The 288,358-nt window shown below is 43.1% G+C and overlaps 3 protein-coding genes across 6 annotated transcripts in view; all 3 read right to left on the minus strand.

Annotated features, from left to right (window-relative positions):
- The window catches only part of raver2 (ribonucleoprotein, PTB-binding 2), a 93,051-nt gene extending 30,131 nt beyond the window's left edge, over nucleotides 1-62,920 (minus strand). For 2 of the 4 annotated variants that reach the window (XM_067990393.1, XM_067990392.1), the window contains exons 1-10: nucleotides 62,660-62,917; nucleotides 55,610-55,676; nucleotides 42,050-42,519; nucleotides 38,262-38,450; nucleotides 25,126-25,252; nucleotides 16,302-16,387; nucleotides 14,836-14,934; nucleotides 4,034-4,142; nucleotides 1,576-1,859; nucleotides 331-445 (exon numbers count right to left, since the gene is read on the minus strand). In XM_067990393.1, coding sequence (XP_067846494.1) covers nucleotides 331-445; nucleotides 1,576-1,859; nucleotides 4,034-4,142; nucleotides 14,836-14,934; nucleotides 16,302-16,387; nucleotides 25,126-25,252; nucleotides 38,262-38,450; nucleotides 42,050-42,519; nucleotides 55,610-55,676; nucleotides 62,660-62,866 — 1,753 coding nt within the window. In that variant the 5' untranslated portion in view covers nucleotides 62,867-62,917. Of the gene's footprint in view, nucleotides 1-330; nucleotides 446-1,575; nucleotides 1,860-4,033; nucleotides 4,143-14,835; nucleotides 14,935-16,301; nucleotides 16,388-25,125; nucleotides 25,253-38,261; nucleotides 38,451-42,049; nucleotides 42,520-55,609; nucleotides 55,677-62,659 lie in introns of all 4 variants that reach the window. The other 2 variants (XM_067990394.1, XM_067990395.1) reach the window with 2 other exon arrangements.
- Nucleotides 62,921-73,831: 10,911 nt separating this feature from the next.
- On the minus strand, nucleotides 73,832-238,282 carry cachd1 (cache domain containing 1). Its single transcript, XM_067990396.1, has 27 exons — nucleotides 237,847-238,282; nucleotides 162,902-162,964; nucleotides 148,529-148,677; nucleotides 140,601-140,707; nucleotides 136,468-136,594; nucleotides 135,460-135,604; nucleotides 134,184-134,400; nucleotides 131,275-131,424; nucleotides 125,254-125,487; nucleotides 124,037-124,186; nucleotides 120,205-120,328; nucleotides 119,322-119,439; nucleotides 110,470-110,638; nucleotides 104,282-104,424; nucleotides 102,117-102,298; nucleotides 99,937-100,047; nucleotides 99,270-99,392; nucleotides 98,744-98,843; nucleotides 96,483-96,599; nucleotides 93,490-93,650; nucleotides 92,529-92,615; nucleotides 91,731-91,847; nucleotides 89,830-89,981; nucleotides 87,034-87,195; nucleotides 86,337-86,414; nucleotides 83,995-84,096; nucleotides 73,832-80,163 (listed from the first exon to the last, which is right to left on the minus strand). Exons 1-27 carry the CDS (start codon nucleotides 238,108-238,110, stop codon nucleotides 79,922-79,924), a joined length of 3,894 nt encoding a protein of 1,297 aa, XP_067846497.1. The 5' UTR covers nucleotides 238,111-238,282; the 3' UTR covers nucleotides 73,832-79,921.
- A 42,452-nt stretch (nucleotides 238,283-280,734) lies between these two features.
- The window catches only part of LOC137325020 (ubiquitin-conjugating enzyme E2 U-like), a 76,797-nt gene continuing 69,173 nt past the window's right edge, over nucleotides 280,735-288,358 (minus strand). Inside the window, exons 10-11 of the mRNA XM_067989721.1 lie at nucleotides 281,883-282,001; nucleotides 280,735-280,996 (exon numbers count right to left, since the gene is read on the minus strand). Of these exons, the coding sequence (XP_067845822.1) occupies nucleotides 280,845-280,996; nucleotides 281,883-282,001 (271 nt within the window). The 3' untranslated portion in view covers nucleotides 280,735-280,844. The remainder of the gene's footprint in view (nucleotides 280,997-281,882; nucleotides 282,002-288,358) is intronic.

Here is a 288,358-nt window from a genome sequence, read left to right on the forward strand (position 1 = left end):
GATCAGAGACCCCAACCAACCTGAACACTGATCAGGAAAGTGTGTTCCACACCTGAATTCTGGACATCTATCTATCTGATAATATTTTGATACAGATAAGAATATTTTCCAAAAGAGTGAGAGACTACTTTGAGTAGAAAATAGTCCCCTGGACTTTCCTTCCTTTAAGGCATCATTTTACTTTGGAGTAAAAGGCAGATTATTTGTAGTGTCCCCTCATTGTCTTTCCACAAATTCTAACCAGTTCTAGTCTCTATTTTGAAACATCACACACTACCACCCCCTAGTTAATGTCCTATTAAAACAGGGGACAACCTCAAGATTACTCACCATGCAGATTCAGACTTGGCAGTACATTGCAAAAGTTTAGATAAGGATTGTTCGGCATTTTTAGATCATTTGGTGGAACTCCCAGCAATGACGACTGGTTGTTCATCGTAGTGTTCTGTGGAGGAAGGAGACTTTAAACAACAGGATTTTTATTTTCCTCCACTAATCATCTATGGGAGAACATAGAATACACTAGTTTAATACATTCCTAGCTACTTCATTCAATATTTTCTAGTTTTTCTTATAATTTTGTTATTGCATAAATTTAATCATAATTCTATATGATATTCTTATAAGACTTAAATAAATCAGGTTTCTACCATCTTGTTTGCCACAATAACAGAATATAACCACTAGGTTCCACTGTGGTTTTGCTTTGTGATGTCCTGACAAGGCATTTGCACTGTGTACTTGCATTATATTTATTGAGATTTTTAAAATCAATATATTAGTAGTGAAATGATTTTATAATTTACTTTTACACGCATCCATGTTAGTTACTTTTTTTCCTTTTATTTGTATAAATTATTGCTATTAGTTTTTGAATTTCCTGTATTGTTAAGTTTTGGTTTGAATAAATTCTCTCCAGAAGGTTGGCTATGCCAAGTCCAGAAGACCAGCTACGGTATAGAGGCAATTATGTTACATTCTTTCAAATATTTATTGCTGCATTTATTTAAGACACTTAATACAGGGATATTTTAGTGTAGCTCGTATGAGGACACAAAATAAAGTTTTATTGCAAATAAAAGGGTAAAATAAATAATTTCTAACTGTTTTGTAAAATGGTTTAAGTATTGGGCAGGCTTTTGAGCAGATATCCCTTTTCTATCCAGCATGCATTTATTGCATTCAATAACTTATAAAATTGCAAAGATTTCATAACTTTAGCTGCTTTAAACCATGATTTCACAGTCCTGCCTGTGAACACCACAGGAGATGCTTCATTCTACACAATATAGCATTCCATTTTAAAACACATATCCTTCAACTCACAGCAAGCACCAATAGAACATTAATGATGCAAGCTTGTGATTCCCCAGACTGCAATATCACACTATTAATTCAACTATATGCACATCAGAATACAATCTTAAATAACTTCTGCCACACTGTTCCAAGGCAAACCATATACCACACATACACTCAAGCTGTGTTAGGTACAGGGGGAAGAAATAGTAAAGGGAGGGGAATGGTAAGAAGAGAAAAGAAATGGAGGGAGGGAAAGTCCACCAAATTGCTTACCCAAATAGCACCACTCATAGATGCTTTTGGCTGGGTTTGCTGCTTTTGGTGGCTGGCCATCAAGCTGCCCAGAACAGCATTAGGAATTCCTTGAAGATGTGCTTGGGTGGTAGAAGCAGAAACTGGAGGTGGCCCCATGACCACATTTGGCTTTTCCAACATGACTTTTTGCTCAGTTACATCCTGCCTCGAGAGTTTCTGATGGGAGCGAAATGGCAAGGTCCACATTGGTGGCTGAGCAGCTGCTTTAGCAAATTCAACAGTCAACGCAGGAACTGGAATACCTGTGTCAGGAAACAATAGATAAGAATTGTTGATGGCAGAATAATTTAGTTATATTTAAGTACATTTTAAAGCAATTTTAGATCGCTATCCTAAATGCATTCTTAACTTCTTTGGTGTTTTTTTGGGGGAGGGATTTCTGTTCAAGATGAGGTATACTTTTTAAAAATTCATTCATGGGATGTGGGCGTCGCTGGCAAGGCCAGGATTTAATGCCCATCTCTAATTGCCCTTGAGAAGGTGGTGGTGAGTTGGCTTCTCGAACCTCAGCAGTCCGTGTGGTGTACTCCCACAGTGCTGTTGGGTAGGGAGTTCCAGGATTTTGACCCAGCGACGATGAAGGAACGGCGATATATTTCCAAGTCAGGATAGTGTGCGGCTTGGAGGGGAACATGCAGGTGGTGGCGCTCCCATGCGCCTGCTGCCCTTGTCCTTCTATGTGGTAGAGGTCGCGGGTTTGGGAAGTGCTGTCGAAGAAGCCTTGGCGAGTTGCTGCAGTGCATCTTGTAGATGGTATACACTGCAGCCACGGTGCGCCGGTGGTGGAGGGAGTGAATGTTTAAGGTGGTGCATGGGGTGCCAATCAAGCTGGCTGCTTTATCCTGGATGGTGTCGAGCTTGTTGAGTGTTGTTGAAGCTGCACTCATCCAGGCAAGTGGAGAGTATTCCATCAAACTCCTGACTTGTGCCTTGTAGATGATGGAAAGGCTTTGAGGAGTCTGGAGGTGAATCACTCGCCACAGAATCTGACCTGCTCTTGTAGCCACAGTATTTATGTGGCTGGTCCAGTTAAATTTCTGCTCAATGGTGACCCCCAGGATGTTGATGATGGGGGATTCGGCGATGGTAATGCTGTTGAATGTCAAGGGCAGGTGTTAGACTCTCTCCTGATGGAGATGGTCATTGCATGGCACTTGCAGGGTGCGAATGTTACTTGCCACTTACCAGCACAAGCCTGGACGCTCTCCAGGTCTTGCTGCACGCGGGCACGGACTGCTTCATTATCTGAGGGGTTGCAAGTGAGTACTGTGCAATTGTCAGCAAACATCCCCACTTCTGACCTTATGATGGAGGGAAGGTCATTGATGAAGCAGCTGAAGATGCTGAAGATATTGCTGGGAAACAGAAGAGCTTCCCATTACAGGCACTACCATGTGAGATATGGAATAGTTACCCTTCCTCAATACTGTGCTTTAACTCAATCTCAAAAGAACACCTCTCCTGCATCAGTGTGACATTTCCCACAGCAAGCATTATTATGGCCTCTGATTGAGACTGTATGAACCCATGCCCAATAGGAACTAGTTAAAACTTGCAAACTTATTTTGTATTGGATCCTTACAGCCAGAGAGATGGCTTTTCACCCGACCTGATTAATCTCACAGCACCACCAGTCATAATTGGGAGGATTTACCACTCCCAGTTAGTAATATTGGAATTAAAATCTATATTTAATTTGGCACAAGATATTTATGTATGCTAATAATTTATGTTTCCATAATAACTTTAAATAAAATGGAGGACGATGGATTTTTTTCACACATTAAAAAAATCATCTTTTAATCAATTGTCCCGATTGCAGATGATTCAAGTAACAGAAATAATCACTCTGGGCATCTGACCATCCTACACCTGAGCCAAGTCCTTACTACGGACACTGAATACCCAAAAAGGTCAGCGTTTCAATCTACAACATTGACACTCTTGAGAAGTGCAAAAGTAAATTTTTATTTCTACACAGTTCAAAAATCCAACCCAAATAAGGCTAGCATATTTCACTAGCAGGCAATGTGCACCTTCTGGCTGGCCCACTATTAAATATGCAATCTTGGTCAGAAGCCACAGGAATGGTTGATGTGGGAAATGTCATGCTGGTGCAGGAGGGGTGCTCGGAGGTTGAGGTTATGGGACAGTACATTCTTGTGCAGTCAATATCCATCCAATGTGCTGTTCTTTGAGGTTCTTTCGTTTGCTGGTATAGTTAGATCTCCGATACTGGTACAGTCCCTGTATTTATCGGCCTTGACAATAGTCACGGGCATTGCAGCTCAACAATGCTTTGTTGTATGTCTGCTCTGAGTCTTCACGTTACTCATTTCGCTCATCACACAGACAAGCTTTTTGTATGGTTCAAGGTAGTTTACCAGCTGTTCTGCTTGGAAGTTTCTGAATTTACCCTTTGGTGATTCGGCCAAAATTCCTTTCCCAGGATTCATCATTGTAGTTGGTCCCAAGCCTAAAGCCGCCTGAAGTAACACAGATGGATCGCCAAGTAAACTGGGCTTCTGGAAATAAAATGTTAACAAATAAAACAATTTTGTCTTTAATTCATTTCTCCTTTCACCAATTTTTTCTCCTCTCCTGAAGGAACCAACTTGTGCACCGTGGGTGCCAACTGCCTCCTAGTATTTTGCTTAAGTGGCCATAATTCAAGTGTGAACCTATACAATGGGGAGGAGGGGGGGGGGGTTGTGGGAAGAGAGACAGAGCAAGGAGGTGCAGGGCTAGGTTGGAAGAGTGTGAAAAGGAACTGGGGCCACGGGATTGGGGATCGGGTGGAGAAAGAGAGCAGGAGACTGGGGAATGGGGATCACCATTTCCTGCAGAGCTGGGAGCAGCAGCAGCAACATGGTGTGGAAGTGGTGCAGTGAGAGGAGTAGCCAGTAAAGGGATGAGTGAAACCTGGGGATTTTACTCTAGGTAAATAATGAAAGATCATTTCCACTGTGGGTGAATGGGGAACAAGGGGACCAAGACCAAGAATTCCCACTGGAAGAACCAAGGGGAAAAGGAGAAGGAAGGTTTTTGCACTGAGGGCTAGAAGAGCATAGGATACTTCACCACAAGTGGCTATTGAGGCAGAGACTAGATAATCATTAAAAGGGGAATGGGATATGTATTTGAAAAGGAAGAATATAAAAGAATTTGGGGGGAATGGGGTTACAGGAGAGAGCGCCAGCATTGACACAGGCACCGGAGACCAAAAGGCCTTTTCCTGTGCTTTAATTTCAATCATTCTATGAAAACTCTCCTTTATTACGTCCAAGCCCAGAGAGTGGTTTAGAAATGTTGGTGTTGAGCTGAGTTTAGGGCTATGTGCCCTGTGAGAAGTGCCCCAAACACCGATCCCACTGCCCTTCGCGCGATCTCTCAGTTTGGTTCAAGTTGGTCTGTGCCGGCTGGCTTCAACATGTGAAGTCCACGTACAGATTGACTCTGACTGAGGCTCCCAGATAAGAGGTGTCACCTACACACAGAACCAGAGTCCAAAGAGAAAGGGAGAGATGCAGCCTGAAAAACTGGGGAGCCTGACCGCATCTTTTGCAGTGCAGGGGGATTCTGTCTGTTATTATAGGGTAAATATCAGCAGACTATAGGATTACTACTAGTTACAGGTAGGATATCAGGACATTGCACCTATTACTATCAGTTACATATAGATTATGAGTTATTGTATTACTGTTAGTTTTAAAGGGAATCTGAGTGTTACCAGTATTACGATTAGTTAACAGTTGGTGCAATTTCAGTGAGCTACTATTAATTACTGTTGGAATCAAAGTTCCTTCCACCTCTCGTTTTCCCTCTGCCAATCCCTCCCCCACATTTAGTTTCCCATCGTCCCCACCCTCTGTTTCCCTTCTTCGTCTGCTCGTGGTTAGTCTCCTGGTTTTCGCACAACAGCTGTTGGTGTAAAACCACAAGTGAAGATACTCAACTACAGGGGACTCAATCTTTAAGGTAAATGCAATAACATTTGCAGACGTCATGTGGTCAAAGCTCCAGGAATGCCTCCAACCAGAGTTGGCAACCTTACTTTCTCCATGAAAAATACTCTTCCACATTAACTATTTGAATTGATTTTTCATTTTGATTTTTGTTCAATAATTATATAATTTTGTGCTTTCACTGGCCTGCCATTAGTTTTGTACTGGGAACATATGCAAGTAAAATGAGGCCCTTGGTTGGCCCAATGAGTTTGACCTCTAAAGCCACAACCTATACTGTGCTGGCTGCTCTCAGCAAGGAGGTAGGTGCTTACCATTGTCCTCAGTACCCCTGGAATAGGGAGAAGAAAATCACCCAGATCGCACTGTCTGTTGGCACTCACTGCTAAGACTTGCAGGTGAATAATGGCTACTATAAAGGCAAGATACTGGAAGGAGAGACACCTGCTGAACTTCATTACCCGGTTCAAAGTATTTTTTTAAAGAAAGGGAAGAAAACTATTAAGCAGAATGTGGGGGGGCTGGGGGAGGAAGAGTTTAACTTTGTTTTATCAGTCCAACCAGGTCAAACGAGATCTTTTTTGATCAACTATCAGATGCCCAAGTAACCAATACCCACCTTTACAGCACCTTTAAATGACAGAAGGCATCCCAAATGTGCGTAGAGTGTGGAACCAATGTGACTGAAAGATCTGCCGCCAAAGTGCAGTGCTGCGTTAGCTGATCTGGTGGTAGATTTCTGGGGGGGGTTTCCCCACGCCCGTCTTTCCACTTCCCATTCTTCAGTACCATTGCTGCACCTTACACAGTACATAAACAAAAAGCCCCCAAACATTAAGAACCCCCCATTTGTAAAAAATAAGGGGAGACTATGCCTCACACTTCAGTGACGCACAATTATGGCTGTAAGATTTACCCCTGTACCATTTGTTAGCTAAAATGATGTGCCTCATTTACTAAACCAAACGTTTGTGCGCTGCACCCAAAACCTTAACTACAGAGTACAGACCATTCCCTAACTGGAGATCAATTTTACCCTGTTTAAGTTCAGCTAGCAAAAAAGCATTTTTTTTTGCAATGTACAATGTGCTGGAGCTACATGGGCCCCAGTTTTCAGTGAACTGCTGATTCCAGCAATGCCATTTAGAAAAACTGCTTTTAAATTGGAAAATTCTACCTTCTTTTAACTGGGCCTAACAGTAGTCGAGCTCAGCAGGTTCAATGGCTTTTTATGAATTAACTCTCCCAACAGCCTCAGACTCCAGCTTTACAAAATCACAGGCAAGGCAACCTCTGATCACTTCCTTGTATCCCACACCACTCACAACCCCCTCTCCCTTCTGACGCCACTTCCTTTTGCATCTGCTACTGGATAAAACTCTTCGCACAAGTCACTTACAACTGCACTTTCAAACTCCTAATTGTCTAAACTTTGGCCCTTGTTTGCCATGATACTTCTGCAGTGATTGTTCTGCTAAATTACATCCTCACCTGCAGCTTTGATGCCCCTGTCCCCAGTAAAACCCTTATCCTCTCCCAACCAGGTCGCTCCCTTCATACAGCTCCCATATTCGCTCCCTTAAGTCCAAGTGGCGCAGATTTGAACATATATAGTGCACATCTGGTTTAGCCAATCACCACCAGATCTGCCTGGACCACATCAAGCACCATCAGGTCCTACTCTCCTCTGCCAAAACTGCTCACTACTCAGGGTCATTCTGGAATGCAGAGTTAATACCCAGCTTCTTGTCTCGCTGACCAACGATGGCTCCCAGTCTACCAACACCTCTATTTTAAAATTCTCATCCTCGTGTTCAAAGCCTTCCATTGTTGCATCCCTCCCATTCTCTGTAACCTCCTTTAGCCCTACAACGCTCTGTGAACTCTCCAACTCCAGTTCTTGGAGTTCTTCCAACTCCAGCCTCCTTTGCATTCCCCACTCCCTTCGCCTTACTATTGGCAACCATGCCTTCAGTCGTCTAGGCCCTAAGCTCTGGAATTCCCTCCCTAAATCTCTCTTCTCCTTTAAGACCGTCCTTTAAACCTATCTCTCTGACCAAGCTTTTGGTCACCTGTCTTAATATCTCCTTCTTTAGCTCAGTGCCCACTTTTGTCTGATTATACTCCTGTGAAGCACCTTGGGATGTTTTCCTAGGTTAAAGTTGCTATAAGAACATAAGAAATAGTCGCAGGAGTAGGCCATATGGTCCCTCCAGCCTGCTCCGCCATTCAGTAGGATCATGGCTGATCTTCGACCTCAACTCCACTTTCCCCCGATCCCCATATCCATTGATTCCCCTAGAGTCCAAAAATCTATCGATCTCAGTCTTGAATATACTCAATGACTGAGCATTCACAACCCTCTGGGGTAGATAATTCCAAAGATTCACAACCCTGAGTGAAGAAATTCCTCATCTTGGTCTTAAATGGCCGACCCCTTATACCGAGGCTATGCCCCCTAGCTCTAGACTCCCCAGCTAGGGGAAACAGCCTCTCAGCATCAACCCTGTCAAGCCCTCTGAGTCTTATATGTTTCAATGAGATCACCTCTCATTCTTTTAAACTCCAGAGAGTATAGGCCCATTCTACTCAATCTCTCCTCATAAGATAACCCTCTTATCCCAGGAATCAATCAAGTGCACCTTTGTTGCACCGCCTCCAAGGCACGTATAACCTTCCTCAGATAATGAGACCAAAACTGTACACAGTACTCCAGGTGTGGTCACACCAAAGCCCTGTACAATTGTAGTAGGACTTTCTTACTCTTGTAATCCAACCCCTTTGCAATAAAGGCCAACATGCCATTTGCCTTCCTAATTGCTTGCTGTACCTGCATGCTAACTTTTTGTGTTTCTTGTACGAGGACACCCAAAGCTCTCTCAACACTGATATTTAATAGTTTCTCACCATTTAAAAAATATTCTGTTTTTCTATTCTTCCTACCAAAGTGAATAACTTCACATTTCCCCACATTATACTCCATCTGCCATCTTCTTGCCCACTCACTTAACCTGTCTATATCTCTTTGCAGACATTTTGTGTCGTCCTCACAGCTTACTTTCCCACCTAGCTTTGTATCGTTAGCAGACTTAAATACATTCCCCACGGTCCCTTCATCTCATTCATCAATATAGATTGTAAATAGCTGAGGTCCATGCACTGATCCTTGTGGCACCCCACTTGTTACAGCCTGTCAACCTGAAAATGGCCCGTTTATCCCTACTCTTTTCTATCTATCTGTTAACCAATCCTCTATTCATGCTAATATATTACCCCCAACCCCATGAGCCCTTATATTGTGTAACAACCTTTTATGTGGCACCTTATCGAATGCCTTTTGAAAATCTAAATATATTACATCTACTGGTTCCCCTTTAGCTACCCTGCTAGTTACATCCTCAAAAAACTCCAGTAGATTTGTCAAACACAATTTTCCTTTCATAAAACCATGTTAACTCTGCCTAATCATATTATGATTTTCCAAGTGCCCTGTTACCACTTCCTTAATAATGGATTCCAGCATTTTCCTGACAACTGATGTCAGGCTAATTGGTCTATAGTTCCTTGTTTTCTCTCTCCCTCCTTTCTTGAATAGCTGTGTTACATTTGCTACCTTCCAATCAGCTGGGACCGTTCTAGAATCTAGGGAATTTTAGAAGATCACAACCAATGCAAGCTGTTGTTTACAAAATTCTTTGAGAACAAACAAAAACTACAGCTAGACTTCTTGCTACTGAGCCACACAAAAGAACAAGTAAATTAAACAAAATACATTCCTTCCAGGGTCTGGGAAGCAGAAGTCAAGTACTGTGAACAGATCAATTATATTGAACTTTTCTCTCTTTTCTCCCCCCACCAATGTTCTTTCTTGAAAGCAGAAAAGTGGTGCCAGATCTGCCTCAACACAATGTTGCCAGTTTTGTTGGTTACAGACCTGAGAGAAATATAATTCAAACAAATACTGAGTCATTGGTTCAGTTTGTATTTGACTGACCAATCTTTTTGATATTGGAAGGTCAGAGAGCCAAAATCCAGTAAGTCTTTGTAACTCTTTCTGGGATATAAAAGGAGGCTGTTTAAATCAGGGAATGTTGGAATACCCCCATGAGAAGAGACAACTTGAAACCTCAATAGAAGCAACCAATTATCATCAAACTCCTTTAAAGGAGAAATATTTTGTGCATTTAAAAGTTAATTACAAAGGATTAGCTTCTTTAGAATTGTGATTTTAAAAAAAAAGTTTACTCAAGAAGTTAGGCTGTCTACCTTTAAGATATATGACACTTATTTCAGATGAACGTAAATTTGCTTGATACTTTAAACTTAAAATTAGGTCAGAAGTGGTGCTTTATCATCCCCCTCCTCAAAAAACCCACTCTTGACCCCTGTCCTTGCAAACTACCACCCCATCTGCAACCTCCCTTTCCTCGCCAAAGTCCTTGAACGTATTGTCGCCTCCCAAATCCGTGCCCATCTTTCCCGTAACTCCATGTTTGAATCCCTCCAATCAGGTTTCCGCCCCACCACAGTACAAGAACTGTCCTTATCAAAGTCACAAATGATATCCTATGCGACTGGCAACCAATCTCTCCTTATCCTTCTCGACCTATCTGCAGCTTTTGTAATGGTTGACCACACCATCTTCCTCCAATGCCTCTCCTCTGTTGTCCAGCTGGGTGGGACTGCGCTTGCCTAGTTCCATTCTTATCTATCCTGTCAGCCAGAGAATCACCTCAATTACTTTTCTTCCCGCTCCTGCACTGATACCTCTGGAGTCCCCATGAATCTATCATTGGTCCCTCCTATTTCTTATCTACATGCTGCCCCTTGGCGACATCTTCCGAAAACACGTCAGGTTCCACAGGTACGCTGATGACAGAGCTCCACCTCAACACTATGCCCTTCAACCCCTCCACTGTCTCTCATTTATCACATTGCTTGTCCGACATCCAGTACTGGGTGGGCAAAAATTTCTTCCAACTAAATATTGGGAAGACCAAAGACATTGTCTTTGGTCCCCGCCACAAACTCTGTTCCCTAGCCACCGACTCCATCCCTTTCCCTGGCTACCATACGAGGCTGAACCAGGCCGTTCGCAACCTTGGCGTTCTGTGAGACTCAGATGAGCTTCCAACCATATATCTACTCCATCACCAAGACCGCCTCCTTCCACCTCCATAACATCGGCCGTCTCCGCCTTTATCTCAGCTCATCTCCTGCTGAAACCCTCATCTATGCCTTTGTTACCTCTAGACTCGACTATTCCAATGCTCTCTTGGCCGGCCGCCCAGCTTCCACCCTCCATAAACTTGAGCTCATTTAAAACTCTGCTGCCTGTATCCTAAGTTGCACCAAGTCCCGTTCATCCATCATTCCAGTGTTCGCTGAATTACATTGGCTCAGGGTTCGGGAACGCCTTGATTTTAAAATTCTCATCCTTGTTTTCAAATCCATCCATGGCCTCGCCCCTCCCTATTGTTGTAACCTCCTCCAGCCCTACATCCCTCCGAAATCTCTGCTCTCCTCCAATTCATGCCTCTTATGCATCCCTGATTTTAATCACTCCACTATTGGCAGCCGTGCCTTCAGCTGCCTATGCCCTAAGCTCTGCCTCGCTATCCTCCTTTAAGACGCTCCATAAAACCTAACTCTTTGACCAAGTTTTTGGTCACCTGTCCTAATATCTCATGTGGCTTGGTGTCAAATTTTGTTTGATAACAGTCCTGCGAAGCACCTTGGGATGTTTTACTACGATAAAGGCACTATATAAATGCAAGTTGTCATTGTTAAGACAATAGGATCTTATAAAGGCAAGTCCATTGCTAAAGGTAGTTACTAGAAAGGATTTGCTGTTCATTTCCCAGTACATCAAAAGCTTACCTAGATCTCAAGGCAAGGATAGACAATCAAGGGTACGGAGAGTTGGCACTCACCAATTGCCATGATGCTAGACACGAGCGCCGAAATAATCATGGGTACAGTTTGGCCATATCCAAAAACAAACATTCTCTTGAATGTAAGTGAAACAGAAAATGCTGGAGAAGCTCAGCAAGTCAGGCAGCATCTATGGAGAAAGAAACAGAGTTAGCGTTTCAGGTCGAAGACCTTTCATCAGAACTGGAAGATGTAAAAGAGTTAACAGTTTTTAAGCAAATACAGAGCCAGGGAAAGGTGTTGGGGGGGTTGGGGAGGGGAGGGGAGGCAAGAACAAAAGCTAAGTTCTGTGATAGAGTAGAGGGCAAGTGATTAAATGACAAAAAGGATGATGGTGCAAAGCAAGGAGGGTGGTAATGGGACAAGTTAAGAAACAAAAGATGGGTCTAGAGGAGCTGTAAATGGTAACAGCAGAACCATTATCAACAGCTGCAGTGTCACAAAAGAATTATGGGAGCAGCGGTTATGGTCTGAAGTTATTGAAATCAATATTGAGTACAGAAGGTTGTAAAGTGCCTAAACGAAAGATGAGGTGCTGTTCCTCGAGCTTTCGTTGAGCTTCATTGGAACAGTGTAAAAGGTCGAGGACAGAGAGGTCAGAGTGGGAGTGGGACTGAGAATTAAAATGGCAAGCAACCTGCAGGTCAGGATCCCGCTTGCGGACTGAGCAGAGGTGTTCAGCAAAGCGATCACTCAATCTGCGTTGCAATCAGTGTAAAGGAGACCGCATTGTGAGCAGCGAATACAGTATACGAAATTGAAAGTAGTACAAGTAAACCACTGTTTCACCTGGAAGGAGTGTTTGGGGTCCTGGACAGTGGGAAGGGAGGAGGTGAAAGGGTAGGTGTTGCATTTCCTGCGCTCGCACAGGAAGGTGTCGTGGGGAAGAGAGCAAGTATTGGGGGTGATAACTTCAGACTATAACCACTGATCTGATTATTATTTTTTTGTGGCACTGCAGCTGCTGATAATGGTTCTGCTGTTGCCATTTACAGCTTCTCTAGACCCATCTTATATTTCTTAACTTGTCTCATTACCACCCTCCTTGCCTTGCACCATCATTTAATCACTCTTGCCTTCTACCCTATCTCAGACCTCACCTTATGTTCTTTCCTCCCTTCCTCTCCCTCCCCCTGGCTCTGTACTTGCTTAAAAACTGTTATCTCTTTAACATCTTTCAGTTCTGATGAAAGGTCTTTGACCTGAAACGTTAACTCTGTTTCTTTCTCCACAAATGCTGCCTCACTTGCTGAGCTTTTCCAGCACTTTTTTTTTAAAAATTTCTGGTTTCCAGCATCCGCAGTATTTTGCTTTTGATTCTCTTGATTGAAGTTTGCAAGTAGCACGAGGAAGAACTTAAACTAATTTAATATACAAGCAACAGCTGGCAAAATGGAGGGACTAAAAAAAAATCAAGACGACTTGTTTACTCAGTGTTTCAACAATGTATAAAAGGATTACAGGAATCGCAAGATAGTTACATCAGACAGAACATCTGTCACAGGGAAAATGCTAGAATCTATTATTAAGGAGGTTATAGGAGGGCACTTAGAAAATCTCAATCCAATCAGGCAAAGTCAACATGGCTTTGTGAAAGGGAAATCATGTTTGACTAATTTGTTAGAGTTCTTTGAGGAAGTAACAAGCAATGTGGATAAAGGGGATCCTGTAGATGTGGTCTACTTGGACTTCCAGAAGGCATTTGACAAGGTGCCACATCAAAGGCTACTACACAAAATAAGAGATCATGATGTAGGAGGTAACATATTAGCATGGATAAAGGATTGGTTAGCAAACAGGAAACAGAGTAGGCATAAAAGGGTCATTTTCAGGTTGGCAAGGTGTAACGAGTGGAGTGCCACAGGGATCAGTGCTGGGGCCTCAACTAATTACAATCTATTTCAATGACTTGGATGAAGGGACCGAATATATGGATGCTAAATTTGCTGATGACATAAAGATAGGTAGGAAAGTACATTGTGAAGAGGACATAAGGAGTCTGCAAAGGGATATAGATAGGTTAAGTGAGTGAGCAAAAATTTGATAGATGGAGTATAATGCGGGAAAATGTGAACTTGTCCACTTTGGCAGGAGGAATAGAAAAGCAGTACATTATTTAAATGGAGAGCGATTGCAGAACTCTGAGGTACAGAGGGATCTGGATGTCCTAGTACATGAATCACAAAAAGTTAGTATGCAGGTACAGCAAGCGATTAGGAAGGCAAATGGAATGTTGTAATTTATTGCAAGGGGAATGGAATATAAAAGTAGAGATGCTTTGCGACAGTTGTACAGGGCATTGGTGAGAACACATATAGAATACTGTGTGCAGTTTTGGTTTCCTTATTTAAGAAAGACATAATTGCTTTAGAGGCGGTTCAGAGAAGGTTCACTCGATTGATTCCTGGGATGAGGGGGTTATGAGGAAAGGTTGGACAAGTTGGGCCTGTGTACATTGGAGTTTAGAAGAATGAGAGGTGATCTTATCAAAACATATAAGATCCTGAGGGAACTTGAAGGGGTAGATGCTGAGAGGATGTTTCCCCTTGTGGGAGAGACTAGAACTAGAGGACACAGTTTAAAAATAAGGGAGATGGAGATGAGGAGAAATTCTTTCTCTCAGAGGGTCGTGAGTCTGTGGAACTCCCTTCCCTAGAGAGTGGTGGAGGCAGGGTCATTGAATATTTTTAAGGCTGAGCTGGATAGATTCCTGATTAACAAAGGAGTCAAGAATTATAGTAGGTAAACGGGAAAGCAGGGTTCAGGTCACAATCAAATCAACCACAATCTTATGAAATGGCAGAGCAGGCTCAAGGGGCCGAATGGCCTACTCCTGCTCTAAATTCGTATGTTCGCATGTAACATAGTATTTTCTATAGAAATAGTGCTCTCAATCTAGGAGATAGAAACAGGAGCAAGCAAAATTAGCTCAGCAGTAAAAGAGTCACAACAAAGTTTACAACAATCTGTGACTCATTTGCATCTATAAACCAAGAAAAGAGTCAAACTCCTGACCATTATCCAGCAACTCCCTGCTAACAAGCGGACACCGGGTGTGAACAGGGCCTGGTTGAACTGTTTCCCTCCTTCCTCTCCCAGCTGTCCAGCCTACTAATACTTGCCGTCAAGGTTTACACAAGAATGGCCACTGGATGAGTTCATGGACAGCTGCAGTGCCTATGTAACCATACCAATGCACAAGTTGATGCTTTCAGGAAATATCAGGTGACTGCCGGGTACAAAATAGAATTGAAAACAAACATTACAATATAAATCCAGTTTTGAGATTACATCAGCAAGAGTCTGAACTATAACTCACGTTGCTGATCGCTGGATTCTCCTTGTTCAGGAGCAGCTGTTGTTGCGCCACCTGCATTCGTAGTAGATTCTGAAACAGTCCATTTCCCAACACAGCATTCTAATAAAATAAATTAATCAGTTAAAATGGAAGTTGCACATTGAAGCTGATCAAGAGATACAGATCACCCATACAGAAAACTCAACTACCTGAGTTTTAGGGTATTACAGGATATAATTGGAACAAAAAATCTGTTAAACAATACTTCATTCTCAGCCAGGTGTTGTGGGATGTGGAAGGGAGGGGATAAAATTATCCTCAGCGTCACCAAGCTGGAGGGAATATCAGCCAGAGTTTCATTCCTGACTGTTTGCCAGTGACCCTGCTGAAAATTAGATGCATGGTCAGCTGGATAAGACTGAATCAGAGCAAGCTGTGATTCCATCCCCATCCCAGATCACGTAACACACTGACACGCTCTAAGCACACAAATGAGTAAAGGCCATTTGATGGAGACAAAGGGAACACAAAAACAGGCAGATGGAGGAAGAAGGAATTTTCCACTGCCCTGGTAAAATGTACTTTGACTAAGAAATTTAAAAAAAACTCAAACGGACACCACTACACACCCAACCAGATGCACATTTTCTGAGGTTTGGGTGGCTCCAGATCTACGCTCGTGCTAGTCGAAAGTCACAGCCCCCCTTGCAGTCAACTGATCTGCTCTTGGACACACGTCAGTGGTGTCACTGGAATGGCCTAGGAGTAGATCCAACATAACAAGTCTCCATTCAGGCAAGAAATTTGGTGTTTGAAAAAAAGGTTGTCACAAGTTTTTTTTTGGGAATAGGTAACGATGGAGTACTTTGAACAAAAAGTACCCTCCTTTAACTTTCATGTCCAACCTACATAAAAATAAGAGTATCTTCCTCTTCAGCCTAGCATAGAAACTGGTGGAAAAGTCCAGAATTGCCTAACCAACAACACTCAGGTCATTAACCAAAATTTTTGCAAGACAAAGTCATGTGCAAGAGATCATCTCATTTCACAGTTTATTTTGTTATTTGCATGATAGTAATGAGATAAATGATCAGTTAATCTGTTTATAGAATTTTACTCTGTGCAATTTGTTACATTTGTCTTCATAACAGTCACAGCATTTCGAAGTAATTCATTGCACGTGAAGAGCTTAGAGGATTCTTAGACTCTCCATAAGGATATATAGAAATGAGCTGCCATATGAATGCAAATCTTTCTTTACTTGTCCTCACTCTCTCCCTAAGTTATTGTTATACCATATGCACAGGAGTTTCCATTATCCACCCAGGACAGATGACGGGGGCAAACAGAGTTCCACTGTAGCCAATATGTGACAATTCAGCCAGAATCGGAGCTTGTATGCAACTGCGTGGTGCATGACTTGTTCGATAGTATGTTTTTGTTTTGTTAGAATCCATTTCTCAACTAGTAGTTTCAGTTGAAGTTACCTGTTGTGCTTGATTTATCTGAAGCAGGGCTGCAGTCAGTACGGGGTTCGGCAGAACAGGCAGGTTGCAAGCATTCCCCAACACACCTGAAAAGATCAAACCAGATTGGAACTTAATCTGAAGAAATACTTTGCACACATAATGCCTACTCTAACAGCCTAAAAAGCAAAGCATGCATTTAAAATTACAACCGTCTAGAATATTAAGTGATATCTTATCTCTGAAAAATGTACACCAGATACAGTTGCAGACATCAGCAGCCCCCCATGTACCCAGCCCAAGGAGCCATTTTTCATGTGAGAGCCTGGACAGTGAACGCTGCCAAGCTATTCTAGCATATGAGGCATCACAACCAAGTCTGATCCTTCATTCACCCGATGCCAGGAGGAAAGAGATCAGGAACAGAAACCTTTGCTTGCTCCCTCTCCTTCGTTCGGTTTGTTCTCCGCTCCTCATCCCCTCCCCCGTTTGCTTTTTACTGAAATGATTTCAGACTCCGACTGTGGCCTACATGTAAATAAAGATTTATTCATCATCCTTAATTTTTCATCCATGTTTCATTTCCCAAGGAGGCCAGGTCCAAATTTAACAACTCTACCACTGAAGTTTGATCCTACAATTGTGTTAAATTAAAGCACCTAACCAAGTGCCAGTTTAGCCCAGTTTGATAAAAATTGACACCGAGCCACATAAGGAGATATTAGGACAAATGACCAAAAGCTTGGTCAAAGAGGTGGGTTTTAAGGAGCGTCTTAAAGAAGGAGAGAGAGGTAAAGAAGGAGAGAGAGGTAGAGAGGCGGAGAGGTTTAGGGAGGGAATTCCAGAGCTTAGGGCTGAGGCAACTGAAGGCACGGCCGCCAATGGTGGAGATATTAAAATCAGGGATGCGCAAGAGGCAAGAATTGGAGGACAGGAGTGATCTCAGAAGGTTGTACGGCTGGAGGAGGTTACAGAAATAGAGAGGGGTGAGAACGGAGGGATTTGAAAACAAGGATGCGAATTTTAAATTCGAGGCGTTCCCAAACCGGAAGCCATTGTAGGTCAGCGGGCACAGGGGTGATGGGTGAATGGGACTTGGTGAGAGTTAGGATACAGGCAGCAGAGTTTTGTATATTCTCAAGTTTATGGAGGGTAGATGACGGGAGGACAGCCAGGAGAGCATTGGAATAGTCGAGTCTAGAGGTAACAAACGGATGAGGGTTTCAGCAGCAGATAAGCTGAGGCAGGGGCGTAGACGGGCAATATTATGGAGGTGGAAGTCGGCAGTTTTGATGGAGAGGATTCAGGATCGAAAGCTCAGCTCAGGGTCAAATAGGACGTCAAGGTTGTGAATGGTCTGGTTCAGCCTCAGACAGTAGTCAGGTAGAGGGATACAGTCGGTGGCTAGGGAACGGAGTTTGTGACGGGGACCAAAGACAATGGCTTCGGTCTTCCCAATATTTGGTTGGAAGAAATTTTTGCTCATCCAGTACTGGATGTCGGACAAACAATGTGACAAATCAGAGACAGTGGAGGGGTCGAGAGAGGTGGTGGTGAGGTAGAGCTGGGTGTCGTCAGCGTACATGTGCAACCTGACGTTGTGCTTTTGGATGTTGTTGTTGAGGGGCAGCACGTAGATGAGAAATAGCAGGGGGCCAAAGACAGATCCTTGGGGGACTCCAGAGGTAATGGTGCAGGAGTGGGAAGAGAAGCCGTTGCACATGATTCTCTGGCTACGACTGGACAGATAAGAATGGAACCAGGCGAGCAAAGTCCCACCCAGCTGGACAACAGAGGAGAGCCGTTGGAGGAGGATGGTGTGGTCAACCATGTCAAAGGCTGCAGACAGGTTGAGAAGGATGAGGAAGGATAGTTTACCCATGGTCACAGTCATATAGGATGTCATTTGTGACTTTGATAATGGCCGTTTCGGTACTGGGGCAGAAACCTAATTGGAGGGATTCAAACATGGAGTTGCGGGAAATCTGGGCACGGATTTGGGAGGCGACAGCACGTTCAAGGGCTTGGGAGAGGAAAGGGAGGTTGGAGATGGGGTGGTAGTTTGCAAGGACAGAGGGGTTATGGGTGAGTTTTTTTGAGGAGAGGGGTGATGATGCCAGATTTGAAGGGGTGGGGGGACAGTACCTAAGGAGAGGGAACCATTAATATCAGCCAACATGATGACCAGGTAGGAAAGTTGGATGGTCAGCAGTTTGGTGGAAATAGGATCAAGCGAGCAGGAGGTGGGTCGCATGGTTGAGAGCTCATAACCCATTACTGCTCGGAGCACATAATTCAGGTTGACACTTGAACGAAGTGCTTGAGGAGTGCTATGTTATCTGGGGTTTCAGCTTTCAGAAGAGACATTAAACCAAAGCTCCATCTGCCTACTGAAGTAGGCACAAAAGATTCTATTGCAACAATTAAAAATGGCCCAAGAGCCAATGTGGAGTCAAATGAGCTTGGGTGACACTAAACTCCTAGCTTGAAACCTGCAGCCCCAACTGAGCATGGTTGTTCAGAGTCTTGCTTCCCCTTCTCCAGATCGGCACTCATGGTGGTCACATCTGGGGTGGCCTAACTGGGAGGGAGACCTGATGATCTCCTGGGTGAGAAAATTGATTATTGTTTTACAAAAATCTCAATTGTCCTCAATCATGACACAAAAGTTCCTGCCACAAAACCTGGATATTCTCCAGGTCCTGCTGCAAGCTGGCATAGGTTGCTTTATCAGAGGAGTTGTGAATGGAACCGTACACTGTAGAATCATCAGCAAACAGCCCCACTCTTGATCTAATGATGGAGGAACAGTCATTGATGAAGCAGCTGAAGATGGTCGTGCCAAGGATACTACACTGAGGAATTTCTGCTTCCTATAGTCCAACAAGAAAAGCAGTATTGCTCGATTTAATTCTGGGAAATTAAGTGGGGCAAAAAACTGATGCGAGTAGGAGAAGAATTTGGAACGTGTGACCACAACCGTTAAGGTCATTGTAAGAATAGAAAAGGATAACGAAGAGTCAAAAATAAGAGGGATAACTGGAAAAAAAGGAAAAGTTCAGTGAGAGAGAAAGGAATCTGACCCAAATTAGCTGGGCAGAAAAGTTAGCAAACCAATGGGAAATCTTCAAACAATACAAAACAAATAAATGCCTCCAAGGTGGAAAGGTGATACAAAGAATAGAATTCCATGAATAAAGATATAGCCCTGAATTTCCACTTTGGGCGCAATAGGCAATTGGGCGTAAATTGCCAAGTTTTATAAGCCGAGCCGGCTTCAGCGAGATTTTTTTGAACCAGCGCAAAACATCGCAGAAACTCGAATTACGCACAGTGTAAATCGAAATTTCACAATGTTTTGTGCTGTTTCGGACAGATTGTGCTAAAAAAGCCACCGCAATCTATCGGAAATTCAGGGCCATTAAAACTAAACAAATTTGAAAGGGAGGCATGACAAAATTAGGGCTAACAATAGTAAAGAAAATCATGAGGAATATAGAAAGTATCATGGGGAGGTGAAAAGAGAGCATAAAAAAAGATCAGCAGATAATGTAAAAGGGAATAATAAAGGCTTTTATAAGCATATAAAAAAGTAAAATAGTTAAGAGTGTAGAACTGCTCAGGGATGAACGCAGCAGTTTACTTATGGAGAAAGAAGCTATGGCAAAGATTTTAGATATTCTGCATCAATTTATATAAACGATGGAAGTGAGAATATGGAACAAATGTTAGAGATATCTGCAGAAAAGGATGTAGTTCTTAAAATCAAAACTTAGCAGACCTCATGATGGATAAATCAGCAGGCCCAAATCATATGTACCTTGGACTACTGAAAGTCAGGAAGGAGATAGCAGAGGCTCTGGCCACAATTTTTCAATCCTCCTTAAATATACAAATTGTGTCATGGGACTGGACAGCAGCCAATAACATCAAGAAGGGAAAGAAGGATAAACTGGGTAACTGTAAGACCCATTAGTTTAACATTAGCTGTGGACAAATACATCGAATCCACATATTAAGATAAAATGAGTGAGCATTTAGAAATACATGGGCTAATCAAATACAGCCAGTATGGGTATGTTAAAGACAAGAACAATATAGACTAAATAAGGAGAAACTGTTTCCAGTAGCAGAAGGGTCGGTAACTAGACACAGATTTAAAGGTGATTGGCAAAAGAACCAGAAGCAACATGAGAAAACATTTTTTTAATGCAGCAAGTTGTTATGATCTGGAATACACTGCCTGAAAGGGTGTGGAAGCAGATTCAATAATAAGTTTCAAAAGAGAATTGGATAAACACTTGAAGGGGAAACATTTACAGGGTTATGGGGAAAGAGCAGGGGAGTGGGACTAATTGGATAGCTCTGCCAAAGAGCTGGCACAGGCACAATGGGTCGAATGGCCTCCTTCTGTGCTGTATCATATTATGAAGGTGTTTTTTTTTTGAAGAAGTGACCAATTGGATAGATAAAAGGAATGGAACAGATGAAGTGTATATGGATTTTCAGAAGGCATTCAATAAAGTCTCATGATGCTTGTTAGAAAAAGTCAAGTACATGGGACAAGAGGAAATGTAGCAGTATGGATAGAAAGGATGTTGATAGGCAAGAAATCAAGAATTAGAATAAATGGATATTGCTTGGATTGAAAATGGGTTGAAAGTAGCATACCACAGAGATTAAATGTTCTTGTTATGTATAAATGATTTGGACTTGGATATAGGGTGCACTATCTCAAAGTGTGTTGACAACACAAAAGTAGAAGGTTTGGCATACAGCAAGGAGAATTGTAAAAGACTTCAGGAAGACAGACAAGTTTGTGGAAAGGGGAGATAGGTGGCAGATGCAATTTAATGTGGAGAAATGTGCAAGGCAATACAATTTCAAAGAAAAAACAAGGAATGGGCACATACATTCAATAGAAAGACACTGAAGGATGTGGATGAAGAGACCCCCAGGTACTCAAAAATAAATTACTGAAACTTCAAGTACAGGTAGATAAAGACATTAAAAATAGGGGCACAGAATACAAGAGCAAAGTATTAATGATAAATTTGGACAAAATATTGATCAAGCCACAGTTACAGTACTATGTGCAATTTTGGGTGCCTCATTATAGAAAGGACATTCAAGTTATAGAAAGCATACCACATAGGTTCACCAGGATGATGCCAGAAATGAGAAACTATCGTTATGAGGAGAGATCAAAGTACAGGGAGCAGAGAAGGCCAAGAGGAAATTTAAAAGAAGCTTTTAAAATTATGAAGCGTTCTGTTAAACTGAATGAGAAACACTTATTTTCTCTGATTGGGCAGTCAATGACAAGAGGCACAATTTAAAATTGTCACAGAGTAAGGAGGGTGCTCATGAAAAATTTCTTGATGCAGTGGGTTATTGGAACATGGGATACTTGGTCACAGGGAATGATTGGTTGAGGCAGAGACAGTTGCATTTTTTAAGCATACCTTGTATAAATATTTAAAGCGGAGGAAAATACAATACTATAGAGAGAGAGGTTAGTTTTGGATTGCTCCAGCAAAGGATCAGCAGACAAACGGGCCAAACGTCATTTTTTTGTGCTATGAACTTCCATGGTTTAAGTTGGGAGAAATCAAATTCCATGTGAACAATCCAAAGAAAAAGTAGAGAATCGTAGAACCATAGATTGGTTCAAGCACAGGAAGTGGCCATTCAGCCCATTGAGCCCAAGCCGGCTTAGTAAGAGCAATCCAGTTAGTCCCATTCCCCCCGCTCTTTCCCCGTAGCCTTGCAAATTTTTTCCCCTTCAAGTATTTATCCAATTCCTTTTTGAAAGCCACGATTGAATCTGCTTCCACCACCTGTTCAGGCAGCGCATTCTAGATCATAACTACTCTCTGCGTAAAAGTTTTTCCTCACGTCACCTTTGGTTCTTTTGCCAAACACCTTAAATCTATGTCCTCTGGTGCTCAACACTTCCGCCAATGGGAACAGTTTCTCTTCATTTACTTTATCTAAACCCTTCATGATTTTGAACACTTCTATCAAATCTACTCTCATCCTTCTCTGCTCTAAGGAGAACAACCTCAGCTTCTCCAGTCTATCCATGTAACTGAAGTCCCTCATCCCTGAACCAGTCTAGTAAATCTTTTCTACACCCTCTCTAAGGCCTTCACATCCTTCCTAAAATGTGGTGCCCAGAATTGGACACAATACTCCAGTTGTGGCTGAACCAGTGTTTTATAAAGGTTCAACATAACTTCCTTGCTTTTGTACTCTTATGCCTCTATTTATAATGCCCAGGATCCCGTATATTTGTTTTAAACCGCTTTCTCAACCTCTCCTGCCACCTTCAAAGATTTGTGCACAAATACCCCCAAGGTCTCTCTGTTCCTGCATGCCTTTTAGAATTGTACCATTTTGTTTATATTGCCTCTCCTCATTCTTCCTGCCAAAATGTATCACTTCGCACTTCTCTGAGTTAAATTTCATCTGCCATGTGTCCGCCCATTCCAGCAGCCTGTCTATGTCCTCTTGAAGTCTATTACTATCCTCCTCACTGTTCACTACATGTCCAAGTTTTGTGTCATCTGCAAATTTTGAAATTGTGCCCTCTACACCCAAGTCCAAGTCATTAATATATATATAAAAAAAGCAGCAGTCCTAATACCAACCCCTGGGGTACCACCACTGTATACCTTCCTCCAGTCCAAAAAACAACTGTTCACCACTAGTCTCTGTTTCCTGTCACTTAGCCAATTTCGTATCCATGCTGCCACTGCCACTTTTATTCCAAGGGCTTCAATTTTGCTGACAAGCCTATGATGTGGCACTTTATCAAATGCCTTTTGAAAGTCCATATATACATCAACTGCATTGCCCTCATCAACCCTCTCTGTTACCTCATCAAAAAACTCAATCAAGTTAGTTAAACACGATTTGCCTTTAAAAAAATGTGCTGGCTTTTCTTTATTAATCCACACTTGTCCAAGTGACCATCAATTTTACCCAGATTATCGTTTCTAAAAGCTTCCCCACCACCAAGGTCAAACTAACTGGCCTGTATTTGCTGGGTTTATCCTTACACCCTTTTTTGAACAAGGGTCTAACATTTGCAGTTCTCCAGTTCTCTGGCACTACCCCCGTATCTAAGGAGGATTGCAAAATCATGGTCATCACCTCTGCAATTTCTACCTTTACTTCCCTCAGCATGACTGGATGACTTATCTATTTTAAGTACAGCCAGCCTTTCTTGTACCTCCTCGATCAATTTTTAGCCCATCCAGTATCTCAACTACCTCCTCTATTACTGTGACTTTGGTAGCATCTTCTTCCTTCATAAAGACAGATGCTAAATACTCATTTAGTACCTCAGCCATGCCGTCTGCCTCCATGCGTAGATCTCCTTTTTGGTCCCTAATCGGCCCCACCCCTCCTCTTACTACCAATTTACTATTTATATGCCTAAAGATGACTTTTTGGATTTCCTTTTGTTAATCGCCAATCTATTCTCATACTCTCTCTTTGCCCCTTATTTCCTTTTTCACTTCTGTACTTTCTATATTCAGCCTGGTTTGCACTTGTATTATCAACCTGATATCTGCCATGTGCCCCCTTTTTCTACTTCCTCTTACTCTCTATCTCTTTCATCATCCAGAGTGCTATGGTTTTGGTTGCCCTACCTTTTCCCCCTCTTGGGAATGTACCTAGACTGTACCCAAACCATCTCTTTAAAGGCTGCCCATTGTTCAATTACAGTTTTGCCTGCCAATCTTTGATCCCAATTTACCCAGGCCAGATCCATGCTCAACCCACTGAAATTGGACCTCTTCCAATTAAGTATTTTTACTCTAGATTGCTCCCTGTCTTTTTCCATAATTAATCTAAACCTTATGATACTATGATCACTGTTCTCTAAATGTTCCCCTACCGACACTTGCTCCACTTGACCCACTTCATTCCCCAGAACTAGATCCTTCCTCGTTAGGCCGGAAACATACTGACCAAGAAAATTCTCCTGTACACAGTTCAGAAATTCCTCCCCCTCTTTGCACCTTACACTATCAGTCTATATTAGGATATTTGAAGTCCCCCATTATCACTACTCTATAGTTCTTGCATCTCTCTGTAATTTCCCTGCAAATTTGCTCCTCTATGTCCTTCCTACTAGTTGATGGCCGACAGAATACACCCAGTAGTGTAATGGCGGCTCTAACCAAATAGATTCTATGTTTGACCCCTCAAGGACATCTCTCTCCAGCACTGCAATGTTCTCCTTAATCAATACCGCCACCCCCCCCTCCTTTTTTCCCTTTACTATCTTTCTTAAACACCTTGTATCCAGGGTTATTTAGTACCCAATCCTGCCCTTTTTTGAACCACGTCTCCATTATTGCCACTACATCATAATCCCATGTGGCTATTTGCGCCTGCTGCTCATCAACCTTATTTACCACGTTGCGTGCGTTTACAGACATGCACTCTAAACCTATCTCGTATTCTCTCTTCGTCTGATCCCACGTAATACTGTACCCTATTTCTTACTCTAGTGATATCTGTCTCTCCCAATCCTTCGTGCACCTTGTTTCTCCTTTCTAATGCTACATCCTGGTGGCCATCCCCCTGCCACATGCCATACTCATGGAAATAAAATTTTATTCACTTTCCCTAGAAGGAAATTGTTGACCTTCAAACCCTTTCTCCCATTAAAATACTAAGTTTAAAAAGGCTGCTTTGAAATGAAATGTCATGTGAGAAAAGTCAAATGATACTACAGATCATCTTAAATGGGATCCACTGCTTAAGTATATAAAACGTTGAAACAAGTCTCAAGGTCTACAAAATTAGCTTGCAAAAAAAAACTCACCTTTTTTGCCAGCGTGCCCATTGAAGTAAGGCCTCAGTAGCAATTGCAATGCAGCTGGATTACCCAGGCTGTTTATAATCTGCAACGGGTTGGGTTCAGGAAGAAGGCCTTGCCTGCTGTTCAGCAACTTAGGACAAGAGAGATTTTAAGTGAGTGTTATATACCAAAGTATTACCAAATCAAAATCCATACCACCAGTTTACACAGCAATAAATTAGTTGCCTTCATAGCATGTTTACAGTAACAAATTTGCAGCCAGTTCCCAAAGTAATGCATTTGCAATCTTATGTTATGAAGATTTTAATGGGAATGATAATGGGTGGATTTTAATAAAAGATGGATCATCCCATTTAAAATCATTTTTAAAGTCAGAAAGGCAACTATAATATCTAGTGGAACAAATACTGAAGTATAGTACACGGAATAGAGATCAGTGCCATGGGATCATTGTGAATGTCCAACAGCGAAGTTCAGGTTGCCAGCTCTGGTTCGAGGCATTCCTGGAGGTTTGATCACGTGGTGTCTGACCACGAGCCCCCATTTCCCAGTCTCCAGCTCCCAAACTCCCCCTTGCCCCGACCGCTCACTCCCAAGCTCTCCCCACCCCTGTCCCGACCGCTCACTCCCGAGCTCTCCCCCCCCCCCCCAGGCCCCGACCGCTCACTCCCGAGCTCCCTCCCGCCCCGACCCCGACTGCCCACTCCTGAACTCCCCCCCCCCCCCCCCCCCGACTGGAGGTGACGTCACCGGGTCGGAGGCAGGTAATTACACCACACAGTGGAGCCTCGTGCAACTGGCACCTGAATGAAAACTGATGGGGACATACAGCTATGTCCCAGAGTTCATTCACCCTGCACAGGGGCAGACTGCAACACCGACAAAGATGCGCGAACTGGCAATACAACAAACTTTTCTACCGAGTTGCCAGCAGGAGTGCGGGAGTGGAACCGCCAATTTTGGAAGACTCCAGCCAAAACCGGGAGGGGTGGCATCCCTAAATTAAGTAGATGATCCATAACCGGAGCACTATTCATTAGAACCAGCATTCAACATAGTAGTGGCGAATAGTGCATGTATTTTTAATTAGGGGTTTTCAGAAATAAGACAAACACTAAGAACCCATTCAGTCCGCTCTATATAGTAGAAACTCATAACTGGGCCCTACCTGGAATGGGAACCACACTGAGCCGCTAGGCTTCTTCTAAACAGAATTCCTCCAAGGCTGCAGTAATACTATGCCAGCAGTTAGAATGGTGGCTGCCGTAAGCAGTTAACAGCACCAGATTTTAAAACCTAGGCGATCAATCCACACTCCTGCTCCACGGAGAACTCTGCTCCGAGCTGGTAAATTAGGAGTGACAATTTTCTCAAAAACTTTAAAAACCTGCTTCAGTGTATAAAGTACCCAAGAGATCCAACAGATCCCCAGAGCACTTTTAAACCCACTTGACACTGCACTAGAGTTGTAGTATACAGTGTCAAGGCAAGGTGGCCTTTCTAAGGGCTCTGCACACTGTTGTGCTCCAGAGACAGATCAGGATTCTTTTTTTTTTTAAGGGTTGTGATAGTGACAATGGTCCCAATATTAACTTGGAGCGGGAAAGAGAGCTTTGGAGGGTGGGGGTTGCAGAGGGGAAACATGGAATGGATCCCCGCAGGCACTACCAAGTTTAACGGAATGACCGGTCTTATAATGTTTCAAGTTGCCTGACAGCCAACTTGATTGACAGGCTTGTTGCCTGTCGGGCAGAAAAACAGCCCAGGAGGAGGGGGGTGGGGGGGGGCGGCGGAAACCAGGGTGGTTCCGGAACAGGACTGCGACTAGGGGAGGAGGGTGTGAGGAGTCGGACATCGCTGGGTCTGCAAAGAGATTATGCTCGAGGGGCCAGGAGCGGTGATTTAAATGCACTTACCTCATGGATCCGGTCCTTCTCGCCTCCTTTTACCTGCCTGGAATCCTGCGGGCCGGGAAAACCGGCCTCCATGGGTTAAAAATAAACATTTTGGTAAAACGGAGGTACGCAGCCTTCTTAAAAGATTTTACTGACCGACCCTGTCTACCAACTGAGATTTGTTAGTTAACTTTCAACACTGTTCCCTCTTCTTTCCTTACTGAAGAGCAGCAGAAATTAAGGGAACACCCTTAGGGTACAAGACTACTGAGTATCCATACTACAAGTGAAAAGTCTCACACAACAACAGCCCAGTTATCATGAACTCTGGGGGACTGTGGCTGCAGGCACAAGTCCCATCATTCCCTGGCATGATAGGTTGGCCACTGCTTGGGATTCTGATGGCCAAAAAAAAAGGAATTCACAGAAGCTCACTGTCACAGAGTTAGATTAGCAGCAGTGTCCTTACAAAATAAGAAATAACTTTAAATAATAAATGACAGCATTTTTATTAATTGTTAGTATGCATTCATTACAACCTAATATACTGACAATACAAAAACATGGTCGTAGAAGTTTCTATTTTTGGTATTTCACATCAGGTGGTATCACTAAATGCATGCTAGAAAAGTACAGCTCTTTTTAATGCATTTTTGGGAAAAAATTAGATTATTTTTTTTTTAAATCCTGAAAAATAATTTTACTTCCAGTCACTGTTAAAACATTTATTATTCACACTTCCCCTGATGGCTTAATGGCAGGGATGTTCTATTGGAACAAGGACTTCAAATCAAATTGGTTACCTAGTATGTGTCACCTAGGAAGGTATCAAGCCACACAGACCAAGGAGTAGCTGATCTGAACCAGGACAGCAATATGGGCGCTATAATTGATCTCGGCAGTCCTGGGTTAGAAAAGGGTACTTTAAAAAATGTCACGGGTATATATTTTTTTAAAGTTCCTATTTCTGACAGTAATCCCATGTCTGCCTCCTCCTGGAAAGTGCACATATGTGGATGTTGAAATGAGTTCAGACTGAAGTGTGGCTGTGGTACTCCAGTGCTTTAATAGCCTGCCAACACTCACCATCAAGGCTCACACTTCAAGGAGGGCCACGAGAGTGAGGTATCACATGGCTGCCTGAACCTTACTGGAGCAGAACCCAACCCATGAATCATTTGGGGGGAGGAGGGGGGGGGGTCGGGGAGATGAAGAAGAAATGAGGGAAGGGGGGAAAAATTAACAGATTATTACATCGAGTCCACAGCACAGGAATTGGCCATTCGGTCCAACTGGTCTATGCCGGCATTTATGCTCCAAATGAGCCTCCTCCCACCCTACTTCATCTAGCCCTATCACTGTATCCTTCTATTCCTTTCTCTCGTGTGTGCTTATCGAGATTGCCCTTAAATGCATCTATGCTATTTGCCTCAGCTACTCCTTGTGGCAATGTGTTCCATGTTCTTACCACTCTTTGGGTAAAGAAGTTTCTCCTGAATTCCCTACTGGATTTATTAGTGACTATTTATGACCTCTAGTTTTGGACTCCCCCACAAGTGGAAATGTTTTCCCTACGTCTACCCTATCAAAACCTTTCATTATCTTGAAGACAGGTCACCCCTCAGCCTTCTCTTTTCCAGAGAAAAGAGCTCCAGCCTGTTTAGCCTTTCCTGATAAGTACACCAGTTCTTGTATCATCCTTGTGAATCTTTTTTGCACCTTCGCCAATGCCCCTATATCCTTTTTATAATATGGAAACCAGAACTGTGCACAGTACTCCAAGTGTGGTGTAATCAAGGTTCGACACAAGTTTAACATAACTTCTCGGCTTTTCAATTCTATCCCTCCAGAAACGAACCCCACTGCTTGGTTGCCTTTTTATATGGCCTTATTATGGCCTGCATCGTTACCTTTAGTGATTTGTGTATCTGTAACCAGAGATCCTTTTCCTCCTCTACCCCATTTAGATTCTTATAATCCAAGCAATGTGGCCTCCTTATTCTTCCTGCCAAGATGCACCACCTCATACTGATCTATCTTGAAATTCATTTGCCAATTACACGCCCATCCTGCAAGTTTATTAATGTTTCCTTGCATTTTGACAGATTCTTCCTTTGTATTAACTACATCCCCCAATCTGGAGCCCTCTGCAAATTTTGAAATTGCACTTCTGATTCCCGAGTCCAAATTGTTAATATAAACTATGAACAAGAGTGGTCCCAGCACTGATCACTGTGGAACACCAATTCCCATCTTTTGCCAGTCCGAGTAGCGACCCTTAACCTCTACTCTCTGTTTTCTGTTTTGTAGCCAGCTTCCTATCCATTCTGCTACCTGTCCCCTGACTCCACATGGTCTGATCTTAGTCATGAGTCTACAAAGCAGTACCCTATCGAAAGCCTTTTTAAAAAACAAATATATTACATCTACTGCGTTACACTTGTCGACTCGTTCTGTTTCTTCTTCAAAGAATTCAAGAAGGTTGGTCAAGCATGACTTTCCCTTCTAAAATCCATGTTGACTACTCTTTATTATATTTTCGTTTTCTAGATGTTTTTCTATTACATCTTTGAATAAAGATTCCATTATCTTTCCTATCACCAATGTTAAGCTAACTGGTCTATAGTTCCCTCAACTTGTTCAATCTCCCTTTTTAAATATAGGATCAACATTAGCTGTCCGCTGGTCCTCTGACACTATTCCCTTTTTTAATGAATTTTTATACACATGTAATAGCGCCTCTGCTATCTCTTCCCTAACTTCTTTTAATATGCGCAGATGCAATCCCCATCCAGGCCAGGGGTTTTATCCTCTCCAAGTTTGATTAGTTTATCAATTATCTTCCCCCCTTTCCATCTTAAATGTGTCTATATCTTTTTTGATCTCATCTCTGGACCCCATGAAATCTCATGGCATCAGGTCAAACATGGGCAAGGAAACCTCCTGCTGATTACCACCTACCGTCCTCCCTCAGTTGATGAATCAGTCCTCCTCCATGTTGAGCACCACTTGGAGGAAGCACTGAGGGTAGCAAGGGCACAAAATGCACTCTACTCTGGGTGAGGGACTTCAATGTCCATCACCAAGAGTGGCTCGGTAGCACCACTACTGACCGAGCTGGCCGAGTCCTGAAGGACATAGCTGCTAGACTGGGCCTGCGGCAGGTGGTGAGCGAACCAACACGAGGGAAAAACCTACTTGACCTCGTCCTCACCAATCTACCTGTCGCAAATGCATCTGTCCATGACAGTATTGGTAGGAGTGACCACCGCACAGTCCTCGTGGAGATGAAGTCCCGTCTTCGCACTGAGGACACCATCCAACGTGTTGTGTGGCACTACCACTGTGCTAAATGGGATAGATTCAGAACAGATCTAGCAGCTCAAAACTGGGCATCCATGAGGCGCTGTGGGCCATCAGCAGCAGCAGAATTGTATTCCACCACAATCTGTAACCTCATGGCCCGGCATATTCCTCACTCTACCATTACCAACAAACCAGGGGATCAACCCTGGTTCAATGAGGAGTGTAGAAGAGCATGCCAGGAGCAGCACCAGGCGTACCGAAAAATGAGGTGCCAACCTGGTGAAGCTACAGCTCAGGACTACATGCATGCTAAACAGCGGAAGCAACATGCTATAGACAGAGCTAAGCGATTCCACAACCAACGGATCAGATCAAAGCTCTGCAGTCCTGCCACATCCAGTCGTGAATGGTGGTGGACAATTAAACAACTAACAGGAGGAGGAGGCTCTGCAAACATCCCCATCCTCAATGATGGCGGAGTCCAGCACGTGAGTGCAAAAGACAAGGCTGAAGCGTTTGCAACCATCTTCAGCCAGAAGTGCCGAGTGGATGATCCATCTCGGCCTCCTCCCGATATCCCCACCATCACAGAAGCCAGTCTTCGGCCAATTCGATTCACTCCACGTGATATCAAGAAACGGCTGAGTGCACTGGATACAGCAAAGGCTATGGGGCCCGACAACATCCCAGCTGTAGTGCTGAAGACTTGTGCTCCAGAACTAGCTGCGCCTCTAGCCAAGCTGTTCCAGTACAGCTACAACACTGGCATCCACCCGACAATGTGGAAAATTGCCCAGGTATGTCCTGTCCACAAAAAGCAGGACAAATCCAATCCGGCCAATTACCGCCCCATCAGTCTACTCTCAATCATCAGCAAAGTGATGGAAGGTGTCATCGACAGTGCTATCAAGCGGCACTTACTCACCAATAACCTGCTCACCGATGCTCAGTTTGGGTTCCTCCAGGACCACTCGGCTCCAGACCTCATTACAGCGTTGGTCCAAACATGGACAAAAGAGCTGAATTCCAGAGGTGAGGTGAGAGTGACTGCCCTTGACATCAAGGCAGCATTTGACCGAGTGTGGCACCAAGGAGCCCTCGTAAAATTGAAGTCAATGGGAATCAGGGGGAAAACTCTCCAGTGGCTGGAGTCATACCTAGCACAAAGGAAGATGGTAGTGGTTGTTGGAGGCCAATTGTCTCAGCCCCAGGGCATTGCTGCAGGAGTTCCTCAGGGTAGTGTCCTCGGCCCAACCATCTTCAGCTGCTTCATCAATGACCTTCCCTCCATCATAAGGTCAGAAATGGGGATGTTCGCTGATGACTGCACAGTGTTCAGTTCCATTCACAACCCCTCAAATAACGAAGCAGTCCGAGCCCGCGTGCAGCAAGACTTGGACAACATCCAGGCTTGGGCTCATAAGTGGCAAGTAACATTCGCGCCAGACAAGTGCCAGGCAATGACCACCTCCCCCTGACATTCAACGGCATTACCATCACCGAATCCCCCACCATCAACATCCTGGGGGTCACCATTGACCAGAAACTTAACTGGACCAGCCATATAAATACTGTGGCTACAAGAGCAGGTCAAAGGCTGGGTATTCTGCGGCAAGTGACTCACCTCCTGACTCCCCAAAGCCTTTCCACCATCTACAAGGCACAAGTCAGGAGTGTGATGGAATACTCTCCACTTGCTTGGATGAGTGCAGCTCCAACACTCAAGAAGCTCGACACCATCCAAGATAAAGCAGCCCGCTTGATTGGCACACCATCCACCACACTAAACATTCACTCCCTTCACCACCGGCGCACTGTGGCTGCAGTGTGTACCATCCACAGGATGCACTGCAGCAACTCGCCAAGGCTTCTTCGACAGCACCTCCCAAATCCGCGACCTCTACCACCTAGAAGGACAAGAGCAGCAGGCACATGGGAACAACACCACCTGCACGTTCCCCTCCAAGTCACACACCATCCCGACTTGGAAATATATCGCCGTTCCTTCATTGTCGCTGGGTCAAAATCCTGGAACTCCCTTCCTAACAGCACTGTGGGAGAACCGTCACCACACGGACTGCAGCGGTTCAAGGCGGCGGCTCACCACCACCTTCTCGAGGGCAATTAGGGATGGGCAATAAATGCTGGCCTCGCCAGCGACGCCCACATCCCGTGAACGAATTTTAAAAAATTAAAAAAATGTCATGCCCACCTTGTTAGTCTGTCTGGTAAATACCGAGGCAAAGTAACTATTCAATATTTCTGTCATTTCACTGTCATCTTGTGCAGCCCTTCGTGGCCCAATCCCTACCCTGACTTTTCTTTTGTTATTTATGTGTCTGTAGAATACTTTATTATTCCTTTTTATGTTCCTTGATAATTTAATTTCGTAGTTCCTCTTTGCTTTCCTAATTGTTTTTTTTTTAAACTTCTTTCCTAACCTCTTAGTATTCCCTTTTGTCATCCTTTCCTTTATTATCTATGTATTTAGAGTATGCCATTTTCTTTAGTTTCAATTTTACCCTTATGATGTAATACCATGGATGAATATAAAGATATAACATAAGAAATAGGAGCAGGAGTAGGCCATTTAGCCCCTGAGCCTGCTCCGTCTTTCAATAAGATCATGGCTGATCATCCACCTCAACTTCACTTTCCTGCCCTATCCCCATATCCCTTGGCTCCCTTAGTGTCCAAATATCCATCGATCTCAGTCTTGAATATACTCAACGACTGAGCATCCACAGCCCACTGGAGTAGAGAATTCCAAAGATTCACAACCCTCTGAGCTAAGGAACTTTTCCTCATCTCGGTCCTAAATGGCCAACCCTTATCTTGAGACTATGACCCCTAGTTCTGGACTCTCCAGCGAAGGGAAACAGCCTCTCACCATCTACCCGGTCAAGCCCTCCAAGAATTTTATACGTTTCAATGAGATCACCTCTCATTCTTCTAAACTCGAGAATATAGGCCCATTCTACTCAATCTCTCCTCATCCCAGGAATCCATCTAGTGAACCTTTGTTACTCCCCTTCTAAGGCACTTATATCCTTTCTTAGGTAAGGAGACCAAAACCGTACACAGTACTCCAGGTGTGGTCTGAACAGAGCCCTATATAATTGCAGCAAGACCTCCTTGTTGTTATACTCCAAACCCCTTGCAATAAAGGCTAACATACCATTTACCTTCCTAATTGCTTGCTGTACCTGCATGTTAACTTCCTGCAATTCATGTACAAGGACGCCCAAATCCCTCTGAATACCAACATTTCTTGGTCTCTCACCTTTTAAAAAATATTCTGCTTTTCTGTTCTTCCTACCAAAATGGATAATTTCACATTTCCCCACATTATACGCCATTTGCCACCTTCTCGCCCACTTAACCTGTCTATATCCCATTGCAGACTCTTTGCATCCTCTTCACAGCTTACTTTCCCACCTAGCTTTGTATCATCAGCAAACATGGATACATTACACTCAGTCCCCTCAACTAAGTAATTGATATAGACTGTTAACAGCTGAGGCCCAAGCACTGATCCTTGCGGCACCCCACTACTCACAACCTGTCAAACCGAAAATGACCCGTTTATTCCTACTCTCTCATTTTCTGTTCCGTCAACCAATCCTCAATCCATGCTAATATATTACCTCCAATCCCATGACCCCTAATCTTGTGTAGCATCTTATCGAATGCCTTTTGAAAATCCAAATATACTACATCCCCTTATCTACCCAGCTAATTACGCCCTCAAAAAATTCTAATAGATTTGTCTAACACGATTTCCCTTTCATAAAACCGTGTTGACTCTGCCTAAATCATATTATGATTTTCTAAGTGCCCTGTTACTACGTCCTTAATAATAGATTCTAGCACTTTCCCTACTATTGATGTCAGGCTAACTGGCCTATAGTTCCCTGTTTTCTATCTCCCTCCTTTCTTGAATAGCGGGGTTACATTTAGTAAGTTCCAATCCACGGGGATCGTTCTAGAACCTAGAGAATTCTGGAAGATCAAAACCATTGCATCCACTATCTCTGCAGTCTTTTTAGGAACATTGTAAATCTCTTTTAATCTAATACAATCCTTAACTTCTCTAGTTAGCCACAGTTGGATCACTTTTCCTGTGGAGTTTGTATTCCTCAAGAGGATGCATATTCCTTGGAAATTATGAATTATTTCTTTAAATGTTCATCATTGCTTATCTACCATCATATCTTTTAATCTAATTTCCCAATCTACCTTAGCCAACTCGCCCCTCATACCATATAATTGGCCTTGTTTAGATTTAAGACCCTAATTTCAGACTTAACTACATCATTCTCAACTCAATATGAAATTCTATCATATTATGATCACTCTACCCCAGAGGATCCTTAACTATAAGATTTCTAATTAACTCTTTCTCATTACACAATACTAAATCTAAAATAGCCTGTTCCATAGTTGGTTCCTCGACATCTTGTTCTAGAAAACTGTCTTGAATGCATGCCATGAACTCGTCCTCCAAGCTACTTTTGCCAATTTGTTCTGCCCAATCTATATGAAGATTAAAGTCTGCCACGATTATTGCATTACCCTCCTTACATGCGCCTTTAATTTCCTGATTTATACATTGTCCAACATAATAACTACTGTTATGGGGACTATAAACTACTCCCACCAGTGTTTTCTGCCCCTTGTTATTTCTTAGCTCCACCCATATTGATTCTACATCCTGATTTTCTGGGCTAAAATCCTCTCTCGCTACTGCCTTCATCTCATCCTTTATCAGGGCTACCCACCCCCACCTCCTTTTCCATTTTGCCTATCTTTCTAAAAGTCAAGTACCCTAGAATATTTAGTTCCCAACCTTGGTCACCCTGCAACCATGTCTCAGTCATGGCTGCTAGATTAAACCCATTTATCTCTATTTGTGCCATTAATTCATCTATCTTGTTACGAATATTTCATGCATTCAGATATAGCACCTTTAATTTTAACGTTTTACTATTTTTCCCTGATGTGACCTTAGTCACGAATGCCCCATCACCTTTGTTAAATTCTCTACCCCTTCCTGACACACTCTGCTTGTTTTTACCCAAATCGCTACTCTGCTGTACAGCCTTGACTTTTCTCTTTTGACTTATAAATTTACCCTTACCTGAACCCTCCCCCCACTCGTTAGTTTATAGCCCTGTCCAACTAGCCATTGGCTAGTTTGTTCTTGTTTTTTTTAAAAAAAGGGAATACATTTCTCCTGAACTTTATTCATCACCATTTAAAATGTTTCCCACTGCTGTTCTATCTTTCTGTCTGTCAAAATGTTTTTCCAGTTTACCTTCCCTAGTTCCATTCTCAAACCCTCAAAAGTAGCTTTTTTTCCCCAAGCTATTACTTTGGTCTTTGTTTTACTTATGTCTTTCTCAATCACTATTTTAAATCTTATTATGTTATGATCGCTATTGCCTAGATGTTCCCCTATGCTTACTTCTCTTATCTACTCCGGTTCATTTCCCATTACTAGATCCAGCAGTGATTCCTCTCTTGTTGAGCTTCTCACATTTTGGGTAAGAAAGGAGTCCTGTACGCACTGTAAAAACTCCATTCCCCTTCCCTACCTCTTCTTGCCAGTTTATTTGGGGCTAGTTGAAATCGCCCATGATTATTCAATGTTTTTTACTCATTTCATAGATATGCCTACAAATTTCTTCCTCCACTTCCCCTCCACTACTAGGTGGTCTGCAGAATATACCTATTAACGTGGTTGATCCCTTCTTTTCTTTTGCCTCAATCCAGTTCGGCGTGGACTTGATGGGCTGAATAGCCTCCTTCCATACTGTAACCTATGATTCTATATGGATTCTGTTTCTATCATTACTTACGTCCCTTTTTTCTATTGCCATTCTGTTATATCTAATTAGTACAATTACCCCACCCACCCACCCCCCCCCTTCTTCCTTCCCTATCCTTTCTAAATACAAGATACCGGCAATATTTAACTGCCAATCCAGTTCTTTATGTAGCCATGTTTCAGTTATCCCTACGACATCTAGGTCTTCACTACAAATTATTGCCTCCAGTTCCCCCGTTTTGTTTCAGATGCTGTGCACATTGCTGTACAAACAATTTAATTTGTTTTTAATAATTGTTCCTCTCACTTTATTTTTAACAGTCATTTTGAACTTATGTTCTATAACTGTTCCCTGACCATTTATGCTACCCTTATGCCTTACCTTGGTCTGACCTTTACTCTCATCTCCTATTTCTTTTAGCTTCAGACTTACATTATTTTCGTCAGATCCCTCCCCCCGTCTTACTAGTTTAAAGTCCCATCCACAGCCCTATTTATCCTTTCCTCTGGGACATTGGTCCCATTCCAGTTCAGGTGGAGCCCGTCCCAGAGTGACAGCTCCTTCCTGACCCAGTACTGGTGGCGGTGACCCATTAAATGGAACCCCTCCTTCCCAAACCAATCTTTCAGCCACCCATTTACCTTCCTGATCTGTCTATCCTATGCCAATTAGCACGTGACTCGGGTAGTAATCCCAAGATTACCGCCTGTGAGATCTTGTTTTTAAAAAAAAATTTAGTTCCTAACTTCTGATATTCCCTTAGCAGGATCTCCTCCCTTTTCTTCTCTTTGTCATTGGTCCCAACATGGACCACGACAACTGAATCTTCCCCCTCCCTTTCACAGTTCTTCTCCAGTTGCACTGAGATATCCTTTACCTTTGCACCAAGTAGGCAATACACTCTTCTGGACTCTCGGTCGTGATTGCAGAGGATGCTCTATCCTCCTAATTATCGAATTCCCTATGACTACAACCTTCCTTGCTCCCTCTCCGCCTCCGCCCACCCCCCCCCACCCCACCCCCCACCCTTGGACTACCTCCTGATCCAGGGTGCCATGGTTAGCATTTTTGCTGTCCACCCCACAGCTTATATCCTTATCCTCACAGGTAGCAAGTACATTGTACCTGTTGGAAAGGACCAGTGTCTGCAGGACCTCCCCTTGGTTCCCCTTACCCTGCTGACCAACAGTCACACTCTTCCCCCTTCCTGTACCTGTGCTTTCCTCTCAGGTGTGACTGTTCTCTGGAGAATACTATTCTAAAATTCCTCCCCCTCCCTTATGTGTCTGAGTGTCTCTAACTTGCACTCCAGCTCAAGGACTCTGAGCTGGAGTGTCTCCAGGCAGACACATTTCCTGCAGATGTGGCAATCTGGGACAGTCTCAATGTCCACAAACTCCCACATATCACAGTTCCAACTCATTGCCTGTACTGCCATTTCTAGTCTTTATTTATTTATTGTAATTTAATGCTAGATAGAATATAATTATCTGATTTAGCTTGATTTTAGATTAATTTGTACCTAATTAGTCTTGCTTTTTGTTTATTAATTTCTTTATTTTAGTATCCCCATAACTCCAATTTATGATTTATGTACACCAACTTTTTATTTAATGCAATTCAGATCCCTTTAATGTTGGTATCCTCTATTTAGTTAATTTTAATGTTACCCCCTTAGATCTAATTAAATTACTCTGATTTATATATTTACTTATTCATTGTTGCCACTCGGTTTAAATTGTGCAGCAACTCACTCTGTGCAGCTTATTCAAACTCTCACCTAGCTCTGTGCTAATTATTCAAATGTTGATATACTTTAAGTACTTAGCACAAAAATATTTTTAAAAATACAGTATAAGCATATTAACATTATTGCAACCAAATACAAAACTGTAGTCATTTAAAAAAACACAGGCTTGCAACTTCAAATTTCCTGATTCATTTCTAGAAACTAATGCGACTTCTCCTCCTCTTCCTACAAATAAATGTTATCATTTGTAATATTGCTCATTACCGAAGAACAGAATGACAGTTAAAATTCTTCCAGTTCTATGGTTTAACAGTACAATTTATTGTTCCAAAAAAAGGATTTAAAAACTTGACTTACCAACCTCTGGGCAGCAATAAGTGCTGCCAGTGTACTGCGGCCCGGAGGCCCTGGTGCACAAAACAAAACACGGGCATGGCTTCCCCCAATCAACATTCCGTCAGTGGATTGCTGCACTAATTCAGTTTGATCTGCATTTTCATACTCCACCACTGCAAAAGCAGGATGGCTACCGGAGCCCTGGGCAAGCTGACAGATAAATGGAAGAAAAATAAGTGCATTAAACAAAATATTTAAAAAGCATTGCTTCCTTATTCAAGGCAATATTCCATGGATAGATGGAGAACTTTCTCCATGGGCTCAGTTCTTTTCCCCTCTTTCCAAACTAGATATAATCACCCATCCCAAAAGTTTGGTGGTCGTGGTTTGGTTGGGGCGGAGAAAGAAAAACAAAGAGGAAACGACAGGAAGCTTTAAGCTTTAGAATCATTCAATAGGGTGGTGCAATTTAATAAAATGGTTGAAAAACCAATGAAATGTGCACTGACAACTTTTCAGGACAATCTTGCCCAGTGTTGAGCTTATAACACCAAAAGCTGTTTAAAAAAAACACTCGAGTTTGGAAAAGGTCAAAAAAGATGTCCAAATATCTACAGTAATTTTTAAAAAAACAATGCCAGGAAGCCAGAAGTAAAACTGTTTAAGGAACCATTTAAAAAAAAATTACTAATTAAATAAGTCTTTATAAAATGCAACTCTTCTATAATTATAACCTCACATAACACACAAGCAGGACTTGGAACACAAGGAGAGTTCAGACAGCTGTACAAACAGTATGTTTAAAGGCAGTCCCAAAGGCTCAGTTGGTAAACATAGAAACCAATGTGGTATTGAGCTGTCCAGACTAGAAAGAACTCAGGTTCAATTCTCTGGCAGAGTCAGTACCTCAGGGTTAAGGAGGGGAAAAATAAAACCCAGCCAGTGTTCTGGATCGTTGTCTAGTGATCCATGCTGGAAAGTGCATGCATGTAGACACCAAGTAAAATCAGATCAAGTTGCACTGTGCTACCACTACAGTTAAATAGCTTGCTGATAAGAACATAATAAACAGGAGCAGGAGGAGGCCATCCGGCCCCTCGAGCCTGCTCCGCCATTCAACAAGATCATGGCTGATCATCTACCTCAATGCCATTTTCCTGCACCATCCCCATATCACTTGATGCCTTTAATACCTATAAATCTATCAATCGCTGCTTTGAATGTACTCAATGGTTGAGCCTCCACATCCCTCTTGGGTAGAGAATTCCAAAGATTCACCACCCTGTGAGTGAAGAAAATTCTCCTCATCTCAGTCCTAAATGGCCTACCCCTTATTCTGAGACTGTGACCCCTGGTTCTAGACTCACCAGCCAGGAGAAACATCCTCCCTGCATCTACCCTGTCGAGCCCTGCAAGAATTTTATGTTTCAATGAGATCACCTCTCATTCTTCTAAACTCTAGAGAATACAGGACTAGTCTACTCAGTCTCTCCTCATATGACAATCGCGTCATATGACAATCGCGTCATCCCAGGAATCAGTCTGGTGAACCTTCATTGCACTCCCTCTATGGCAAGTATATCCTTTCTTAGGTAAGGAGACCAAAATTGTACACAGTACTCCAGGTGCGGTCTCACCAAGGCCCTATACAATTGCAGTAAGTCATCTTTACTCCTGTACTCAAATCCTCTTGAAATAAAGACCAACATACCATTTGCCTTCCTAATTGCTTGCTGCACCTGCATGTTAGCTTTCAGTGACACATGTACAAGGACACCCAGGTCCCTTTGAACATCAACATTTCCCAATCTCACCATTTAAAAAATACTCTACATTTCTGTTTTTCCTACCAAAGTGGATAACTTCACATTTTTCCATATTATATTCCATCTGCTATGTTCTTGCCCACTCACCCAGCCTGTCTATATCCCCTTGAAGCCTCTTTGCATCTCCCTCACAATTCACATTCCCACCTAGTTTTGTGTCATCAGCAAACTTGGAAATATTACATTTGGTCCCCTCATCCAAATCATTGATATAGATTGTGAATAACTGGGGCCCACGCACCGATCCTTGCGGTACCCCACTAGTCACAGTCTGCCAACCTTAAAAATGACCCGATTATTCCTACTCTCTGTTTTCTGTATGTTAACCAATTCTCAATCCATGCCAGTATATTACCCCCAATTCCATGTGCTCTAACTTTGTTCACCAACCTCCTGTGTGGGACCTTATCAAAAGCCTCCTAAAAATCCAAATACACCACATCCACTGGTTCCCCCTTATCTATTCTACCAGTTACATCCTCAAAGAACTCCAATAGGTTTGTCAAACATGACTTCCCTTTCATATATCCATATTGACTCTGCCAAATCCTATTATTATTTTCTAAGTGTCCTGTTGTCACATCCTTTATAATAAATTCTAGCATTTTCCCGACTACTGATGTCAGGCTAACAGGACTGTAGTTCCATGTTTTCTCTCTCCCTCCTTTCTTAAATAGTGGGGTTACATTTGCTACCCTCCAATCCAGAATCATTCCACAGTCTATAGAATTTTGGAAGATACTCACTGCATAGGCACACATGAAGAATGGCCACTACAGCAAGATAATGGAAAGCTGCTAACTCCCAAAGAAACTTACTCCATAATGAATCAGTACTGTCAGAAGAGATGGGGCGAAAAAGAGTTCAACTACATCTAACTTTGCATACTATGCCATTCTAGATAACTGAGTGTTCATAAATTCTTTTCCTTTCCCCCGGTTCCAGCACAGTTACCTGGGAGGGCAGGAGTGGGAGGAAGACAGCCAAGAAAGCACAGAAAGGAGATATTTAAGTGAAAACCAATCGAAGATTTCTGCACATTTTTTAATTCAACAAAGTATATTACAGGGAGAATTTCAGTCAAGAATTTTGATGAAAGACTGCTGTCAAAAATTGAAGTACAGCACCTCAAAGATAACTAAGTTATTGGTATGATCCGATTTTGTCACTCCTAGTGAACTCAACCCAGAAATTCTTTTGAAGCAGTTTCTCTCCCAATTTTATGTATTATCTTTTATTTACTATGGGTACTCATTTTCAAGACAGAGGAGCAATAATCCAATACAACAGTGATGTTTAGTTAGTTTAATGAGAGAAAACAAAAGAACAGATACAGAAGGAGGAAGTGACAGATGAGGACAACAGGTCAGGATTAAGCTACGTAAATGTGAAAATGGGTGAATATTCTGGATTTTTGTTTGATTGCCTTTAGTGATTAAGGAATATTTATGCAGCAACTTTCCCTGAGGTAAACAGATGGGATAGAGTGCATGATCTACGTGAAAGAAGCGGGTTTCATGGGTTGAATGGCCTTTTCTTGTTCCGTGCTATTCCCATTAACGAAAACCCGACTGGCTGAGAATCAGATCAGCTCTGCATAAAAGTATTATACCAGTTATTATCAATGGAAGACAGACTATGCAGGGATACTTTATATTCTAGATCAAAACTCCCTTGACAATTTTTTTTTGAAAATTGAGAAACATAGATGAAAGGCCACAGTCCAGTGTGCAGAATACAAAGTTGAAAACACTAGAAAAGAAAATATGAGATAAATTAAGTAGTGGCTAGATGGCACCAAGCCTGTAGATTGTAAGAAAAAAAGTTCCATGGTTTTCAGGTGCTGAGAAATGTTATCCAATTCATATGATTTATAATGCTGCATATCTACTTCAAAAATATTACAACTGCTGAATCTGAAGTGAACAGTACACGCTTATGAACAAAAATAGCATGAACGTATTCCCTCATTGCTCCACATACCTGACAGAAAACTGGCTTAAACATCCGAGAGAAGAGTTGCGTCAGCTCCTTTGCATCCTTGTAATCATGGGGAACTTTATCTATGCAAAGGCACTTTGAGTGAAGGAAATCAGCTGATAGATGATCAACATCTGTCCACTGCACGTACAGTATGCAAGGCCCCAGCTGTTTGCCCATAAGTTCAGATTTAGCTCGAGCAGCAGAGTCCTTCTTCATGTACTCCACAAAACCATAACCCTTTGAATGGCCAGTAGTCTCACTATAAACAAGGAAACACCTCTCCAAGTTTCCATAAAGGCGGACCAGTTCCTCGAACTGTTGCTGAGTGTAGGAGAGCGGTAGCTGAGTAATGCAAAGCAAGGTATCGGTGGGTTGAAGCTGAACGGATATCTCTCTTCCCTGGAAACTGGACTTATGAAATTTGTGAATGGCATCCTGTGCTTGTTCTCCATTCAGCAAAGTAACAAAAGCTGAAAAATAAGTCCCATTTAATCAAGAATACAAGAAATTAAGATGCCATAACATCTAGACATTCTTATTATATATTCATCCATGATCAATTGCCTTCCTTGGCATCACATTTCCTTGGTCCCAGCAACTCAGGAACCACTGTGTTGCAGTGTATTTCATTCTCTTTCTATCATTCAATCTCCATTCTTAAGTGGATACTTATTCACTTACAGGTGCCATTTATTACTTTGGCTTGAACATAAGCCATTTGAGGTAGAACAACAAACAGCTCTACTTTAACAAAAATATTGACAAGTTGGACCAGCCCACAGGAACAACCAACATAGAGTGTGAAAGTTGCATTGGTCTGAAGACCATATAGATTCTTGGCTGATTTATTCACTGATTTCTGCTGTGAAAATTTTACCTATATTAGCTTATTAGTTAGTTTGTTTGTTGTTGGCTACCCAGGGTTAATACTGGTTTCCGTTAGCTATTTTTTCAAGGCACAGTTGTCACAAGACATTTCAGTCTGACAAGCTGAAGTTTATTGATACGTTTCAGTTTTGATTTCTGTCATACAAAGGGAAGTTTGCAGATTTGTTGATGTAATTCTTTCAAATAGTGTCTTCAGTCCAATACATTAGATACTAGCCACATGTGGCTAATTGGGAATCCAAATATGACTAATTGCATTTCTGGATAGTAAATAAAAAATGAGTATTAGACACTTGTTGAACGTATGATTTCAATACTCGTAGCTGGCTGGACAACATGTTAATTGCCAGTCATCACACGTAATTCAAAGTACATGCCCCAGATTAATGAATCAACTTACCCCATTCAATTTGAAACATTTCATGGAGATTTTCCTGCATATAAAACTTAAAAATATCAGCAATCATTACAAACTCATTCACTGGAAAAAATTAAGTTTTGTTCAAATTGCACAATGTCGCTTCTACTTCAACACTTGAAAATGTTTAGTGATTAATGTGTTAAAAAAAAGCTTCAATTTAAGAACAATGAATATTAAAAAACATTGAAAATTCAAACTATAGCATATTGCCATCAAGGTTACAGGAGCCCCAACATTCTAGATCGTTTATTGTTTGACTTCACCTTTTATGCTTTGCAATGCTACACCATTTGGGGCTTTTAGCTTACACAGCACTGCCTGGTGTAAACAGAAACCACAAAAGATAATCAGCACACACACTGATAAAGGTAGAATTCAGAAGTTTAAGGCAGTATTGTCCAACAGAAATTGCTGACCAGCCACAGTTCTGTCCACAGCAGCTCCATTTTAGTCACGTGCACTAATTTTAGTAGAAAATGTCTTGCATACAGGTAAATATACTTCATGTGTGTATTCATTTAACATGGTTACCATTCAGTAACCAAAGGAGCAAAGCACTCAATTATCAAAAAACAGTGCTCTTACAATTTTACCAACAAATACACAAAAAGGTTAAAGCACACGTGCATATGGTGTGCGAATACGAGTATTGAAATCATACGTTCAACAAGTGTCTAATACTCATTTTTTATTTACTATCCAGAAATGCAATTAGTCATTTTTGGATTCCCAATTAGGCACATGTGGCTAGTATCTAATGTATTGGACAACACTGGTTTAAGGGAACCCTTTCAATAAGAGGATAACTCTTTCAATAATAATGCACAAATAGTATTACAGGAGCTTTTAAAGTAGAAAAGAGAAATAAAGTCCTGGTGTGTGGTGGTAAATGAAGTACTGGTTTGCAATAGAAATCAAAAATTGTATTGTTGCTTTTTATGGTATTGGTCAGACCCTACTTTTAGTGTGATGTGCCATTTTAGGCATCCAATCATAGGACAGATATTATTGACCTCAAGACAGTGCAGAGGGAGCAACTAGATGATTAAAGACAATATCCCAGAATTTCCTGTAAAGTTTCAGCATAACTACAACATAAGAGCAACGTTACAGTTTTTTGCTGAGAAAATTCACGGATAACTCATTTATGCCAGTTTTACGCTAAACATTGCTACGCCCAAATTTCTTTGATCATTTGCGCCACTTCCAAGATATTTCTGCTGAAATCCTTGATTGCTCACTTACATAGCTCCATTTCCATGCAAAAGATCAGTTCACGCAATTTTCCTGCATTGTCGTGAATAATGCGCTGGCGTAGATTAATGCTCAAAAATTTAGGCGAAACACAGCCCGACATCACCTGATAGCGGCACAACTGAGATTTCTATAGTTTGATGGCAATTTCCACCACTTTTTAAAATAACCTACCCAACTGGCATGCCCCCGTTCTGCATAATAATGGAAGAGGAAGAAGAGCAGCAGAAACAAGAGGCTCAAAGTGAGGCACCGTGATAGAAGACAGCAGCCCACTCGCTATTACCCATATTGGTCGCACTGCATTTGCACTTGTTTTACACCGGTTTTTACATTCCAGCACAGGCAAATTAACTGCAGGAAATTTTGGCGTAATTTCTCGTTGGCAACAGAAACCAGCATAAATGTTGGTATAATTTCTGCATAAGTGCAAACCAGGAAATTTGGTGTCAATAGGAATTTAAGGAGGTATAGTTCACATACGCTTACATACAATCTCTCTTTGTCAGAACTGGAAGGGTCATCAACCTGAAACATTAACTGTTTCTTTCTCCGCAGATGCTGCCTGACTTGCTGAGTATTTCCAGCATTTTCTGTTTTTACTACTCTCATACATCTTGTCATCACCAATTCCAGGAGGCTAGGGTGGCGACTTGGTGACAAAGAAATGGGAGAATATATCCTTTAAATATAAAGAAACATTGCCTCACGAATAGAAAGATCTATATATACCAATAAAACCTGCCTTAATCACATCAGAAGCCTTCCTTACATTTATGTTGTCGTGCGCCCCCCAAAGAAAGTGTTCTCCAGTTATCACAGGTATAGACAAAGGTGAAACCGTTATTGTACAACAAAATTAGCTTGCAGTTAACCATTAAGTTGTATTTTGTATTACACAGGTCTCTTGGAACATCAGACTGGAGTTAAATTTAATGTAAAAAGCAAAATACTGCAGATGCTGGAAACACTCAGGTCAAGCAGCATCTGTGGAGAAAGAAACATAGGGTTAACATTTTAGGTCAATGACCTTTGGTCAGAATTGGAAGATGTGCAGATGAACAGCTTTTAAGTAGGTCCAGATCCAGGGAAAAGGTGGCAGAAAAAGAAGGTCTGGGTGGAGGCAGGAGATAATTAATTGACAGAGGTGGTGATGATGCAAGGCAAAAGAAGATGACCATGACAGAAATTAGAGGATGTGTGAATGGTTACAGCAGAATAGCAGAGGGAGGGAAGCACGGAAAATGTGGCAAAGCGTAGAAGGCTCTGTGGCCCACAAATGTGGCAGAAGAAAGGCAGGTAGACACCAGGGGTGCAAACCACCCCGCTGGCTATGTTCAGCTAGAGGATCCCATCCTAAGCACCAGCCCACACCTCCTCCAATCCCAGTTGTTCTGGTGCAGCCATCCTCCATTACCAGCACATGCTATGGGAATGAAAATGGGAACAGTGGTTAAGATCTGAAGTTGTTAAAGTCAATGTTATAGCCAGAAGGCTCTAAAGTGCCTAGAAGAAGAGCTACTGTTTACAGCTCCAAATGGCAAGTCATTTGATTCAAGAAACTCAAAAGACACTTAGCTAGGTGTTTAACTTTATAAGTTCCAAAATCCACCTGAACATAAAACATTCCATTCGTAGATAGATCTCAGTTCTATGGCACCTATTCTTTTACAAGTTACGAGCTTTTCTAGCCATTGCATGCTCACAACTTGGGACACCTTGTCTGGGTCAGAAGTCAGCTCCTGTTCTCTTGTAGTGCCAGTTAACTAATCGGTCCCCCTCTCCTTTATACAATCATTCTTGATTTTACCTTCTTCAGCCAGCTGTAGCAAACAGACTTCCTTTCACAACATGGGAGTAGACCTATAGCAACTACAAAGACTTCATTCTTATCTGAGCTTTCTCAAGCTTGTAATTCATTCCTTTCTTTGTCAGTATTTTCTATTACCCCTCTGCTTCTTCTTTATTAACCTTATCTTTCTGTTTTGACTGATTTATTCAAACATGTTTTTGTCTTCTAGCTGTTAAACTACGTGATTGCCTGCATGTCTTAACTCAAGTTAACTTCACTTACCAATGATACTTGCGTTAGTCGTATTGTCATTGTTTAATGATTATAAACACATTTATTTTCCAACAGATGCTATTCCTCGATCTTCATTGGAACAGTGTAGGCAGCCAAGGACAGAGTGTCGGGGTGGGAGTAGAACGAAGAATTAAAGTAGCAAGCAATCAGAAGCTCATGGTCACAGCTGCAGACAGAATGGAGGTGTTCAAAGTGATTAACCATAGCATACCTTGATTATATTTCTTCCCACTTCACTTCCTGCAAGGACTCTCCCAGCTTCTTCATCTCCATCACATCTACTCGGGCAATGCCACCTTCCACACCAGAGGTATTGAAAATGTTCTATTTCCTCAGCTGGGATTTCTTGCTTACTATGGTAGATAGGCCCGCTACCGTTTCCATCCCATTTCCCGCACTACCGCCTTCACCCTTCTCCTTCCTCCCAGTTCTTAGTGGTTTGAAGTGCTAAACTGTCTCCAAATCAACTATTCAAGAGGGTTCAAAACAATGGCTGGAGTAGGAAGTGAAGAAATTCATTCTGGTGCAGTAGGGGGTACACCATAGTACATTGTTGGCGTCCAATGGAGGAAGCTTTGTCTAACATTGAAGTGCATTATACCGAACCTGGTTGTTCTGAATGCTAATGAGAAATGGAAAAGTGACAGACATCCCTCACTTTGTGCACGCAGAAATTCACACAAAGATCAACCATCATGCAGCAGACTGAAATGTAAATCAGTAGCCTTCCATTCTGTGCTGCAATGCATTCCTGCTAAGTTCTGTAACATCCAAATAGATGGACCATTTCCCATATCTGTCTCATGAAGAATCTAGCGCTTTCTCTTGAATTCTCCAGTGGATTACATGCATCTCTGTATGTTTGAGATTTGGTTGGGAGGGGGGGAGGAGGGAGGAAAGAGATCACGAAGGCTGCACTTTTGAACAGTCTAGTAACAGTTACAAATGTCCTTTTTTTTTAAAATAAAGATTAATTTATTCCTTTCATTTAATCTTTCTTTTATCATAGCTGCTCATCTTCATGGGTACCATTTTCTCACACTGCAAAGGATGTAGTTGGTGTATGCATGGATGTATGCCTCGCTCTCTCTTTCCTCATAGCCTATACCATTCCACTGGCAACCAGTCAGACATGATGACAGGCCTCTGTTCTGCAATAGATCATTAGGACCATAAGAGAATGGACCATTTTGACATCCTCCAACCTCTACCTGACATACCCGTACAAACCACATTTCAATCACCAGAAGGAACAGGGGGCAGAAATGTTGAAAGTTTATCCTCCAATTTTCTCAAGGCACTGCCTTGAGCTAAGATATAGTTCCACAAATATAGGCACCCCCAATATTTTGCCCAAGTGGCTAATTTGCATACGTGAGTCAAGATTCCTGCCCCCTCCCCCTCCCAATTCTCAGGATGAGTGTTTCGCCAGCAAGGCTGGCATTTATTGCCCATCCCTGGCTGCCCTGAGGTGGTGGTACTGGCCGTTTTGAACCGCTGCGAGCGATTTGATACAACTGAGTGGCTTCCTAGGCCACTTCAGAGGGCAGTTAAGAGTCAACCACGTTGATGTGGGATTGGAGTCACATACGCCAGACCGGATAAGGACAGCAGGTTTCCTTCCCTAAAGGACTTTAGTGAACCAGTTGGGTTTTGACGACAATCAGACAGCTTTATGGTCATTTTACCGATACCAGCTTTTTATTTCCTGTTCTTTTAAAATATTAAACTAAATTCAAATTCTCTGGAACTCTGAATTCACACTCTCTGGAATATTAGTGCAGGCCTCAGAATTATTAGTCCAGTAACATAGCCACGACACTACCGTACCCCAGCATGGCAAGTGCTGGCAGTTATTCAATCATGGGAACAAAACAGGCAAGCCTGATATTTTCCTCACCCAATATCCCCACATATGGAATAATAACCAAGTGAGCAGGAACCAATAGATTTTTCTCTTCCCTAGTCCTGAGTGCTGTGGCCAATTGTAACACTTCTGCTGCTTTGAATAAAATTGGCTAACTCAGTACCGACAAGAAATTGAACCTGGAATTGTCCTGATTTGTATGATTCAGTTCTATATTACAATTTAAAAACTGAGTCATAGGGAAAGCCTATTTTCCCTTTCGAAAAGAATGTGCACAGGGATATTACTGTCTGTACATATTGCAAAATCATCACACCCAGCTAGTATATGACAGTGTTATTTAAAGCCTTTTTCCCAATCCCAGAGTAGCATCAATCGCATCTAAGAGAACACATGAAATGGCTCAAAAAAGTTTTAGACGATACAACCTCATCTATAGCATTTATTAGGGACAAAGTGACTGCGCACTTGTACAAATATGAACTGATCAGAGACAACCAGCATGGATTTGTAACGCTAAGTCATATCTAACAAACCTAGTTGAATTTTTTGAGGTGGTAACTAACATGGTAGATAAGGGAGTGTCTGTGGATGTTATTTATATGGACTTCCAGAAGGCATTCGATAAGGTTCCACATAAGACTGTTAACAAAAATGAGAGGGCATGGAATTGGAGGCAACTGGTTAGGGAGTAGGAGACAGAGTAGGGATAATGGATATGTACTCAAATTGGCAGAATGTGACTAGTGGTGTCCCCCAGGGATCTGTAACGGGGCCTTAAATTTTCACAATATTTATAAATGACAGATGAAGGAACAGAGAGCCAAGTTTGCTGACAGGACTAGGATAGGTGGCACAGTCAATAGTGTAGAAGGGAGCAGGAAGTTGCAATGGGACACTGATAGATTAAGTGAGTAGACAAAGCTGTGGCAGATGGAGTGCAATGTGGGGAAGTGTGAGGACATCCAGTTTGGAGCGATGAAAGATAGATCAGAGTATTCTCTAAATGGTGATAAGCTAGGAACTATGGAGGATCAGAGAGCTTTAAGGGTTGAAGTACAGAAATTACTAAAAGCTAATGGACAGGTACAAAAAATAATTTAAAAGGCTACTGGAATGCTGGCCTTTATCTCAAGGGGCTGAAATACAAAGGGGTACATGTTCTGTTAGTTATATAAAGCTGTGATAAGACCCTATTTAGAGTACTGCGTTCAGTGCTACGCACCGCAATCAGGAAGGATATATTGGCCTTGGAGGGGATGGAGTGCAGATTCACCAGAATGATACCAGTGTTAAATTATGAGGGCAGGTTGCATGGACTAGGCTCGTATTCCCTTGAGTATAGAAGATTAAGGGGTGATCTAATTGAGATGATTAAATCATTTGATAGAATAGATCAAGAGAAACAATTTCCTCTGGTGGGGAGTCCAGAACAATGGTGAAACCGTAAAATTGGAGGTAGGTCGTTCAGGTGCAATGTCAGGAAGCACATCTACACAAAAAAGGGTAGTGGAAATCTGAAACTTTCTCCCCCAAAAAGCTGTTGAACCAAGGTGGGTGGATGGAGTTAAGATGCAGATCAACCATGATCTAATTGAATGGCAGAACAGGCTCAGGGGACTGAATGGCCTACTCCTGTTCCTAGGGATCTTTCAAATGCCATTAAGAGAATAATGGAAGTACTTATGCATAATTTATATGTTTTCTCTGTACACCATGTTACATAACAAATTATTTTGAAAAATGCCATCTTAAAAATGGCTTGTGCACTACATGCTGGGAAATTAACTACGTTTCCCTGGCCCTGCTTCCAGGATATTAGAAAAGCTTTACTGACATTGGAAAACAATGACCCAAGTGCAAAAAACAATTAGCATGCATCACTGGACAACTAATCAGCATCACTAATCCTTTTGAGTAATCTTAGTTTAGCCAGCTTTGTCAAATCGCCAGGCCATGACTCAATGTAGCTGGTTGACCATTGTGCCAATAACTGCTGTAGTCTTGCAAATGTGCTTTCCAATAGTAAGTGATAGGCCAAAGAATATAAGTTGTATAAGTTTCAGACTTCCTTGAAATTTTAATTGATAATTTTGACTGATTCATAGCGAATACAGAGACAAGACACAAACTTTTTAGCTAAGAACCCCCTAAGTGATTCTGAATATGATTACAACCATTAAAGATTAGGGTGCTACTAAGCTGCTGAAGAATCATAGAATCATAGAATCATAGAAGTTACAACATGGAAACAGGCCCTTCGGCCCAACATGTCCATGTCGCCCAGTTTATACCACTAAGCTAGTCCCAATTGCCTGCACTTGGCCCATATCCCTCGATACCCATCTTACCCATGTAACTGTCCAAATGCTTTTTAAAAGACAAAATTGTACCCGCCTCTACTACTGCCTCTGGCAGCTCGTTCCAGACACTCACCACCCTTTGAGTGAAAAAATTGCCCCTCTGGATCCTTTTGTATCTCTCCCCTCTCTCCTTAAATCTGTGCCCCCTCGTTATAGACTCCCCTACCTTTGGGAAAAGATTTTGACTATCGACCTTATCTATGCCCCTCATTATTTTATAGACTTCTATAAGATCACCCCTTAACCTCCTACTCTCCAGGGAATAAAGTCCCAGTCTGTCTAACCTCTCCCTGTAAGTCAAACCATCAAGTCCCGGTAGCATCCTAGTAAATCTTTTCTGCACTCTTTCTAGTTTAATAATATCCTTTCTATAATAGGGTGACCAGAACTGTACACAGTACTCCAAGTGTGGCCTCACCAATGCCCTGTACAACTTCAACAAGACATCCCAACTCCTGCATTCAATGTTCTGACCAATGAAACCAAGCATGCTGAATGCCTTCTTCACCACCCTATCCACCTGTGACTCCACTTTCAAGGAGCTATGAATCTGTACTCCTAGATCTCTTTGTTCTATAACTCTCCCCAACGCCCTACCATTAACGGAGTAGGTCCTGGCCCGATTCGATCTACCAAAATGCATCACCTCACATTTATCTAAATTAAACTCCATCTGCCATTCATCGGCCCACTGGCCCAATTTATCAAGATCCCGTTGCAATCCTAGATAACCTTCTTCACTGTCCACAATGCCACCAATCTTGGTGTCATCTGCAAACTTACTAACCATGCTTCCTAAATTCTCATCCAAATCATTAATATAAATAACAAATAACAGCGGACCCAGCACCGATCCCTGAGGCACACCGCTGGACACAGGCATCCAGTTTGAAAAACAACCCTCGACAACCACCCTCTGTCTTCTGTCGTCAAGCCAATTTTGTATCCAATTGGCTACCTCACCTTGGATCCCATGAGATTTAACCTTATGTAACAACCTACCATGCGGTACCTTGTCAAATGCTTTGCTGAAGTCCATGTAGACCACGTCTACTGCACAGCCCTCATCTATCTTCTTGGTTACCCCTTCAAAAAACTCAATCAAATTCGTGAGACATGATTTTCCTCTCACAAAACCATGCTGACTGTTCCTAATTAGTCCCTGCCTCTCCAAATGCCTGTAGATTCTGTCCCTCAGAATACCCTCTAACAACTTACCCACTACAGATGTCAGGCTCACTGGTCTGTAGTTCCCAGGCTTTTCCCTGCCGCCCTTCTTAAACAAAGGCACAACATTTGCTACCCTCCAATCTTCAGGCACCTCACCTGTAGCGGTGGATGATTCAAATATCTCTGCTAGGGGACCCGCAATTTCCTCCCTAACCTCCCATAACGTCCTGGGATACATTTCATCAGGTCCCGGAGATTTATCTACCTTGATGCGCGTTAAGACTTCCAGCACCTCCCTCTCTGTAATATGTACACTCCTCAAGACATCACTATTTATTTCCCCAAGTTCCCTAACATCCATGCCTTTCTCAACCGTAAATACCGATGTGAAATATTCATTCAGGATCTCACCCATCTCTTGTGGTTCCGCACATAGATGACCTTGTTGATCCTTAAGAGGCCCTACTCTCTCCCTAGTTACCCTTTTGCCCTTTATGTATTTGTAGAAGCTCTTTGGATTCACCTTTGCCTGATCTGCCAAAGCAATCTCATATCCCCTTTTTGCCCTCCTGATTTCTCTCTTAACTCTACTCCGGCAATCTCTATACTCTTCAAGGGATCCACTTGATCCCAGCTGCCTATGCATGTCATATGCCTCCTTCTTATTTTTGACTAGTGCCTCAATCTCCCGAGTCATCCAAGGTTCCCTACTTCTACCAGCCTTGCCCTTCACTTTATAAGGAATGTGCTTACCCTGAACCCTGGTTAACACACTTTTGAAAGCCTCCCACTTACCAGACGTCCCTTTGCCTGCCAACAGACTCTCCCAATCAACTTCTGAAAGTTCCTGTCTAATACCATCAAAATTGGCCTTTCCCCAATTTAGAATTTTAACTTTTGGGCCAGACCTATCCTTCTCCATAGCTATCTTAAAACTAATGGAATTATGATCACTGGTCCCAAAGTGATCCCTCACTAACACTTCTGTCACCTGCCCTTCCTTATTTCCCAAGAGGAGGTCAAGTTTTGCCCCCTCTCTAGTCGGGCCATCCACATACTGAATGAGAAATTCCTCCTGAATACACTCAACAAATTTCTCTCCATCCAAGCCCCTAATGCTATGGCTGTCCCAGTCAATGTTGGGAAAGTTAAAGTCCCCTACTATTACCACCCTATTTTTCTTGCAGCTGTCTGTAATCTCCTTACATATTTGCTCCTCAATTTCCCGTTGACTATTTGGGGGTCTGTAGTACAATCCTATCAAAGTGATCTCTCCCTTCTTATTTTTCAGTTCTACCCATATGGACTCAGTGGGCGAACCCTCGGATATATCCCCTCTCACTACTGCCGTGATGTTCTCCCTAATCAAGAACGCAACTCCCCCTCCTCTCTTACCTCCTGCTCTATCTTTCCTATAGCATCTGTACCCTGGAACATTGAGCTGCCAGTCCTGCCCCTCCCTTAGCCATGTTTCAGTAATAGCTATAACATCCCAGTCCCATGTACCCATCCATGCCCTGAGTTCATCTGCCTTGCCCATCAGACTTCTTGCATTGAAATAAATGCAGTTTAATCTAGACTTCCCTTGGTCTTTGCCCTGCTTTCTCAGACCATCTGTCCGGTCATGTTCTGTACACTCTCCCTTACTGCCTTTTGTTTCTGTCACCACTTTATTTCCCACTGACTTCCTGCATCGGTTCCCATCCCCCTGCCACATTAGTTTAAACCCTGAAAGTCTGAAAAGAAAAGCAAAAAGGAACTATGGTCTACCTATGTAATTTTCATGAACTTGTTCAAAACTACAGTGTTATTTCAGCTGACAATGGGCAACTGGCTGTATTTTACTGCTATTGGAAGAGACCTGTGAATAAACCTGCATTAACTGCCCCACCCTGAGAAGCAATGTCGTGCATATTCTCAGGATATGGCACTGGCAAAACTGCCATTTATTGCCCATCCCTAGTTTCCCTTGAGAAGGTGGTGGTGAGCCTCCTTCTTGAACCGCAGCAGTCCATGTGGCGAAGGTCCTCCCACAGTGCTGTTGGGTAGTGAGTTCCAGGATTTTGACCCAGCAACAATGAAGGAACAGCGATATATGTCCAAGTGAGGATGGTTATGTGTCTTGGAGGTGGCGATGCTCCCATGCATCTGCTGCCCTTGTTCTTTTAGGCAGCTGAAGTCACGGGTAAGGGAGGTCCTATCGGCAACTTGCTGTAGTGTATGTTGCAAATAGTACACACTGCAGCCACGGTACGCTGGTAGCGGAGGGAGTGGATGTTTAAACTGGTGGATGGGATGCCGGTCAAACAGACTGCTTCGTCTGGATAGTGTCAAGCTTCTCGAGTGTTGTTGCAGCTGCACCCATCCAGGCAAGTGGAGAGTATTCCACTGCACTCCTGGCTTGTGCCGTGTAGGTGGAGGAGAGCCACTCGCCACAGAATTCCCAGCCTCTGACCTGCTCTAGTAGCCACAGTATTTATGTGGCTGGTCCAGTTGAGGTTCTAGTCAACGGTGGATCTTGGGATGTTGATGGTGGGGGTTTGGCGATGGTAATGCCATTGAATGTCAAAGGGAGGTAGCTAGGCCCTCTCGTACTGGAGGTGGTCATTGCCTGGCACTTGTGTGGTGCAAATATTACTTGTCACATATCAGCCCAAGCTTTGCCAGTCCAAGTCTTGCTGCATGCAGGCATGGGCTGCTCAATTATCTGAAGAACTTGAAGAAGTAACAAAAGAGTAGACAAGGGTAATGCAGTAGATGTAATATACTTGGATTTTCAAAAGGCCTTTGGTAAGGTACCACATAGTAGACTCATGACTAAGGTCAGAGCATGTGGAGTCGGGACAAGTAACAGAATGGATAGTAAGTTGACGACAAAACAGAAAACAGCAATGGGGTTAAAGGTAGTTATTCAGACTGGCGGAAGGTGGGAGGTGGTGTTCAACAGGGATTGGTGCTGGAACCATTGCTGTTCACCATTTACATAAATGATCTGGACTCAGGAATCAGAAGTACAACTTTGAAATTTGCGGATAACACCAAATTGGGGGGGTATAGTTAATACTGAGGAAGACAGTGACAAAATACAAGACGATGTTAATAAACTTGCAGAAAGGGCGTGTAAATGGCATATGAATTTCAATATAGATAAGTGAAACTGAACTCTGATGATATTAATAATGGATAAAATATTTTTAAAACTTATTTCAACAGCAGTGCAGTGACGCAATTCAATATCCTCTATATTGTCAAGATCCTTGTGCTGCTGAAATGGCACCTATTGAGCAGTCTGGAGCAAAGAATTATCTTAGGCCACTGATGTGGCCCCTCTTAGTATCCTGCTTATGACAAAGACCTGGAAGTAGGTTTTCCACCACCTAGGCTGCAAGTATCTAGTCCAGAGGACAAAATGGAGAGATCTATCCCTCTCCAAAAACAGTACAACTCTTGGTGAATGACAGCTCAGGGTTAAGTTCAGTTTCTCAAACATATAAAAATAGTCCCTGCTTACCAGTTCCTTTGTTCTTGTCCACATAGCAGTACTTCAATTCATAGTCTTTGAGCAGTTCATGTACTTCCTGAAATATGAAGTGGAGGAGAAATTAGCCATCTACATCAAGCACATTCAAATGCTTAATAAACAAAGTAATCATGACTAAAATCCACTGTGAAGAAGCAAATGTTACAAGGTCGGATATATAAGAACACCTAGTTGGAACTTGTTAGAAGATCAGATTTAGAATGAAAATGTAGTCATAAGAATAAATTAGAATTACATCTGTGACATATTTATGATGGCTAGGTGTCAGGCTGATGAAGCAACAAGCTGATATTCTCTGCACAGGAAGGAATGTTGGGGAGGTACATAAACATCATTCTGCTGTCTAGTTAACAGGCAAGGCTATATGTTTTAACTAACAAATTAAGAAGTTTATAGTTCCAAATAATTTCTGAGGCACAACACCTAATTGTGAGAAGAAAATATACTCAAGGAACTGTTAGTTACAAAAACAATCACAAGGCTACAACTGTGGAAGGAGTGTAGTTGGGTGATAAGGAAGTGATACTCCTTCAGTTAGATAGAACACATCTGTGAAAGGAATGCAGCTAGGTGATAAGGAAGTAACACTCCTTTCAGTTCGATAGAGAGCCTTTGTTATTTTATTAATTTCACCCTTTTAGGTCATTTGGTCTGTTACAGTCCTTCAGCATAATGATCTAATTGACAGAGGTAACAAGAATCACAGGGGCCGTACTTTTCAGGCCTTAAATAGAGGAGCAGTTAGTAGCCTAGTTGAGATTCTGCACCCCCAGGATAAGAAAGCTACAGATTTGGTAACTATCAATCTGTTCAGTTTGTGGAGACAGCTTGTTAGGTGAAGAACTTTACTCTACAACTATAATATTGTATGACTATTACAATATTATGTGATTCTAGAAAGGAATACTTAAATATTTTGTACTCATTTAGTATATGAGTTGTATTACTGTGGAATCTACATATTAAAAATAAAGCCTGACCTCAGGAGGACTAAGGTTTGTGGAGTGTTTCATTGAAGGTCTCGAACTAAACCAGAAATGAGCAAAAAGCTTAACAGGCCTCTCCAGTATGTCACTCAAGCCTGCCTGCACCATGTAATGGAGGAAAGCACAAACATCCAAGATGGCTGAGGAAGTTGCCTAGAGGGACCTCTTGATGATGTACGGGAAGATAAAGAGACCAACATACCTCTGTCATGTGTCAAGTACATTTTTTCCACTTTAATGATATTAACACATGAACAGATGATGGATGTTTATAGATTGGGATTGTTAATGTTACCAAACTAAAATGTCTAAACTTTACAAACAGCCAAGCAATAATAAATTGTTACTCATACCAATGGGTCAATACCGAGCAAGAATGGATTTAACATATTTATTTTAAAATGGCACAAGAATGGTTAAAATGGGTAGAAGTGTCATCCTACTCCAAAGTGACAAAACTGACCCACATTACTTGTAAGGAGGTTTCACCAACAGGAGAGATAAAAACACAGAATGAGCCATAAGCCTCAATCATGTCCATATGAGATAGATGTCCTATATTTTTTATATATAAATGCAACATCTTTCATCCTTTCTTTCTAAAGTCACATGAAGAATGGCCACCATGAGACAGCACGCAGAGAGGGAGAAGGGGGGAAATTACAGTTCTACAGTTTAAAAAAACCTTTTTGAACTACAAATCACACCATGTGCCAGGTGGTTTTACAACCAGAGTAACTTTCAAATTCCACAAAGATGGTGGCCTCATCCTTTACGTTTGGTGCATATACTTTAATCAGGGAATGCCCCAATTCTCCAAACTCAATCCCCAATTCATCTATCAAATTTAGCGCCTCTCCACGACCTGGATTACTAAATCCCCTAAACTGGCTAATTGTCATGAGCATTTACAACAGAAACAAATGTTGGAGTTTTAATCAGTTTCTTTTTTTTGGGGTGGGGGTGGGGAGAAATACTTTTCACATCTTTCTTCAGTAAATCAAAAAGGTAGGACAGAGTCCATAATAAAGCAGACTGTACATGTCTAAAGACCACAATTTGATTTTTAAAGGGATCTTGATGATTAAAATCTCTTCAAGTTGATAGTCACAAAGATTTATACAATGTTAACACATTGCATTTTTAGTATGATCTAGAATTAGATGCCTTCATGTCAAGTCAATTAAGAATCTCCAACACATCCTGTAACAGACCAACTTACAAGTTTCATCATTGTTAACATTCTGAAACAAGATTTCCACTATTTTACAACCAGCTGCCGGCAAAGCAAGAAGTCGTCAACACACACTACATATTGCTGGTTGTTCAACAACCTTACCACTAAAGACATCACAAACTCCATAACCCATTCAGAGCACACAGTGTGGAAGCAACTGCTATATGAAAAACAAAAGCCAGAATAGAATAAAGCAAATATAATGCATGGTATGAGAAAAACCCAATGGCCCATCAAATTTATTCTTTCCAATAAACTATATAATACACTATTATGGACTCTACCCAACCCATTTAAATCGCCTGAGGGAGAATCTACTTGCACCCTCAAAAATGACATTAACCAAAACATCAGATTATCTATCTAACCTTATATAGTTTCATCGGCCCAGATTTTACTGTCAAAATAATGGTGAGACTAATGGTGCTCGTGTTATTTATGCGCGAATGGTACAGCAACTTCAGGGGAGGGGCAGATGCGCGGTTAAACACGAATATCCAAATGTTGCTGTCCAAGTTGCGTCCAACTCCGCTGTTAGCTTCGTGAAAATGGCATCTCGCAGCCTGGCTCACAATTGAAATGCATTGAATGGCATGAAATTGCTGTTTTTGCGCTGTAGATACAAACTACACTCGCCACAGAAAGTTAAGTTAAGTCATTTCAAGTCTAAGTATCCATTTAACAATGTGATTAGTGTTAATTACTGCCAATCAAACCTCTGGCACTGAAAATTAACTATTAAAAGTATGGAAACTCATTCCTTCAGGTTTTAATTGATGGACATTTAAAAACTTTTCCTGTGTCTCTTTTTTTCTCTCTCAATCCACTCTTTCTTTCCCTCTTTATTTCTCTTTCTGTACCTGATTTAACTTTGAATTCTACCATACTAATTTACGTTTCCTTTTCGGTTCTTGCACTGTTATTTTCACAATCCTTCAATCTGATTGGTTAAGGAGATAAACATTTGTTTGCCCTGTTCACTCAGGTCCCAGATACCATTTCACTCGCTGTGATGTTATCAGCTCACACCGTCAGCAACTTGCACACAAGAAAATTAAAAACGTAAGCATGCAAGGGCAAGTCTAACTAACAGAAGACACTGTTAGATGCCCTGCTACAGCAAAATCTGGCCCAAAGAGTCTACAGCACAGAAATAGGCCATTCGGCCCAACTGGTCTAAGCTGACATTTAAGCTCCACCTGGGCCTCCTCTCACCCCTCTTCATCTAACCCTATCAGCATATCCTTCTATTCCTTTCTCCTTCATGTACTTACCTCAACTACTCCTTCTGGTAGCACGTTCCACATTCTTACCATTCTTTGGGCAAAGAAGTTTCTCCTGAATTCCCTATTGGATTTATTAGTGACTATCTTATATTTATAACCTCTAGTTTTGACTCTCTCACAAGTGGAAACATTTTCTCTATGTTTACCCTATATTATCAAGCCAAGAGTAATACCAGAAATTAGAGACCCTGTTAAAAATTTTGCTCTGCTCTAGATAGTCTCTCAGATTCAGTGTCACTGGTTTCTCCTGTAAGGAATCTTACAACACCAGGTTATAGTCCAACAGTTTTATTTGAAAATCACAAGCTTTCGGAGGCTTTCTCCTTCGTCAGGTGGTTTCTCCTGTAAGTGAATTCCATTTTCCCATCAAATAGTTTACATTTACTGTCAAATATCTAGTTGTATAACATGACCTGGGAGACCGCAACAATGAAAACCCTTTGTTATATGAACTGGATACCATAATTTTGTACATGCCTCCACATCCGCTTCTCCCATCTCTCATCGGGTAGACTGATTAGCACTGTAGTGAGACGAGGCCAGATACAAATCTACCAGTTGGTTTATTTTGCAGACGGTAAGTGAATGCACAGAGTAACAGGTAATCAAATCACACTACACCCATTAGAAGGTTAACTCAACTTTTTGTGGTCAGCCTTTTCCCTGAATCTGACCAACTCGAAGCTTAAATAGAACAGCATTTTTCCAGTAGGTCAAGATCTCTTCCCAGACCTCTCCACCTTCCACTTCTCCTTTAGACTCTCCTTAAAATCCACCTCTTTCAACAAGCTTTTAGTCATCCCTCCTAATATCTCATTCTTTAGATCAGTGTCAATTTTTGTCTGATTGCGTTTCTGTGAAGCACCTTGGGAGGGTTTTTCTACGTTAAGGCCAGTATATAAATACAAGTTGTTGTCTTTTTCAATTCAATATAGAACCTTCAAAGGGAGTTAGGTTGAACCAGATTGCTTCCACAATTAATAAAAGGAAAAGGAATAATTGAGAAATTACTTGCATCATAGTTTAGTACAGCAGTTGTAAACCATTTTTAAAAAACTATATTTTGGGTGTCAACAGCGTACATATGAAAGCTGACCTATATCTGCAAATGAAGCTGGGGAAGCTGGATAAAAACGAGGGAGAAGGGAATAGAGGATATGTTGATAGGGTTAGATGAAGGGTGGGAGAAGGCTGACATGGAGCATAAACACCAGCATGGATGTGTTGGGCCAAATCACCTGTTTCTGTGCTCTATATTCTTTGTAATTTGTAATTCTTTGTAATATCAAAAGGCAACAACATAGAAGAGGAAGAGGCTGTAGCCAAGGATAGATCCTTAAATTCCAAAGGCATATGTGCAGGAACAGCAAGAGAAGCCATTGCTGGAGCCAAACTGGTTATTTTCAAATATAATGAATTCACAGAAATGATTTCATGAAGGAATGTTGCATTTTAATGACTGCTCATGTCTGCTTTAAAGGGAGCATAGATTCTGACCTTCTCCATAATAATCCCTCATTTGTCCCTTGTTAGTGTTGTTGGAATACCTATTAGATGCAAGATATGAGCACACACTTTGTAGTGGACCCAACCCTTCCTCCATGCAATATCATGATGTTACACTCCAGAAACAATGGAAGAAGTCCATGTTTTATCATTTAAGATGAATGAGTTTGAGTAGAGTCCATGGCTAATGCTTTTTTAAACTTCCTTCTCCTGTCGCTCCCAAGCTCCAACATCCTCATTGTTAAAATCAAGAATCACAATATTCTATTACAGCTTATTCTGTTTTTTTATTTTATTTGTTAAACTTGATTCATAGTTCTCAGCCTGTCTTATGGCCAGTCTGTGTGGTATTTCCCATTAGAGAAATCAGGAAAGTAGAATGGTATTCAGTACCATTTTGAGTGCAAAGCTCATCATTGTTCACCCTGAAGCCTGCTATCCCAGATTACTTTGTACATAAGGTCACGTTTCAGTTCACTGGGTGAGAAGTGCCTACGACAGCAAACTTTGCATGAAGCACGAGGAAAAGGTATCTGAGTGAGCCCGAATTGCAATTACTTTTACACAATTGTCCAGGTACAGTTTGCCCATTGCTGGATTCCACAGCACCAGCAGCTAAGACTACCACAACATTGCTTTAAGTAGAAGTGGTTCTGCAATAAATGCCACATAACATAATTTGGGAGACAAAAGCAACTGATATATATTGCTGAAAAGCTGTAAAAACAGAACACTTTACAGATGTCATGAATATACAGCGTTAATGCAGTTGGAGAGATGATTTGTGTGGGTTTTTGTAATTTACTGATATTCATTTGCTTTCTAACTTAGACAAGGTGATTACACTGGCAAGGAAATCTGAGCTGTAATATAACCTGGTACAAAGCCACCAACTGTAGCACAAAGCACTGCTCATTATGGATTTTGTTCAGCCAGTGATATTTCATTTCAAGTTCTTGAACATTGGTTTGACTTCAGGAATGAATAAATTGCTGTAGGATACTAAAAAAAATTGTACAGGCAAGACAATGCACTCTGCTGGTTCTAGGCACAAGCTATCTATAGGTACTGTACAGATTCTTCCTGAAAAAATACAAAACAGTTAAAGGAAACAAAATATGACCAGACTATTTTCAAAAATAGTTTCCAAAGATTCCAATCGTTACAATAAATTGTATTAAATGCTTTGAGAGAGGGGGAGCTACTGCTGTGAGAATTAAGAAGAATGGAACAAACAAAACCTTGCAGAAACCTAATTACAAAAAATAAAACAATTTTCATAGCACTGCATTGTACATTTAGACAACCTCAAACCCCCTTTAACGCGATAAAAGCGGACAAGTTGTATTCTTGTAGATTGAGGGCTGGTTCATAAATCAGGCGGCCAACAAGATGAGCAGGTTCCACGTTACAAACCCGTCTTGAACTTTTACTATTCGCCACCTTACTGGAGATTTAAACTTTCACTTCAAACTTCGCCCCGCATCGCTTCAGAAATATATATATATATATATATAGTGAACGCGGCGGCGACCACTGAACATTTACATTTGAAGAAAAACTAATTTCAGGAGTTCAGAACCGGCGGAATTTACATTTAGATCCAATTCGCACTGGTTTAAAAAAAAGTCCATCAAAGGAGCAGCGAACGAGATTTAACTTTTATATCAACAGATTATCAGGAAGAACAGTTGTGAAAAAAATAACACTGGGGTAAAATAAACCCCAATTGCTGTTAAAGTTAGCGACACTTTTTAAAATAACCGCTGTGTTTGCAGCAGGTGCGCGGGGCCAGGATAAAACACGCAGAAACTCGCCCTTTAATGCTCTTCACCGTCAATTTTAGGAGAATATATCGGGGCCCCTTTGACAAAAAGCTCGTCTGGTTTTACACGAGGCGCACTGGAGAGGTTTGCCCGGGGACATTCCGATGCGGTTGTCCGGCCGGAGGTTCCCCTCCCCGGGGGGCCTGGATACGGTGAGTCGGGGGGCCGGTGACAGGTACCTGGCTGCCGCTGTCCGTGCGCAGGTTCTTCAGGAGAATCTTCCTCCTGTTGCTCAGCTCTTTGCGGGTCCTCTGCAGCCGCCGCTCGATCTCCTGAGGCTCCAGGGTCGGCGGCTCTCGCTGTTCCCCCGCCGCCGGGCCCCGCTGCTGGAAGACGGAGGCGATTTCTGGCGTCGCCGCCACCTGCAGATAGGAGAGCGCCGCCATTTTGGAGCAGCAGCCGTTGCGAATCGAATAGAATTGAATCGGCCGCGAGCCGCAGCCTGTGGGGGGCGGGGGGGGGGGGGGGGAAAGGTCGGAGACAGCGCCACCCGCAGCCCGGGGCCGGTACTGCAAGATAGGGGCAGCGCCACCCGCAGCCCGGGGCCGGTACTGCAAGCTGGAGACAGCGCCACCCGCAGCCCGAAACCGGTACTGCAGGATGGGGACAGCGCCACCCGCAGCCCGAAACCGGTACTGCAGGATGGGGACAGCGCCACCCGCAGCCCGAAACCGGTACTGCAAGCTGGAGACAGCGCCACCCGCAGCCCGGGGCCGGTACTGCAAGATGGGGACAGCGCCACCCGCAGCCCGGGGCCGGTACTGCAAGATGGGGACAGCGCCACCCGCAGCCCGAAACCGGTACTGCAGGATGGGGACAGCGCCACCCGCAGCCCGAAACCGGTACTGCAAGATGGGGACAGCGCCACCCGCAGCCCGAAACCGGTACTGCAAGCCGGAGACAGCGCCACCCGCAGCCCGAAACCGGTACTGCAAGCCGGAGACAGCGCCACCCGCAGCCCGAAACCGGTACTGCAAGCCGGAGACAGCGCCACCCGCAGCCCGAGGCCGCAACTACAACCCACAGCGAGTCAGGAGAGCGCCACCCTCAGTCCGAGGCGTTACTACAGCCCAAAGACAGCGCCAACCATAGACCGAGACCGGTATTACAACCCGGAGGAACCTAAATGATAGCAAATCAGAAGGCGGATTGCCTTGTGATCCAACCCGAGCAATATACAATAGTTTCCCAGCTGCCAATTTGCCTTAAGCATCATGGAAAAGCTGCTGAATAAAAACACCAGAAATTGCATGTTTTGATCTTTCAATTTGCATTTATATAGCACTTTAATATAGAAAAATGTCCATTGTAGGGTTGCCAACTCTGGTTGAAGGCATTCCTGGAGGTTTGATCGAGTGACATTCTGATAACATGATGTCTGATCACATGCCATTCAATCACATGACATTTGATCATATGACTTCTATAAATGTTATTACATTTACCTTATAAAGTTAGGTCCCTTCTCCTTGAGAGTCTTTGCTCGTGGTTTTACACCAGCAGTTGTTGTGCGACAACTTCCAGGAAGCTACCAATGAACAGACGAAGAAGGGAAACTGAGGAACCCCCTTCCCCCCAATTCAGAGACCCGCTCAATTGCCAAGACTTCCCGATTGTCGAGACCAGCCCCACCCCCCATGCCGGCACACCTGATTCCTGACTCTCCAGCCCCCTCCTGACGATGCTCCACATGGTCACGGCTCTCCATGGCAGTGGTCGGGTGACGTCACTGAACCGGAGGCCTCTCTAACAGCATCGGTGATGTCACCTGGGAGGAACATACTGCGGCAGGAAATTTAAATCACTGATTTCCCAGACTGCTGGAGGCAGCGCTTGGGGTAGGAGCCTCTGATTCCAGGAAACTCCTGGTCATTCCGGGTGGGTTGGGACCCCTAGCCCATAGGTACTTCACAGAGATGTAAGGAAAAAAAATTGGATGCTGAGCCAAAGAAGGAAATATTAGGAAAGGTGACCAAAAGATTGATGGGTATTAAAGAGGTAGGTATTAAGGAGGGCCTCAAAAGGAAGAGACAACAACAACTTGCATTTATATAGCACCTTTAACATAGCAAAACATCCCAAGGTGCTTCACAGGAACATTATCAAACAAAATTTGACACCAAGCCCATGGAGATATTAGGACAGGTTAAAGAGATAGGTTTTAAGGAGTGTCTTAAAGGAGAAGAGAGAGGTAGAGAGGTTTAGGGAGGGAATTCTAGAGTGTGGGGCAGGGCTGCTAAAAGAACGGCCATCAATGGTGTGGTAAAGGAAGGGAAGGGTGCACCAGAGGATGGAGACAGAGGAACAGAGAATTTGGGATGGCGCCGGGGGGGGGGGGGGGGCGGGGGTTATAGCATTGGAGAAGGATAGAGAGATAGCAAGGCCATGGAGCATAACAAATATAAATTTGAGGCATTGGGGGTTTGAGAGCCAATGTAGGTCAACAAGGATGATGAGCAAGTGGGACTTGGTGAAGGATAGGATACGGGCAGCAGAGTTTTAGATGAGCTGAAGTTTATGGAGGGTGGAGGATGGGAAATCGGCCAGGGGAGCATTGGACTAGCTTGGTCTGGACGTGACAAAGGCATGGATAAGGGTTTTAGCAGTAGATATGCTAAGGCAGAAGCTGGCGATGTTACAGAGGTGGAAGTGGGCAATATGTGGGATGGAGAGGATATAGGGTCAGAAGCTCAAATAGGACGCCAAAGTAGGAAATAGTCTGATTCAGCCTGAGATAGTGGCTGGAGGTGAATGTGGAGTCATTGGCGAGGGTATGGAGTTTGTGGCAAAGGTTGAAGACAATGCCCAAAATAAATGGATTACATCCTTGACTCAGAATCAGCAAGATCAGATTCGAAATTAGCATTGAAATGCACTGGACTGATTTCTCCCCCACCACCCACCCCACAAATTTTTCTCACTGAAACAGCCATTCTTTGAGTGAGCCAAGACAGTGGGGTGAGTTTTCTCTTCCTCTACCTGAACCCAAGTTGGCCAGAATCCATCTGAACTGCATTCCATCTGACAAAACATCAATCTGGCTTTATTTACCCCTATGCAGAAATGCTCCCTGGAAGGGGGAGGACAATCTACCAGTGCTGCAGATTTCTCTTGCCACAAGACTTCCAGCCCCAAAGATCCTCTTTGCTGCACCTGAAAACTAAAAGGCCTACTTTTCTGGAGGTGGGAGGAGGTTTCTGCAAGCTCCCACTCAGTTCCTCCAATCTGAGTGGGCTGACCATCAAGAATTTAGGGAGCTAGGTAGCAGATTAAAGAGCAGGACCTCAAAGGTTGTAATCTCTGGATTACTCCCAGTGCCACGGGCTAGTGAGTATAGAAATAGGAGGATAGAACAGATGAATGCGTGGCTAAAGAGTTGGTGCAGGAGGGAGGGTTTCAGTTTCCTGGATCACTGGGCCTGCTTCTGGGGAAGGTGGGACTTGTACAAGTCGGACGGGTTGCACCTGAACCAGAGCGGGACAAATATCCTTGCAGGGAGGTTTGCTAGCACTGTTGGTGGGGGTTTAAACTAACTTGGCAGGGGGATGGGATACAGAGTGGAGCTACAATAGGGGGTGATGTGCAGCCAAATATAGAGAAAAAAACAAGTCAGCTTGGAAGACAGGGCAAATATGTGAGGGCAAGGCTGGATGGCATCTATTTTAATGCAAGGAGTCTTGCGAATAAGGTGGATGAACTGAAGGTGTTGATAAACACATGGGAGTATGATATTGTTGCTGTCACAGAGACATGGTTGAGGGAGGGGCAAGACTGGCAGCTCAATATTCCGGGGTACAGAATCTTCAGGCGAGACAGAGGGGGAGGTATGAGGAGGGGGGATCGCAATATTAATTAAAGAATCAATTACTGCCATAAGGAGGGATGATATATTAGCAGGTTCCTCTAATGAGGCCATATGGGTGGAGCTTAAAAACAAAAAGGGGGCAAGCACTTTGATGGGAGTGTACTATAGGCCCCCAAACAGTCAGGGGGAGACAGAGGAACAGATATGTAGGCAAATCTCAGAAAATTGTGCAAATAATAGGGTAATAAATGTGGGGGATTTCAACTTCCCCAATATTAACTGGGATACTCAAGAGTGTAAAAGGCTTAGAGGGTACAAAATTCTTAACGTGCATCCAGGAGAGCTTTTTGAGCCAGCATGTAGAAAGTCCTACAAGAGAGGGGGCGGTACTGGACCTAATTCTAGGGAATGTGGCCGGCCAAGTGGAAGAAGTGCTAGTAGGTCAGCACTTTGGTGACAGTGACCATAATTCAGTGAGATTTAAGGTGGTCATGGAAAAGGACAGGGAGGGGCCGGAAATAAAGGTTCTAAATTGGGGGAAGGCCGATTTTAATAGGATAAGGCAGGATCTGGCCAAAATGGACTGGGATCAGCTGCTTGTAGGAAAATCCGCATCGGAGCAATGGGAGTCTTTCAGAAGGGAGATTGAGACCATACAATGGCAATATGTTCCCGTAAAGGTCAAGGGTGGTTCCAAGAACTCCAGGGAACCTTGGATGTCAGGGGATATACGAGAATGGATTAGGAAAAAAAGGAGGGCTTTTGGCAGATACAAAAGGCTAAAGATGGAGGAAGCCCTAGAGGAGTACAAAAAGTGCAGGGGGATACTTAAAAAATAAATTAGGAGATCAAGGAGGGGCCATGAAATAACACTGGCGAGCAAAATAAAGGAAAATCCTAAGATGTTTTATAAGTATATGAAGGGTAAGAGGATGACTAGGGAAAAAATAGGGCCCATTAGGGACAAAAATGGCAATCTGTGTGTGGAGCCGGCAGATGTAGGAGGGGTTCTAAATGAATTTTTTGCATCTGTTTTCACTATGGAGAAGGACGATGTAGACATAGAAATACGGCAGGGGGACTGTGATATACTCGAACATATTAACATCGAGCGGGAGGAGGTATTGGCGGTTTTAGCAGGCCTAAAAATGGATAAATCCCCAGGCCCGGACGAAATGTATCCCAGGCTACTGTGTGAGGCAAAGGAGGAGATTGCGGGGGCTCGAACACATATATTCAGAACCTCTCTGTCCACAGGGGATGTGCCAGAGGACTGGAGAACCGCTAATGTAGTACCATTATTCAAGAAAGGGAGTAGGGAAAAACCGGGGAACTACAGGCCAGTGAGCCTAACATCAGTGGTAGGAAAATTATTGGAAAAAATTCTGAAGGACAAAATTAGTCTCCACTTGGAGAAGCAAGGATTAATCAGGGATAGTCAACATGGCTTTGTCAAGGGAAGATCATGTCTGACTAATTTGATTGAATTTTTTGAGGGGGTGACTAGGCGTGTGGATGAGGGTAACGCAGTGGATGTGGTATACATGGATTTCAGAAAGGCCTTCGATAAAGTCCCGCACAGGAGACTGGTCAAGAAGGTACGAGCCCATGGAATCCAGGGTGCCTTGGCACTTTGGATACAAAACTGGCTTAGTGGCAGAAGGCAGAGGGTGATGGTCGAAGGTTGTTTTTGTGACTGGAAGCCTGTGGCCAGTGGGGTACCACAGGGATCGGTGCTGGGTCCCTTGCTGTTTGTGGTCTACATTAACGACTTGGATATGAATGTAAAAGGTATGATCAGTAAGTTCGCTGATGATACAAAAATTGGTAGGGTGGTAAATAGCGAGGAGGATAGCCTCAGTCTGCTGGACGATATAGATGGGTTGGTCAGATGGGCGGAACAGTGGCAAATGGAATTTAACCCGGAAAAGTGCGAGGTGATGCACTTTGGAGGGACTAACAAGGCAAGGGAATACACAATGAATGGGAGGACCCTAGGCAAGACAGAGGGTCAGAGGGATCTTGGTGTGCAAGTTCACAGATCCCTGAAGGCAGCGGAACAGGTAGATAAGGCGGTAAAGAAGGCATATGGGATACTTGCCTTTATTAGCCGAGGCATAGAATATAAGAGCAAGGAGGTTACGATGGAGCTGTATAAAACACTGGTTTGGCCACAGCTGGAGTACTGTGTGCAGTTCTGGTCGCCGCACTACAGGAAGGATGTGATCGCTTTGGAGAGGGTGCAGAGGAGATTCACCAGGATGTTACCAGGGCTGGAGCGCTTCAGCTATGATGGGAGACTGGGAAGATTGGGTTTGTTTTCCTTGGAGCAGAGGAGGCTGAGGGGGGACATGATTGAGGTGTACAAAATTATGAGGGGCACAGATAGGATGGATACTAAGGAGCTTTTTCCCTTCGTTGAGGGTTCTATAACAAGGGGGCATAGATTCAAGGTAAAAGGCGGGAGGTTTAGAGGGGATTTGAGAAAGAACTTTTTCACCCAGAGGGTGGTTGGAGTCTGGAACTCACTGCCTGAAAGGGTTGTGGAGGCAGGAACCCTCACAACATTCAAGAAGCATTTGGATGAGCACTTGAAATGCCATAGCATACAAGGCTACGGACCAAATGCTGGAATATGGGATTAGATTAGACAGGGCTTGATGGCCGGCGCGGACACGATGGGCCGAAGGGCCTCTATCCGTGCTGTATAACTCTATGACTCTATGACCTGGAAGGCTCACTTGCAAATAGATGCCACAACGTTTAGTCCTCCACCAGGCGGAGATACAGTAAAACAAGGCAGGGGTTATGGTTACATCACTTCTGTTTCATTACCATTACATTGAAATGCTTCTTATAGACCCAGCATCGTTTTATCTTTTCTCCTTATTCCTTTGCTTTGCACCCAGGAAATAGATGTATCTAGGGCACAAAGCAAAGGAAAATCAGGCCAAGTGAATGTTGTTTGTCTATTTGAACATAGAGGACATCACAATCAAACCCATTCCTATCATGGAGTTAGGTCACAGATCAGCCATGATATCATTGAATGGCGGAATATGCTCGAGGGACTAAATGGCCTACTCCTGTTCCTATGTTCCTATCATCACCTAACATCCACATATTTCCAGCAGAGGGCACTGGACAACAACCAGTAGCCAAATCCCTGGCTGTGTTTTCTATTTCCTAGCCGAGGAATACTAAGCACCTCCACAATGGCTCCAAATAGTCACCTAATCAGGGACTGTGTGGCTTAGTATCACAATACAGAATACATTTATCCACTTAACCATTAGGGAGTCCATAAATATATTTTTCAACAAAAGTTTTTCATGTGTATCAGATGAATTAAATAAAATTCAATAAAAAAAGTTATATTATCTGAGTTAAAATTAAGAACACTTGAAGCAGCTCCAGGTTTTCAAGACATTAAGGACCCAGGTCATTATGTGTGAATGCAATACCTCAATGTTCCTTGATAGATCAGTAATTGTATTCAGTGATCTCTGCAGACCAAGACGATACCATGCTTGATCCTTGATCTGTGCTGATTTAGCTAGTCTCAGCCAGTCGTCTCCAGTGACCTTTACTAGAAGTGTGCATCTGTGGATCACTGGTAAGAACAGGATTGGGCTTGGCAAATATCCACAAGTTCTCGGTCCCATAACTCCAAAGTTATGGGAAGCCTTCTCCTCAGTCTCTGCTGGGAAGGTGGCACATCCTCACCTGCGTCCCAGTGCTGTGCAAATTACCAGATATCCAATCCTCACTAAACTATCTAACTGCACCCAGGTGAAAGCGTCTGAGCTGGTATATAAGAGTTAAGAAGCAAATGATGCAGCTGGTGAGTTGGAGGGGGTTTGGGTAGAAGAACACAGGGCAGGAAGTCTGTGCAGGAACTCGTGGGTGGACTTGTGTTCGACTTCAGCTCTTTGATCTCCTTCATCTTCCTCCTCATTTTTATTATCATCATAGTTCACTAGGAAGTTGTTGTGTCTGTATTTCTGTTCCTCCTCCTCCTCATTATATCCTCCTCCTCTGAGCCCTCTGCCTCCCCCATTGCTGTGGTGCATCTGCAGGAAAGAAAGGTATTCCCCCCTTGGGATTAAGGCGACAGAGACAGGGGTGGCTGTGTGGGTCTTCAGTGTTCAGTCACTAACCTGACACCAGCAATATGACCCCAACCGAACCATCTCCTATGGCAAGACCAGAGTGCCTCCCCATGAACTCCATGGCCAACTTGTTGTAGGGCGTAAGGTGTTTCAGGTTGGGGATAGTCCCTCTGTTGGCCTGGCTCTCGCAGGCATTGTCCTACAACATTATTGAGTAAATTAGGTGAAGACTAGTAGTTGAGGAGTGTCTACCAAGTGGCATAGGACACCTGAAATAAGAGATATTGGGGGTGATTTTAAACCCCAAGAATGGGTGGGTTGGGGATGGGTGGGAGTTGAAAATAGTTGTTTTTTTGGTCGCAGCCGCAAAATTTTCGGACTTTGCATTCCCAGTGGGAAGTCTGTACTTTTACGCACCGACGTTAAACCCGGAAATAAAACCATGTTGCGGTCGTGACCCAAAAAACAATTATTTTCAACTCCCTCCCACCCGTTCTTGGGGTTTAAAATCACCCCCCTTGTGGTATCACCCTGATAAAGTGGAGGATTTTTAGGGATGTACATGCAAATAATTGTTGTTCGGGAAGATGGGTAGCTATGCTGTAAGATGCAGAGTTATTGCTCCTTTAACCAGAGTGCACTGTGAAGGGTTAGTTGTACAGCTGTCACTTTTAGAGGGTGAAGTGTGCTGGTTTCCAGGGGGCCCAAGGAACACAAGAGAACATGGCTGGTGCGTTACCTTACCTGCCCTGCTGCTGATGTAGAACTTCTTGCAGCATTGTTCTGCTCAGGTCATTGAACAACTTCTGGCACTCATCTGCAGTACTGCCAGTGAGAGATTTAGCATTCAATGCCAGTGACAGCTCCCTCCACATGACATGTGACCTTCTGCAGGTTTCCTATTACGGACACCCAACACACACTCCTGTGTTCTATTTCATCCAGTAGGATTTGCAGGTCAGATTCATTGGACTTGTAGCATCTTTTTCTCTGCCTTTGGGTCGTGCCTCTTGCTTTCTTGGTTTTCCTGTGTTAGGCATTTTTATAAAGTAGCACAAAAACAATGATGAAACAACCAATTGAGCTACCAGTGATATGAATGAGACAAGTAGTTCCTTACTTACCCACTGCTGCTGCAATCTTCAGCCAATATCCAGAGAGCTTTGGGCCTTATCATTCAGATGGGCGGGCGGCTGACATGAACTATGGCCCCCCCCGCATGCCCAAAAATGGTTGTGGACCAATTTATCGGTCATGGGGTTTCTATTTTTGCTGCAGTGTGATCTGTATGCTACAAAACAATAAACAATGCAAGCTTTGGTGAACTGAATATCTGATGAAACAATTTTTGTGGAAAAATATGAGATGAAATATGTCTATTTTATATGAACCTCTTGAGTGTACAGTTCATCTGTAGAGTGTCACAACTCAAAATGAATGTAGAGGGGGAAAGCGATTAGCTCATAAGACCATCATGTATTAAGTTAACATATTGTTTGACTCAAATATTCCAATAACTTAATGCAAAACAATCAAACTGCACTTTATTCATTTGACAGGAAGGAAACCCGCTAATAAACCAACAAGCACCACAATAGCACTTAATCAAACTACTCAATTTCTGCTCAAGCCCAGCAATCTGGAACCAGCAACTGCCACAAAATGAACTAATAAATCACTCAATTTCTTCAAATTATTTTCAACCAGCATTTTCTCCTTCACTCAGTTGAGTTTATCATGCTAAAAATGGCATTTATTACAGAGCAAACATTAAAAAAACTGGAAAAAATTGTCATTTAATATTAAAAATGTCTGCAACAAGTTTCTCCTGAACAGGCCTTTCCCTCTTGTTGGGTCCTAGTGCTCAAGTTCTGCTTCAGTCCCAGCTTTGGCAAATTTTACCTGGGCCCAGTGGTTTCCAGCTCCTGTTGACAAAGTCTGTGTAACTTTCATCTTGCTTCGATGAAACTGAAATGTCCAGAGTTCAGTGCGACAACCCACATCACATGAAGATCAGATAGAAAATTTACAAAGAACAGTGAGGCACTAGCAATGAAAAATATGAAAATATAAAGATATCAATTTTTTCAGCATTTTACACAGGATAAGACATTAAGTTAAAATTGTGACCTAACGTCATTGTTTAAGATTAGCTTTTTTGTTGGTGGTCAGCTTGTGACCAGCTAGGCCCCACCTTCTGGAATTGTCCACCAAAGCCCTTCCACTTCCCTCTCCTCTTTTACAATCCTCCTTAAAATCTACCCCTTTGACCAAGCTTTGACTCAGTATTTGTTTAAATTTTCCTTAGATGGGCATGGTAACGTAATGGTTGTGTTACTGGACTAGTAATCCAGAGTCCGTGAGTTCAAATCCCACCATGGCAGTTTGAAAATTTGAAATTGTTCTTTTTAAAAAAAAACTGGAAATAAAAAGCTGGTATCAGTAAAAGTAAAACTGTTGTATTGTCATAAAACTCAACTGGTACACTAATGTCCTTTAGGGAAGGAAACCTGCTGCCCTTATCTGGTCTGGCCTATATGTGACTCAAGTCCTACACCAAAATGGTTGACTCTTAACTACATTCTGAAGTTGTCTATCAAGAGCCACTCAGTTATATTAAACCACTTGTAATGGTTCAAGGCGGCGGCCCACAACCACCTTCTCAAGGCAAACAGGGATAGTCAATAAATGCCGGCCTTGCCAGTGACACTCACATCCCAAGAATGAATTTTTAAAAAAAGCTGTGAACCACCATGGGAAATTCTTCTACACTATAGGTGTCATATAGATGCAAGTTGTCAGTGTTTGTGGAGCACCGAAAAGTAATTAGTTTCCAATTTCCTCTAATATTCTCTCCTCAAGGCCAATGAGTTGACAAGGGGAGGATGCAGCATCTCCCAGCAGGAAATGGGGAGAGTCACATAAAGGGGAGTATCTGGCATCTCCTAATGGTCAGGTACTGTGGACACAGCCTGGGAACCCACCCCCTTGACTCCAGAGCCTTCAGGCCGAGTGAAGAAAGAAAAAAGGGGATGAAAAGTAAGGAAAAATATATCCAGAAAAATACACCCATGGAACAAAAAATAAATACAGCTCAACAAAAACTGAGTACCATATTTTGGGATGTGGGAGAGAGCAGAAGTCTGCACAATGCAGGAGTCACTGGAACTGGAACACTAGATCATTTTCCTCTCCATTGCCCAGGATTCACGAGACCAACTGTGGCACCCCTGACGAAGTCCTAGCTGAGATCAGTTAATTTAGCCCAGACTAGAAATGGAACCTGCAACCCCCCTGGTTTGTATAGCTCAATTCATCACTGGGGAGTACATTTACGAACTAAGCCATCAGAAGAGCCCTCTTTTTGTATCTTTACCAGAGATGATGCATGCAATACAATGAGTGTCAAAAACAAACTCCCAACACCATTTACTGTTTCTTTTTAATTAAAAGATACTTATTTCCAGTTTTTAGGTACAAATGTAAAATTACATTGAGGGTAGTAGAATAACTAAGCAGGATGCTGTATAGTTTTAAGATAAAACAAGATTAATCTGATATTTATCTATATACATCTGTAAACAACATTAAATTATGGTTCACTAAGGCCCAATGTGACAAGAATCCATTTCTGGGTCCCAAAGACATGCAAAATGTATGAAGTACCAGATCAGCAAAATAGACACAATATCCAGATATCACTGTATCTCAATTTACTCTACTTTCATGAAGGCGATCTTGCTGGGGTAGAGTTCAACTTCCTCACCCAAGTGACCATCGTCTTCTGTGAGCCTGGATGGTGAAAGTTGGCAGGCCACATGAGCACAGGCAAGCTTGATCGTCCCGACATCCACACTCATGCAAGGGCCATTAGATAATGGATAGTGATCAGAAGCAGGAGCCTTGGTTGATTTCTGCCTTCCCAAATCCTAAGGGAGGGTAAGGCCAATTATGGCAATCTAACTATCATGACAAATAAGCCATCTCAGCACAGACAAGGAATCAAACCTAGGACCTTCTTAGTCATTACAACAGTATCACACCAGATAATACATTTACCCACTAAACCATCAGTGCAGCAGTGTGCAAAATTTGTGGAAAGGAAATACTTAAAATTCTGGGGACATCAGAAATGGACTTAATTATAGAGGACCAAAATGCTTTAAAAAAATATTTACAAGTATTTTCAATATGCTTATACAGACTTTTTAAAAATGAGCCAGGACTATGAATTTATTTCAATTTATTGTTTGCTACACACCTGGAAAAATATAAACGCATTCTTTAAAGGTTCAATGTCCTTCAAACTGCTTATATGGTTTAAAGTGTAACATTGAAACAATTAGCTCGGCAAAAATCCCATCTGTAACATTAGTTTTTTTGTTCTTTTTTCAATTTTCTCCCCATCTTTCCTGACGATGCCAACTCTTGCAGGTATAAAGTTCATGGGCATTGGCAGCCCTCTGGTACCTCAATCAAGTACATGCAGAAACCTAGACAGAGCAGCACCCAGCTGTTCAGCCTTGAAGAACATCATGGCTGAGCCAATCCTGTGCTCATTTGACAATGGGAACTCTGGCTGATTTTCCACTTCCTAGCCAATACATTGAAGCACCCAAATGGTGCACTGGCTAACTCAACATTTTGGCTTTTCAAATGGTTTATAAGGTTTTGGCGAAAGATAAATTCATTTGTGCTTATGAATTCAAGTGACATTGGTTTTATTGGATGCTCCCAGGAAAAGCATCATAAGCTGATGGCCATTTGAATTTCTAAACATAAATATAAAAGTAGTATTGCCTTTGAGAGGGGAGGGCAATGAGCAACGTAGATGATTCTGAATATGTTATTTAATTTTTGAAGACACCCCCACTGGGAACATTGGGCTTGATATTCTTTGGAAAAGAGCATTAGTGACAATAGATTCAGGAATTGGTTCATTGGATTGGAAAATTGCAAGTGTCACTCCATTATTTAAGAAGGGAGAGAGAAACCATGTAACTACAGTCCTGTCAGATTAACATCAACTGTGGGGAAGTTACTGGAATCTATTTGAAAGATCAAGTGAACTAGCACTTGGACATTTGATATTCAAGTGGGTGGATTTGTGAAGGGTGGATTTGTGACGGGTGGGGCATGTCTGACTCATCTTGTTGAATCTTTTGAGGAGGTCAGCAGCATGGTGGATTGGGAAGTGTCTATTGATGTTGTCGATTTGGACTTCCAGAAAGCATTTGGTAAGGTCCCGCACAAGAGATTAGCAGCAAAAATGAGAGCACGTGGAATTGGAATTGGAGGTAACCTTGTGACATGGATTGGTAATTGGTTGTACGGTAGGAAACAGGGAGCAGGAATAAAGTGTTCGTTCTCTGATTGGTGGGATGTGACAAGTAGTGGTCCTCAGGACTCTGTACTGGGGCCTGCTTTTCACCGTATATATTAATGACTTGGATGAAGGAATAGCGTTGTATATCCAAGTTTGTAGATGACACTAAGGAGGCACAGTAAGTTGTGTGGATTGGAGCAGGAAGTTACAAAGGGACAGAGACAGATTAAGTGAATGGGCAAAACTATGGCAGATGGGAATTCAATGTGGAGAAGTGTGAGGTCATCCATTTTGGATCTGAGCAATACAAATTGGAATATTTTCTTAATGAGACTAGGAGCTGTGGTGCAGCAAAGGGATTTAGGTGTCCATGTACACATTACTAAAAGCTAGTGCACAGGTACAAAAAGTAATCAAAAAGGCTAATGGAATGTTGGCCTTTATCTCAAGGGAGTTGGAATTCAAAACTGAGGAAGTTATGTTTCAGTTGTACAGAGTCTTGGCCAGATCCTATCTGGATGAATACATTCCATTTTATGCACCACACCTCAGGAAAGATATGTTTGCCTTAGAAAGGGTACAGTGCAGATTCACCAGAACGTTACCAGGGCTTAAAAGGTTAAATTATGACAGCAGTTTTGGTGTCCATACTTAAGAAAAGACATACTTGCTCTCGAGGCAGTACAAAGAAGGTTCACTCGATTAATCCCGGGGGTGAGGGGGTGGACATATGAGGAGAGGTTGAGTAGATTGGGACTCTACTCATTGGAGTTCAGAAGAACGAGAGGCGATCTTATTGAAATATATAAGATTGTGAAGGGGCTTGATCGGGTGGATGTGGTAAGGATGTTCCCAAGGATGGGTGAAACTAGAACTAGGGGGCATAATCTTAGAATAAGGGGCTGCTCTTTCAAAATTGAGATGAGGAGAAACTTCTTCACTCAGAGAGGGTAGTAGGTCTGTGGAATTTGCTGCCCCAGGAAGCTGTGGAAGCTACATCATTAAATAAATTTAAAACAGAAATAGACAGTTTCCTCGAAGTAAAGGGAATTAGGGGTTACGGGGAGCGGGCAGGAAATTGGACATGAATTTTGATTTGAGGTTAGGATCAGATCAGCCATGATCTTATTGAATGGCGGAGCAGGCTCGAGGGGCCGATTGGCCTACTCCTGCTCCTATTTCTTATGTTCTTATGTTAACGTTACCAGGGCTTAAAGGGTTAAATTATGACGGCAGGTTGCATAAGCTTGGCTTGTATTCTCTCGAGTTTAGAAGGTTGGGCGGGGTGATCTAATCGAGGTATTTAAAATGTTTAAGGGATTCAATAGGGTAGATACAGAGAAACTATTTCCTCTGATGGGGGAATCCAGAGCAAGGGAACATAATCTTAAAATTAGAGTTAGGTCATTTTGGAATGAAATCAGGAAGCACTTTTTCCACACAATGGGTAATGGGAATCTGGAGCTCACTCCCTCAAAGGGCAATGGATGCTGGGTCAACAGAAATTTTCAAGACTGAGATCAATAGATTTTTGTTAGGTAAGGGTATCAAGCAATATGGAACAAAGCCAGGTAAATGGATCTGTTTACAGAGATACAGATCAGCCATGAATGGCGGAACTGGCTCAAGGGGCTGAATGGTCTACTCCTGTTCCTATGACTTTTAGGTGATCTGATTAGAAGGGAATTTACACAATTCAGCCAGGCAAATTTCTGGTTCAAATACCAGGGGCAGAAGGTAAAAAGTGGATTATCTCTTCTGGTCAATGGTGGGCTGAGCGACTAAACCCACACGTGCGGGCCAGTTATGTGCTTCTGTGCTTACTGGCCTGTCGGGGCTAGGTACCATGGCTAAAAAAAAAACTGAACCATGACAGAAAAACAACTCTGCTTGCTCAGTTTTTATGCTATTGCAGGGACGGAACATATAGGCCTAGGATCCTAAGATAATATTACAGAGCCACTTTGAGAAACAGTTATGTAATATAAACATGCCACATAATACACAACCAAGGCAACTAGTGCAGGGAGAGTGGGAGGGGGAGGAAGAGGAAGACAACTGGGCAGCAAGGGAATGCATACCCCTATTTCAACTGTACTACCTCAACTCCAAGAATGTTGCCCTTACACAAGGACAAGCATCATTGATTTAATATGGCTAGTTTATATTACTTTTGTAAACAAAGGAATAGAACAAGCAAGGAGAAAACAGAAAAATGTTACAAATGTGATTTTCATTGAGCAAAATACTTGGCTATCAACCACACATGGAGCATTACAGTGACAACCTAGGTCCCCTGTTATGAAAAGAAAGGCTTTTTTTTTTGGAAGGGAAACAGAATATGGGGAACAAGTTAAAATGCAATTTCTTGGAATCCAGCTGCTGAGTGAAAATCACTGTCGTATTTAGAAGCTTGTTGTGTGCTCCCTCACAGCAAAATGACCATATTAAAAGGATCAATGTCTTTGTGAAAAGTGTTTGGCAAAGCTTTTCCTTAGGAAACAAGAGCTGCACTTTACAACGACCTCATGCTCAAGTGCCAGGCAAATCATTTCAAAGTGATTTACATCACAGCATCATAGGTTTGTAAACAAAAAAAATGCCAAATACTTCTACATGAAGATGTGCTCCTTTAATTTTACAATTGAACTATGTCATTCACAGAGTAAAATCTATTTTCTAAGATTTTAATTATTTAATAAAAAGAATTTACAGTTTAAAAATGCAGGAATGCAAATAATTATCACTTTAAATTTTTATCGACTGTAACCATAAAAATAAAAAAAATTTAAATTTATAATTTCATAAAACAATTATTTTAGGGCAATCTAGTTGGAGAGCATGTGAATTGTACACTAACCATGTATTTACTAGTTGGCTCCCCTCCCCTAAACTTCATGTAATTATCAGCAGCAACTTGAGTTTTTTTTATATTAAGTGTAAATCACATCTGACTGAAAGAGCAAAGACCACTAAAAAGTTAATCTATACAGGACGCACAGTTACCTTAAAAGAAATTATTTGCAGCATCGATTGCTCTTCAGGTCATGCTTGCCTACCACCAACTTCACCTCAGAGCTGTGAAGTCGATTGAAAACTCTGATATTTCAAAACGTTCCACTGTACCACAAATATTTAACACTAACATTCCGTAACAGAATCTCATTCCAGACTGGTCTCGTAACATTGCCATTTTACGACGGCAGCTTTAGGCATCATATTTCAATTACCGCTTTACTTAGAACAGTGGTACTCATAAAATCGCCCAGTGGCCATTTGTGCAATGACTTTGCCCTCACCTGTGACCCTAGGCAGACATTATGCTGTATGTACCTCGAGGGCTCTATTCACAGCCTGCCCATGTGTGGGATGTTAACCATGCTGGGAATTAGGTCTGCTTCTCTCGCACCATTCCCCCCCCCCGACCCCCCTTTACTTTTCTACAACAAAAGTTGGCTTGGGAATTCTATTAAGAGGCAGGGTTAAACAAGTGAAAGAGCCTTTTCAATTTTAATATTAAACTACTGGGCCAATGCTTTATTTCTCTTCCTGTGGGTAAGTACGTACCCTCTATTTAACAAGTTCCCACTTTGGCAAGATTGAAATTAGGAGCTCACTGCATGGAAATCAAATTTGCACGTATGCATCCCATCATCTCAATGTATTCCCGAGTGACCCGCAAGACACTAGTTGAGATTGTGGCCCTCAACATAAAGTTAGTAATACCACTGTTCTGCAAAGGTTTGTGGAGCTCATGCAATCAAACACAAAATAAACACAAAGTGCTTTGTGTTTACAAACTTCACTTTCTCCGTGGATTCAGGTATAATTAACTCTTAATCACTACCCATGTAGCTTTGATCAATCTTCATCCATAAGCTCTTCTGTAATGACACTGACAGGAACAGCACATCAGTTCAATTTTCCAGTCAGTTTTTTTTTAAAAAAGAAATTGTTTCCCAAAGTCTATTTTTGTTAAAAAGTTCAATAAATAGTAGAAAAATAATCCTTTATTTAAAAAATCTGAGATGCACTGTTAACACTTTTATAATTCCCATTGAGTTGTTTTGATGGATTTTGGAATTCCTTAAAAATCCAGGAAAAGTTTTCACCATGTCACTCAAAGACTGATGATTTAAAAAAAGTTTTCGTAATTCCTTGTGGTTGTAGCTTGCAGTGAATGGGGAGCTCATGTGGTTCAGCATTCTGCATCCACAGTGTGGACTGTAACTGCAGCTTGTAGGTGATGGCTGTGATGGAGGGAAGGATGGTGATGTAGGCGGTAATGGTGGAATTTGTGACTTAGCAAAGCAGCAGTCTGAGGTGGAGTGTCCAACTCCAAATCTTCTTCATGGTTCCCGACATCCACCCCGGCAGATAACGGGTCATTATTGCACGGTGGGTTTTCACTGTCCTCCTGAGGGCTCATGGTACTGTATCCTGCAGATGATGGCAAGTTTACAAAATTACTTCTTTTTAAACTCGTCAGTTATTGACATATATTTCCATTTACAGAGACTGCAATTATGTTGTTTCATTTCAAAACCAGTCATTTTAATGACCTAGCTTTTTTATTTACAAACTTTAAAATTTTTAGGGGTTTAAAAAAGGCAGCTCCATGCTCAGCTGCGATTTGTCACCAATCTCTTCCTCCCCTCTGCAAATGTCACAGCCAGAGGCAAATCACTCCAAGTAAAACGTTAGGGCTGACAACTGATAATCTGCACAACCACATAAAATTCTTCAGCAAGAGAACTGGTACAACATGTTGTCCACTTGCCTGTATAATGAATGTCGACAGGCTTTTTGACCATTGAAGGTGAGTCATCACAACTCTGGTGCACTTTCCAGCAGGGATCCCTGGAAGGTGAAGCCAACTGTAGTGCATTTTAACAGGAATAAGCTAATTGAACACAGATGAGGGAATGATCCCGGTCTGTGCCACATTGGAGAGCCTGAGGTAAGGTGAGCGGACCTGGTTGGAGCTCAGGGCAAAGCGGATAAAGAGTGAGGGGCTTCAGGGAGAGAGGTAAGAAAATCAAAAGTGGGGACAGCAGAAGAGAAGGAGCAGATTGGTTAGTAGCTGGTGAGTGTTTCTTTTTCTGGTGAGTGTATTTTTTTTTAGTTAGGCCACAGCTTGAGTACAGTTCTGGTCACCACATTATAGGAAAGATGTGATTGCACTAGAGAGGGTACAGAGGAGATTTACGAGGTTGTTGTCAGTTCTGGAGAATTTTAGCTATGACGAAAGATTGGATAGGCTGGGGTTGTTTTCCTTGGAACAGAGGAGGCTGAGGGGAGATTTAATTGAGGTGTACAAAATTATGAGGGGCGTAGATAGAGTGGACAGGAAGGACCTATTTCCCTTAGCAGAGAGGTCAATAACCAGGGGGCATAGATTTCAAGCAATTGGTAGAAGGATTGGAGGGGAGTTGAGGAAAATTTTTTTCACCCAGAGGGTGGTGGGGGTCTGGAACTCACTGCCTGAAAGGGTGGTAGAGGCAGAAACCCTTAACTCATTTAAAAAGTACCTGGATGTGCACCTGAAGTGCCATAACCTACATTGCTACGGACCAAGTGCTGGGAAAGTGGGATTAGGCTGGGTGGCTCATTTTTGGCCGGCGCAGGCACGATGGGCCGAATGGCCTCCTAAATTTTCTATGATTGGACACTGCATTCACCAACTGAGCTAGCTTTTTACCACTTCAACTCTATTTTAAGACAACAACTTGCATTTATATAGTTACTTTAATGTAGTAAAACATCCCAAGACTCAGGAGCTTTACAAAATTGTATCTAACTCAAGGCATCAATATCAAACCGCATTCTAGTTTTAGGACCCAGGGCAGAATAGGTTGTATTTGGGATGAGACTTGGTCCTCCCATCCCCCTACGTAAATATAATCCCGAATATTACCCCAGAGGGCTGTGGATGCTGAGTCGTTGAGTATGTTCAAGGCTGAGATAGATTGATTTTTGGACTCTTGGGGTATCAAGGGATATGGGGATTGGGTGGGAAAGTGGAGTTGAGGTCGAAGATCAACCAAGATCTGACTGATTGGTGGAGCAGGCTCGAGGTGCGGTATGGCCTACTCCAGCTCCTATTTCCCAGGTTCAAGGGAATTTCATGATGGTGATTGAGCCAGCCTCCGAGTTTTTATACTCCATATAAGTTCAAAATAATGTTTTCTAAGGTAGCATGTGTTGCACAATAATTAGGACAGATTGATCCCAAAATGGACATCTGTACAAACACAAGAGGAGGCTCTGCATTTTAAATGCAGAATGAGGGTTGTTATACCATAGATAGGTCTCTGTTTGAAACTGATACCGGTTTACAGCAGTGCACAGCTATCAGATCTGAGCTATACTGCTGGTTCCACACAAAACCCTGTTCATCAGAATCAAAATGATCGTTAAATTTTAATGTTCGCAGATTGATTAACATTAAAAGATTATAAATGAAGTTTTTACCGGTTTCCAGGTAAAACTTCACTTTGGATTGGTTGTAGATATACCGCAGCAGGTGTGAAGCTGAAGTAGAAAGAGAATATCTCCTGATTTAATTTGGGCAACTTCATGCTACAATAAACTGCATAGTTGGAGTCAATGTACAGCTTGCAAACTGTGCAATGTTGCTAGCCTAGAGTATTCTATCTATTGTATACATTATCAGATTGTTTTGCATTGCTGTTAGGCAGCATGTTGAGCATGAGTGAAACCACAGAACGGCAGGTTCGGTCCCTCATTTATTCATTTTCCTGAGTTATTGGTCTAAATCATGCTGCTCATGGGAGACACTGAGCACAGGCTGCGTGCCTGTCTGCAAGTTAAGGAGGGTCATCGTTAGGAAGCTTTTGTGGTTCTTCCAGTAACTAGCTGAAGAACAGGATTGGCAGAGGTTTGGAACCAAGGACACCTGTCCTTCTGAGCTGGCCTTCTGAGTTAACCATGAGACAAGCACGGACAGAAAAAGAGAAAGTGAGTCAGTTACAAACCAGCACCACATCTCCAACCTCTTTCCTCTCAAAGTCCTTGAACATGTTGTCGCCTCCCAAATCCGTGCCTATCTTTCCCACAACTCCCATGTTTGAACCTTCCTAATCAGGTTTCTACCCCTACCACAGCACTGAAGTAGCCCTTATCAAAGTCACAAATGACATCATTATGTTTAAACCTTTTCATGGCCACGCCCTACCCATCTCTGTAACCTCCCTCCAGCACCACAACCCTGGCCTCTTATTTATCCCCCATTTCCTTCACCCCACCACTGGTGCCTTCAGCTGTCTAGGCCCTATGCTTTGAAATTCCCTCTCTAAACACCTACGCCACTCCACCTCTCTTCCCCTCCTTTAAGACACTCCTTAAAACATACCTCTTTAATTAAGCTCCTGACTCCTTCTTTGGCTTGGAGTCAAATTTTGTCTGATTACGCTCCTGTGAAGTGCCTTGGGATGTTTTACTATGTTAAATACGCGATGTAAGTGCAAGTTGCTTTAGTTAATACACTTATTCTTAAACAAAAGTCAGTTCCCCTGATGACTCAGTATATATTGTGTTGTGGTGCACAGCCATGCAGACCAGCAGAACCACAATTGTACTCCAGTATGAATCAGTTCCTTCAGTAAAGGTGAAGAGATTATTGCGGTTGAAGAATTATAACTGTCAAATACAGAAAAACTAGCACCAGGACAACTGGGGCTCAAATGCACTAAAATCATTGTAATTTCCTAGTTAAATAAACTGTTTAAATGATGCATTTCCTACATGTATCACTAAAACAATTATTAAGTTTCTCTTCTCTTTAACTCAAACAACATCTTGAAGTATTTGTTCATTTTAAGCACAAGTTTCTTAAACACTCATAAAAGCCTAGCCTAAGAAAACTAAACACTGTCAAACTCATGCTGTTACAACAGATCCTATTCAAGGGGGCTCTGGACAGTGTTTCTGCATTATATAAACAAAAGTCCCCACAGAATATTTTTAGCAAAGTTAAACCAAAAAAATGGTGAGGTGTTAAAATAAAGAAACAGCAGTACAAGAGATGTTTATCTCTCATGAATTTTTCTGGAGATTCTTTAATGTATTTGAAGAGAATTCATTTCTAGTTTTGACTGGGGTTCAACATCAATCACAGCCCACACAGATAGGACCAGTTCCCTTCAGACAGAAACAGGATCATTTTTAACTTTTGAAATGTTAAATACTGTTGAGAAATGAATAGGCTTTTTTTTTCTGTCAAGTGAAATGTGAAACTATTGATCTTACCGTGATCGCTCTCTGTTCCTGATCTGCCCCAGTACCGGCGTCTGCGTTCTGGACTGTGTGCATGTCGTTCGATCACAGCCGCTATAAATCTTGTGTTACTGACTATTCAAAAGAAATAAAAATATTGAAGTATAGACAACAATTTTCTCTCCTCATAGTGTATTCAGTTACTTAGAGATGCACAATGAGAGAATCTAAGATTTTAAGTTCATACAGCGTTTGGGGGGTGGGGGAGAAAAGAGAGAGCTCAAACCAACTGTTATATTGGATTGCAGGAGGAGGTACCGGCCCCTGCATTCACTGACCCACTCACCAGTTCTAAGTTCAATTCCAGATATGATGGAGGCTCCCAGTCCTCCCCCAAGTACAGTTCCAGTCCCAGCTGCCGGAGCCCCTGTGGGCAAGGGACAGTAGCAAACAAAGTGTTAAAGGGTCTCAGTAACCAGGACTGTAGCAACACAGCGCCTTGGTTCTGATAAAAGAGTGAGTGGTAACAATCCTGCACATTCTCTAACTTACTTCGTTTTTCCTCTTTGCAGCTTTCAATTAGTTTTTTGCTACCATTTTTCCTCATGACATTTTTTTTTGAAGTTTTGTTTCTCCATTTATTTTCTTTCATTTTCTGTGTTTCATTCTATTTTTCTTAAATGTACAGACTGTGGCTTGTGCAGGTTCGAGATTGTGGCTAGTGCTTTGGCACTACTATTGCAAATTATGATTTTAATGTAGATAATAAAGTAGGATATGTCGTATTGTGTAGATACTGCATTTCAGCAATTAGTGGTTTATTGCTGAAGTTTTTATTAAAAGTGCCATTTATCTGGAGCTTTTGTTGGGGAACCTTGCGTTTCAAGAAATTAGGACACAAGTATTACGATTACCTCTCTGACTCACAAGAACAGCATGGCAAATAATTATTCAAATATAAGGATGCTGCCTCACAACAACTTATTAACTTTTTATGGTAGAAATCTGGCAAAACTGCAGAGATGGAAGGTATGGATGACCTGGCCCAAACCTATAATCTATGTAGCACAGCATTCAACCCAACTTGAGCATTATGTACACTCCAACATCATAAATCCTGGCTTCAATTCCAGTGCATTGCAAATCCCAATCAACAGAAGTCACTGCATATGCCTGATCTAAACAACAATTACTTCTAAGTTTTATTTCTCCCCTTCTCTCCTGAAAGCAATGACTCACAATGGGGTACACTTCCACAGTTGTCAGACACTTGTTAGTACCTCAAATAGCCATTCTTCATGTATAAATCTCAACAATCAAGCTATTAGATACTGTGGGGTATTACAGCCGAGTCTAATCCCATCCTCACATGACATTCACACGTACACTATCCAGCAGAAGTCACAGGATAGCAATCAGGGCTGATTTCCACCTCCACCCTACCCCGCCCCTCCTCTCTAACTAACCTGGAGACACACAGGTCAACTGTACCAACCCCACTAATGCTCCAGCTGAGGTCAGTTAAAGCATCACCGACTAGAATTGAACCTGGTCACTTCCATCCAGAGCATTCCATTTACCAGTTTGGCCATCCGGGAATGCTCCTTTTTAAATTTTAGTTAAATAGGTACACTTTGTTGATCTTCTGTAATACAGTAATTTTCCAGTATCTTTAAAGGTTTTTTTCCTCTCAATTTTCTCCTCTCCTGAGAGCCCCAACTCATGCAGAGTTACAGGTCCACAGGCACCGGATGCCTTCCAGAATCTTGCTCAAATAATTATTCTTTGGCACCTAAACAATGAATGCCTAAAGGCTATTCTATCATGGAAAAGCCCATCCTGCCCTCACCCAATGCCCACGTATACAGGTTTCAGTAGCAATCAAGGGTGGGATCCTGGTTGATTTCTCCCCACCCTTGCCCTGTCAAGGACCATATCACCACCTCGGTTGAAATTAGCTAACTCAGCACCAATCAGGAATGGAACCGTAGACCATCCTACTCTATATGGTTCAGTATCCTACTCTATATGGTTCAGTATCCTACTCTATATGGTTCAGTATCCTACTCTATATGGTTCAGTATCCTACTCTATATGGTTCAGTATCCTACTCTATATGGTTCAGTATCCTACTCTATATGGTTCAGTATCACACTGGGTAGTGTAATTATGAGAAGCACCAGGCAGTACATTCTCATGTTATGACTGAATATTTTCTGTTCACCTCCTGCACCATAGTAGGTAAAAGGAAGTTTGCTGCTGGTGCCCTTTCAAAAAAGGAATTCAGAATCACTATGATAAGGCATTTTCACTGGACAAATAAGAGCTTTTAAGAAATCAAAGTTTTTCTTTATACACCAACAGGTAACACTTACTGATGCCTCTATCCTCGTGGCTATCTTCATCCCTCTCGTCTCTGTCATTTTCCAGGTTGGACATTCGCACGGACATCTCTTTTTAAAAAAAATAATTATTGGTGCAACTTATTTTTATTTTTCTGTGTATATTTACACATCACTTTTTCCTACCAATTTATTTCCTTTTATTTACAAGGAGGTTAGGACTTCTTTCAGCTGGCAAATCTCTTTGCCACATTAAACCCATTCAGGGAGCTGTGCCAAATCCAAAGGGAATTCGAGACATCATAACACTGGAAATGTGAAATGGAAGAATCTATGGAGTATCAGTCACATTATGGGAATAACCAGGCAATCTTATTGCTGTCCCATATCTTACAGAGCTGTCTTTGCCATAGCCCTGACTTTGGCAGCAGTCAGGAAAGAAGTCTGGGGCCTTTTAGTCTACATGTCTCAGTAGTTTACCAAGTAGTGCAATAGCCACCGGGCATCAGCAGAACTCCAACATGCCTTAAAGATGATGGATGACTACTCAGTATCATAAGCCTGCCCCTTCCTTCCTGGTAGAAATCATTTCATCCATTATATCAATCAAACATTCCTAACTGAAGTTTATGCATGTCAAACCATGTATTCCAGATGTTGCTACTTTCTGCCGATTACCCTAAACGCTCTCTTTCTTTTCAACGTTTGAAAGGCAAGATACTGTTCTTACCTTGTGCTGCGAGAGGGGACATGTGCTGGTGACTTCTCCTATGGATCTGGTGTCGGTAAGCATACACTGCCAGGACAAGCACCATGATGCACCCCATGATCCCACCAGCCACAGGTCCAACCGGGGCACTTTTTATCATGTTCAATGCTATGACCTCATCGCCTATAATTAGAAATGCAAAAAACAAGTTACTTAGCTCAATGTTTGTACAAGGTTTACATTCACATAATAGTTCTGATATAACACACAAATGGAGCTTGAAGCCAGTGTTGACTCACTTGGTGATCATGTCTCTAAAAATGGAACATCTGGATAGCAGACATCATCTTTTGTCACATGACCACAAAGCAACACTGATGGCAGCCAGGGAGAAGCCAGTACTCCAGACCTTCAGCGCCCTTCACTCTAGAGCACAAAGGGATAGAGAAAGGCATGGTAGCCTACAATCTGAAGAATCACTCTCAGGCTTCAAAGCTCTTAAGCTTTCACCCTGGATGTAGCAGCATGGTGGTGCTGATCACTGCAGCACTGGCCTGCAGATGTCAGCTGAGGACAGGATGGGGCTCAGCTGTGCTGCCCCCATAGTTCAGAACTTGCTTGACATTCATTGTCTAGGCTCACTGAACAATGGTCACTTCTGTGTGGTACAGGAGTGTGGCTGGTGATTGTGGAACTATTTTCTATTAAGAGCTGGTGCTCTTGGGAGAGGAGAGCAAGGAAAGAAGTTAAACTGCCAATGCTAAATCATTTTAAAATACAAAGAACTGCTCATTTGTTGCGTGTTATATATTGCATCCATAATATACAAGGTACAGTGTACCTGGCATACACAGATAGCATGTGAACATTACAAACTAGCTTTCAGCCTGTCCTGGACATTAATCCTAGAAAGTGACAGTAACATTAGGGTGTGCTGTTGTGATTGCTGCTGAATCAATGTTTGGTGGATTTTGTCTGTGAGCTTTCTTGGTGGCTATTTAAGCTATATGGGCAATGTTGACAATGTGCAGGCCAGCTGTTGGAAGTGGACCACGAACAGGTATCAGGATTTTAGAATTTTTTTCCCGATTCAGCCAGAGCAAGTATGTGATTTTCTTGGACTGAGCTACTTCCTGTACAATGTCCACACTGACTGGGTGACAAAGTCTGCTTGTCACGTGAGTGGAATGGACTGATAGGTATGGTCAGGAAGAAGCTCGGTAGGTTACTCATTCAGGTGCACAAGAATCACAAGGTCCCAAAGAGGCGATGTGGTGGGGTGGGGTGGGGTCAACTGTATACAGGGCAATTTGTTTTGCATCTTTTGACAATTGAGTTTGATTTTTGTCCTGCCTGAAAGATATGAAGAACTCTGCTTTTCCACCATTCTACAGTACTGTGGCGTTCCATTCATGTGGATGGAAAGCAGTAGGATATGTGCACAGGTTCACCATTTATTGCAGATTGAAAATGTGTGCACTGCTTCGCAAATGGATTCCCCTTTGTCACTGGGCAGGGCTTCTTTGAGATCTCTTGCATGCAATTTTTGATGCATTTTCATTTTCAAGCAACTATAAATAAATATTTGCAAATTGCAGAATAACTAGTTTGGGTGTGGCTTTGTGGGATGGCACGACAGTTTCTAGTGCTGTGGAGCAGACACAGTGGGCCTGCTCACCCGGGAAATGTTGTAGGTATTGGACCGTGTTGTTTGATGGAACTGGAATTATGTTCAAAGGATTGAATGGCTCTCCTTTCAATGAGCAGTGAGAGCCTTTGGGCATCCTCATCATTTCAAGACTTGAAATTTCCATTCTGCACTGCACTCTGATATGGAAGTGATGGGCTTCATCTCTCCATAATTGTGAAGTGGCCCAGGCTAGGGGTCTGAACAGGAAAAAGGTAGCTTCAATCATCTGGCTTCAGGGCTGCGAGATAAAACTTAGAATGCTGAGAAATTAGCATTGGCACCAAACTATGTCTATGAGTAGGCTCTACTCACTGGGAATAAAAAGGTTTCAGCAAAAATTGAGTTGTAAATATGACAATACAAATGCTCAACTGGGGATGCAATCCACCTCAGAATGAAACAGCGTTTGGGCCACCCGCCAGATGACTACAACTTGGCCTAGAAAACAAATGAGAGCCAACAAACTGGTAAGTTGTAAGAAAATAAAGAAGTAAAAAATAACACCAAGAGTGTTAGGGAAAAGAAATAGCAATGGAGATGGCAACCATTTTAATTTTCTTAAGAAAAGGGAGAAAGGTTTTTAGGTATGTTTCATTCCCCACTTAAGTTTTAAACATTTTCATTACCTGTTTGAAAGCAAGAATATGGGCAAGTGAACATTTGAAGCATTTCTGTGTGCCAAAACCCAAAAGGGGTTGTTGCTGACGATAGATGTCAGTCGCCCACGCAGCGCAACACGATTCAACAGAGTAAACTTGTCTGTGATACCTGGATTTCAATGTATAGGAATGGGGCTTGGGGAAAGGTCCCATAATGAGAAAGTGGCAACGGGACAGCTGCTCCACTTGTAAATATAAAGTTAGATACTTTTAACTGACAGTTCGTATTTGTCAGGAATTAGACTAACACAAAAAGCTCCAAAAATCAACAATTTATTGTTTGCCCTTTTAAAATGTTAGCATTCAATATTATTTGCCTTCCAGAATGTATTCTTGTGGGGCTATAACTAATTGGACAACCTTCCTACAGATTTAATTGGATGCTTCTAAGATAGTAAAAGATTCACCATGTAATTATGTTCCATCTCATCCCCACCCCCACCTTCCCACCCATCATATCGTCCTTACCCAAGGCAGGCATGTCATCTATATAAGGACTCCTGGCTCCCACAATTCCTCCAAAGCATTCTTTCTGGGAAGCACAGTATGGCTCATCCAGATGTGTTTTTCCATCGCTATCCACCATACACCATTCACAATCTAAAACGCCAAAACAATCACTGAAATACAAAGGAAAGAGTCAGTCATTAGCCATCGTCAACCAACTACAGACATATTTATTTTCTCACACTTTTCTCTCCAAGCTACTGGCTCTTGCTAGGTAATGGCTCAGAAGGCACCAATTGCCCCCGGTACCTCACTCAAGTGACCACTCTTCAAGTGTGAACTTAGACAGTTGAGTGTTTCCAAGCAGTTTGATGGTGGAATATCATTGTTGAGCCCAATTCTGTCCGCACCCATCATCAACATACTTTCCAGGAAGGTTCACTGACTAGCAATCAAAAAAAAGGAACCCTTGCTGATTTTTCCCATTTCATAGCCCAGGGCACTGAGTTAACTCAATTGCTAAATCAAAAGCAAAATACTGCAGATGCTGGAAATGTGAAATAAAAACAGAAAATGCTGGAAATACTCAGCAAGTCAGGCAGCATCTTTTGTTTCTTAACTTGTCCCATTCTACCCTCCTTGCCTTGCACGATTATCCTTTTCGTCATTTAATCACTCCTGCCCTCCATCCTATCAGAGACCTTCCCTTTTGTTCTTTCCTCCCAACCCCCCTTCCCTCCCACCTTCCCCTGGCTCTGTACTTGCTTATAAACTGTTAAATCTTCAACTTCTTCCAGTTCTGACGAAAGGTCATCGACCTGCAATGTTAACTCTGTTTCTTTCTCCACAGATGCTACCTGACTTGATGAATATTTCCAGCATTTTCTGTTTTTAACTCATGTTATCCTTTCTGAGGTTAGTTAACTCCGCATAGATGGGCAGCAGTTACTTTACAGTGTTGCCACCAGCGGTTGTGCTTACTTTGGTAGGAACACCATAGGTTAATATACCATGAATTGCTACTGGTGCTAATTTTGTTCTTTCATAACAACAACAACTACTTGCATTTATATAGCATCTTTAACGTAGCAAAACGTCCCAAGGCGCTTCACAGGAGCATAAACAAACAAAATTTGACACCGAGCCACATAAGGTGATATTAGGACAGATGGTCAAAGAGGTAGGTTTTAATGAGTGTCGTAAAGGAGGAGAGAGAGGTAGAGAGGCGGAGAGGTTTAGGGAGGGAATTCCAGAGCTTAGGGCCTAGGCAGCTGAAGGCATGGCCGCCAATGGTGGAGCGATTAAAATCAGGGGTGTGCAAGAGGCAAGAATTGGAGGAGCGCAGAGATCTCGGAGGGTTGTAGGACTGGAGGAGGTTACAGAGATAGGGAGGGGCGAGGCCATGGAGGGATTTGAAAACAAGGATGAGAATTTTAAAATTGAGGTGTTCCCGGACCAGGAGCCAATGTAAGTCAGCGAGCACAGGGATGATGGGTGAACGGGACTTGGTGCGAGTTAGGATACAGGCAGCAGAGTTTTGGATGAGCTCAAGTTTATGGAGGGTGGAAGATGTGAGACCAGCCAGGAATAGTCAAGTCTAGAGGTAACAAAGGCATGGATGAGGGTTTCAACAGCAGATGAGCAATTGAGTAATTCATCCAAACCAATTCTCTTGAATACGTTCAGATTCTGTTAAAAACAAGACGACATTCAAATTATTAAAAGTCAGAAATTAATGAAAAAATAATCTCGATGCCTTACAACTCTTTTTTTTGAAAGGACTCCTGGATTTTAGTATTTCTGAGGGTCAAGGGTAAAACAACAAATCTGCTTGCTTGAAATTTATGTCACAAAATGAAAAAATGATTGTTCTCCACATCTCTAGGCCTCAGATTTATGTATTGTAAGATTTCAAGCATTACCCGCTCGATGTCCTTTGACTGCATCTGGTGTTAATACACTGTGGGAGGCTTTCCTGTAGACTGGGGTCAAAGGCAGCAAGGGTCAGTGGCTCCTGATGAACTTCACAACTAGGATTCCTGTTTAATTAAAAAATAGATCAACTGTTCACATTGCAAGCATTTACTACTTTTACAAATTATTTTCCCCCCTCTCATTTCTCCCCATCGCTCCTGAAGGTGTTGGTTTCTTGCTGCGGTATCATTGCTCAAGTCTCAGCAGCACTCTGATACATCGGCTAACCACCCATTCTTCACAAATCAGCCTGGACAATGAGTTTTGGCAAGCTATTCCATCATGGAGGACAACAGAACAGAATCAGTTCTTGTCCTTACCAAACATATGTGAACTGATGGTGATCAGGAGCGGAAATCCCCTTTGAATTTTTTTCCTCCCTAACACAGGGCTGCACTAACCGCATTCAGCTAACTCAGAACAGGCCAAGGATGAAACTGGGAATCTTCCTGATCTGTATATCTCTGTACTACACAGGGCAGTGAATTTACCGATAAGGTCGTTGGGCGAGCTCTGACATTTACTATTTAAAGACGCCTCATTATTCTTTCAAACAAGCTTAGTGCCAGGAACAGCATGTTCTGAAAACTCTCAGCCACCAAATTGACGACTGGGAAAAGCTAATGATGCAACAAATGCAATACGAGACTTTTTTTAAGCAGTTATAATTCAGTGAGAAAATGATGCTATCACCCAATCATTTTACCAAGACAATTCCACTTAAAAAAAATTGGAATGAATCTTGCCTGCTTTCAGCGTTGGTCAGGTTGCCAGTACATTCGTTCACCTCCAGGGGGCATTCACAGGGGCATTCACACTCATTCTGTTCCATTCTGAACAAAAACAAGCAGCTAGTTATTAATTGCAGAGAATCTGCTCATTACAAAAGAACAAAATTCTCAGGCTCTCAACAATTTATATTTTTGAACAGGCACTTTTATTTCTCGTGCCCAACTGAAAACATGCTTTCCCTTTAATTATAAGAACACTACTACCTCCCCCCCCCTCCCCCCCAACCACATACACAAAAAGCCTTCTGCACATCCTGCTCAAGCTCTCTCAAAATCACTTGTAGTATTTAATATCAGTGACTGGTTCAGTCGGAGAAGATAACTCACTTGCTGAATAGTGTTCCTATTAACATGGTGATACGCTAATGTGTTGTGACACTGCTGTCTCCTTATTGTGTTAAAGAGTCCTGAAACATTGCAACATCAATTATCCGTCATGGGAGTTTATGGAGTCCAATCAATGTACTATAATGTAGTCTTCAAGCACGGGATTTGTGCTGTAGCAAAGAATACTTCCCCTTTGGGGATTGTAAATTTAAACTACCTAATTTGGAACAGTGCATAACAGTCAGGAAAACCCGCTGGACCCAAAATTCCAGGGGCCAGGGAGGGTAGCAATGTAGCACAATTCCAGTGGGGAGGTCCCACAATTTGTGACGGAGCCTGGATCCAATTGGTTTCCATTTCATTTGCCATATGAAAAAAATCCTGATGGTGGGGTGGGGGGAGTTTTCGATTTTTGCCAGCAAGAGTGTCATGGTTGAAAACAACGGATAACATAATTTATGATCGTGTCACAGGATTTGATAAACACTAATATTAATTTATTAACTGAACAATTCTGTATAATATTGAAGCTTGTATCTATGACAGCACTGTAAAATCCAACAAGTAGATATCATAGCACATCATTGACCTGTGACAGTTCAGGCAAAGCCTGTCCACCATACTGCAGGCACAGAAAGCAAGCGCATCGCACGTTTCATTAACAATTCCAAGAAACGCATTGGTTCCAGGAATCCTGGTCAATCGGTACTTTGAACAATGGCTACCATGGACAAGGTTGGTCAGATCACCCTATCAAAAAAAAAAGTATATATTAATAACATGGAGAAAACACAAGCATAACATTTTCAGTTAAATTCTTGAGATGCTCAATGGATAAATGTGCCAATTGGCATGTTATTGCACGGTGCACACTAGAACCTAAACGCAATCTCAAGTCTCTGCTAAGTTGCCAGGGTAACAGTTGTGGGTGCTATATTTGGCCTCATCGCCCCTGGGCTTGAGAGAAAAAAGCAAAATGAGCAAAGGGTCCTGTTTCTGCTGGTGCAATTTAAAACAAATGGCTAGTGGTAGATTTTAGTCAATTTTTCAAGCTTTTACATAGAATTATATAGAATTATATAGAATTTACAACACAGAAACAGGCCATTCGGCCCAACTGCCTGTGTGGTGTTTATGCTCCACACGAGCCTCCTCCCACCCTACATCATCCAATCCTATTCTACTATCCTTCTATTCCTTTCTCCCTCATGTACTTATCTAGCTTCCCCTTAAAGACATCTATGCTATTCGCCTTGATTAATCCTTGTAGCGAGTTCCACATTCTAACCACTCTCTTGGATAAAGAAGTTTCTCCTGAATTTTGTTAGATTTATTAGTGACTATCTTAGATTTATGGCCCCTAGTTTTGGAGCTTAGCTCACTTGCATAGCTTCAGGTACAGATGTGGATGGTTGCATGGAGCACACTGGTGGTGGGAGCAGAACATTGCATGCAAGTGAAATTTAAGAGAAAGGGGTTAAAGGGCCAGAATGGGGGTGGGGTCAAAAATTCTGAAAGCTTTTGGAAAGGCTCAGAAGGCATCTCAACTCAATTGCCAAAGGGACTAAGAAGTGAAAGGCTAAAATGAAGGGAAAGGAAACTCACTGTTTCGGCACAAGTCTACAGGACAATGACACAGCAATCCAGCCTCCAAATCCTGTTTGTTGACTGAAGCAAATGTGGTGCTGAATGAGGTGCTTGTGAGGAAGGTGGCCCTCTTTGCCATCACAATGCACCATCACTATAGGTCAGCACTGAAGCATGCCTGCAAGGAGGTGAAGCCGAGTTTCAGGGCACAGCTGACGATTACTGTCACTGGACGTGCCAGTCCTATGCTGCTTGGTAGCTCTGGGCGTCCTTGCAGTAACTGGCACAGCTTTTCATCAGACTTGCTGATAACCTAGATCCTGAAGAGATATTCCCCATGGTCACTGCCAGGCAGGTTGGGTGCTTCACCCAAAAATCCGGTCAGTCAGATATTCACACAACTTAGTGGTGTCTATAGTCTGCTGTTGCAGCTTCCTTTGTGAAGAGGACCTCTGCACATAGTAACCATCTGCCAAAGTGAGGTATGTTAACCTCTCTCTGCAGATGCAGCTGTGGGGGTACCAGCCACTGGGCATAGATCATCTCTCATGCAGTCTGCCCTGTCTGGCACCCTTCATTGGTCCGTCTCTTCTTCCAAACACCTCAGATAGAGGGATTCTCATTACTGGCACCAGTGGATTTCCCAATGATGATGGGGACATATTTTCCCCTGGTAATCGGTACAAAGCTCATAAGAACTTAAGTTCCACAGGGGAAAAAAAACAAGATGATAAAAAGTTACAAAATGGATGAAATACTCTTGCCTGAAAATTACTGTCAGCCTTGGCTCAGATGTAGCACACTCGCCTCTGAGTCAGCAGGTTGTGGGTTCAGTGCAGTACTGAGGAAGCACTGCACTGTTGGAGATGCCGTCTTATGGATGAGACATTAAGGCGAGGCCTCGGATGCCGTCTCAGATGGACGTAAAAGATCCCATGGCACTATTTGAAGAGGAGCAGGGGCATTCTGTCCGGTGTCCTGGTCAATACTTATGCCTCAACCAACATCACTAAAACAGATTATCTGGTCATTATCACATTGCTGTTTGTGGGACCTTGCTGTGCATAAATTCGCTGCTGTGTTTCCTACATTACAACAGTGATTATACCTCAAAAAATACTTCATTGGCTGCAAAGCGCTTTGGGAGGTCCTGAGGTTGTGAAAGGCACTATATAATTGCAAGTTCTTTCTTCTTTCTTTCTGTCATGTCCTTGATTATCTGTATCTTTGTGCCTAACAGTTCTTGATGCCCACTTCACATGGGTGTTATTTATACCGGGTGTCCCGCCGCCAGAACTTCAGGAAGTGTCATGCAGGATGGCCCCACCCCCAAATTATTATTTAAATAAAGTGCCTGCTTGTTTGAGGCAGGTACTCTGGCACTGCGAGCCCTGCTCCTCAGAAAATATATCGCAATGCAATGTGGGCAGAGTTCCATGGAACGGAATTCCTACCAACATTCCATTCCCTGCTGCCTGATTTATGCCAGTAGAATGGGCAGCCAGTGACAACACAAATCAGGCTTCAGTGCCCACAAAACTAAGCTTCTGATCTCACTGGCATGACTGCAGAGAGAAAGCATGCACCTCATATAAGCAGACTTCCCCAGAGTTTACTTGCATGCTTCTCTGGTCACCCAAGCGCAGTGGCTTGGGAATGAGGACAGAACAATTATCCAGGGCACAGTTCCATGAAGTTTTATGGGGAAAAAAATGGGGATGAAAGTGGAAGAAGAGGAACTAAAATATCCCTTCAATAAAAAAAAGCCTTTGGATGCATTAGAACAGAAGAGTTTCAGGAAAAGAAAGTCATTAAGCCCACCTCAATTTGATAGATTTCAACTTCACCTACCCATATTTTTTTTTAAAAACCAGACCTCTCAATTCATATTCATGGATAGCAGTCAAATGATTAAAACAATCTACAGAACACAGCTGATGCATTTGGTTCTACTTACAGCATACATGAATACATGCTGTTTAAAAGCAGACTTACTACAATGCTGGTGTTAAACTTGTAAAATCGCTGCACTGTCCTGTCACTGAAACTGTTGCAAAGATTTTTTTTCACAAAGTTGGGATGGTTTAGAATATCATTCGCCACCAGAGGTTCCTGACAGAAAAAAAGAAAAACAATTAGTTTGGACTCTGCCATAACATTGTATGATGAGATGATTAGGTCTGGCATGAAACAAACGGTCATCATCATGTTTCTGGCACCAGGGAAGGTAGAGAAGTACTTCTCACATTCGCAGCCAAGTGCATCTTTACCCTACTCAATGTTTTTGCCATCCCCTCTAATTTTTCTCTCCTCTTCTTGTGGAGGCTTTAGGCTTTTGCTGAGGTGCAGGTCCATAGGTACTCTCTGGTATCTCTCTCAAGTGGCCATTCTTCATGAGTGAACCTAGACAGTGAATATCAGTAGGCTATTCAACCACAAGAGGCATCCCAACCAAGTCTGATCATGCCCTCATTTAATGACCATACTTGCACTTTCCAGCAGGAGTTGGAACCATAGCATTTTTTTTCCATCTCCCTAGCCAAAGAGTGATGAGACCAATTGTGTCCCTGTCAACATCCTGGTGGAGAATAGCTCAAGACAAACTAAGGAACGAAACTTGGACCTGGTTTGTATGGCTTGGTTCTACATTGATCAGTCCACATACCAGTGTGAAACTGAGCTCAGTGTTTTAACAATTTCCAGTGGATCTCAAAGCCTGATCTAAAACACATTCTGGATTATATGTAGAGATCTTATATGAACAGTTGTTAGGTACATAGCCAATAATAACTGGAAAATGTGCGGTAGAAATTTGCATGTCAATCATCTCTGTAACCCACCTATCCCACTAAGTCATGAATTAAAAGCAAGGGTACTTATACAAAATTTGTTCTACCAGCTTGACCACCCTGCTTAACAGGAAACAAATTGGGTTTTTTTTAGTTCAAATTTTGCATTTCAACCCTTCTAAGCCTCCCAGGACTTAACTTGATTTTTACATTGAAAATTGATGTAATATTAAATAATAAAAACAGCTTTAAATGCTGCTTCAATCTACACGATTGCTGTAACATCTTCTAATTTGTTTTTTTGTCAGTCAAATGTCCAATGTGCACTGAAACACATCACCATGGTGAGCATCGAAACAAAACTACTGATGTATCCATGTGGATACTCTATTTGTCTGATATGAAGTGTATACTCTCCCTGTTGGGGCAAACCCCACTTCTCTAAGATAAGGTTGGGGTTAATTGGTTCCAGTTATCCACAGGGATACTGCTGGAGCTTAATTGGTTAAAACCACACAGGTTCTCACCACTTGTCCTACTAGGACCACTGTAGCAGTTAGAGAAGTGTTGTCCAATAGAAATTACTGACTAACCACAGTTGTGGCTACGGTGACACTGTTTTAGCCATATGGACTAATTTTAGTGGCATACTCCTTACACACAATACAGGTAAATGTACTTCATGTGTATATTTACTTAACAAACATCTACCATTGTTCAGTAATCAAGGAAGAAAATCATGCACAACAATCAAAAAACACTCGCACACTCTGCTGTTCGTCTTACCGTTTTGCCAACGCACATAAAGGTTAAAGGACACATGCATATGGCATGCGAATATGAGTATTGAGATCACATGCTCAATGACTGTGTCTATTACTCATATTTTAATTTACTAATCAGAAATGCAATTAGCCATATCTGGATTCCCAATTAGCCACATCTGGCTAGTGGCTAATGTATCAGACAACACTCAATTAGAGAATTGGGTTGCAGGGTTACTTGAGGTCACTGGGAAAAATCCAAGCCCCCAATGAATGGCGTACCTCTCTAGGACCCATCAATTAGCCAGCCTGGGCGGTCAATCATCAACGGTTCCCTCAAGTACAGCCCGTCTGATTCTGGTATCAGGTTATCTAGTCTGCCACAGAGAATCAAAGCCATTCCAATATTCTATCTCCAGGTACATTATCTTGGAGACAACACAACACCAAAGAGACCCCATTTACCTCCTCCCCGGAAGAAATCTTTTCAGTTTCTGAAAAATACTTCTCTATTGTTTTTCAAAAATACCCAAACACACTTGGTATCACTGGATTACTGGAACAAAAATGGGTCCCTCCAACTCAGCAACCCACTAAGTTGACTCAAATTTTGACCAGTTCCGTTGGTGGTTGACAGTGATGTTCTACTGCATTTAAAATGAAACCTCTGAATAACTAAATGCACATGCGATTATTTCAGTACCTTGTGCGTGATATGTTGTTGCTCCACGGGAGCATGGCCTTTGGGGTCAATCAGAGTTGGATGTGCCAAGAGATAACCTTTATCCTCCATGATAAAGCACCTATTGAAAGAAAGTTAATCAGTGCAGAGATGCCAGGAGAGCTTCCATCACTCTAAAACAATTGAACAGCCAACATTTGAATATAGTAGGCTATCAAACAATTTCTTTTTACAGGTTCTGATGAAATAAAGAGAGCCAGACAATCTTCATTTAAAAAAAATAGGTTATATTAACAATGAAACATATGGATAAAGCATGTGGAATATATGCCAATCTGATGTATGGCCTCCTCCTAGAACTGGAATAACAACAATCTGTGTCTCCTTCCTGGAGACCTACATGGCACAATAGAACAGTTGAAATGTTTTCTTTTCAAATGCCAAAAAAGATCAGTTACAAATAACTGTTTTAAATAGTCTCCTTGATAGATCTTGGATCTTTATTGAGTTGAGTAAGCTATTACAATGGCTGCTATGTTGGAGTTACCTTATTTTATTGCCGCCATCTTGATTGCAGATGGGTAACAAATCCAAAAGAACCTTATAGAAATATCGCAGCGTAAAGTCAACGCCCATCACCGCTACAGCGTGTCCTGGTGCTGAAAGAGATCTTTGGAGGAAGAAAAATATATTTTGACACATTTCTCACCAATGTCTACCTAGACATACTAATAATAAAGGTGCATCTTAGCTATTTTTGGCATTTTTCATTTTATCTTAACTTTCAGACAAATCCAAGGCAAACTATTCTTCAGTAATTATTTGGAAATCAGCAAGGTAAGCAGATCTTATACTCGTAGCAACATGGCCAATAGTACTGCTACATTTCAACTTTTTTTTTTAAAAAGGCTTCATCAATAATAAATAGAACATCTAATGAGATAGGAACTGAGGTACCACTGATCAGAATAGTTTTTGGAAAAATTAAAGGGATGCCATCTTCATGAGAAACTTCTTTTTAAAAAAGCTCTGGGAGAAGAGTCATGTAGTTTTTGTCAAAGTATTGTCACATCCGTTTTGGTGCAATAATCTTCATCAATTTGTGTGTTTTTATATTTTAAAGAAAGGTTGATTAAACATTTTCACAAAGATGGTGTTCCTTTAACACACTATAGAATTAATGCCCTGATGGATATTTAAAGTCTAAAGTTTACCTGGAAGAATGAATAGTGTGGCTGAGAGTGACCACATAACCAGCTCCTCCAACATCAAGGTATGGGCCAGTGAAGGTAATCAGTGCCGGGTTAGCCATAGCATGGAGATACCTAGTGAAAACAGTACAATTTCACAGAATAAAAAAAAACTTACAAAGCACAATGTTACAAACTTTGGAGATTTTTTTTAAAAAACAAGGACAAAACTTTATTTTCTTCCCCAGTTATTTGTCTCCAAACCATCCTGCTTCCAGGCTTCCACTAATGTTGCTCTCTGGGAGGTGAACGGGAGCCACCAGAGAGAAACATCCTTCAGCGTTTCCTTCCCTGCAGGGATTTGAATGGCCTCAGTGCAAGCACAGCTCTGAAACAAACGTGACTGAGATAATCAACAACGCAAGGACAACTGCGGGCATGTACCATATGCCACCACATCATGGCTCAGGTACACCAGCCACACACTTTTCATACTTGCCTTGGCTCTTATTACGACAGATTTGATTATCAATATATTAGCAGAGCACCATAACTGGCTTCAATGTTTCCAAGCTAGAGAAGGGAGAACCTCCTGTTCCAGATCACTATTCAGTAAACCCTGTTGAAAATATGTGCATGGCTTCCGAGTGAGGGCGCAGTAGAACTTAGTTGTGATGCCCCCACAATTGAAGAGCTTGCCAACTCTCACTGCCTAGATTCACACATGAAGAATGGCAATTTTGGGTGAGGTACCAAAAGGGAATCGTAGTCCATAAGAATTTACATTTTCAAGAGAGGAAGGAAAATTGAGGCGGGGGGGGGGGGGCGGGGGGGGAAAAGAGTGTGCAGAGGAAGAGAGAAATATTGTGCAGGTAATTTGTTGAATGCAATTATAACTCAAGTTATGAAGGAGAATTTACTACCCTTGAGTTACACAAGTTGTCCTCAGTGATAAAAGAAGCATATCCAATATTTTTTATGCAGCATGCACAAGAGCAAAAACAGACAACCAACAGAATCATAGAATGGTTACAGCACAGAAGGCAGCCATTCGGCCTGTCAAGCCCGTGCCGGCTCTCTGCAACAGCAATCCAGCTAATCCCACTCCCCTGCCCTTTCCCCATAGTGCAGCAAATTTTTTTCCAATTCCCTTTTGAAAGTCACGATTGAATCCGCCTCCACCACCCTTTCAGACAGTGCATTCCAGATCATAATCACTCGCTGCGTAAAAAAGTTTTCCCTCATATCACCTTTGCCTCTTTTGCAATTACCTTAATTCTGTGTACTCTGGTTCTTGACCCTTCTGCCAAAGGGAACAGCTTTTCTCTAGCTACACTGTCTAGACCCCTCATGATTTTGAGCACCTCTATCAAATCTCATCTCAACTTTTTCTGCTCTAATGAGAACAACCCCAGCTTCTCCAGTCTATCCGTGTAACTGAAGTCCCTCATCCCTGGAACCATTCTAGTAAATCTTCTCTGCACCCTCTCTAAGGCCTTCACATCCTTCCTAAAGTGCAGTGCCTCGAATTGGACACAATACTATAGTTGTGGCTGAACCAGTGTTTTATAAAGGTTCATCATAAACTCCTTGCTTTTGTACTCTATGCCTCTATTTATAAAGCCCAAGATCCCGTATGTTTTTTTAACCGCTTTCTCAACCTGCCCTGCCAGCTTCAGTGATTTGTGCACATATACCCCCAGGTCTCTCTGTTCCTGCACCCCATTTAGAATTGTATCCTTCAGTTTATATTGCCTCTCCTCGTTCCTCCTACTAAAATGTACCACTTTGCACTTCTCCCCGTTAAATTTCATCTGCCACGTGTCCACCCATTCCACCAGCCTGTCTATGCCCTCTTGAAGTCTATCACTATCCTCCTCACTGTTCATTGCACTTCCAAGTTTTAAGTCATCTGCAAATTTTGAAATTGTGCCCTGTACACCCAAGTCCAAGTCATTAATATATATCAAGAAAATCAGTGGTCCTAGTACCTAGGAGTTCAAAGCAAATAAAATAATAAATAATCTTAGCTGCAACATCAACAAAATGAAATGCTAACTACATGAACATAAAACATCATTAATCACTTCAGTGAGAGGACAGGGCTTGCTCACTGTGGCGAGACGTAAATATTTTTTTTTAAAAAGAGGCTATGCTTTTGAGACTGTTTGGAAAACTCTTCCTGTGGATCCTGTAAAACTCACCACTGTCTCCTGGTGGGATCAAATGCTTTATCCATGAGAGAGCCAGGGTAAATCCGGAGCACCCCATTGGGTGTTGCTATGTAACGCCGGACAATGTAACTGTTCAGGATACTGATTTCCATTTGTGACATCCATTCATCTGTTACGTGACTGGTAGCCATGACTTCGTTTCTGACAGAGGACTACACACAGGCAGAAAAAAACACACAACAGGGCTTCTTAAAAGATATGCCTGAGAGGTTTCAAAGCTGTGAATCAATCCTGTTAATACGCTTTTTAAACAGACTGTATGAAATTGTAAAGACAGTTCCCTCATATATAAAAAAAGGATTCTGTGCAGATTTCAGTGTTCCAATTTATCCAGTCTAGGGAAAGATAATTTGCCTAATTTCACACAAGTGAATACCTGATTGGTTCCCCTTTGAGAAACATTTTTTTTAAATTGAGAAACCTAGTGAAGGGTCAAGGGTCACAGTGCAGGACATCACCAAAATCAAAAAGAGTAGGAGATATGATGAGGTAAATCAGGAACTATGAATAGGTGACATCAAGCATGGGTTTTAAAAGCCTTGTAGATTGCAGGAGAAAGGGAAGACAGAGGGAGGTAAGGAGTTCCATAGTTTTGAGATCCTAGGAAGAATTAGTTAAAGTTGAGACACTACAAGGAGCCACAATTTCAATACAGTGAGGATGCAGGGAGGGGGAAGAGTGTGTAGATGGTGCATTTTTAGCTTGGAGGAAGAAAGCAAATTCCTGAGAAATTTTAATTCACAATTACTCTACTGTAACTAGGATTTCTGTTCCATGTAATGACTTGGGTGGGTGGGGGGGGGGGGAATTTTCATAGTGTACCCACTTCAGCCAGTAGTTCAATTATAGAATGTGTCCTGTGGGTTGAGTCTGGGGAGAGCATTTTCAGCTGTGTGACACTGGGGGGTGAAGTATTGGCGGTGGTAGTGGTTAGAGCAATTTTACATGATGAATTAAAAGCACAATACAAGTATATCACATTAAGCTACAATGAGTTACATCAAGTCTACAGCACAGATACAGGCCATTTGGCCCCACTGGTCTATGCCAAAGTTTGTACTCCACACAAGCATCCTCCCACCCCTCTTCATCTAAGGCAATTAGCAAACCTTTCTATTCCTTTCTCCCTCATGTGCTTATCTAGCTTGTCCTTAAATGCTACTTGCCTCAACTACTCCTTGTGGTATTGTGTTGCACGTTCTTACCATTACTTGGGTAAAGAAGTTTCTCCTGAATTCCCTATTGGATTTATTAGTGACTATCTTATATTTAAGACCTCTAGTTTTAGACTCCCCTACAAGTGGAAACATTTTCTCAACGTCGACCCGATCAAACGCTTTCATAATCTTAAAGACCTCTCTCAGGTCACCCCTCAGCCTTCTCTTTTCTGGAGTATTTACTCTTGTGATTTGTTTCTTTATGATATATTGGTGCAATATATCAAGGGTCACTGACCACTCTGGAATCAGTCTCATACCTTTTAAGGCTACTGTGCGTGTTTATCTTTCACCAGTTTACAGTAAATTTGATTAGAAATATTTCTCTTCAGGATACACACATTAACTATTCTCAAAATGGGAACTGCAATGTATGAAAAACAAGTCACTTGCTTAACAAGACCTTGCTGTCCTGTAAAGCACACTGTGTACAACTGTAACTTGAAACTGGCCATTGTCTTGTCATTGATTTAGCCCCAGTTTGTACCATCATGAAGCAATATTATAAACCAGAAACACTAAGCACTTATAAATGTTCTCACTTTTCATTTCTGCTCAACATATTATACAACAAATTAAACCAAAATACACTTCAGGGCACACTGCCTCCCCATCAGCTTTGGATTTTGGCAGACTTGCTTCTCCATGTGCCTCTGGGCTACCTTTCGACCCTCTCGCCCGTCATAGGGGGGGTTAATATTGAGGCCTATGCATCAAGTGATAGGGTTCTGTTCACATCATCGTCTTCCCTAGATACTCTCAGGCTGAACCAGACTGTTAGCAATCTTGGCATCCTTTTTGACCCTGAACTGAGCTTTAAACCCCAAGACAATGCTTGGCCCTCAACAAAAAAGTTGAGAAATAACAAAATGGCACACTTTTAGAAAGCTGAGACACAATTTTTATGACGAAACGCACTTTGAGTCCTGGATTGGCGATGAGACGCGTGTTATCACTCAGGTAAGCTGTGTAGTGTTCCACCATGCGTTTGGTCTCTGCTTGACTCAGGTGCTCAAATGGAGAGGAGAAGCTGCCTGCAGACAGCATGACTGTGGGACATTCTGCAAAACAGGCAATCAGAGCACAGTATTAAATATTAATATCACAGACACATGAGGGTTGTGTTAATCATGCTTAAAAGAGACATAATTATGGTCTCAGGTTAATGAGGGCATAAGTCTTTTAATACTGAATGGCACTTGATGCTGATCATGATAACACAAAGTTAAAGGTTTGCTTGAATAAAGAAATTACAACTGAACTCTAGAAAAAAAACTGCAGATTTTTACTCTTACATACTGGTGCCAGGGTCACAGATGTCACTGAGCGGCTGCAGAACATTCTGAAGGGGGACAGCGAACAGCCAGAGGTCGTGGTCCATATTGGTACCAGCGACATAGATAGAAAGAGGGATGAGGTCCTGCAGGCAGATTTTAAGGAGTTAGGAAAGAGATTAATAAGCAGGACCTCAAAGGTAGTAATCTCCGGATTACTCCCAGTGCCATGCGCTAGTGAGTATAGAAATAGGAGGATAGAGCAGATGAATGCGTGGCTGGAGAGATGGTGCAGGAAGAAGGGCTTTAGATTCCTGGGGCATTGGGACGAGTTCTGGGGGAGGTGAGCTCTGTACAAGCCGGACGGGTTGCACCACAACAGGGCCAGGATCAATATCCTTGCAGGGCGTGCTATTGGGGAGGGTTTAAACTAGCTTGGCAGGGGGATGGGAACCTGAGCGTAGATTCAGAAGGGAGAGAAGTAGAGCTGGAAATGGAAGATAAAAAATTAGCTAGTGAGTTTGGAAGACAGAGGAAACAAAGGTTAGAAAATGGACAACAAAAGAGTTTGGCAGTGCTTAATGGTATATACTTCAATGCAAGGAGTTTAGTGAATAAGGCAGATGAGCTGAGGGCACAGATAGACACGTGGCAGTGATGATATCTTAGCTATTACAGAAACATGGCTTAAAGGGGGGCAGGAATGGCAGCTCAACATTCCTGGTTACAGGGTTTTCAGACGAGATAGAGAGGGGGATAAAAAAGAAGGGGGGTGGCAACATTGGTTAAAGAAACAATTACGGTTGTAAGAAGGGATGATATGTTAGAAGGATCATCAAATGAGGCCATATGGGTTGAGCTAAACAACAAAAAAGGGGCAATCACACTGCTGGGAGTGTACTATAGACCCCCAAACAGTCAGAGGAAGATAGAGGAGCAAATATGTAGGCAAATTTCTGAGAAGTGCAATAACAATAGGGCAATAGTAGGGGATTTCGACTATAGTATTAACTGGGAAACAATCAGTGCAAAAGGTATAGAGGGCACAGAATTCTTAAATTGCATTCAGGAGAACTTTTTTCAGCCAAAACGTAGCAAGCCCAACAAGTGGGGAGGCAGTTCTGGATTTTGTTTTAGGGACTAAAGCTGGGCAGGTTGAAGGAGTATCAGTGGGAGAGCATTTTGGTGGTTGTGATCATAATTCAGTTAGATTTAGCATAGTTATGGAAAAGGACAGAGATAGAACAGGAGTAAAAGTTCTAAATTGGGGAAAGGCCAATTTTACTAAGCTGAGAAGTGATTTAGCAAAAGTGGACTGGAAACAGTTACTTGAAGGTAAATTAGTGTCAGATCAGTGGGAGACATTCAAGGGGAAGATAGTGAGGGTTCAGAACAAATACATTCCCACAAAGAAAAAGGGTAAGAATGCCAAATCAAGAGCCCCCTGGTTGACAAGGAGCATACAGAGTAAGATACTGCAAAAAAGGGAAGCTTATGTCAGATACCAAGAGTTCAATACTGCAGAAAGCCTAGAGGAGTATAGAAAGTGCAGGGGTGAAATTAAAAAGGAAATCAGGAAAGCAAAGAGAGAGCATGAAAAAATACTGGTGAGTAAAATCAAGGAAAACCCAAAGATATTTTATAAATACATAAAGAGCAAGAGGATTACTAAGGAAAGAGTAGGACCTATTAGAGACCAAAAAGGTAACCTATGTGTGGAGGCGGAAGAGGTGGGTATGGTTCTTAACGAATACTTTGTGTCCGTCCTCACAAAAGAGGGGGCGATGCAGAAATTATAGTTAAGGAGGAAGAGTGTGAAATATTGGATGGGATAAACATAGTGAGAGGGAAAGTATTAAAGGGTTTAACATCTTTGAAAGTAGATAAATCACCAGGCCCGGATGAAATGTATCCCAGGCTGCTGAGAGAAGCGAGAGAGTAAATAGCAGAGGCTCTGACCATCATTTTCCAATCCTCCCTGTCTACAGGCATGGTGCTAACGTTGTATTGTTGTTTAAAAAGGGGGAAAGAGATAGACCAAGTAATTACAGGTCAGTCAGTCTAACCTCGGTGGTGGGCAAATTATTGGAATCAATTCTGAGGGGCAGCATAATTCGTCATTTAGAAAGGCATGGGTTAATAAAGGATATTCAGCATGGATTTGTTAAGGGAAGGTTGTGTCTTACTTAACTTGAATGAATTTTTTGAGGAGGTAACAAGGAGGGGAGATGAGGGTAACATGCTTGATGTAGTCTACATGGATTTTAGCAAGGCTTTTGACAAGGTCATTCATGGCAGACTGGTCAAAAAAGTAAAAGCCCATGGGATCCAAGGGAAAGTGGCAAGTTGGATCCAAAATTGGCTCAGTGGCAGGAAGCAAGGGGTAATGGTCGATGGGTGTTTTTGTGACTGGAAGGCTGTTTGCAGTGGGGCTCCACAGGGTTCAGTTCTGGATCCCTTGCTTTTTGTGGCATATATTAATGATTTGGACTTGAATGTTGGGGCATGATCAAGAAGTTTGCAGATGATACAAAAATTGGCCATGTGGTTGATAGTGAGCAGGAAAGCTGTAGACTGCAGGGAGATATCAATGGACTGGTCAGCTGAGCAGAGAAGTGGCAAATGGAATTCAATCCGGAGAAGTGTGAGGTGATCCATTTGGGGAGGGCAAACAAGGCAAGGGAATACACAATAAATGGGAGGGTACTGAGAGGTGTACAGGAACAAAGGGACCTTGGAGTGCATATCCACAGATCCCCGAAGGTGGCAGGACAGGTCGATAAAGTGGTTAAGAAGGCATATGGGATACTTTCCTTTATTAGCCGAGGCATAGAATATAAGAGCAGGGAGGTTACGTTGAAACTGTATAAAACACTAGTTAGGCCACAGCTTGAATACTGCATACAGTTCTGGTCACCAAATTACAGGAAAGTTATGATTGCACTACAGAAGGTACAAAGGAGATTTTGAGGATGTTGCCAGGACTGGAGAATTTTAGCTATGAGGAGTGATTGGATAGGCTGGGGTTGTTTTCTTTGGAACAAAGGAGGCTATGGGGAGATTTAATTGAAGTATATAAAATTATGATGGGATTAGATAGAGTGGATAGGGAGGACCTATTTCCCTTAGCAGAGGGGTCAGTGACCAGGGGGCATAGATCTAAAGTAATTGGTAGAAGGATTAGAGGGGTCCTGAGGAAAAAATTTTTCACCCAGAGGGTGGTGGGGTTCTGGAACTCACTGCCAGAAAGGGTGGTAGAGGCAGAAACCCTCAACTCATTTAAAAAGTACACAAATGTGCACTTGAAGTGACATAACCTACAGGGCTACGGACCAAGTGCTGGAAAATGGGTTTAAGCTGGATAGCTTCTTTCGACTGGCACAGTCACGATGAGCCAAATGGCCTCCTTCTGTACCGTAACTTTCTATGATTTGATATGTGTGTGTATCTCAATCCGGAAAACTAACAAAAGTTCACCACCAGCTTCAAAAAAAAGTTGACCAGACCTCCAAGAAGTTGCCAACTCAAGTATGGCTTTTAAGGTGATTGGCAAAAGGACCAAAGGCAACATGAGGAAAAACGTTTTTTTACACAGCGAGTAGTTATGATCTGGAATGGGTTGCCTGAAAGTGTGGTAGAAGCAGATTCAATCGTGGCTTTCAAAAAGGAATTGGATAAATACTTGAAGGGAATAAATCTGAAGGACTACAGGGAAAGAGCGGAGATATGGGACTAACTGGATTGCTCTTGCAAAGAGCCGACACGGGCTCGATGGGCTGAATGGCCTCCTTCTGTGCTGTTACCATTCTGTGATTCTATTCTATGGCCCTGATATGCAAAAACAAGCAGTTACAAGGGCTTTTATAAACTTAAGCTGTCAACATACCACCATTCCTTCACCTGCACTGGAGGAGGAAAAAGAATACGTACATGAAAGCCCAAAGGCACAAAATTGGTGATGCATTTCTAGAGGGCCCAGGGGCATGTTTTGAATTTTTAGATTAAAAATGATGCATTCTATTTCATTTTAAGCACTTTTAAATTTCATAATAAGCAGATTTTTAAGATAAAAAAAGCTACATTTGGATTTTCAACAGGCCAACCTGACCATCTCTTACCCACAAGTTGCCTCAACGGTCAGTCTCCTATATCCAACCTGCCCCACTGGCCTAGTTCACAAGGATACTTGAAGCCCTCCAGATCCAGGTTACAAGATACTATATACCATCCAATTCCCCATCCTTTCTTCTCCAATCCTCCCAGGTAATACGAGCACTCTCCTCTCTCTACCCCCTCCACTTCAATTGGCACTCTTATCCCACTCCAACCCAGTTAAGCTAGTATTTTTCTTCCATTCTCCCAAGTGAGACTGGAACCCTTCCCACTAATTTCAAAGTCAGAGGCAGCACGCCTGCAACGTTCTATTCTGCATTAGCTGTATGCAAGATCCTGGTGGCAGCACCACAAGGTCTCGGTAAATTTACCTTTTCATGATATAACCAGCGATAGTTAAAGCTTCCTATTCAATAAATGATGTAAAACATCTCCTTAACAAAAGATTCTTAATAGCATTTTTTGATATTTCACAACTTCTAATAAAATGCATTATTGATAACTCCCTCAATTATCAAATAACCTTGCAAAACAGTTTCTCAGGTGGCTGTGGTGAGCCACTGCAAACTAAGAATTGAGTCTGGCCCTCACTCTTGACTGGTATCTGTATTTCACCTTCACAAATGAATATATTTGCTAGCCTTGGTTATTCATTTGACCAACTACTGGAAAAACTGCCAAGAATTCTTTCCTGCATTGCTTAAATATGCCTGCTACCATAAAACTGTCTCTGCACTAAAACGTTTTGCACTTGAGCGGGGAATGCGCTGGTAAAGCATATATAAAAATGGATTCATAGTTCAGAGGATCATCGATAGATAAGCACAAGGAACACAAAGGTTCCTGATCCCATCCTGTACTCCATATTTACCAGTCACATTGCAAATAAATTGAATTCTACAGATCTGAAATGGAAACGGTTGGAATTAGACAGAAATATGTAGAGTATGAAAGCAGTCACTGATATCTGAGATATTCTTATAGATCGCCGACCTGTGTCACCCAGTGCCACTGAGCTAATGCAGGACACACCAAAGTGTTCCTGATTCGAACATCTTCACTCATTTGACATGCACAAATCCAAAGAGTCTGCACGTGTGAATGCTGACAATTTATGCGTATGTATGGAGTTTCGCACAAATGGTCAGTGTTCGTGCACCCGCCGACACTGCAGATTTGAGCAATAAAATTCTGGAGCAGGCTGAAAAACACAGATTTCAGAGGTTTGCCACTGGCATGTTGACAAGGTTGAAGAAACACTGATAGCATATATGATGTTACAAAGTGCTAATTTAGCTTTTAGTAGGTTGCAGAACTTTGGATCTTTATTTCTCATCAGGCTAACAAAAAACCATAAATCAGCTACACGGTGTTCCTTAATACCTCTTGTTCAGTAGAGCATCAATACATGATAATGGTTACATAGTTTGATACTTCATGCTGCTGTGCTACTAACTTTACCCATGTCAAGACAGGTAACACGATGGGAAGATGATATGTGAACACTACATACTTCTCCATATGAACAGAATGAAAATTGGGGAGATGGTGATCAAATCATCATCAAGCCTTTTGTAACCATTTCAGAGTACAACTGGGGCAAGTAACCCAGCTGCCTTCTTGGTTACAGTTGACCCAGGGTTGGGGGGGGGGGGGCAGAGAAAAATATCAGAAGCCACTTATCCTCAAAGCATTTCTTGAAAATTAAGTGTTCCTTACCCAGTGTTGCTAACTGCTTGAAGTGCAAGCAGGAGGTGGGCTGACCCAGCAAATCCAATCTATGGTAGAGCAGCTTACTGCTTGGCGCCGTGTTCAAATTCTTCAGGTGTTTGACTGGTACCTCAGGCTGTACCATCACTATACAGAGAATAAAGGATGTGTCCTGCACCTGCACAGACAGAGAAGTGCCAGAGCTTTTTATATTCATTTCTAATTGTCACTTCATCAGGGTATGCCTGTGGCACGATTTCCAATGACCTCTATACAGCAGAATGGAGGAAGAGATTTTGCTGAATCATCAGGTCCCCTATCTACACAATAAAACATACTACTAAATACACTACAGGCATTGGTTAAAATAATGCTCTGGAAATGCCTGACTGTTGACAGGGCAGGGATAAGGAGGTCAAAACAAGTCAACAGAATAAAAACAGAAAATGGGAGGACTGGCGAAGTCATTTCAGTCATGCACTTGAAAAAGAATTGGAAAGACAAGCATGGGTTTGATTTCCATGGAGTTAAATTCCCAATCTTAGTCACAGGCAGTATGGAGTTGCCACAGGCTTGGAATGCCCATGGAGAGAGACATTAAAAAAAAATCAGAGGAAAATCCCCACCCCTCCCCCGGCCCCCTGAATCACTCTCCCAGGCCTGTGGCTGAATCACAGCAGCATTGGTAGAAGCCCAGAAGCAGCTCAACTGTTAGTCTTTCCATTGCAGTTGGTGCATCCCTGAAACCCAAGGAAACAAAAGTTTAACCTCAATACAAATAAATGCAAACACCTTTGAAATTACTGCATTTTTAATCTTGATAGGAGCACTGAGCATTAATAAATGGGCCCAACTGCATTAACAGTGTAGTTATGTTTGAGAAGCATTTCAGGAACAGCTTGGGGCTCATAGTGCTCTTGGATTCACTGCATTTATATTATTTCGCAGAGTCCACCGCACCAGAACAACCAACAACTGCGCATAAGCAAATCTATTTCTAGCTGCAGGACCTCCCCAAATGGCTGGGGAACGATTCTACAGGCCAATGAGAGGAAAACGTGCATCACTGGCCTGTACATACTGGTGAGACTCCACCCTGCCTGTGGACTGAAAAGATGATTGCCTGTGCATCTGAAGGTCATGTTTATATTTGCCCCTAAGGTCCTGCTGCCTTAAACTGCACTAGCACAGCCATTTCTCCAGGTGGGGACAGGGCACCAGGATGAAGCCCTGGAGATATGGAGAGGAGATATAAGGTGCACAGAGGAATGGGGGAGACAAACAGCGTTAGAATAAAGAGTAGTTCAGAAATAGGAGGGATCAGACAGGGGGGAAATGCAAGGCAGATTAAGATGGGTTTAGAGTATATGTGCGTAAATGCACGGAGCGTGGTAAATAAGGTTGGTGAGCTGCAGGCACAAGTAGCCACATGGGATGATGAAATAGTGGCAATGATGGAGACCTAGCTCAAACAAGGGGAGGAATAGGCACTTAATATTCTTGGCGAAAATGTATTCAGGAAAGATAGGGATGGGAAAAAAAAAGGAGGGAGGTTGGCAGTATTGATCAAAGATGCTGTTACAGCACTAGAAAAGGATGATGTACTTGAGGGTTCAAAGACAAAATCTATTTGGTTAGAATTAAGGAACAATTGACCATTACACTGCTCGGTGTATACTATGGGCCACCAAATAGTGGGAAGGAGATAAAGGAGCAAATTTGCAGGCAAATTGCAGAAAGATGCAAGAACTTTAGAGTAGTGATAATGGGGAACTTCAATTATCCTAATATAGACTGGGAAAATAACAGTGGGCAAAGAGGGGGAGGAATTTCTGAAATGTGTACAAGACAGCTTTATTGATCAGTATGTTTCCAGCCCATCGAGGAAGGAAGCAGTGCTAGATCTAGTTCCGGGGAATGAAGTGTGGCAAGTGGAGCATGTTTCAGTGGGAGACTATTTGGGAAACACTGATCACAATATCATTAGGTTATGTTGCTGGGCTAGTAATCCAGAGGCCTGGACTAAAATCAAGAGTCATGAGTTCAAATCCCGCCACGGCAGCTGGCGAATTTAAATTCAATTAATTAATTAAAATTCAATTAATTAAATAAAAATCTGGAATTAAAATACTAGTATCAGTAATGATGGCCATGAAACTACCGGATTGTCGTAAAAACCCATCTGGTTCACTAATGTCCTTTAGGGAAGGAAGCCTGCCGCCCTTAGCCGGTCTGGCCTATATGTGACTCCAGACCCACAGCAATGTGGTTGATTCTTAATTGCCCTCTGAAATGGCCTAGCAAGCCACTCAGTTGTAAAATCTCGCTACGAAAAGTCATAATAAGAATAAAACCGGACAGACCACCCGGCATCGGACCACTAGGCACCGGACACGACAACGACAAAACACCAAGCCCAGTCGACCCTGCAAGGTCCTCCTTACTAACATCTGGGGACTTGTGCCAAAATTGGGAGAGCTGTCCCTCAGACTAGTCAAGCAACAGCCTGACATAGCCATACTCACAGAATCATATCTTTCAGCCAACGTCCCAGACTCTTCCATCACCATCCCTGGGTATGTCCTGTCCCATCGGCAGGACAGACCCACCAGAGGTGGCGGTACAGTGATATACAGTCAGGAGGGAGTGGCCCTGGGAGCCCTCAACATTGACTCTGGACCCCATGAAATCTCATGGCATCAGGTCAAACATGGGCAAGGAAACCTCCTGCTGATTACCACCTACCGTCCTCCCTCAGCTGATGAATCAGTCCTCCTCCATGTTGAGCACCACTTGGAGGAAGCACTGAGGGTAGCAAGGGCACAAAATGTACTCTGGGTGGGGGACTTCAATGTCCATCACGAAGAGTGGCTCGGTAGCACCACTACTGACCGAGCTGGCCGAGTCCTGAAGGACATAGCTGCTAGACTGGGCCTGCGGCAGGTGGTGAGCGAACCAACACGAGGGAAAAACCTACTTGACCTCGTCCTCACCAATCTACCTGTCGCAAATGCATCTGTCCATGACAGTATTGGTAGGAGTGACCACCGCACAGTCCTCGTGGAGATGAAATCCCGTCTTCGCACTGAGGACACCATCCAACGTGTTGTGTGGCACTACCACCGTGCTAAATGGGATAGATTCAGAACAGATCTAGCAGCTCAAAACTGGGCATCCATGAGGCGCTGTGGGCCATCAGCAGCAGCAGAATTGTATTCCAGCACAATCTGTAACCTCATGGCCCGGCATATTCCTCACTCTACCATTACCAACAAGCCAGGGGATCAACCCTGGTTCAATGAGGAGTGTAGAAGAGCATGCCAGGAGCAGCACCAGGCGTACCTAAAAATGAGGTGCCAACCTGGTGAAGCTACAACTCAGGACTACATGCATGCTAAACAGCGGAAGCAACATGCTATAGACAGAGCTAAGCGATTCCACAACCAACGGATCAGATCAAAGCTCTGCAGTCCTGCCACATCCAGTCGTGAATGGTGGTGGACAATTAAACAACTAACGGGAGGAGGAGGCTCTGCAAACATCCCCATTCTCAATGATGGCGGAGTCCAGCACGTGAGTGCAAAAGACAAGGCTGAAGCGTTTGCAACCATCTTCAGCCAGAAGTGCCGAGTGGATAATCCATCTCAGCCTCCTCCCGATATCCCCACCATCACGGAAGCCAGTCTTCGGCCAATTCGATTCACTCCACGTGATATCAAGAAACAGCTGAGTGCACTGGATACAGCAAAGGCTATGGGCCCGACAACATCCCAGCTGTAGTGCTGAAGACTTGTGCTCCAGAACTAGCTGCGCCTCGAGCCAAGCTGTTCCAGTACAGCTACAACACTGGCATCCACCCGACAATGTGGAAAATTGCCCAGGTATGTCCTGTCCACAAAAAGCAGGACAAATCCAATCCGGCCAATTACCGCCCCATCAGTCTACTCTCAATCATCAGCAAAGTGATGGAAGGTGTCGTCGACCGTGCTATCAAGCGGCACTTACTCACCAATAACCTGCTCACCGATGCTCAGTTTGGGTTCCGCCAGGACCACTCGGCTCCAGACCTCATTACAGCCTTGGTCCAAACATGGACAAAAGAGCTGAATTCCAGAGGTGAGGTGAGAGTGACTGCCCTTGACATCAAGGCAGCATTTGACCGAGTGTGGCACCAAGGAGCCCTAGTAAAATTGAAGTCAATGGGAATCAGGGGGAAAACTCTCCAGTGGCTGGAGTCATACCTAGCACAAAGGAAGATGGTAGTGGTTGTTGGAGGCCAAGCATCTCAGCCCGGGGCATTGCTGGAGGAGTTCCTCAGGGCAGTGTCCTAGGCCCAACCATCTTCAGCTGCTTCATCAATGACCTTCCCTCCATCACAAGGTCAGAAATGGGGATGTTCGCTGATGACTGCACAGTGTTCAGTTCCATTCGCAACCCCTCAGATAATGAAGCAGTCCAAGCCCGCATGCAGCAAGACCTGGACAACATCCAGGCTTGGGCTGATAAGTGGCAAGTAACATTCGCGCCAGATAAGTGCCAGGCAATGACCATCTCCAACAAGAGAGAGTCTAACCACCTCCCCTTGACATTCAACGGCATTACCATCGCCGAATCCCCCACCATCAACATCCTGGGGGTCACCATTGACCAGAAACTTAACTGGACCAGCCATATAAATACTGTGGCTACGAGAGCAGGTCAGAGGCTGGGTATTCTGCGGCGAGTGACTCACCTCCTGACTCCCCAAAGCCTTTCCACCATCTACAAGGCACAAGTCAGGAGTGTGATGGAATACTCTCCACTTGCCTGGATGAGTGCAGCTCCAACAACACTCAAGAAGCTCGACACCATCCAAGATAAAGCAGCCCGCTTGATTGGCACCCCATCCACCACCCTAAACATTCACTCCCTTCACCACCGGCGCACTGTGGCTGCAGTGTGTACCATCCACAGGATGCACTGCAGCAACTCGCCAAGGCTTCTTCGACAGCACCTCCCAAACCCGCGACCTCTACCACCTAGAAGGACAAGGGCAGCAGGCGCATGGGAACAACACCACCTGCACGTTCCCCTCCAAGTCACACACCATCCCGACTTGGAAATATATCGCCGTTCCTTCATTGTCGCTGGGTCAAAATCCTGGAACTCCCTTCCTAACAGCACTGTGGGAGAACCGTCACCACACGGACTGCAGCGGTTCAAGAAGGCGGCTCACCACCACCTTCTCAAGGGCAATTAGGGATGGGCAATAAATGCCGGCCTTGCCAGCGACGCCCACATCCCGTGAACGAATTAAAAAAAAGGACAAGGAAAAATCAAATGTGAAAACACTCAACTGGAGGAGGGCTAATTTCGGTAAGCTGAAAAGGGATCTGGCCCAGATGGATTAGAATCAGATTGGCAGGTAAAACAGTATATAAGCAATGGGTGTCCTTCAAAGAGGAGACAGTTCGAGTACAGACTAGATACATTCCCATGAGGGGGAAAGGAAGGACATCCAAAGCTAGAGATCCCTGGATGACTAAAGATATAGAGATTAAAATGAAATAGAAAAGGAGGCTTATGATAAATGTCAGATTCATAATTCCTTCATTCGTAATGACCTTCCTTCCATCATAAGGTCTGAAATGGGGATGTTCGCTAATGATTGCACAGTGTTCAGTTCCATTCACAGCCCCTCAGATAATGAAGCAGTCTGTGCCCACGTGCAGCAAGACCTGGACAACATCCAGGCTTGGGCTCATAAGTGGCAAGTTACATTCTCACCAGACAAGTGCCAGGCAATGACCATCTCCAACAAGAGAGAGTCTAATCACCTCCCCATGACATTCAATGGCATTACCATCGCCAAATCCCCCACCATCAACATCCTGGGGGTCACCATTGACCAGAAACTTAACTGGATCAGCCACATAAATACTGTGGCTGCAAGAGCAGGTCAGAGGCTGGGTATTCTGCGGCGAGAGACTCACCTCCTGACTCCCCAAAGCCTTTCCACCATCGACAAGGCACAAGTCAGGAGTGTGATGGAATACTCTTCACTTGCCTGGATGAGTGCAGCTCCAACAACACTCAAGAAGCTCAACACCATCCAGGACAAAGCAGCCTGCTTGATTCGCTCCCCATCCACCACCCTACACATTCACTCCCTTCCCCACCGGCACACGATGGTTGCAGTGAGTACCATCTATAGGATGCACTGCAGCAACTCGCCAAGGCTTCTTCGACAGCACCTCCCAAACCCGCGACCTCTACCACCTAGAAGATCAAGGCAGCAGGCACATGGGAACACCACCACCTGCACATTCCTCTCCAAGTCACACATCATCCTGACTTGGAAATATATCGCCGTTCATCATCATCACTGGGTCAGAATCTGGAACTCCCTACCTAACAGCACTGTGGGAGAACCTTCACCATGCGGACTGCAGCGGTTCAAGAAGGCGGCTCACCACCACGTTCTCAACGGCAATTAGGGAGGGCAATAAATGCTGGCCTTGCCAGCAATGCCCACATCCCATGAATGAATAAAAAAAATTCAGCAGAGAACCAAGCTGAATACAGAAAGTACAGGGGAGAACTGTATAAGGAAATAAGAGGGGCAAAGAGTGTTTGAAAATAGATTAGCAGCTAAAATAAAAAGGGAATCCAAAAGTCTTTTATAAACATATAAATAGTAAAAGGGTAGTCAAAGGAAGGGCGGGGCTGATTAGGGATCAAAAAGGAGAACGTCTTGTGGAGGCAGAGGACATGGCTAAGGTACTAACTGAATACTTTGCATCTGTCTTCACTAAAGAAGAGGATACTGCCAATGTCACAGTAAAATAGGAGGTAGTAGAGAAATTGGATGGGATAAAAATAGATAAGGAGAAGGTACTAAAAAGGTTGGCAGAGCTCGAAGTAAAAAAGTCACCCAGTCTAGATGGGATGCATCCTAGGTGGTGTTGGCAAGTAAAGATGGAAATTGCGGAGGCTCTGGCCACAATCTTCCAATCCTCCTTAGATATGGGGATGGTGCCAAAGGACTGGAGGATCGCAAATGTTGCACCCCTGTTCAAAAAATGGGAGATATAAACCCGGCATTTACAGGCTAGTCAGCCTAACGTCGGTGGTGGGAAACTTTTAGAGACATTAATCCGGGACAAAATTAATTGGCACTTGGAAAAATGTGTTAATAAATGAAAGCCAGCACGGATTTGTTAAAGGCAAATCGTGTTTGACTAACATGATTGAGTTCTTTGATGAAGCAACGGCGAGGATTGATGAGGGTTGATGTTGTGTATATGGACTTTCAAAAGGCGTTTGATAAAGTACCACATAATAGACTTGTTTGCAAAACTGAAGCCCATGGGATTGAAGAAGCAGTTACTGCACAAAATTAACTAAGGGACAGAAAGCAGAGAGAAGTGGTGAACAGCTGTTTTTCAGATTGGAGGGTAGTGTGCAGTGGTGTTCTCCAGGGGTCAGTATTAGGACCATTGCTCTTTTTGATATATATTAATGACCTGGACTTGGGTATACAGAGCATAATTTCAAAGTTTGCAGATGACACGTAACTCGGAAATGTAGTATACAATGAGGAGGATAGTAACAGGCTTCAGGAGGACATAGGCAGACTGATGAAATGGACGACACATGGCAGACGAAATTTAAAACAGAGAAGTGATGCATTTTGGTAGGAAGAATAAGGAGAGGCAATATAAACTAAATGGTACAATTTTAAAGGGAGTGCAGGAACAGAGAGGCCTGGGGATATATGTAAACAAGTCCTTGAAGATGGCAGAACAAGTTGACAAGGCTGTTAAAAAGGCGTATGGTTTTATAAATAGAGGTAGAGTATAAAAGCAAGGAAGTTATGCAAAACCTTTATAAAACACTAGTTACGCCCCGGCTGGAGTACTGTGGCCAATTCTGGGCACCACACTTTTGGAAGGACGTCAAGACCTTAGAGAAGGTGCAGAGGAGATTTACTAGAATGGTACTAGGGATGAGAGACTTCAGCTACACGGAGAGACTGGAGACGCTGGAGTTGTTCTCCTTAAAGCAGAAAAGGTTGAGGGGAGATTTAATAGAGGTGTTCAAAATTATGAAGGGTTTTGATAAAGTAAATAAGGGTCAATAAGCAGAGGACACAGATTTAAGGTAATTGGCAAAAGAACCAGAGGCAACATGAGGACTTTTTTTCGCAACGAGTTAAGATTTGGAATGCACTGCCTGAAAGGGTGGTTGAAGAAAATTCAATAATAACTTTCAAAAGGGAATTGGATAAATATTTGAAGTGGAAAAATTTGCAGGGCTATGGGGAAAGAGCAGGGGAGTGGGATGAATTGGATAGCTCTTTCAAAAAGCCGGCATAGGCACAATGGCCGCTTGGCCTCCTTCTGTGCTATATAATTCTATGATTCTTCTATGATAATAACAGTGCTTTGTTTACCTTACAATCCTGCCACTGGTCATTTAGGCTCCTGGAAGCGGTAGTGCAATAAGATAAATGCAGAAGATGGAAGCAATAGCTACTGCCTAAATTTCTACATTGCAAATGTTTGACATCAGGAATCAGTATTACTTTCAGGGTTTGAAAATTCAGAATTAACCTAATAAGCCACGAATAGCACAACAAATGTACTCAGCCTATTAATGGATTAAACATTAGCATTCACAATTTTTAGAAGCTTTTGCTTGGATCAAATCCGATTACCACATTCAAACACTTAGCAGCAAGCCACTAAACAGATAAATAAATTGGGCACTTTGTGAAAAACACCCTTGATTAAACAACGTTCTTCTGGTTTTAATCTGTGAACCCCCACAGATCAAAAGGAAAAAAAATTCAGGGGCATGTGCAACATAGCATGACGTACCAACTTCCAAGCATAGCTGACATTGTAGGCTTCTTTGCTGGTTTCTCGTAATCGATTTATGTGCCAGGACAAGGAGGAGTTTACAGGCACAGTAATAACCTGACTGCCCAAGGGGAGACTGCATGGAAATATAAAAAATAAATTCATTAATAATTTACATGTTTACAATTAACAGTTCTATAAACTTCAAATTTCAAAACACACTTTTGGAATTCCTAACAACATTCAGAGTAAGTGGTATTACATTTACAATGATGAAACATGCATGGGTGAGGAGGAATAGGACACATTATGAAGACGGAGCATAGTCCAATGGGAGGTTTTTTTTGGCTCACGATACTTGTCCAAGATCTATGTCGTTACTTCAAACATTAAAATTCCTGGATGAATGGAATCCCACCACTTTGAGTATCTCTCCAGTACCATCCCAGACAAGGAGGGACCACCTACTTCTAGAGTGGCTCCATTTATTATAACGGAGGTAATGCCATCAGACCAGCATGGGAAGTAGTCCAGTGAACCAATATCAGAAAAACGTCACCAGCAAAATATATATCCATACCCTTTCAGTAGCGTGCCCCAGTTTAGTTTCAAAGACAGTATGAAATTACACCACTGCTGAAATGAAAGGAGTCACGTCAGGATGTATGTGGTTCCTCTCCAAGTCAGAGGCCCAAAATGCTTAATTTCCACTGGAGTAGCTAATTTTGCCCCAGCTGAGATCAGCTAACTCAACGCAGATCTGGGGATCAATTCAAGGAATTCCCTGGTCTGTATTGCTCACACTGGACAATATACTTACCAATGGAGCCATTAGAGGAGCTATTTATTCTGTTTAATAACCAACTTTACCCTCTGATCTCTTGGCTTTTTAATACATTACCTGAGAATGTTCTGTCTGACGAGTGGAAATCTTGGAATATTCTCATAGTGTATTATATCAGTGTGAAGTGGCGGCTGTGTTAGCAGGTATGGCCTAGTCAAGGACGGATGCATAAGAGTGTAACCTAAAACGGAAAGGAAAAGTAACTGAAGAGTTCAAAGTATTCTCTTGGACTGTGAATATTATATTTACAAGTAAGAGTGCTCACAGCTGTTTCCAGTATTCACAGTCAAAAGAAGCAATTAATTATCTGATAAACCAACAGCAGGTGAAATGAAGAAACTGATTACAAGATAATCAAAATGACCCTGGCTCTTTACTGCTGATTAAGTCTGGAACAACCACTTAAAAACAATGACCTCTTGTGCCCTCTTCATATTGCAGAGGTCTTTAATCTGCTTGAATTCCTTGTGCTGTGGAATTCAGTCTTTTTGCTTTGTGACTGTTAAAACACAGAAAACTCTGCTCCCTTGAAGGCAGATAAAATGCTGGCCAGCAGCGCCAAAACTAATAGGAAAATAGGAACAGGAGTAGGCCATTCAGCCCCTCGTGCCTGCTCCGCCATTTGATAAGATCATGGCTGATCTGTGATCTAACTCCATATGGGATTAGATTAGACAGGGCTTGATGGCCGGCGCGGACACGATGGGCCGAAGGGCCTCTATCCGTGCTGTATAACTCTATGACTCTAACTCTCCATGACCTGCCTTTGGCCCATATCCCCTAATATCTTTGGTTGCCAAAAAGCTATCTATCTCAGATTTAAATTTAGCAATTAAGCTAGTATCAATTGCCGTTTGCGGAAGAGAGTTCCAAACTTCCACAACCCTTTGTGTGTAGAAATGTTTTCTAATCTCGCTCCTGAAAGGTCTGGCTCTAATTTTTAGACTGTGCCCCCTACTCCTAGAATCCCCAGCCAGCGGAAATAGTTTCTCTCTATTCACCCTATCCGTTCCCCTTAATATCTCATAAACTTCGATCAGATCACCCCTTAACCTTCGAAGCTCCAGAGAATGCAACCCCAATTTGTGTAATCTCTCCTCGTAACTTAACCCTTGAAGTCCGGGTATCATTCTAGTAAACCTACGCTGCACTCCCTCCAAGGCCAATATGTCCTTCCGAAGGTGCGGAGCCCAGAACTGCTCACAGTACTCCAGGTGCGGTCTAACCAGGGTTTTGTATAGCTGCAGCATAACTTCTGCCCCCTTGTACTCTAGTCCTCTAGATATAAAGACCAGCATTCCATTTGCCTTATTGATTATTTTCTGCATCTGTTCATGACACTTCAATGATCTTTGTACCTGAACCCTTAAGTCCCTTTGGACATCCACTGTTTTTAACTTTTTACCATTTAGAAAGTACCCTATTCTATTCTTCTACGATCCAAAGTGGATGACGTCACATTTGTCATTGAATTCCATTTGCCACAGTTTTGCCCATTCACCTAATCTATCAATATCGCTTTGTAATTTTATGTTTTCATCTACACTGCTTACAATGCCACCAATCTTTGAGTCATCGGCAAACTTAGATATGAGACTTTCTATGCCTTCATCTAAGTCGTTAATAAATATTGTGAATAATTGAGGCCCCAAGACAGATCCCAGCGGTACTCCACTAGTCACATCCTGCCAATGTGAGTACCTTCCCATTATCCCTACTTTCTGTCGCCTTTCGCTCAGCCAACTTCCTAACCAAGTCCGTACTTTTCCCTTGATTCCATGGGCTTCTATCTTAGCTAACAGTCTCTTATGTGGGACCTTATCAAATACCTTTTGGAAGTCCATATAAATAACATCCATTGACATTCCCCTGTCCACTACTTGAGTCACCTCTTACAAAAAATTCAATCAGGTTTGTCAGGCACGACCTACCTTTCACAAATCCATGCTGGCTCTCTCTGATTAACTGAAAATTCTCGAGGTGTTCAGTCACCCTATCCTTAATTATTGACTCCAGCATTTTCCCCACAGCAGATGTTAGGCTAACTGGTCTATAATTCCCCGGTTTCCCCCTCTCTCCTTTCTTAAAAAGCGGAGTGACATGTGCAATTTTCCAATCTAGAGGGACAGTTCCTGAATCTAGAGAACTTTGAAAGATTATAATTAGGGCATCCGCAATGTGCTCACCTACTTCCTTTAAAACCCTGGGATGGAAACCATCTGGTCCTGGGGATTTGTCACTCTTTAGTGCTATTATTTTCTTCATTACTGTCGCTTTACTTATGTTAATTTTATTGAGTCCCTGTCCCCGATTCAATATAAGTTTTCTTGGGATTTCCGGCATGCTATCCTCTTTTTCTACTGTAAATACTGACGCAAAGTAATTGTTCAACATGTCCGCCATTTCCCCATTGTCAATGACAATATCCCCACTTTCAGTTTTTAAGGGGCCAACACTGCTCCTGACCACCCTCTTTTTCCTAATATAACTATAAAAGTTCTTCGTATTGGTTTTGATATCCCTTGCAAGTTTCTTTTCATACTCTCTTTTTGTAGCTCTTACTATCTGTTTTGTGACCCTTTGTTGATCTTTGTATCTTTCCCATTCGCCAGGATCTGTGCCATTTTTTGCCTTTTTGTATGCCCTTTCCTTATGTCTTATACTGTCCCTTACTTCTTTAGTTGTCCATGGCTGTTTTTTTTGGCAAGTAGAGTTCTTGCCCCTCAGGGGTATAAACCAATTCTGTATCTCGTTAAATGTTTCTTTCAACATTTCCCACTGATCATCAGTCGTTTTATCCATTAACAGATTTGCCCAGTTTACTGTGGACAGTCTCTGTCTCATCCCATTGAAGTCTGCCTTGCCCAAGTCGAGAATCTTAGCAGCTGATTCACTTTTTTCCCTTTCAAACACTACATTGAACTCGATCATGTTATGATCACTATTGGATAGATGTTCACGCACAGTTAAGCCGTTAACTAAATCTGGTTCATTACTCATTACTAAATCTAGTATGGCTTGCCCCCTTGTTGCCTCCAGGACATACTGCTGTAGAAAACTATCCCGGACACACTCAAGAAATTCACTACCTTTCTGACAGTTGCTAGTCTGCTTTTCCCAATCTATGTGAAGGTTAAAGTCCCCCATTAAGACCACTATGCCTTTGTTACACGCTTGTCTAATCTCTGCATTTATACAATCCAGCACTTCAGAGCTGCTGCTAGGGCTCCGATATACAACGTCCACTACAGTCTTGGATCCTTTCCTATTTCTCAATTCAACCCATAAGGTCTCTGTTGGCTGCTTACCTCTCGTTATATCCCCCTTTATCATTGAAGTGATTTCATCTCTAATCATTAAGGCTACTCCTCCCCCTCTTCCATTTTCCCTATCTCTCCTGTAGACCTTATAACCTGGTATAATTAGTTCCCAATCCTGACCATCCTGCAGCCAAGTCTCAGTAATAGCTATCATGTCATACCCTCCAATTTGAATTTGAACCTGTAGTTCATTTAATTTATTCCTTATACTCCGTGCATTTGTATATAGAACTCTTAGTTGGGCCACACATCCTAGCCTGACCTTCAGCTTTGATGCTGGGTTAATCGCCTTACGCCTTCTAGTTTTTATTTTATCTGTCGTGCCTAAAGTACACTTTCTTTCCGCTGCTCTACACTTTTCCCTTTCACTTGTTCTTGAACAACTGTTTGTATTATTTGTATTGTAGATTTTCCCTGGGTCTTCCCCTCTCTTGCTGCTCTCAACTTTATTCCCTTCTGACTCCCCGCTCAGGTTCCCATCCCTCTGCCACTCCAGTTTAAACCTTCCCCAACAGCACTAGCAAACACCCCCGTGAGGACAATTAAAGGGGTAATCACATTTCTCTCACCTTTATTATCTATTAAGAACGTGTAGGAGGCAGAAGAGTCCCGATAGTAAGTTACATCCTCCAGAATGTAAGCCAAATTCACATCCACTCCAACAATTCCTAGCAGCATGTTACCAAAGTAGCAGGGTTTGCTGACAGTCATGATCAATCCTGTGAAGATGAATTAGAAAAATACGTAACAATTTGTCACACGGGATGCATATAAAAGGTGGGTTCAAGGGTGAGCAGTGTGACTTTGGTTTGGTGGAGCGTAGGGTTTCTCTAGGAAGATAGAGATGCCTTAGGAATGGGCTCCATGGTCAACAGCAGTCTTTCAGTACCTTGCTCAAGTGGCCTAAGTTAAATGTCAGCAGTCAATTTGTTCATGGAGGACATCATAGCTAAGCTCAATATTAGTCTCATCCAACATCCATGTACATACACATTTTTAAGTATCAGCCTGGGCTCAGTGGTGGCACTCTCACCTGAGTCAGAAGGAACATGGGTTCGAGCCCCACTCCGGAGATTTGAGCAAGTAATCCAGGCTGGCACTTCAGTGCGGTACTGAGGAAGTGCTGCACAGTCGGATGCGCCGTCTTTTGGATGAGATGTTAAACCGAGGCCCCGTCTGCCCTCAGGAGGGTTCCATGGCACTACTTGAAGAACAGGGGAGTTCTGATGTCCTATCCAACATTTATCCCTCAACCAACACCATTAACACAGAATATCCAGTCATTTACCTCCTTGCTGCGTACAAATTGGCTGGCCTGTTTGCCTACATAACAGTGAGTACACTTTAAGATAAAGTGTACTTTATTGGTCATGAAGCACTTAGGGACTGAGGAGGTGAAAGGCACTTTATAAACACAAGTTCTTTCTTTTTCCTTTTCTAGCAGGGGTATGTGGACAGTAATTGTGAGAACCTTGGGGTACTTTCTGTTTCCATAACCAATTGTAGCACAATCCCCAGCTGAGATCAGCTATCTCAGGATGGGCTTAAAACTTAAACTAGAATATCCTGTTCTGTATGGCTCAGTACAATACTGACTGGGTGATTCATTGGGACCACCCTGGTTCTGAATGTTTCAACCAAGATCGGGTGGCAGTCTGTACCAACAAAGCCAACTTTGCTGCATTGATAATGTTACTGGCATTGGCAGGGCTGGGAAAGGAGAATAGGGATGGAGAGAAAATATAGAGAAAGCATCATTTTAAAGGAAAGAAAAAGCAGCACTTACCATCACCCATTTCGTCAGTGTATGGCAGACTAAACACAGCCTCGTCTATCATTCGATTTGGCAGGTTTGTGTAAAACCGTCCTACTGTGGTCTCCAGGTTACTCAACTGGTTCAAGACCATCATGGTCCCTTTTACCACGGGGAGTGATGTGCGATCAGGAACTCCATATTTGGCTGAGTTCTGTTCTGCCAGATCTCGAAGAAAGGCGAGCTCCTTCAAACCAGTTACACCCTCTAAAATTTAAGAAAAAAATTCATTAAAACTTGAAAATTGTTACACTATTGAAACAACAAGTGAGATTTTGCTCTATTCAGTACAAACTCATCATGAAAGCAAAATGCAATTCTTGCAAAAAAATTTCTCTCCTCCCTCTGTGATATTACTTCCCATTCTGTCTTGCAGATGCTGGCTCATGGGACTCTCACTCTGATTTTCCATCGCCCACTCCCCCCAAAGATGCACCTATTCTCTGCTCATCACCTCCTCATAGAGGCATGGTTGAGATTGGAACCTGTTTTTGCAGTTTACAGCTCCATAAAAGAATTATATTCTTCACAGGAACTTGTTTGAATACAAAGTTCTGAAAACTCAGTGCAAAGTCCGCACAGTCCTCGTGGAGACGAAGTCCCATCTTTGCACCGAGGACACCATCCAACGTGTTGTGTGGCACCACCACCATGCTAAATGGGATAGATTCAGAACAGATCTAGCAGCTCAAAACTGGGCATCCATGAGGCACAGTGGGCCATCAGCAGCAGCAGTTTGTATTCCAGCACAATCTGTAACCTCATGGCCCGGCATATTCCTCACTCTACCATTACCAACAAGCCAGGGGATCAACCCTGGTTCAATGAGGAGTGTAGAAGAGCATACCAGGAGCAGCACCAGGCGTACCTAAAAGTGAGGTGCCTACCTGGTGAAGCTACAACTCAGGACTACATGCATGCTAAACAGCGGAAGCAACATGCTATAGACAGAGCTAAGCAATTCCACAACCAACAGATCAGATCAAAGCTCTGCAGTCCTGCCACATCCAGTCATGAATGGTGGTGGACAATTAAACAACTAACAGGAGGAGGAGGCTGTGCAAACATCCCCATCCTCAATGAGCACGTGAGTGCAAAAGACAAGGCTGAAGCGTCTGCAACCATCTTCAGCCAGAAGTGCCGAGTGGATGATCCATCTCGTCCTCCTCCCGACATCCCCACCATCACAGAAGCCAGTCTACAGCCAATTCGATTCACTCCGCGTGATATCAAGAAACGGCTGAGTGCACTGGATATAGCAAAGGCTATGGGCCCCGACAACATCACAGCAGTAGTGCTGAAGACTTGTGCTTCAGAACTAGCTGCGCCTCTAGCCAAGCTGTTCCAGTACAGCTACAACATTGGCATCTACCCGACAACGTGGAAAACTTCCCAGGTATGTCCTGTCCACAAAAAGCAGGACAAATCCAATCCAGCCAATTACCGTCCCATCAGTCTACTCTCAATCATCAGCAAAGTGATGGAAGGTGTCGTTGACAGTGCTATCAAGCGGCACTTACTCACCAATAACCTGCTCACTGATGCTCAGTTTGGGTTCTGCCACGACCACTCGGCTCCAGACCTCATTGCAGCCTTGGTCCAAACATGGACAAAAGAGCTGAATTCCAGAGGTGAAGTGAGCGTGACTGCCATTGACTTCAAGGCAGCATTTGACCGAGTGTGGCACCAAGAAGCCCTAGTAAAATTGAAGTCAATGGGAATCAGGGGGAAAACTCTCCAGTGGCTGGAGTCATACCTAGCGCAAAGGAAGATGGTAGTGGTTGTTGGAGGCCAATCATCTCAGCCCCAGGATATTGCTGCAGGAGTTCCTCAGGGTAGTGTCCTCGGCCCAACCATCTTCAGCTGCTTCATCAATGCCCTCCCTCCATCATAAGGTCAGAAATGGGGATGTTCGCTGATGATTGCACAGTGTTCAGTTCCATTCGCAACCCCTCAGATAATGAAGCAGTCCCGGCCCGCATGCCGCAAGATCTGGACAACATCCAGGCTTGGGCTCATAAGTGGCAAGTGACATTCGCAGCAGACAAGTGCCAGGCAATGGCCATCTCCAACAAGAGAGAGTCTAACCACCTCCCCATGACATTCAACGGCATTACCATCGCCGAATCCCCCACCAACAACATCCTGGGGGGGTCACCATTGACCAGAAACTTAACTGGACCAGCCACATAAATACTGTGGCAACAAGAGCAGGTCAGAGGCTGGGTATTCTGTGGCGAGTGACACACCTCATGACTCCCCAAAGCCTTTCCACCTTCTACAAGGCATAAGTCAGGAGTATGATGGAATACTCTCCACTTGCCTGGATGAGTGCATCTCCAACAACACTCAAGAAGCTCGAAACCATCCAAGACAAAGCAGCCCACTTGATTGGCACCTCATCCACCACCCTAAACATTCACTCCCTTCACCACCGGCGCACTGTGGCTGCAGTGTGTACCATCCACAGGATGCACTGCAGCAACTCACCAAGGCTTCTTTGACAGCACCTCCCAAACCTGCAACCGTTACCACCTAGAAGGACAAGGGCAGCAGGCACATGGGAACACCACCACCTGCACGTTCCCCTCCAAGTCACACATCATCCTGACTTGGAAATATATCGCCGTTCCTTCATCGTCGCTGGGTCAAAATCCTGGAACTCCCTTCCTAACAGCACTGTGGGAGAACCTTCACCACACGGACTGCAGCGGTTCAAGAAGGCGGCTCACCACCACCTTCTCAAGGGCAATTAGGGATGGGCAATAAATGTTGGCCTTGCCAGCGACGCCCACATCCCATGAACGAATTTTTAAAAAATGTAAACTCATTATATTAATATCTTTTCCAAACAGCCACATACCACTCCTGTTTCCAATCCAGTTCCTTTATCCTATGACTCGTTATTGAAGGAGAAATGATGTAATCCATGACAATCCATTTAAATTTGTGCAGCAAGTAACCTCCCACTTTGTTACCAATCATGATGAATACTAAGCATCTTCTGTCATTGCTTTCAGGTACTTGGGGGGCTTTGTTGTCACTTGCATCTCTCAGTGCAGCCAGCTCCTTTAATTCTAATTTGCACTTTAAAAGGAGTCAAACTTTATCTCTGCAAGGTCCGTCAGATCCTCCAATCATTGGATTCCATTAAGATTTCTGGTCCTGATGGTATCTCTCCCACTGTCCTTAAGATACATGCCTCTGAACACACCCCTTCCCGATGCCATCTCTTCAATTTCTCTTACCTTCCATCTCCCTTATTCCCAATCGACTTCTCCTTGGAAATTTACTTATGTTATATTGGTTTCTTCCAAAGTTATGACAATTGCTGTTAACTCTCAAATTATCCATCATCTTGATAGCTTAGGCTAAATTACAATTGCTAGTATGGTTTTTGGCCTGGTGATCGATTCACTGGTGATTTTAATGCCTACTTCACACACCGACAACTCTGCTCCTGAACACTTTGATGAATCATTTGTCATTGCTTTGGACATCTTCAAATCATTTGACAGGGCCAAACACCATTCTTCAAACATGTCAACCAACAGATGGCCTCCCATCACACTATTATGAAAGCTGTCTAGTTTTCTTTCAAATTGCTCTGTGGTGTAGTTGGTGGCTCATCCTTCAACTCTTTTTTTGAACTCAATGATTCCTCAGGGTTCTGCTCTCTCCCCCACTTCAATGAATAATCTCTTACTCTTCAGCAGAGGAGTGGATAGAATTAGATGAACTTTCCACTCTATATTCATAAGGTTCCTTCAGAATGCACACTTCTGGTGCTGAGCCTCCAGTCCTCTCATTACAAAAGCTGAGCCAATACATCCTGAGCTTTGCTACACCCTTCAATGGGAAAATGAAAATAGTGTTTCTTTCAATTCTTCAAAGACACAAGGGTAGATTTTCATCATTATCACCTGAGCGTTAAGCATCACCTGGACAGAAGGTGGAACAGAAAATCTGGCATGAAGGGAGGCTGGCATGCAGGTACCAGAATCCATCTGATATTCCTTTAATTGAAATTAATGCAGGGAAAATCAGGTGGATTCAGTAAGGGCCGTGTGAGCCTGCCAGTCAGATATTCTTTTCTGCATTCCATCCAAGTGATGCTAAACGTCAAGTTGGGACGAAAATCCAGCTCTTTCTTTATGTCTCTAGCAAGTCTAACCAATAGTTAGCAGCTCTGATATTTGATGGTTCCATCCTTAATCCTTCTTCATCTATCCATTTTGCTGGCCTCACTAACTCCTCTGATTTCAAATGGAACTCCTGCATCACTTGGATTCCTAAAATAGCCTCCGAGAAGGCTTCGAGCCAAACACTTCTTTTCCCCCAACTACTCTTAACTTTACAAAGTCAAAGCCTTCAATACTGCTTCCATATCTGAAAAGCACCTTTTAACAATCCTCTTGCACACTTCTAACAATTGTTTCGCATTCAAACAGGTTTCAAGCTGTGACAGACAATCCCTCTCTTCTCTCTATTGCAATTATTTTTGTATTTTTCTATCAATACTATTATCATCAGAGCTCTTCTAAACTTTCCTTTTTTGTTTCTTCGAAGCTCCACTTACACACTCTTCCCCCTTCCTACTTGTTGAATCAAGGCTCATTACAAGACTCCTACTGTACCTTATTCTTTCCTAAGATGGTGAAACTGTAGAACTCAGCTCCCTCACGCCTTCCTTTCTCCTATAATCTTCATGCTTTTTAAATCCAATTTTCACATTAACTCCCGACTTAACATCTTTTCAATCTTAGTGGTGTCTTCCACTATCAGCTTTGGTCCTTTACCGTGGTTTCTTAACAGAAAAAAAGCTTCTCTGATAGCCTAATGGGTAAAGATACCCCTCGGTGTAGGACTACGACATGCAACGTTGAAGGTTCGAGGTTTGATTGCTAGTCTATCTTGTGTTAGCCAATCTCACCCAAGTGCTAATAATTGGCATTTGGTGGGAGGGGGGGGTGGGGAACGAAAGAGAGGAGGAAAATCAGACAGATTTCCCACTCCCGATTACAATCCAAGGACCCTGAAGGACAGTACATGTGTTTGTGTATGTCTGGTGATTAAACATTGGGTTCAGCGTTGATTCCCCCCATTTAAGATCACATATTAAGAATAGCCACTTAGGCAAGGCACCTGTGGAAAAGGTACCCAGTAAGAGTCAGTGGCCCCAAAATTCTGATCTGTGGCCAGGGTGGAAGGCAGGCAGATTGTCTGACAGAGGCCAGAATTTGGGCAGAACCTGGTTCTGCAGAGATTCCACCCCATGCAAAATGGGAGGTGGGGGGTGGGGGGAGAGAAAGCAAGCAAGTCTTCTATCTGTGCCCCCTGCATCAAGGTGGTGTGTCTGGGAGATTTTGCAGACTACTCCAGGATTACATGTATCATCCCTTATAAGCCCTCCATTAAACTCTGTCAGTTGAGAGCTAACATTGAGGCTTCCATTGAGGCCCTTATAAAGGCTCCAGAACTTGCCCAGCCTAAGGTATCGATCCTGGAGGAGGTCATTCATCTTAATGGTCATTTAACCTAAAACTACTTTGTCTCCCTGAGGAGCAGAAGAATTCACTTGTATTTATCTTCAGTCCCAGGATAGGCCTCTGGTTTCTATATTGGAGCAGAATAGTGCTGCTCAAACATCTACCAACAAATCAGGGCAGCACCTCTATAGCACCCTTATGGGAGTAGGCAGCCTGTCTTAACCAATGGGATTTTGGAGAGTGTCTGCAGCTTACACCATGGGCAACTGGGAATTCCATTCCTTTGCACTTACACCAATGGAGTAGAGCCATCAGAATCTCAACCCCAGTTACTTTAGGAGAGATGGGGAGAAAATCAGAGAAGAAAATCAGGAAAGCAGAAGCAAAGGGTTAAAGTGGCTCATCCAAGTCAATAGGTAACGCACAAGTATAAATATTTATCAAATCTTTCTAACCATTTGTGCTCAAACAAGCTGCCAGAACCACAAGTAAACCTATTTCTCACCATTCATGAGTGCGTAAGTAAGGATCATCACAGAGTTGTTGAGATGTCCGTTTTCCTCACTAATAACACTCAGGGTTGCCTTCTTCTCTTCTTCAGAGGAGTCCTTTGAGGTGATACCAGATGACAGGTAGATTATCACCATGTCAGTGGCTGTGATTTAAAGAAAAATCTTTAGTTCATTTTACAATTGCTTTATTCTGTATTCTGGCACATGTCCTTGCACTATTTGTTATAGTATTCTTCCATCAATGCTATCATATTACAGGACTCCACCAATGGCTAAGTGCCCTTTGTTGTGTGCCACTGAATTGCAAATTGCATGCCACTGCCTGACTAGAACAAAAAGATCCCAGATTTGATCCCCAATCTGTGCCAAGTTAGCTGATTGGGGCAGCTGTGGGGCATTACAATCGGCCTCAGATTAGTTATATCATGGTTCGAGGTAGAGTAAATTTCCTTCAACTCTGCCCAACAATGTTTCTTAGCTCCCATTTCAGAAAAGCATACCCCTCCTGTAACAAAGTGACATTCCCATTTCCCACACCAGTAACCCTGTGGCCTTTCTCACAAGACTGCAGCTAATGCCAAATTACAGCAATTTTGAACTGCAGACCCACTCACTTGGAACTGGGTTGAGATTGTAACAAACTCATTTTATGTTAGACCCTTTCAGCCAGCAGAAAAGACAGCTTTCATCCCAACAGTTGGAGCATGATAGAAACCTATGTCTCAGAGATTAAGGAACAGGATCCAATGAATTGTACTTCTCTGTTTCCTGGCTCCTATAATTAAGTGTGAATGTCTCTTTCATCTGTCTATACGCTTTCAAGAAATTCCACCGGATGAGGAAAAGAGGAATAAGCATCTACAAAGAACTGTTCTGCATTTGTGTACAAATAAATATTTTTCCAAGTCTTCCTCTTCTTGCTAGGGTATGTACCTTTTGCAGCCAACCAACTCACAGCCACAGCAAATGAGATTTCATATAGATTGGGCAAATCAGATTGGCAAAAGTAGCTTGGAGGACGAGTGCATGGAATGCATTAGAGACAGTTTTCTAGAACAATATGTCAAGGAACCAACTGGGGAACAAGCTATTTAGATCTAGTATTGTGTAATGAGACAGGGTTAATTAGTATTCTTATAGTTAAGGATCCTTTGGGGCAGAGTGATCATAATATGTTAGAATTTCGTGTTGAGTTTGAGAGTGATATAGTTAAGTCCGAAACTAGGGTCTTAAATTTAAACAAGGCCAATTATGTAGGTATGAGGGGTGAGTTGGCTGAGGTTGATTGGGAAATTAGATCAAAAGATATGATAGTAGATAAGCAATGGTGAACATTTAAAGAAATAATTCATAATTCTCAATGAATATACATTCCCTTGAGGAATAAAAACTCCACAGGAAATGTGATCCAACTGTGGCTAAGTAGAGAAGTTAAGGATAGTATTAGATTAAAAGAAGAGGCTTACAATGTTGCCAAAAGGAGTTGTCAGCCTGAGGATTGGGAGGGTTTTTAAGAAATCAGCAAAGGATGACCAAAAAATTGATGAAGAGGGAGAAAATTGAATACGAGAGTAAACTAACAAGACATATAAAATCAGATTGTAAGAGCTTCTACAAGTATGTAAAAAGGAAGAGATTAGCGAAAGTAAACATGGGTCCCTTAGAGGCAGAGACAGGAGAAATTATAATGGGGAATAAGGAAATGGCAGAGACGTTAAACAAGTATTTTGTATCTGTTTTCACAGTAAAAAACACAAAAAACATACCAGAGATAGTAGGGAACCAAGGGGCTAATGAGATTGAGGAACTTAAAGTAATTAATATTAGTAAAGAAAAAGTACTGGAAAAATTAATGGGACTAAAAGCCGACAAATCCCGTGGACCTGATGGCCTACGTCCTAGGGTTCTAGAAGAGGTGGCTGCAGATAGTGGATGCATTGGTTTTGATCTTACAGAATTCCCTAGATTCTAGAACGGTCCCAGTAAATTGAAAAGTAGCAAATATAACACTGCTATTCAAGAAAGGAGGGAGAGAGAAAACTGGGAACTATAGGCCTGTTAGCCTGACATCAGTAGTAGGGAAAGTGCTAGAATCTATTATTAAGGACGTAGTAGCAGGGCACTTAGAAAATCATAATATGATTTGGCAGAGTCAACACGGTTTTATGAAATGGAAATTTTGTTTGACAAATCTATTAAGAGTTTTTTGAGGATGCAACTAGCAAGGTAGATAAAGGGGAAACAATGGATTCAATATTTGGATTTTCAAAAGGCATTCAATAAGGTGCCACACAAGAGGTTGTTAAACAGGATTAGGGCTCCTGGGATTGGGGGTAATATATTAGCATGGATTGAGGATTGGTTAACGGACATAAACCAGAGAGTAGGAATAAATGAGTCATTTTCGGGTTGGCAGGTTGTAACATTTAAATCACAGGTTGAGCATCAGCCACATGCTGCAAAGATAGTCAAGTGGATATAGGCATTATCTGGTACGACACACAGTCATACAGACCAGAACATTCCAAATTTGGTCACAGTGCTGTGCTGAGTCACTGAGTTCAGCACTTGGGGCACTACAATGGACTCAGTGCCCTCGGGGGAAAGAACAGCTAGAGTTCCTAATCTTGATTACTACCCAGCGATCCCGCAGGACAGGCTCGAACAGCCTGCCAACAATGAATGTCCAAGCTCATGTATGTGCAAGGTATCAGAGGGTCACCCACCCCCTGGTACTGTACCCTAGCAGTGTCTCCTAGAGAATAAAGGAAGAGGCACACAAACATTGATTATAGTTCACAATGGCTAACCCTAACATTTTACAGTCAGTTTGGAGCATGTCAATGATGTAATTAAATCCCAATTTTAAGTCTGAACAGTCGCAGTTCCTCCTCATACTCACGCGTATGGATCCTGGTGCTGTTGTTCGTATTCTGAAGTAACTGAAATGCTTTGTGAAACCCCAGTGCATGCTGGGTGGCACCATCCACTGATTTTATGTTGCTAAGGAATGTGGTCATTTTTCTTTTAGTCTCACTGGTGGCCGGAGACAAGTATGTCTTGTAGCACTGGTCCAGAGAGCATGTTCGGACTGTGTCTGCCACAGCCAGCACAGAAATCTAGGCATAAAGCAAAAATGTTATTTCTGAAATTTCTCTCCAATAGCTTTAATGTTTTGTTTGTTTAGCTTGCATTTTTGTAAGAATTTCTACAAAAGAGTCCAATTTTCTTATTTTCAACAGTCAAAATCACTGAAAAATGAAACTATGAAGAATCTCAATTCCTTTATTATGTGTAGTTTTTTTGAGTTTTTTTTTTCCTTCAGTTTTCTCATCTTTTCCTTCCTTCTCCAGAAAGTATCTGCTCTAACTTGCCCAAGTGGTCATTCTTCATGACGGACGGGTCACCAAACATATGGAGCTTCACAGTTGTGAACCAACACTCTACCCTCAATAGTGTAGTATGCCAGTGTTCCAACTTGTTGCAACACCTCACGGCTATTGTTAGCTCGGTAATTTCCAAAAGTTATCAAAAACACTCCTGAGCATTCCATCAATCCGCTATTTGATCCTGAGTGGTTGCTCCTCACAATGACATTTTCTTTGTTCCAACAGCACAGGAAGCATTGTGATCCCTGGTGTAACTGATTGTCTTTGTACTTATCCATATAACCCACCATCTCATTCCTAACCAGAGATTTGTTCTGCTCCTTTATGAACGATTTTATCAATACTTTCGCAGAGAGGGTGTGCGTGTGTGTGTGTGTGTGTGTGTGTGTGTGTGTGTGTGTGAGAAAGTATTTGTTTTCATCTCTAGTCTTATTTGAGCTTGTTGATCAGAGCAGTGGAGCATAAAATTAAGACCATATGCAGCATGGAATAAGGATGTGCCCCTCCACAGAGAAACCATACAAGATCTACCCTATCTTGGACACATCCCCTCCATTTAATCTCCTGAGGGGAAGTTTTGCATCAGTACTGCATGATTTTGAATGGTTATCAAACAGAAACTAAACGCTCACAGTTTGTGTTAAATCACCTGTCTGTATCTATTCCTCAGTATTTTAAAGACCTGTATCATACATTTCCAGGCTAGTTTTGTATGTTCTGGTAGAAAGCTATTGTTGCCTGTGATGTATTTCACATTATGAACACTGGAGAAGGCTGAGAAGAACTCACCTTGTCGTGCTCATCAATAGAGGTTAATATTACTTGTGCAGCATCTTTGGCTATTTGAAGCTGTGTGTCTGTGGCTAAAGCCCCATGGTCCACCACCACCACAATGTGCTTTGATTGTGGCCTTACCGTAGAGACATAAACAGGCCTGTACCAAAAGAATCCCAAAAATAGATGCAAATGAAGATTAATAGATAATAAAGAATTAAATCAATGATTTTCTATATTTTCTAAAGAACTAACCACTGTTCCCTCCAATTTTCTCCCCATCTCTGCTGATGGCAATGACTCATGTTGGGGTACATATCTATGAGCACTGATAGCCCACCTATATCTCTTAAAAGTGGCAATTTTTTATGTGTAATCCTATTCAAGCAGGCTACTCAAGCCCAATCCTGTCCACATCCACATTCAAGCACTTTCTGTAAACTTCATGACTTCATACATGAAAATAAGCTATTTTCTCCTGGTAACAATCAGACATGGATTAACTTAATCCACTAAATATTTTACTGGATCAGAAATCCCACACAATGGGAAGTAATTGGGATCTTGTGCTCAGAGCAGACATGTTTACTTGGAATCATTTCAGATTTCTTTTTAAGGAAAATAACACTAGTTGTTCAGGAAGTTAAAACTAGCTTTCCAAGGGTTAATTCACAGCAAACAAAGACAGTTACACGTGATACAGTTTCGCTCCATTCATCACATGCATTTTTGCAAAGAGCACTCGAAAATAAAAGCTATTTATCATACTACTGCAGTTTCATCTTCAATTGTAGGTTTTTTACACCGAGTCCTAAAACGCAGCCTTTATGTACATTTCCCGATATATTCCTCCGTGCATTAGTTTAATGAATCTGTAAACATGCTGTTTGTGACTGTAAAATTAGTGCATTTACTAATTCGTTAAAACTAATGCACAGAGGGAAATACCAGGGAACGTGTTTAGATCAAGTAATCAAAAAGAAAATCCGCAAGTCCTCAGAGAATGAAACCAAAGTTTCCTACCTGCTCCGATGCTCATAGCCGCCTTTGCAACGAAACTTATGCGCTGGAAAAATGGTGAAAATCCCTTCTTCTGAGCTGAAGTATTGCCACTTAATACCAGGATTTGACTTGAAGTTGTCAGCAAGAACTGGTGGGTTAGAAAAGTAAGATTGTTTCAAAATAACATACAGATAGAAAAATGCAGGGGCATTTGATACATGGCCTGCCCGCTGTTCAATCCAGGAAGTGTGACCATCATCTTCAAGGTACACAACCAAACCAGACAGGGTCAACATAGTTTCAAAGCAGGATGGAGTTGGGGTTGGTAGGAAGGTCAAGTTTTGGAGTTTTCAGGTTTACTTTGCTGTCACTGAAAATTCATTGTAAACCTTAGCAGCTAACGCCTACACACTAAGAAAAAGTAGAGTGGACTTTAAAAAACAAATCAGAGTTTTGGTGCCCGGTTTTCATCTGACAATTTTTCAAATACAACTCAAAATCCAGACTGTCCAGTCCAAACTGGAATAGTGGTAGGTGCCAGCTGAAGGTCAGAATGTACTTGAGACTTTGTCTGCAGGAAGATGGAATTGAAAGTGCTGAACTCTCACTTGCAAGTGCCTAAGATCAACAGCAGGGAACAGTATTGATCCCACGGCAGCTGGAAGATTTGAAGAGCACCCCATGCAGACAGTATCAAGTGACACAGCCATGGTATTTAACATTGACTAAGATCCAGTTACGTTCATGAGGTGTGAAGCAAGTGGAAAATACATGCACCATTTACCTTCTTCCCCCTCCCCCATCTATATATCTAAAGTATATAGAAAATAACTTTGTCTGTATCACTTAACTTCCATTTATCACATTTTCTTCACATTTTTTGTCAACTTTTTCCCATTATAATTTCCTAGGTCCACATTTATAATGAGTTTTGATTATGTAAACTCATCACACAATAATTACACAATCTGGCCACTTGGTGACTTTCTGTCCAGTCTGTAAACATCTAGACCTCATGGGGAAATTAGAACCCCTGAACACAATATTGTGTCATCTACAGCTAGGCTTTCTTTTCATATTTGATGTTTATCCCCTCAGGTTTTTTTTTTAAAAATTGAACTTTAAATTGTTACCTTACCCTTATAAATAGTCTTTCATTTTTAACCTGAAATCCCCTCTTTGAATTTAAAATGTGAATAGTTTTTCTCTGCAACCTTTTGCTTTTACTGTGAATTGGTAATCTTTTCTTTGGTTCATCTATATTGTCAGCAGCCTCCTCAGAACTTGAGCCCAAAAACTCCAGCAGGGAGAATATAGTAACTCACTGTGTATAAATGAAAAGCAAAAATGATGACTGTAAACTTCAAACCTACCATCTTCTGGCATGGTCTGCAGTTGAATGCAGGCCCATGATATCACCAGCTCCCCTCCCAACTCAACACACAGTTTACTTAGCCTGCTTGATTTTGGATTGCTCTAGCATAGAGCAGGAACAGAAATGATGGAGCAAATGGCCTCCTTCTGTGCGGTGAACTTCTGTAGTTTTATGTATTACAACTAAGTGAACATGTGTTATATAGTCGGCAAATAATTCTGTATCATCAAACACGGAGTTATTTTACAGCGACATATTCTAAGAGTGTAACGCATCAATGGTGATAGTGTGACATGATGCTTTTTCTATTGTGTTGCAGGAGGCCACCATTTGCCTCTTCTCCTATTTTTCTTGTTTAGGTTTTAATAAAGCCAGGATGTTTGTGCCTGAATACCCACAGGAAATCTTGTTTTTTTAAAGATGGCACACAGAGGTCAGGTACTTCCCATGGGGACAAATGAGGCAACTAAGTAGAATGGGCAGATAGGGGCAAATGCAAATTACGTGGATACATGTGAGGTGAGACATTTTGAGAGAGAAAAATAAACAAGGAATAGGAATATACACTCAATGGAAAAATGCTGAAGGTTGTGGATGAACAGTGAGACTTACAGGTTCAAATATATTTGCAGGTAGATAAAGTTATTTAAAAAGTTTTAGAAATTGGGGCATAGAACACAAGAGTAAAAGCCAGAGTTAGAATACTCAGTGCAGTTTTGGGGTGTCCTATTATAGAAAAGACATTAATACCATACAGAGCATACAACATAAGATTCATCAGGATGATACCAGGGCTGGGAAACTATATGAGGAGGCAGCAAAGATATTTGGAGTATTTCCACTGGAGCAGAGAAGGCCAAGAGAAAGTTTAATGGCACTTAAAAACTTATGAAGGGTTTTTATAGAATGAATAGGGGAAAGACTATTTGCTCTGGGGTCAGTGACATGGGGTCATCAATTTATCATGAAGACAGTGAGGAGAGAGATTAGAAGATTTTTCTTCATTTATGGTTGTTGGAGCCTGGAATGTTTTGCCACAGGGAGGAGTTGAGGCAGACACCATTGCATTAAAGGAGAAATTGAATACATATTTGAAGCAGAGGACAATAGATGGCTATGGGGAGAGTGGGGGATGGGATTAGTTTTGGATTGATCTAGCAAAGAGCCAGCACAGACACAATGGGCTGAACAGCCCCATTCTGTGCTGTAAACTTCTATGGGTCACTCTCGTACACTCTGGGGTTGATTTTAAACTTTTGGGCAACCAACTGGCAGAGCAAGTTGCCCATTCTGGCAGCAATGAGATCAGACCTACTGGCATTCAGATGCAGCTCGGCGGATTTAAGCTGGTGCAATATTGGGCGACTCGAAGATGCCTGGTAACAAGGTAAATCCTGGAAGTGGGGGGGGGGGGGGGGAAAGAGGACGACGACACCGCGGTAGCAGTGGCCCGAAGGAGCACTCGTGCTTCTCCTGGACCCACAAAAATAATTTAAAACTTACCTTTCCAGGGCCCCCCTGGCTATATTGCCAGTAGAACTGGTCTAAGAGTGCATGGCACTTGATTAAAATTGTCACTTGGATATTACATTCCATCTTTTTTTTTACATAGAATTACATAGGATTTACAGCAAAGAAACAGGCCATTCGGCCAACTGGTTTATACCGGTGCTTAAACTCCACACAAGCCTCCTCCCACTCTAATTACATCTTCCCACCCTGCCCCAATATTCTTCTGTTCCCTTCTCCCTCATGTATGCATCAAGCTTCCCCTTAAATGTGTCAATGCTATTTGCTTCAACCACTCCATGTGGCAGCAAGTTCCACATTCTCACCACTCTCAGTGTGAAGAAATTCCCCTTAAATTCTTCATTTAATCTGTCAGTGGCTAATCTTATGGCAGAGGAAAGAAATTAAACGCTTCTACAAAACAAAAAGGAACTCTCAGAGGGCGTAAGCTCAACAGCATTTAATTGCAGCTTTTAAATAGATGCCTTTTAAGAGTTGGTACTGAAGTAGCCAGCAATTTCACCCCTGGGAGGCAAAAGGCATATCAAATTCATGAAAGAAAGGCAGTGTCACTCAGTACTGTAAATTCCAGAAGATTCTGTGCACCAACTTATCAATGCATTTCAGATCACTTATGTAAATTAAATAGACACAATTCACTAAGTATCTCAGAACAAGAGAGGGAAAAATCAGTAAACACTGGAAAAGTCATGGGTGAGAAAAGGTCACTTGGACGACCAAAACACATTCTGTCAAGGTCATGTATAACATGGGTGGACGCAGAGGCAACTTTCCTTTATTCTGCCCCAAGAATGTACCTCAGTGCCAACTACAGACGAGAACGTACTACTGCTCCAATAAGGCTTTTTTTCCTTACCCACACTTTGGTCTCCGATATGAGATGGCCAATTTAGTGCTGAATTAGTACTGGATTAGGGGTTACTAGGAACTAGACTCATTTGTAAAGGACCTTTACAGACATTAGGGAACAGACTTTCATCCATTAGACTGGCCTGGATTTGAATCCAGGTCCCAGAGATGAATGGATAGTGTTACAAACTGAACAGTCAACCCAATTCCCCAGTGGAGTTTCAAGAACTGTTCAATAGCAGGATACAATGGTTAGTAGTTAACAGTGATCGTTCTTAATGTAGCGATGGGGGAGGGGCTGTGGAAGAGAGGATTGAAAATATGAATTTTCTAAAAAAAAACCTTAAAGAAAAAAAAAATCAATAAATTATTTAAATACACAAACAACCGATACACTAACCTGTGTTCAAGTCCCGCCCAGGATTGAATGCTCGGCTACTGACAGTTGTCGAAAGCCTGTCACAGCTGATTGTTTTTGAAACATTCGCGTTGAAATTCCCATCAAACCTGAGAAGTTAAAGATTAAAATGAGATGAGGGTTTCAAGGCGGAGTACAGTATAAAAACACTCTGGCAAGACAGTTCCGACTTCACATCTGTAATTGAAGCCTGGTAAAGTATGAAATGGCCTTCATTTCAGCCAATAACAGTTTGACCCAACTATATTATACATAACATTTCGGTCAGAAGACTAGTGCTCTGATTATTATTGTCCTTCAATTTTCCATCCTCTCCTGCAGATGCTAATATGTTGGAGTATAGTTCCTTTGGAACCAGCAGCCTTCCAGTACATTCTTCAAATACGAGTCTAGATAGCAAGTTTCAGCAGATTATTTAACCATGAGCAAGTGAAACTTATGGAGCAGTACCACATTATTTACCATCTCAGCCATTAGGAGAGGCAAGCATCCTCTCACAGCATCTTGTGAATTTAATTCAATAAGCATTTCAAAAGAAAAAATAAAAATTTGACAATTTAGATAGAAGCAATGATCAAATAAGCTTTCAACAATAGAGGCCTGGCCATTCTGAGTGCCCACCTGAGCAGACCCAGCTGGACAGGGTGAACTCTGCTCGATGAAAAGAAAGCTACATTTTGGCAAGAGCAACTGATTTTTTTTTTTAAGTGCACATAAAATCAACAGTACATTTATTTTCCCCCCAACTCTCCTGAAGATATAGATTCATGCAAGGGTATGATTCCACAAGAATGATCAGACCTCCAGTAGCTTAACCAATTGGTCATTCTTCACGTTTGTGCCTGACAGGCTATTCGGCTGAGTGGGGCATCACACATATCCCATTGTTTACTCAACTGATGCTCATACATCTGTACTTTCTAGCAGGGGACTGAAAAATTATACCTACAGTTTCTTCTTACTCCTAACTTCCTACATTTAACTTGTGTCCATGGTATTTGAAGCCCTTCAACATAATGAATGATTAACCTGGACCAATGGGTGAACTGCCATCATATTCTTGAAAACTTCAGTGAGTTTTACGTCCAAGTTTAATTCCCCACACCATAGAAAGCAAGCCCAACTTCCTTACCCTTTTCTCAGAACTGGAATTTCTGATAAACAGAAAACTCTTCACTGATTGCCTTGTGGATGTCATTGAAAGTAACATCCTCTTTGCTGATAATCTTCTATAATGCTACACTTCACCATCTAAAAAGGTAAGTACTGATTGAATCATTGCAAGAAGCAATGGACAGAATTGGGAAGCAGGTGGACAAATAACAAGTTATCCTCAGTGCTGAGGAGACAGTCAACTCGAGAGAGGGATTCACCTCTACTCTATATATGAGTAGCAAAATCTCTTCAGATACAAACACTCTGCTACTTGCTTGACAAATCACAAACCAAGTAACTGAGTGTGTAAACAAGTGAAGGAGATGGAAAAGATGCACCATCTGCAATTCCAGTGTGCAACAAAGCTTCAGATGTGGCTAATGATGGAATACTGTATTCTTGTTTAGCAGGCTGCTGAGAAAATTGTTTCCTTGTTGATGAACTCTGGAGCCAAGTAAACCAGTAGACTTGATAAGAGCTAGAGTCTACACTCTACAACATCAAAGAAATATAGCTGGGTTGTCAGTCCAATACTAAAGTTTCTGGCACTGAAGTCAGATATTAATGCCAGAGAAATAATAGTTGCACATCAAAATTCTGTATTAACACAAAACATCTGCACAGAATGCCAGCAGCAAAGCTTCATACACTGCTTCTCCTGCCTGTGGAACTCTTGTCAGTGTCATCACCCACTCCCTTTAAATGCATGTAAAGTTAGCCATCACTTACAAAACTAGAGTGGGTGAAGGGTATAGGAAATATCTCAGTTGCCCACGTACAATTTATTCATCTCTTTCTGTGCTTCCAGTAGGGCAGATCTGTGATACCTGTCCTTATTACTGTTGTTTCTGCCCTCTACAATACCATCCAATATGCAAGTACAGCATGGAAACTACCCCTTGGGTCCCTGGGTTCCTTTCTTAATTCATGGTGGTAACTTGCAAGTGTAAACTGTGAGGCAGCAATCACAGTGTTGGTATTCTGCAAGCCTCTACAGTTTCCCAATTAAATTAAGGTGCTTGTTCACATCTGACATTTGACATAAGTCTTGCACTGCACACTTGAAACACAACAGTGCTCATGATCCAGGCTCTTCTACCTACATGCACACTGTTGCAAGGAAGGAGCCACTATCATTGATGATAATGGACCCATGATTCATATCATATCTAGAGTTAAGAATATACAAATGGCACAGATATACAAATGGCACAGAAAAGGTTAACATTCCTTCCCGCAAAAAGCTGTACACCATTATTTCTTCAATTGCACACAAAACATCATGAATAACTCAAGAAAATTTATCCCAGTTTGTTTCAACTTGCCCAGGGTACCATGACTACAACTGTGATGAGATTCTGCCTTGCTCTTGTTGAGTGATCAAAAGATAGACTGAAATTCTGTTTCCAAGAGCAGTCACATCATTGCATTTTTTCCCCTCACTTCTTCCTGGACGGACTTTAATGAACAACTGATCGAAACACAGTCTCGAGAGAGAAGCTGCACAGCCTCACTCTTTTACTTTGATCTCATTCCCTTTGGAAACGCCAGTTCAGCCTTCAGCTTGCGAGGCACTGGCTTGATTGATATCTGCTCTGATGTGCTTCAGCACTTTGAACTTCACATATTAAAATCCCATCAGACCAGCCGGCTTCTGTTCTACTGAGCAGGATTTGCAAGCGAACTGGAGCTAATGCAGAACATAAAAACTACGTTTTTTGGCAGCTCTTTGAATTCTATATCAAAACCCAGTCTTCTAGCAAATTCCAAATTGACTTAAATCAAACCGGCCTTATCATGCGAAACAGATTTTCGCGAGATGTTTCTGCATTATGAAAACTGGAAAAAAAATATATGCTCAGGCACAGCTTCTAATGTCTGCCAAACAGCTCTTCTCCATTAGTCTACTGATTGTTTTCTCTCTATAAGCAATATATGCTGTATTTCAAAATATTTGACCTTCCTTCCCCCCACCTCTCTCTCATTTTCTCCTCTCCTGGAGAATTGACTGATGCTGTGGTAAGGTTGCACAGCCTGATTAAGCTTGAGGCCATTTTTCGCATCTGAGTCTACTGACAGTAGGCAATTCTTCCGTTTAGGACATCATACTAAAGACCAATCTTGGCCTTGCCTGACCACCATACATGCACTTTTAGGCTGAACAGCAGCAATCATGGGCAGGAACCCCGGCTGGTTTTTCTCCCCCTAGGAGCACTGAGGCCAATTGTGGCACACCCACAGCTAGCCAAGCTGAGATCAGTTAAATCAGCACAGACCAGGAATCAAACCTAGAACCTTTCTAGTTTGGTTGCCTCAGTACCATAATAAGCAGTACATCCACCAACTGAGTCAATATTTACTTTTTATCCTACGTGAGCCAAGGCAGCAAGTGTTGGCAGGCAATTTAACTATGGGGCATTATAGCTGAATCCGATTTCACCCTCATTCATCCAATATCTAGATGCGCATTTTCCATCAGGAGCAGGACCTTTGATTAATTTTTCTCCCCTAAGCCGAGGACAGAGGTCAACTGTAGCACCTCCACTGCAACTCAAGGCGAGATGAGCTAACTCAGCACTTGAGTGAGATACCAGAAGGCTGCTAGTGCTTTTGGTACTGAATCCCATCATGAGTACGCACCATTAGGAGAAGAATAAAGAAAACTGAGGAAATTTATTTTCTAAAAGCCTTAAGAAAGTCAGATAATTTGGTAGGCAGTAAGTGCACTAAAACCACTGTATTAGTCACTAAATGGATCCTCTAATGTATATTTTTAGCTCACGACTCCATTCTTGACAAGACCCATCACTTTTGCGAACACATATGCCCTCACCGGACAATTCATCTCCAGAAAGAACTATTCAGTTAATGTTTACAGCAGTCCCTATGAGGCCAATTCAACATTAAAGCCAGGGAAATGATGCACCCGCCTGCATTTAGAAATGAATGTGCTTTCTGTAGATGAATCGCTACCTTAGTGTTCATTTTGATATATTTTCTTGATTAAGGTCTTATTTAGCTGTTTATCAGTTGATGTGGGTATAACAGCGTACTGGAAGCAGACTGCAGCCAATTCCATGAAAAGCAACTGTAACAAATAAAACATAGATCCAGGCAGGTGGCAGAAACAGGTTTTTGTGTTTCCTCTGTTCTACTGAACCATCGCATTACCGGAAATATCCACATTCAGTCTCTTAGACCTGCCAAAGACATGTGCATACAGCAGTCATATCTAATCAGTTATGCTTGGTGAACGTACGCAGATTACTCCATTTGAACACTTTGCAAATGCTATCAATTGGAACCTCTAATTGAGAGATGCCCAGGAAGCTGCTGCAGAATAAGTGCAATGACCTTCAATCTAATTCCTGAGTTTCTCCCTGCAGTGCAGAATGTACTCTATCATCCAGTCAGTTATGAATTGTTTCATTACTAGTTTGTCTGGGACCTAGAGTGATAGGAAACAATAACTAATGAGACTTCTGGTTTGGGTGATGTGGTAACTTAGGGCACTATGAACTGCCACACAGTCAAACAGCTGCTCCAGCTCTGACTGACATTGTGTCCGATAAAAGAATGGAATAATAATTTCTTGTCTGTGAAATGGAGAAACTTATTTCAATAGAAACTCCAGATGTGTCCCAAAGACAGTCTAATCCAAATGCAAAAATTAATAAAGTTGATTGGCAGTGAGGGCTGCAAACTGAAATTAAAGCTAACAATGGAACAGTTACCCATCACCCTAAGTAGGGGCAAGGAATGCTTAATCAGGGCCACATCAGGAAGCTTTCTAGAGTGGTCATGGCTTTCATGGTCTTCCCAGTTTCCTCCTATGAGCTGGTAGAGTGTTTATACTTTGAGTGTCCTCCAGAGTCTGGGCCTGAAATAATTTTCCTGACCTGGAACAATGCCATTTTGTTTTGTCTGAAGTAGTGCATGGTGTACTTAAGCCACTCTAAGCTTTAATAGGTATAAACCTGCTGGCAGTCATCAGTGCAGAAGTTACTTATTGGACAGGATTACTGAGCTTAGACTCTCAATTGCTGATGCCAAAAAAGAATCTATGGGGCTCATTACCGTACACTGCACTAGGGCTGTATCAGAGTCCAAGAAACTCTTGGTACCCACCAATGTTGGGTTGTCATCAGCACACTTTCTTGGGCATGGCTATGATCCTTTTCCTTGTCAGCTCCTAACATGAGGAAGGTCTTTTAATACTGGTCCTAAAGCACCATCCTGGGAAGGTCCACGTGTGGTGTGCCTTTAGTTTTTATATTCAGCACCAACTGCCTGATCTTCAGCACCAACCCATCTTATAGTGGCTGGATATATTCAGATTAGCAACTCCTGCGTGGGATTGTTTTTCTTTTTAACTTATTCATTCCTTTTTATCAATTTATTCTGAATTGCTTGAGACATACAGCTACCAGATCTGACTATTATGGGGAGGGGTGGGGGGAAAGAGAGGAGCACAGAGGCACACTAACACAAAACAAGGGCAGTATGAATCAATAAAAGTCTACATAACTTAGCATGATATTGGATTAACTGATCATGTACTGATAGAAGTAACATGAAAATTTATGGACTCACTGTGGGAGTATAACAACAACTTACATTGATATAGCACCTTCAACACAGCAAAACGTCCCAAGGTGCTTCACACAGGTGCAATCAGAGAAAATGGATGCCAAGCTGAAGAAGAAGATACGAGGAGGGGGTAACCAAAGGCTTGGTCATAGAGGTGGGTTTAAAGGAGAGGCTTAAAAAAAGAGGGAGGTTGAGTAGCAGAGGGGTTTAGGCAGTGAATTGCAGAGCATGGAGCCTAAATGGCTGAATGCATAGCTTCCAATCAAGGGTGAAAGAAGAGGGGAGAAAGCACAAGAGGCCACAGTCAGAGGAACAGAGTGTTTGGGATACTGTAGGGACGGAGGAAGTTACTGAGATAGGGAGGGATAAGGCCATGAAGCAACTTAAATATGAGGATCAGATTTTTAAATTGGAAGTTTGGGGAACCAGGAGGCATTGTAGCTCGGCAGATGGGTGAGCGTTATTTAGTGGAGGATAGGATAAAGGCAGCAGAGTTTTGGATGAGCTGGAGGATGGAAGGCTAGAAGAGGATTGGAATAGTCACGTCTGGAGGTGACAAAGGCATGGATGAGAGTTTCAGCAGCAAATGGGCTGAGGCGGGGTCAGAGGCAGGCGATGATACAAAAGTGGCAGTAAGTGGTCTTTGTGATGGAAAGGATATTGGGTCGGAAGCTCAGCTCTGGGTCAAATAGAACGCTGAGATGTTAGCGGGGGGGGGGGGGGGGGAATTGAATCATTGGCAAGGATACGGAGCTTGTGGCGGGGGTCGAGGTCAATGACTTTGGTCGTCTCAATTTTTAACTGGAGGACACTTCCATTCATCCAAGTCTGGATGTCGGACAAGCAGTCTAACAGCACAATGACAGTGGGTGTCAAGAAGAGTAATTAATTAGTAGAGCTGGGCGTTGCCAGCATACATGTAGCAGCTGACCCCATGTCTTTGGGCGATGTCACCAAGGAGCAGCATGTAGATGAAGAAGAGGAGGGAGCCAAGTTTAGATTCCTGGGGGACTCCAGAAGTAATGGTGAGGGTTGGGAAGACAAGCTATTGCTGGGGAATCTCTGGGCTGGGGGGGAGGGGTGGCTAGAGTGGGGTGGGCGGCAGAGAGGATAGGTAAGAGTGGAACCAAGTGAGAAATGTCCCATAGAGACAATGAAGGAGACACTTTGAAAAATGAAAAGAGCAGTCAACACCACATCAAAGACTGCAAAGACGCTGAGTAGGACAAGAAGGGAAAATACGCTGTGGGTTTATTAAAGAGGTATTCAAAATAGGATGCCAGCAAGAAAGTAGGAAGACAGAGAATGGGTCCAGGTAAGAATTTGGAGAGTGGGGGGGAAAAGCACTCAAGAGGGGAGAAATGTAATGACTGGGGGACAAGAGAGAAGGGCCCAAGAAGGGCCAAAAGAGAAAAAAAAAGGAGATAGCAGTAATGGGCTCAGGACCAGAACTGCAGCCAAAATGTGCACTCAAATGAACACAGAAGGAACTCAGGTTACATAGGCATGACAGAGATTAGGAGAGACGTGTGCTGGTTGTTAACAGAGGACAATTTCATTGCACAGTTTTATCAAGTGTACAGTAAACGTTTGGTTGGTTCAGTTAGTAAATACACTGCCAGTATGATACTAAGCCTATCAGACTAGGAAAGTGCCAGGTTCAACCCCCAGTCTGTGCTGAGTTAGCAGATATCAGCTGAGGTGATATGACTACAATTGACCTCAATACCCTTGGGCTAGGGAGAGAAAATACACAAGATACGGCTTGTGTCCTGATTGCTATCCAGTGGCTCTTGCTGGAACGTGCATATATGTAGACCTTTTGTGTGTAGACAAGATTGCACTCTGCTGTGATACCCCGACCCTGTCACATAGCCCGCCCAACCTTTAATATCTAGGTTGACATATCACAAATAGCCATGAGGTACCAAAGGGCTTTAACACTGATGGAACCATACCCTAGCAATACCGTGTAACTGTACTCTAGCAAGAGTCAGCACTTTCAGGAGAGGGAGAAAGCAGAAAAAATAATTGGCTTGGAAATCATATTAGAATGGCTGCACTGTAACTGATAAGCTTCCTACTCTACATGATCACTAATGCAACATATATAATCATGGATGTGTTGAACTGTTGGAATCTGCAAAGTGAGAAAAAATACTTACTCCATCATTGAAAGCGGAATCGTGCAGCAGTCCTGGATGGCCGTCAACGGCGATGTTAAGTGAGCAGTGTAGGATGCTTCCACTACCTGTTTGTTACGATTCACTACATCGAGGTAGCGATTAAACTTCTCTCTTATCTTTTTTGCCAGCTGTCGGGGGAATGGAAAAGCACAACACAGGATGAGATCATAGATCAGCACTGCTACCAGTTTACAATATTTCTGTCCTAAATTTAGATACTTTACTATGGCACTTTTTCTGCTCATCAAGGAGAAGTATGTCATTGTTGGCAAATGAACATTTTTCCAGCATTAAGTACTTTGAGTTGGATACAGCACAGGTCAAATGCAGAGTAAAACTTCCCATATTCTGGCCCAACATGCTACTTAAACCTCAATTTCATCTGTGCAAGTGACATTTCTAGTTTCCATACCAAATATAGCACTGACATCCCTAAGTGAGGTTGTGAAATTAACGTCAATTTGTGCCAAATATGGTCAAGTTTTGTGCCTGCGCCCATTAGGAACTGAGTCCCAAATTTATTTCACGTGGAACCCTTACTTGCAGAGAGCAGAGATTTTCATTCCATTAATTTTGAACCGACATCTCAGAGGTGAAAGGACAGCATGAACCCAAATCCTTTACATGGTCACTGATCAGCAAAAATAGCCAACGATAGGCTAGGCCACGCCACCAACCAAGACAATAAAAAATGCAATACCCAGTTTACCCAATGGCTTAACGATAAAAGCACTATATGATGTGGTATTCAGCTGTACAAACTGAAAATCCCAATTCAATTTCAGTTGAGGTGCTACAATTGGCCCCAGGTCGTGTTGGCACTCAGACTCCAACTTTTTAATTCAACAAGTGAAATTCACAACTAACAAGAGATATTAAAAAGTAACCTCAGCCAGGGTTGTTGCTTTTGATTACAATCCAGAGACCCCTTCTGCAAAGTTTGTGGATATAGGAGGATGTCAAGATTAGGGTCAGCTGCAGGCTTTCAACTGTCAAAAAGCCTACTGACATGCACTGTCCAGGCTCACGCATGAAAAATGGCCATTTGCACAACATATCAGAAGATGACTGAAGCCCAAAACCACACCACAGCAAGACTCAGTACCTTCAAGTGCGGAGAGGATAATTATGTGCAGAAAAAAAGGAATACCTTTATCAACAGTTAAAAATATTGGCACGTTCTGCAATGATCATAAAACTGTGCGCAGAATATTCAGAAAGCAACATCAAAGCACAAACTATTTAGCTATTCCATGCTTACATTTGCATTACTTACAGAAATCCTTAAAACAACATGAATTTTTTATAAAGTGCGTATAAATTTTACTGAGTCTGTCTCATCTATAATTGTTCACCATGATTAAAACATAAAATTACAGGCTCCTATCAAGAGCAAAGTAGAGATTAATGTTTAGGGGAAAAAATTCCTGGAAGCACTTCTTTGATCAGTTAAGAATATGCCATCTACATTTTTTTTTGTTACAATGTCTAATTTTGGTTTTCATCTGTATGCAAACACTGAAGTAATCCCTAACTAAAATTTGGCATTTTTTAATCTCTGCAGTGTTGTCACTAGGCTTATTTAGTGTATGGTGTCAATATGCCATGAAGGCAAACAAATCATTCTTAAGCCAATATATTTTAATGCTGGGCAGTAAGTTTCTTATGAGATACTTTTAATTAATCACCTCAAATGTCTCCACCTATTGGCATTCACCCTAGAGTTACATGGCTCAATATGCTCTGTGCTGCCACAACCCAAGGTTGGAAGGGCAGCATCTGCAGCTGACTGCTAGGTTCAAGTGGACACAGTAGGAGAGTTTCTCACACCCACCATTACACTCTACTAAAATGCTAATCATATGCACGCAAGTACAATATGCCCAAATCTTCTCAATCTTTTACGATCATGAATTGATCTCTGCCCAAATGCATCTCCACCCATTATAATGGCCCCGCCCGCAAGTTACAGAGCCGTACATGTGAGTTTCCTGCAATTGCGCATCCAATTGCTTTTTTCTTGTTCAAAAATCCAGCTCGTACTGATCGCTATGGGTCCTACATGATGGAATATTATTTCAGCCAGAAAACAGTTTGGTAACATAGTCTTTCAGTCTTAGATTCTACTACAAGAGAATTATTTTTTAAGCAAATAAATCATCAAGCACTCAATTTAATAACAGCATTTAGAAGATTGCTAGGTTTCAGGACCTCTGCCTGCATTTAAAGGCTTATTTTACACACATTTTCTTCCCCCACCCACCCCCCTCATTTCCTGGAGGCATTGACTCCTTGCTGGGACATGGTACCTTCAGCAACAGGCGCACTCTTGTACTTCGCCCAAGTGGTAATTATTCATGTGTGAGCTTTGACAGGGATTGCTGGGAGGCTATTTGACTGTGGGACTATTAGTCAGATCCTGGCATCTGATATACTTTATTTTTAAAAAAACTCTTCACAATTATAAAAAAAACACCAAAACTCAACCATTATGCAACAGTTTTCAATGCACTGAGGAAATGTAGTCACTAAAGGTTTCAACCCACAGTCCCATGGGTGCCATTTGATCTGTGTAATTATAAGCCTTGACATACTGGAGACACACAGGTGAATGTGCCTTCATTAGCCCTTTCTCTGCCAATGTTTTCCACAGAGAGATGAGATGATAAATTGTCGGCTACAGAATAATCCTAATGATTTTCTGGTCTCGTGCAATGGCTGGATTCCCAACCTGAAAGCATATTTCCATGGGGATCCGCCACCAGATTGTTTTGCAAGCAGTCAAGATAGTTTTACTTTTATTTAGTTTGGGAAAAGCAAATATATTTAATTTGAATAACAATTGTTTTATTATTTGAAGCAACTTTTAGTCATTTTGAACGAAGTAGTTTGATCTTTCAGTTCTCCGCTGAGCCACACAGACCAAGCAAAAATTGCATCAACTCAGTGCAGGAGGGAAGGGAAAAGGGAATGGCATTCTACCATACTGACATAGTCTACTGTACCTATAGTGACAATCGGATAAACTGGACAAATCGCATCTGTACCGAACCAATCACATTAACACATGCATACATATCTTCAGTTTGTCTGGATAAATTGTATCGCATGAATGACCAGGTTCCTAGTTTCATGGTTTTGCATCCCAACACCCAATTCCGGCTCTGCCGATTCCAGGTTCACTGCTTTAACATTCCTCTCCCCAACGCTTCAGACTCCTTGACCTTCAGGCTCACCTGACTCCAGGGCACCTATAATGTTCGGTTTCACACACCACTGACCTGATTTGTCTACTACAACATATACTGGACAAGTCAGATCTATACAGATAAGTCCACACTATTTTGTACCTCCTGGGGACACTAGCAGAAGAAGCAGGCTGCCTGCCCACTTTCTCTGCAACTTTAAAACAAAACAATGTAATCGAATAACGCAGTGTGGTGCAGAACAAGCATGTAACCACCAAGGAGGCACCTACATCAGTAACCAGCTAAGCCTCCGGAAACCATATTGAGCCCCAGTGAAAGCTGCATCACTGTGGAGAATTCAGAGAGGAGCACATGCTATTTCCAAGAAGTTGTACAGATTTGCACCTACATCCAACAACATAGACAAGACAGGTAACTCACTGCACAGAGAATCAAGTGGTCACCCAATCACTCCATGTCACAGCTTGCTAGTGCTCTAATGCCACAGTACTGCACAACTAAACAATCCATAACCGATCATTAAGTCAGGTGGCTAAACTGGTGATTCATGAACCGCATGCAGCTTTTCTGTGGCTGATGGGAGGGTCTTTTGATTGCAGTGTTTAGCTCCCCTGCCCACACATTCAATCCCAATCTGAGGGGTGCAGAACAACGAAGGACATGATCACCACATAGGGAAATAAGTGCATGGACAAGACAATTAAACAAAGCATCACACTTATCCACAGAAGTGAAAAGGGGAAATATATTTCTACTCCAGCTTCAAATTCAGTTTATGCTGAAATTTGAAAATATTGACCACCCCCTGCTTTAAATGTTCGATCAACAGGTCTAGGAGCAGGCTGGTGTGGTATTGGGACATACACATCAGAAAGGTCCAGGTTTGATCTCCACGGAGTTTGTGCTGAATTTGCTGGTCTTATCCAGGGCAGCAGTAAGGGTGCTACAATAGGCGCTGCACCACAATGCTACCGGAGAACAGCCAGTGTTCTTTGGAACTGTACGCAGCATCAATTAGCACCTTCAGGAGAGGGAGGCAGAAGTTTGGTGGAAGAGTTGGGTGGGGGGGGGAAACAAAAGATCACTATCTTTCTCTTTAAATTTCTACTGATTTAATTTATCATCCACCTTATTTATACAATTCCTCGATTCTCAATTTGACAGTTAGCAGCCACTGCAATTCAAATTGTACCCATCATTAAAACACATTCTTTGCATATACTAACCAGCTTTCCATAAGCCATTAATATTTAAACGGCTCATTTAGAACCCATCGAACCCAGCTGGTAATAGTGATTTCTCAGTTTAGATTGCTAACACCGACGAATACCTTTTCCCATTTGTACATTTAGAACACTATTATTATGCATCAGGTCAAAGAATATTAGTCACAGTGTATTTACTGAAACGCTATCAGCATGGAACAGCAGCTCTGTTGGAATTCCCAGCAGGCCACTGGCAAACTGTTGCCAAGGAATGATTTTTTTCTCACCCCCAAACACAGCCACAATTTCCACAGAAGCTTAAGCACAGATTAATGAGAGGGGTTTTGATTTGTGTGGTGACTGTTGAGAACGATTTCACATAAGACAACTTAGATACAGGCAAAGAGAAGCTCATTAATTTGCCAAAAGAGTACTATACATTTTATTCTTAAAATTTTCCGCAATCTTCTTAACCGCACAACTGAAGTTACTGATTCATATTGTATGTAATGCTGTGTTGTCCAATATAAATCGCTGGTGTGGCAACAGTGACACCATTTTAGCCACATGCACCAATTTTAGTAGAAATCACCTTGCATGCAATACAGGTAAATTTATTTCACATGTCTATATTTACTTAACAAACATCTACCACCATTCAGTAACCAAGGAAGTAAAACACTCAACGATTAAAAACATTCACATACTCTGCTTATCGACTTACCATTTTATCAACAAATGCACAAAAAGGTTACGGAACAAGTGCATATGCCGTACAAATAGGAGTATTGAGATCACATGCCTAACGACAGTGTCTATAACTAATTTTTTTACTTACTAATCAGAAATGCAAGTAGCCACATCTGATTTCCCATTTAGGCATATGTGGCAGGTGGCTAATGTATTGGACAACACTGCTGTAGTGCAGTTCCATGGGTGCCAGCTGCCCTCTAGTATCTTTTTTTTTTATTCGTTCATGGGATGTGGGTTTCGCTGGCGAGGCCAGCATTTATTGCCCAGTCCTAAAATCTTGATAAAATTACCATTCTGACCTATTGCGCACTGACTAGCGCCAGGGGATAAGTACTTCCGCTATCGACGATGCATATGCGCACTTGGGCCTGGAACGTGCTGAGCCGCGCATGCACAGCCCGAGGCACGTAGCTCATGCACAATGTTGGGCCGCACAAGCGCATTCATTAACCATTAGCCGAGCATGTGGAGCCTGACCGAGCGTGTGTGACCTTCTTAGTTTGTGAACCTAAATATCGAGTGTTGACTGGCATCCCAACCACTGTGTTCATCACAGCCAACCCCGAACCTGTCCTCACCTGTGGTTCACATTCCAGTAGGGGTCACTGGCTACCAGTCAAGGTCAGGGACCCTGAGGGATTTGTTTTCTCTCCCTAGCCCACAGGTGAGGAGGCCACTTGTAGCATTCCTACTGAGCAATTCTGTCAAATTCAAAGCAGCATTGTCTTTTTAATGCTTGCAGAGAAGGAGCAGCTTCACAACACTTTCTTCACAATGACAACTGGAAGTAACGCAGTGACATTTTTCCAACGTATTGATGTCCTTTGACGCAAATTGTATTATGTCTCGGGAGCCTGGTCAGAAAAATCTTACTAAACACTGCTAGAGGAGGATTGTGGCCATTTAATCTTTTCATGCAAACTTTTCCCAAGCCTAAATCAGGCCAGGTTCTCCTTATCTTATAAAGTTGAATTTTCACAGTGTATATACAGTATATATAAAATGCAATTTGGCGCAACTAACCCACTCCGTTTTTGAGAGTAAGTATATTCTGTTCTATCGTGGACTCTACTCCAATCATTAATTACCTGATGGAAAGTTCATCATATTGTATACGCCTACACACAAGACTAGAAATTTATGTCCCAATTTGGGGTTGAAAGCAGGAGGATCATACAGCACGATCCATTATGGTAGGTAACATTGTCACTCATTCTGGGGAGCACAATCACCTACTCCTGGCCTGCTCCCACTCTCCTGTCTATTCTGAACTTGCAGCCCCGTTACCTTCTCTCTGGCTCCTGGTCTCATTCTTCCCTGTCTCATGCTCCTGGTTCAAGTCTATGTTCCATGTGCTGCCACTGCTGTGCAGTCAGCATACACTAAAATCAAATTTCCAACTTTCAGGAGAGCTGTGGTACTGATGGGATATCTTATGCATGTCACTGATTTTCTTTTCCCAGACTATTTGTTGGAAAGTGCAGGGCCATCTTGAATGTGAGTATATCTCCAAATATAACAGAGAAAAACTCCAGAATATTCATCCATCCTCCCATCGTTCAACCCTGGCCTTCCTTCCAACCAATTCCATCAATAGTGGGCCTTTTTAAAAAAAAAATTAAAGATGCTATATAAATGCAAGTTGTTGTTGCTCATGCTCTATGAAGTATTTGATCTCAGTCTATTCCTATAACCTCTAATCCCATTCCAAAACAGATATTAACACAGGTCCTTTTGGTAAAAAAAAAGGCATTATATGGACTTAGTTTCAACAGCTACTGCCAGACAGTATCTATTACTGTTTGTGTGGCGAGGTGAGGGAGGGAGCGAAGAGTTTGCTTCTAATATTTGTGCTCACTTGAGGATTGTTCATTTTAAATCTATTAGTTCTAGTATCACAGTCTGAATCCAATAATTGGCTTCCATCAACAACATCTATCACCCTCAGCATTTTAAATACATTTTTTTAAAACTTTATTTTATGTTGGCCCACTTAATCCATGTTTATTTCTCATAGCGTTTTTTTCTACCTTGATATAAAATAGAAACAAACTTCAGAACTATAAAGGCAAATGTTATGCCATCTAAAAATATTCGGCCTAGCTGCAGTTAAAGCCAGTGCCTGTATATCAAAGCCATTTCAGTACAATTTGTTTCGTGTGTAACAAAACGTGGTCCCCTTCCCTACCACAAGAAATATAAGTGACTGATGAAAAATCAAAATAAAACAGGGAAGACATTTCCATCACTGCACATGCAGGAATGTTGTTACTGTATTTTTCAAAAAAAATCTATGATCACCTCTGTTGCTTTGCCAAATAATAGTTGGTGACATCTGCACCCAACTTCACTGAATTCTTGTTCTCACAGAGACTGGTTGTTTGCTTCATCTTCTGATGACAGCAAGTATTGAAAGTTCTGGACAGGAATACGCAAGACAGTTTGCAACCATTATTTTGAAGCCCTGCATAAACCTACTGCCTGGCATCCTATGAGCCCAATACATTAATGTTTTCTTTCCACAGCTTCTGACATTTAACTAACTTCTCCCCCCAACCATTAACGGGACCTAGGCATGCGTCGCTTTCACTGAACTACCTACCATCCCAACACAAATACCACAATCAGCCAGCTTCTTGTGTGGGCCCACCAAAGACATTTCCTTAAGGCCTCTGATCTCTGCAAACCTTAGGCTAATTGATCTGTTCTTCTACCTACTAGATCAGTTAAGAAATGTGACTGAGCACACAGACACACACATAGAGTTATAAAACCAACAATTACTTATCAGATTCTCTACCAGAAATGCCTCTATTGTTAGTTGACATAAATTAGTTCTGGGATAAACTATCAGTTAGATAATTGAGTTTGAGAAAGTAAATTAATCAGTATGTTTGAATGCTCTTTACATTTCAAATCTGACACTTTTGCCTCCACAAACATCTGTAAGAATCTTTATGAAATTTCCCAATATAGTATTAATAAAGTAGAATCAAAGGAATATGAAACAACCATACACCAGGTCTTCATTTGTATCAACTCTATTCTTTTATTTCAAAAATTCAATTTGTGGCCAGCATCCAAAAAGGGACTTATAACACATTTCTCTTTGTTTTTGCATCTTGGTTCTTATGGGTCAAAATTAAGTATTTGGAGGTGAATGTATTGCATAGTGTGGAAAATGCTCAGACTCACACAAAGAATGGCCAGTTATAAGAGGTACTGAAGGGCAACTACACCTGTGGAACCACATCTCATCAACAATCAATGAGATAGATGGGATAGACATTCTCTATTTTACGATTTTTTGATGCAGTAAACTATCCATTTTCCTGGACACCCATCAAACCAACGGCTCATTTAAAATCCACCTCTGATTGGTTGAAAATCACTATCAAGGGCAGTTTTTTGTTAATCATTGACTATGATTTGATATTGTAGAGCACTAGCCTATTTTCAAAAAAAAATCAAGGAAAGTGATTTTTTTTTAAAAAGAGAAAATGTTCCAACACCCAACTGAAAAAGAAAAATCCAGATGCAATGAAACTGATCATTTGATGTTAGCACATAGAATCTTACAGCACAGAAGGAGCCCATTCGGCCCGTGCCGGTTCTTGGAAAGAGCTATCCAATTAGCACCAATTCCCACTCTTTCCCCATAGCCCTGCAAATTTTTCCTTTTCAAGTATATTACTAATGTGTGGTAGAACACAGGTTCAATCCTCCACTCTACTCAGTATTCTGTCTGCGCCATACCAAGTAGAGACTGTGCCATATGCCTGCAGGGAGAACAACAAAAATCTGATGAGGAAGTAGTCAACCAATCATTATCACATACCTCCCAGCAACTGGCCAAAGAGAGCACGAAAAGTCTAATAATATAATTGGGAGAAAACAGAGATACATACAATCCAGAAAAAAAACGTGACACCTATTCTCTCAATATTGAAATTTCTCATTGGAATCTTGCAAAGAACACTAAGTAAAAGGTTCAGCTATATAAGCAGCCCAATTATAACCACCTGAAGTAGAATGTTTCTGCCAAATCCAGACTTTACTTAGATCAAGTAGATTTTATTTACTGCTGTATCTCTACCTTCTCTATAGTTGCAGCATGTGATTCTATCCTCCTTGAGGGAAGAGAGAAAAAAAAAGATAATGTGCTTGGGCCCAATTTGGAAACAGATTTGGCTGCCTTCCACCAGTCCTTAAGGAGTCTATTCAAGTAGCTGAATGTTGGCATTGGCTCACAGCCTGTTATAGTGTAATGAACTGCCTCATTAGCCGAAAAGCAGAAATCTTTTGGTGGAAAGAGAAAGACTAGGCAACTATAACAAAAGTTTCTCTCCATACCAAGACCTCGTATGAAGAGATTACATAGAATTACATACAACATCCAGCACAGAAACAGGTCATTCAGTCCAACTGGTCTATGCCTGCGTTTAGACATTATTCAAGCTCACATTGAAGCCCCCATCCCACCCGAGGGAACTCCAAACACTTTTCAAGCACATACGCTAAGAATGGCCATTTTGGAGAGATGCTGGAGTGTGAACAGAGTTTGTAGAACATTACTTAAAGCATGAATCAGCATCTTTAAAAATCAAATGGTTATCTGCGTCATAGCCCGCACAGAAGATCACAATGAAGTAAGATGAAATGAGGCCAACTGTAGCTGCAGATCATTGGAAAGCACAGCTTCAGAACCCAGTAAGTTAGAGACATCTGCAGAAGTGGATTCTATACCATTAAACAATAAATAGGGAGTGTGACTGTGATCTGACCAGAACTAGTGTAGGCTTTCCTTTATATTTTAAGAAAAAACAGACAAGATCCCTTGAGATTTTGAACAGAACTTGAAATGACTATACGATGCAGTCTGTGACAGAGGCAGGCATCTGTCAGCCAGATACTAAAAGTAAAATTCATGTCATCCTGGAGACGCTAATTTCAATTTTTCAAAAAATCAGGATTTGCTGACATAGCAGGTGGTACAGAGAGTTTGTTAATCTGGGAAATCTAATCAGCAGTCAATGCGGTTAGAAATTCCTCTATTTAATTTGTTGAAAAGGAGGGCATTAAAATGCAAATAATGACATGGAGTTCATAAACGGTACTTGTGTGTATGGGGGGTGAGTGGGAGGTGAGTTGGATAGATGACAGAAGGTTCAGTCAAAAAGATGGATTTTGAGAAGGTTTTTTTTAAAAGGAAGATAGAGAAATAAAAAGGTTAAGGGGGTTTAAGATGCAGAAATTCCAGACCGTAGGCTGAGACAACTGACGATTCTACCACCAGTAGTGGGGCAAATGGAGGGGGCAGATGCATAGGACGCCAAAGTCAGAGAACCGAAGTATGTAAGAAGAGATGAATGGCTAAATGAGGTTGCAGAGGGAGAGAGAAGCCAGTCCATGAAGGGATTGGAAGGTAAGGACAAAGATTTTAAATTAAATTTGTTGGGGAACAGGAAGCCAAGGTAGGTCAGCAAAGATGGAGTGATAGGCGAGTGAGACAGGAAATGAGCAGCTGCTTTTTTGACAAGTTGGAGTTTATGGAAGGAGGATGATGAAAAAGTAGCAAAGAGAGCACTGGAACAATTGAGTCTGCAGATGTCAAAAACGTGGAAACAGCAATCAGCAGCATGCAGGCGCGAATAGGGTGGAGGTGCAAATTGTTGCAATCATGGAAGTAAGCAGTCTTTGTGATGGAGAGTATATAGCGTAAGCAGCTCAGCTCAGTGCTCAGCACCATGTCCTGGTTGTGTATGGTTCTGTTCAGCTTGAGCGAGTGGTCAGGTAGGGAGGATAGGAACAGTAGTAAGGGAGTAGAGTTTATGGCTGATCAAAAATATGCCTTCATTCTACCTAATAATGAGCTCAAAGAAGTTGTGACTCATTGAAGACTTGATGTTGGACAGGCTATCCACAGTTGGGAAAAGTGATGGAGAGGTAGAACTGCGCGTCATGAGCATACATATGGAAGTTAACCTTATGTGTCAGGATGTTGTCACTGAAAAGCGGCAAAGAGATAAGGAAGGGGAGGCTAAGAGTAGATTCTCTGGGAACTCCAGAGGTGAAGATGTGGGGCAGGAAGACAAGCCACGGCCGGAGACATGGTTTCATCTGGATAGGTACCAATGGAACAAGCAAGAGCTGGACAAGAGAAGAGGCAATGGAGGAAGATGGCATGGTCAACCATGTCAAATGCTGTGGAGAGGTCCAGGAGGAATACTACATCACAGTCAGTCACAGAGGATATCACTCCTGACTTCGTCTAGGACTGTTTTAGTGATTTAAAGTAGGCTAAGGTCAGATTGGAAGGATTTGAGCAAGCACTTCTGGGAGAGTTGGGCATGGAGCTGAGAGTCAACAACACTTGAGTGCCTTAGAGGAAAGTGAGGATAGAAAGCGGGCCATAGTGAGGATGGATGGGTCAAGGATGGAGTTTAAAAGAATGAGAGGTGATCTTATTGAAACATACAAGATCCCGAGGGGACTAGAAGGGGTAGATGCTGAGAGGATGTTTCCCCTTGTGGGAGAGACTAGATCTAGGGGCCACAGTTTAAAAATAAGGGGTCTCCCATTTAAGATGGAGATGAGGAGAATTTTTTTCTCTGAGGGTCGTGAGTCTGTGGAACTCCCTTCCCCAGAGAGGCAGGGTCACTGAATATTTTTTTAAGGCTGAGTTAGATAGATTCCTGATTAACAAGGGAGTCAAAGGTTATAGTAGGTAGACAGGAAAGTAGGGTTGAGGTCACAATCGGATCAGCCATGATCTTATCACATGGCAGAGCAGACTTGAGGGGCCGAATGGCTTACTCTTGCTCTTAATTCGTATGTTCATGTGCATGCAAGGCTGGATTTCTTTTTGAGTAGTGAGTGACGATGGTGGTTTTGAAAAGAACTGTGCCAAAGGAAAGGGAGAAATGTCAGCTATCATTGGGGCCAGGAAGGATAGTGGAGTGATCTTGAGTAGAGAGGGAAGGGGACTAAAAGGAGCAGGAGGTAGTTCTCATGGAAGAGATGCATTTGGAAAGGCCAAGGGGAAGATGGAAAAAAAATGCAAAGTGACAAGGCTTCAAGGTTGGAGTGGTTGGGAGAATGTACAGGGCCAGGAAGGTATTTAAACAACAATCACACAAAATCCTGCAAATCCCCCTGACCACAGATAAAGTATTCAGTACAGAATAAGTTTTTTTCCCACATGGATCCAATTTGCAGTTGTAATATTGCTGTTAATCATAATATTTTACCACAGACACTTCAACACACAGCGAAGGAGAATAGGTTTGTTATGAGAAGCAATCTGCAATTCTTCAGTCACCCCAGTCTCAACAGCTCTTTTTTAAAACCAGAGATATTGATGCAAAGCTTTATCACAGAATTGCAGTCATTACCAACAGCTAAACTGCAAAACAGTACGGTTTTTACCCATCAACATAGATTTTTTAATCCCTACTTTTCTCCCCCTTCTCCTCTCCTGAACAGTGACTCATGCTTGGCTAGGATTCAACGGGTGTGGGTGCCAGCAGCCCTATGGTACCTCGGCTAAATAGCCATTCTTCACATGGAAGTCTAGCGAGTGAGCATCAGCTATTTATGTGCTTGAGAGGCATCGCAGCTGAGCCCAATCCTACTGTCACCTGATATCCATGCACATATAAACTGGATGATGATGAGAAGCCTGGCTGACTTCCGCACCCCCCCCCCCCCACCCACCCCTCCCTAGCCCAGGAGGCACTGTAACCAATTTTAAACTCCTAATATCCCGTGCTTGGCTGAGATCGGATAGCTCAGCACAGACCTAGGATTGAAACTGGGACCTTCTCCATCTGTGTGGCTCAGTCCCATACTGTGCAGTAGATTAAACCAAATAGCCATTATGGGTGCTATAACATTTTGAAAATATTTTTAAAAAATGTATACGTAACCAAAGTCAAAACTCAGCTCTCACTCTGCCTGAACAACACTGGCTTGAACAAGTGCAACAAAGAAGCAAGCCTTGCTCAGGCTCCTACACACTGCAAAGCCGCAAGCTCAACCTGTTTTCCTTCGCAAACTCCAAGAGTTTCAAAACAAATCCTTCACACCTGCACAGGATTACCAGAAAAAACGCACACTAACCTATGAGGTCAAAGAGGTCGTCTTCAGAATCCTACACAGCATCTATCCTACTTAAGTTACTGTTGAGCATTCCACAGCACTGCGCAGACAGAAACTCAACAAGAGACCCTTGGCCAGTTATTCTTTACTTGCAAAGTGGGCCAGTCTCTCTGGGGGTTTAAACTTTGTGAAATCTCACTAAAACTTAATAAGTAGTTTAATATAAATACTATTTGTGGTTTGTTATTTCTCCTGTCAAAAGTGCCTTATAACAGATTAGAACATTTTCTTTTCCCAAAATTTCCCCCTCCTAAAAGGTACTAATGGCATGCTGGGTTCAGCTTCAATTGTATCACATGGCCATTGTTCATTAGTAAGTCTACTCAGTGAGTGTCAGTAGGGTGTTGGACTACACAGCTGACTCCAATCCTATCCTTGCCTGATGTCCACATGAACACAGTTTCCATCAGTGGTCACTGTACAGTGATCAAGAGCAAGAACCTTGGTTGTTTTTTTTTGTCCTTAGCCCAGGAGTGCTTAGGCTACTTGTGGTACTCCTACTGCACTCCAATTGAGATCAGCCCAGCACAAACCAGGAACCTTCCCAGGTCAAATGGCTCAGTACCACATCAGATGATGCATTTAGCCTCTGAGTCGTAGGCAAAGAAGGGAGAACACCATCTCTGGGAACAATGCAACCCCCATGATCAAGGCGGAGGATTGAGCACACAGTAAATTGGTGGGACTACAGTTGGAATTCCACAACTAAACATCTGCTTCAAGATATGCAGGGACACCTATGCCACTTACAAGCAAACACACTCTCAGGGCTTTCAACCAGACGTTAACAAGCAGTTCAAGCTGAATATTACATTGGGCTGAACAATCTGGCAGGCAGCTGCACTCATGCAAGTTATTATCAGTTTTGTGACTCATGTAGCTAAGGGGCCTATAAAGATCTTGTGGGGAGAAAGAAAGAAACAACTGCCAAGGAATTTCCAACTGCACAGCCAAGAATATTTGGTGCCCATATGCTTGACGACAAAAGTTGGTTGCTATGAAAAGAACTGAAACATTTTACTCACCTGCTGAACTTCTGTTTCTCCATTGGAGACTTTCTCTGTGTACACAAACGAGTTGTAGATTGTCTGGAAGTAAAACAGAACAGGGTAGGTAAGAGGGTAGTTACACTGAAGTAACATTAAGTTCTTCTACATCAGGGGTGTCTAAACTGCAGCCCTTGAAAGCCAGGCAACTGTGATCCTATTTGAATTTTGTGGGCCTGAAGTTTTAGAAGCAACTATTCTCAAGAACTGTGGCCTCACTGGTGCCTAAATCAGAACACCAAGGTCTGTTAGTATCTGCAACTTCAGACCTGTGCAAAGTATTTGGAACATGGATTTAAACTTTATAATTGGTCCCCAAGGCTCCTTGGTACAAACCTATGTGGCCCACGGATTCAAAAAGCTCAAATACCCCTAATGTACATATTATGCCTTTGTTTTCATAATTTTTTTCCATCCCTCCTGAAGGTGACAACTGATGCTTGGGTATGGCTCCATAGGTGCTGACTGCAGTCATGTATCTGAGCCAAGTGACACACACACACGCACACAGTCAAATGTACTGTCCCAACTGCTGTCCTGGCTGAGAATGACTAAATCAGTTCATTTTTCCTACAATGTGCTGTGGATTGAACCTAGTACCCTCCAGTCTGTACGGCTCAGTACATCCTAGGTTGTTCCTTTATCCCCCCACTAGGCAATCTAGGAACCTTTCTGCAGGTGCTTTTAATATATATAATCTATCTATATATCCATATCTATTATCTATATATCTATATTTATCTATCTATATATCGATATAGAACAAAGTATGCAAACAAAAGCCTCTTACAAATGATGCTGCCAGGGGCGAAAACTGGGATCAGGCTTGGTTACGCTGGGTCTTTGCCCCATTTATGCAGCACTGGAGTTGTGCTCAGATTGTGAAAGGCTGGTTTCCTTACAGTAGTCAGTTGCAAAGCTTCTTTCTTCAGCTGGTAGATTGCAGCTGCCCAATGCCCCTGTGCTTATCTAGCGAACGCTCCAGCTACAATGCTATTGGTGGGGCATCCGCCCATTTCATTTAAATTGCTCGACTGCAGGAATTCCAATGGAATCAGGTGCATAAATTCCCAGTGAGAAGATCACCTGCTCTGCTATTGTTACAATGCTAGAGTGGGATTGTGAATTTCTGACCCCACTGTGTTTACAAAATAAGTTGTTTCCTCTAGAGATCAGAGTATTTCTGCAGAACTTTCCTTCAGTAGATAAAATGGCTTGGGTAGGGTCTATGATAATGTACATTATGCATGGTCGATGGAAGGATCAGAATTGGTAGGCCAAATGCCCCTTTGCCTTTCCATTCTGCAATCAAACAAACTCATTCCATTATTCATATCTTGTTATAGGAGAAAACAGGGACAAGTAACAACCAATGCATTATTCAGGTCTGTTTGTGAAAGATTACATTAAAAAAAATCCAACTTCATAAAACAGGAGTGCAGCCAGCAATCTGGACTTCACCTGACTGCCAATTCAAACTGGAACAACTTCAAACATAAAGTCAGCAGCCATAACAACATGGCCACCACTGAGGAGCACTTACCAACACCATGATGTCTGTGTAATGCAATAAAAATTCCAAGTTGTTTTTTTTAAAAAAGTGTACAGGTATTAAAAAGGGTGGGGAAGGGAGGGGCAACCTTTTATTACCAGTCAAGGGTCAGAAAGCTACATGCATCTCTCAGAAACAAACAAAACTAGGAGTCATGGTTTTTTTATGCCCCATTTAGCTTGCAGAGCTGCAACTGATATAGACCCAATTCAGAAGCAGCACTGCAAAGTAGATACAGTCAAATTATTTTTTCCCAGAGTAACCAAGAGGTGCTTTTCAACAGCCCCTCCAGACCTGGACAACATCCAGGCTTGGGCTGATAAGTGGCAAGTAACATTCGCGCCAGATAAGTGCCAGGCAATGACCATCTCCAACAAGAGAGAGTCTAACCACCTCCCCTTGACATTCAACGGCATTACCATCGCCGAATCCCCCACCATCAACATCCTGGGGGTCACCATTGACCAGAAACTTAACTGGACCAGCCATATAAATACTGTGGCTACGAGAGCAGGTCAGAGGCTGGGTATTCTGCGGCGAGTGACTCACCTCCTGACTCCCCAAAGCCTTTCCACCATCTACAAGGCACAAGTCAGGAGTGTGATGGAATACTCTCCACTTGCCTGGATGAGTGCAGCTCCAACAACACTCAAGAAGCTCGACACCATCCAAGATAAAGCAGCCCGCTTGATTGGCACCCCATCCACCACCCTAAACATTCACTCCCTTCACCACCGGCGCACTGTGGCTGCAGTGTGTACCATCCACAGGATGCACTGCAGCAACTCGCCAAGGCTTCTTCGACAGCACCTCCCAAACCCGCGACCTCTACCACCTAGAAGGACAAGGGCAGCAAGCGCATGGGAACAACACCACCTGCACGTTCCCCTCCAAGTCACACACCATCCCGACTTGGAAATATATCGCCGTTCCTTCATTGTGCTGGGTCAAAATCCTGGAACTCCCTTCCTAACAGCACTGTGGGAGAACCGTCACCACACGGACTGCAGCGGTTCAAGAAGGCGGCTCACCACCACCTTCTCAAGGGCAATTAGGGATGGGCAATAAATGCCGGCCTTGCCAGCGACGCCCACATCCCGTGAACGAATAAAAAAAAAGGTGGTAATGTGCTCCATCTAGGAAGGTAGACTGCCATCTTTTCTGGCTGCCAATTGGCTGAGCAGCTCTGGGCTGCCCATACAGAACCGCGATGACGTTGTAAGTACCTTACCCAGCCATTGGGACGTTACAGCATCCAGAGAATGAAGTAGCAATAACCAAATTTAAATCAACATAAATTGTGTTACGATGTTCCGATTCTATTGAACCCACTCTGTAATGCAAACAAGGTGCATTACATATCACTGGAAACAGAAAAATAGTCTATATTGCAATATCAACTGGCATTGGTTCTTTCCAAGAACAAGGCGGTCAAAGGCTCTGCCACCAATGATGCAACTAAGGGAGGGATGGACAGAAGACCAGAGTCAGAGGACTGAAGAGTGCAAAACGGCATGTAAGACTGGAGAAGGTTGCAGAGATATGGTGGGACAAGGCTGGAGAGGTTTGTAGATGAGGATGAGGATTCTAAATTGAGCATGTTAGCCAGTGTAGGTCTGGAGTGATCAAATGGGACTTACTGTGGGCCAGGATGTGTGTGGCTGAGTTTTGGACAAGTTGGAGTTTGTGCAGGATGTGTGATTGAAGGCCATAAGAAATTGAGTCTAGATGTGACAAGAGCATAGATAAACGTTTTGGCAGTGGCAAGGTAGGATTGGAGACAGGCGATGTTGCGGAAGCGGAAATCAGCAATTTTGATAGATAGGATGTGAGGTTTGAAGATCAGTTCTGGGTCAAACAGCATGTCAAAGTTTTGCATGGCCTGATTCAGCCTCAGCAAGTGGCTGGGGAGTGGGTGAATTCGGTGGCAAATGAGTAGAATTTATAATGGGGTCGAAAAAGATCGCTTTGATCTTCACAATGCTTAATTGGAGCAAATTTTGACTCATCCATGATGTGACGGCAAAGAGGTATTGATGACGGTGGCTTTGAAATGTTTGAGCAAAGGGAACCATTAATAACGTCAGCAAGTATGGGGGCCAGAAGGGGTAGCTGAGTGGTCAGGAGTTAGCGGGGAGGGAGCAGGAGATGGGTGTCATGTAAGAGATGGCTTGGAGAGGCAGAGGAGGAATTAGGAGAGAAACCACAGGGTGACAGGGGATTGAAGCTACAATAATGGAAGATTGGTAAGAGGTCAGGATCAGGGAGTGAGCCGAAATGGAGATAGAGGCAGAGGCAGCCATATGGATGGTCTCATTCTTAAAGATGAAGAAATCCATTAAGACTTTGAGGTTGGCATTGTAGGTATTGAGCAGGCAGGGGACAGTATTTGAGAAGGCTGTTAGTCATGAGGTTTTGGGTTGTCCAAGCCCTCCAGAGTGATCCTGTAGTAACTGGATGATTTAGCTGAGAAGATGGAGGCATATTGTTGCTCATTTTCAAGCCAGATCCGTCAACGAATAATCAGATCAGCCGTGTGCCAGGTGCACTCGAATTGGTGGCTCTCAGACTTAAGTGGTCAAAAATGACCAACAAATTGGGAGAACAGCCGAATGGGAGACGGTGGGTGATTTAGTTGAAACTAGGGCACCAAATTTAGGTGCAAAGGAGCAGTTGATCAAGTGGCACGATAAGTGCAGTGCCAGAGTCGAGGGAGCTCAAGAGTGAATTTGTCAGGGAGCTGGTCAGTTCCCCACTGCTCCCTTCAGAGTATGGGAAAGCCAATGTAAACCTTAACTTTAAGAGTTATGCCACCATTGTGATTTGTGTACCATCTACAGGATGCACTGCAGCAACGCGCCAAGGCTTCTTCGACAGTACCTCCCAAACCCGCGACCTCTACCACCTAGAAGGACAAGGGCAGCAGGCACATGGGAACAACACCACCTGCACGTTACCCTCCAAGTCACACACCATCCCAACTTGGAAATATATCGTCGTTCCTTCATCGTCGCTGGGTCAAAATCCTGGAATTCCCTACTTAACAGCACTGTGGGAGAACCTTCAGCACAGGGAATGCAGCAGTTCAAGGCAGCAGCTCACCTCCACTTTCTCAAGGGCAATTAGGGATGGGCAATAAATGCTGGCCTTGCCAGAGACGTCCACATCCCATGAACAAAAAAAATAGATGGAATGGATGACCAGACAGGAGACATCAGTGAGGGGGAAGGAGTCAGTGCCCGTAAAACAGGTTTCTGTCAGGTTTAGGATGTCAGCAGATTCATTCATAATGAAGACGTGGATACCGAGGATGTTGTTAGTGAGGGAGTGAAGAGTGAAAGATGATACAGAGATGATCCATCTGTGGGGACAAAGGGATAGGGAAGAAGTTAGAGGGGCAACATGTAAGGAGTGAAATAAATGAAATGGTTGCCAGGAATGAGTGATGAGATAGTTGGGGTTTCTGCTATAAGGGAGCCCTGTTCTGGGTGATAGGTGTTTTGATGGGTGTGATGGAGAATGTCAGAGGATGCTTTTGACTCATCATTGACAGGAAAGCACATAACCAGAATTCTCTGGGTTTAAAATCACCAGCAATACCCTATTTTGTTTCCGATCCAATTTTTAAAAAGCCTTATGGTACACTGTTACGTTTAGTTTCCTGGGGTCAGGAAGGCTCCTGACATTACTGGGATAAGAAACTTGGCATTCTCTTCAAAGCATGCAGAGGCGGACAGGAAAGTGAAACATCCTCTCAGAAGCTTGATTTCACTGTGCAGATTGAAGTATTACCCTGTATAGTGCTAAGAATGAGGTAACTGACAAATGTTCTTTAAATACAGCTTTGGAGAGTCTGAATTATTCTTTTATGCTGCACTTATACTTTGTTGTTGACAAAGGCAGCACTGTAATAAATTAGAAGGAACTCACAAGATGATAGAGCAGATGAATGCGTGGCTGCAAAGGTGGTGCATGGGGGAGGGCTTTAGATTCCTGGGGTATTGGGACCTGTTCTGGGGGAGGTGGGACCTGTACAAGACGGACGGGTTGCACCTCAACAGGGTTGGGACCAATATCCTCGCGGGGAGGTTTGCTACTGCTGTTGGGGAGGGTTTAAACTAGCTTGGCAAGGGGTTGGGAACCTGAATGTGGATTCAGATGGGATAAAGTCAGAACTGGAAACGGTAGGCAGAAAATTAGTGAGTGAGTCTGGAAGGCAGAGGGAACGAAGGTTAGAAAATAAACAACAGAGGAGTTTGGCAGTCCTTAGATGTATTTACCTCAATGCAAGGAGTAAAGGAAATAAGGCAGATGAGCTGAGGGCACAGACAGACACGTGGCAGTATGATATCTTAACTATTACAGAAACATGGCTTAAAGAGGGGCAGGACTGGCAGCTCAATGTTCCTGGTTACAGGGTTTTCAGACGTGAAAGAGAGGGGGATAAAAAATGGAGGTGGAGAGGCAATTTTGGTTAAGGAAACAATTACAGTTGTGAGGAGGGATGATATTTTAGGAGCATCAAATGAGGCCTTATGGGTTGAGCTAAAGAACAAAAAAAGGGCAGTCACTCTGTTGGAAGTGCACTATAGACCCCCAGTCAGAGGGAGATAGAGGAGCAAATATGTAGGCAAATTTCTGAGAAGTGCAAAAACAATAAGGCAGTAATAGTAGGGGATTTCAACTACCCTAATATTAACTGGGATATAAACAGTGTGAATGGTATAGAGGGCGCAGAATTCTTAAATTGCATACAGGAGAATTTCTTTAGCCAGTATATAGCAAGCCCAACGAGAGTGGGGGGGCAGTTCTGGATTTAGTTCTAGGAAATGAAGAGGGGCAGGTGGAAGAAGTAGCAGTGGGAGAGCATTTTGGTGGTAGTGATCATAATGCAGTTAGTTTTAGCATAGTTATGGAAAAGGACAAAGACAGAGCAGGAGTTAAAGTTTTCAAGTGGGGAAAGGCCAATTTTATTAAACTGAGAAGTGATTTAATAGAAGTAAACTGAAAACAGCTACTTGAAGGTTAATCAGTGTCAGAGCAGTGGGAGACATTCAAAGGGGTGATTCAAGGGGTTCAGGGTAAACATGTTCCCACAAAGAAAAAGGGAGGGGCTGTCAAATCTAGAACACCCTGGATGTCAAGAAGCATTCTGGGTAAGATAAGGCAGAGAAAGAAAGCCTATGATAAACACTGGGAACTCAATACTACGGAAAGCTCAGAGGAGTATACTAAGTGCAGGGGTGAAGTTAAAAAGGAAATTAGGAAAGCAAAGAGAGGGCATGAAAAAATATTAGCAGGTAAAATCAAAGAAAACCCAAAGATGTTTTATAAATACGTTAAGAGCAAGAGGATAACTAAGGAAACAGTAGGGCCTATTAGAGACCAAAAATGTAAAATATGTGTGAAGGCAGAAGATGTGGGTATGGTTCTTAATGAATACTTTGCATCTGTCTTCACAAAGGAGAGGGATGATACAGGGATTGAAGTTCAGGAGGAGTGTGAAATATTGGATGGGATAAACATAGTAAGAGAGTAAGTATTAAAGGGATTCGCATCTTTGAAAGTGGATAAATCACCAGGGCCAGATGAAATGTATCCCAGGATGTTAAAAGAAGCCAGGGAGGAAACAGCAGAGGCTTTAATAATCATTTTCAAAACTTCACTGGATACAGGCATAGTGCCGGAGGATTGGAGGACTGCTAACGTTGTACTGTTGTTTAAAAAGGGAGCGAAGGCTAGACCGAGTAATTACAGGCCAGTCAGCCTGATCGCGGTGGTGGGCAAATTAATGGAATCAATTCTGAGGGACAGGAAAAACTGTCACTTAGAAAGGCATGGAGTAATCAAGGACAGTCAGCGTGGATGTGTCAAGGGGAGGTCGTGTTTGACTAACTTGATTGAATTTTTTGAGGAGGTGACAAGGACGATCGTTGAAGGTAGTGCAATTGACGTAGTCCACATGGATTTTAGCAAGGCTTTTGACAAGGTCCCACATGGCAGATTGGTCAAAAATTGAAGGCCCATGGGATCCAAGGGAATGTGGCAAATTGGATCCAAAATTGGCTCAGTGGCAGGAAGCAAAGAGTAATGGTCGACGGGTGTTTTTGCGACTAGAAGGCTTTTTCTAGTGGGGTGCCGCAGGGCTTGGTACTAGGTCCTTTACCTTTTGCGGTATACATTGATGATTTGGACTTAAACATAGGAGGCATGATTAAGAAATTTGCAGATGACATAAAGATAGGCCATGTGGTTGATAGTGAGGAGGAAAGCTGCAGACTGCAGGAAGATATCAATGGACTGGTCAGATGGGCAGAAAAGTGGCAAATGGAGTTCAATCCGGAGAAGTGTGAGGTAATGCATTCGGGGAGAGCAAACAAGGCAAGGGAATACACAATAAATGGGAGGCTACTGAGAGGTGTAGAGGAAATGAGGGACCTTGGAGTGCATGTCCCTAGATCCCTGAAGGTAGCAGGACAGGTAGATAACGTGGTTAAGAAGTCATATGGAATGCCTTCCTTTATTAGCCAAGGCATAGAATATAAAAGCAGGGATGTTATGCTGGAACTGTATAAAATACTAGTTAGACCACAGCTTGAGTACTGCGCACAGTTCTGGTCACCACATTACAGGAAGGATGTAATTGCACCAGAGAGGGTGCAGAGGAGATTTACGAGGATGTTGCCGGGAGTGGAGAATTTTAGCTACGATGACATATCGACTAGGCTGGGATTGTTTTCCTTGGAACAGAGGAGGCTGAGGGGTGATTTAATTGAGGTGTACAAAATTATGAGGGGCCTAGATAGAGTGGATAGGAAGGACCTATTTCCCTTAGCGGAGGGGTTAATAACCAGGGGGCATAGATTTAAAGTGATTGGTAGAAGGATTAGAGCCGAAATGAGGAAAAAAATTTTCACCCATTGGGTGGTGGGGGTTTGGAACTCACTGCCTGAGAGGGTGATAGAGGCAGAAACCCTCAACTCATTTAAAAAATACCGAGATGTGCACCTGAAGAGCTGTAACCTGCATGGCTACGGACCAAATGCAGGAAAGTAGAATTAGGCTGAGTGTCTCGTTTCTCAGCCGGCGCGGACACAGTGGGCCAAATGGCCTCCTTCAGTGTCGTAAATTTTCTATGATTCTATGTGTTTCCAGAGGTAAAAGAAACTCGTTGCCTCAGGCTGCACTTGATACCATATAGCAATCTTTCCTTAAGCCATCGGCAGCCTCACATCTCATGCCGGTTTAATATAGTTGGCCTGGACTGAATTTCTCCCCCTCCCGCCACATTTGAGCAACTGTCCACGTGCAATACTATATAACTGCTTTCATTAGCTGTTCTGCAATATAATAAGTGCCTGAAAACACTACAAAAGCAAATTTGCAAGTTGTGCTGTTTTCTCCAGGACAAAAAGTGAGAGCAGGAAAAAATAAAACAATTATTCAACTCTGGTCAGTCTTCCAGTCAGTACTTCAATACACTGAAGAAAGATTGTAGATGGGTCCGAGAGACTCATTGGCCCCAATATTACCAGGGAGGCGACTGGCTGTGTGGGTAACCCGCCCAGTGAAATCGGTCCATTCCCCATGCGATCGCGGGTAAATTGAAGGCACTTAACGTGGCTTCCGGGTTTCCCGTTGTCAACCTGCGCAGCAGGCGGACTGCACACCCCATCACAGGCTTTCAGCTGGAGGAGCCGTATTTAAAGGAGCAGTCCTCCAATGCTGCTCCTGCAGCAAAGAACCAGAAGTATAGAATGGAGCAGTCCAGGGGAAAGGCTGCTCCCACATTTAACGATACCTCACTCCAGGTCCTACTGGATGGGGTGAGGAGGAGGAGGGATATTTTCCACCCGGCGGACGGGAGGAAGTGGCCTGCCTCTGCCACCAAGAAGGCCTGGCTCGAGGTGGCAAAGAAGGTCAGCAGCAGCAGAAACGTCTCCAACACATGGATACAGTGCAGGAAGTGCTTCAATGACCTAACTAGGTCAGCCAAAGTGAGTACACTTACTCATTCTCCTACACTCCGTCTTCTACATCACCGGCCCCACCCCACAACTCCTTCTGCACTGCCAACACTACTCTATCACATCACCCCTCACACCCACTCAAACCTCATCCTCAACTTACCTGCACTTACTCACTCCCCAGTACTCATCCCACCACTACCACTCAACCCAATCCTCATACAATGCTCTGTCTCATACTCACCCCCTGATGCATCTCTTTCACGGTCAGCCTCACCTAAACCAATGTATTCAGCGGTTGGCCACATCACCATCCCTCAAGCACGCCTCTCTACTTTCTCCCCTTATAGAAGAGCCCAGAATGCACGGGAGAGGGCGAAGACCAGAGGGGGGCCGCACATCAGGTCGTCCTCACGGACGCGAAGCAAGAGGCTGTTCAACTAAGCCGCACCCTCGAGTGCCTGTCCGTTGGGGGCGCCGAGACTGCCACCCTACAAACGGCTGGTGACAGAACTTTAACATTCAGCACTCACAACAGCAAATAATGTTAATATGCTTTGCCATCTTCAGCACCTCAACATCTGTCATCATGCTTAATATTGCCTTCTGTTCTCTTACAGGGCCTTCAGTGACCGTCGTGACGGCGGACGGCGATTCCTCGAGGGGACACAGTCACATCTGAGCGAGCCATCCACCAGCGCAGATACACAAGCCTTGGCGGGTCCCCATCCTCACTTAGTTGGGGTTGCACATGGTGAGTCACCACACACGTGAGCACGAGCAGGCACTGGTGGCAGGGGCAGCTGTGGAGAGTCCGCCTCATTGGGAGCACTCTTCTCCAGGCTCTGCTCAGCTGGACACAGATGCAGAACCCTCGGGGCCATCCTTTAAAAGGAGAATGATCGAAGTGCTGGAACAGGTGCCACGCGCACTCTCCACAATTGTGCAGAGGATGGAGGAGTCCAACTCCTGCATGAGTGGAATGGTGGCACAGGTACAGGAGGGAATCTCTGAGATACTGTCACAGCGACGCGAGGGCATCTCTGAGATAGTTCATGGGTAAGGGCGGGAATGTCTGTGACGGAGGGAAGGCTAGCCTCCATTGAACTTCAAGCACAGCTCACCAATGAGTCCATTCAGGCCCTAACAACAGCCCTTCGGACTCAGGGTGAGCAACTTTCTGCCACCTTAAACAGGCAGGCAGATACACCAGCAATGGCCTTACAAGGCTTCATGCATGTCCTCCAAACTGTCGTCCAGCAGGGTGGTAGGAGTCATGTGGGCCTGCCCCAGGAGAGGGGTGATGGCAAAAGGAGACATGGAAGTGGGGACGCCACTCAAAGCACTCCCACATCTCACCCGTTGCCCCCCTCTCAACCAGTACCCACAATGCTGCCTCCTCTCCAGGTGGTTGAGTCTGCCCCTGCACAGGTGCAGGTGGAGCAGTCTTTGGAGGAGCCTTCACAGGCACAAAGCATCTAATCGATCAGGACATGAACAAGAGCAACCTGCCACTACCTCTGCTGCAGCCACGGGGAAGTACCACGTAGGAGTACTCGTAAGCATAAGGCGAAGATTTTGTGAGCACAAAGGGGATGCACAAGGGTGTTTGACGGTTTGTCGTGTTTTTTATTTATATTCGATTTTTGTTAATGGCACATTAAATATTATTATTGTCACCACTACTGCCACGTCTTGGCCATTCTTGACTGGCTTGTGTAATAAGTCCCTTTCATGAGGTTCACCATGAACACCCACACCTGATGCCACCCATTGGGTCACCCTACAGTGGGTGTATGTGCAGTTGTACGATTATTTTGTGCAGGTGCCTGTGGCGCAGCACTGTGTTATGGTGCTCCAGGTGGCGGAGGTGGATGGAGTGCCGGGCGAGGCTGGTGATGTTGTTCGTCCTCGGATGAAGTGATGAATCCATCCTGACGGTGTGAGTTTGAGGGGGTCCGCAAAGTAGGTAAATGTGTTTGTACAGCAGAGTTTTGGGTATAAATTAAGAATTTTTAGTGGAAAGACAAAGGTGTTGCAGCCAAAACTTTGTCTGAAGTGACAGAGTGCCCTGCTGCAATAAATGAGGTTTCCCCCCAACTGTCAAGTAATCCTTTCCATCTCCCGCTGGCTGCTGACTGAAACACGTCTGCTCGAACAGGGAGTGTTTCCCACAGCACTGGAAACACGCTGAGGATCCTTCAAAATTGCACCGCTGCCAAAATCTCCACTCAATGAGGTCTGTCAAGTACCTCAACTATCTAAATAACTATGTAAAGTAGCATCCCGCCGGCTTTAATTGCCAGTGGGAGTCCCGCATGCGGGAGCTGTGCGTACACCTGAACGCGTCATTGGGAAACCCGGAAGTCAGCGGGTTGGAGCCGGGCTCCGAACCCGCTCCGGGATTCCTCCACTTTAGGAGCCCAATGCACCCACTCGGCCATCCGAAAATCGGCCCCATTATATTTAGAAAATATATACTTAATGCAAGTCTATCTGAAGCGCAATGATCCCCAGGGGTCGGTATTAGGACCACTGCTCTTTTTGATATATATTAATGATCTTGACTTGGGTATACAGGGTACAATTTCAAAGTTTGCAGATGGCACGAAACTCGGAAATGTAGGAAACAATGTGGAGGATAGTAACAGACCTCAGGAGTTCATAAACAGACTGGTGAAATAGCCAGACACATGGAAGATTAAATTTAACGCAGAGCAGTGTGAAGTGATATATTTTGATCGGAAGAATGAGTAGAGGCAATATAAACTAAATGGTACAACTTAAACAGGGAACAGGCCATTTTATATCTTGTCTTGTGTAATGAGACAGGGTTAATTCGTAATCTCACAATATGGGATGGGATCCTCTGGGAAGGAGTGATCATATGATAGAATTTCATATTGAGTTCAAAAGTGACGTACTTTAAGTCCGAAATTAGAGTCTTAAACTTAAAGTCAATTGCATAGGTACGAGGGGCGAGTTGGCTAAAGTTAATTGGGAAATTAGCTTAAAAGATAGGACGTTGGATAAGCAATGGCGAACATTTGAAGAAATATTTCATATTTCTCAACAGATATACATTCCACTAAGTAATTAAAACCCCATGGCTTCATCCATGGCTAACTAGAAACATAGAATCATAGAATGGTTACAGCACAAGAGGCGGCCATTCAGCCTAGCAAGACCGTGCCAGCTCTTTGTAAGAGCAATCCAGTTAGTTCCATTCACCCACTCTTTCCCCATAGCCCGATAAATTTTTTCCCTTCAAGTATTTATCCAACTTCTTTTTGAAAGCCGTGACTGAATCTGCATCCACCACCCTTTCAGGCAGCGCATTCCAGATCATAACTACTCGCTGCATAAAAAGGTTTTTCCTCACGTTGCCTTTGGTTCTTTGGCCAATCACCTTAAATCTATGCCCACTGGTTCTTGACCCTTCTGCCAATGGGAACAGTTTTTCTTTATTTACTTTATCTAAACCCTTCATGATTTTGAACACTTCTATCAAATCTCCTCTCAACCTTCTCTACTCTAAGGAGAACAATCCCAGCTTCTCCAGTCTATCAACATAACTGAAGTCCTTCATCCCTGGATACATTCCAGTAAATCTTTTATGCAACCTCTCTAAGGCCTTCACATCCTTCCTAAAGTGCGGTGCCCAAAATTAGACACAATACTCCAGTTGCGGCCGAACCAGTGTTTTATAAAGGTTCAATATAACTTCCTTGCTTTTGAACTTTATGGCTCTATTTATAAAGCCCAGGATTGCGTATGTTTTTTTAAAATCGCTTTCTTAACCTGTCCTACCACCTTCAATGATTTGTGCACATATACCCCCAGGTCTCTCTGTTCCTGCACCCCCTTTAGAATTGTACCATTTAGTTTATATTGTCTGTCCTCATTCTTCCTGCCAAAATGTATCACTTCGCACTTCTCTGCGTTAAATTTCATCTGCCATGTGTCCACCCCTTCCACCAGCCTGTCTATGTCATCTTGAAGTCTATTACTATCCTCCTCGCTGTTTACTACACTTCCAAGTTTTGTGTCATCTGCAAATTTTGAATTTGTGCCCTGTACACCCAAGTCCAAGTCATTAATATATATCAAAAAAAGCAGTGGTCCTAGTACCAACCCCTGGGGAACACCACTGTATACCTTCCTCCAGTCCAAAAAACAACCATTCACCACTACTCTCTGTTTCCTGTCACTTAGCCAATTTCATCTCCAAGCTGCCATTGCCCCTTTAATTCCACGGGCTTTAATTTTGCTGACAAGCTTATTATGTGGCACTTTATCAAACGGCTTTTGAAAGTCCAAATACACAACATCAACACTGCCCTCATCAATCCTCTCTTTTACCTCATCAAAAAACTCAATCACGTTAATTAAACATGATTTGCCTTTAACAAATTCGTGTTGGCTTTCCTTTATTAATCCACGCTTGTCCAGTGACCATTAATTTTGTCCTGGATTAGCGTTTCCAAAAGCTTCCCCACCACTGAGGTTAAATTGACTGGAGTTGCCAGGTTTATCCTTACACCCTTTTTGAACAAGAGTGTAACATTTGCAATTCTCCAGTCCTCTGGCACCACCCCCACATCTAAGGAGGATTGGAAGATCATGGCCAGTACCTCTCCAATTTCCACCCACAATTCCCTCAACAACCTAGGATGCATCCCATCCAGACCGGGTGACTTATCTACTTTAAGTACAGCCAGCCTTTCTAGTACCTTCTCTATCAATTTTTAGCCCATCCAGTATCTCAACTACCTCCTCTTTTACTTTGGCAACATCTTCTTCCTTGGTAAAGACAGATGCAAAGTACCCATTTAGTACCTCAAGCCATGCCCTCTGCCACCAGGCATAGATCTCCTTGTTGGTCCCTAATCAGTCCTACCCCTCCTCTTACTACCCGTTTACAACTTATATGCGTATAGAAGACTTTTGTGTTAGCTGCCAGTCTATTCACATACTCTCTCTTTGCCCCTCTTATTTCCTTTTTCACTTCTCCTCTGTACTTTCTATATTCAGCCTGGTTCTCAGTTGTATTATCAACCTGACATCTGTCATTCGCCTCCTTTTTTCTACTTCATCTTACTCTCTCTCTTTCATCATCCAACGAGATCTGGCTTTGGTCACCCTACCTTTCCTCCTGGTGGGAATGTACCTAGACTGTACCCAAACCATCTCCTGTTTAAAGGCCGCCCATTGTTCGATTACAGTTTTGCTTGCCAATCTTTGATTCCAATTTACCCGGGTCAGATCTGTTCTCAACCCACTGAAATTGGCCCCCCTCCAATTAAGTATTTTTACTCTAGTATTTTTGCTCCTTCTTTTCCATAACTAAGCTAAACCTTATGATATTATGATCACTGTTCCCTAAATGTTCCCCCAATGTCACTTGCTCCATCTTATTCCCCAGAACCAGATGCAGCAATGCCTCCTTCCTCGTTGAGCCGGAAACATACTGATCAAGAAAGTTCTCCTGAACACAATTCAGAAATTCCACCCCCTCTTTGCCCTTCACACTATTACTATCCCAGTCTATATTAGGATAGTTGAAGTCCCCCATTATCACTAATGTACAGTTCTTGCACCTCTCTGTAATTTCTCTGCAAATTTGCTCCTCTATATCCTTCCCACTATTTGGTGGCCTATAGAATACACCCAGTAGTGTAATAGCACCTCTATTGCTTCTTAACTCTAACCAAATAGATTCTGTCCTTGACCCCTCAAGGACATCCTCTCTCTCCAGCACTGCAATATACTCCTTAATCAATACTGCCACCCCAACTCCTTTTAATCTTTCCCTATCTTTCCTGAACACCTTGTATCCAGGAATATTTAGCAATCAATCCAGCCCTTTTTAGAGCCAGGTCTCTGTTATCGCCGCTACATCATTCTCCCACGTGGCTATTTGCGCCTGCAGCTCACCAACCTTATTTACCACACTTCATGCGTTTACACATATGCACTTTAAACCTAGAAGAAGTTAAGGATAGTATGAGATTAAAAGAAGAGGCTTGTAATGTTGCTAAGAGCAGTAAGCCTAAGGATTGGGAGAGTTTTAGAAACCAACAAAGGATGACCAAAAAATTAAGAGAGAGAGAGAACTGAATGAGAGTAAGCTAGCAAGAAATATAAAAAACAGATTTGTAAGAGCTTCTACAAGTATGCAAAAAGGAAGAGATTAGCAAAAGTAAAGGTGGGTTCCTTAGAGATGAGACAGCAGAAATTATAATGGGGAATAATGAAATGGCAGAGACGTTACACAAATATTTTATATCTGTCTTCACAGTAGAAGAAACCAAAAACATACCAGGAATAGTGGGGAACCAAGGGTCTAATGAGAGGGAGGAACTTAAAATAGTTAATATTAATAAAGAAAAAGTACTGGAGAAATTAATGGGATCAAAAGTCGACAAATCACCGGGTTCAGATGGCCTACATCCCAGGGTTCAAAGAGGTGGCTGCATTGGTTGTGACCTTCCAAAATTCCCTAGATTCTAGAACAGACCCAGTGGATTGGAAGGTAGCAAATGTAACACCGCTATTCAAGAAAGGAGGGAGCGAGAAAACAGGGAACTACAGGCCAGTTTGTCTGAAATCAGTCATCGTGGAAATGCTAGAATCTCTTATTAAGGACGTGGTAACGGGGCACTTAGAAAATCATAATATGATTAGGCAGAGGCAACATGGTTTTATGAAAGCGAAATAGTGTTTGACAAGTCTACTGGAGTTTTTTTTCAGGATCTAACTAGCAAGGTAGATAAAGGGGAACCAGTGTACATAGTATATTTGGATTTTCAAAAGCCATTCGATAAGGTGCCACGCAAAAGATTGTTACACAAGATAAGGGCTCATGGGATTGGGGATAATATATTAACATGGATAGAGGATTGGTTAACGGACAGAAAACAGAGTAGGAATAAACGGGTCACTCTCAGGTTGGCAGGTTGTAATTAGTGGGGTGCCGCAAGGATTGGTGTTTGGGCCTCAGCTGTTTACAATCTATATTAATGATGATGAAGGGACTGAGTGTAATGTATCCAAGTTTGCTGTTGATACAAAGCTAGGTGGGAAAGTAAGCTGTGAGGTGGACGCAGAGAGTCTGCAAAGGGATACAGACAGGTTAAGTGAGTGGGCAAGTAGGTGGTAGATGGAATATAATGTGGGGAAATGTGAGGTTATTCACTTTGGTAGGAAAAATAGAAAAACAGAATATTTTTTAAATGTTGACAAACTATTAAATGTTGCTGTTCAGAGGGATTTGGGTGTCCTTGTACACAAAACAAAGTTAACATGCAGGTGCCGCAAGCAATTCGGAAGACAAATGGTATGTTGACTTTTATTGCAAGGGGTTTGGAGTACAAGAGTAAGGAGGTCTTGCTGCAATTGTACAGGGCTTTGGTGAGACCACACCTGGAGTACTGTGTACAGTTTTAGTCTCCTTACCTAAGGAGGGATATACTTGCGTTTGAGGCGGTGCAACGAAGGTGCACTAGATTGATTCCTGGGATTCTCCTATGAGGAGAGATCGAGTAGAATGGGCCTATACTCTCTGGAGTTCAGAAGAATGAGGGGTGATCTCATTGAAACATATAAGATTCTGAGAGGGCTTGACGGGGCAGATGCTGAGAGGCTGTTTCCCCGACTGGAGAGTCTAGAACCACGAACTGTTTTGATAGAATAAATAAGAAAAAACTGTTTCCAGTGGCAGAAGGGTCAGTAACTGAAGGACATGGGTTTAAGGTGACTGGCAAAAGAACCAGAAGCGACATGAAGTAACATTTTTTTTATGCAGTGAACATATGAACATCAGAAATAGGAGCAGGAGTAGGCCACACGGCCCCTCGAGCCTGCTTCGCCATTCAATAAGATCATGGCTGATCTTCAACCTCAACTGTACTTTCCCACCCAATCCCCATATCCCTTGATTCCTTTAGAGTCCAAAAATCTATCGAACTCTGTCTTGAATATATTAAACGACTGAGCATCCACACAGCCCTCTGGGGTAGAGAATTCCAAATACTCACAACCCTGAGTAAAGAAATTCCTCCTCATCTCAGTCCTAAATGTCCGACCCCTTATCCTCAGACTATGTCCCCTAGTTCTAGACTCTCCAGGCAGGGAAAACATCCTCTCAGCATCTACCCTGTCAAGCCTTCTCAGAATCTTATATGTTTCAATGAGATCACCTCTCATTCTTCTAAACTCCAGAGAGTATAGGCCCATTCTACTCAACCTCTCCTCATAGGTCAACCCTCTCATTGCAGGAATTAATCTAGTGAACCTTTGTTGCACCCCCTCTAAGGCAAGCATATCCTTCCTTAGGTAAGGTGACCAAAACTGCATACATTACTCCAGGTGTAGTCTCACCAAAGCCCTGCACAATTGCAGCAAGGCTTCCTTACTCTTGTACTCCAACCCCCTTGCAATAAAGGCCAACATACCATTTGCCATTTGTTTGCTGTACCTGCATATTAACTATTTGTGTTCCATGTACAAGGACACCCAAATCCCTTTGAACACCAACATTTAATAGTTTCTCACCATTTAAAAAATATTCAGTTTTTCTATTTTTCCTACCAAAGTGAATAACCTCACATTATAATCCATCTGCCACCTTCTTGCCCACTCACTTAACCTGTCTATATCCCTTTGCAGACTCTTTGCGTCCACCTCACAGCTTACTTTCCCACCTAGCTTTGTATCCTCAGTAAACTTGGATACATTATACTCGGTCCCTTCATCTACGTCATTAATATAGATTGTAAATAGCTGAGGCCCGAGCACCGATCCCTGCGGCATCCCACTAGTTACAACCCACCAACCCGAAAATGACCTGTTTATTCCTACACTGTTTTCTGTTCGTTAACCAATTCTCAATCCATGCTGATATATTGCCCCCAATCCCATGAGCCCTAATCTTGTGTAGCAACCTTTTGTGTGGCACCTTACCGAATGGCTTTTGAAAATCCAAATATGCAACATCAACTGGTTCCCCCTTACCTACCCTGCTAGTTACACCCTCAAAAAACTCTAATAAATTTATCAAACACGATTTCCCTTTCATAAAACCATCTTAACTCTGCCTAATCATATTATGGTTTTCTAAGTGTCCTATTACCACGTCCTTAATAATACATTCTAGCATTATCCCTATTACTGATGTCCGGCTAACTGGCCTATAGTTCCCTGTTTTCTCACTCCCTCCTTTCTTGAATAGTAGTGTTACATTTGCTACCTTCCAATCCACTGGGACTGTTCTGGAATCTAGGGAATTCTGGAAGATCAAAACCAATGCATCCACTATCTCTGCAGCCACCTCTTTTAAAACCCTAGAATGTACACCATCAGGTCCAGGGGATTTGTCGGCTTTTAGTCCCATTAATTTTTCTAATACTTTTTCTTCACTAGTCTTAATTATTTTAAGTTCCTCCATCTCATTAGACCCTTGGTTCCCCACTATTTCTGGTATGTTTTTGGTGTCGTCTGCTGTGAAGACAGATACAAAATATTTGTTTAACGTCTCTGCCATTTCCTTATTCCCTATTATAATTTCTCCTGTCTCTGCCTCTAAGGAACGCACGTTTACTTTTGCTTATCTCTTCCTTTTTATAGACTTGTAGAAGCTCTTACAATCTGTTTTTATATTTCTTGCTAGTTTACTCTCATTCTCAATTTGCTCCCTCTTTATCAATTTCTTGGTCATTCTTTGTTGATTTCTAAAACCCTCCCAATCCTCAGACTTACTACTCTTTTTGGCAACATTATAAGCCTTTTCTTTTGATCTAACACTATCCTTAACTTCTCTAGTTAGCCACGGTTGGATCATTTTTCCCATGGAGTTTTTCTTCCTCAAGGGAATGTGTATTCGTTGGGAATTATGAATTATTTTGTTAAATGTTCGCCATTGCTTATCTACCATTATATCTTTTAATCTAATTTCCCAATCTACCGTAACCAACTCGTCCCTCATACCTACAGAATTGGCCTTGTTTAAATTTAAGACCCTAGTTTCGGACTTAACTACATCACTTGACATGAAATTCTATAATATTATGATCACTCTTCCCCAGAGGATCCTTCATTATAAGATTACTAATTAATCCTGTCTCATTGCACAATACTAGATCTAAAATAGCCTATTCCCTAGTTAATTCTAGAAAACTGTCTCAGATGCATTCCACGAACTTGTCCTCCAAACTATTTTTGCCAATTTGGTTTGTCCAGTCTATATGAAGATTAAAGTCCCCCATGATTATTGCATTACCCTTGTTACATGCTCCTCCATGAGGTATGATTATCCGGAATGCACTGCCTGAAAGTGTGGTAGAAGCAGATTTAATAATAACCTTCAAAAGGGAATTGAATAAATACTTGAAGGGAAAAAATGTACAGGGATTTGGAGAAAGAGGAGGGGAATGGGACTAATCGGATAAGCTCTTTCAAAGAGGCAGCACTGGCACGATGCGCCAAATAGCCTCCTTCTGTGCTGTACCATGCTATGATACTATGTGTACTGCACAGCCCTCTGTTTTGCTCGTTCATTGAAGTAAGCCGTATTTAAACTGCTTTTATTAATGAGAAATCTACCTGAAGGGCCAAGGCCTATAGTATAAGGTTGAAAAGGGAAGATAGTTCTTAGAACTAAAAAATACATTTGCATTTGGTTTAGCACATTTCACACCTTCGGGATATCCTATAGAGCTTCACAGCTAATTAATTCTTTGGAAGTGTAGTCACTGTTGTCATGTAGACAAGAAGTGATAAGGTAACACCAAGCTTATGTATTAAATCAAAAAGCAAAATACAGCTGATGCTGGAAATCTGAAATGAAACAGAAAATGCTGGAGAAGCTCAACAAGTGAGACAGCAACTGTGGAGAAAGAAAGAGTTAACCTTTCAGGTCGAAGACCTTTCATCAGATTATAATGTATTAAATGCCTGTAGATAGTAGGCAGAGAGAAATACTGAGGTATGTAATATGTTGCAGTTTTAGAGGTTCTGGGAAAGAATGAGCTAGAGTACCGAACAGACCTTGTGTCTCGGCAACCAAAATTGGACGCAATACTCAAGTGTGGTCCGACCAGAGCGCTGTACAATTTGATCGCTACTTCTTCTGACACATTTTATTGTTTTTGGTTTTGTACTTCAACATTCTTTTGGCTTTGTTGACTGTTGCTCTGCATTATTGCCAGAAAACTACCACCATGCAATGTTGCCTCCCAGCAATAAATATTTGGTCAAAATCCCTCACTCAATAAATTTCACCTGTTACATCTATCAATGTGCCCAGAAGTCACACTTTATTAGAGATGAAAAATAATCTTGAAATGGTCATGCTTCTGAAACTGACAAGCACGTAACAATCTGCAAAATTTTGTAACCAAAAAAAAATTTAAACTCTCGGTGAGCTCAGGTTGTATTTAATTATAGAAATTAGACTATCTGGCCTCAAAGGGATTGGCCACCTTAAACGCAACGCAACCTTAGCAGCAGAATAATATATTAGGCATTACATGATATAGTATTCCTGTTCCAATAAACAGCAGATCATCCAATTTACCATAAGCAATGTCATGGGAGATAGTAACATTATCATCTATGAGTTGAGTAGGTGCTAAAAGCTGCTGGGTAGAAATAAGTCCAAAGCCTGGTTTGGAGGGAGGTGTAAAAGCCGTATAACAGTGACCGGCCAAGAACAAGTCGGAGAACTGAAGTAGCAATTGGAGCAATGAGTGAGGCAAGCTGCAGAGCAGGCCTAAAGCAGGGGATGGAGACAGAGGCAGGAGGTAAAGCAAGAGAACCCTAGGCTCGGCAGGACCTCAAGGTAGCCAGCAGTGGGAGAGCAACTGGGCTACAGGAAGGGAAACATCACAGCACCACCAGTGACGAGGGCCCTGTAACTAATACATGCTTTCAAGTCAAAGCATTTTTTTTTCAATATTTCTGATATTACAGGGAGCTTTACAGGTCAGTGATCACATTAACATTGGAAATCCCATCAGAGTGCCACTTACTGGTGTCACAGGGAAATGTTACAGGTAAAGAGTAACAACTATCTGTGGACATCTCCACATGAGAATCTCCACAGGAATGTTTCCATAGGACTTTTCAATGGAATGCAATACCCACATACCAATCTTAATATATTAACAGGCCATCTCCCATAGCATTGCACACGGAATCAATACAAGTGTAGACTTCAGGTGAAGTGGGTTAGAGGGCAGGGGATAATTGAACAAGGGCGTGCAGACCTAAGTTTTTTGTGCAGCTAGAAGTAAAATTTGTTTGAGCATTGGTGTTTTGCTACAGTACAGCCTGAGGAGTGGGAAGGCTCAAAACTGAGGGGCTACAGTGCCTTTACTGCTGGGAGGGTGTAATTACAGCATGACAATTTACATAAGTAATTCCCATTATAAGTGTGGACTTAGGAATTTCGAAAAGTTCACAGAAAAGTGTGACAAAATCATGACAATGGGAATCAAGATTATTTTAGACAGGAAGTTCTCACAATCGCAAGATTTTTATTTTTTGATAGATGTGACTTCTTGTTGCCCATTTGATACTGTAGCAGGCTTTGATGAAACTACTTCCGTGGCTGAATAAGAATCACTGTTTTAACAACACTAGGCTTACTCCTGTGCCTAATTGCTTGACTGAGGAAGTGATGCTTGCAACACTGTAACCTCTGACTTATTACAGGAGATCTGCTGGTTTATATCTATACTATATTAAAAAGCTTCCGCAATGATGTACTTCTTATCTACAAAACCTTACCATCTGTTGTCACCATGTTGTCAACTTTTCCCATTATAAATGTGGATGTAGGAATTTATAACAGAAATTACGTATGTTAATTTGTTACACTGTATTTACGCCATCCCACCAGCTGTAACACCAGACTTTAGCATCTTCTAGCTCCTCAGTGATCCTGCAGGGAAACTCCTATGCTCCAACCGACTCTACTTCTCAAATTACTGCAACTAATGCTATTTAATTATAAATAGCAAATAAAAGTGTATTATATAAAAATACAGACAGATCATATGACTTTAACATCTGTTCAGTCCAATTATCCCCCACCCTCTAAGCCCGCATGGCCTGAACATTACACTTGGTCTCAACTCCCAATGTATAATGCCACAAGATTATATAAATTACATATATACGCATAAACATAACACACACATCCTCACAATAAGTATAGACCAGACAACCCATCTCCACCAAAACAAGTTCAGTAAAGGAAGTGAACTGAACCAAGCACATTTAGCATCGTAGTGCAGTGGCAGGCACCAGTAACCTCCCATCCACAAAGTAATTCAACCTCCCCAACCCTTACACACTAGCCAGAGTTCAGCCCTCCCCATACTAAACAGAAATCGTCCCTCCCCAGTGAATAGAGTACAGAACCCCATCCCCAATGAGCTTAGGTCAAATAACCCAATTCCAACCCCAATTAGTAAAGAGCAGCACACAAATGGCTCCCCACCCACAAATTACAGATCAGCATAAGCACTCACTCCAATCAGCACAGTCTGGGAGAACATCCCACCCCTCACTGAGCATAGATTGGGAGCCCCCCACCAACCAACCCCCGCCCCATCCCCCCACCCAACCCCCCCACCAACCAACCGACCCCAGCCCCCATCCCCCACCCACCCCCCCACCAACCAACCGACCCCCGCCCCCATCCCCCCACCCACCCCCCCAACCAACCAACCCCCGCCCCCATCCCCCCAACCAACCAACCCGCCCCATCCCCCCACCCACCCCCCCAACCAACCCCCGCCCCCACCCACCCCAGCCCCCAACCCACCCACCCCCCCAACCAACCCCCGCCCCCCCCACCCCAACCAACCCCCGCCCCCCCCACCCCAACCAACCCCCGCCCCCCCCACCCCCCAACCAACCCCCTCCACCCCAACCAACCCCCCCACCCCAACCAACCCCCCCCACCCCAATCCACCCCCCCCACCCCAATCCACCCCCCCCACCCCAATCCACCAACACCCCCCACCCCCCACCCCAAACAACCAACCCCCCCCACCCACCCCCCCAACCCACCCACCCACCCCCCCAACCCAAACAACCAAACCCCCAACCCACCCCACAAACCCAAACAACCAAACCCCCAACCCAAACAACCAACCCCCCCACCCACCCCCCCAACCCACCCACCCACCCCCCCCAACCCAAACAACCAAACCCCCAACCCACCCCACAAACCCAAACAACCAAACCCCCAACCCAAACAACCAACCCCCCCACCCACCCCCCCAACCCAAACAACCACCCCCCCACCCGCCCCCCCCCCCACAAACAACCAGCCCCCCCACCCACCCCGCCCCCCACAAACAACCAACCCCCCCACCCACCCCCCCCCCACAACAACCAACCACCCCCCCCCCACCACCCCCCCCCACAAACAACCAACCCCCCCACCCACCCCCCCCCCACAAACAACCAACCCCCCCACCCACCCCCCCCCAACAAACAACCAACCCCCCCACCCACCCCCCCCAACAAACAACCAACCCCCCCCCACCCACCCCCCCCCCCACAAACAACCAACCCCCCCACCCACCCCCCCCCACAAACAACCAACCCCCCCACCCACCCCCCCCCACAAACAACCAACCCCCCCACCCACCCCCCCCCACAACAACCAACCCACCCCACCCACCCACCCCCCCACAAACAACCAACCCCCCCACCCACCCCCCCCCACAAACAACCAACCCCCTCACCCACCCCCCCCCACAACCAACCAACCCCCCCACCCACCCCCCCCACAACCAACCAACCCCCCACCCGCCCCCCCGCCCCAAACAACCAACCCCCCCACCCGCACCCCCCCCGCCCCAAACAACCAACCCCGCCCCCCCGCCCCAAACAACCAACCCCCCCCCCCCGCCCCAAACAACCAACCCCCCCACCCGCCCCAAACAACCAACCCCCCCACCCCGCCCCAAACAACCAACCCCCCCACCCGCCCCAAACAACCAACCCCCCCCACCCGCCCCCCCCGCCCCAAACAACCAACCCCCCCACCGCCCCCCCGCCCCAAACAACCAACCCCCCCACCCGCCCCCCCCGCCCCAAACAACCAACCCCCCCACCCGCCCCAAACAACCAACCCCCCCACCCGCCCCAAACAACCAACCCCCCCCACCCGCCCCCCCCGCCCCAAACAACCAACCCCCCCACCCGCCCCCCCCGCCCCAAACAACCAACCCCCCCACCCGCCCCCCCCGCCCCAAACAACCAACCCCCCCACCCGCCCCCCCCGCCCCAAACAACCAACCCCCCCACCCGCCCCCCCCCCGCCCCAAACAACCAACCCCCCACCCGCCCCCCCCCGCCCCAAACAACCAACCCCCCCACCCGCCCCAAACAACCAACCCCCCCACCCGCCCCAAACAACCAACCCCCCCCCCCCACACCACCCCCCCCCGCCCCAACCACCCACCCAAACAACCAACCCCCCCACCCGCCCCAAACAACCAACCCCCACCCCAAACAACCCACCCGCCCCAAACAACCAACCCCCACCCCAAACAACCAACCCCCCCACCCACCCCCCCCACCCCAAACAACCAACCCCCCCACCCACCCCCCCCAACCCAAACAACCAACCCCCCCACCCACCCCCCCCAACCCAAACAACCACCCCCCCCCACCCCCCCCAACCCAAACAACCAACCCCCCCCAACCCAAACAACCAACCCCCCCACCCACCCCCCCCAACCCAAACAACCAACCCCCCCACCCACCCCCCCAACCCAAACAACCAACCCCCCCCACCCAACCCCCCACCCAACCCCCCCCAATCTAACAACCAACCCCCCCAACCCCCCAACCAACCCCCCAACCAACCCCACCCCCCCCACCTCATGCCCTCACCGAGCATAAACTGCCCCCAAGTATAGATCACAACATCCCCTCCCCCGACTGAGTAGAGGTCAAAACTCCCCCTTCCCTTTGAGCCAACTCCCTCGGCGACTCAGCAGATTATCGGACAATTCCCCACTTACAAGAATTCCCTTACCCCAAAAGTACAGATCGCTGCCTGAACATGATAGGCAGTGGTAAATGTACGCATATATACACTCCATATTTGTAAACATGTATTATGTATGTGTTACACACACACACACACACACACACACACACACACATATATATATATACACACATATTTTGTAGATATGTGTGAATATATATAATTTGTCTGATAGTGTTTGGGTACATATAGTGGGTATATTTTATATATACTTATATCTAATGTATAGTGTTTATGTATATTATATAAAACATATACACTACACACTTACATTTTATACATATAAATATATACTCTGCATACAGTGTGTATATAGTTTGTTATAACACATGGTTATATATATTTACATGTTCACTTTATATGTACACACGTATACATACTCTTATAATTTACTGTGTTCAGTATCCTTAGGCAAATACATACAAGGGGTGGGGTAGAAGAAAATCTAGCATTCCTATCTGGATTTGAATTTTGTTGGGGGGAAAATGGAAAAAAATTGCGCAAGACTTCAGAAATGTTGTAAAAACAATTACATCACACTAAGTTTCCAAAGAAGAATAAAAAGTCTCAAGGAAGCGTCTCTTTGAAACTGTAGACATTTATGAACTCCTAAAATATGTGACGAGTCTGTGAAAAAACTAGGAAGAGCTGATGATTGTCGGACATACTGCAGACAGCAAAATTGGTTCCAGATGTCAAACTAAACGAAAATCATTTCGTAGTTAGCCAGGAGAATGCAACTGAAATGAAGGAGAGCCGTAGTCTGAATCCACAATGCACAACAAAGCAAAACTTTGTTCACCCTCCAAAATTCTCATCTCCTTTCCTGAAGGGGCCAGTTCCATACTCACCAACCACTATTACACACCTCACCCAAGTGGCCATTAAGGAGGAGACCAAAAAAGCGGGGGGAGGGAGAAAAAACGAGCAAAGAGGAACGAGGTTGAGCGATCAAAGCGAGAAAAAAAAGAGGATCAGGGAGCTAGGGGTACAAAAGAAAAGTCAGACCACACAATGGGCATGGAGGAAGAAAAGAAAAGGACGAGAGACCAGGGAGGGAGAAGAGAAGCCTACAGAGCACGAAGGAGATGGGTGGGAAAGGAAAGTAGTGAGAACGGGGATGAGGGTGAAGAGGAAAGGAAGAATTGGTGGGGAAAATAAGGCCAAATGGTGGCGGGGGAAGAGGACAAGCAACAGGAGAAGGCATGCAAGGTGGCATGGGGAAAAAGGAGAAGAAAGAAGGCCATGCAGCAAAAGGGAAGAGGGCAAAGAAAATCAGTGTTGGAGGGAGCAAAACAGCAGGGAGAGAAACGAGTGAAACGAGAGACTAGGGAAATGGGGCAAATAGCAAACAAGCCCGATGCGAGGGGCGCGAACGGAGGGCGAGCGCGAGGGGCGCGAACGGAGGGCGAGCGCGAGGGGCGCGAACGGAGGGCGAGCGCGAGGGGCGCGAACGGAGGGCGAGCGCGAGGGGCGCGAACGGAGGGCGAGCGCGAGGGGCGCGAACGGAGGGCGAGCGCGAGGGGCGCGAACGGAGGGCGAGCGCGAGGGGCGCGAACGGAGGGCGAGCGCGAGGGGCGCGAACGGAGGGCGAGCGCGAGGGGCGCGAACGGAGGGCGAGCGCGAGCGCGAGGAGCGCAAACGGAGGGCGAGCGCGAGCGCGAGGAGCGCAAACGGAGGGCAATAAGTGAGGAGGATGGGAATGTAGAGCAAGACTGAGGGGACGAACATCGTATGAGTGAGGAGGGTGAACGTGGAGCAAAAGGAAGTAAGAGGGCAAGGGCGGAGGGGGAATAGAGGGCTGTAGCATGGGGGGGGCGGGGAGGAGAAGGGCAAGTGAACAGTGAGCAGGAGAAGCAGGGATTGGAGAATTTGGGCAGGATGAAGGCAGGACATGGGCGTAGGGGGAATGACGGGAGGAAAACTGCAACGAATGTTGAGGGAGGGAAGCAGCTGTAAGAACAGAGGTGTGGGTACGGTCAAGCAAGAAAGCAGGTCAGGGAGCAAGTGTGGGGTGGGAGAAAGGAGAGCGAGTAAGAAATTGAGCGGCAAAAAGGGAGCGAGTAAGCAAGGCAGTGGGAAAGATGGCAAGCAAGGGAGAAATTGGGGAAAAGAGAATAAATGCAAGATGTGCAGGGGAAAAAGAGCTAACAAGAGGGAAAGAAGATGCATGAGCATTCATGCTGGTGAGAGAGGGGGAGATTAAAACAAATAAGTGGGAGCGTTCACGTGTGCAAATAGAAGACCACGATGTAGAGAATGCCACCATCCATTTTACTCCCACAACATAGCAGGGCAGAAACTACATTAATTTGGTGAATTCCATCAATCATTTTAAGGTAACTTATTGGAGATGGACAATATCAACAATGCTTAAATTATAATATATTTTTCTTCAATTTGCTGTGTTGAAATGTTTGTGCTATGCCTTGTGAGGCCATTTGTTTACACAGGTGCAAATACTTGTCAGGAATCCACATCTGTTGGGGCTCTCCTACTCATTCAACAGAAGAGACACAGGTACACACAGAATAACCCAACACTGCCCATCTAACTGTTTAACTTGCAGCATCTATGATTAGAGTGGTATCGCCAAAAGCTTTAGAGAAGGCTGCCAATTGAACGATGCATCTTCCAGTAGGGGCATGGTGGTGTAAGACAGCACTCAGATTCCAACATGAGAGTCAGAACACTCCACTGAGCAGTGAAAACTGATAAAACACATTCCAATTGAGCTCCCCCAGCGGTTGGGTGGGTAAACACACCACCTAATATGGTGTTGAGCCATTTGGTCTCAGCACACAACAATTCCAGGTTTGATTCTTAGTGTGTGCTGAGATAGCAGATAGCAATAGTGAAGATGCTACAATTATCTTCAACAACCCTGTTTTTTTTTGGGGGGGGGGGCGTTGTGGGGAGAGGAACATCAGTCAGAGTTGCTGCTCCTGATCCTCCTACGCAATTACAATTACCCCTGCTTGGAAGTGCACATGTGTCAACTTTGGAGGAGAGCGCCTCTTCTGTATATAATAGCGTTGGATTAAAAATTCAGGAAAAAATGATCAATGATTTTACGTTGACATCTGAAAACTTTTGCCTCTACATGTCACTCTGCAACCTGACTGCACTATGTATTTGAAGAACATGCTGAGGGATCCTGGGATTGTTCTCACTAAAAAGATCGGAGCGAGGGAAAACGACGACACAATACAGATCAGATAAAAACACACGCTATGTTTTCTTTGTCCTGAATCAGATGTGTAGAAAGTGAAAAGCCGTTTAAATGACCGTTTGGAAAATTGTGCAGTGCAGCCTCAGATTTCCAAGCACGTAAAGCTTTATGCCAGGAGCACAAAGTTGGAAAATTACTTCTTTAATTAAAGCAATAGATTAAGCATAAACCTATAGAGTTTAGCAATACAGAAAGAGGCCATTCGGTTCATCACATTCGTGTTGGCTATTGGAGCAATTCAAAACAAATCTTTGCTCTCTCCCCATTGCCCTGTGTCTTCCTCTGCTTCAAATATTTTATGTACTCTTTCCTTAAAAGATACAATGTTCTCTGCCACAACTACAGTTTGTGGCAAAGCATTCCATAATCTTCACAACTCTCTGCGTAAAAATATTTCTCCTCACCTCTCTCCTCACTTTCAGCACCGATATTAAATTGATAACGCCTCATCGCTGACCTCCAAACAGTGGATATAATCTTTCCCTATTCACCCCATCAAATTGTTAATAATTTTAAATTCCTCTATCAAATTTCCTCATGGTCTTTTCTCCTTCAGTGGAAACAGTCGCAGTAGCTCAAACTAGTTTCTCTTCCCCATCACCCTGGTGAATCTACATCTCAAACTGCAGATAGTAATGGATCTTGATGTTCGACTCAGGATTTATCTACCAATGAGGCAACAGTCTTTTCAAACATCCAGGCCATGATGTTTCAATAGGACAAACCAGCACACAAGAAAGAGAAGCACAAATAGAACCCAGTCAAATGGGCTTCATGGGCTGGATAGCCAAAGTTCGCAAACAATAGTTTTCGCACCCTGAAGGCAAAGGATCCCAGCACTGCCATGTCAAAGTCACAAGCAAGACAACTCACAAGGCTCATGCAATGAAAATGACAGTGAGCACCCTCCTGAAGTTGCAAAATGGTCAAATATTATAATCACTCCTCATAATCCAATCCCTCCATCCCCTCAAACATTCTGGTTGTTCTACTCTATATCCTTTCAATAGCTTCAATATCTTTTTTGTACAGCGGTGACCAGAACTGCACACAGTATTCTAAATGTGGTCACATAAATGATTTAAAAAATATCAGGATTATCCCACTATTTCAGCTGAATATTGACCCTTTAATACATCTCAACATCACCACTACAAACAAGCCAGAGGATCAACCCTGGTTCAATGAGGAGTGAAGAGCACACCAGGAGGAGCACCAGGCGTACCTAAAAATGAGGTGCCAACCTGGTGAAGCTACAACACAGGACTACGTGCATGCTAAACAGTGGAAACAAAATGCTACAGACTATGGTAAGCGATTCCACAACCAACGGATCACATCAAAGCTCTGCAGTCTTGCCACATCCAGTCGTGAATGGTGGTGGACAATTAAACAACTAACGGGAGGAAGACGCTCCGTGAACATCCCCATCCTCAATGATGGCGGAGTCCAGCACGTGAGTGCAAAAGACAAGGCTGAAGCGTTTGCAACCATCTTCAGCCAGAAGTGCCGAGAGGATGATCCATCTCAGCCTCCTCCCGATATCCCCACCATCACAGAAGCCAGTCTTCATCCAATTCGATTCGCTCCACGTGATATCAAGAAACTGCCGAGTGCACTGGATACAACAAAGGCTATGGGCCTCGACAACATCCCGGCTCCAGAACTAGTCGGCCTCTAGCCAAACTGTTCCGGTACAGCTACAACATTGGCATCTACCCGACAATGTGGAAAATTGCCCAGGTATGTCCTGTCCACAAAAAGCAGGACAAATCCAATCCGGCCAATTACTGCCCCATCAGTCTACTCTCAATCATCAGCAAAGCGATGGAAGGTGTCATCGACAGTGCTATCATTGTCGGGTAGATGCCAGTGTTGCAGCTGTACTGGAACAGCTTGGCTAGAGGCGCGACTAGTTCTGAAGCACAAGTCTTCAGCACTACAGCTGGGATGTTGTCGGGGCCCATAGCCTTTGTTGTATCCAGTGCACTCAGATGTTTCTTGATATCACGTGGAGCGAATCGAATTGGCTGAAGACTGGCTTCTGTGATGGTGGGGATATCGGGAGGAAGCAGAGATGGATCATCCACTCGGCACTTCAGGCTGAAGATGGTTGCAAACGCTTCAGCCTTGTTTCTTGCACTCACATGCTGGAATCTGCCATCATTGAGGAGAGGGATGTTCACGGAGCGTCTTCCTCCCATTAGTTGTTTAATTGTCCACCACCATTCACGACTGGATGTGGCAGGACTGCAGAGCTTTGATCTGATCCATTGGTTGTGGAATCACTTAGCTCTGTCTATAGCATGTTGCTTCCGCTGTTTAACATGCATGTAGTCCTGTGTTGTATCTTCACCAGGTTGGCACCTCATTTTTAGGTACGCCTGGTGTTGCTCCTGGCATGCTCTTCTACACTTCTCATTGAACCAGGGTTGATCCCCTGGCTTGTTGGTAATGGTAGAGTGAGGAATATGCCAGGCCATGAGGTTACAGATTGTGCTGGAATACAATTCTGCTGCTGCTAATGGCCCACAGAGTCTCACGGTTGCCCAGTTTTGAGCTGCAAGATTTGTCCTGAATCTATCCCAATTGGCACAGTGGTGGTGCCACACAACACGTTGGATGCTGTCCTCAGTGTGAAGATAGGACTTCATCTCCACAAAGACTGTGTGGTGGTCACTCCTACAATTACTGTCATGGACAGATGCATCTGCGACAGGTAGATTGGTGAGGACGATGTCAAGTAGGTTTCTCCCTTGTGTTTGTTCACTCACCACCTGCCGCAGGCCCAGTCTGGCAGCTATGTCCTTCAGGACTCGGCCAGCTCGGTCAGTAGTGGTGCTACCGAGCCACTCTTGGTGATGGACATTGAAGTCCCCCACCCAGAGTACATTCTGTGCTCTTGCTACCCTCAGTGCTTCCTCCGAGTGGTGCTCAACGTGGAGGAGGACTGATTCATCAGCTGAGGGAGGGTGTTGTAGATGGTAATCAGCAGGAGGTTTCCTTGCCCATGTTTGACCTGATGCCATGAGATTTCATGGGATCTAGAGTCAATGTTGAGGACTCCCAAGGCCACTTCCTCCTCACTGTATACCACGGTACCGCCACCTCTGGTGGGTCTGTCCTGCCGGTGGGACAGAATGTACCCAGAGATGGTGATGGAAGAGTCTGGGACGTTGGCTGAAAGGTGTGATTGTGAGAGTCAGGCTGTTGCTTGACTCGTCTGTGGGATAGCTCTCCCAATTTTGGCACAAGCCCCCAGATGTTAGTGAGGAGGACTTTGCAGGGTCGACTGGGCTTGGTTTGCCTTTGACATGGCTAGTGCCCAGTGGTCCATCCGGTTTTATTCTTATTGTGACTTTCTGTAGCGAGATTGTACAACTGAGTGTCTTGCTAGGCCATTTCAGAGGGCGATTAAGAATCAACCACATTGCTGTGGGTCTGGAGTCACATATAGGCCAGACCGGATAAGGACGGCAGGTTTCCTTCCCTAAAGGGCATTAGTAATCCAGATGGGTTTTTACGACAATCTGGTAGTTTCATGGTCATCATTGCTGATACTAGTTCTTTGCATTCCAGATTTTATTCAATTAAATTTAAATTCCCCAGCTGCTGTGGTGGGATTTGAACTCATGACTCCAGATTATTAGTCCAAGCCTCTGAATTACTAGTCCAGTAACATAACCACGGTGCTACTGTACCCTCAGAGCAAAACTGAGGCAAAAAACATAATTAGCACTTTAACAGCCTGTGTAGCTTATAGCTCTTGGTATTTGAACTTCTCATTGTAGTGAACAATCTGCCCAGATCAATTTCGTCGATCCCTTTCATGATCTTGAAAACTTCTCCCAAGTTCACTACAGTGTGTCACAACAGAGCAGAAAGAGCCAGATGATTTACCCTTTTCTTATTCCATTGGCCTATGTAAAGTACTCGGTCGAACTCTCCTGCTCTGGTTATCTGGTGAGATTTCCTGCAGAATTACACAAAACAGATTCCTAATTTATCTTCTTTTAAAAAAGACACACACCAATTCTGCACAAAACCTGACAACTATATAAAAGTTACGCCTAAAGCCATTGCAGCTACTATTTCCGAATAAGCCTCGACAGCCCACAGCAAGCTCATCAGTGTCACCTAATTCACCTCAGCTGATCAACCACTCAAGACACAGTGTTGCTCGATTCATTGCAATTCTGCCAATCTTACCACCACACACACACACACACACACACACACACAAAAAGCAAGGCCAGACAGATCAAAGGAGGCCAGACCGATTTAGTGAGGCTATGGTTGCCCAGGAGACCTCTGACCTCAACCTCTTAAGGAAGGGCAAGAGAAGTCAAACTGCATTTAAACAGCTCGGTGTTCAAAATGTTAAAATCCCTTTATTTCTCGGGTGGGGCTGAAGGGGTGATTATTTCCTATTTTTGAAGAGGTTCTGCTGAGTCAGCCTGAACTTAATATCCTGCAGCAATTTATCAGTGCTCAACAACCTTCTCATGTATCAAATGTCTCCTGGTGCAAGGGGAAGAACTGCTTTAACTCTAAGCTTAAAGATACACCATCTGTGAAGATACTACAGGAAGAAACCCTGCATAACTATTTTTTCACTGTCAACATTTTCAATAATATAATTAATGCAGAGGCACAATCACTCGGGGTCAGGGGGAGGAAGAGGAGGGGGATATGTCTGGTACTGCCCCAATGTCTTCGCCAACTCTTTATACACGGTTGCACCTCTGCATTGATGCGGCTCCCTTGATGGCTATAAAAGATCAGGGTGGCCCCAGTGATGGCAGAAGTTCAACGATTGGCATTAGTGTCAGATAAGGAGACAGTCTTGCTCAGCTGCAGTTCCACCCTGCCTCATTCTCTCCACCCATGCCAAATAGCCTGCTGATACACTCTGTCCATTTCTACACAATGCTGAATACCAATCGGATGAGGCACCTGAGCGCTGTTGGTGTCTGTGGTACTACAATCCCAGTGTGTATCAACATATTCAGGAGAGGAAATGCAAATAGGGGAAACTGAAGAAGAAAAACAAAAAAGTCAAAGAAGTAAATTGCAGCAGAATATTAACTTCAATCACTTTACGTGCTATTACCTGCATCAATCTCAATTAAATGTATTAAGTAACAGATTTAATAACCAATTGTTCATTGGATTTAGTCCAACGAAAGCTGACATCAGAAACCACGAAACAAAAAAATACTGGCTTGTTAAGTTTTGATTGTGGTTTTCATGACGACACAGCAGGTCATTTTGTTCATTGAGTGCATTCCTGCTTGTAAACAGGAATAACAAGACTCAGTGTTATCACTAGGCTTATTTAGCATCAGTACGCTGAGGCAAAAAAAAACTACAGCTGGGCTAGTAAACTAAGATTTTCTGCTACGATTCTTTTGCAGTACTCATACTTCATCACCTCAGATAGTTTCCACTGCCAGCGGCAGACCTGTAACCGTTACTACTTCATTCGAGCATTATACAGTTCCAATTGATCTCTCCAGACACAATCCAAGTTTGGAAGGACAGAATCTATTATTATACTGCTGGATGTTTTTCACAATTCAAATGGACGCAGCATTAAGATTTCTCATTCCCACCATTACACTTTACTGAAGTCCCACCCATGGCATTGATGTGCCTTACTCGTCGCAATTCTGGACTAGTCTCAAGTGCATGCACAAAGAGAAATCAGAATGAATGCAGACTCTATCTTTCACTACAACAAGCTAACAAAATCAGGATTTCTTAAAACAGAGTGTGCACATTTCACCTCAAGCTGTTGACTGTTTAACAGTTGTGCTGAATTAGCTAAGCTTGGTCTAGAGAACAGAAAGCGGTGCCATAATGGCCTCAGCGAACTAGGCTATGAGGAAAGGGAACAAAAGGGTGGGGTGGGGGGGGGGGGAAAGAGAAGATTAGCCAGAGTTCCCACTCCAGATTATCAAGTGACTACAGCTTGGATTCTTAACTGTTAGCAGCAGCCGCCAACCAGTTAAAAGTAGCTCTGAATATCAGCAACTTGGTCCGCACGGATATCAGTGATGAGATAGACAGATAGATGGATAGGCATCTTAAAATTTCATGAACCATTAAAAATACTAGCTTCATTTATTTAAAAAAAACTTTCTTTTTGAAGCCCATGCTGAAACTCAGCAGGCAAGTTCCACTGTCTCAAGAAGTAATGATAAATTTGTGCAAAACATTGGTTAGGCCACAGTTTGAGCTCTGTGCGCAGCTGTGGGCACTCTATTATAGAAAGGAGATTAAAACCAGGGAGCATACAGTGTATGGATTTACTAGGATGATGCCAGGCATGGGAAAATACTGTTTATAAGGACAGCACTGAGATACTAGGACTACATTCATTGGAGCAGGGAATGGTAAGGAGGAGATTTAATATAAGTTTTTACAATTATGAAGGGTTTGATAGTGTGACTAGGAAAAGACTATTTCCACTGGTTGGGGAAGTCAGTGTTGAGGGGTTATCAATCTAAAACTAACAGAATGCAGGGAGAGGCTTGGAGATTTAATCTTAAAGGGTCGAATGCCTTCCTTCTATGTTGTAAACTTCTAATGACTGTACGTTTGTGGAGCTGCTGAGGTGTGTGTCTCTATGCTGGCTCTTTGCCAAAGCAATTCAAAACTAATCCCACTGCCCCACTCTCTCTCCATACCCCTGTATTTTCCTCTGCTTCAAATATTTAGCCAATGTTGCCTTAAATAATGCAATAATCTCTGCCTCAACCACTCCATGTGGCAAAGTATTCAATTTTCCAACAACCTTCTGTATAAAGAAATTTCTCCTAACCTCTCCTCACTTTAATAACTATTTTATCACTGACTCTCCAACCAGAGGAAGCAGTACTTTTCTATTCACTACTAAACCTTTCATAATTTTAAAACCCTTAAATTTCCTCTTGGCCTTCTCTACTCTCGTTGAAATAGTCCCATATCCCAAGTTTCTCCTCATAACTACAGTTTCCCATCCCTGCCCTCAACCTGGTGAACTTACATGTATTCTTTCTATGGCTTTAATGTTCTGCCTGTAACAGAGTGGCCAAAACAGCACACAGTACTCTAACTGTGGCCTAGTCAATGTTTCAGACAAATGTATCATTACTTGTACTCTATGCCTCTACTTATAAAATCCAAAATGCTGTTTGTCTTTTTTCTGGATTTATCTACCTGCACTCATACCTTCAGGAATTATGTATTTGAACCCCGAGGTCTCTCTTCAGCAACTTTCCATCGAATGTATACTCCTACATCGTGTTTCTCCTCCAAAAATGTATTACCTCACACATGTCACCTTTGTCCCTTCTACTAACCTGTCTGCTATCCTGAAGCCTTTTACAGTTCTTCTCACTGTTTACCAGACCTCCTAGTTTTGCCTCATCAGTGAATTTTGAGAACATGTTTCCTATATCCAAGTCCAAATTATTTACATACCAAGAACAAAAGTGGACCCAGCATTGATCTCTGGGCACACCACTTCCAGCCCTTCTCCAATCTGAGAAACACCCATTCACCCTAACTCTTTGTTTCTTTGTTTCCTGTCCATCAACCAATTTTCTGTCTATGCTACTAAATTTCTTCTTGTACCATATGTGTCTTACAAGTGAGACACATTATCAAATGCCTTTGGAAAATCCATATACACCACATCTGTTCTGTTCCCTGTACCTATCCAACTGGTCATTTCTTCAAAAAAAAACTAAAATTTGTCAAACACAACTTGCCTTTAACAAATTTATGCTGGCTGCCCTTGATTAACTCATGCATTTCTAAATGCTCAATAATTTTATCAGCTCTCAGAACCACTTCATGATAGTTTCACAAAGTTTACCCAATGGCTCAATAGGCAAATACATTAGTGGATGTGATTCTAAACCGTATAAACCACTGTTTGTTTCCTGGTTGGCACTCATTTAGCTGATCTTAGTCTGAATAGCATTGGGAGTTGCAATTAGCCTCCAAAGGCCTTTGACGGGGAAAAAAATATCAGCCAGGGTTGCTGCTCCTAATTGCTATCTAGTGCTTCCTGTTGGAAAATGAGAGTAGACTTTGGGAATTTGAGCTTGTTCTCACCTAAAGAGTTGAATGGTTTACCAACAGTTACTTGTCTCACACGTGACCAATGGCTGGTTGGTTGAGGCACCAATGGGCACCTGTGATACTGTACCCCAACATGAGTCAGCGCCCTCAGCAGATGGAAAAAAAAGCACACACTTTTTTTCTGAAAGCGATGAATTTTATGGTTTTAGTTTACTACATAGCAACACAGCCAAAAAAGAGGAAACATACGTGAAGTATTTTCCTAAAAAGATTAAATTAAATCAGATATTTGACAAGAGTCAAAATTCAACTAGGTATCTAGAACTAATGATGGGAGACCTTCTAAAGCGCATGTTACATTTCCACAGGCACCAACAAATCTTTGATACCTGAAATCATTCTTCATGTGAACCTAGACAATGAATGATGGCAGAAAGACCCTGGAGAGCAAAGTTGAGCCTAATCCAGTCTTCACCTGACATCCATATATTTGCATTTTCCAGCAAGTCATTAGATATCAGTCAAGAACCCAGGCTGATTTTAGAGGCTACCTCAATTTTCCAATACAGCTTCCCTAAATTTCACAATACACTATGAAGAATTCAACACTGTGGATATGTTTCACTCACTGGTAATGTTAGGGCACTTCTTAGTTCACTTACCGCTGATGTACCTTTGAAATTCTATTGACATGGCAACAGAATATGAAATAAAATGCATGTCTACTGGTCTGCAAGTTTTTTTCCACCCTAATTTTCTCTTTTCCAGCCATCCGTGGCTCAGTAGTAGCACTCTCGCCTCTGAGTTAGAAGGTTGTGGGTCCACTCCAGAGACTAGAGTGCAGAATCTAGGCTGACACTTCAGAGCAGTACTGAAGGAGTGCTGCACTGTCGGAGGTGTCGTCTTTCGGATGAGATGTTAAACCAAGGCCCCATCTACCCTCTCAGGTGATTGAAATAGTGCCATGGGATCTTTTGCGAAGAGTGGGGAGTTCTCCCTGGTGTCCTGGCAATATTTATCCTTCAACTACAATCACTAAAACTGATTATTTAATTGCTGTTTATGGGAAATTATGCCAAATTAGCCACTGTGGTTCCTACATTACAACAGTGACTACACTTCAAAAGTACTTCATTGGCTATGAAGTGTTTTGGGATGTCCTGAGGTCGTGAAAGGCAAGTCTTTCTTTTCTCCACTTCTGAAGGCATTGACTCATGTTGAGGTACAATCTCACAGTTGCTGGCCATCCTTCTATAAAAAAGAATATTTAGTATTCTGTTCCTCACCCGAGCAACAATTCTCAATATATACGCATTGATAATAAGTGTCAGGTGGCTATTTTACCATGGGAGCCATTACAGGCAGCCTTATCCTGTCCTCACTTTCCGGCATTCGTTTGTGATCAGCAATAGGAACCGCAGGTAACTTTTGCAAAAAAAGGCCTTAATTCATAATTTAAATCAGCAATATTCACCACACTATAGTATCTTATACAGTATGAAAGGCCAAAGTGAACAGGCAACTCCTTTCCACCTCAGAGAAGACATTTAAGACAACAGAGGCTTCTGATACATACACAACACGCACCTTTTTACTGCAGATAATCAGGTACCCAATCCAAACAAGACCAGGATTTCAATGCACCAAACCACTTCCCATCATAGGCGACTCCTGATCTAAGTGTGTGTTGCACAGAAAAATCTGCTGCCCCAAAAGGCACTATTTACCCTCAGAGTCCCACTTGTGTATTTGAACTTACGATTTGCCACATTAAATTATAGGGGTCATCACCATAAAGATGGAGAAAAATATGGCCATCACATTAGTCATATTCCTGCTCACGTCATGAAGCCATATTGAAGGCAAGCCATGTTGTAACACTTGGAAGGGTGGTCGGGAAGCCAATAACTTTCTAGTGAAAATTCAACCATGGATCACACTAACATCTGTGCTGGTGGAAGCTCCACCTTTAGAAAACTCTTAGTAAAACGAAACACATTCAAGGGTACGTTTTATGGATTCAGCACAGTCTAAAATCTTCATGTTTATTATAGCAAACAGGAGCTGAAAGATCAGATTTTTTTATTGCACCAATAACACAAGACACACGTGTTTTCACACCGCACAGAGCACTGTCCACCAGAACTTGCCCATCATCAGTCATTCACGCAGAAACTTGTCAAAGATAAGGTATAAAAGTTTGAGTTAACGTACAAGAGTGGGTGATGGCAGAGTTCATTGGGGACAATGGAAAATCATGCCCTTGGTTATGTAATAAATTGTTTAAATCAGTTAGATGATCAGTAAGATCCAGTACAAATTGGACATATAATTTCTTTTTAAGAAAAAGCACAGGAGATGCCCCATGTCAATGCATCGCAAACAGAGCGCTTGTGTTCAGAAGAGACTTTGAGCAGAATAGTGAGTCAAATCACATGGTTGGAGAGAAGCCATCTTCAACACAATGAATACACAGTAATGATTACCAGATAATAATCTCACTAAGAGGTTCAGGTGACACCATAAACCACAAGACCAAAGCTTGAGCAATTTATAGCAGTCACCTGAATGCTGAAACAATCACTGCCTGGAAATCTCACAGAGATATACTGTCAGACTGGGGGGCAGGGGCTGAGTAGCGTCTTCAGCGGTCAGTGCTTGGACCCCTGTTATTTCTAATCTACATCAATGACCTGGATGTTGAAATCAAATGTAAGCGTATCAACTCTTGGTAATAACACTAAAACAAGGAATGCAGCAGAGGATGGAGTAAAAGATTTAAGGAAAGATTTAGATGGACCGGCAAATGAAACTTGCATCATAAGTATACAACGAATGAAACTGAATTAGCATAGGGAGACTAGGGCTGGAATGTTGCACATTAAAAGTACTTCGTTGGCTGTAAAGCACTTTGGGACATCCCGAGGTCGTGAAAGGCACTATATAAATGCAAGTTCTTTCTTTAGACGTGTCATTTTCGATGTCTGGACAATGTAGCAAAGGAGTTTTAAAAACATATTGGTTGCTGGTATAGTCAGCAATAGAATACAAATCCACTGAGATTATGCTAAGGCTTTACAATGCACTAGTCAGACCACAAGTGGAATAATACTATATTCAATTCTAGTCATCACACAAAAAAATATGAATTGAAAGCAGCGTAAAGAACCACAAAAGTGATCCTAAGTGCAAAGTTATGATGAAGATAAGAGAAACTTAAACTCCACAATCTAGAAAAAGAGTACATTAAAGGAGGGGAAATCTCAAAATGTATAAAATATTAAATAGTATAGATAAACCAGATTATTTCAATGGAAGCCAGGAAAGTAGGTGCAGCAAAGTAAATTTAAAACAGCTAGTAAGAAAAAAACTCAGTGATACTGTAGAACTGATATCAAATAAAATTTGTACTTTTTACAAAAAAACCTGCCCGCAATAATATGCTTTCCACAATTGAGATGGTATGGAGTACAGATGACAGTTTTGTCACAAAAGTGCGCCCCTCAATCTCCATGAAATTTCTGTGATTTTAAAGACTTTAACAGTAAATGTTTAGAATAATTCCACCAGGCAAAGTGGTAAAGATAAAAATATTAGGAACATCAAAAATACAGTTAGATGCTATAACAGCAGACCAGGAAACAGCTTCAATGGGTTGAATTACCTTTTCTCCTCAATGAGTTTTCTTAAAGCACACAAGACCAACATATCCTCCCAATTGAAGCTGAATCATTTGCTGCATCTATTTTTTTCTTCTATATAATGCATCCATATAAGTTTTCCCATTTGCTTGGTTAATATGTAGTACTAACCTACGAAGACCAGAAAGGTCACAGGTTCAATCCTTGGTCTGTGCTAAATTAACTAATCTCAGCAATAGAAACAGTAGGGGCACCACAATTGACATCGGTGCGGGAATAGAAACAATCAGCCAGACTTCCTATGCCCAATAGCTATCCATGGCCACTGCTGGAAAGTGTGTGTGATGTTGGATTGGGTATGATGTGCCCCATGGTCAAACAGTCTTCTGGCACAAAAGAGGATCAGTTATTTGGCAAAGCACCGGAGGGCTTGGAAGTGAATCACGAGTCAGTGCCTTTGGGTCATAAGTGTAGAAAGATGAGGGAGGGCGAAAGAAAGTGAAAATCTGCAGTAAATTATCAGGGAGAAAAAAGCTTCCTTTTAAAAAAAGTCACGAGAAATCCTGATCAAAGACTCCATTTCTCAGTAAGCCAGTTACATTTATTAAAAATGGACAGAAATTGTCCTAGTTGTTCACATAAAGCTCAGTATTGTTTAAAATATGTCATATTTGCCCTTTTAAATAAAGCATTCCATGACATGGGCTTTATTATAGTTTGCTCCCAGAAATAAAAAAAATCAGAATAAATCTGTGCTCAGACTTGTAAGCCAACATCCACATTCAGCAATGATGCACATCAGAATTTTTTCCTATTGTTAGCAAATACCCACTGGACTGTTTTTTTTCCACATTATAAAACATTCATAGTCCATGTAGTTTAAAATTGTTTTTTGGAAAAAAAAGTACAGAATGCACGTCAGTCAACCCACAGGAAATTACCATTTACAGTAAATTGACTGTATCTTCATGTTCATTTGTGTTTTTTTTAAAATAAAAGATCTTTTTAAACAAAATAATCATTCAATCAAGAAACAACAAACACAAAACATCTGCAGTCTATGAAAGAAGTGTGTCAGGGAAGGTTTAGTTAGGATTTCAGAATGTAGTTTTTTTTTAAAAGAAAGAATTGGCAGTTAATATTAGACTAATATGTATATATACTAAGTTTACACAGACACTACTATGGCTATTGGTTGTCTAAGTTTCAAATAAGCCATTCTACATCATTCCTACTCTCTTCATCCTCTGTGTTGAAGTCAAAATCTATTCTAGATAATTCTTTCCTAGGACTTTAACACTGTAATTGCTTACTTCCGAGTCTCCCTACAATTTGATGTCACTTAACTGCAATTTTTTAATTTACCTCATCTCCCCTTTCTAACCTTGGAGGCATCTTGCTCATGAGGCTTGGCTCTCAAAATACACTATATGAGTAATTTGAGACATGACATAACTGTAGCATGCTTGGTAGGAACAGATGACTTTGGACCTATGGTTTCGAAAGCTTTGTACCACTGGGGGTTTTCCTCACCTCATGTCTGGGTTTGTTGTAGACTAATTGATAGAGATTGATTGCCATTAGTCAACAACTCCATTATTATTGTATCATGTGACTACCAGGACGGTAGAAAGCAAACTAGATGGACCTTGGTCTTTTTCCGCCTAGCAATTCCTATGTTCCTAACATTCACTGCAGTACTGAGAGTGTGCTGCATTGTCAGAGGTGCCACCTTTCAGATGAGACGTTAAACCAAGGAGCCATCTGCCTGTTTAGATGGACATCAATGAGCCCATTGCATTATTTAATAAAGAGCAGGGAAGTTCTCCCTATCTTCTGGCCAACATCCATTCCTCAACCACCACCAAAACAGATAAATGAATGTTCATCTCATTGCTGTTCATGGAATGCTGTGCACAAATTGAATAACATCTGCCTGCATAACAACAGTGACTACACTTCAAAAAGTAATTAATTGGTTGTGAAGCACTTTGGGACATCCTGAGGTCGTGAAAGGTGCTATATAAATGCAACTTCTTTCTTTCAATTGTGTTATACACTCATGAAAACACTAGGGAAGGATTTGGAGCCATTTGGTTAGAATTCTGGGGCAGGACTAAAAGCAATCAATTAATCACAATTACAAATAAGGTGCTAAGTCTGGAGTTGAGGTTTTATATTTTAATAATAAACAGTATACATGATTAAAAAAGGAAACAGCAAAAAATGAGAAAAACTAATAGCTAGAATTACTTTCCTCTATCATTTGTTAACAAAAAGTTTGGGACATATCCGTGACTTACAAGAAATGGGGAAGTCAATAAAACAAGGAACAAAAAAAAAGTCCTTTGGTTCACACCTTCCATATGCAATCTACACCATAATCTCTATTACAACACATTTAATCTCCTGAGTTCTGCATAAATATCCCCTGATCCCCAAAGGTAATCAAGTAAAATTTCAGAATATTCATCCAGCCTCACATCTCCACTATTCAACCCTGACCAGTTGTCCTTCACTGATGACTTTTCTACACCCTCCTTCCCTTAAATCCAGCGTAGGAGAGCCACTGTGTCGCAGGGGGTATTTCCATACCATGGACCATGTCCATACCGATCCCTCACTATAGCCTCCAATTCCATTGCCAATCAGATATTTCTACTTGAAAGGAGTTATCAACTCTGTCTCAACTGCTTTAACTGGGAGTCTGTTCCACACATTCACTAGTATGGGTGCATATCAGGGAATTTAATGTCTAAAACTACTATCTAGACTCTCAAACTTCCTCTTTTATCCATTTTATTTCTCTCCTCCTCCTCCCCATTCTGACACCACTGTCAAACCTGAAGGTCCTCAGTGACGCCTGGCCCCCAGGTTCTACCTTTCCCACTCAACTTTCAGTTAGCAGCAGTAGAAAAGGAGCATCAGGTTTTTACACTAAAGATTTGAAAATAGTTAAAGATGGAAGCCCCCATTTGAGTGTCAGGGGTGAAATGGAGAGGATTTGCTTCATTTTCCCCCGAAATCAAAAGTCAAAAAGTTGGTATGCAGGTGCAGCAGGTGATCAAGAAAGCCAACGGAATGTTGGCTTTTATTGCTAGGGGGATAGAATATAAAAACAAGGAGGTATTGCTGCAGTTATATAAGGTATTGGTGAGACCGCACCTGGAATACTGCATACAGTTTTGGTGTCCATACTTAAGAAAAGACATACTTGCTCTCGAGGCAGTACAAAGAAGGTTCACTCGGTTAATCCCGGGGATGAGGGGGCGGACATATGAGGAGAGGTTGAGTAGATTGGGACTCTACTCATTGGAGTTCAGAAGAATGAGAGGCGATCTTATTGAAACATATAAGATTGTGAAGGGTCTTGATCGGGTGGATGCAGTAAGGATGTTCCCAAAGATGGGTGAAACTAGAACTAGGGGGCATAATCTTAGAATAAGGGGCTGCTCTTTCAAAACGGAGATGAGGAGAAACTTCTTCCCTCAGAGGGTAGTAGGTCTGTGGAATTTGCTGCCCCAGGAAGCTGTGGAAGCTACATCATTAGATAAATTTAAAACAGAAATAGACAGTTTCCTAGAAGTAAAGGGAATTAGGGGTTATGGGGAGCGGGCAGGAAATTGGACATGAAGCTGAGTTCGGATCGGTCAATGCCCTGTGGGTGGCGGAGAGGGCCCAGGGGCTATGTGGCCGGGTCCTGCTCCGACTTCTTGTGTTCTTTAGATTTGTGGTTGGGATCAGATCAGCCATGATCTTATTGAATGGCGGAGCAGGCTCGAGGGGCCGATTGGCCTACTCCTGCTCCAATTTCTTATGTTCTTATGTTCTTATGAAATTCTCTCTCCTAATCCTGAAGGTGGCGTGTCATGTTAAGCTACAGTTCAACAGATGACAGCAGCCCTCCGATAGCTCACTCGAGTGAACATTCTTCATGCATGAGCCAAGATAGGCATTGTGGGCAAGTTATTCACAGACAATACTAAAATAGTAGTCATAATAAATAATTCTGAAGATGAAAGGTAACTGCAACAGAATACTGATACGACGTTCAATGGGCAAAAAAGTAGCAGATGGAATTCAATGTTAGCAAATGTAAAGTAGTATATTTTGGCAAATATGAAAGTAATAATTACACTTTGAATGGGGTGTGGTGGGAAGCTAGCTGATGTGGAAGGGCAGAGGGATTTGGAGGTTCAGGTTCACAAGACATTAAAAGCAATATCGCAAGTGAATAAGGCCATAAAGAAACTAATGGAATACTGGGTTGTATGGCAAGAGGTAAAGAATAAAATGACAAGATGCGGCAAATCTATGTAAAACTTAGTAAGACCAGAGTACTGTATTAAGTTTTGGGCTCCACACTATAGGAAGGATGTTGAAGCAATTGTGAGGGTACAGCACAGATTTACTGGAATGATATGAGGAAATACAAACTTGAAGAAAGACTTGAAAAATTGGGGCTGTTTTTGTTAGAAGAGGAGATTACAGGGTGTTTTAAAATGTGATAGTATGGGACCATCTCTCTCTCGTCCTTTAAGACCCTCTTCAAAACCTAAGTCTTTGACCAAGCTTTTAGTCACTCCTCCTAATATCTCCTTCTTTGACTTGGAGTCAATTTTTGTGTGATTACGCCTCAGTGAAGCACCTTGGGATGTTTTTGTATGTTGCAGGCGCTATATAAATGCAAGTTGTTGTTTAGGGTTAGAAGCCAATGACATCAATTCGAAATGTACAAATCTAAATTATTTACAGAAGGACTTTACACTAGAGTTTTCCTGGGTTAAAGTGATGAGAATTTAGCATGACTAGACTAGAAGACCACGATATTGGGCCCCTTTTTATAGGATTTCTGATCTCTAACTGATTTGCTTAACGAGAACTCTGTGCATTGAGATTGTGCTGAAGCAATTCATGAATACAAGAGGCCTTTTGAGGGATATTTTCTAATAATTCCCTCTTCTTTTGGCTCAGCCTTATTTTATTTGTTGCTTGCTCACTTTTATAAAAGTGATACGTTAATGAGATTCCATCTTGATAGGTGCAGGAGTGCACCCAGTAGGAGATTTAATTTTTTTTGTTATCAGGCTGTGCAGTTCAGACAGGAAATGACCTTGGTAGCAGTTGCCATGACGTCCTTTTGGTTGCATTCAGCTTTTTTTGAAGATGAAAAGAGCTGGCAACCTTTTGAAAATAAGCCACTAATTGGAGATGGCTGTGAGAGCAGGGATTTGAGCGTGATGAAACCCAGAAGAGGAGCTCCAACAGCTGTGATTTTTATGATTGCTACAACCCAGTCTAATGCCCTTCAAGGCCAAGGCAATTCAATTGCAGGTTTATGGGAGGTTGTCATGCCAGGGGCTGAGGGGGGGGGGGGGGGGGGGGGAAGAGAAAATGAACTAGAGATGAGAGTCAATGTTTTGGTATTGTTCTACAAACTGTATTTTTCAAGGTGGAAGTAACTGAGGATCCCATTTTAGCTCTTTTAGGTGTTGTACTTATAGATTAAAAAGCAAATTCACAGAAAACATGACAATTTAGAAAAAAGATTAGGTCCAGCAAGACCTTTTCTATAATTGAACAAAGGCTCCCAAATGGTTCAATGAGAAAATTCACCGTATGTGGTACTTAGTCATGAAACTAATTTTTGTTCTGTGCTGAGTTTGCTCTCAATCCAGTTCTGAATCAGCATGGGCCTACAACACCAAATAGCCCCTTATTTGGCACTAATGTCACTCAGAAAATATAGTATGGCTGGTATGGGAAATAGAAGAGAACCTCCTATTGCACTATTGTGGAATTTTTTTTCTGACGTTGGGGCTAAGTACAGTGAGCTTTACTCTGCATCTGGCTGCACTATCCCCTACCTGGGAGTGCACGATGTGAGACGGGTACCCGAACGGGAATGTGTTCCATTTCCCAGCACTAAAGTTACTCAACTTGATGAGCACAAAGAATTTAACAAAAGATGCAACTCACGGTTTCTATATTTAAAATATGCTTCGACAGAAAAAAAGTAAACTTCTTAACCCCCTCCCAATCATCTTCCTTTTTTTCCCCCATGAAGCCAACGACCGCTACTTGGGATGGTTTCATAGACGCCGGCAGTCGTTTGTCACCTTGTGCAAATGAGCATTCTTCATATATGATCCTAGATAGCAAGTGTCATCAAGTTATTTGAATAGGACAGTGCGGCATCACAACTGAGCCCAGTCCTGTACTCACTTAACATCCACCGATGCTGGAAAGGCTAATTGTGGGGCTCCGAGCCCTAACCCTAATGCACCCTAACCCTAACGCAGCATCACTAACCCTAACGAGCAAAGGCTAATTGTGGGGCTCCTACTGCTGCCGTGGCTAAGTTTAGGTAGCTCAACATAGACCAGGTAGTGAACCTAAAACCTTCTTAGTCTTTATGGCCACTAGGTGTTGCATCTACAACAGGAGTGTCCAACTCTTTATATGGTGGGCCTGATCCGATATCTTGGCCATTGGTGCAAGCCACATTCAACAAAAGTTATTAAAATAGAAAAGAAGATAAACCATATTGGTAAATTTTATTTCCTACATTGCAACAGTAACTACACTTCAAAAGTACTTCATTGTCTGTAAAGTGCTCTGGGATGTCCTGAGGTTCTGAAAAGTGCTATATATAAAATGTAAGTTCTATTTATTGCCACCCAACAACCAGTGACTGCGCGCTACGTGTGAATGAGTATCTATGCACGCCCAACATCAAAAGGCTTTCAGCAGCTATTCAAACCTTTTAACAGAATTTTGCACAGAACCAAAGACTGGGAAAATAATGAAGAAAAAGTTGTAATATGTATTTATAATGAATGTAGCATAACAGGTCCTTGGAGCCTCCAACAAGATGCTAGGGCTAATCAGTTGCTTCTCACAATGAACAGAATTAGAAAAGTCCTAATTCGCAGACAGTCCACTCCTAAAGGGAATGTGGTAAAACCAGGGGCAAGGTCAGAGTTGGTTGCCTCCATGCACTTAGCAGTCACAGTGGTTTCCATCAAATGACTGCCAAATAGTCTACCTTGCCACAGTGGTAGCACTCGCATCTCTGAATCAGAGGTCATGGGTTCCAGCCCCACTCCAGAGACTTGAGCATAATCCAGGCTCAAAACTTCAGTGCAGTACTGCGGGAGTGCTGTATTATCAGAGGTGCCATCTTTCAGATGAGTCGTTGTACCATGGCCTCTCAGGTGGACGTAAAAGATTCCCTGGCACCATTCAAAGAAGAGCAGGGGTGTCCAGGCCAACATTGATTCCTCAACCAACACATAACACAGAAGATCTGGTCATTTATTTCATTGTTGTTTGTGGGAGCTTTATGTGCACAAATTGGGTGCCGCATTTCCTACATTACAACAGTGACTACACTTCACAAGTACTTCATTGGCTGTAAAGCGCTTTGGGATGCTCTGAGGTTATGAGAAGCACTATATAAATGCAAGTTCGTTCTTTTTCACAAGTAATGTTCAGCGAATTGGTTGACTCCTACAAATGTGAATGGGCCAAGGCACCCACACCCATTTGACGTACTATCTAGGGTTCTTGGGATGGGATTTTTTTTTATCCCTAGCAGTCATTGTCATTGATTTTTCTGCAGTCAGGGGAAATTTAAAAGTATTAATTTATTGGAGCCAGTGCCATATTATTCCATAGCAGCCAGTCAACACTAGGATCATTTGGCTTGTCTGTACTGCATTTCTTGTATAAATTGTGGGAGTTTTGGAAACATTTCAAGGATTTCTTAGCAAGAAACGTTGCTAATTTTTCCAAAGGATTAGAAGAGTCCAAACCAAAAGACTTCTGCAAATTCCAAGCAGTTTAGCGTGTCTCCTTCAGTTTTTCCCCCTCCCCTTCCTGGTTCCACTCTCTGGAGAATGTATAAAAGACTTCTTACTGTAGTAAATTATTCTGCTTAATGGAGAAGGTTTCAGCTGGAAGACAGGGACTAATGAAGCACAGCTTTTAAAATGCACACTGCAGCATGTTGCTGTTTTATGAATAATCAAAGTCAGACTTTGCTCACAACATTCTTTCTGCCTTTTTCAGGATGTGAACTGCAGGCTTTTACATTTGGCTTTACAAAGGCAAAACATGTTTTGTGTCCTCTCTTCAATAGGAGAGTGAGCCTTCTACCCCTTTCAGAAAATGGCTGCTTGTCCTGTGAATAACTTTGGGTTAAAAATGTAACTTTGGACTTTGCGTGTGACTGGGTGGTACACTGAGCGAACACACTTTTCTTTCATCTCAGGGATTTCGATTTGATCCCTGCCAGGCTAACGGCATGCAAGTTTTTCTATACTGGCTGCAAGGCTCCCAAGACAAATTAGTTCTTGGTCTCATCTCAGTTCTTCAATAGCATTCAATTCAATACAAGTTTGCAATCTCAGTCAAAGAGGCATAAGGATGGCTGGTGTGGGAGATGGAAATGTCACATCTGTTGAGATAGAATTGCTAACAATGACAAGTAGGACCAATGCATGAACACTTATTTCCCTTTCCCCCGACTGCTCAGTTGATGTGTGCACTAAGCTTGGGCCAGGAAGGTCCAGGTTCAATCCTTAATCCATGCTGGGGAACGGTAGCATAGTGGTTATGTTACTGGACAAATAATCCAGAGGCCTGGATTAAAATCCAGAGTCATGAGTTCAAATCCCGCCACGGCAGCTGGCGAATTTAAATTTAATTAATTAATTAAATTCAATTAATTAAATAAAAATCTGGAAATAAAATACTAGTATCAGTAATGGTGGCCATGAAACTACCGGATTGTCGTAAAAACCCATCTGGTTCACTAATGTCCTTTAGGGAAGGAAACCTGCCGTCCTTACCCGGTCTGGCCTATATGTGACTCCAGACCCACAGCAATGTGGTTGATTCTTAATTGCCCTCTGAAATGGCCTAACAAGCCACTCAGTTGTAAAATCTCGCTACGAAAAGTCATAAAAAGAATAAAACCGGACAGACCACCCGGCATCGGACCACTAGGCACCGGACAGGACAACGGCAAACCAAGCCCAGTTGACCCTGCAAGGTCCTCCTTACTAACATCTGGGGACTTGTGCCAAAATTGGGAGAGCTGTCCCACAGACTAGTCAAGCAACAGCCTGACTTAGCCATACTCACAGAATCATACCTTTCAGCCAACATCCCAGACTCTTCCATCACCATCCCTGGGTATGTCCTGTCCCACCGGCAGGACAGACCCACCAGAGGTGGTGGTACAGTGATATACAGTCAGGAGGGAGCAGTCCTGGGAGTCCTCAACATTGACTCTGGACCCCATGAAATCTCATGGCATCAGGTCAAACATGGGCAAGGAAACCTCCTGCTGATTACCACCTACCGTCCTCCCTCAGCTGATGAATCAGTCCTCCTCCATGTTGAGCACCACTTGGAGGAAGCACTGAGGGTAGCAAGGGTACAAAATGTACTCTGGATGGAGGACTTCAATGTCTATCACCAAGAGTGGCTCGGTAGCACCACTACTGACCGAGCTGGCCGAGTCCTGAAGGACATAACTGCCAGACTGGGCCTGCAGCAGGTATTGAGTGAACCAACACGAGAGGAAAAACTTACTTGACCTCGTCCTCACCAATCTACCTGTCGCAAATGCATCTGTCCATGACAGTATTGGTAGGAGTGACCATCGCACAGTCCTCGTGGAGATGAAGTCCCGTCTTCGCACTGAGGACACCATCCAACATGTTATGTGGCACTACCACCGTGCTAAATGGGATAGATTCAGAACAGATCTAGCAGCTCAAAACTGGGCATCCATGAGGCGCTGTGGGCCATCAGCAGCAGCAGAATTGTATTCCAGCACAATCTGTAACCTCATGGCCCGGCATATTCCTCACTCTACCATTACCAACAAGCAAGGGGATCAACCCTGGTTCAATGAGGAGTGTAAAAGAGCATGCCAGGAGCAGCACCAGGCGTACCTAAAAATGAGGTGTCAACCTGGGGAAGTTACAACTCAGGACTACATGCATGCTGAACAGCGGAAGAAACATGCTATAGACAGAGCTAAGCGATTCCACAACCAATGGATCAGATCAAAGCTCTGCAGTCCTACCACATCCAGTCATGAATGGTGGTGGACAATTAAACAACTAACGGGAGGAGGAGGCTCTGCAAACATCCCCATCCTCAATGATGGCGGAGTCAAGCACGTGAGTGCAAAAGACAAGGCTGAAGCGTTTGCAACCATCTTCAGCCAGAAGTGCCGAGTGGATGATCCATCTCGGCCTCCTCCCGATATCCCCACCATCACAGAAGCCAGTCTTCAGCCAATTCAATTCACTCCACGTGATATCAAGAAACGGCTGAGTGCACTGGATACAACAAAGGCGATGGGCCCCGACAACATCCCGGCTGTAGTGCTGAAGACTTGTGCTCCAGAACTAGCTGCGCCTCTAGCCAAGCTGTTCCAGCACAGCGACAACACTGGCATCTACCCGACAATGTGCAAAATTGCCCAGGTATGTCCTGTCCACAAAAAGCAGGACAAATCCAATCCGGCCAATTACCGCCCCATCAGCCTACTCTCAATCATCAGCAAAGTGATGGAAGGTGTCGTCGACAGTGCTATCAAGCGGCACTTACTCACCAATAACCTGCTCACCGATGCTCAGTTTGGGTTCCGCCAGGACCACTTGGCTCCAGACCCCATTACAGCCTTGGTCCAAACATGGACAAAAGAGCTGAATTCCAGAGGTGAGGTGAGAGTGACTGCCCTTCACATCAAGGCAGCATTTGACCGAGTGTGGCACGAAGGAGCCCTAGTAAAATTGAAGTCAATGGGAATCGGGGAAAACTCTCCAGTGGCTGGAGTCATACCTAGTGCAAAGGAAGATGGTAGTGGTTGTTGGAGGCCAATCATCTCAGCCCCAGGACATTGCTGCAAGAGTTCCTCAAGGCAGTGTCCTAGGCCCAACCATCTTCAGCTGCTTCATCAATGACCTTCCCTCCATCATAAGGTCAGAAATGGGGATGTTCGCTGATGATTGCACAGTGTTCAGTTCCATTCGCAACCCCTCAAATAATGAAGCAGTCCGAGCCCGCATGCAGCAGGTCCTGAACAACATCCAGGCTTGGGCTGATATGTGGCAAGTAACATTCGTGCCAGATAAGTGCCAGGCAATGACCACCTCCCCTTGACATTCAACGGCATTACCATCGCCGAATCCCCCACCATCAACATCCTGGGGGTCACCATTGACCAGAAACTTAACTGGACCAGCCATATAAATACTGTGGCTACGAGAGCAGGTCAGAGGCTGGGTATTCTGCGGCGACTGACTCACCTCCTGACTCCCCAAAGCCTTTCCACCATCTACAAGGCACAAGTCAGGAGTGTGATGGAATACTCTCCACTTGCTTGGATGAGTGCAGCTCCAACAACACTCAAGAAGCTCGACACCATCCAAGATAAAGCAGCCCGCTTGATTGGCACACCATCCACCACCCTAAACATTCACTCCCTTCACCACCGGCGCACTGTGGCTGCAGTGCGTACCATCCACAGGATGCACTGCAGCAACTCGCCAAGGCTTCTTCGACAGCACCTCCCAAACCCGCGACCTCTACCACCTAGAAGGACAAGAGCAGCAGGCACATGGGAACAACACCACCTGCACGTTCACCTCCAAGTCGCACACCATCCCGACTTGGAAATATATTGCCGTTCCTTCATCGTCGCTTGGTCAAAATCCTGGAACTCCCTTCCTAACAGCACTGTGGGAGAACCGTCACCACACGGACTGCAGCGGTTCAAGAAGGCGGCTCACCACCACCTTCTCAAGGGCAATTAGGGATGGGCAATAAATGCCGGCCTCGCCAGCGACGCCCACATCCCATGAACGAATAATAAAAAAAATTAGCTGCTATTGGCCAAGGCTATGATTGGACACTGTACCCCAGGCTGGAGGAGAGAGAAAAAAAAACAGGACAGGTTCCTATACTGACCACCATCCACTGTGTAAGCAATCGGTGAGGGCAAAATTTGGTTTAGCTGTGATACCTCTCTCAATCTGCCAATGCTCACTGTTTAAGTTCACACATGCAGAATGTCCACTTGGGTGAGGTGCCAGAGGGTAACTGGCATCCATGAAATTGCACCTCAAAACAAGTCAGTGACTTTAGTTTAGTGGAGGTAAGGAAAAAATTGGAATGAAAAACAGGGAAAAAATCTTTATTGCTAAATTATGTTAAATTATGAGGACAGGTTACATAGACTTATATTCCCTTGAATGCAGAAGATTAAGGGGTGATCTAATTGAGGTGTTAAAGATGAATAAAGGAGTTGATAGGGTTGATACAGAGAAACTATTTCCCCTTTGGGGGGAGTCCAGAACAGGGGGGCATAACCTTAAAATTAGATCTAGGCCGTTCAGGGCTGATGTCAGAAAGCACTTCTTCACACAAAGGATAGTGGAAATCTGGAACTCTCACCCCCAAAAAGTTGTTGAGGTTAGATCAATCAAAAATTTAAAAACTGAGATTGATAGAGTTTTGTTAGGTAAGGGTATTAAAGGTTACAGTACCACGGCGGTCAGATGGAGTTGAGATACAGATCAGCCAATTGAATAGCGGAACAAGCTTGAGGGGCTGAATGGCCTACTCCTGTTCCTATGGGTTTAAATGAAATTAATACTCCATTTATGCTACCGGTTGGACTTCAGAGTGTTTTTCATCTTCACTGATAAACGTTTTCTCAGTGATAGCATTAACGACCAGGTGTTTTGTGAAGTTGAAGCAAATTCTAGCAGACCTGCAGCCATCATTGGCCTGTAGAACTTGCTTTCAACAGAACCAGGATAAATCCACAATTGTCCCAGATCCCACCTGAACAGACAGGCAGTAAGAACGAGCATTAATCGAGGGACTACGGATGACTGGGAAAATTCATCCAGTGCACACATTCCCAATCATTATCCAGTGACCGACCTCCTCTTAAAAGTTCACAGGTAGACATTAGGTGAGCACAAGGTTGGACTTTGCTGTGACTGCTTCAAATCTCCAGAAGAATTGGTGTCAGCCACTCACCAGTACCTCACTAAGTAGCCATTTACCATGCAAGAGTTGAGACACTGCGTGAGAGTAAGCTATTCAAACCTGGAATGGCAGCACAGCTAAGCCAGAGTTTGTTCTCACCTGACAAATTCTCCCTCTTTCCCACTCCCCCAAACAGTTATGAGCCGGCTGTTATTTTTAAATTTACATTTGTTGACAGTGCCATTTTTCTCTAAATATTACACATATACTTATCAATACACCTATGTGCACATAGCAAGTCTTGCATCTAGCACATCAGTCACACTTACACTCAATTGGCTCATACATCATTCAGAAAGCAAAATTAAGCAAATTATTTTTGTGATTTAGAAGAAAATAATGTTCATCAAGGGGATGCTAGTGCTAGGGAATGGAAGTCTTTCCATTTCAACATCCATATCAGCATCAAGCACTCCAGGTCAAGTATAGCACAGTCAGGTGCAAAGTAAAGCTCAATTTGCTCCAGTTCCAACCTTAGATTTCCCACATCAGCCATTGTGGCCCCACTGAGTAAGATTGTCAAGTAGTGTTGAATTAGGGACATCAAACAAAGAACTGGATTAAGAATGCCCACACTCATTTCACACAGGATCCTTAGACCCAAGGAAACATTCATCCCATTAGTCTGTGTTGAAGTTGAACCCAAGTCCCAAAGGTAAAAGGCCCTTGTCTAACTCACTGCACCACTCAGTACCCAAACTGAAAAATCTTATAAATACAGTTAAAAGAAAGCCAGTGATCTACAAGCAACTGCCAATCCCTCAAAAACATCAAGTATAATTTATCTCAGAATGCTCCTATTTAGACCACTTCCTCACAGGGAGTGTACTGTATGGTCTTAAAGGGACAGGCCTTAGCACCTAAAAATCACAACCTTGCTACAGACTGCCAACGAGCAAGGCCTAGAGAAATCAGCTGTTTTTTTTAATATATAAAAAAATACTACACACACACACACACACAAAGTCCCTGTACATGCACAATGTGCTCTGAGAGTTGTAGTCCATTTGTGTGTAATCTAGTCAGAAGGAAGCGGAATCTCACACAAGCAGACTACAACTAGCACATTTTTCTCCCCTCCACCCCGATCCTGCGCAAACCGCAGAAAAGCATCTGTCTGCAAATTGATGGAGAGTCAAAGAGTTTTCAGAGCACTTTTAGTGTAAATATATTTAATAAAAAGACCAACCAGTAATGGACAAGAGGTTCAGTTCGCTTCATTCTCATGCATTGCCGTAAAGTGCTTGTCTCCACATGCGGTCTGAATCATTTTTATTAAAAATTATACAGGTCAACATTATTAAGCCAGAGTGAATGGGAATAATAACTGCTTGCAGTGTGTGTTACAAAGAGAACAACAGTGCGGCTTCACAAAATAGTTGATTTTTTTCCCCTTTCAGATGCAAGAAAAAAAATGCAAAATCTTCCAAAGTTCGGCCAGGGAGGGGGCAACATCCCCATTGAAGTCCTTTTCTTCCACTCCAGGTGATAATTCCAAAGTTTCTTCTTCTTAGCCTAGTGTAATTGTAGCACCACCACAAATAACCAGTTGAAATCATTGAAAAAAAAAGTTCCATATATTGGTATGTCAAAGCAATGTACAATTAATTTGCAATTGCCTTTCAATCCATCTTCTGCAGTGCTCCTAGGGGTGAACTAGAATTCAAAAGGCTTCAACTTGAGTCATCTGAAGAAGCCCTGTGGATTTTTGCAGGAATCTAGCACTTATAGCCTGTGCTTTTCAAAACTGTGACCATTATTCGTAATAAGAGAGTGGGGATTAATTTGCACCCAAAAAAGTGCATGGAGAGATTTCAACCATATAGTGTTTTCATAATAGCTGAAATATATTACTTTGAAGTATCCTATTATTTTCCCCTGTCATGTTGATTAACATAATAGTTATTTAATAGGGACATCTGCCTCCAGAATCCCAGCATATTACTGCTGATCCCATCTCCCTGTAGGACCCCCATTAGCTACAGGCCACTGCAGGGTTTTGGCTTCTAAAGCTTTATTGGTGCAGACAAGATTTTGACACCTCAAGGACAACATTTGTGCTGATGGGATTAAAAGAATTTTAACACAGATTTTGAGCTGCGTGCTCATAGTGAATGCAGACAGTACTCAGGTTTTTTAATGATACACATTGTGCAACAGGTTCATTGGAGGCTGGGAAATTTGTTGGGGCAATAAATATGAACAGCAGCATCCTTACAGAATATCCTGTTAAAGGCATCCATAGTATAAATGGGATATGGGGGAGGGGGCTATTAGAAAAGGTGGCACGCATGCACTGAACAGCACTTCATGAGCTGGTTTTGTTCCAATTCCAGAGGAAATGTGTCACTAGCAGCAAATACAGCTGGCCAAAGCTGCCATTTTGTTCAGTCTGTGAGCCTGCCTGTACATGTCTACAGGTCAAATATGTAGTATTCACACTTATGGCCCAGATGGACCTTCTCTTCACATTGGGGAAGATCTACAGGCAGAAAGAAAGCAGCAAACTCGACTTTTACCATTCATGCAGAGTTGTCACGATGTTGCTGGTAGCGCTCTGAATCAGTCCTGCGATGTAAATGGGATGGATTCAGATCTCCAACACACTTCACTTCCAATATAAATGGGACACTAGTGCCATCACTGGCAATACCATACAGCAATCTTTTTTTGGTGAAATGAACTGATCCAATCAATGAGGCTAATGTTTTATATATTATTTTCCCCTACAGGTTTCTTCCCTTTTCACTTGGCTCCTCTTAGGCTATGTCCCCACAGACAACAGTGACCCTCTTTAGCTTGCCCAAGTGGTCATTCTTGTGCATGTGGCTGGACAGTGCATATCACAGGATGTTTAATTGTGAGACCCTTTACACTTAAGTTCAATCCTGTCCTCACATTATACACTTACCAGCATGGATCACCGGACAAGAAACAGAAACCCATGTATCCGTACTAAACTCAGGGATGCTGGGTCCACACTTCTGTCTCAGCTGAGATGAACGAACTTGGTGCAGATCAGGGATCAAAGTTAGGACCTGGTTTTGAATTTTGCCCAAGATGACGTGGTAGTTGTAAGGGTTCGACATAAATTAGTTCCTACAGCAGAAAGGCTCACATAACAAAAGCTTTCCCAATTTGGGACTAAATTGCTCATCTCACTCAGGAAGTTCATAGGGAAGGCTGATATGGGAAATAGAAATGTCTCACTGCACAACAGAGAATGTTCTGACATCGGGATTCGAGTACATAGCTGCGGCACAGTCAAGGGAGGTGACCTTGGTATACCTGATCTGGGAGTGTGATGCTGACAACTGGATTCCTGAAACAGGAAAGGGATTCATCTCCCATCCCTCACCGTTGTCACAAAAATTCCAGATCATTCACCTGATGTGATTTTAAAAATGAGGTGTAACAAAAGAAACAACTACGATGGATAGTCCTGTCACTGATCTTCATTCTAGTTTTGACTGCGGCAGAGGTCATCTGGACTTTCACACTGTTGCTGGCTATAAGAGGTCCCCATCTTAAAAATTAATTTATTTGATCCAGTTTGCACAAAATACAATAGAAAAAAAAACATTTTTAAAAAGCTTCCCTAATTTTCTCGCATCATCTATTCTCCTAGAGTACAGTTCCATGGGTACTGACCCTCTTCCAGTGCCCCACTGTTGTTCTTCATATGCAAGCCTAGACAGTGAGTGTTGGCAGGCTATTTGATCATCTCAATTCATCCATCCAGATGATTCAAGTCTCAATTAACTGCTAAACCCAATTCTGCTCTCAGTTGACTTACACACCTGCACATTTTCAGCACAAGTCAGTGGTTAGTGATCAGGAGCAGGAATCCTGACTGATTCTCCCCCTGCCTAGGGCACTGACACAATCTTGACTCACCTACCGCCACCCTGGTTAACTCAGCACAGAACAGAGAGGCTGACACAGTCCATACAGGAATATTGTCTGATACAAAACTAAACAAACTTGTTTCATTAAAAAGTCAGTATGCAATCCATCAAATTGTATACTCCAAATATTTTTGAATATTTGAGAATCAAGGTCAAGGGTTCTGAAGAATTAAGTTCAAGAGTTCTGAACTCCTCTATATCTTTGGTTATCTGAAGCTGTGTGTACTGTACTCAGTTTGGTTTTCCTTTAGAGAGTGTGTTATGTGGTATGAATACAAGTCCATTATAGAAACTCTAACCAGGAAGTCAGGAAACAGAGTTGCAGGTTCCTAGTTATGCTTTTGCCCCTACTGAAGTGCATTGATGGTCATTTTTCAGTATTCATGAGTGGTCTGAAAGAGATGCCATCAGCTGCCTGATTCTCTTCTCCCTTCAGTGTTAACTATAACATTCGCCAATTTATTTTGCACCTAGTGCCATGCTAGTGCTGCTAGTTGCCAACATGTTGGTCTATTCAACATGGATATGGACCCCTCATTTTTTCAACTCATCTTTTCTGTCTTTCTCTCCCCCACTCTTTTCTCTACTTATCTTTTTCTGAAGGCAATAAAGTTCCAAGGACACTGGCAGCTCTCCAGTACTTTACCCAAATGGTCCTTATTCATGAGTAACCTTAGCCAGCGAGTGTCAGCAGGCTGAGTATGAATGGCATCACAGCTAAATCTGATCTGGTCTTTTTTTTAAAAAATCCTCTCTAAACTTCTTTCTCCTCACCTTGACATTCATTCCCAGATTCTGCCACACTTTGAACTTTTGATTCTCTATCTTGCGCAATTTTGATCTCACTGCTGATCAAAATGACTATTGACATTTCTGGTCTATTGTGGTGCCTGCAGCTAACTGAAAGGGCACTCTTAGCTGGGAGGACGGAAGTGGTGGTAGAGAGATACAATCAGATCAAGTGGAATGCACACCTCTGGTAAGGATTTTATACTGAAGTTACTGTCTAGCTTTTGTATACATTAACCAAGCTTGATGACACGCAGTTACAGATTTAGAGGGCTAGCAAAATTTAAATAATGCCATTGGCCAAGGATGCTATTGTTGTATTAGGAATGCAGCCCATAGACTTTTTTAAAAAATCCCTCATCACCAAGTGACGTGACTTACTGCATGATTAAAGTCTTAAATATCTGTAATCTAAAATTTCAGGAATGCAAGTGATCTGAAGTGCTGTATAGAATAAAAAACATGTTTCATGCAAGGTTTGCAATGAACCTTCCAGTAAGATTATTGTTCTCGCAAGGATCTCAGTGAAGTAAAATAATGACCATGTCCTGTGTTTTCCCATACTACACCTACTTGACCTGAACAATACAATTATGAAATCTGTACTTCCAAACTTGGGTTCTATCTGGAGAGAACATTCAGAGCTAAACAACACTAGGATGAACCATTAGTGTCTATGTTCTAAATAAGCCTAATGACAACACTATGTAGCAAATAGATAAAGTGGTGCTGCAGCATGGTAACCAACAAATAATGCAAGAGTGATAAAACACAATCTCTCTCACACTCTGCAGAATTCCCTCATCTCCGCAACACTGCTGTGGGATGTGGGGGAAGGGAGTAAAATGCAGAAGCAGCGCCTTGTCATGGAAAGCAGAAAAATCTAATGCAGAACAGCTGCCACCAGAGTCTACTTGTGCACCTGCTACCATCAGATGCCTGGGATGGGGTTGTCCTCTTGCTGTTGTAGACTTATAGCCCAGACATCATAGTGTTGGAGAATTTGAGTGTAACATACATATGGGTGAAACTAATCTGCCTATGGTTACCACCTTCCTATTGAAGTGCATTGATAGTCATTTTTCAGTATTCGTGAGTGGTCTGAATGTGATGCTATAAGCTGCCGGATTCTCTTCTCCCTTCAGTGTTAACTGTAACATTAGCCACTTTATATTGCATCTCGTGCCATGCTAGTGCTGCTAGTTGCCAACATGTTGATCTAGCACAACTGGTAACAATTCCAAACTAAACTTACCAGATTTACCAGAGCCAGCAATTGGAAAGACCCATTTTTAACTGGGCATTCCTGGCCACTGGTCTCAGCAAACTCTGCAAGCTCACCTTAGTATTGCCACTGGCTACCCAAGACCTGCCCATTGGGAGCCTGCAGTATCACAATGGCACTAAAGCAATGCAACAGCAAATAGTTAAAGGCGTTCATACCAAGTAACTAATTTCAGTGACTCCTGAAATGTAATTCAAAACAAATACAATCACTTTTGCTCTTAAATTATACATTGTGCTATTAGCTGCACACTCTGCGCTACTTCAAAAGTAATTAATTGGCTGTAAAGCACTTTGGGAAGTCCTGAGGTTGCGCAAGGCACTATATAAATGCAAGTTTTATTTTATGATCAGAAATAGGAAAAGCACCATTTGGTGGGTTGCGTAGCTCAGAGACTTACCTTTAAATCCAGCCCAAACTGGTAGATTAAAAGTGTTTTTTATTCAGTGCTCTAAGGTTCTACAAGTAGTGATTTAGGAGAGTCTCAATGGTCACTTGACAGAGGTATTGGAGGGATGCCAGTGCCCACTGAACCATACCTCAGCATGAGTCTGTGATCATAATACCAGCCAGCGAGGTCAAATGCATCAACAATTTCTCAAACTATAAAGTTAAATACCAGTGTACCATACTGCAAGAATGTTACTGAAATCTTTTTTGAAACCAAGTGCTAATTCTGTGCGTAGCAGCGAATAAGTGCACCTAAATTCAGTAATTATGAGCCTGCCTATCTTAAACCTTGTTCATTTATTCATTTTTAAAAGCTAGATTTACCTCTAATTGGTCTCCAAGAGAAATTAATTAAAGTGGGGGGGGGCGGGGGGGGAGGAACATTGTTATTTGAGTGAATGCCTGTGTGTGCGCAGTAACTTTATTATTCTGCATTACGTAATGCTTTCTTTCTTCAGAGTGTAAAACCAATACTGGCACCACACTGCAAAGTTTGGCGATATGTACAGAATGCAGGATTCCCCACTCCGACCCTCAGATTTCCTGCACACACCACTGCAACAAGCAGCAACTGGTATATTAAGTTGACTTCAATTATACTCTACAGAGCTCTTTATTTTGGTTCAAAACAAAACCTACCACTCCAAACCTATTGCCTGATGCTGCCTGACCTACTGAGTGTTACCAGCATTTTCGGTTTTTAGTCTGAACCTTTGTTTTTAATCACTAATTTTCTCCCTTTGTGTCTTTCATGCAGAGTACAGATGTACAGGTGCCAACAATCCTCCAGCTTTGTCAATGATTGTTACTCGCTTGCGAACCTAGACAGTGAGCATCATAAGGTTATTCAATCGTAGAGAGCATCACAACCAAGTCCGATCCTATCCTTACCTGATGATGTTCACGCGCGTGTATTTTCCACAAGGGTTGCTAGATAATGATTAACAGCAGGAACTCCAGCTGATTCCTCCACCCCGAGCCCAGGAACACAGAGCAACTTTTACGCACACGTGGTTACCCAACTGAAATGAAACTGTTGCGAAAGCTAGAGAGGCTTTTCTTTCCTGACAGCACTTGGCCTGTATTTATTCATAGCAATCGGACTGTTTTAAACTAGAATTAGGATTCAGACAGTCCTAACTGATTTTTCATGCATGTTAATGTTGTATGGCAAGTGCAGGCTGCCTTGCAGACAAGGAATGATTATCAGGTCGCTTGTTACCAATTAGATAAACAGCATTATTTGTCTAGAAGGTCTCGGGTTCAATTTTCAGTCTTCGCCGAATTGTCTCATCTTACATAGAACAACAGTAATGGCACTACAATTGGCCTCAGTATCTCTAGGCAAGGAAGGAGAAATAGATTAGCCACCTTCCTGATTGCTGTCCAGTGACCCCTGCTGTAAAGTGCATACATAAGCTTAGCTCTGATGCACCCCACAGTAAAATAGCTTGCCGACACGTACAGTCTAGGTTCACAATTAAAGAATGGCCATATGGGTAAAGTACCGGCAAGTGACTGGAACCTGTGGAATCATAACTCAAAATTAGCTAGCGCCTTTGTGAGAGGGGGATGTTTCCTAAATTACTGTCCCATGGACTTTTCAATGATTCTCCAAAGAATTGAAGCTTTGCGCTCAATTACAGCTCCAACTACTGAAGACTATAGCAACCAGCTACCTGGGGCTGTGAGAAGTAGATCCCACTGAGAGCTATAGGAATTAGAAAGTCTCAGGGCCTATTGTCATGAAAAAAATCTAATCTCCTTTACCTAAATCCCTCATTCTAAATGCAAAAACCTCTGCTGGGAGTAGGGGGCGAATTAAATGCACTAACAAATGCCACGATGCATGCGTGTCAATTGCACTGATTGCCCTGCATTCCAAAGCTTGTGGTCCCCATCCCCCAGTTCCCATCATTTCCATTGTTCTCCACTCAAGCTTGCAGTGATAAGTTTTTCTTCCCCTCTCTCAAGTCAGCAGAGATTTGGGAAGCTCACACCAGGAACTGCAGAAAGCTCCCGAGCCAAATATAAAGAAAAGCTTCTATAAAAAAAAATGCTTCTTTCATCTCAGCTGGTGCATCCATTAAATAAATCTTGTAAGCGTACATCACGGAAAGTAAAGACCTCAAGATGGAGCACCACACACTCTCCTGAATCATGCCTATAATATCATCTTACAGCCAAAACAATAACCCAGCACTATATCAACAGCTCTGCACAAACTAGAATCCCACAAATGTTTTCTCAAGTAACCCTTCAAGTCAACTTTGACCCCTACAATATTAACACTTCAACATTCCTAATCTGAAGTCTCCCTTATCGCAAAAACATTCACAGATTTCAGACTTCCTCCCACCTTCCCAAATTGAAATTGTTTTGCAATATTATTGAAAATAATCAAGGTACGTTTTACTGGACTGGCAGAAGATAAAAGAATACAAGTCTTTGGATTCACAGAATCTCACTCACTTCTAATCATAAAATCAGCATGATCTGATGGCTTGTGTAACTTTCAATTCATATTGTCTGATTTTTAAAAAATTGAATCTAAATATAGCCAATCTTTGTAATCTTTAAAGGATCAAAATCCAAACAACAGCATGCTTGGTGTTTATAATATAGCTTATCATAGAATCATAGACTGGTACAGCACAGGAGGAGGTCATTCAGTCCATCGTGCCTGTGCCAGCTCTATTGGAGGCCTATCCAATTAGTCCCACTCCCCTGCTCTTTCCCCATAGCATTGTAAATATTTTCCCTTCAAATATTATCTTTTATTTTAAACTCCAGGCATTACCTCTACAATTCACTGAAGCCCTTTTACTTCCCAATTCTTGACAGGATTGTTCAATCTTAATAAAAAAAAGTGCGTTTGCCAAGTAACTTTAAACTTATTAAAAAAAGGTTTCAGAATATGATGAATTGGGAACGTGCGTATCTCAGTCCTTTTAATCACTCATTCACCAATTTACTGAACTGTCACAAAATCTCAAACGTTATAAAAGAAGATATTATCGGTGTCTCTCAATCAACCTTTTGTTTTAAACTGTGTTTTTTCCTTCAAAATGGTTGCTAAGCAGCAGCCTGGAGGCAGACATTTTAAGTAGAACTGATATTACATCATGAAGTTACGTTCTAGTGGCATTCCCCATTCATGTCATTTAGGTGGAACCTCGATGTCACTGGAAAGGAGGGGGGTGCAGGAAAAGAGGATTCTACACAAAATTACTACTCTCAAACCACTTCTGAAAAGCAGTTTGCAAACGAAACCCAGAAGTAACAAGGGACGAAAGGAAACAACTAAGTGGGTAGTTCTGCATGGCTCTACTCCCAGTATGGAACCTCGCTAGCAGCAACTGCGGTAGCAGATACAGGGCTATACCTGATTTTTTTGACCCATGCCTGTTGATAGTGAAGCTGTGCAACACATCATATTACAACATTAAGGAATTACGAGGGAATTCAGCAGAATGCACTTTTTCTTTAATCTGCATTTTAACATTTTTATTCTTGAAAAATGTCTTATAAGCAGTTACTGTGTGATCAACGAACAACTCGTTGCATGCAGGACAATGGAAACTAGGGGATATTTTACACTTGGGCCAAGTTGGTACCATGATGATCAGGCCCAGCTCAGAAATTATTCTGAACAGAAAGATATATTAATTTGGCTCAATACAGTTGCATTTTTCAGCACTCTTTTAACCTTTATGCATATAGAAACTTACCAATTGAAAAATTATCTTTTAAAAAAAACAATACAAATTCTGTCCATTAAAAGATTTAATGCATCCATTTATTTTTGAAGTTATCTTCTCCCAACTGGGCATCCCTGCAAAAGTACCCAGCTAAGTGAGAAGCAATCATTCAGTTCCCAGGTCTCTGCGATGCTCTGAAATGAGTGAGCTATAGGTATATGGGAGAGTCACTTTCTATTCCCCTCCCCAAATCACGTCGCCAGGGTTCTGCTTAGTATTTTCCCTCAATGGCACAGTGAAATCAGCAACTCAGCAATGTGGGTAGGAGATGCATCACAAATACAACTCCACACATGTAATAATTTTCAGATGAATCCCCAGTGATCCTTACTAATCATAAAGCCCAAGTCATCCAACACTTAAATACTACTCCAATGCACGGTACGGCTCTTTCAGCAGCACAAGAGGGAAAAGCTTGTGGCCTGACAGAAAATTCCTCTCTCATCTGTAGTCTTCAGTTTCTCTCTGACACAACTTCTTTTTGCCTCTCTCTATTTTAGTAGATACTAGTATCATCAGTGATCCTCGAAACTTTCTTCTTTCGTACGTAAGGTCTAAAACACAGTTCCAGGTGCTCTTCCTCTTCCCTGTGCTGAAATTAAGATGTGGAGATGCCGGTGATGGACTGGGGTTGACAATTGTAAACAATTTTACAACACCAAGTTATAGTCCAACAATTTTATTTGAAAATCACAAGCTTTCAGAGGCTTCCTCCTTCCTCAGGTGAATGTGGAAATGAAATCCTCGAACCCTTCGCATTTATAAATCACAGAACAATACCTGGTGATTACAGATTGCCTTGGCAACGGGCAGTTGGAAAGACTATCAAAGTATTCAGACAGAGAGGTGTTACCGACAGGGCCACCGAATATACAAACAACCAAAAAAACAAGAGAGAGAGGCAGAAACATAGAAACATCCGGAAGGAAGAGAAAGACAGCAAATGACCCGTTATATTAAAAACAGATAACTTTTGTTCGCTGGTGGGGTTACGTGTAGTGTGACATGAACCCAAGATCCTGGTTGAGGCCGTCCTCATGGGTGCGGAACTTGGCTATCAATTTCTGCTCGACGATTTTGCGTTGTCGTGTGTCTCGAAGGCCGCCTTGGAGTACGCTTACCTGAAGGTCGGTGGCTGAATGTCCTTGACTGCTGAAGTGTTCCCCGACTGGGAGGGAACCCTGCTGTCTGGTGATTGTTGCGCGGTGTCCGTTCATCCGTTGTCGCAGCGTCTGCATGGTCTCGCCAATGTACCATGCTCGGGGCATCCTTTCCTGCAACGTATGAGGTAGACAACATTGGCCGAGTCACAGGAGTATGAACCATGCACCTGGTGGGTGGTGTCCTCTCGTGTGATGGTGGTATCTGTGTCGATGATCTGGCATGTCTTGCAGAGGTTACCGTGGCAGGGTTGTGTGGTGTCGTTGACGCTGTTCTCCTGAAAGCTGGGTAATTTGCTGTGAACGATGGTCTGTTTGAGGTTGGGTGGCTGTTTGAAGGCAAGTAGTGGAGGTGTGGGGATGGCCTTCGCGAGGTGTTCGTCGTCATTGATGACATGTTGAAGGCTGCGGAGAACATGGCGTAGTTTCTCCGCTCCGGGGAAGTACTGGACGACGAAGGGTACTCTGTTGGTTGCGTCCCGTGTTAGTCTTCTGAGGAGGTCTACGCGATTTTTCGCTGTGGCCCGTCGGAACTGTCGATCGATGAGTCGAACGTCATATCCCATTCTTACGAGGGCGTCTTTCAGCATCTGTAGGTGTCCATCGCGTTCCTCCTCGTCTGAGCAGACCCTGTGTATTCGCAGGCCCTGACCATAGGGGATGGCCTCTTTGACGTGGTTAGGGTGGAAGCTGGAAAAGTGGAGCATCGTGAGGTTGACCGTGGGCTTGCGGTAGAGTGAGGTGCTGAGGTGCCCGTCTTTGATGGAGATTCGTGTGTCCAAGAAAGAAAATTATTCTGAGGAGTAGTCCATGGTGAGCTTGATGGTGGGATGGAACTTGTTGATGTTATCGTGTAGTCTCTTTAGCGATTCTTCGCCGTGGGTCCATAGAAAGAAAATGTCGCCGGACATTCACGGAACAGCCATGGGGACCAAATTCGCACCCCAATACGCCCAAACACACGGAACAGCCATGGGGACCAAATTCGCACCCCAATACGCCAACATTTTCATGCACAAGTTCGAGCAGGACTTCTTCACTGCACAGGACCTCCAACCAACGCTATACATCAGATACATCGACGACATTTTCTTTCTATGGACCCACGGTGAAGAATCACTGAAGAGACTACACGATAACATCAACAAGTTCCATCCCACCATCCAGCTCACCATGGACTACTCCTCAGATTTGGTTTCTTTCTTGGACACACGAATCTCCATCAAAGACGGGCACCTCAGCACCTCATTCTACCGCAAGCCCACGGACAACCTCACGATGCTCCACTTTTCCAGCTTCCACCCTAACCACGTCAAAGAGGCCATCCCCTATGGACAGGCCCTGCGAATACACAGGGTTTGCTCAGACGAGGAGGAACGCGATGGACACCTACAGACGCTGAAAGACGCCCTCGTAAGAACGGGATATGACGCTCGACTCATCGATCGACAGTTCCAACGGGCCACAGCGAAAAATCGCATAGACCTCCTCAGAAGACAAACACGGGACGCAACCAACAGAGTACCCTTCGTCGTCCAGTACTTCCCCGGAGCGGAGACACTACGCCATGTTCTCCGCAGCCTTCAACATGTCATCAATGACGACGAACACCTCGCGAAGGCCATCCCCACACCTCCACTACTTGCCTTCAAACAGCCACCCAACCTCAAACAGACCATCGTTCGCAGCAAATTACCCAGCTTTCAGGAGAACAGCATCCACGACACCACACAACCCTGCCACGGTAACCTCTGCAAGACATGCCAGATCATCGACACAGATACCACCATCACATGAGAGGACACCACCCACCAGGTGCATGGTTCATACTCCTGTGACTCGGCCAACGTTGTCTACCTCATATGTTTCAGGAAAGGATGCCCCGGAGCATGGTAAGACCATGCAGACACTGCGACAACGGATGAACGGACACCGCGCAACAATCGCCAGACAGGAGGGTTCCCTCCCAGTCGGGGAACACTTCAGCAGTCAAGGACATTCAGCCACCGACCTTCAGGTAAGCGTACTCCAAGGCGGCCTTCGAGACACACGACAACGCAAAATCGTCGAGCAGAAATTGATAGCCAAGTTCCGCACCCATGAGGACGGCCTCAACCGGGATCTTGGGTTCATGTCACGCTACACGTAACCCCACCAGCGAACAAAAGTTATCTGTTTTTAATATAACGGGTCATTTGCTGTCTTTCTCTTCCTTCCGGATGTTTCTATGTTTCTGCCTCTCTCTGTTTTGTTTTGGTTGTTTGTATAATCGGTGGCCCTGTAGGTAACACCTCTCTGTCTGAACACTTTGATTGCCTTGGCAACGGGCAGTTGGAAAGACTATCTGTAATCACCAGGTATTGTTCCGTGATTTATAAATGCGAAAGGTTCGAGGATTTCATTTCCACATTCACCTGAGGAAGGAGGAAGCCTCCGAAAGCTTGTGATTTTCATATAAAATTGTTGGACTATAACTTGGTGTTGTAAAATTGTTTACAACTGAAATTAAGACACAATGAATTGCCTCCTAATCTAACTCATTCTTTCCAATAACCTCAAACTGTGGAATAATTCTTCCCCTCCTCCTACAATCTCCAGGTTTATCATTTAGCACATATTTTCTGATTTACTTAATCTTCTTACTCTTTTCAAAACTGGAGGTATCCTGCACTGTGAATCTTGACCTTTCATCTAGGTTTCTCAATGTTAAAAAAGCTACTGCAGAAAGACTAAGACAAGGGCAATTAACACAGTTATAAACCCTTCTGCACTTTAATTGTCCTTTATTGAAATAAAGCCAAATCCAATTTACCAATTTGATTTTTGTTAATTGATAAAGCTAGGTGAAGGATCAAGACCCACAGCACCTCATCAAGGCTGAAAAAAGCATGAGCGAAGAGGAGAAAAATCAGGAAGCAGCGACTGGATGATGGATTATAATAATTAGACAAAGGTAAAGAGAACAAGAGGATTTTTTTTTTAAAGCAGTTCTACAAGATACCTCAACATCCCTGCCCACGATTAATTTCTTTTACATGAAAAACTAAACAAATAGCAGATTCCATGCTTGCAGACAGTGGTGCAAATTTGCACAAGAGCTAGATTTTAATAAATAACATCTCCAGTGCAACCCTGGAGTGGCAAGAGCTAATTCACACTAATTTTAACTGGTTAAAAACTTTGTTGGCATATCAGTAAAGCAAAATGGAGGGCCACCTAATGAAAACTTCCACATCCCTCCTCACAAATCATTCTGCCTGTCTAACTCAAATATTGACGCTATAATTCTTAAAGCCACATTTTTCCCCAAAGGCTTTAGGGATTAAGATGGCTGATCCACAGCACCTGTTACTTTATCAGTCTCTATGAAAACAGATAGTGATTTTTTTCGCTCTGCTATTTCCCTCCTCCCACCATCATTTTCACTCCTCCAAGTTACCGTAATTCATGCAATCACTTTACAACTTACTCTGCATCCAACATGTGCTATGCCTGACCTGAGGGTGCTTGTGGGATAACAGTAATTTTTTTACTCTGTATCTACCCTGTGCTGTACCCAGCTTGAGAGAGCTTAAGCCTAACACTTGGTCCCCAAAGGGGAATTGTGTTCCATTCCCTAACACTGGCATCTCTCGCCATGATGGGCAGAGGAATTCATCAAAATATGTAAAACATTTTATGAAAAGTGTAGAACAGGCCAGTCTAATACTCTCACCTTCTCTCGAAGGTGAGAGTATTAGTCATACTAACACCATTTTTATAATGGATCTTATATAAACAAAATAATTCTCAATTCGAGTTGAGAGAGCACTTCATGCATGCTATGCTCAGGAAATTAGGAGATCACAATCCACCAGGTCTGAACTAAATTGTGACTGTAGTAACATCTGCACCCATCGCAGTGTTCTCTCACTAGACGTATTTAATTAATTGGTACCAATTCTCTATAGGAAAGAGTAAATCATCACTCTTAAACCACCATGCTTTAATGTTGGGTTCCACTTCTTGTACAATACTACTAATTCAACCTCTCAAATTGTTCCCACTGGCAGTCTATCCTAGGGCAGCATTACTAACTTTCTGCTAACAGCTACAATCCCAACCAGCCTCTTGCTGGAGGGTCGCTCTCAAATATTGTAACATGCCACACTGTGGAGTGATGGGTCACAGTGCTACACCTGTGATCTCCTTCAATTATACTACTGTGGGCAGTCTGCAAGTGGAGGCCAGGCACTTTCACACAAGAGGGAAAAAAAACCTATAAGACAAATTGTTGTATTGAATGTGGAACTCGCTACCACAAGGAGTAGTTGAGGCGAATAGCATAGATGCATTTTAGAGGAAGCTAGATAAGCACGAGGGAGAAAGGAATAGAAGGATATGCTGATAGGTTTAGATGAAGCAGAGTGGGAGGAGGCTCGTGTGGAGCATAAATGCCGGCATAGACCAGTTGGGCCGAATGGCCTGTTTCTGGGCTATACATTCCATGTAATTTTAATAGGGCCCTTTTATTTGCTATATGGAAGGTAGAATAACTCTCCCTCCCAATAGTATTCTCTTGTCTTCTTTACCAGGACAGCAAGAAAAGCACAGGGAACAGCAATGACTCCCAGCTCCATCAACATGGAAGCCCAGAGACACATGGAGCAGCAAGTCTCTGAACAGCCACAAGGTAACGGTGAGGTGGGCTGCATTATAAGTACCACTGCTCAAAATGCTCTTTCTTGACCCAACTCAAGTTTGGACAGTCAAATTCTGCAATTGCATTGCTGGTTATTTTTGTACAGTTCAAATACAAGATTTCACACGTCCACTATTACATTTCACCAAAATCCTAATGACAACACTGTCACATTACCAAACACAACCAAAACAAGGACCTCAGGATTTGAATTAGACCATCTCAAACCCTGCAGCTTCACAGCCAGTTTTAAACAAGCATCAAATGGTAGGTAAACACCTGATCATTTACAAATAATTTTACTGCGAGTCTGCTGTAAATTTCGAAAACAAAAGTTTACATCACCAGATGCAGCTTTGCTTTCAGAATGGCGGCTGTTAATGAGAATCCTAATTATCAGCTCGTCCACCTTGCCCAGCATACACATTTTTTAATATCTGCCGCAGACAGCTGTGCTCTCCCTGTTTGAAGTGAAATGTCAGCCCTTGCTAATACGACACTGCTTACATCATTAGTGATTTCTGAAAGCTTTGAAGTTACAGTGCAGAGCCCGATTAAAAATTCTGATTTATTCTCTCAAGCTCCGGGATTCTAACCACTGTTCCTCCAGGACTTGCTGAACGTATTTTATTTTATACATTTCAAGGAACAATGTCACGGTAAAATAAGATGAAAAACTGCAGTCTTTGTCAACGGTGACATTCTTCAAAATAACCTCTTGGAATGATATTATGGTTGGAACCCAACCAACGGACAATCATGTATAACAGAAAAGATTTCCCTCTGCTACCTCCCACACAGCACTCACTGAAGTGTACACTATTTCAAAGGTAGTGCGCCCTTATTAAATAGAAAAGAACAAAGGGAAGCTTCACTTTCCCAATTAAAATGCTAATTTTAAAAACCAAAAATGGATAGGACAATACCAAAAAAAGAGTAATTTTCTCTGTTGAATTGTCATTTTGTATCTTTGACACCATTAATGTCTTTACCAAATGTGTTCCTTTCTTTTCTGAAGGAGCTCCCTCATTCTGGGATGTCACCCACAAATGCCAGCCACCCTGTAGTATCTCATACAAATGACCATTTTTCATATACAAATCTAGACAAAGATTGTCAGCAGGCTATTCATCCATAGAAACATCATAGCTGAGCCTGAGCCTGATCCTTTGCACACCAGACAACTACATGCATTATGATGCACACATGCATTATGATGCACATGCACACTTTCCATTAGGAGTCACTGTCCACCGACTATAGTGATCAGGAGTGAAATTCTGACCAATTTTTCATTATCTAGCCCTGGGTGTCAAAGATAATTGTTGCCCTGGCTGAGATTAGCTAACTCAGCACAGACCAGGGATTGAAACTGGGACATTCTTGCTCTGTTGGGCACAGTACCACACTTCCAAATGAGCCATTTGGGCAACCTGGGGACCAGAGGCATTTACTCTTCAATGAAAGACTTGGAGACCTGGATTTCCCATCCCCACTTTGTTCCGTCTCCTTCAGGTAACACATCTTTTAGGAGCAAAAAAAAACCCAACTATTGTCAGACCAATGGCTACCATTACTTGGCCACCAAGCAGCACAAGATAGTGGCCAAATGAAACAACCAGTAGTTGATCAATGCCCACTGCCTTCCTGCATCGTATGGCTCAGAGTAGAAAATTAAACCTTTGCCCTTCCACTCCAACGATTGGCTCAATCCTAACAGTCCCTAGGTCTCATTCATTCTGGAGGAAGGAGTTCCTCCAACTTTCCGTTCTCCTCTCCTGAAGGCACTGACTCATGCTGGTGGACGATTTCACTGGAGTCTAGGGCATTTGAAAGTATGTGCAACAACATTTCATCATTTTACAATCCACATGTATGAAACTAGACAATTTATTTTGTCAAGCTATTTGACTGTGGAAAACAACACAGCCAACCCTGATCATGTCCTCATCCAGGGTCCTCACTTCTGAGCAGGGGTTACTGGTTCGTGATCAAGAGTTGAAACACTGGCTGATTTTTTCCTCCTTAGCTCAGACCCACTGTTGCCAAATTTTTCACCCCAACTGCTTCGCCAACTGTGATTAGCTAACTTAGCACAGAATGAGACTGAAAGTGAACCTGGGATCTTGCAGCCTACATAGCAGTTACACTAGCTTTACCAATGGAGATTGTGGGGGAGCATGCAATTTTAACTTCTGTGCCATCAATTGCAAAGGAACTGCAGTTTATTTTGCTGTGTATTACCAGACAATAGCATAGCCTGTGAACCAACTAAATAATTGGGGCAGCTCCCCTTTTCAAACTGTGATGCAACTATCACACACACACTGACCTAATGCTGAGTCTAATACTGCACAGTTTTGCAAAATTCAAATAAAATTAATTTATAGATATTTAATATCAAAATGTGTGTGGGAGAAGCTAAAGATGTATGCCCTGCCAAGAGAATTGGCGAAAGCTTTTAACTCTTTATAAAAACATTATGTAGCAACATTGTTCAGTAAGTGTCATAAATTTGACACTATGCTTTAAACCAAATACGCCTTTAAAACAGAATGTAGTTTAAGGTTGTATAGACCATTTGATGAGGAACGTAACAATTGACTGTGTCTACATTGTAAAATAACCTCTCTATGTAGAGAATTGTTGCCCTAATGGCTTTTGTGAATAAATACACCATCTGGTGTGATGCTGAGCCATACAGAGCAAAGAGGTCCCAGTTTCAGTTCCTGGTTTATGTTGTTTTAGTTGATCTCAGCCAGGGCAACAGTAGGGCCTCAGCAACCCTAAACTACAGAGTGCAAAAAATGTCCACAGTTCCTGCTCCTGATTGCTATCCACATAACTCTGCTGTTAAGTGCACGAGTGGACATCAGGTGGAGACTGAGGTAGGCCTGGCTGTGATGCATACCACAGTTAAATAGCTTGGCAACACTCACTGACAAGGCTCGCATATGAAGATTGTTACTTGGGCAAGGTCTCAAAGTTCCCAGCACCTGTGAAACCTTACCGCAGCAGAAATCAGCACCTTCAGAAGAAGGGCAGAAAACTAAAATAAAAATTCTAAAGTAGTTACAAAAGCTTTCAAATCCTCACGGGTTCTTTCCAACCTTGTGCTGACTCACACAACCTGTTGTGCTTAATTATATAAATTAACAGTAGTCTGTTTAAATAAAGATTTACATTTTGTGACCTCCATAAACATCTGAAGGAACCAAGATGGTTTTAGGACCTATATTATTACAAGTTGTCCAAAGAAAAATACTATCCTTACATATTGGGTTAACTAAATTTGAAAGGAGCTGTATTTGTATCCTCTTGCATTAGGCAATTCATAAATTAAAGTTTACAAGGAAACACACAAAAGGAAGGTGAGATACTGTGTGGATCACTCAAGTCAGGAATGCTGGCCCTGGACTACAAGTTTCCTTCAGTGCCTGCCGCATTCCATGCAGCTGGGGATGAAGAGAGAGTGAGAAAAATACATACACCTCCTCTCCTAAAAGTGCTGATCTTGCTTGCGTTTCACAGCCCAAGCAAGTCAAAAGGCTTTTGGTATGCGACATCACAGCCAAGGCTATCCCCATCCAGCATCCACACATACAAACTGGCCAGCAGTGGTCACTGGATATCGGTCAGAAGCTAGGAAACGGCTGATTTTCCCCTCCCTAGTTCAGGAGCACTGAGCACAATGTAGCAACCCCCACCCCATCCGACCCCACCTCCTTCCAACCCTGCTTCCCTCTCCCCCGCCTCAGTTGCTGCCCTGGCTGTGATCAGCCAGCTGTGTACAGACCAGGGATCAAATCTGGGATGTCCTGAACTCTGTTTACTACCACATCACACTACACTGCGCCTAAATCATTGGGGTAGTTCATGCATGTCTTTCTTATTGTATAAATAATAAAAAGCCAATCAACATTTACTGAAGCCTAACCCATAAACAACAAAAACAATGAAGTGAGGTCATTAAGACCCCCACTCATCAAGGCAAAACCTTCCCACATCTTAAAGTGGCGTACAGTCCTAGCATATTTAACACCTCCTTGACTGCCAGGCCCATTTGCTTTCACCTTTTGTCAGCCCCACACATGTTTGTCACTGATGTCTGTGGGCAGGGAACAGAAGCAAAAACGATAGACTTTAACCTTGAGACTGTGCCTCTTGCAATGCACATTAAAGAGCAGTGAAGCATTTTTTAAAGTTATAATTCAACACACAATTAGCAGGTTTTAACACAAAAATATCAAGAAATTGTTATTGAGATTACAAAGTTAATGCTATGGTGACATTATAAAATCTGGAGATGTGAGCTGAAGAAATGTGGAATGGTTGAGAACTGAACTACTGAAACATTCGAAACACATCTGAATACAACCATCACTTCAATTGCATCACTGACGTGAAGCCTGTACTGCTTGGGATAATGGAATAGAGGAGCCACAGGTCAGAGGCACCGATGGGTCACCAATGATCCCCAAATCCTTTAATCCTCAATCTGGGAGAATCATGCAAGCCAAACAATGGAGGCTATTTTTTTTAAAGTGAAAAGCCTTTATTAGACACAGGTTATGGCCAAGAAGGAAAACTTAACCAAGACTGAATATCTTGACAGTGAGATTGAATTCAAGCAAATATCCTATAACAGCATGGATAACCAAACATGAGGGAATGTCATAAATAAATGAAGAGGAAGGGAGCAATGGCTGGAAATGGGATAGCACATTGGGAACAAGACAAAAGAGATGTGGTACATGGATGTGAATGATGAATAGTACTGCTTACAAATAATGAGAAATGAAGCAGAATGTTTCTCACATTGGGAAGGTGACACTGAACATAGCTGGCATTGGTGAATGAGAAGTGGGATCAGAAGGTCTTTCAGATTGGAAACAGGAGGGTCAATAGCGGAAAGCAAATAGAATAGGTACAGACGTTTCCAGATTAATTTTATAAATCAAGATGACAGCAGGCGCCACCATACAGCCCTCCCAAACAACTACTAGCAATACATTTGTTAATATATATTAACTAAACCAGCCAAACATGTTTTCACTAGGAATCTTCATCCATAAGGCTTGATACAGTTTCTCAAGAAACTTATGCACCCAAGGATTATTAGGAGGAAAAATAAATCGGAACGACAGGTTCCCCTACACGGAAGATCCATTTATTTGGATAATAGGATGCATCACCCCAGGTCTTTTTGCAGAGAATAACGCAGGGAATTTGGACAATCCACCGGAGAAGAATCATGTCCTTACCTGCATGTTGAAGACTCCAAGCTCGCTAGTGGCCAGGACTCGCATCTGATTCGCGAGAACTTGTGCCTCGTCCAGGATGGCAAAGTCTCCCGATTCCGGCGGAGCCGCGGATCCCAGTGAGAAGAGCAGGAACAGGGCGGCGAGGAGAGTGATCAGCAGGCAGGAGGGATCGGCACTGCGGGGCCGGTGAGATGCTGCCATCACCGGGACCCATGCGGAATGTCTAGCTCCCATTTCAACACATCCGCGACTCCCTCTCGCCATGATGAAAAAAAAACTGTATATGCAAAAAGAACTTTTCTCAAACTCTGCCGCAAACTTTCCTTCCCCTCCCAAGAAAAACTGTTGCCCGAACACCCTCCCCCCAAAACAATGCACGAATCTTTGGAAATGCAAGTCCTTCTTTTTGTCCCCTCCAAATATAAACAAAATATACAAAAAAAAAGTTTATTGCACTGAGATTCCCAAAACCAGCTCTCTCTCCAAATGCGAATCCCGGGACTCGCTGCTAACTCTATGGGAAAAACGCTTGGATTCCAGCTACGAAAGATCACTGCAAAACCCGGGCTGGATCACATGCGAAAATGCAAGCAATATAACCATGGCAACCTCAACCACGAAATGCAATCATGAACCCAAAACATACTTGCAGAGAAGATACAAAAGGCACATTTTTGCTTGCCTCTTATTTTTTGGTGTGTTTTATCATTTGTTCCCCATAACTCTTAACCGTATAAAAGCCAAAACGTGAATCCTGCTCCTATTTCTGGGGAGGATCTCCTGGCACCTCTCTGACACTCCTACACAGGATACAAGAAAAATACCTGTCTGGTCTGCGATGACTTTCACTTCTAAACTCTCTCTGTCCAACACAACCTACCTTAGATTTTATTTTATTAACGCCATTATGTTTAGTGGTCCTCTGAACATTCCCCTTGTGTTTCTCCTAAACTCCAAAGACACCATCCTCCATGTTCTTCATCCTCGCTGTATTCTCATTCCATGGAAATCAAAACTGATCTCATTGTCATCCACTCTAATTCATTCTTTTCGAGGAACTCTATCTCCTTAAGACTTCCTTTCTTCCTGAACTCTACAGGCTTTCAAAACCCAAGCTTGGCATCATCTAGTCTCTACTTAATTTATTTTGCCCTCTCTCCTACTCTTCCTGTCCACGGGGATGTCCTCCTGCACTTAAGTTTCTCTGGAAATAAAAATATTTACAAATCCAATTCTACTCAAAAAATAAAATCCACTCCGCTTTTTTCAGGAACGTTTTATTTGCAAATCAGAGAAGGGAGATTTGGATCAGCAATCCAAATCTTTTGGGAGTTTAGGAAATTGCTAAAAGATTTAACAAAGTATTAAATAGGAGGAATAATTGTATAGACCGTTTTTTGTATTGTGAAATGCAGAATTGGGTGCCGTCTTTAAATTGTTTAATGTTTGTTTGGAAATATAACACTGATACTCCCCTCTTTTCCTATGGAGTTTACCTGCCTGGGCAGGCTTGGAAACCTGCTGGTTTGCTTTTCTTTTCTAGACTGTGGTTTCAATTTACAATGGAGGGTTTCTTTTATCAAGTTTCTCCTGCTCACAACATCTTGTGGCAGTCTTAAAATGTTGTTTGAAATAATTAGATTTCTAGTCCAAAAAAATCCTTACACCTTTTTCTTTCCCAATGGAAATCTATATTTTACAAGAATAATTCTTTAAAAGACATTTTTAAAAAGTAATTATGAATACAGTATATTCTTTTTTAAAAAATTGTGTCTGTCCGTGTTCATCAGTTTTTTAATGAGCTGATTGGATGGTGGGCACCGCATAACCCCTAAACTGGAGCACTGATTGTTTGCTGCTAACACTGTGCTTATTAAGGATCCATTAGATTCAAGGTTCGGTATATTAGTTGCAATCTTCATCTGTTCAGCTCTTGCACCCCCCCCCACCCCCTCCTCTCTCCCTACCTTCCAGCTCCAACTCAGGCTCAGCCTCTCACTTTTGAGTGTGTCTTGCTTACTGAAGGGCCTGACATATTTGTTTCTGGGCCTTGCACCTACCCCCTGCTTGCTCCCAGGCCTTGGTCCTGATCTCCTGCTCAATCCTGGGTCTTGCTGTGAGTCCTGAAGTGGAGCCTGAACCATGGCCCAGGAACAAGCAGGTGGCCAGAGCCTGAAGTTGGGGCTGGGAAGCAGGGAAATGAATCAACAGCCCAGGAGTAAGCAAAGTGTTGGGCTAAGGTCCAGGAGTATGTGGAAGGCAGAGATCGAACCGTTTGTATCTCTAACATGTCATTACAATTTTTAATTCAGCAGAATCTGTTTTCATAGCATGGCAAGGTTTGCTGTGATCTGGCAGGAACCTTGAAAATCCTAGCACACTTGGCCTGATGCTCCAGTTCAAAAATGTCTGCTGGAACTTTAAAACTCTTCAAATCAATAGCAGCTGGAACGTGGAGCAGAAATGACTGGAACCAGGGGACAGATTCAGCGACTTGATGCTAGACATCTCGAGAAGTCAAGGAGACCTTGAGCTGGGTGTTTGACCAAAGCTAGGATCAGCAGTGGTGAATGCCGTCACCTAGACCACATTAAATGATGTTCTGTTCAATTGTCTGTGGGACGCCGACTGGTTGAATAAAAAAGTGCAAGGAATTGATCCATTTTCTTCCCTCTGGGGTTAACCTTCTGAGTTAACTAGGATTTTTTTTTTAGAGAGGCAGTATCTTTCAATGGGTGTAGGGTTTCTCATGAGCAGGTCTGATCCCTCACAAGCAGGAAATGCATCTCTTATGAGCTCTCCCTCACAGAGGCTAATGCATCTTGGGCCCAACTGAGATAAATTGCATATGAGAATTTATGTAGGGTTTCTATTACATCTTTAATCCTTTTAGTAAGCAGAAATACCAAACCCAGGATCAGACTGATGCAGTCAAAACTTATTAGAATATTTATTTACAAGCTTAAACAATAATGAAACATACAAAGAAGGCAATAACTGCAGATACATATGTAAACAATTTTACAACACCAAGTTATAGTCAAAAAACATTTACCTGAGGAAGGAGAAAATCTCCGAAAGCTTGTGAATTTAAAATAAAATTGCTGGACTATAACTTGGTGTTGTAAAATTGTTTACAATTGCAGATACATAGAAATACATAGAAGTTACAACACAGAAAGAGGCCTTCAGCCCAACCAGTCCATGTTAATGCAGATCAAGTTTATTCCTTACACAAACACAAGATGGATACAGATGAGAAAGGCTATTTGGCCCATCTTAGCTTATCCATCCAAAAAGACCCTACAGTCCCCCCCATCATGACATCTAACAGTTTCTGAAATTACTCCAAGGTTGTTGCTTCCATTATCCTATTTGGAAATCCATTCTATTTGTTGATCACACTTTGTGTGAAGAACTTCCTGACATCCGTCCTAATAGCCTTTTACCGGTTTGAACCTGTGTCCCTTTGCCCTAGTGTCATGGTTTAGTTTGCAGCAGTGTTCCAGACCTAACTTTTCTATACCACACACTGTCATATCTATCTTTACACAGTCACCTTTCAGCAGCTTCCATTCAAGGTTGGAAACCTCAAGTTTCTCCATTCTTTTCTCATAACTCAGTCCTCTGATAATGGGGCTCAGTCTTGTGGCTCATGTGAACCACTTTCTCGGCTTGAATGTCTCCCCTATGTCTCGGTGACCAGAACTGGACACAGTACTCAAGGTGTGATCTGACCAGAGCACTATACAGTTTAAGCATGTCCTCTGACTTGCATTTTAATGTTTTAGCTGTAGGTCAGCATTGTGTTTGCTTTATTGATTGCTGTTTGCAATAATTGGACATGTTAAGTGTTGTGTCCACTGAAATTCCTTTATCTCTTCCAGCTTTATCCTAACTATTTCAACATCATTCATGTTGCACATTGTCCATAATAAATTTCATCTATTATTGTTCTGCCCACTTATATATTAGCCCCAATTTTGTGATGGAAACAAAATCAGGGCTGTGTCCACTGGTGGTATGGTCAGGCCTGTGTCAGCAGTTGGGAGATCTGTAGGCCCTGGGAACAAATGAGGAACAAGTTTTGTGATATTAGGAAGAGTGCCAAAATATCCACTTTTGCTTTCATTATTTTACCACAGAAATCAAAATTGTGAGTTACAGCACACTCAGGGAAGTCACACACAAACCTCTTGAGGGTGCAATTGGTCTTAGGCAGTACCATAAAACGGGCAATAGTGAATCAGTCAACCACGTCACACCCTGCCTGATTTTCTTTTCCATTGACTTTCATTTTGTGTTACTGCCCAAGACCAATTTCTCTTTTTCTATGCACTTTTTTGTTGATGGTCTGACGAAAGGTCTTTGACCTGAAACGTTATCTCTGTTTCTTTCTCCACAGATGCTGCCTCACTTGCTGAGCTTCTCCAGCATTTTCTGTTTTTATTTCAGATTTCCAGCATCCGCAGTATTTTGCTTTTGACTAAATAAATGCAAATTGTTATTGCTGCAAGCTTACTCCTATTTATTTTAAAAAGTCATGCAGCACGCAGCAGACTATGATCATTTTGGAACACTTTTGCTGGCCCATAGAGAAGCATTGTGCCTGAACGCAAACAGTTGCTTTAGCATCTCAATGGTATGCTGTACAGTAATTCTAACTGAGGAAAATATTTCATTGTATTTACATTCCACAGCTGTGTGGGGTTTTCTCTCTGTGGTATTCAGCCATGGCTGCAGACGATAGCCCTGTTCTCCTAGCAACTGTCAGTCTATGTGAGCCTTCAAATAATATAGGCACTGCATATTGAAGGCATCTTGGAAGCCTTCTGAGTAACAGGCATTTAATTGCATTGTGATCCCTCTGTGGCAAGGCATCACCTGAACATTAATTGAAAATCTTTTTTGTTCACATAGGCAGTCGGGTTGATGTGAGGAACCTTGATGCTTATATGGATACCAGCTATTAGACCCTGAGCTCTTGGTAACCCTGACACCCAGTAAAGTGCTAACCCTTCTCTCATGTCTTTTGATACCTATATGGCTCCCAAAATATTTGCAGAGGAGAGGTAAATAAGGTTATCATAGGGCATAATATTGGCATGTTAAAGTGTCAGTTCTGCTGTCTGGATCATTCTTGAGGGATGCAATATACTCCCAGCACAGTCTCAGGGATACTGGTGGCTTGCTGCATTCTTCAAAATTATGCCCTGCAGGAAAGACTTGTCATTGGATATCCCTAAGGAAGGCAAGGCAGGAGAATGGCCACGTCAAGCAGAGGAACGTCAGCAATAGCAGAAGGAAGAGGAAGAAGTGCAAATGGTGTACGCAGCAAGAGAGATTCAACAACAACTTATTATAAACAGTTCGAATCAGTAAATGAACCTCGCTTGTGGTTTCTGACTACAGCTAACTACAGCTGAAACTATTTGGGTTCAAATGGATCAAGCAAATTAATCACTGTTACTTGTTATAGGCCTCCAGGTCAAGGGGCCCATTTTGATGAGGCACTCTGGGCTCTGTTTTGAACAGGACTAATAGAGCAACACTGGGGTTTGCCCAATGCTCCCAAGAGTCGGGGTAAAAGGGTCATTTTCAAAATGGCAATCTGTAACTAGCGGGGTGCTGCAGGGATCAGTGCTGGGGCCTTAACTATTTACAATATACATCAATGACTTTGATGAAGGAACAGAGTGTCTTGTGGCCAAATTTGCTGATAGGTGGAAAAGCAAGTTGCAATGAGGACACATAGTGTCTGCAAAGGGATATTGACAGGTTAAGCGAATGGGCAAAAATTTGGCAGATGGAGTATAATGTGGGAAAATGTGAAGTCATCCACTTTGGGAGGAAAAATAAAAAAGCAAAATATTATTTGAATGGAGAAATACTACAAAATGCTGCGGTACAGAGGGATCTGGGTGTCCTCGTACATGAAACACAAAAGTCAACATACAGGTACGGCAGGTAATCCGGAAGGCAAACAAAATATTGGCCTTTATTTCTAGGGGGATGGAGTATAAAAGCAGGGAAGCTATGCTACAACTGTACAGGGTGCTGGTGAGACCACACCTGGAGTACTGCGTATAGCTCTGGTGCCCTTATTTAAGGAAGGACATACCTGCATTGGAGGCAGCTCAGAGAAGGTTCACTAGGCTGATTCTGGGTATGGAAGGGTTAGGAACATAGGAACAGGAGTAGGCCATTCAGCCCCTCGTGCCTCCTCCGCCATTTGATAAGATCATGGCTGATCTGTGATCTAACTCCATACATCTGCCTTTGGCCCATATCCCTTAATACCTCTGGTTGCCAAAAAGCTATCTATCTCAGATTTAAATTTAGCAATTGAGCTAGTATCAATTGCCATTTGCGGAAGAGAGTTCCAAACTTCTACAACCCTTTGTGTGTAGAAATGTTTTCTAATCTCACTCCTGAAAGGTCTGGCTCTAATTTTTAGACTGTGCCCCCTACTCCTAAAATCCCCAACCAACAGAAATAGTTTCTCTCTATCCACCCTATCCGTTCCCCTTAATATCTTATAAACTTTTATCAGATCACCCCTTCACCTTCTAAACTCGAGAGAATACAACCCCAATTTGTGTAATCTCTCCTCGTAACTTAACCCTTGAAGTCCAGGTATCATTCTAGTAAACCTACGTTACACTCCCTCCAATGCCAATATGTCCTTCCGAAGGTGCGGTGCCCAGAACTGCTCACAGTACTCCAGGTGCGGTCTAACCAGGGTTTTGAATAGCTGCAGTATAACTTCTGCCCCTTTGTACTCTAGTCCTCTAGATATAAAGGCCAGCATTCCATTAGCCTTATTGATTATTTTCTGCACCTGTTCATGACACTTCAATGATCTATGTACCTGAACCCTTAAGTCATTAATCTCATTAAATGGCTGAATGGCCTACTCCTGCTCCTATCTCTTATGGTCTTATGACAAAATACACACTACAAATGCCCTCCACTTGGGGAGGGCACCATTAATACAAATGGCCCCTTCAAACTAAAATTTAATTTGTGACGTTAGATTAAAATCTGATTGTCATAACCAATGATGCAGACAGTGCCCAGCAGTTGCGGAAAAACATTTCAATCAGGTAATGTCTGCATAATGAGGGATTTTATTTTCCTAGGCATTCAGTGATCCAATGGTGAATCATCAAGTATGAGGACAGGACAGCTTGAAGATTTGTAGACATCATAAAAGACTGTTTCCTAACAAAACATTTTAGTGAGGAAACTAGGAATAATCAGGTACTTGATTTAGTTTTTAATAATGATGCTGGGGAACACCTGAGCAATAGTGACGAAAATATTGTTAGATTCACCTTGTTTAAACAAACCAAAGTCGCAGAGAATTTAATGCTAGTTCCAGATTTCAAGAGGACTAGATTTGCAAAGTTGGCAGAGGACTTGAATAGGTTCAATTGGGCAACCCTACTAGTCGAGGATATTACCAACACAGAAAAGAAATGGAATACCTTTAAAGCCATCCTATGAAAAAGGAAACCATCTATGTCCCTGGAGTCACCATCGTGAACAACTCAGTCCGCCTGATCGGAACTTCATCCACTAGCCTGAACATCCACCCACTCTACCATCGGCGTACCGTGGCTGCAGCGTGCATTATCTGCAGAATGCACTGCAGTAACTCGCCAAGACTTCTTCGGCAACACCTCTCAAACCTGCGGGACTTCAGTTACATGGATAGACTAGAGAAGCTTGGGTTGTTCTCCTTAGAGCAGAGAAGGTTAAGGGGAGATTTAACAGAGGTGATCAAAATCATGAAGGGTTTTGATAAAGTAACTAAGGAGAAACTGTTTCCAGTGGCAGAAGGTTCGGTAACCAGAGGACACAGATTTAAGGTAATTGGCAAAAGAACCAGCGGCGAGATGAGGAGAAATTTTTTTACGCAGCGAGTTGTTATGATCTGGAATGCACTACCTGAAAGGGTGGTGGAAGCAGATTCAATTATAACTTTCAAAAGGGAATTGGATAAATACTTGATGGGAAAGAATTTGCAGGGCTATGGGGAAACGGCTGGGGAGTGGGAGTCATTGAATAATTCTTTCAATGTGCTGACACAGGCACGATGGGCTGAATGTCCTCCTTCTGGGCTGTATCATTCTATGATTTTATGATTCTATGTCTTATCAACTTGGTTGAATTTGAGGATGTGTGAGAGTGTTGGAACACTGGATGAGAAAAAACTGCTACAATCAGATCTAGATGTGCGATGAGGAAATGGGCCTGCATTTGGCAGATGTCTTTAAATATAGATAAATGTAGTGTTATGCATATGGGCAGAGCTATTGTCAACCATATGTCTACCAAGCAAGGCTCCAAACTAACATCTGTTGAGTGGGAAGGAGACCTCGGTATTATCGTGCATGAACCTCTAAAGGTCGAAGATCGGTATCACGAGGCTATAGCAAAATCAAATAGAGAATTAGGAAGTATTGCTAGGACAATCTAATATTACATAAAATTACATAGAATTTACAGCACAGAAACAGGCCATTCAGTCCAAAAGTCTATGCCGGAGTTCATATTCCACACATGCCTCCTCTCACCTTACTTCATCTCACCCTATCACCATATCCTTCTATTCCTTTCTTCCTTGTGTACTTATCTCGCTTCCCCTTAAATGCATCTATGATATTCTTCTTAACCACCCCATGTGGCAGCAAATTCCACATTCTCACTACCCTTTGAGTAAAGAAGTTTCTTTTGAATTCCTAATTGGATTCATTAGTGACTATCTTATATTTATGACCTCTAGTTTTGGACTCCCCCGCAAGTGGATACATCTTCTCCAAGTCGACCCTATTGAACCCCTTCATAATTTTAAATACTTCGAGCAGGTCACCTCTCAATCTTCTCTTTTCTAGAGAAAAGAATCCCAGCCTGTTCAGTCTTTCCAGATAGTTGCACCTTTATCAGTAATATAAAACAAAAAGCACTACATTATTCTTGTATAAGACGTTGGTTAGGCATTATCTAGAATACTGTCCAGTTTTGGCTCCCTCACATGGCGGGTGATATGGAAGCCTTCGAAAGGTTTAGAAGTGGCCCACTATTGATACATAGCTTAAAAGCCTCTGGTTACCACAAAAGCCTTAGAAAGCTGTGTCTTTTTACTCTAGAAAAGTGTAGACTTCAGGGAGATATAATTGAGGTCTTTACAATAACAAAGGGATTAGAGTGTGTTCATGTGGATAGACTATTTGATAGGTTAGGTAGAACCAGGGGACATGGATAAAATTCACTTCAGTATAAGTTAGATATCAGGAAGTTTTCCTTTTTGCAGAGGGTCATAGAACTTTGGAACATGTTGCAGGCAGATTTGCTGAAAGGAGCTGGACAAGTTCCTGACTATGGCTGATGACACAGCAGGTGGGTGAGGTATTGGACGATGTGCCTCATGGTCATTGTGGTCTCATGGGACTTGTTTTGAATGTCTTTGGAGGCTAGGGAGGAATTTTCTAGATTTTTACCCCTTGACTTAAGGGGCAAAAATCAAATTAACTAACTTGATTGAGTTTTTTGATGAGGTACAGAGAGGTTGATGAGGGCAATGCAGTTGATGTGATGTATATGGACTTCCAAAAGGCATTTGATCAAGTGCCACATAATAGGCTTGTCAGCAAAGTTGAATCCCATGGAATAAAAGGGGCGGTGGCAGCACGGATACGAAATTGGCTAAGAGACAGGAAACAGAGAGTAGTGGTGAACGGTCGTTTTTTGAACTGGAGGAAGATATACAGTGGTGTTCCCCGGGGGTCGGTACTAGGACTGCTGCTTTTCTTGATATATATTAATGACTTGGACTTCGATTCACAGGACACAATTTCAAAATTTGCAGATGACACAAAACTTGGAAGTATAGTGAACAGTGAGGAGGATAGTGACAGACTTCAAGAGGACATGGACAGGCTGGTGGAATGGGCGGACACGTGGCAGATGAAATTTAACGCAGAGAAGTGCGAAGTGATATATTTTGGTAGGAAAAATGATGAGAGGCAATAGAAACTAAAGGGTACAATTCTAAAGGGAGTGCAGCATCAGAGAGTCCTGGGGGTATATGTACACAAATCGTTGAAGGTGGTACGGCAGGTTGTAAAAGGTGTTAAAAAAGCATACAGGATCCTGGGCTTTTTAAATAGAGGCATAGAGTACAAAAGCAAGGAGGTTATGATGAACCTTTATAAAACACTGGTTCGGCCACAATTGGAGTATTGTGTCCAATTCTGGGCACCACACTTTAGGAAGGATGTGAAGGCCTTAGAGAAGGTACAGAAAAGATTTACTAGAATGGTTCCAGGGATGAGGGATTTCAGTTACGTTGATAGACTGGAGAAGCTGGGGTTATTCTCCTTAGTAAAGAATCTTACAACACCAGGTTATGGTCCAAGAATTTTATTTGAAAATCACAAGCTTTCGGAGGCTTTCTCCTTCGTCAGGTGAATGTGGGAATCCTTGAACGTTTCGCATTTATATTCAGAGAACAATACCTGGTGATTACAGATAATCTTTCCAACTGCCCGTTGTCAAGGCAATCAAAGTGTTCAGACAGAGAGGTGTTACCTACAGGACCACCGAATATACAAACGGCCAGAACACAAAACAGAGAGAGGGAGAAACATCCAAAAGGAAGAGAAAGACAGAAAATGACCCATTGTATTAAAAACAGATAACTTTTATTCGCTGGTGGGGTTACATGTAGCGTGACATGAATCCAAGATCCCGGTTGAGGCCGTCCTCATGGGTGCGGAACTTGGCTATCAATTTCTGCTCGACGATTTTGCGTTGTCGTGTGTCTCGAAGGCCGCCTTGGAGAACGCTTACCCAAAGATCGGTGGCTGAATGTCCTTGACTGCTGAAGTGTTCCCCGACTGGGAGGGAACCCTCCTGTCTGGCGATTGTTGCGCAGTGTCCGTTCATCCGTTGTCGCAGCGTCTGCATGATCTCGCCAATGTACCATGCTCTGGGGCATCCTTTCCTGCAACGTATGAGGTAGACAACGTTGGCCGAGTCACAGGAGTATGAACCATGTACCTGGTGGGTGGTGTCCTCTCGTGTGATGTTGGTATCTGTGTCGATGATCTGGCATGTCTTGCAGAGGTTACCGTGGCAGGGTTGTGTGGTGTCGTTGATGCTGTTCTCCTGAAAGCTGGGTAATTTGCTGCGAACGATGGTCTGTTTGAGGTTGGGTGGCTGTTTGAAGGTGAGTAGTGGAGGTGTGGGGATGGCCTTAGTGAGGTGTTCGTCGTCATCGATGACATGTTGAAGGCTGCGGAGAACATGGCGTAGTTTCTCCGCTCCGGGGAAGTACTGGACGACGAAGGGTACTCTGTTGGTTGCGTCCCGTGTTAGTCTTCTGAGGAGGTCTATGCGATTTTTCGCTGTGGCCCGTTGGAACTGTCGATCGACGAGTCGAGCATCATATCCCGTTCTTATGAGGGCGTCTTTCAGCGTCTGTAGGTGTCCATCGCGTTCCTCCTCGTCTGAGCAGATCCTGTGTATTCGCAGGGCCTGTCCATAGGGGATGGCCTCTTTGACATGGTTAGGGTGGAAGCTGGAAAAGTGGAGCATCGTGAGTTTGTCCGTGGGCTTGCGGTAGAGTGAGGTGCTGAGGTGCCCGTCTTTGATGGAGATTCGTGTGTCCAAGAAAGAAACCGATTCTGAGGAGTAGTCCATGGTGAGTTTGGTGAGCTGCTCAGACGAGGAGGAACGCGATGGACACCTACAGACGCTGAAAGACGCCCTCGTAAGAACGGGATATGATGCTCGACTCGTCGATCGACAGTTCCAACGGGCCACAGCGAAAAATCGCATAGACCTCCTCAGAAGACTAACACGGGACACAACCAACAGAGTACCCTTCGTCGTCCAGTACTTCCCCGGAGCGGAGAAACTACGCCATGTTCTCCGCAGCCTTCAACATGTCATCGATGACGACGAACACCTCACTAAGGCCATCCCCACACCTCCACTACTCGCCTTCAAACAGCTACCCAACCTCAAACAGACCATCGTTCGCAGCAAATTACCCAGCTTTCAGGAGAACAGCATCCACGACACCACACAACCCTGCCACGGTAACCTCTGCAAGACATGCCAGATCATCGACACAGATACCAACATCACATGAGAGGACACCACCCACCAGGTACATGGTTCATACTCCTGTGACTCGGCCAACGTTGTCTACCTCATACGTTGCAGGAAAGGATGCCCCGGAGCATGGTACATTGGCGAGACCATGCAGACACTGCGACAACGGATGAACGGACACCGCGCAACAATCGCCAGACAGGAGGGTTCCCTCCTAGTCGGGGAACACTTCAGCAGTCAAGGACATTCAGCCACCGATCTTCGGGTAAGCGTTCTCCAAGGCGGCCTTCGAGACACACGACAACGCAAAATTGTCGAGCAGAAATTGATAGCCAATTTCCGCACCCATGAGGACGGCCTCAACCGGGATCTTGGGTTCATGTCACGCTACACGTAACCCCACCAGTGAATAAAAGTTATCTGTTTTTAATACAACGGGTCATTTTCTGTCTTTCTCTTCCTTTCGGATGTTTCTCCCTCTCTCTCTCTGTTTTGTGTTCTGGCCGTTTGTATATTCGGTGGTCCTGTAGGTAACACCTCTCTGTCTGAACACTTTGATTGCCTTGACAACGGGCAGTTGGAAAGATTATCTGTAATCACCAGGTATTGTTCTCTGAATATAAATGCGAAACGTTCAAGGATTCCCACATTCACCTGACGAAGGAGAAAGCCTCCGAAAGCTTGTGATTTTCAAATATAATTGTTGGACTAAAACCTGGTGTTGTAAGATTCTTTACATTTGTCAACCCCAATCCATCACCGGCAAATCCACATCATTATTCTCCTTAGAGCAGAGAAAGTTGAGAGGAGATTTGATAGAGGTGTACAAAATCATGAAGGGTCGAGTAGATAGAGAGAAACTCTTCCCACTGACGGAAGGGTCGAGAACCAGAGGACACAGATTTAAGGTGATTGGCAAAAGAACCAAAGGCGACATGAGGAAAAACTTTTTTACGCAGCAAGTGGTTATGATCTGGAATGCACTGCCTGAAAGGCCGATGGAGGCAGATTCAATCATGGCTTTCAAAAGGGAATTAGATAAGTACTTGAAGGAAAAAAAATCTGCAGACCTATGGGGAAAGGGCGGGGGAATGGCACTAACTGGGTTGGTCTTGCAGAGAGCCTGCACGGGCTCTACGGGCCAAATGGCCTCCTTCTGTGCTGTAACTATTCTATGATTCTAAGAGATTTTTAAAATTTTTTTTTTTTGCTTCTCCCAGGAGATTATGTGGCTGTTGGTGGATGGGTGGATGGGGGATTGTGGGGGGGGGGGGGGTGGTGGGGGACATTGGAGATCATGGTGCTTAGTTGCAACATGACTGTATGGGACAGGCTCATTGGACCAGCAAATCTTTTCCTGTCTGGCATTTTCATATGTTCGTATGTTCTGAGTGCACCCAACACTTTGCCCTCTCTCACATGCCCCAGTTCCATACAATCCTGCCTAGGATATCCATCACATCTCTCACACAGAATTACTTCCAGGATACTTATGCTCAAAACTATGGACAATAACACTACCACTATCTGATATTCTAATAGGATCAGTGCCTTACAGTCTTCATTTCTTATAAATACTGTGCTTTCTTTTGGAGCCCATGTGTGATATCCTTAAGCCTAGTCTGGTGCTTCACCTGAGGTTCAGGGGCATCAAAGATGGCTGCCTTTGAATGAAAACTATGAGCCTCTTGGGACTAAGGTGGCCCTCCTCTTTGTCCAATTTGCAGCATGAAGAAATACCTGATGAAAGGCCATTGACCTTAAACGTTAATTTTGTTTCTCCACAGATGCTGCCTGACCTGCTGAGTGTTTCCAGCATTTTCTGTTTTTATAACTAAATATCAGTGCTTCTTCAAAACTTAACATAAATTTAATAGCCGCTTTTTCAACAACAATCTAGCTTTTGTCTAGCAGAGTCCTGGGAGACCATGCTATAGGGCTGCATCTTTACTGCTCTGCCCTGGTAGCCTGATCCTGCCTTCTTCCTAGTACTAGAACTATCACCTCATCTCCAACCTCCCTTTCCTCTCCAAAGTCCTTGAACGTGTTGTTGCCTCCCAAATCCGTGCCCATCTTTCCCTCAACTCCATGATTGAATCCCTCCCTCCAGGTTTCCACCCCTGCCATAATACTGAAACAGCCCTTATCAATGTCACAAATGACATGCAATGTGACTTTGAACGTGGTAAACTATCCCTTCTCATCCTTCTTGACCACATCATCATCCTCCAATGCCTCTCCTTCATCATCCAGCTGGGTAGGGCTGTGCTCGCCTGGTTCCATTCTTATCATCCAGTCATAGCCAGAGAATCACCTGCAATGACTTCTCTTCCTGCTCCCACGCCATTACCTCTGGAGTCCCCCAAGGATCTATCCTTGGCCCCCTTTTATTTCTCATCTACATGCTGCCCCTCGGCGACATTATTCGAAAACACAAGATCAGGTTGCACATGTACGCTGACGACACCTAGCTCTACCTCACCACCATCTCCCTTGACTCCTCCACTGTCTCTGATTTGTCACACTGCTTATCCGACATCCAGTACTGGATGAGCAAAAGTTTCCTCCAACTAAATATTGAGAAGCCATTGTCTTCGGTTCCCACCACAAACTCCATTCCTTAGCCACTGACTCCATCCCTCTCCTTGGTCACTGTCTGAGGCTGAACCAGACCATTCACGACCTTGGCATCCTATTTGACCCTGCATTGAGTTTCCAACCACATATCCGCTCCTTCACCAAGATCGCCTTCTTCCACCTCCGTAACATCGCCCATCTCCGCCCCTGCCTCAGCTCCTCTGCTGCTGAAACCCTTATCCATGTCTTTGTTACCTCTAGACTTGACTATTCCAAAGCATTCCTGGCTGGCCTCCCCTCTTTCACCCTCCATAAACTTGAGCTCATTCAAAACTCTGCTGTCCGTATCCTAACTCGCACTAAGTCCCGTTCATCCATCACCCTAGTACTCGCTGACCTACATTGACTCCCAGTACAGTAATGCCTCGATTTTTAAATTCTCATTCTTGTTTTCAAATCCCTCCATGACCTTGCCTCTCCCTATCTCTGTAACCTCCTCCAGCCCTACAATCGTCTGAGATCTCTGCTCTCCTCCAATTCTGGTCTCTTGCACATCCCCGATTTTCTCCAAGGTGATCCGCAATGCCTGCACGTTGTTATGATGCTTGTCCAGCTTCCTTCTTTTCAGAGGAGGATTCCGGTGATCAGAATCTGAAGGCTCTTCAGTCAGTGGCTTACATCTGCTGAACTTCCACTCAACACTGTCAGAATCCACTTTCACTCATGACTCCTCTGACTCCCTCGTGCTCTGTGCTTCACCTAGTGATAAATCCTCATTGCATCTATCTATTTTCCCCAGGTGGATCTGTCTGCGAGGAAAGGAATGAATGACAACATTGATGAGAATATGGTGGAACGGCCAGAGGCAGAGGGGCTTTGTTCATTTTCTTCCTCCTTTTCTGTGGTTTATTGCTGTTTTTAAGAGGAAAGCAAGACAAAAAGAAGTTAGAAATTTGGCAGAGAAACTGACATGTGCTGCTTTTGAGCAAGTTGCATTTGAAGGAGCATGAACAGTTTGCTTGCTCCTTCAAGTGTAGTCCCACACCAGGAGATAGAGAAGTAACAGGTTGTCCAGATAAAGGTACAGCTGCCATTGATCCTGCTACTTCCTCATCACCAACAGCATCAGCAGGTGCTCAAGTGCGTCTTCCTTGTCTGTGGTCAGAGTTCATGGGATAAATTTTAACCCCAAGAAGGGGTGGGTTGGGGGCGGTTGGGAAGGTAAAAATTGTAAAAAAGTAAAACTCAACCCCAACCCGCCCACTTCCAGTTTTAATGGAGGCGATTCGTGGGGCGGGCGACCAATCCACTCTCAGGAGGCGGGTCGGTCAGTGAAATCTTTTAAGGAGGCTGCGGGCCTCCATTTTAACAACATTTTTATTTTTAACTCTTGGGGGTTGGGAGTCCCAGGCCTTCTAATTCACACCACATAAGAGGAGGATCGAAGGCCCGGATCAACAGGTACTTGCCTTTATTCCACTGCTTGTGGGCCAGGAGCAGGAATGTTTCCTCCAGACCCAACAAGCCAACCTGCCGTGATCCCACACACGCAATCGTCCGTCTCCCCCACCCCATGATCTCCAACCCCCACCACGAACTCCAGCTACCCCCTACATGAGCTCTAATGCCCCTCTGATGACTGACCCCCCACCGATGTCCGACACCCCCATGACTGAGCCCCTGATGGCTGAGCCCCTGCTGAATGCCGACCCTGATTACCTCCAATCCCGATGACCGACCCCCCCCCACCCTCCCTGATGACCAACCCCCCCCCCCCCCAACCCGATCTAAGACTTACCTGCTGGCATCCACTCCCTGGCTGCTCTCTCGTCTGACTGACAGTCAGCCTGTCAATCTGGCTGGCTGTCGGGCAGGAAACCCACTGAAAAAAATTGAAAGACGTCCTTACATCAAAATTGTAAGGACTTCTGTGAAATCCACACTTCCAGGTTTCCCATCCGAAAATCCCCCCGCTCTCTTCCTGGCTCGACGTTAAAATTTACCCTATATGTCAGGGTTGTTGCGGGGGGTGGGGTTAGTGGTTATACCAGCTGTGGCTGGAGATTCACAGATGTTTATAAACCATCTTCTCCTGCTAGAAAAAGAGTGAAAGGCATGTGTAGAAAAGCTGGGCAAAGCATCTTGTCAGCAGTGTGAGACATAGAAGAGAAAGACAGGAGCTGTCGTTCAGACAGGACAGGTCAGTTGAGGAATGGAAAAGTTTGCATGCATGGGACTCCATGAGGGAAGGTGTACTTGCAGGTTACATGTGGGAGAGTGATGGCATCAGGGATCACTTGTGCACAGTATCGTCCTATGGAGCAGCCCTAGAGCACAGTGGGACAGCCACATATATTAAGAAAGTACAATCAAGGGAAATGGGAAGTTAGCTTATATTTGGCTGCCCTAGTGAGGTTGTTAAACTTCTTTCAGCGCTACATTGCAGTCCTTGAGGTCAGAGAAGTGGCACTGGCAGCCACAGGAACCTCCCTCCACAAGGTGCAAACTGGCTTTCAGGGGTCTTTATGTCACTGACCCCAAACAGTCCATCTCTCCTACACTGCATTGAGTTGAGAAGCACATCCAGATCCAACTCAGAGAAACTGTCTGCTCTCTGTTTCCCTCCTCTTGTTTCTGCCATTATCACTGTTTCTTCTGCAAGTTCTCTTCCATTGCTACCACTGCCCTTCTAAGCAGCTTTTAAATCCTGTTGCTGCAGTACTTCTTTGCCCCTCTCACAAGTTTACTTCCCCACCTGGTGTAAATGTGGTGTGGCAAGTTGGACTTGTGCTCCCTGCCTCCGATTATGCAAATGCACTAAGGGATTTGCGTCAGGGTCAGAATTAGGGCCAATCATTAGGTAGAAATCCTGCCCGGCTGCATTTCCGGTGGTGCAATGACCTTCCCAGAATTTCTAGATTGTAGTATCTGTCATTTGCTTGATGCATCTGTGAACTGAAGTTGGATTCTTAAAGCTAGGTTTCTGTTGTAAAACTTGATACTAAACCTGTGTTGATTTTTGTTAAAGAATTGATGTTAAGTTGGCTTTTATTTCCTGCTCCCTCATGAATTTGTCTTCCTCATTCAAATCATGGAGTGCTATAAGAACCTCCATAAAAATTTCCATCCTCCGCTCGATGCATCTATGAACAGTCGGTAGACGATCTGGCAAGTGTTGCATGCAATGGTTTGGAAAGATCCAGTAGCATAAACGTTTAATGCTGTGGTAACCTTCTTGGCTATGAAAGACTGTCTTTGTGGTAGAAATCATCTGCAGTTATCCTGAAACAGATGGCATAGCTCAGTAACAGCCCCTTTAGACAAAGACAGGTCTCCTCTGACGTGCTAAGGTAGGTTAGACTCATAAATGTGAGTGCTGAGGTACTGAGGTACAGCTGGAAAAGAACTTGGAGCATGAGGGGGATGATCCAGTTGTCGTGGTCCATGTAGGAACCAACGACATAGGCAGAACTAAGGATGAGGTTCTGCTGAGGGAGTTTGAGGAGCTAGAGTCTAAATTAATAAGCAGAACCTCAAAGGTAATAATCTCTGGATTATTAAGCCACACGCAAATTGGCACAGGGACAAGCAGATCAGAGAGTTAAATGCGTGGCTCAAAGAGTGTTGCGGGAGACAGGCGTTTCAATTCATAGGGCACTGGCACCAATACTGGGGAAAGAGGGAGCTGTTACGCTGGGACGGGCTCCACTTAAACCGGGCTGGGACCAGTGTCCTAGTGAATTAAATAACTAGGGCTGTAGATAGGGCTTTAAACTAAAAATGGGGGGGAGGGTTCAGGTGAGGGGAAATTTAGGAATCTAAAGAGAAAAGTCAAGGCAATAGAGCAGTGTAGCGATTCAGGTAAAGATAAGCAGAGTGTGACAGGAAGGGACAGAGAGTTTAACGATAATAGTGCCTCAGCGAATAAGGTCAAATCAGGGAAAATGGTAAAAAGTTAAAATTAAAGGCACTTTATTTGAATGCAAGAAGCATTTGTAACAAGATAGACGAATTAATGGCATAAATAGAGATAAATGGGTTTGATCTAATAGCCATCACAGAGATGTGGTTGCAAGGTGACCAAAGTTGGGAACTAAATATTCCAGGGTACTTGACATTTTGAAAAGACAGACAAAATGGAAAAGAAGGGGATGTAGCCCTAATAATAAAGGATGACATAAGGAGAGTAGTGAGGAAGGATCTTGGCTCGGGAGATTAGGAAGTAGAATCAGTATGGGTGGAGATAAGAGATAACAAGGGCCAGAAAACACTGGTGGGAGTAGTCATTTTTAAAAAATCATTCATGGGATGTGGGCGTCGCTGGCGAGGCTGGCATTTATTGCCCATCCCTAATTGCCCTTGAGAAGGTGGTGGTGAGCCGCTTTCTTGAACCGCTGCAGTCCGTGTGGTGACGGTTCTCCCACAGTGCTGTTAGGAAGGGAGTTCCAGGATTTTGACCCAGCGACGATGAAGGAACAGCAATATATTTCCAAGTCGGGATGGTGTGTGACTTGGAGGGGAACGTGCAGGTGGTGCTGTTCCCATGTACCTGCTGCTCTTGTCCTTCTAGGTGGTAGAGGTCGCGGGTTTGGGAGGTGCTGTCGAAGAAGTCTTGGCAAGTTGCTGCAGTGCATCCTGTGGATGGTACACACTGCAGCCACAGTGCGCCGCTGGTGAAGGGAGTGAATGTTTAGGGTGGTGGATGGTGTGCCAATCAAGCGGGCTGCTTTATCTTGGATGGTGTCGAGCTTTTTGAGTGTTGTTGGAGTTGCACTCATCCAAGCAAGTGGAGAGTATTCCATCGCACTCCTGACTTGTGCCTTGTAGATGGTGGAAAGGCTTTGGGGAGTCAGGAGGTGAGTCACTCGCCGCAGAATACCCAGCCTCTGACCTGCTCTCGTAGCCACAGTATTTATATGGCTGGTCCAGTTAAGTTTCTGGTCAATGGTGACCCCCAGGATGTTGATGGTGGGGGATTCGGCGATGGTAATGCCGTTGAATGTCAAGGGGAGGTGGTTAGACTCTCTCTTGTTGGAGATGGTCATTGCCTGGCACTTATCTGGCGTGAATGTTACTTGCCACTTATGAGCCCAAGCCTGGATGTTGTCCAGGTCTTGCTGCATGCGGGCTCGGACTGCTTCATTATTTGAGGGGTTGCGAATGGAACTGAACACTGTGCAATCATCAGCGAACATCCCCATTTCTGACCTTATGATGGAGGGAAGGTCATTGATGAAGCAGCTGAAGATGGTTGGGCCTAGGACACTGCCTTGAGGAACTCCTGCAGCAATGTCCTGGGGCTGAGATGATTGGCCTCCAACAACCACTACCATCTTCCTTTGTGCTAGGTATGACTCCAGCCACTGGAGAGTTTTCCCCCTGATTCCCATTGACTTCAATTTTACTAGGGCTCCTTGGTGCCACACTCGGTCAAATGCTGCCTTGATGTCGAGGGCAGTCACTCTCACCTCACCTCACCTCTGGAATTCAGCTCTTTTGTCCATGTTTGGACCAAGGCTGTAATGAGGTCTGGAGCCGAGTGGTCCTGGCGGAATCCAAACTGAGCATCGGTGAGCAAGTTGGTGAGTAAGTGCCGCTCGACGACACTTCCCATCACTTTGCTGATGATTGAGAGTAGACTGATGGGGCGGTAATTGGCCGGATTGGATTTGTCCTGCTTTTTGTGGACAGGACATACCTGGGCAATTTTCCACATTGTCGGGTAGATGCCAGTGTTGTAGCTGTACTGGAACAGCTTGGCTAGAGGCGCAGCTAGTTCTGGAGTACAAGTCTTCAGCACTACAGCTGGGATGTTGTCGGGGCCCATAGCCTGTTGTTATACTGTTGGACAAGAAATAATAGGAGTTTGTAACAAAAGTAATGCAATAATCGTGGGGGACTTTAATCTTCATATAGACTGGACAAATCAAATTGGCAAAGGTAGTTTGGAGGCCGAGTTCATGGAATGCATTCAAGACAGTTTCTTAGAATAATACTTCATGGAACCAACCAGGGAACAGGCTATTTTAGATCTTGTCTTTTGTAATGAGACAGGGTTAATTAGTAATCTTATAGTAAGGGATCCTCTGGGGAAGAGTGATCATAATATGATAGAATTCCACGTTGAGTTCGAGAGTGATGTACTTAAGTCTGAAACTAGAGTCTTAAACTGGAACAAAGCCAATTCATAGGTATGAGGGGTGAGTTGGCTAAGGTAGATTGGGAAATTAGATTAAAAGGTATGACAGTAGATAAGCAATGCCAAACAGTTAAAGAAATATTTCATAATTCTCAACCCAATGAAATTGGCTCTCCTCCAATTAAGTATTTTTATTCCTTGTCCTTTTCCATAACTAATATGAATGTTATGATACTATGATCACTGTTCCCTGAATGTTCCCCCACTGACACTTGCTCCATCTCATTCCCTAGAACCAGATCCAGCAATGCCTCCTTCCTCGTTGGGCTGGAAGCATACTGATCAAGAAAGTTCTCCTGAACACACATCAGAAATTCCACTCCCTCTTTGCCCCATACACTATTACTATCGCAGTCTATATTAAGATAGTTGAAGTCCCCCATTATCACCATTCTATAGTTCTTGCACCTCTCTGTAATTTCTCTGCAAATTTGCTCCTCTATATACTTCCCACTAATTGGTGGCCTATAGAATACACCCAGTAGTGTAATGGCACCTCAATTGTTTCTTAACTCTAACCAAATAGATTCTGTCCTTCATCCCTCAAGGACATCCTCTCTCTCCAGCACTGCAATATTCTCCTTAATCAATACTGCCACCCCACCTCCGTTTTTATCCTTCCCTATCTTTCCTGAATACCTTGGGCACTAAATTGTTGTTTTGGTGCTACACAACCTCTCGAACATCCAAGGTGGCGTCTTGGCTGCATAAGCATGTTTCCACTTTGACGTGTGCTGGACGCCATCTCGGTATAGGTATTAGCGCATGCGCAAATACCAAATGCCGGAAGCATGTAAAGTAAGGAGAAAATGGATACAATCAGTGTGCAACGCTGATTTAAAATGATAGACACCATTTTGGCGCTTAACACTCAACTCAACGCACAATCTTAACCACCACCATCTGAACGTGTCTTAGAGTGCCTGGAGGACCCCCACCAGCGCTATTTAAAGGGACCATGCAAGATTTACAGGTTAATGGCTGGATTATTGTTTCTTGCAGCCGATACATTTGTAACTGTTTTTGGAGGTCTCCTATACTTGAATAATAGATCGCGGGGTCATAGCCTAACATTTAAAGCTAGGGCGTGCAGTAGTGAAGTTCGGAAACGCTTCTACACGCAAAGGGTGGGAGAAGTTTGGAATGCTAGTTGATGCTAGCTCAATTGTGAATTCTAAATCTGAGGTTGAAAGATTTCTGTGAATTAAGGGTATTGAGTGATATGGGGCTAAGGCAGGTATATGGAGTTAGGTCACAGGTCCACCATGATCTCATTGAATGGTGGAACATGCTCAAGGGGCTAAATGCCTCCAATGGGGTTCCGCAGGGCTCAGTACTAGGTCTCTTGCTTTTTGTGATATATATTAATGATTTGGACTTAAATGTAGGGGGCATGATTAAGATGTTTACAGATGATACAAAAATTGGCCGTGTGGTTGATAGTGAGGAGGAAAGCTGTAGACTGCAGGAAGATATCAATGGACTGGTCAGATGGGCAGAAAAGTGGCAAATGGAATTCAATCCAGAGAAATGTGAGGTAATGCATTTGGAGAGGGCAAACAAGGCAAGGGAGTACACAATAAAAGGAAGGATACTGAGAGGTGTAGAGGAACAAAGGGACCTTGGAGTGCATGTCCACAGATCCTTGAAAATAACAGGACAGATAGATAAGGTGGTTAAGAAGGCATATGGAACACTTTCTTTTATTAGGGGCATTTATGAGGCATAGAATATAAGAGCAGGGAGGTTATGTTGGCACTGTATAAACCACTAGTCAGGCCATAGCTTGAGTACTGTGTACAGTTCTGGTTACCACATTACAGGAAAGATGTGATTGCACTAGAGAGGGCACAGAGGAGATTTACAAAGATGTTGCCAGGACTGGAGAATTTTAGCTATGACGAAAGATTGGATAGGCTGGGGTTGCTTTCTTTGGAACAGAGGAGGGTGAGGGGTGATTTAATTGAGGTGTGTAAAATGATGAGGGGCCTAGATAAAGTGAATCGGAAGGACCTATTTCCCTTAGCTGAGAGATCAATAACCAGGGGGCATAGGTTAAAAGTGATTGGTAGAAGGATTAGAGTGGAGCTGAGGAAAGATTTTTTCACCCAGAGGGTAGTAGAGGTCTGGAACTCACTGCCTGAAAGGATGGTAGAGGCAGAAACACTCAACTCATTTAAAAAGTACCTGGATGTGCACCTGAAGTGCTGTAACCTATATGGCTATGGACCAATTGCTGGAAAGTGAGATTAGGCTGGTTGGCTCATTTTCGGCCGGCGCGGACATGATGGGCCAAATGGCCTCCTTTGAGGCCGTAAATTTTCTATGATTCGATGGTGCCACTGCCACTTGCTGCCTACTGTTACGCGCCACCTCCTTCTGCAAGAAAGCTGGATGTGTTTCTGGGTTGAATAGCTGCCAGTGTGTACGGCCTGTGAGTTGCGGGTGGGCGGCTTGCAACAGTGGTTATGTGTAAGGGTGAGAGGAAGCATCCGATTGGAAGAGTTGAGTACTGATGGAAAGAGTTTGTTGGTATGTGGGTGATGGGGGATGTGGTGCGTGGAGCAGTGGATGCGACTAGTGGTGCAGTTGGTAGGAGACACCACTTGACAGTTGACCTCACTCACCTTGACCACTTGTGTCAAAACATTGAACTTCTTCCTGTACTGAATCCATGTTCATGATGCTGTGCGCCTGGCATTGACTTTGTTCCTCGCTGCCTCCCACTGCCTTTTGGCCATATGTCTGGAGGGCCTCTTGCCACCCCCACCCCCCATAGTGGATATAGGATGTCCCTCCTTCTGTCCACCTCTTGCATAAAGGCCTCCAGTGCATCAGCAGAGAATCTTGGTACACGCACTCTCGCAGGCCTGGTACCAACTCAGATAGGCAGATTGGTGAGGTCTGGCATGCAGATTGGAGGATGAAGGATTTTGTAGTGTACAACCTTTATTCAATGTTTTAACATAACTCATCAGTGTGTAAACATAGGGACAGGACCTGCATCTGTGTTTTACGTGTGCGATGTCTGATCTCCGTTCAGACTCCGTGCAGACAGCAGACTGTTATTTTTAGCAATAACAGGTACCAGCTACCTTTAAGAGATTTGAAGAGACATCCTCCCTTTAAGAGATTGGGGCTTCCCCTGCTGGTGGAAAGTGCAAATTGCATTGAATCAACGTGCAAGGCCTGGATTTCAACACAGGTTGGCAGTGAGTACTGAGGCTGGACAAAGTTCTCGTCCTGCTTGTGCAGGGGCCATTGGGCACAGGTTAATAGCGGATCGCGCTACCTGCACCTAATAATAGCCCTATCGAATTTTTCCCCCCTTGTATCCAAGAATATTTAGTACCCAATCCTGCCCTTTTTTGAGCTAGGTCTCCGTTATCGCCACTATATCATATTCCGATGTGGCTGTTTGCACCTGCAGTTCACCAACCTTATTTAGCACGCTTCGTGCGTTTACATACATGCACTCTAAACCTAGAAGAAGTTAAGGATAGTATTAGATTAAAAGAAGAGGCCTATAATGTTGCCAAGAAGAATAGTAAGCCTGAGGATTGGTAGAGTTTTAGAAACCAGAAAAGGATAACCAAAAAATTGATAAAAAGGGAGAAAACAGAATGAGAGTAAGCTAGCAAGAAATATAAAAACAGATTGTAAGAGCTTCTACAGGCATGTAAAAAAGAAGAGAGTAGCAAAAGTAAATGTGGGTTCCTTAGAGGCTGAGACAGGAGAAATTATAATGGGGAATAAGGAATTGGCAGAAACGGTAAATAAATATTTTGTATCTGCTTTCACAGTAGAAGACACAAAAAGCATACCCGAAATAGTGGGGAACCAAGGGTCTAATGAGATTGAGGAATTTAAAGTACTTAATATTAAGAAAATAATAAGAAAAAGTACTGGAGAAATTAATGGGACTAAAAGCCAACAAATCCCCTAGGCCTGATGGGCTACATCTTAGGGTTCTAAAAGAGGTGGCTGCAGAGATAGTGGATCCATTGGTTTTGATCTTCCAAAATTCCCTAGATTCTAGAATGGTCCCAGCGGATTGGAAGGTAGCAAATGTAACACTACTATTCAAGAAAGGAGGGAGAGAGAAAACAGGGAACTACAGGCCAGTTGCCTGACATCAGTCATCGGGAAAATGCTGGAATCCATTATTAAGGACGTGGTAACAGGTCACTTAGAAAATCATAATATGATTATGCGGAGTCAACGTGGTTTTACGAAAGGGAAATCGTGTTCGACAAATCTGTTAGAATTTTTTGAAGAAGTAACGAGCAGAATAGATAAAGGGGAACCAGTGGATGTAGTATATTTGGATTTCAACAAGGCATTCGATAAGGTGCCACACAAAAGGTTGTTACACAAGATAAGGGTTCATGGAGTTGGGGGTAATATATTAGCATGGATAGAGGATTGGTTAATGGACAGAAAACAGAGAGTAGGAATAAACAGGACATTTTCAGGTTGGCAGGCTGTAACTAATGGGGTGCCGCAAGGATCGGTGTTTGGGCCTCAGCTACTTACAATCTATATTAATGACATAGATGAAGCGACCGAGTGTAATGTATCCAAGTTTGCTGAAGATACAAAGCTAGGTGGGAAAGTAAGCTGTGAGGAGGACACAAAAGGGGTGATTTTAAACCCCAAGAATGGGTGGATTGGGGGCAGGTGGGAGTTAAAAATAGTTGTGTTTTTGGGTCGCAACCACAAAATGTTTGGACTTTGCATTCCCAGTGGGAAGCCTGTACTTTTATGCACCGACGTTAATCCCAGAAATAAAGCCGAGTTGTGGTTGCGACCCGAAAAACAACTATTTTCAACTCCCACCCGCTCCCAACCCTCCCGTTTTTTGGGTTTAAAATCACCCCCAAAGGGATATAGGCAGGTTAAGTGAGTGGGCAAGAAGGTGGCAGATGGAGTGTAATGTGGGGAAATGTTAGGTTATTCACTTTGGTAGGAAGAATAGAAAAATGGAAAAATAGAAAAACGGAATATTTTTTAAATGGTGAGAAACTATTAAATGTTGGTGTTCAGAGAGATTTGGGTGTCCTTGTCCATGAAACATAGGAAGTTAACACGCAGGTACAGCAAGCAGTTAGGAAGGCAAATGGTATGTTGGCTTTTATTGCAAGGGGGTTGGAGTACAAGAGTAAGGAAGTCTTGCTACAGTTGTACAGGGCTTTGGTGAGACCACACCTTGAGTACCGTGTACAGTTTTAGTCTCCTTACCTAAGGGACGGGATATGACGCTCGACTTGTCAATCGACAGTTCCGACGGGCCACAGCGAAAAATCGCATAGGCCTCCTCAGAAGACAAACACGGGACGCAACCAACAGAGTACCCTTCGTCGTCCAATGCTTCCCCGGAGCGGAGAAACTACTCCATGTTCTCCGCAGCCTTCAACATGTCATCGATGATGACGAACACCTCGCTAAGGCTATCCCCACGCCTCCACGACTCGCCTTCAAACAGCTACCCAACCTCAAACAGACCATCGTTCGCAGCAAATTACCCAGCTTTCAGGAGAACAGCGTCCACGACACCACACAACCCTGCCACGGCAACCTCTGCAAGACATGCCAGATCATCGACACAGATACCACCATCACACGAGAGGACACCACCCACAAGGTACATGGTTCATACTCCTGCGACTCGGCCAATGTTGTCTACCTCATACGTTGCAGGAAAGGATGCCCTGGAGCATGGTACATTGGCGAGACCATGCAGACACTGCGACAACGGATGAACGGACACCGCGCAACAATCGCCAGACAGGAGGGTTCCCTCCCAGTCGGGGAACACTTCAGCAGTCAAGGACATTCAGCCACCGATCTTTGGGTAAGCGTTTTCCAAGGCGGCCTTCGAGACACACAACACAAAATCGTTGAGCAGAAATTGATAGCCAAGTTCCGCACCCATGAGGATGGCCTCAACCGGGATCTTGGGTTCATGTCACGCTACACGTAACCCCACCAGCGAAAAAAAGAGTTATTTGTTTTTAATACAACTGGTCATTCTCTCTCTTTCTCTTCCTTTCGGATGTTTCTCTCTCTCTCTCTGTCTTTGGGTTCTGACCGTTTGTATGTTCAGTAGTCCTGTATGTAATGTCTCTCTGTCTGAACACTATTCGACTCCTTTGATTGCCTTGACAACGGGCAGTTGGAAAGATTATCTGTAATCACCAGGCATTGTTCTCTGACTATATATGCGGTAACCTTCATGGAATCCCACACTCACCTGACGAAGGAGAAAGCCTCCAAAAGCTTGTGATTTTCAAATAAAACTGTTGGACTATAACCTGGTGTTGTAAGATTCCTTACATTTGTACACCCCAGGCCATTGCCGGCATCTCCACATCATACCTAAGGGAGGGTATTCTTGCCTTATAGGCAGTGCAATGAAGGTTCAATAGATTGGTTCCTGGGATGAGAGGAGAGATTGAGTGGAATGGGCCTATATTCTCTGAAGTTTAGAGGAATGAGAGGTATAACATTTTTGGAGTGCTTGACATGGTAGATGTGGGGAGGCTGTTTCCCCTGGCTGGAGAGTCTGAAACTAGGGGGCATAGTCTCAGGATAAGGGGCCGGCCATTCAGGACTGAGATGAGGAGGAATTTCTTCACTCAGAGGGAAGTGAATCTTTGGAATTCACTACCCCGCAGGCTGTAGATGCTCAGTCGTTGAGTATATTCGAGAGTGAGATCGATAGATTTTTGGACTTTAAGAGAATCAAGGGATATGGGGATCGGGCGGGAAAGTGGAGTTGAGGTCGAAGATCACCATGATCTGATTGAATGGCGGAGCAGGTTTGAGGGGCCGTATGGCCTACTCCTGCTCCTATTTCTTATGGTCTTATGATCTGTGCTGACAAAATGCCTCAGGCGTTGTCACACCTGCATTTGTTGTTCTCTGATGAACTTATCTTCCTCATCTAAATCACTGAATGCTATAGGAACTCCCAAAGGAATTCTCAAACTCAACACTTTGTTTGCTGCAACTTCAATTGCATCAGCAAGTAACAATACTGGAGGAAAATCTTTCAAAAAATAATTGTTAAATTTGCAAAAATGACACCCACCATGGGAACAGAAACTAATGCAGAGAGTAAAAGTAAATAAACATCAGTGCTTCTTCAAAACGTAACGTAGATTTAATAACCGTGTTTTCAACAACAATCTAGTTTTAAGAATCCAATTTCAGCAGTCCTGTCTGGTGTATTAGTCTAGCCCACTTTATATGGATGAGATGAACACCAGGGATAGAGCTCACCAGAAGAACGTGAAATTTGGTGTGGGACGTGATTATCATAATAAGCATATTACACTCAGGCAAGCACCAGTGCGGCCTTCTTTTGCTTGCAAATTTTCTTCATGCTGCAAATTGAGCTTGCTTGCCCAATTTCCTGGCCGTTCCTTGCCTTTGGCAAAGCTTAATGCAGCCAATAGGGTCTTGCAAAATCAGGGCTATTTTGTCTAACTCATTTTGTAGTTCCCAAGCTGCTTCTTCATATTTAACTGACCATCCTAGTTTGGTATTGGCTGCAAATTTGACAATTTTGAAATGAACTTCAGGATGCAAGTCATTAATGTAAATTATAAATAAGGCTCCCAACATCAATTGCTGGGGTACCCACCTCTGCACTTCCCCCACTCTGACATAATCCCTTTAACAGTTGCTCCCTATTCTTCAGCTGATTTCTTATCCGTTCCCAAGTTTTACCCTGAATCTCCACCACTTTAATCCTAACTAGTAAACTTCAGTGTGAAATTTTGTCAAATGCTTTTAGGAAGTCAAAGTGTACAACGTTGTAGGACTTTCCACAGTGGGATGTCACTTCCTCATAAAAGTCAAGGAAATTGATCATGAACTTTCCCTCCTAAATCCATGTTAGATGCTATTAACTAGGTTACGATCATACAAATAATTCTGTAGTTTATTCCTGATAACCAATTCCATTTTTTTTCTGGTCTGAATGAAAAATTAATGGGTCTATAGTTGCCTGGATCAGTTTTGTCATCCTTTCTAAAGTTGGTCATAACATTAGCCTGTTCCCAATCCAGTGGAAGCTCCCCTTTGTTCACTGACTGCCTCGTAAAACTGTCAATGCCTCATAATCACATGCTCTATCTCTCTTGGTACTCAGGATTTATTTGTTATTAAGTCCTTTCTGCCTGCCTAGGACTTCCAACTCCTTTATGTTGAAGTCATTAATTGTGCGTTATTAGGCCCTGAAATTGCTTAGCTGTTTCAGTGGACTCCTGCCATAACTCCAGTGGAAATCTTACGGAACAGCTGCAAATGCCACTGGGACCCAGAAATGTTGGGCCCTGGACTGGGGTTGAGTTTCCAGTGGTCTTGTTTAGCAGCCTTCACCCGACCCAAATAAAGTCACTGATGTGGTGGGGAGGGGGCTGAGGGAAAGAACTTCATATGCTGGGAGTTTCTGTTTCTTTAACTTCAATTTAAGAGATTAACAGACAATTTTGGTCTCCTTACCTAAGAAAGGATATACTTGCCAGAGAGGGAGCACAACGAAGGTTCACCAGATTGATTCCTGGGATGGCGGGATTGTCGTATGAGGAGAGATTGAGTAGACTAGTCCTGTATTCTCTAGAGTTTAGAAGAATGAGAGGTGATCTCATTGAAACATACAAAATTCTTACACGGCTCGACAGGGTAGATGCAGGGAGGATGTTTTCCCTAGCTGGGGAGTCTAGAACCAGGGGTCACAGTCTCAGAATAAGGGGTAGGCCATTTAGGACTGAGATAGGGAGAAATTTCTTCACTCAGAGGGTGGTGAATCTTTGGAATTCTCTACCCCAGAGGGCTATTGAGGCTCAGTCATTGAGTACATTCAAAACAGAGATCGATAGATTTCTAGATATTAAAGGCATCAAGGGATATGGGGATGGTGCAGGAAAATGGCATTGAGGTAGAAGATCAGCCATGATCTTGTTGAATGGCTGAACAGGCTCGAGGGGCCGGATGGCCTACTCCTGCTCCTATTTCTTATGTAATGTTCTTATGTTCAAAGGGGCCCAGTGTAACTTTGGAACCCAGTACACCCAGTGGGATGAGACATACTGGCCTACCAAGAGGCACAAGTGCCCCCACTGGATGGGTCCAGGCCAGGAAGACAAAGTGAGTGACTTTTTTGAATTACTGACATTATGGGCTCCTTTACAAAGGAGGGCCAAAGGGGCCTCTAAATTCTCTTTCTGGGGGGAGGGGAGAACCGGGCAAATCCCCCATCCCCCGGCGGGAAGCATCAGTGTTTTCAGCCTGTATGGAGTGCTGGGCACCCAAGATGCGACCCTAGTAGCAAGTAGCCCGCACTCTTCCCCACCCTGTATACACCACCGGGGTCAGTGCTGTGGAGCATTTTGGGCCTGAAGTAGGCCTCAATATTGATGGTAATCAATCCCAAAAGCTTGCTCCTTTGCTCCCCCAGGAACATTAAAAAAACATTTTACTCAATTCCCTTTGGCCCTTTCTGTACCTTGAGTGTCCCCTGTTGGAGCAACAGGGTGCTGCTCCGACTTTCACCTCCATCAGGGCATGCGCCTCTGTTGCACTCTCCACCTGGGTACATAAATGACCCTATTCCTGCAATGTGGTATAAGGTCAATGGCATGACAAAGCAGAATGCAGTAGTCCCTCCCTGTGTATGTCCTCTTTCTTAAATAGGTCCACAGAATTTCTAACCTCTAATGATGGTCATTAACCTTTGCATCACCATATTTGCTTTTCAAATTAATTTCAGATTTTAAATAAATTCTGGTTGTCCTGTCTTTTGTTTTGTTTCCACTCCAATGCATTATTTTATGAACAAGTGGTCAGGAAGGTGACTTGCAGAACCATTCATTAGTGACAAGCCAGGTTCAATTTAAACTGTAAATGGAGAACTAGAGAATATGGTCAAAAGATTAACAAGCCTCAAGCACAATGAGAGATTACAAAAAAAAAATTCCCCAGAGTGGAAATGTAATGGACTTTCAGCTAAAGTAGGTAATTCTGTGTTAACACCTTTAAAAATCAATAGAATGAATATCTGGTTGGAATAACTTTGAGGGTTGTAAAAACAAAGCCAAAACAACTTGGATTTTTATAGTGCCTTTAATGTAGGAAAATGTCCCAAGGCATGTCACAAAAGTGTAATCAGACAAAAATTGACACCAAGCCAAAGAAGGAGATATAAAAGCTTATTCAAAGAGATAGGTTTTAAGGAAGATCTTAAAGGAAGGGAGAGGTGGGGAGGCGGAGAGGTTTCGGGAGGGAATTCCAAAGCTTAGGACCTACTCGGCTGAAGGCAAGGCCATCAATGGTGGTGTAAAGGCATTGAGGGATGTGCAAGAGGTCAGAGTTGGAGGAGTGCAGAGTTCTTGGAGGGTTGTAGGGCTGGAGGGGGTTACAGGGATAGGGAGGGACGATGTCATGGAGGGATTTGAACATGAGGATGAATTTTAAATTTGAGGCATTAGTGGACTGCGAGCCAATGTAGGTCAATAAGCACAGGGTGATGGGTGAACGGGACTTGGTGTGAGTTAGGATACTGACAGCAGAGTTTTGGATGAACTGAAGTTTACGGAGGGTGGAGGATGGGAGGATGGCCAAGCTAGGAGAGCATTGGAACAGTTGAGTTTGGATGTGACAAAAGCATGAAGGTTTCAGCAGAAGATGGGCTCAGGCCGGAGTGGAGATGGGCAATTTTATGGAAGTGGAAGTAGTCAGTCTTTGTGAATTGTGATCGGAAGCTCTGCTTAGGGTCACGTTTGGGTGCGTGCGTGCCTCCCGAATGCAGAAGTCCCACCGGCAATTAAAGCCGGCGGGATGATCACTTACATACTTGAGATACCTGATTGAGTAGACATTTTGGCAGGGGTGCAATTTTGAAGGATCCTCAGGGTGTTTCCCATGCTGTGGGAAACACTCCCTGTTGCAACAGACGTATTTTAGCCAACAGCCAGTGGGAGATGCAAATGATTATTTGACAGGTGGGGAGAAAGCCTCCTTTATTGCAGCAGGGCACTCTGTCACTTCAGACAAAGTTTTGGCTGTAAGACCTTTGTGTTTCCACTCAAAATTCTTACTTTCCACCCAAAACTTTGCTGTGCAAACGTATTTACCTACTTTACGGAGCCCCTCAAACACACACCGTCAGGATGGGGGGCACCATGGCTGCATTCATCACTACATCCAAGGACGAGCAACATCACCAGCCTCGCCAGACATGGCATCCACCTCCGCCACGTGGAGTGCCACAACACAGTGCTGCACCACAGCACCTGCACAAGAGCACGGAGGGCAACAACAGAGAGAGCGACGTCGCAGGAGGCACTAACCTCGCCACAGGGTCTTCAGACCAAGGCTCAGCTTCCTGGACCTTTCTGAGGAGCAGTGTATACGGAGGCTCAGAGTCAGTTGCCAGGTAGTCGCAGACATCTGTAGCCTACATCATGCCGAGCTGCTCCCAGCTGGGCCAAGCAGCATCTCCTCAGCTGTGGCTGTCAAAGTCACCACTGCCCTCAACTTCTTCGCCTCCGGATCATTCCAGGGTGCCACCGGGGTCATCGCCGGGATCTCTCAGTCATCTACACACAAGTACATAAGGCAGGTCACTGACGGCTTGTTTTGTAGGGCCTCGAACTACGTCAACATCCCCATGGACGACATCAGACAGATGAAGAGGTCAGCGGGATTCCATGCTGTGGCTGGCTTCCCACGGGTGCAGGGTGTAATCAATTGCACCCATATAGAATACAAGCACCTCCACATGAGCTAGGACTGTTCATCAACAGAAAGGGCGATCACTCCATCAACACTCAGCTCGTTTGTGACCCCTGCAAGAGATTCCTTCATGTGTGCGCCAGATACCCTGGCAGCTGTCATGATTCCTTCATCCTCTGGGAGTCCAACATCCCACCCCTCTTCCACGCACTGAACACCCGCAAGGGCTAGTTCCGTGGGGACAATGGATACCCCCTGCACACGTGGCTCATGACACCTCTGAGGAACCCCACCACCAAGCAAGTGTCGATATAACGATAGTTATACAGGGCCTTGGTGAGACCACATCTGGAGTATTGTGTGCAGTTTTGGTCTCCTTATCTGAGGAGGGATGTCCTTGCCATGGAGAGAGTGCAATGAAGGTTTACCAGACTGATTCCTGGGATGGCAGGACTGATATATGAGGAGAGATTGGGTTGACTAGGCCTATATTCACTAGAGTTTAGAAGAATGAGAGGTGATCTCATCGAAACATATAAAATTCTAACAGGACTAGACAGACTAGATGCAGGGAGGATGTTCCCGATGGCTGGGGAGTCCAGAACCAGGAGTCACAGTCGCAGGATACGGGGTATGCCATTTAGAACTGAGACAAGGAGAAATTTCTTCACTCAGAGACTGGTGAACCTGTGGAATTCTCTACCACAGAAGGCAGTGGAGGCCAAGTCATTAGATGTATTCAAGAAGGAGATAGATATATTTCTTAATGCTAAAGGGATCAAGGGATATGGGCAAAAAGCAGGAACAGGGTACTGAGTTAGACGATCAGCCATGATCATTTTGAATGGCTGAGCAGGCCCAAAGGGCTAAATGGCCTACTCTTGCTCCTATTTTCTATGTTTCTATGACAGCCACATCGCTACCAGGTCTGCAATTGAGCAGGCTCTAGGGCTGCTCAAGATGCGCTTCAGGTGCCTTGATCGTTCTGGGGGAGCGCTTCAATACACACCAGAGTGGGACGCATTATAGTCGTGTGTTGTGCCCTGCACAACATGGTACAACAGAGAGGGCAGCCGCTTGAGGAAGCCCCATCCACATCTGCCACCAACATTGAGGAGGAGAAGGAGGAGGAGGCGGAGGAGGCGGAGGAGGAGCAACCCATGGGCAGAACAGCGGCAAACCTGGCTGCTCGTAAGGCCAGGGAGTCACTGATATGTGAACGGTTCTCCTAACATCAGACAGTGTGAAGAGTCCAGTCCTCACCACCTGGATAGAGCAGCGGCCACACCAGCCCTCTCCCCTTCCATGCACAAAACAGTCCTGCAATTACACATACACCCACTGTAGACTGACCCAATGGGTGGCATCAAGTGTGGGCATTCATGGTGAACCTCATGAAAGGGCCGTATTACACAAGCCAATCAAGAATGGCCAAGACATGGCAGTAGTGGTGAGAATAATAAGATTTAATGTGCATTTAATAAAAAGCAAATATAAATAAAAAACATGACCAACTGTCAAACACCCTTGTGCATCCCCTTTGTGCTTACGAAACCTTCGCCTTTCGCTTCCGACTACTTCCAAGTGGTGCATCCCCTGTGGCTGCAGCAGAGGTAGTGGCAGGTTGCTCTTGTTCATGCCCTGACCGATTAGATGCTTTGGGCCTACGCTCTCTGGGTTTTGGTGCCCGTGAGGGCCCCTCCAAAGACTGCTCCACTTGCACCTGTGCAGGGGCAGACTCGGCCACCTGGAGAGGAGGCAGCATTGCGGGTACTGGTTGAGAGGGGGGCAACGAGTAAGACGTGGAGGCACTTTGAGTGGCATCCCCACTTCCATATCCCCTTTTGCTATCATCCCTCCCCTGGCCCAGGCCCACATCACTCCTACCACTCTGCTGGCCGACAGTTTGGAGGACATGTGTGAAGCCTTGTAAGGCCAGTGCTAGTGTATCTGCCTGCCTGTTTAAGGCAGCAGAATGTTGTTCAATGAGTCCGAACGGCCATTGTCAGGGCCTGAATGGGCTCATTTGTGAGCCATGCTTGAAGCTCGATGGAGGCTAGCCTTCGCTCCATCGCAGACATTACCGCACTTACCCGCGACACTATCTCAGAGATGCCCTCACATCCCTGTGACAGTATCTCAGAGATGCCCTCCCTTACCTGTGCCACCCTTCCACTAATGCAGGACTTGGACTCCCCCATCCTCTGTGATTGTGGAGAGTGCGCGTGGTACCTGTTCCAGCATCTCGCAAATGTGCTGCTGCCCCTCGATTATTCTCCTTTTAAAGGATGGCCCCCAGGGTTCAGAATCTGTGTCCAACTGAGCAGAGCCTGGAGAGGAGTGTTCCTGCCACCATTGTCTGCTTGTGCTTACGTGTGTGGTCACTCACCATGTGTGACCCCAACTAACTGCAAACTGGGACCCACCGAGTTGTGTGTATCTATGCTGGTGGATGGCTCGCTCAGATGTGACGGTGCATCCTCAGAGGCCGGCAGGTCCTCTGAGGAATCGTCCTTCATCGTCACAGCAGTCACTGAAGGTCCTGTAAGAGAACAGAAGGCAATATTAAGCATGATCACAGATGTTGAGGTGCTGAAGATGGCAAGGCATGTTAATATCAATTCATATTGTGTGTGCTAAATGTTGAAGTTCTGTCACCAGACGTTTGTCGGGTGCCAGTATCGGTGTCCCCGATGGACAGGCACTCGAGGGTGCGACTCAGCTCCAGCGCCTCCTGCTCCGCGACTGTGAGCACGACAATCTGTTGTGGACCCCCTCCGGACCTCGCCCTCTCCCGTGAATTCTGGGCTCTCTTCTCCTACAAGGGGAGAAAGTACAGACACATGAGTGAGCGATGGTTACGTGGCCAACCGATGAATGCATTGGTTTGGGTGCGGCTGACCGTGAAAGAAATGCATCAGAGGGTGAGTATGATACAGAGCCATGACGTTGTATGAGGATTGGGTTGAGTGCCAGCGGTGGGGTGAGTAATGGGGAGGTGAGGAATTGCAGGTAAGTTGAGGATGAGGTTTGAGTGGGTGTGAGGAGTGATGTTATAGAGTAGTGTTGGCAGTGCAGAATGAGCTGGGGGGTGGGGCAATGATGTGGAAGACGGAATGTAGGAGAATGAGTAAGTGTACTCACTTTGGCTGACTTAGTTAGGTCATTGAAGCGCTTCCTGCACTGGATCAAGGTGCGGGAGATGTTGCTGCTGCTGGTGACCTCCTCTGCCACCTCGAGCTAGGCCTTCTTGGTGGCAGAGGCAGGCCGCTTCCTCTCATCCGCCTTCTCACCCCATCAAGTAGCACTTGGAGTGAGGCATCACTAAATCTAGGAGCAGCCTTTCCCCAGGGCTGCTCCATTGTGCTATGTGGGTGTTTGCTCCAGGAACAGCCATTGGAGGACTGCCCCTTAAAATAGAGCTCCTCCAGCTGACAGCCTGTGATGTGGGTGTGCAGTCTGCCCGCTGCGCAGGTTTCGGACGCCAAACCCGGAAACCACGTTAAGTGGCTCCAATTTACCCGCGATCGTGTGGGGAACGGAGAGTTTTTATTGGGCGGGTTACCCATGCGTCCAATCATGCCCCCGCTGCCATCCCGCCTCCCCGCTAATATCAGGGCCTACGTGCCCAAATAGGAAAATTATTGCTCTTCTTAGCAGTGACATCCCTCATTTGGATAAGCACAAAAAATAATTTAAAAAAATAAAATGCCCACATTATTATAAATTAGCACCTTACACCAAATTTATATTATGTGTTTTTGTGTCAATCAACTGGTTATTCATTTCATTGGTGTTTCATGGGTGCAAAACTTGATGCATAACAACAGTGACTACACTCATTGTACTTCACAGTAATTCTTGTAGATGAAGGTTATGAAACATTATAAAGAGATGTGATAAGGTGCTATATGAATACAAGTCTTTCCTTTTAATATATTGAATACAGAATATTTTGCTTACATGAGGGACTCATATTTCTTGCTTGTTATTTATTCAATCTTACATACATATTCAGCATATGTTATGCAGCATTATCTCCAGTTTATCTGACTGCTTGGCTTATTTCTTGCCATGCATCTGTATCCAGCAACAACAAGATGATATAATTATAGAATTCACAAAATCTGTCAGAAAGCCAAGTGAAAAGGGTAATTAGTTCATTGTTGTTGCACAGTGCTGCAGGCTATGTCAGAAGTGTAGTTCTCTCCAGCCTGATGAATGGTGTATTTTATTCACACACACCAGCCACAGCTACTCTCAATGAAGTATTTGGAAGGCATGCTCCGAAAGCTGATGCCTCTAATTTCCAGCATTGCTGCCCTGAAATCAGAGGGGTGGCTTTAGCCATACAGTTCATATGTTATTAATCACACCTACACTTCAATTTTGCTCCCCTTCTGTCCTGAAGGTAGTGATGCTTGTTAGGCTACAGTTCCACAGGCACAAGCCATCTTCCGGCATGAAGGACTTAGGGTAAGGGTCCCATCTGTACAGTCCCAGCGCAAACCACATAGGTTCCTGACACTGAGGTAGCACCACGTAGGAGTAAGAGGTTAGGGTCACATGTAGAAAGAGTTTTAGACTCAAGGGGTAGCCACAGTGACAAGAGGTTGTAGTGGTAGGGCATTATGAAGGGCATTGTGGAAGTAAACAATTCAGTGTGCTTGTATATTATTTCAATGGAGGCCTTCCGGTATCTTTCCTTAGTGTGGTAGCACTCCCACCTCTGAGTCAAAAAGTCATGGGTTCAATCCTACATGATCTAGGCTGACACATTCAGTGTATACTGAGGGAGTACTATACTGTCAGACATATAGTCTTTCAGATGAGATGTTAATTGGGAAAGGTGCAGAGTAAAACTCTCTAGTCTGACCCATCAAATAGTTCCAAATCAAGGGTATCACAGGTTATGCATAATAAAACTCTGTCTACACTACCTTAGCAAAGTTCATTAACTTCAACTTCATTCCTACTAAACCAGAGCGACTTTTGGGATTTCAGACAATGCCACCATGATGTAACATGATGTTAAAAATGCTGCTATTGAACTCAATTTAGCATTCAATGAATTGAATTCACAGGACAGCAGGGCTTTCAGGTGTAGATTAGATTTTAGATGGGGTATCTGGATCAGTGTCCTGATAAATAGTTTGATATTCCAGTGACCATTGTTCTGAACAAATCTATTCATTTCAACTCAGCAGGGGCTATTGCCAAGTTAGGCTGGTGAATTCTACTCTGGGTGGAGGCAGGGTTGTCAGGCTTTTAAAACTGAGAGAGCAGCAAAAGTCGAGGAGCCGTGAGCCAACAAAGGGTTGCAAAGAGGATGGAACACAGGAGAGGGGAGTTGGGAAATCAGCTTTATTTCAAGCATAATGAAGCACTGAAGTGGGCTAGCATAGCGTATTTGTTATTTTTATATTATTACACAAAACAAATGGTATTGATGGACATAAGTAAAACTAATCATAACTGTTATTCTATATCTTTACCATGCTGTGGAATAAAGTAGCTTAATGATTAGTATCAAGCCTCTCCTTGCTTAATGGTAACTCAGTCCACTGTTGAAGGTATAGAAAAAATACTCATGTGAAAGACAAAAGTCCATGGTCCAGATCACAAGGGGATGCTATCGTACAAGTAGACATCGGGCAGTGAAACAATTCCCATAAAAGTAAGGCGATATGGCATGGCATGAAGAACTCCCCAGCAATTGTAGCAGTCCAGATTTCTGCAGCATCAAGACATCAGGAGGAGGTTCTAAGAGAAATTGTTGCTTCTGAAGTGGCAGAAAGGACTGCTTCTATAGATTCCCTCAAGAGCACCTAGCTCATGGATTTCAGAACTTAATTGGGTTTATTCGGCCTGCTGTCATACAGACCATTAGCCAAGGGTGGTCACAGATGTCACTGTTTCTCATGATAATGTGGCTGCATCAAGGCCAGCACAGGAGGGAGTTTCTGGCCTGGACCCATAGACATTGGACATGCAAGTGTTATGACACTGGAAGCAGATCCTGCAAAGACATCAGCATCACTGAGACAAACGACGCCTCAATTCTTGAGGGTCCCATCTGTACAGTCCCAGCGCAAACCACATAGGTTCCTGACACTGAGGTAGCACCACGTAGGAGTAAGAGGTTAGGGTCACATGTAGAAAGAGTTTTAGACTCAAGGGGTAGCCACAGTGACAAGAGGTTGTAGTGGTAGGGCATTATGAAGGGCATTGTGGAAGTAAACAATTCAGTGTGCTTGTATATTATTTCAATGGAGGCCTTCCGGTATCTTTCCTTAGTGTGGTAGCACTCCCACCTCTGAGTCAAAAAGTCATGGGTTCAATCCTACATGATCTAGGCTGACACATTCAGTGTATACTGAGGGAGTACTATACTGTCAGACATATAGTCTTTCAGATGAGATGTTAATTGGGAAAGGTGCAGAGTAAAACTCTCTAGTCTGACCCATCAAATAGTTCCAAATCAAGGGTATCACAGGTTATGCATAATAAAACTCTGTCTACACTACCTTAGCAAAGTTCATTAACTTCAACTTCATTCCTACTAAACCAGAGCGACTTTTGGGATTTCAGACAATGCCACCATGATGTAACATGATGTTAAAAATGCTGCTATTGAACTCAATTTAGCATTCAATGAATTGAATTCACAGGACAGCAGGGCTTTCAGGTGTAGATTAGATTTTAGATGGGGTATCTGGATCAGTGTCCTGATAAATAGTTTGATATTCCAGTGACCATTGTTCTGAACAAATCTATTCATTTCAACTCAGCAGGGGCTATTGCCAAGTTAGGCTGGTGAATTCTACTCTGGGTGGAGGCAGGGTTGTCAGGCTTTTAAAACTGAGAGAGCAGCAAAAGTCGAGGAGCCGTGAGCCAACAAAGGGTTGCAAAGAGGATGGAACACAGGAGAGGGGAGTTGGGAAATCAGCTTTATTTCAAGCATAATGAAGCACTGAAGTGGGCTAGCATAGCGTATTTGTTATTTTTATATTATTACACAAAACAAATGGTATTGATGGACATAAGTAAAACTAATCATAACTGTTATTCTATATCTTTACCATGCTGTGGAATAAAGTAGCTTAATGATTAGTATCAAGCCTCTCCTTGCTTAATGGTAACTCAGTCCACTGTTGAAGGTATAGAAAAAATACTCATGTGAAAGACAAAAGTCCATGGTCCAGATCACAAGGGGATGCTATCGTACAAGTAGACATCGGGCAGTGAAACAATTCCCATAAAAGTAAGGCGATATGGCATGGCATGAAGAACTCCCCAGCAATTGTAGCAGTCCAGATTTCTGCAGCATCAAGACATCAGGAGGAGGTTCTAAGAGAAATTGTTGCTTCTGAAGTGGCAGAAAGGACTGCTTCTATAGATTCCCTCAAGAGCACCTAGCTCATGGATTTCAGAACTTAATTGGGTTTATTCGGCCTGCTGTCATACAGACCATTAGCCAAGGGTGGTCACAGATGTCACTGTTTCTCATGATAATGTGGCTGCATCAAGGCCAGCACAGGAGGGAGTTTCTGGCCTGGACCCATAGACATTGGACATGCAAGTGTTATGACACTGGAAGCAGATCCTGCAAAGACATCAGCATCACTGAGACAAACGACGCCTCAATTCTTGAGGGTCCCATCTGTACAGTCCCAGCGCAAACCACATAGGTTCCTGACACTGAGGTAGCACCACGTAGGAGTAAGAGGTTAGGGTCACATGTAGAAAGAGTTTTAGACTCAAGGGGTAGCCACAGTGACAAGAGGTTGTAGTGGTAGGGCATTATGAAGGGCATTGTGGAAGTAAACAATTCAGTGTGCTTGTATATTATTTCAATGGAGGCCTTCCGGTATCTTTCCTTAGTGTGGTAGCACTCCCACCTCTGAGTCAAAAAGTCATGGGTTCAATCCTACATGATCTAGGCTGACACATTCAGTGTATACTGAGGGAGTACTATACTGTCAGACATATAGTCTTTCAGATGAGATGTTAAACTGAGCCCCCATTTGGCCTCACTGATGGACGTAAAAGATCCCATGGCACGATTCAAAGAAAAGCAGAGAAGTTCTCCCAGCATCCTAGCTAACATTTATCGCTCAACCAACATCACTAAAAACAAAACAGATTATCTTGTCATTTATCTCACTGATGTTTGTGTGACCTTATTGGACACAAACTGACTGCCATGTTCCCTATATTACAAGTAACTGCACTTCAAAAGTACTTCATTGGCTGTTAAGCGCTTTGAGATGTCCTGAGGTTGTAAAAGGCATGACATCAATGTAAGTTCTTTCTTTCTATATGGTGATTAATGTTTGCAAGTTCGAGAATATTAGAGGTATCATAGAGTTGGATATTGGTTATCTGAGAGCAAGACAAAGGATAATCAACGGCTTTTTGTTTTATGCAGATTGAGTGCACCCTTTCAACTGGAAAAAGTTGGTGATGATTTACTGCCTGATATTGTGTGCTATTGGCAGCAGGTTGTCCTATGCTACCTCCTCTTTCGCTTGGGCATCTTCATCACGATCAGGTAGTGGAATCCTGGGGACTACTAACCCACCTCCACTATCTTCATCTGTATGCATTGGTGTTGGCTTTGAGCAGGCGGGCAGATTAGGGTTACGGCTGGGTCATAGGAAACATAGGAAGAGAGTAGGCCATTCAACCCCTTGAGCCATTCAGTTAGATCATGATTGATCTGTACCTCAACCCCATTTACCCTCATTTGTTTCATATCCCTTAATACCCTTATCCAAAAAAATCTATCAATTTCAGTTTTGAAAATTTCAATTGACCTAGCATCAACAGCCTTTTGGGGGAAGAGAGCTCCAGATTTCCACTTGTATGAAAAAGTACTTCCTGATTTCACTCCAAATGGCCTAACTCTAATTTTAAGATTATGCCCTATTGTTTTGGATTCCCCTGCAGAGGAAATAGCTTCTCTGTATCTACCCTATCAAATCCCTTTATTATTTTAAACACTTTGATTAGATCACCCCTCAACCTTCTAAATTTAAGGGACTATAAACCAAGTTTATGCAACCTGTCCTCATAATTTATCCCTTTAAGCTCTGATATCATTCTGGTGAATTTGTGCTGTACCCCTTCCAAGGCCAACATATCTTCCCTGAGGTTCAGTGCAAAAATTTGACCGCAGTGGGGGAAAGCTGTGGTGGCCGAAGTTTCAGTGGAAAGCCTCACTATCTCATTTTCCTTGCTAGACCGCCTTTACTCCATCCAAAAATGGGTGGTTTCATTAAGGAAAATACAGGCTGAAAGGCAAGCATGAGTAAATTTGCACATTTGCCTTTATTATGAAAGGATAGGACAGGTAGATAGAAGTGGCCTGTTTCTAGTAGTTGAGGGGTCAAGAATGAGGGACCATAGATACAAGATTAAATGTAAGTGATTTAGAACAGAAGGCAGGAGAAACTTCTTTACACGAAGTTGTGAAGCTGTGAATTCACTTGCAGGGTTAGTGGTTGACGCCGAAACTATGTCAACATAGATTAGATTGGATAGGTGGATGAAGGAAAATAGGTTGAAGAGATATGGGAACAGGGTGGGTAAATGTGATTAGGACTATTTACTCATATGGAGGGTTAACACCAGCACGGATTGGTTGGGACAAATTGCCTGTTTCCGTGTTGAAACTTCTATTTATTTCTAAGCCCAATCCCATCTTCACCCAATACCCACCACTCCCTTTCCAGCAGGGGTCACTAGATATCAATCAACAGTGTGACCCTGGCAGATTTCCCCACCCCAGACCCAAGGAACTGAGGCTAACTGTTGTAGCCATATTGCCACCATGGTTGAGATCTAGTACCTCTGTAGAGACCAGGAATTGAACTTGGGACCTTCTGGACTGTATGATTGAGTTACATACTGACTCTACAAGTTGAGCCAGCAGAGAGATGTGAAATGAAATTGTTTCACTGGAGAAAGGAAGACCGAGGAGAGATATGATCCTGGTCTTTCTTGTTCCATCATTTTTCATGGTATTATATGACCTGGAGTTGCTTTGGGCAACCTCTGATGGGGAAGGGTCAATGGTAGTGAAAAGAAAAACAAGTAGAAAATATATTCATCAGTGCGAGCATCCTTACTCTAAAAATATTCAAAAATATTAATAACGTTTATTTCACAACCTGGAAATAAACAAAGATAAGTTCTAGGATAGTGACCTTGGAATATTATTCTAGGAACTTAGAGTTATTGTGGCATTGAAGAGGACTTCATACCGTCCAAATTAATTTAATGATTAAAAAGTTAAATTACAGACAGGTTTGGGGGCCATGAAGGAGTTGGATGTTGGGATTTTTGTTCCTTAATTATCTTCCAGCTCATCTAAATTGAGTGCATTTGTCCAGTCAACTAAACTGTCCACTTCCTTGTCCCACAGTTCCTCCTCCTGTGTGCTGGTGTTGGGTCGCTTTTTCTTGTTTCTTGGCAGATCCAGGATTACTGAAGTCGAAGCTTCTACAGTAAAGCAAAATAGCACAATGTACTAATATCTGTATGAAATATAACCCTTCATAGTTCAATAATCTTAGACTGGTACTCCAAAGCTTTTCACTTGATTATCTTCGAGAGTCTGGGATAAATTTTGGAGTTCTTATTTTAGTTTCTCGTAATTTTTTTCCCTCCTCTCCTGAAAGCTCACTGGTTAACAGTTACATGTGAGCCAGTTGTCCTGACCCTTATCCATTCTTCATATGTCTCCATTGTCAATTAGCCTGCTGACATTCACTGTCTAGGTTCACACATGAAAGATTAGCTACTTAGGTGAGAACAATCAGCACCCATGAACTGTGTCCTATTAGTAGTCAAATCTTCAGAAAAGGAAGAGAGAAAATGGGATGGAATCTTTTTTTATAAATAGACATTACCTTTACGATAAAGTGTTTTGCAAATATTTTTTGAAAAAAAGAGCTGTCCCTTTTTGAAAGATGTCATGTATTGATCTGCATACTTGGCAATGCATTGACCAATGGGTCCATTAGGGAGCTTGCATTTTGTACAGTTGTATTGTCTTTGAAGTTTTACTAGTTGTTACTGACTTCACTCATGAAATTAAAAGAGTTCCCGCTCCAAATGGTATCCAGTAACTCCTGCGTGTGAGTGCCATTCAGATTGGGCTCAGTTATGATGCCCAGTCTAGTTAAATATCCTGACAGCAAACCCTTCCAAAAATAAGCTCCCACAAGTAGAATGGCTAACTCGACAAAATACTGGAGGACTGCCAGCACCCGTGGAATCATTTCCCAGCATGAGTCACTAACTTCAAAAGAGATGGGGAGAACCTTGTGGAGGGGGTAGGAAATTCATCCCATCACTGATAGATGATATTTTCTGACAAACTCACCTGAAGATCTGTCCAAAATGTAGCTCTTCTTCATGAGGTTGATTCGTGCTAGTTTCTCATCTATTGTCATTCGAGTCTTCCTTTGTTTCCCAAATGGTCCATACATAACATCGTTGAACCTGCACACAATATGACATAGAAGCTCAGACTGTTATCTCGTAGTTAGTAAATAACTCAAGTTGTTCACTGTGATTATCAATTACTAGCCTCTAAGTTTAAATATCTCATAAGAGGAAACATTCTCTGTTTTGTCATTGAAAAGCCAGCCACAGGGACAACTGCCATGTTAGGCCACCTGGCTGGAAGAGATAGACTTGGGTGACATAACTGACAGGTTCGTTTTCAGCCAGTTGTCTTGATTTGTACCTTTCTTGCAAGAATACCATTATAATGTTCAGTATCTACTAGAGCTTATTTTAGAACTCTGTAGCCTCCATTTATACATTGGCAGCAAAGTATTGTTTGGAGGCAAGACTGTAATATAGATGACACTGTATACATACCTCTGGAGGCAGGAAACACTACCTCTAAGATGGCTTTGTTCCCTGCTTTCGGGAGCAATACTGTTTTGGCCTAGTTGCCATGTGGTTTTAATATTGCCGTCCTGTACAAACTATCCTCTGACACTGGAGGAAATTTCCAGGCACAATGGCAAAGTCACCAACACAACCTTAGAAAAACTGCGCATGTGCAAATCTTGCATTTGTGGAATTGTTTTAATGTTGCTACCAGACACTGAATTCCCCTCTCCCCTTCTAGCAGTGTAAAACATAGCAAATTCAGCCCACAGAAAGGGGTTCAGCAATATAAATGATGCGTTACATGTAGTTGTGCCTGCTGAAGAAACACACACACAGAAAAAAGAAACAAGAGTAATAGAGAAGAGAGTAGAGATGATTGAGAAACTGAAAGGGGGACACATAGAGACAGACAGAGAGAAAAATGGGAAAGAAACAGATACAGAGAGCTGTAGCAGATACAAATGAAGAGAGAGAAACGGGAAAGATAGATACACAGGAGGAAAGGCATGGGGGGCAGGGGAAGAAAGAGAAAATTAGACAGAGTAAGAAAAGACAGTCCTAGCTGATTATACACATTCTCTGCCCTCCCCCAAAGCAATTTCAGTACAGGCAGTAGACTTAAAAGGAAAAAAAAACACTAAAAACAGGAGGTGTAGCAATATTAAAGCCTAGGAACTTTTGAAGAAGCAACAATTGTACATCATAGCAGACAACAAACACCTACCATAACATTTGAGGAAGCAGAAGAAAGTTGCACGCCAGGCAATATATGACACAAATTGTACAGTAGTCTGCTTTTGATTTGTAATATTAATATTTGAAATTGAAAATCCAGTTTCATGTATGTAAGCTTCTAGTGCACAATATCTGCTGATCATGGTGTAACCATTTCTTGTGGACTTGTAACCAGAACATCAGCTGCGTGAACATGTGAATTTCTGTCCAACTCTCCTGATGGCTCAGGAAATGCACAGTGGACCCGAAATTCTGGGGGCTGAGGAGAGTGGACAGAGGGCGGATTGCCCACCAAGGGATATGCGACGATGACAAAATTTGGGCAGAACCCGGATCCACTGGGTTTCCACCCTATTCAAAGAGCACACAAAATTCTGGGCAGGGGAGCAGACAAGTCTTCTGCCCACCCCCTCTGTCAAAGGGGCGTGTTGAGGGAGTAACCAGCAATTCCCTCCATTATGCCCATGTATGGCCCAATGGAAACCTTGCCAGAAGGCGTTGATTAGCTTTTTAAATATTAGGAGCATTTGATAAAATTAAATAATGTTCCTTTTCACTGCTTTTGTTTTCTTCCCAGCTTTCGGGTGGGTGCTTCTGAAGTGCATGGGTCGCCCACCCCAATGATGATCCTGTCTCTGGGATTTGGAACAGGGTCTGTGTCCGTCTGCATCCATCCTCGTGGGCGGCTGGAAGTTCTACCCTGCTACAAGACTACCAACTGAGTGAGACTTCTGGAATTTCGGGCCTGTGTATTGTGTTACTTAGTTATACAGGCCAAGAAAGTCCCAGGCTTGACCAATGGTTTGTGCTATGCAGGGTAAAAGCAGTCAAGCAGTCTTGTTCTTGATCATTATTCAGTAAGTGCAGCTGGAAATACAGGTGGTTGGAACGCAAGACAGCATTGCTCTTGGCTATGTTGCCTCCATTGGTTGAATGGCCAACTACACTTATTGCCACATAGAAAACTTGACAGTATTTTCTAAAAATAAACGAGTAAAATATTTCTTCCTCCTTAATTACTTTTCTTTCCACTTCATATATAACACGCATCATTACCTACTGAGGAGGTGGGGTGTACCAGGTTCTTGATCTTCGTCCTCCGTGTTTACGTTGCTATTGAACTGACCATTAGGAAGTCCTAATGCAAGAAGACTTATAATAACGCACTTGCTGATTCTCCTCACCCCCAACTACCCTAATGAAATTCCACAGCATTGGGAGTCACAAGTGAGAGATAGCATCCTACACTCTGTGACTCAGGGTTTGCTAAAACACCCTGTTGTGCAATCAAGCCTGTCCCTTCAGGCTCTTAGCCTTGCAAACTTCATCCTACATTGGTTCTATGGCAAGTAAGGCACACAGAAAATGTGCTTTCATTCATCTTGTGCTGCTTTGTTGAATGGATTTGGTTAGTCTTTCTAATTGGTTACTATCTTTAGTTTCTCCTCAGTGCTTTTTCCCCTGTCAGACACAGACTAGGAGGTTATATCATTATTTTACAGCACCACTTGTTTTATATGAGATCTGTTTATTCCTAATTCCAGAGAAGGTGTATTTAAAATCCGATGGTATGACATTATGTAGCATTACCGTATTATTGTAAACTCGACATCCCTTTCATTATACTTATTTTTTCTAAATGGGTGTCGGCTGTAATAGAAGAGCTTTAGAATTAAATTCTTTCACAGACAGTCACTGATTTAATACCCTCTCCATAAAGAAACTTACCACTGTTTCCTTATTTAAAAGGTTCTTACAATATCTACAAAAGGAGATATTTGGGATTTACCCTTAAGTACTATTTTGGTTTGAGATTCTTTCAAGTCTGATACAGAAAAACAAGGTGCTGATCTGAATCCTCATCAATTCAATGTGTGGCTGATGCTCTTATTCGTTACCAGATCTGCAGTCCTTTATTTCTTCTAATACATAATGATTGTGTATTAAATATATTGATTGTTTTATATAATATATATCGACTGTGTTGTTATATAATACAAGCAGATTGTGTTGTTATATAATGTATTGACTATTATTTAAAACTACTAACAATTATTTAACCTACAATGGCATTGTTATATAATACACCAGTTAATCTCCCTTGGCTTGGCTCAAAAAATGTGTCTCTTTCTTCCTTTAACAGTGTCTCTGATTGCTTCCCACTCTAAATTCTTTCAGATTTCAACATCAACTTGCATTTATATAGCGTCTTTAAAGTAGTAAAATGTCCTAAGATGCTTCACAGGAGCATAATTGGACAGAAATTGACACCAAGCCAAAGAAGGAGACATTAGGATAGGTGACCAAAAGGTTGAACAAAGAGGTAGGTTTTGAGGAACGTCTTAAAGAAGGAGAGAGAGGTGGAGAGGTTTAGGGAGGAAATTCCAGAGCTCAGGGCCTGGTCAGTTGAAGGCATGGCATGGTGGGGTAAATGCAATGGAGGCTGTGAAAGAGGTCAGAGTTGGAGGAACACAAAGATCTTGGAGGGTTGGAGGTTACAAACATAGGGAGGGGCGAGTCCATGGAGGGATTTGAACATGAGGATGAGAATTTTAAAATCAAGGCATTGGTGATCTTTTTGTATTCCAATTTTTTTGTCTCCCTCTCATTTTTGACTCTGTTTCTCAAAACTCATTTTTCTCATTCTTTCTTTCTCTCACTCACTCATTCTGCAAGAAAAATAGGTGGATGCCCCCTTATAAATTTATATGACCTTGCTGTGATCTAGTTAGAATTGTTAAGGAAATGGATGCGAGTATTGCTGTGAAAGACTTTTCAGCAAATATGCACACAAATGTTACTCCATCTGATCTCCTTCCAGAATATTTTCTCTGCCAATCACGTTGGAGAGATTGCCACCAACTCAGTTATAAAGGATCTTGTACTTTTTTTTTTGTTCTTCCATGGGAAAGGAATGTCCTATGACATCAGCTAATTACCCTGGCTTGCTCCCGCAAGATAAACTGTCTGAATCGCCATCTCACCTATTTCTCACCACTGTCAAGGGTACTGCCCCATCTCTATGGGCTACTTTTTTTCCTGATTGTACCTTCCATTTGCCATTTTATATCAAAATGATCACAAGAAGGAATTAGGTCGGCCATATTCCTGGAGGTTTGATCACACATTGTGATGTGACATTTAGGATGGAGAATAAGGAGAGTGAGAAATCAAACTCTTATGACCTAGCGTTTGGGGGAGGAAAGCAACAAATACTGAAGTAAGAACAGGAGCCTAAAGATCACTGATGTTGCAAAAGGTTCAGAGATAAAAGTACTACTCTGTACCAGGACACACCCCTCCTCTCCCATCTCGGGCAATGAGCCTCAGCTATGCCTGAGCACCAAACAACTCTAATAGAGATAGGGCGTATTCTGCCACACAGAACAGCCTGGGGTAGGACACACCTCCATTGAAAGGGGAAAGTACGGAACAAAATTGAGTTTTTTGTGATCGATTTCACACTAGGGAATGGAGAGAAGCGCACCTGGATGATGGAGTGCCGGCGGAGTGATAATATATAAAGTAAAATTCTCCTGAGAGTCCGGGACCTCAGACATTACTTAAATAAGCTTATGAAAATGATAGTTTTAAACATTGAAATAGTGATTAATTCTGTTGCATTTTACATATAATTGATCATTTGGATTTATAATAATGAACTAAAATTCTGGGCAAAAACTGACCAGGTCTCATTTTTTTTTTTTTGAGTGCTGCTAACTTGATAGCCTGAATGCAGGGTGGTGTTGCTTGACATGACATGACAACTAATAGGAACCGTGAAAAGGGGCTGGATCACTTGACGATGGTCCTCCAACCAATCCCGGCGAGGGTGAGACTTCACCCAGCAAGAAAGGGGTTGGGGGGCAGCAGTGTTTTTTATCATGTGTGATCAGTGAGGAAGGAAGTATGCAGGTGCATGTCACGGGAGCAAAGCACTACTTTTCTCCTGGGTTGCTAGCAGCAATGCCCAGGAGATTCATCTTCCATTCTGAGAGACCGCCTGGTCAATCCAGGAGGGTTGGCAACCCTACCACTAATCTCTACCTCGCACCAATAATACTTTCTGCATTCTTACTTTATACAGAATAACACACCAAGTATAATAAACAATAACAATGTTGTAATGGAGGGACATTGAACAGGTAGAGGTGTAACTCTTGGCAGACTATATTCTATAATACAGCTTTTAAAGTCTAGGAATCAAATAAAAACAGGGGTCTTTTGACATTGAGAAAACCTGATAAATGTAATTATATTCCCGTAGTTCAGTTAGTTTCATATATATATATATGAAACTCTTTCAAAATAATCAGGAAAAATGATGTGTTTTGATCACTGTCTAACCCATATCCCATGGACCAATCTGCTCACTCAAAAGTCAACTTACTGAAGACAATTACAGTAACATGGCTTAAACAGGGGCAGGAATGGCAGCTCAATGTTCCTGGTTACTGGGTTTTCAGACGAGATAGAGAGGGGGATATAAAAGGGGGGGGGGCGGGTGGCAATATTGGTTAAAGAAATAATTATGGCTGTGAGGAGGGTTGATATATTGGAAGGATCATCAAATGAGGCTATATGGGTTGAGCTAAAAAAGGAGCAGTCACACTGCTGGGAGAGTACTGTAGACCCCCAAACAGTCAGAGGGAGAAAGAACAGCAAATATGTAGGCAAATTTCTGAGAAGTGCAAAAACAATAGGGCAGTAATAGTCGGGGATTTCAACTACCCCAATATGAACTGGGATACAATCAGTGCAAAAGGTATAGAGGGCACAGAATTCTCTGCAATCTGGCATTCAGGAGAACTTTTTTAGCCAGTATGTAGCAAGTCCAACAAGAGGGGAGGCAGTTCTGGATTTAGTTTTCGGGAATGAAGCTGGGCAGGTGGAAGGAGTATCAGTGGGAGAGCATTTTGGTGGTAGTGATCATAATTCAGTTAGATTTAGCATAGTTATGGAAAAGGACAAAGATAGGACAGGAGTAAAAGTTCTAAACTGGGGAAAGGCCAATTTTACTAAGCTGAGAAGTGATTTAGCAAAAGTGGACTGAAAACAGCTACTTGAAGGTAAATCAGTGTCAGAGCAGTGGGAGACATTCAAGGGGGAGATTCAAGGGGTTCAGAGTAAACATGTTCCCACAAAGGAAAAGGGTGGGACTGCCAAATCTAGAGCCCCCTGGATGACAAGGAGCATACAGGGTAAGATAAGGCAAAAAAG

The sequence above is a fragment of the Heptranchias perlo genome, chromosome 9, assembly GCF_035084215.1.
Source record: "Heptranchias perlo isolate sHepPer1 chromosome 9, sHepPer1.hap1, whole genome shotgun sequence".
Classification (NCBI taxonomy): Eukaryota; Metazoa; Chordata; class Chondrichthyes; order Hexanchiformes; family Hexanchidae; genus Heptranchias; species Heptranchias perlo.

Excerpts from the sequence above, each read along its gene's own strand:
- cachd1 (XM_067990396.1), bottom strand. The coding sequence starts at position 238,110 with ATGGCGAGAGGGAGTCGCGGATGTGTTGAAATGGGAGCTAGACATTCC. Across the intron at positions 140,708-148,528 it reads ATTCCGCTTTCAATGATGGA|GTTTGATGGGAATTTCAACG; the intron begins GTAAGTATTTTT and ends TTAACTTCTCAG. Across the intron at positions 91,848-92,528 it reads CTGACCAACGCTGAAAGCAG|GAATCCTAGTTGTGAAGTTC; the intron begins GCAAGATTCATT and ends TTAATTAAACAG.